The sequence below is a fragment of the Lonchura striata genome, chromosome 3 (assembly GCF_050655825.1).
Source record: "Lonchura striata isolate lonStrDom1 chromosome 3, ASM5065582v1, whole genome shotgun sequence".
Lineage (NCBI taxonomy): Eukaryota > Metazoa > Chordata > Aves > Passeriformes > Estrildidae > Lonchura > Lonchura striata.
Genome location: NC_140705.1, coordinates 29192240 through 29480597, shown reverse-complemented (window position 1 = coordinate 29480597; position 288358 = coordinate 29192240). Strand labels below are relative to the sequence as shown.

The following is a 288358-nucleotide window of genomic DNA, read 5'->3' as shown; positions in this document are numbered from 1 at the left end:
AAATTACTTAGGTCAATTTGATTTACTCCTCAATAATCCGTTTCTTTACCATAAGTATATACCCTTACTTTTATATATAATTTACATTTGTCTAGCCTGGTTTGTACTGGATCATGTTGTTACTCTGCTGGCAAAGGTTGGAGAGCTCAGTTACGGGAATACATGAAGAGTGAGAATGTGAGCTCTTCAGTCCTTACAAGTTAAATTGAAGCAATTGGCAATGCAAGTCAGAAAAAATAACACCTGATCTTTGGAAGCAATAATAAAACAATAACTCATGTTTCATGTGGTTATTCCTCCTCCACAGAGATGTAGATTCATTAATCCATGTTAGATGGACTGTTTTTCCAGTTTCACCTGAAAAGTGAAAGCACCTAAGTAAAAGCAATGTGAAACAAACCCGAGAAAATCCATGTTCGTGAAATTCCTATGAAATGTAAGACATGGACGCTGCATTATCTTTGTTGAAGGCAAAATTGCACTTGATGAAAAGGTTTCAATGCCAGGTCCCCAAAGTTAAGAAATATGTATGTGTCAGGGACTGAATTAGGACTGTTGCATAATTCTGAGTATTTCTCTGCATTTCTGCCTTGTTCATCTCAGACATCCCCAGGGAGTGCACTGGTGGGTACCACAGCGGCTGTAAGTGCCCCCCAGTCCTCGGCCAGCTTAGCACAGCCAGTAGCAGGCAGGGCATGACAGCGTGGACATGACACCCTGCCCACTGCCAGCAGGCTCTCAGAGGCCTTTGCTGCTGGGAGCTGCTAAATCTTCCATGAGCACCCATGGGCAGAGCTTTCCATGGTTTGACACCTGGTGCACACTCAAGGAAGCTTTCACTCAAGAGGTGCATATTCCTGGCATGAATGTGATCAGACCCCAGACCCCAAGTGTCTGCCAGAAAGTACAAGAGACCTTGTCAAGAAATTACTTAGGTTCATTTATTTACTTTCCTTAGTGTTTACAATGACCGTACTTTTGGAACAGTTGAAATGTATCTTTTTTTTTTTTTTTTTTTTTTTTTTTTAAAGTCAAAAAGGTAGAATGGGACTGCTGGCTGACATGAAAAATGTCATGGCTGATATGCAAGTAAGACCTTTGGTAGTCAGAGGTGGTTCAGGGTTGCCCTTACTGCAGGGCATGCCTTCACTCCTTGCCCACATGTGCTGACATGCAACCCTTTCCCATGCTTGGATCTGTTTCCAGTCTCCAGTGAGGTGACCCCAGGCTGTGGGCCTGCTGCATAGGAGGGCTCCTGCCTTGGCACAGCCCATGCAGGCTCCTGCTGGTGACAGAAACCTCCCAGTAAGAGGGCTCATTGTAACTATCAAGCCAAAGTAGTCTTTAAGTCTTTTGTAAACGTGACATTTCAGAAATTCCCATCTGCATAGAAGCATAGCTGCCTGTCCTATAACCACTTGGGAAACATCATCTTTCTGCTGCCTCAAAATTGTTCTTGTCACTCCTGTTGAGACAAGCCGTGTCTAGCCGTCTTCTCTGATGCAGCATTCTTCAGATCTGAAGGATATATATTATGTATGCATTGAATTAGAGGTTTAAGCCATGTCTAGGATGGTGATTATTTGTCCCTACCATCTATTTCCAGGAGATTTGCAGGACTGCATGGTCTCAACACACTTGGATATGGTCTATTAAAAGTTCTCCTTTTTGTTAAGATTTGAAAACTCTGCAGCCTAAGCAAGTAGGCTTCCTGACAAGATTATTTCATATTAGCTACACTTGGTTTTATCCAAAGCTGACTGTAATTTGTTAAGATACAGTACACAAAGAAATTAAACTATAAACTTTAAAGCATCCATCAATTTCAATTTAATTTGTTTAAAAAAGCTAAATTATGGGTTAACTCAGAAGGTAATAGAATTCAGAAAGAGAGTACTTGTGATACAAGGAGTCCCTTCATACATTAATTTTCATTTTTGGTGAGATGAAGTTTGAAATTAGATTCAGATTGCAAATTATAGCTTTGTATGGGCTCCCTATTGCTAGCTCATGAAATACTTAGATTCCTGAGGATGAAGCAATTTTGCTTCTGATAATAGACTCCAAAAGCCTTATTTCCCACTGGTAAAATAATAGGTCTGCAGCTTGAAGTGGGAGTGAGCCATGTCTTTGCTCCTTGACTTGGTCACCAACAGGGATACATTACACTAAAACATACAAGTGAAGAAGAAATGGTGACATATGGTGGTTTTGTCTTTTTTTGTTTTTAATTCAAATATTATTCTTTTCAGTTCTCCACTACAAATAACATTACAGCCTGAATTCTGTGAAGGAGGCAGCACATGACTTCATGTCATACCTTATTTACCTGACCCTATACACAGCTAAATTCTTGCCTTGTACCAGTTTTTGGGCTCCACAGCACTCACAGACATAGGAGGAGAAAGTAATTTGTCTCCTGGCATAAACTGATGGACTCATTTAGCAGAAAAGATCCATTACATTTAGGGAGGGCAGAAGAAGTAACGCTTATGGCAACAAAGCAGATGTGTGATGATCTGTAACCCTGGAGGTAATATTAAGTCTATAAATTGTCTTCCTGTGGTCTCCTAAACATCTATGGTTGTATTAATCTATTAGTATCGCCCTTCTAGGAGCAGCAGGGAGGAAGGCTGTGTGGAACCACACCTCAGCAGATGCTGGCAAGGGCCAGGTCCTTCATTAGGCAGAGGTTCATGAGCTGAAATCATGATCAGACAAAGCTTAAATACCAAATGAAACTCTTCTGCTGTCTTCTGCAGCTTAAATCAAAATGTGTACAGTGTGTGTACAAAACCAAAATTATATAAGAAAATTTCCCAGAAGAAGAATAGAACAGATTTTTTTTAAAATTATGATTAAATTCTCCAGAAATGTGGAAAACTTACTGTGGAAATGTAAATTAATGTGGAAATGTGGGAAAGGTTCGACTTTGGTGTCTGATGCAGAAAAACTCTACAGATGCTAAGAGACTAAAAGACTACAGTTGTGACTTTTGCTGGTTCTGAAGCATTTTCTGGTTTTAATAGCTTGCAATTAACTCAGACTGATAATGAAATCATGTTACTGCATTAAAAAAAAAGAGGAATAGTGGTGAAATGAAGTGTCAGATTTGCTTCCAGAGTACAAAACAGCGTTTTTGTCAGATTTGTGATCTTGCAGCACATCTTATAATGTTAGCAATTTATATTCCTGAGCAGACGATGGGGAAATGGAGCAAATGTTTTAAAGCAGAATTCCAGCAAGACACAGGAGTAATCCTCAACAGATTTTTCCACATAAAATTGAAGTCCAGTCTGGTATGAAGCCTCCAAAATGTGCTACCTCTTTGACAGCCAAGAGTCACATACTTTGATAAAAAGGAAGCAAATGTTGAAGCTGGAACTTTTAGAAATCTGGATGTCCTTTAGCCAACACCACAAGCTATGACAAGGTCTGACCTTTGGAAAGTAATACAAGAATTATGGCGGAGTATATTGTTCAGTGAGAGTTAAAAGAAAGCCTCTATAAGGGTACACAGACTATATGGGGAAAAAAACCTCACCATCAATTTGACTGAAAACCTTTTTCCAATGGACACAATGCAGGGAGATGGAGCCTGAAAGCAAATGGAGTTTTAATTCTTTTTTAACTGAGTAAAACCAACATAGTGCTAAAAGCAGTGATACTAATGTTAAAAGAAATACAGGGAATAGAAGGCAAATGGCTAAAGTTCAGGATGGAGGTTGACAAGTCAAGCATCTCTGAAGTGGGATGGAAGCCTCAGGTGAAAAAACAGTTAGAAAAAAAACTTACACACAAGGGAAATGTCTGCATTCCTCTGATGGAAACATTCTGTCCCTGGGTCTTTTAAAAGCATGCCCTCATTTGAGAAGCCGTGAACTAGAGGCATAAAGAGATGTGGGAATGTATTCCAGGGAAGAAGGGATCTGCTAGCAGAGTACAGGGCAAACCTGGAAAGAACACCTGCCATGTGATTCCCACCTTTAAGGACATTATTCTTATGTAAGGCAAAAGAAAAGAGGACTGTTTCATTACTCTGGAGACCTCAGAGCTAAAGAATCAGAAATATTATGCTGAATACATATAAAAAGACATGATTCTTCATTGATGCATGGTATCAAAAGTATTTAAATCAGTATGTGCACAAAAAATTTCCTCCAACTACAACTCTTAAACAGCTAAAACAAATGGAAGGTATTTGTCTATGCTTCATGCATCAGAACAGTGGCATTTTCTCACTAGGCATCCTCACTGGACTGCCAGTCAAAGCCAATGAGTCTCCAGCATCCCTTGGTGCCTGTCTGTGGAAAAACTGAACAAGCCACAGTAAAAGTAGTCAATGGAGCCAGAAAGCTAGAGATAGTGAGTAACACACAAATACTGACTAATGTCTGAGATGCCTCAGGGCATCTGGTCCATCCTGCATAAGGCTGCTCAAAATAACACAAGCTTTTGGTGACGCCTCACACCAGGGGAGCAGCTTCTGGATTCGCTTTGTGGGCTGTGACAGGAGTTCCCAAATGGCATGTAACACTCACGAGGTGGCCACTGTACCAAGCCCTCCCAGATTCCTCTGGGAACTCTGACTATTTACTGTGCCTGGAAACACATTTATGCAGACATCTGCACTTTGATAGCCTTGACTTATGTTCTGCCCTTAGTGTCCTATATAGAACATATATGGGGGAAAAGGAAACACAGTAAAATGTATGGGAAGCTCACAGGGTATTTAAGATCATGTCTAGTAAAATGACACTACAGGACAGGGAACATGTCATGGCTCCTCTGAGTGGTGAAACAAGTGTGAACACCCAGCCTAACTTAGCCCTTGATGACTGCCAGTGTTGTTAACATCCAGTTAGTGAGAAATGTCTCTGCCTGAATTGAAGTGCAAAAGAGACCATTTGCCAAAGTCAACAATAGTCATTTTTTAAACAATAAATGTGAGGCAGATAGATAGAAAGAAATAGAATAGGGAGGGAGGGAGGCAGGGAGGGAGGGATCCCAAGCAGAAGATAGTCACCACCCATGGATCCCATTTATCCTTCTGTACCCTGGGCTTCTCAGTGGTGGGTTTCCTGGAACTGTTATTCTGGGGGGTATCACCTTTATGCAGTCCAAGTTCTGGGTTTCCAGAGGGTGGTCTCAGATGCCATTCCCATAACCTGGGGTCATCTTTGACTGGTGATAAGCATATAAGCAGTTGCTTCCTTCCCCACAGTTTAGTCAGTAGGAATTTTTGTCCAGATGCATTAAGCAGGTTGTGCTAAACAGATCTCACCTCTGTCAGGCCTGGAATTAGTGCTCTCCTGTCACAAGTTCCTTCTATGCTTATCTCAAGTTCTCACTGTGGTGACTTATGGCAAGTTCCTTCTGTAGCCTTGACACTGTTTGAGACCGGGAATTGTGTTTTTTGAGTTCTATAAGTGTGCAGGTGTTTGCTGTCTCTGATGTGCAGCTTCTCCTGGAAGGTGAAAGATGATGGAAGAATTCAGAGCTGGAAAGCACCAGGAAGTTGTACATGGATGCCTCCATGCAGAATATTTTCACATCCTCTTGCAGTTGTGAGGTCAAAACTGAAGACTGGTGGTTAATATGCTGTATGTTCTGCCAAAACCAGGCTGTTGGCATGTTCAAAGAGGAGGTATTGGATTTTTTCTGTATGTTTTCATGTCTTTTTTTTTAATGTGAGCCACGTGTTGCTGAAACTGATCATAAACAGTGCCAATACCAAAAAGATACCAGCACCAACTCAAGATCTGAGGAAAAAAGGGAATAATTTTTTCCCAGGACTAATATACTTTTGGCTGCACATCACCCATCTCAGAGAAGGAGAATTAGAAATTATACAAAAATGGAAAGGAAGATACCAAGTGACTTCCACAAGAGGAGCAGTTAAACAACCAAGAACTCCTGGAATCATTAATATAGTTGAGGACTTAAGAAGAAAATTATCATTTATAGAATCTGGATAGTTTAGGTTGGAAGGGATTTCTAAAGGTCATCAAGCCCAAGTCCTTGGTCAAAGCAGGTCCAGACAGACAATGTTGTTCAGGGAGTTTCCCAGCTAAGAGCTGAAACCTCTAAGGACGGAGACTCCACAGCTTTGCAGCGCAATATGGTCCAGTGTCTGACCACCCTCATGATGAACATCCTATGTTTCTGCTTGTAACATTGCCTCCTGACATGTTACCAAGAGCTCTTCAAGAGACTCTGTCTCTGTCTTCTGTACCCTTCCATGAGGTTGATAAGTTTCCCCTAAGCCTTCTCCAAGTTGTACAGCCCCAGTTCTCACGTCTTCATGTCAGAGATGCTCCACTCCCTTAAACATCTTAACAACACCTTTCCAGTTTGTCCATTTCTCCCTCTTACTGTGGAGCCCAGAACTGGACACAGCATTCCAGGTGTGGCATCACCAGTTCTGAGCAGAGCTGAAGGATCAGATGCCTTGACCTGCTGTCTGGCTCTTGGTTAAAGTGTGCTGTATCCATTACCACACTCAATAAGAGAGCACCATTGTAACTTTCATGCAGCTGCACTAATGCAATCAGAAGTTGTTCTTTTTCCCAAGTCACACAACATAACTCTGGAACTAAACACTACAACCTATTTTAAAAGCTAAAAATATACATTGTTTAAAAAAGGACTGAATGGTGAAGTAGTTTAACATCAAATACAGGTCCAAATAAGCCATTCCCTTTCCTCCTCCCCATCCAAAGGGAGGGGAACAAAGGCAGAGACCTTGGGCTGAGATAACAATTACTGAAAACAAGCAGCAATGGAATAAGAATGCACCATGCCAGCAGCAATATTTATAACATAGGTATACAAAAAGAGAAGGTGCTTTACCCACAAAAAGGGGTTTGCTACCTCAATTTAGTTCCTCATGGCCACCAGAACAAAGGCAAGATGGTGGACACATATGCCAACCAACAGCGTTTGCTGTTTTCAGAGCTGCGTTCTCTGAGAACCAGGAAGGCATGGGCAGTGATGAGAGTGGTAGGGTCTGTAGGGGCTGATCCCCTGCAACCCCTTGGAGGAAGAGAAGGAAACAAAATGACACTTCCAGGGGTGAGCTCATGTCATGGTTTGACACTGGCACAATGCCAGTGCCTCCATGAAAATGCAATCTCTCAATTGAATGCTGTGAAATGCAATCAAGAACAGAGCAAAGCAGGCCCAAGCTTAATAACAGAAAAAAAACTTTATTAAGCTACTACTATAAAAGAAAAAAAAAGAAAGAAGAAAAAAAAACACACACAAAGATCAAAATGAAAACCTTGCAAAGCATTCCTCCTCCCACCACCCAACCCCAACAAACCACAGTGAGACACAATCTGGACCCAATCAGGTTTCCACCCCCCAGATAATCGATACTCTGTCCATCGAGGGAACAGAGTCTCTCCTGTGCCACAGACTCCCCAAGAAACACAGCTCCACATCCTGTGTTTCCATGTCACACATGGCACCACCCGGAGAAAAAGTTTGCCATGGTGACCCTTCTCCTTTCCATGCACAGTGCTTTCACCACCAATGCATGGACGGACAGACTGCTTTTAGGATTTTTCCTTTCAAGGATGCCCTGCCAAGAGGAGGAAAAAAACAACAGTTCAGTTTTTCAATTTTTGGGACCACAGTCCACCCCCATTTCCCCCTGGGGCCGAGGGTCCAAGAACAGAGATCTTCTCCTTCTTTGAGGACAGAGGGCACCACCACAAACCCCCTAACTTTCTCTGTTCGCTCCACTTCTGTCTTTTCCCAGCTGAAGCAGGTCTCTCGGCTCACTGGCATCGTCCCAAAATACAGTCTCTCTTGGAGGAGAAGATTGATTCAGTCAGTGGCTACCAAGGAAAAAGTCCAGCCAAAAGCCACTCCGTCAACCCCTCCCATCTAGAATTTCTTCTTCTAACATCCCAGGGTCCAAGCTGTCTCTCTTCCTCTCTTTCAAACAGAGGAGGAGAAAAATTTCACAAAGCTTTCATTTTTCAAGAAGGGTTAAAAGTCCGAACTCCCAGGATGGCTCAATGCCCAGATTCTCCAACTCCCATGCGACTGAGCACCTTGCGGCCCCCCAACTCTTCTCCTTCCCTGCGGTGAACTGCTGACAAAACTGCCACTGCCTCTTTCTCGAGAGAGAGAGACTCTGGGGGGGAACGGAGACATCCCAGATTTCTCCACCCTTCCATCTGCAGGGGTTCCAGTCCCTCCACCCTTGGGTCCACCTCCGTAAGGCCATGGGCCTTCCCCTCCCCACCAGCCACGGCCGGGCAGGGGAGAGGCTGCACTGCGCCTGACCGGAACCAAAGAGAGCGAGTTCCCCTGGGAATTCTGCTTTTAACCCCTCTGTGTTCTCAGAGGCGTGTCCACTTTCATTTGGTCAATATGCAAATTGACCTCTTCCTTCCGAGAAATTCTTTTTCCATGTCAAACCACGACAGCTCAGCTCTTCACCCTGAAGCCACGCCCCGGCAATGATCGGAGTGGTATAGAATAGCAACCTACAGCCACACCCATATGCTCCAGCCCTGCTCTGCAAACAGAACAGATGGGGGTTTTGCCTATTGCTGCCTATTAAACATCATAACTCAGACACAAACTCCAGCCCAGGATGCTGCTAAGCTTCCAGCTGCTGGAAGCTGCCAGGACATGCCAAGGGGAAGGAACACACCTCCCTGCTGCCTTTTCTCATCACAATTGCTGTATTTCATCATCCTCACTGAACTACCATGGAAGGATGAGCTAACGTCTGGCCTGAAAACAGTGAGATCTCATTGAATTGGAGAACAATAAAGCCCAGGTGTATCAGCTGGGGTCAGAGGTCCAGTGGGAAGTGACAGGAGGAGAGTGCTGAATGGAGCATGTCTGACAGCACCATTACCCCTTGGAGGTGTTCAGTGATTCTTTCTTAGAGGTATGAAAATAAAGGGCCACAAAAATAGCTCCAGGGTTGGCAGGTACAGGTTGTATCTTTTTGTTTCCCTGTACGGCTGACTGCATAGGGCTTTAAAAGGACTATGAACACTGAAAGGGTGAGGGGAAAAGGGCACCCAGACTCTGGAGAAATTGCATTTCTATATCTATGTTAAGATATTCTTCTTGTTACTAAAATATGCATAGTGAGAGGCCCTCCAACACATACTGTGAAAAAATATAATGCAGCATCCCTAAACACTTTGGCAAAATGTGCTGCTGGAGGCAGGAGGGTAGACCGGCTGGTGGTTGCTCTGACTTTCTGGAGTAGGAACATTCTGATACAAATAGAATACAAATCAGGGAATATTTGGGAAAAATAGACATGTGTCGATGTCTCAGGGTTCTGAAGGTCAGGGTGACCCTGAGATTGTAAGGAGTCTTTGCTTCCCTAGCCCAAAGTGGCCAAAGAAGGAGTCTGGAATGCATCCGATTGCGTTTTCAAGGTTGTTTATTTTTTCTTATCTATAACATTCTTTCTCTGACCTGCCAAGCTCTGCCTAGCAAGTCCACTATAGCATTTTGCTCTTGAGGCTCGGGCAGCTCCCACCTTATCTACTCAAAACTATGTGTAGTATGTTTACAATTTATTACCAATTCCTATCACCTATGTTACATTGCAAATCTCTGCCTTAAAACAATAGAAAAGTGTCACCATCACACCAAGACGTGAAGGACAAGAAGAAGGAAAAGAAGGCTAGGACATGCCAAATTCCTCCATCTTGATCCCCTGAATTATATTCTAAAAATCCCAAAATTCTACTTTTCCAGCCTGTGTTAGTTCAAATATCACACTACTAAAACCCTTGTGGCTTGTAATTCCTCATACAGCTTTTTCCTCAGGCTAAAATCGAAGCCACAAATGTTTTTGACTTCATGCCAGGGTCTCCAAGACCCCTGCCAGGGTCTCGAGACAGCCAGGGCAGCCAGAGGGATGTCCTGGACTCAGACAGACATGCTTGTAAAATGCTTGGCAGAAATGCAGTGGAGCCAACACTTGAGCCAAACAATGTTCAAGTCAATCTGATTTCTTAAAAAAAATCCCCAAACCAGTCATGGCCCAGCCAAAACATGGATCACTGGTTGCCAGAGTTGTTGATTAAGGCTTTTAGCAGGTGTCTGGGGTGGCATATTCCCTGACTTTTTATCCATGTAAAAAGAAACCTTGAAAAGGAGGCAGAATTTGGGTTGAAGGCAACTGAATGTCAAACATTAAGGTATTATGATTTTTTGAGAAAAATGTGAACGTTTTATAAATAAAATAAATAAATGTGAAAGTTTTTTTAAGACTGACATCTTTTATGTCAGTCTTAGATGGACAGTAATGTAGGAGGAGTTGCTTAAGTTTATTGCATGTGCCAAAAGACAAGAGGTCAAGGCATGTATTAAATCCTGGACTGGCAACACTGGGGGAAAAAAAAAATCAAGTACTTTGTGTAAAGTACATTTAGTTGTGATTTTGGAAAAAATATAACCCAGCTGTCCAAGAGCTGCTTCCCTCTGTTTCTGCTAGGGTTCATCTAGCCAGTACTAGCTGCTTGGGCCACAGGTTAGGGACAAGAAAAAACCCAGAATAATTGCAATTTTTAGAAATAACAAGAAATTTCTGTTATTCCCCAATTCAAGGAGAAGTGAGAAACAAAACTGCCACTCATTCAGGCTGGGCACAGAGCCTTTCCCATGGAGCAGCCTCAGGGAGCAGAGCATAGTCAGAATTCAGAGCCTACTTATGGCTATACTTCTGAGCAGCAGCCGGGAAGCACAAGTTGTCCTCTCTTGTGTTTCAGTCAACAGAAAATTGAAAACAAGGATACATGCCAGAGGGAAACCAATGCCAGAGCCCCAAGGAACCTGAAGAAATAAAATACAAAAGAAAAACGTGGGTATGACTTAGAATCCTACCCCATCTCTTCCTCAGAATGAAATTGTGCAGAACCACTGTGGGAACTAGGGATCACAGGAAACAGCAGTCTCCCCATCACCTGTGAGAATGCTGATCATATTGTGTACAAATGGTTGTTACCTTTTCCAGCCCCAAAGGGAAAGAATTAAGAGGTATGAAATTACACATTTTGTTGCAAATAACTCACAAAGCTTCCTCAGGCTAGTACACACAGCAAACATATAATTCAATCCAAGAAAATAGCAATAACAATTGCTGCCCTGATACCACGCAGAGGCAAAGGAGAAATTTTAAGCAGGACTTCACAAAAGATGATAACAATAATTTTGCAGTTCTTCCAAAAGCATGGGAGAAACCAAAATACCATGTGTTAAAAAATGTAAAAACGTGAACCCTGAAGAAAGGTACTCTGTTTCACATGGCTTTTTAATTGTTGTTGTTGTCTTGATTGCACATAAATTCGTTCTCTCTGCATTAACCAGTTTGTCCTACTTTATTTACATAGACTTTTCTTCCTCTTGTTTTGATGTGCCAGTGCTCCTCAGCCTGAAAGGAAGAAGGCATAATTAACAGAGCTGAACCTTAACATGCAGCCATCTCTCCCTAAGTCTCAGGTCTTTTGTTGAGGCATTGTGCCTTTGATTCAGAACAGAACCACAATGCAGGCGACCTCTAAGGAGCAAAGATGTCAGGGGTGCAGAATTTTCTTCGAAGATAAGCACCACAATGCTACCCGAAGTCCTGGAAGCATTCCTTCTTGCCCTGGCTTAATCTGCATTTCAGCTTCAGGCCAGGTCTGTTTGTTACCCACAGCAGATCTCTACAGAGCTGACAACCAGATTAAGCTGCAGCAGACAGCTTTCAGGAGCTGAGCTAGTTTTTTTAAGGCTTACTGAAGTATCTCTACATTACAATGCAAACTGCACTGTGGATATAGTTTGACTAGCTTTATTTACATATATCCGTGATCTTGAGAAGAAGCCAGAAGGCATGCAAGGCAATTCCTCTTGCAGGAATTGTACCAAAAAGAAAATCCCTATTTCCCAGAGGTCAGCTTTGCTTTAGGGACAGATGCAAATCAGCACCTCCAGCAGACAGCAAACTTTTTTGCTGCTCATGCAATTCCCTCTCCCTCTAAGCTGATTCTGCATAAAACCATCGCATAACTTGAAACTTGTGGTCTTAAGAACAATAATTTGGAGACTGCATTTAACAGAGCAAGCGTGTGATGCCTAGCATAATAATATATTTATTCATGAGCTATCTAATATCTGAGGATGCATATTTTATCATAATGCTCTGATACAGATAAACAAACACTCTTTGTAGTTCTGCACAGTTGTGCTTGCTTTGGTATATTGATAGAGCTAATGACCACAGTTTGTGCCTTCTGTGCTAGGCACAGAAGATCCCTGCTTTGATAACACTGTGCTGTGGCAGAACGATAAGGATTAGGGTAGTGCACCAGAGAGCCTTGTTCCTCAGCAGAGTGACTTTGAATGGCAGCACCAGAGCAGCAGAGAAGTGTGGGCTCCCTAGAGCCCCAAAAAGCAGGCAGGGGCTCTGCCAGGGAGCAACCAAAGCCATGGAGAAAACAACAGCAGAGGATCATAGACAAAACTCAGGGGTGGCGAAAGGTTGGAACACATGTATATATGCAAGCTGCTCAGGGCAAGGAGAAATCTGATTGTAGCAATTGTGCTAAAGAAACAAAACAAAACAAAACAAAACAAAACAAAACAAAACAAAACAAAACAAAACAAAACACAATCTTTCTATTACCCGGTGATAATTCACCCCCTTTGGATTAATGCTGTTACATGTACTGACACCTGTCTGTACAGCTTGAATGAGGACAGTGGACCATTTCCGTTCATGTAAAACATATGCAAGAATGGGCCAGGCACAGTATGTTATTTCCCAAGAAAATTATCACTGGAGGAAAATTTACAGTTTATGATGCATTTAATTACTACATCATTAACTTCTTTGCCAGAAATGCTGGGCTTGACCTTAGTTCCCCAGGGAACAAAGACATTTTGCCACTGCTCTGAATGAGAGTAAGTCAAAAACATTTTAAAATCTCCTGACCTCCTGGAACAGTCATTCCCCTCAGCTCAACATGCAGTGTGCACAGAAGCTTGCTTTCAGAGCTGTAGGAGGAAAAAATCTGCATGATGTATTGATACAAGCTGCACTGTAGGAGCAGGGAGACAACAACAGATTAGACTGGTATATGAAAACACCTTCCCAAAGATTAAGATAAGTTTCCCTCTGTGCTGGCAGTGAATGAACAGAATTCTCCATTTGCTTTCCCAATAGACAGGAGCACCTGAGGTAAAGATTTATTACAAATACACCCCTTGGGAGACTGAAGTTGTGTTTTCTGATGGCTCGTCAACTTTCTACTTTCCCTTGATTTATTTGAGCTATGGTGTGTGTCTATCTACAGGGTGCATATTTAGAGAGAGTATCTATTCAATTATTACAAGTAAAGATTTGGCTGCTTGGAGGTACACTCTCTGTTTACTCCTAAGCATCACTTTGGATGACAATCTCTCAAAGTCATGGTTCGAAAGAAGTTACAGATGATTCATTAAATTTGAATCTTATCCTTGGTTTGAAGTGTCTGTATGTCTTACTCCTTATCTAATTAGCCCTGCAATATCCCAGTTTGTAAACACTAATTGGAAGCATGCAAGGGTAAGTGTTCATGTAAATCCTCCTCTGCATTTTTGATGTATCAGGTGCTACAGGTAAATAAATCTGACACCACAAAAATGCCCAGGAAGTTTTGCCCATACAACTGTAAAATTTGAGCCTGTATGTGAAAAGAAAAGGATCTTGTCTTAAAGCCAGTTTAGAATAGGAGTCAGGAAAAGTTATGGACAGGCTGAAAATTGCAGGTAGTAAAAGGGGCAAAGTGATAGTAAAACCACAATTTGTAGACCCTATAATTAGCAGTAGTAGCATAATGCAGACATAAATTAATAAAAATTGTTAGTGGAGTGTCTGGCTCAGGGGACTGATAATAACACTGTATTTTGAGCTTAGTGTCTCCTGCCAGACTGATTCTGAGAATGCCAGTAGGAAAGATCACTACTGTCTGTTGAAGAATTAGATTACTTTCTCAGTTTAGTGTTTCATGTAAGCTCTGCTGTTTGCTGACTCCAAGAAGTGGCCAAAGGCTCAATAGATGGAAAATGAAAACTGCACTTTAACAGAGACTGCACTTTAACAGAGAAACACGTACCTGAACAGGTATGGGATAGATTAAGAGGCAAATTTTCATACTTTCTACCTACAATAAATGTGATTTTAAATATGCAGTTGACATTTCTAGTGCTGTCAGTCAGAGCTTTTGGAGAATTACTAGAAAACTAGGGATACAGCAACAGCAAATCATTGGGAAGTGTAAAACATAAAATTTAAACTCATCATATTTTTAAACACCTGGTTGATGAATTCTGGCACAAAATACTAAAAAAATAAGCTCTTGATATTGAAGCATAGAGAAGATATATTCTGAAAGAAATGTTCCATGTTACTGCCTTTACATTATCAGCCTTGTGCAGGCATACCTAAGTAATACTAAACTCTATTATAAAGAACATCTACCTATTGACACAGGCAGCCTGTCTTTTAATTATGAAAAATACATGAGAGTGAGGATACTTCAGTAAGCAGAGAAATTATTTCAATTACTGCTGCATTATACAGAAATTATGCAGAAAAATTACTGAAAAACAGCCTGTGGCAGTGATTTGCTAAAACTTGTGGAGGTATAATAATTTCACATAAGTTTCTATTAAGAACCAATTGAAACTAAATTTAATGTGTCCCTCCTTCTTATCACAACTTTAGTCAGTGTCTTCTGTGGCATATAAAGCTCTTATATTCTTTCATCAAGCATAAGATTATTCTTTGGCTACATGAGACTTCCACATCACCTGGCCTATCCTTTGTGTAAGTTCTACTTTTAAGTCCATAACTTTCTTGGCTGTGTTATGTTTTGGCAATGCCAAAGGTACAATACCTCTTCTGCAACACATACAGCTCCAATTCATTGGTCTTATTATATACATTTCCAGCAATCTTTGTTGTAATAGGTATTTCATATTTCTTTTCTTTCTCCTACAATTCCCTATTCTTCCTCATTGCCCTTTGCAAGCTTTGCCTACAGTTCAGGTTTTTATAGGCCTAAGTCTGATAACACTTTGTGCTGGACAATTTTTCACTAGAAAATTGATTCCTGATTTACAGTGGTATAAATAATACATGACCTCAGGTTTTTGTCTCATGATTTCTATCTTTCTCATCACTAACATTTAAAAATGCTATTGGATGATTTCTGCTAATACATTCAGCTCAGATGCAACACTTTGTCCTCCCCCAAGGCCTCCCACATTTAAAAAAAAAAAAAAAGAGATGCATTACTTTATCTTCCTAGGAAAATACAAGAACCTGAAGGAGGGGTTTGAGACGCTTTGAGAGCATTAAGAATGGTGTTTGTCATCTCAAGTGATAGAAAGAACTTAGTCACCATGAAATCTATTAACCATAAACCACACAAACTTCACACACATTTTGTGTTATTAGTATTACAAAGCATTTATATGGTGCCATACATTTCCACAGCCGTTTCTTGAAGCAGATAAAGCACATTCCTCTCCTGAGACAGCCTGCACTCTACATAAGTCAAGACAAATATTGTGTGTGATAAAAATAGAGGACAAAAGTTCAGGAGGGATTGATGTGTGAGACAGCTGATAAGGAGAAGAGTGGAAAGAAAAATTATTAGAGATTGTTGTTTGGGATCTTTCAAAGCTAGAGAAAGCTGCTGAGAGCTGCTGGCTGCAGATATCTGGAAAACCTGCTGATCCAGGACAAAGCAGAAAGTTTCCCAAAGAGGATCCATGTCCCACTGACGGGGACGACTGTGGGGCTTCCCAAACCCAGCTTAACCCAGGGGGTGGACATGGCTATAGCATTTTTGGGACACGTGGTGTTTGTGGGGCACCTGATGCCATGGCAGCCACCTGGAGATGCTCCAAGTGCTGGTGTTTGTGGAAGTTTGTAAATGCTTGTACCTGAACACCCTTCTGCCTGCCCTGCCAGGCAGCCTGGCCCAGGACAGGAACCCACCAGCTCACCTTAGGGTCTTCCCCTGGGAAGGGAGGCTGCACTGCCTCCAAGCCACCAAGGGGCAGAGGCAGATGGGCAGAGCCAGAGCCCAAACCTGGTGTCAGAGCACCGGCCCCGCCATGCAGAGGATGCCAGTCAGGGCCCCCATGCCTGTGCTGCCAAGCAGCCTTCAGCTCCATGGCTCTCCATGGCCCTGGAGCTGCCATATGTGCCTCGCTGCTGCTGAGGTCACTGCCCTCAGGAAATTCATGACAGGGCTTCACTGCTCCAGCAAAGTCTCACTGAGGGCTGACATTGATTTCTAACTTTGCTTTATTATTAATATTAAGATTCTTTCTGTGACTTGCTTGAGGCAGCATAAGCAAAAGCACAGCTATTTGGATATGCATCCTCAGGGCATCTATCCAAAGTCATTTGGGTTATTCAGAATTTCTGAATAACTACTTCAGTGTCTCAGATAAAGCAAAACTAAAGAACATGTTGTAAGTTTGTAGACAAGTACTCATCTATAACTCTGTGATACTTATGTCAGTGCATACCATAAGAAAAGGTTTTCCAGGGTACATAATTTACAATAGAGATTGGGAAGCAAAAGCAACATAAGCACAGGAGAAAGAGGAAACTTGCAGTAAAGTTGAATATTCAGAAACAAACAGGAAAGGAGGATGTAAGCAACATCAATATGCACATAATTTAAGAACATTGTCTGAAAATGCACATTTCATTTTAAAAACACTTCTAATTATGAAAGCCACAGGGAGAAGAGGAAGAAAGAGAAGATAACAAATAGTAGCTTTGATTAGGTCTGCTTAAGAGAAGCAATATTGAAGTTCAGAACCTCTAAATGTGCAAATTTTTTCATATTCTTATTATGCATATAGTAAGGGTTATACACAAAATACATAACCACATCTAGCCAAATACTTCAATATATATCAGTATAGGCATGGAGGTTTGAGACCTGCACCTTCTTGATGAGCCAAGACATTGTCTAATTGTGTAAAATGCTGTTCTCTTCTTACAAAATGCTGATTATCTTCAGCACACTACACAAAAGGAGTCAGTGGAAACTGCAGTTAAAGAAACAAAATAATATCCCCTTAAATCAGAGAGATTTTTTGCAAAACTGCAGGGAAATAGTATTTCTCAAACCAGCAGGCATGACAAATGGGAAATAAGTGCCAAGTTTAATCCATTCACCTCCTTTTAAATAGCAAGCCCACAGACAGAAGTTAAAAAAAAAAAAAAAAATCAGTCCAGAAATGATGTGTTTCAAAACTGGAGACAAAAATAAATCCCATTTTCTTAATCAGTCATTCTTGTTAAGAGACAACATGGCATTTCAATGTGGAAATATAATAGTAACATTTGGTAGAGATTCAGTTCATCATTGTTTCCTAGTTTAAAGAAACACCTCCCCTCAGGTCAGATTGTATCCTAGTGGTAGATATTAGAGGTATTTCCAATTTCTAAATCTTCTTGGAATTCTTTTCAGTGCCACAAATTTTTAATATGGCATTCCATTTCACACTCACTTCTTTACATGTCTAATCATACCTTGGAGAAAATCCTGCACATGATGACTGAATCCACTGCAAACATGGGAAGATCATACTGAGGAAAATATTTTGAGATGGTGCTTACTCAATGCAGATGGGCATTACCCACCAAGATGCTGAGCATCCTGGGTTTCTAGCTCAGGCTGAGGGGGAAATTCAGGACAGGAGCACATGAACCTTCACTGCTGGGAGAAGTTCCTGGGGGGAAGGCAGAACAAAGGAAAGGACAGGAGCCAGGCATCAGACAGGCTGCAAAAATAGCACCAAGTTTGGGAGAGTTTTGGAGCACACATATTTTCTAGGCCTAAGTTTACATGTGTGCTTCACTGTGCACCTAATTTTAAGTATATGAGTAGTTTTACATAGCTGAATTTAGATGAAATGTTATTTTATAATTTGTAAATAGTATTTTCTCTATTTTTGCTTCTTATTTACTTATTCTGTGAATAAAATGAGAGATGCCTCAGTTCCAGTAAAGGGGGAAGCTATGAATTGATAATATAATGTTTTGTCAGGGATGGATGTTTGCAGTTAATACATTTCATACAGTTCCCTAATGCACTCAGTGAACATTTAGGAAACAGAAATAAACAGTCAAATAAAGAATTAATTAAATATAAAAACCAGAAAAAAATTGACACTGTGCTTTGGTCCATCTTAATTTAGCACAGAAAGTATTTAATAGATTTTGCAATCTTCCTATAAGTATTGTGTGCCAAAATGAGCATTTCCGTTTTTGCTGTAAAGGCCTAAGGGAAGCAAATTAAAAGCAATTCATACAGATACATTTCTTTTGCCTCTTGGAACAGGATTTCCCTTCTCCCTCTGCAGTACCTTGGGTACTTACCAAGTCATAAGTTATTAAGATGAGAGGACTCCTCTCCACCCCACACCTTGGGGGCTGCCATGAATGTGGTCAATCAAACCCTACCGGGGATGTACACATCTCGAATCCCTATGAAAGGCAAAAATTCAAGGTCTCTTTTCAGAGCACACCACTTTGCAGCCTTTCTTTTTCATAAGAACATCATGCAAGGTTAAGTCACAAATCAAGCAGTCTCTGTGTCCCAGAGGACATGGGTCACAGACTTTCCCAAAGACAATGAAATGGGATCATTTGCAGTGTTGCAAATGAAATTCAAGGAGGCACAGCAGCTAGGGAAAGAACACACATGAGAGTGGGTGTAAATATCCATGGTTGCTGGTACTAGCAATGACTCCTGGGGTTAAGCCTCCCCAGTCTTCAGCCAGAACCAACTTCCATCTAAAACTGGCTTGATTTCCTGCCTTGGTAGGAGACAAAGGCTTCATAAGAAGGTCACAACCCCTTTCAGGAAGGGCTAGTGAGGAGTTCTGCCATGGTTTGCAGTAGCACCCACTGCACCCACTTCTCTCCTTTTGTGTCTCTAAAGGAGCTTGCTTGGGATCTCTTAGAGTAAATGTCAACTTTAACAAGAGATATATTGATTAGATTGAAAATCTGGGTAAATAAACTACAGTCATACACTTATGAAACACAGAGCCATTGCAAAGCCTCCTCCTTATCTTTTAGGTTAAAATTTTATTTTGGTAATCAAATTCTACTCAGACCAGTAATGGTTTAAAAGCTGGCTGTGCTATGTACCCCTTGTTTATACTGCACATACTTAAAGAAAAAAATCATTAATATGTAATGTACACTTCCCTTTCCTGCAAGCCTAACTAGATCAGACCAAAGACTTTGATGAAGTGAAGGAAAGCCATTAGGTTGTCTCTTCTGTTTGATATTCTGCAGATTGCTGCTGTAAGTTGGTAGACAATCTGTCTGGGAACAGACAGTGACAAATCAAAGCCACCACTGTCTGCTTGCAGAAGCTCATGCAATAAAGATGCACCCTTTGCTAGGCACCCTAAACCCTAATGGCAACTGCGGGCAGATGCTGAAGTTCTATGGGTGGCGTAGAAGAGAAAGATGTGGAGAGATAAATGTTGGTGCAGTAGCATGCTCTCCATGTCATACCTTTTCCAGGCCCAGTGTCCCTAGAGATGCAAGTTTTGTGGTTCTCTGAAACCTAATCTTAACCATAACCCAAATTTGCAGGCTGAAGCACCAAGCCCCATAGGGGACCCAGTTTAGATAGACATGAAGATCAATGCTTGTGCAGTGTTGTGCTCTCCTTGATATACCTTTTCCAGCCCCAGCCCCTGGAGCTGTAGCCTTGGTGGTTCCCTGAACACTAACCCTAACACTAACTGGTGGCCAGTGTCAGTATTTCCCTTTTCCTTTATCGGATTTAGTATGCCCCAATCCAACTGGTCATACTCAGTTTGTCTGTGTTTTGGAATATCAGGATCATATGTTAAAATGTTTCTTGTTGTTTAAAAAGTCCAAATAAAATTAGATTTTACAATTCACTTTGAAATCTCCATTTCTGTATGGATCATGTAAGTGATAAACTACTCACCTGTATTCTATGAAAGTTTGTGTAATGAAAATGTCTGATCATATTTATAAATGATAAAGTGATTAAGATTTTGTATATCTCAGTTACATACTGGTGGTAATCTTTTCATAAATATAAGATGTTACAGGTTTAAGAATTCTTTCTGGAAAAACAGTATTCACAGAATTTAACAAAATAGCTGTATAGCTACTCTTTCTCCCCTGATTATTTATCTCCATCCAGATGCACAGAAACCGTTGTGACTCCAGAGCAGGCTCTATATTTTGGTAATAATATAACATATTATAATAATGGAGCACAGGCTCTGACTGAATCATAATTCCAGCTCTTCTCCTGTTCAGGCAGGCCCTTGATTTCCATGCATGAAATTAATGACTGCAAGAGGCAGAAAGAAAATTCTTCATGGAGCACACTGTTACACTACTGTGACATGCAACTCTTGAACGATAACTCATTTTTCAGACATATTAAATCTACCTTGCAGTGTAGCAGATGGCAGCCTGTCCATGTTAGCCCATAGTGCAGTGCTAGTGCTTCTGCAGCAGTAAGTGACCATCACCTGCCCAGCCTTAACCACTCAGCATTGCCTTTCCCATGTTTTAGGATAGAGTCAGCTTTACATAAAAAAGAGGAACCAGCAGCACATGGTGGACACCAAACAACAGCATGCCCCTGCTGCAAAGACAGCTAATGTTATCTTGGGCTGCACTAGGAGGTTAAGAGGGGTGGTCCTTCCCCTCTGCTCAGCATTGGTTATGCCCCACTTGGAGTGGTGTGTCTACTTCTGGGCTGCCCAGTACACAAGTGACATGCACACGCTGGAGACGGTCCAACAAGTGGCCACTAAGGGACTGAAGCATCTCTGTTATGAGAAAGGGCTGAAAACGTTGGGACTGTTCATCCTGGGGGAGAGAGTACAGGGAGGATCTCATCAATGTGTATGATTATCTGAAAAGAGGGTGCGAAGAGCTCATAGCAGGCCCTTTCTGGTGGAGCTCAGTGAGGCAAAAGGCCCAAAACACAGAAGATTCCATCTGAATGTTGGGAAACACTTTTTGTCTGTGAGAGTGGCCAAGCATTGGCCCAAGTTGCCCAGAGAGATTGAGAAGTCTCCCTGGAAATTCTGTACACAGCCATGGAAAACTGGCTCCACATGGTCCTGTATGAGCAGGAGGTTGGACAAAGTTATTGTCAGAGTCCCCTTCCAACTTCAGCAGTTCTCTGTGAATTCAGCAGTGCTTTAAGCCACCCATGAGCTGCAATATCCTGCTAAGGGTGAGAATCCAGGATAACTGATTCTCATTACTTCTTCACACTCTGTTTTTGATCTTTTGATCTCTTACAACTTTCTCAACCAACCTGTTGACCAGACTCCAGACTGCAGTTTAACGTCATCAAAGAGAAAATATTGTGATAGTTAGATGGCTTCAATGCAACTTTGTTTCCTCAGCAAGACCTAGCTAAGTTCTGTTTCTGTGACCTCTAAAGTAGTGCAAGGAATGCCCTGGCAGGTAATGATCTGGCAGTTAATGGCAGTTAATGATCTCCTGCTGTTTTTTCTCTTATTTTCCTGGTAATATTGTGTCAGAGCTTCCCTTGCTAAACCAATACTGCTACCTTCTCTGTGAGTGCCTCCGCTCTTCCTACAATTTCATGCAAAGACATGAAGATCTTCACAAAAGATAACCAGTTAAACACCATCACTAACATTTGCTCTGCATACACCCTTGATCTGGATGGCAGCACAGACGTCTTTAAAGCAGATTGCTGTTATTTTAGCTGCCTTCTCCCCACTGACATGTCAAACCTCTCTAAAGTATAGTAGAGTGGTTACCTATCGCTATCATGCTCCAGAGATATATAGGAGATCTAACCCACCTTGTAACAAAGCCTGGCACACAGCACATACCAGATCAGCTTGTGGTTTACAGTGTTGAATTTTTCTATTTCTGTGGAAACATCATACTGAGTTAAAGCTTTTCATCACCTCCTCATTGCTTTTCTTGATTTATAGATTAGAAAAAAATCCACAGATCTCTTCTGACAGATACCCCTTCTCACAGTTTTTATAATTCAGAGTGCTATCATGCAAGCAATCAGTTTCCTAGTAGAAGACTTTATGATGAAATATGGAGACCATTCTGTTAGAAACAAGGGGTCCATTTCTGCTCTAGAGCCAGTGATGCCAATCAGGACTGCAAATCTCCTTTGAAGCTGATAGAATAAAAACTGCCAAAATCAGGGAAAGAGGTTTTCAATGAGAAAGGCCCAGGAATTATCCCAGATTAATTTTAGGGTGAAAATTCCACCCTGATGCACTGAATCTATATCCTGTTTAGGAAAGCCTAGCACTGTCTTACCATTACCAACACTAAGGTAAAAGATAAGGGACAATAGAAAAATCATAGGTAAGTGTTTCTGAAGGTTGTGGTATCCTTTTGGATGAGCTCCATGGGGCAGTTTTTATCCCTCCCAAACTCAGATACTGTCATACACAAATGGGCTGAGCCATCCCACAGTGCCATGGCTGGGATGCACCCAGGTATGGGATAGACTGGCCCCGTGGTTCAGTCCCCACTCCCGGCTTGGTCCCAATGTCACCAGCTCCCTGTAGCACCATCCACCTGAGCACAATGCATCAGTGGATAAATTCAGTATCCTGACAGATTCTCCTGTTTTTAGGATCCCCTCTGTTAAATTTTGAATAACAAAAATAACCAATTTTAAACCCAGCACTTTTTCTTTTTATCAAGACTCTGAAAGATGCTTCTTTTCATGCCAGGATGATAACAGCAGAGTCAATTACTTGTTTTGGGATTGATATTGCTACCAAATAAAATAGTCCTCTTTTCTCTTCAAACATTCTCTCTTATTAGAAAATCACAATAATTCTGCTGATGCACTTTGGAAAGACCATGTCTTCTGAATAAATGTTACAGTAGTTGTATGGTGCCTCCAAGATGTCATGTTTCCAGTGAGCATGAGGTCAGTAAGCCTCACAGCAGTACTGCCCAAAACTTCCAGGTGCCAACCCTCATTTCCACACAGCTTTTCCTCTTATTACCCCATCCTCACATTCCCATCACAAGTGGAGCTGAAGTCACCCCTGAAAAATGAATTTACCATTTGTCATGCAAGTTTACAAGGATTATGTAAATCAGCACCAGCCACAAAAATATCTGTACAGTTGCTTTCAGTAGAGGAAAATCTAATGTCATATCATTTTTAATGGCACAAAATTATTTATTTCATTATTTCACATGAAATGCAAAATAAGGAGAGTTGATAGCAGAACATGGTCTTTCACTTCATCAATGTTTCTGAGCAAGTATTTTCTAGTCCTTTCTTATGCAAGACATTTAGCCTGCTATTTGCCAACAAACTTCAGTCTTAAAATATGGTATTTTGTTGTTCTGAAACAGTTTTACAGATTTCAGTCTCTTGAGTTCTTAATTTAGGATATTTGATATTCACTTTTCATCCAGACCCCACCATAATTTTGATTCTCTGACCAGACCAGAAATTCAGCCTGTCAGCCAACTTCCTATAAAATAAACATATGTGCTACTTATTTTTTCATCTTCTTCTGCTTTCCTTTCATATTTTCTTATCTCATTTCTTTTCAACAGTTTCCCCCTACCTCTCTTTTTAAGTGCCTCTTTTTCTTTTTCCTTTCTCCTCGTCCCTATTTCATTCCATCCTCCCTCGGTCTCCCATCTAAGTTTCTCAAGTGTCATTGAAGTTTAGAAAAATTTGTTTTTTGCAAGTTTTCCAAACTTGTATGAGAAGTCTTCCAAGAAGAGTGGGTTTCCTAAGTCAAGTGCCTTTTCTCTGGAGCTGTCCACAAGAGTAGAGTTGCTAAGAAAGTCTAGAAAGCAGAAGTTAATGGTTTCAGACACACTAATGTTGCCTACAAGCATGTGTTATTTTTAAGACTGTAATAAGCTTTTACCAGCAGCTGAAGTCCAATGATATATACTTATTAGTTACCTATAGCCAAACAAATGTGATTAACACATGAAAATTCTTCTATTAGGAAGCACTCCCTGCAACATATTATAATGAAAAACATTTTGGCAGTTCTCTGAAAACTGCTGGGTCATTGATGGGAGTTTGTTATAGAGGAAAGGTCCTGCAGAGAACCTCAGAAAACCTCAGTATGATATTAATGGTTCTGGTAAGCAGTCTTTTCCATCCATTGAGCTGATGTATCTGAAGTCAATAATGAGTAACACTGCAAGAGTTGCAAGCAATAATTTATTAAAGCATATATGTCATGGGAAAAACAAGCCATGATCAGCTTTACTTTCTGATCAATTAACAGCACTCAGACAAGCATAACTCAAATTATTTTGAAAACCCAAATGAACCAATCTAGTCATTAGGAAGTCTGTGGTGTTACTTCATGCAAGCAGCTGTTCATTTTATCATATTTACTTTTACAAATGACTGTTATCATCCTGCACCTTAGCTTTATGGCTCTTTGGAAACTACCCAATGTTTAATTTTTAAGGACTCTATATGCAGTTTAATCTACTTCAAGAGAGAATACTGAAAATTTTGAACAAATTGGAATTGCAGGAGGAAATGTTTTAACAACTTTTTGCAGGTCATAAAAATGCGATGTAAGCTCCCAGTTAGTCCCTTCACAGCAATGGACTTTCTAATCAAGGAATTCAGTCCAACATTACAGGCAAACCTCTGGGATGAGGAACTGCCTGACAGCTGCTCCCATTTAAGCAGCCTGACATCCTTACTTCAAAATGGCCTGCAGAAACAGGTCCCAAGGCCAGGCAACCTTCTACTCTACATGTTCTCACTGCCTTCATGCTGCCACCATTTGTTTAACCCATAGTGCCTCTGCTCCCTTCCTTGCTTTCCCAGGGGCCTGATTAACACCATGCTTATTGTCCAATGAGAATCATTGTGGATTTAACTTCCCAGAGGAATGGAAGCAGAACCTTTGGGATGGGGTATATTGGAAAAGGGAGGGAAGTAATACATAAAACACAACCTCTGCTCTTACTACAGCAGTGCCTTAAAACCTAAAAAATGGGATAATTCAGTGCAGCTGGCCAGTGCTACCAGCATACTGTTCCAGCAAGCATCCAGCTGGAGAAGCCCAGAGCAGTGAAGAACATGTAAATGAGCTACAGGATGAGTCAAATGCACCCTCCTTCCAGAACTACCTTTCTTCCTCTCATTTTTCCTTTTATTGTTACTATGGTTGTTATTTTAAGAATGCAAATGTGAAGGGGAAAAGGAAAATGAAAGAAAAGGGCAGGTGGAAAGGGATATGAAGGGCAATCCAAGTAAAGAAAAAAGAAGATAACCAGGACAGAGGCAAGAACTTGCTGAAAATCTACATGTTGCCTTCTCCTTTGGTAAAATTTAGCTTTTAGATACTCCTAGATCCTTTATTTCCTACATGCAGGTGGCTTTTTAAGATGGATTGCTTAGCATTCACAGGGATTTTTTCCCCAATCTCTCCATTTGGCAGCACACACTGAAGCTACTAATGCATTTAGTCCAAGAAAAACAATTCAGCTGCAGAAAAGTAGCTTGTAAGTCTATTGTGTTGTAGAGATACAGAATCTTTGGGAAAGAAACTGTACTGATGGTGGTGCTCTGTTATCCCTTGGTGACAGCACATGGTGGGCATTGACCTCTGCCCTTGGACACCAGCTCTGCCACAAGGGATGAAATATTAACCCCCTGAGAGCAGCAGCCTCTCCTCCCCTTCCCCATTACAAGTTCCTTTAGTGGCAGGAGCAGAGCCCTAGAGCCAGGCAAGGGGGGCTGTGCAGGCACAGAGGCACTCAGCAATGCCTCTCTGCCCATCCTCATCCATCTCAAGTTCAGCCAGAGGCAGCAGCAATGGCAGGAGGGGCTTCAGCTGGGCTGCCATGTAACCAACAGCAAGGCACAAGCCAGTGCACTTGTTTTACTAGATATATTTTTATCCTGAAAAAAAAGCTTTATTTTTCTCTAGCTAGGCAGCTGAAGCGTGCTTGCTTGCACATGCTCTAATACAGATGAGGTTAATTCAATATTATCTTTATTTTGTGTGGGTGAAGCACTGGCTGCTGGAAAGACTAAAAGCTCTGTGCATCTGGTGCTACTTCTTGCTGAAATGCTGGATGGGGCTGCACTTTGTTAAACAAGACAAAAATTATCTACCCAAGGGAAGAAGTCCATCTATCTGTCTGAGCCCAGGAGAGAAATTCAGTCTTTAATATGGGTCTTTCCTAAATTATTTATTCCTGTTAGGATAGTGTAAGGTTTCCATAGTCACTGGCTGTCTTGTGATTTCTAAAGCACGGCTCACTGCAGGGATCCTCACCCACTAGTTCATTTCCAGTTGTCTTTGTACAGAGGGATTTAATTGTGGAGAGCTGCTGAACAAAACTGTAGTAGTGCTACTGCCCTTTGGTCCTTATTTACTTCCTCAGCCATTTAGGGTTGCTGGGGGTCTGCAGACAGCTAGTAATTATTTCTTAGGTTGTTAAATACTGGGAATATGCTTAGTGCAATTCAGGACATCTGAGCCACAGCCCTCCAAGCTAAAATCCTTCTCCAAGGAGCACTGCTCTCCAGACTGTGCACCAGGGCTGGTCTCACCCTGAACACAAACTCACCCACCCAGGGGCTTCTCAGTTCCACTATGGGATGGATATAGGGCTGAAGTGGAATCCATATTAATTATGAAGTTCATTGAAGTTCTATTTCCTTTGCAGAGAAGGATCTGCAGATCCTGATGGACAACAAACTCTCCATGAGCCAGCAGTGCCCTTGTGGCCAAGAAGGCCAATGGTGTCCTGGGGTGCATTAGGAAGAGCATTGCCAGCAGGTCAAGGGATGTCATCCTGCCCCTCCACTCAGCCCTGGTGAGGCAACACCTGGAGTGCTGTGTCCAGTTCTGGGCTCCTCAGTGCAAGTGAGACATGGAGCTCCTGGAACTGGAGGGCAACAAAGATGATTAAGGGATTGGAGCATCTCTTAAGGATAGGCTGAGGGAGCTGGCCCTGTTTGTCCTTGAGAAGAGATGACTGAGAGAATACCTCATCACTGTAATAAATATCTGAAGGGAGGGTGCCAAGAGGATGTTGACAGGTTCTTCCCAGTGGTGCCAAGCAATAAGACAAGAGGCAATGGGCTAAAACTGATGCACAGGAAGTTCCACATGAATATCTGGAAGAATTTCTTTGTTGTGCAAGTGACTTTGCACTGCCACAGACTGCCCAGAGAGAGTGTGGAGTCTCCCTCACTGGAGCTATTCAAGAGCCATCTGGATATATTCCTGTGCCATGTGCTCAAGGATGACCCTGCTAAAGCAGGAAAGTTGGACCAGGTGACCCATTGTAGTCTCTTCCAACACAACCCATTCTGTGTTTCTGTGAAATGATCTAGGAGAGGAGCCAGCAGGAAGGGGAGGGCTGGAGGGGATCCCACTCTCCTCTCTCCTGTGTCCAGACAAGGCATTCTGTGAATGCTTCAGTTTCCTATTCCCCACAGCAGAAGTGTCAGTGCCAAAACTCAGCAGAAACCTTGGCTTCACACAGAGCTACGTAAAAGAAAAGAACACCAGGGACAATCAAGCAGCAACTCCAAAATGGTTTGTTTGTGTAGAATCCTGAGACAGCTTTGGTAAGCTTGTTTACAGGGTTAAGTCATGAAAGTTCCTGGATTAAACACCTGCCTCCTAGTGCAATTGCTAGCAGAAAACTTCTTGACCTAAGTGGCAAAACACATATATGTTTATAACTAACACTGTGACAGGAACCCAGCTTGGCCTCAGTCCTGACACCTACATCTTGCTCTTATCAAACCAAAGGCACGAAAAAACATCATTTATTAGAACCTAATTTAAAAGACTTTGCATTTACAACAGAGAAAACTTAGAGGGTTTGGTATCATTGTGGAAATGAAAAAGGTTTGGTACAGGACAGTGTGAGAAAAAAAATTCTGTTTGGATAAAACATCCTTGGAGATATATTTTATGTGTTGGTCATGCAATTAGAGCCAGTCTCACACAGGCCACAACTTACTACCTCCTCCACCTCTAAATAGGCGAGGGGCCTTTTGAAAGATTGCATCATCCTGCATCTTTAATAAAAGAGAATTATCCTCCCAGGATGCAGGCAAGCAACAATACATCTTCCTCAAAAACAAGGTCCATCACACCACAGTGTTGCTGAAATCGCGTTTTCTAGCCACACAAAAAGATCCATGTGGGAGAGGCTTGGCCCCCAAAGCTATAATCTAGAAAATCCATTGTCCTTCCAGGATTTGATAAAAGAGATACAAGGACGATTTGCCTGGACAAATGCTAAGCAATGAGCTGAGGAAGGAAAGTTCAGACATACATTTGCCTATGTTTTTTGAGAACCACCAAGACCATTCCCCATTTCCACTTCCAGCTCATGCATAATTCACTCAGCACTCACTTTGCTACATTCACATGATGCTCTACTGTAACATCATGCATATGGAAAAGCTTTGAGCCTTGCCATGAGAAATTATTAAAAATTTGGGGGTTTTTTACTTACCTAGATTAGCTGATCATTTTTGCTCACAAATTCTGCTGGGTCTGGACCTTCTGTGCAATTATTTATAGCCATGACTAAGAGTGAGCTGAAGAGGGGAAAAAGTCCTAGAAATTAGCTGCTTCCCTGATCAGTCTCTGATTTGTATCAAAGGAAACATTTTTTGGTTCCAGTAATTCATTAAGTCTCTATTGTTTCACAGTGCACACAGCAAAATGTCTGTGAAGTTTTTTACCATTAAATCCCTTGCTGCTATTTGTGGCTCTGCTGCTATTCAATGAGGTTTTCAAGGCTCTGGCTCACAGCCTTGTGTACAGCTTCTTATAACGGCTGGTACTATGGGAATCAAAGACTCCATTATATCAATAGATGGTACCTGTTACATTGTAACATGCTTTTTATGGCAGGATATTTATTTTTCAAAGATGCATTCCTCCAGCTGTAATCCTACATGTTCCTCCTTTACATTTGCAATGTGCCAGGCTTTAAAGCAAAGGACAAAGCAGCTGAAAATAGGAGTCTTTCCACCCACCCAGCCCATTTCTTTTCAGATAGTGAGAAATTAAAACACAAGGCTTTGTGGATGAATTGCTGTCAGAGTCATTTGATAACTAGGATCCCAGTAGAAGCTTTTATAACAACATTAATAAAGATGTGCTAGCACTAAGATCCCTGTGTGCCGCATACCAATAACACTAGTTAGAATTACTGCCTTCAGATAATGAATCACACTTTTTTTTAGAAGACAAAAAATTTTATTAAATCTGTCTTCCCTCCCTTCTCACCAGGATTCAATAATGTCTGTTTTTTTTTTTTCTAAAAAGGTGCTCAGAAGCACAGTGCTGCAGCATCACTGCCATTCTGATGGCTGCACTTCCTGAGTCCTGTGGTGGATCAATTAATACAGAAATTATTTTAAAACACCACCCCACCATAACTTGAAATCTGTTTCCTCCATCATTTGTGTCACCAAAACCAGGACAACTAAATAGTGGGGCAGATTTTGTTAACAAGAGACAGTGGCATGGGTTGGGGCTGAAGGGCAAAGTGCCATCCAGCGTGGCTTTACACTCCCAAGGTGCAAGAAGTCAAACATGAATTATGGCAGTCTGAGGTACTGCCTTGCAGAGGAAAGGTCAGGTACTTGCAGCACATGTGGGGTCTATGATCTCTTCCTCCCTCTCCCTGCAGCTGAATGCTGGGCCAAGCAAGCTCTAGTGTTGCCAAAGGAGCTGACTCTAGAACGGGGAGATCCAGCAGTGAAGGAAAGGAGATTTCAGACCTGAATATTACACCTAGCTCCTGGAAAATGTTATTGGGTCATTTTTGGGATGTTTGATATGCTGGGATGCTTTGCATAGCACATGCTCCACAGAAAACCCACTAGCTACTTGCAGCATGGAGACACAGCAGAGGACAAAGGTACCAGACTACTGCAGCTCTGGAGGAGGGGTGCTTGGCACTTGTCTCAGAGGGATAAACAGCAGCTGGGTTGTGGATAAATGAGATTGAACCAATTTTGCTTCTCTTCAACTCCACAGCAAGCCCAGCTCCAAGGAAGAAGACCAGGATGGCTGAGTTTTAACTAACAGACTCAGATCTGATGTTGCAGACCAGCAGCATTGATTCTTCTGTGATATGAGAGTCTCTATCTATTTCTATGCAGTGCCAGTCGGAGGAATATAAACTTGGAAAGGAGCTCCTGAGCCTGAAATATCAGTAATTTGCCAAATATGCTGGTCAAAGTATTTAATGAGCTGACAGAATTTTGTTTTAATGATGACTAGGTTTTATATCACCGCTATACTATTCCAGATGCTCAGTACACTGATAAGGAAAAATAATTTATGAAATCTTCCTTAAGTGTATTTCCAGTTGTTTCTATGTGAATTATATTCTTTGACTTAAATAGCTTTTCTTTTCCTGTTTCTCCAGAATTTAGCAGCATGATGTGCTTGCAGGGAATATTTAAATCTCTTTGCAGCTTCAGAAAGACTAAACCAAGCCCCTTTCCCTACCACATCCATCCCATGGGCTGTCTTCTGCAGCTCCTCCAGCCTTCGTGCATGGGGATACCACTATTCATGAAGGCTGAAGGCACCAATGCTACATCCACTCCACTGGAAACCAGTCATCAGGGATATCCTCAGCCTGGATTTGCCCTTCATGGTTGGAACACACTGATGACAATATTCATTCTGACTGGCTCAGTGACCCATTGCTTTCTACTCATTTCCATTTCCAGCTGACAAAAAAATCCCATTTTTTTAGTGCAAATTCTCCACACTAGTCTTTAAATTACATTGCCCTTCATTCCACTGATGCTTATCACATTGTTTGACTCTTTGGGACAGGCATTTTCTTCTGCCCAATATCCTCATCTTCTCATACTGAGGATGCCTCCCACCTTCTTGTCACCCACAAACTTCAAAAAAACCCTCGTACTAATCATTTTGAGGATCATTCATGAACCTCTATCCCAACTTAATATTTCTATAGTAGATATGTTTTACCATGTTAATTGAAAATTTACTTAATTATGTATTTCCTAATTTTTTAAGAAGAGCATCAATATTTTATTCTGTTCCTTAAAGAGTAATGATTGCTTTCTGTCTGAGGTTATTTTATATTTAGGTCAATACTGAAGCAGTTTATCCTCCTGTTCTCCTTAGTATTAGCACTTTCACTCTTTATACTGTCCAGTCGCTCATCTTCTGTACTTCCATTATAGATTGTCATACTGTTGTTTTTGATTTTTTTCCTTTTTTTACATTAGATCCCCAGGCATGGAGATAAAAGAAGTCCCTTCCATCCAGCTCCCTTCTTTTCCAAGTTAAAATTCTTATCGTCATTTATGTCAGCTTTGAGCGAAGAGGATAGTGCCCCAGTTGACAGGCAGCTTTCTACTTCTTGTAGTGATACACAGAATCAGGCATTCAGCATATTTTTTGAGTAAAAGACATAAAAATGCACCCATGTGGAGTGGGTTTTTTTGTTTGGTTGTTTTGGTTTTTTAATTCTGGGCACATACCCTTGGAAGACTCTGAAATCTGTACCATTTCCCTGTGTACCAGTGTAAACATGACCACAATACAATATTTCATTTGCCTGTGGAATCAACTCTCAGTCCTGATGAAGCTATAATGCAACAGCATTAAAGGGAGTTTGAGGGGATGCAGGAAGAGAGGAACAGGTTTTATAATGCTTATACAATTTAAAAAAAAAATCCTTTGACTTTTTAGACAGATGAGCAAGACCCCTGTGAAACTGGGGTTGCCCACGTGGTGGGACTGGCCCAGGCTGACAACACCAGGTAAGATGTGTGTGAATGTGGATGGCAAAGAGCAGGGAGCCAGTCTTGGGTGACAGAATCGAGTCCTGAACACCTACATGTGCCAGGGACTAAGAGGTTCTGGCCAAACCTTGTGGGTGGAAGCAAAGTAGCACCTTTGTTATTTGCCTTAAGTAACTACCATGCTATCCCACCACTGTGACTATTAGGAGAGAGAATATGTCAAAGAACCATAAAACCCCGCATGCTGTGCTGCAGACACCACTGCATTTTGTTTGTACATATAGCCAGTGTTACTCTTCAGCTAACAAATTTGATTTGTGGCCCTTAATATCTTCAAAGTAATGCTCTTGCTAATGGTAGTCATGTTATTGATTTTCATAGGGGCATTTTACTCCATATGCATCCATTGCTTTTAATGCAATTTATCATGCATCGCTAACTTAACTGCAATGGCAGTTTTAATGTGAATATTCAAGTAGTTCTTCACTTCAGGGTTTGTCAACAGCTACCATCTGAAGACAATTTCAAAGCCTTATGAAACTGCTTAATATAGCTATTGGATGCTTACCAGTTCATAAGACCCTGCCCCAGCTCCCTCATATATTTTATGCAGAACAAAATCTTCTAATTAAGTAGATGAAAGAAAATAATTAACATACCACCTAGGGGACTGAACATACATGATTATTAAACACTAGAAAAAATTTAAAAGGTTTTCCCAGCTCAAAAAAAAAAAAAAAAAAAGGGATTGAAAATGAGCTGACTGGGGGGGCAACCCATCATTACACTGCAACAGGGAAATTAAAGAGTTCAGACAGACCTAATACCACAGCTGATACTGCAGGGATGTGCACCACAATCTCAGAGTTCCTCAGCTGGCAGCAAACACATAAAACCATGTGTGCATGTGTCTGGATGCACATGAGCACTTACATGAGCATGTACACTTGTGCATACACACAAGAACATGTGCATTCTCAGATGTTTCCACACCTTGCAGCCATGACAAAGGCAAGTGAAAAGTTGTAGTGACTCCAGCAAAACACACACTGTCCTTGGGGTCTCACACAGTTCCAGCCACCTACTTATAAGAAAGCTGAATTTAAACTGGACTAGGCACAGGAGAGAGCTTCTAGGATGAACAGAGATACTCACTGTGTTTAGTAGAGAGGACCAGTGCAACTTGGTTTTCTTCACTGAGCAAGACCTACAGGAAGGACAAGTCTCCTCTACCTCAGATGGTAAACTATGGAAAGGGAAAAGCTATTTCAGATAAAATACAACATTGGCACAACAACAACAAAAGGCACAAACCAACCAGGAAAAGATGAGATTTGAAATCAGGAGGTTGTCTCTGACCACTGGAGCCAACGAAAGCCACAAAGTGAGGCCAAGGCAGTCTCAAGGGAGAAGACAATGCAGAGAACCTTTCTGGGTTGTACACATAGGAATGTCATGGGCTCAGCAGCCCATTGCAGATGATTTAGTGGTTATAGCTAGTGATTTCTAGGTGAAGGATGATTCATTCTGTGATGATACCAAGGTAAATTTCAAGTGACTTCAATTCCATTGCAAACATCTCATGAAGGTCTATAATCCATAAATCAGCATATTAAAATACATTACAGGAAGAAATCTGTTGCCTAGGGCCTTTAATAAGGCTTTTAAATGTGACCTCTTTAGTCCTGTTGCTGCCTGTATGAAATATATAAATAAATCATCAGTACATTGATTATTTCTATATATTTTATAGTCAAAATGTATAATACCTCTGTGAAATACCCTTGGTTTTTTAATCGCTCTGTGATGTCTAAAAGAGAATTAGATAACTAATAAAAACTATACTTATTATTTAACAATTATATTGAAGAAAAGTCTTGAGGACCCCACAGCAAACATTACACAAAATTATTAAGAGATAAAGGAAGCATAAATAGCACTCTGCAAGGGGCAGTAGTGTTTTCTTCAATATTAGGGAAATAATTAGGGCATCTTACCCAACTCTTTATCAATGTGGATAATAGTACAATATCCCTTTTGTATTTGAGGCACATAAAGTTATCTAGAATCTGAAAACTCTTCTTTCAGATCAACCTTCTTGGACAGAAAGAGGTGTACAAGAATAACTAAGAACTGTTTATCATCACTGACTGTGTCTAGCCCTCTAAAATATTTTCCTCCTGTTGTGAGCATGAGTGACCTAATTCTTTTACCAATTCTTATTTATATAATGTAGAACTGTTTTAGCAGGGTGGGTGAAGAAGCTCCAGTTTTACGTCCAAGAATGAGAACATAACTAAAACCGTTATTTTCAACAGAAAATAATTAAAATAAGTCTATTTCCTTCATGCTAGTTATCTGTGAATGGATTTAAATGTCACTCTTTCACCTTTATTCAAAATTTTCTAGGGATTTCAGTAGACCTGTTTCAGATCAAGGAATTCTGAGTGATAATTCACCTCTTACATGGGGGTGTCTAGACACAAAACAATGGCAATATTCTTCTGCACAGAGAGGAATAAATGGTACCTTCTAAATGCAGTACTGCTTACAAAATCTTTATGCCAACAGAAGCCTAAACACACCCTTACACAACTACTTTACCATTTCTTCCTAAATTACATCATTATTGTTATCAGTATCATTATCATTATTATTATCATTATCATTATGTTAACAGAAAGTGAAATACTTTTTAAAAGATGAAATTATTTTCACTTAAATGAATAACCACACTTTGATATATATTTATACATATGTATATTTATACACAGATGTGTGTATGTGTGTTCAGTATCTTCTCAGAATGAGTAGAGATGTGTGACTCAGTGGAGTCAATTTTTCTTGAGAAGTAACTTATGGCTCTGTGGCAGCTAGTAACAATACTATGCTCTGGAGTGTTATTACAATTACAGCTCTTAAGATGTCACGATGGCAAAAGTTAAGATCTTTGTATATTTTTATGAAATTCTACTTATCTCTGTGGGTAGCAACATATCCTCAGGTACAGAAGAAAATGTCTTCAGTGCATTAATATTGATAGTATTATATGTGTCTTAGAATTATGAATGCAGGATGTTAAAAGAAAATATCTTTAGTACTAAGAAGTGGTATGTTGCTTCAAAGATAATACTCCAGGGATAGATCCCAAATGTCAGCTTTATAAAGCTTCACACATAAACGTAAGAGCAGGAGGGCTGCAGGGAGTGAGGTAAAGAAGTTGCATTGTAAATATAAATTTGCAAACATGATTCTTATCTAATTTTATTAATTTATTTGGATGTTGCACCTTTCATAGAGTGGAAGAAGTTGACACAAGGCTTGGTTCCATTTGGTTCGGTCTATAAAACTGGAGATGTGAGTGCACATGAAATATAAGAAGGTACGCAAAAAAGATTGTTTTCCATCCATTGTCTTTTTTTTCTCTCTAAAGGACAACTCAATGCTGTCTGAGCTGGACAACAGTGGAGAACAATATCCTACAGTCATAACGACCTTCTCACATCTGAAAATACCACTACTGCTACTTATTTTTCTCTACAATTCCATGTTTTCCTGTTGATCAAGCTGTGCTGCAGAGCCACCAGAGAGAAGCACCACAGCTGGCTAAATTTGGACCACTTGCTGTTCTTCAGATGGAAAAAAAAAGGGGAAAAAATGTGCTCCCAAATTACTGTTTCTTTTTCCATGTCCTGGTCAAAGGCAAACAGCTGCACACTGAGAGTCACAACATTATTGTGCCCTATTATAGACTAAGAAGAGATGCTGAGATCAGCTCCGGCATAGCCCCAAGAAGGCTCACTTGGCAGCACACAGGGTGTGACTGCACAAAGCACTCCATCACCCCAGCAGCACTGGGGACACTTGTGGTTGCTTTTGGGCAGTGACTGAGACCCAATTGCTCTAAGAAATCTCTAAGAAAGAATTTTTTAAAACCCCAAAATGAGTAATATCAAGCTGAAGAGGTACTCACACAGTTTGGAAAAGAGCAGAGGAAGAAAACATTTCAGAGAAACTGCATGGAAAAGGAATGATCCACATAAAAGCAGAACACTATCCTGAAAACATGTTTAAGAAAAAAAAATTAAATACCAAAAGAAGAAAAGGCACAGAAATATTAGATTGAAAACAAATAAGTGTACCTCTAAATACAGATTACTAGTATCTAAACAGGACATATATCACTACAGGGGAGAGAGAGAAACAGTTGCAAGAAACCCCCACTTTTTTAGGAAACCCTATTCAGAGAGGATCTGAAGCTTATACAGTCTTCAAGGCCAGGGCCATATAACCAACCACCAGCAACTTGGACCTTTTCAGCTGTATTGCAAACAATTCTAACAGAGCAAACCAAAGAGTTCTAAAAGTTTTGCCATGGGGAAGTCAGCTAGGAGTACCCCGGACTGGACCAGGAGCAGACAAGGAGATCTCCTGCTCAGCACCCCCTGCCAGAAGTGAGGGCCCTTCCCAGCAGAGGCAGCACTCCAGGAAAGCAAGGGGTATCAGCTGATGAACCCTCAGCACCCAGAAACAAGGGCAGTGTCAGCTGTGAGCTTGTCCAGCTCACATGGAGCCAGGCAGCCATGGAAGCCCAGGAGAACATCCCCAGCTGGGTGCCCCACAGCACCCCCATTTAAGCAGCTTTTTGGGACACCCAAAACCACCTGTGAGTGAGCACCTGATACTGGTAGCACTTTCCAGGGAGATGGCTATCCTGATTAAGCAATAACCAAGGAATGACTAGGAGACCCCGGTAGATGCCTTGGAGCAGGGGTGACCTTGGTGACTCCTCCTTGGAGGAAGAGTGATGTTGTTGGGGTGCTGCCGGGCCTCAGCCCCAGCATGCCCAGCAGCACACAGCCCGTGTCCCAGAGCAGGGAGGGCACAGGGGAACACCACTCCTCGGGGAGGCACACTGCCCTGGGCAGGGTGAGGCAGCAGCTCTGGTGTGGGTCACCCTGTGCCCCGCAGGAGGGCTGCACTTGGGCACCTGCACCCACACACACTGCCTGTGTGCATTAAATGGAGGCTCTTCAATGCTGGGGCTATAAGGGCATGCTTAGAAATCTGCAGGCATTTGCTAACATTTTGCAAGTGTCTAGTGCTGTGGTTTATATGATACATCGCTGGTAACAAGTTGAGCATGCACTGCTAATAAATCAATAAATTGCTTTAATTTTAGTTGGACTTAAACCATGTAAGCTTGACCTGTTTTCCATGCAGTAGGGCTGCATGTGCCATCGGTGCTATATGGACCAGGACTGTTTTTGCCATAGTGACAACACTAATTATGACACTGGGAACACTAATTCCACAAGCAATTTTAGCATCTAATCTACCTTCCAATGTTCTCCCGATGGTGATCACTAGAGCTGTGCACAGTGCTCTTTGTGTCGAGCTCCAGGGTAATTCTTTTATGGCTCAGGTTTCAAAGAGACATTTTGTCTCTTTCCAGTTTCCTGGAGTGGTTGCACAGTATTGGATTATTTCAGATAAAAGTTTCAGTAGAGAGTAAATGAACTTGTGATTCTTAATGACAGCTGTGAGAGCTCCCATCTTTGCTACTGTCATTGTGTTGCTGGACCATGACTGAAGAAACAACCACAGTTTGATCTGTTGGAGAAATGCAGAGTAACAGGGACTGTGTGCATACTGTCAAGGTACCTAAAATAGATGCAACCGAGCCCTCACTCTCTGCTGACTGCTGGACAGCTAAAACTCTAATTCAAAGCAGAACGTCTTCTAGATCATGAAATTATAATTTTCATACCAAAAAGTGTGAAAGAATGCTGCCCTGTTTCTATTATGCAGTGCTGATGCTGACACTCTGCTGGGTAAGTGTCAGTGTAAGCTCCTCATTGTGGACATATTTCAATGAAGTTCTTGAGTATATTACTCAGAGAAATTAGGAAAAAGACTACAAAAGAAGAATTTCAGAATGTTATGTTTCCGGTCAGGTTTCATAAAAAGAATCCCAAATCCCAGCAGCTGGTGATAAAAATCTTCATTACAGACCTAACTAAAATAAATAGGCAAATCTATATGGTTCAGATCAGCACGTTTGCCTGAGTGAACCATCAAAATTGATCTATACAGAGAAGAAAAGCAATCAGAAGATTCTATCTCATTGAACACCTTATGAATATTTCTACTGCATTAAAAAAAAAAGAGAGAGAGAGAGAGAGAGAGAGAGAGAGAGAGAGAAAGAAGCTTGTTTTGCTAACTCAATTCTATCAGAGGAAAATGATGTATTTCTCAGGGCTGCTATGAATTGACTGGAAAACTACCAACATCCAGCAAACATACGGTTTTACATGGAGTATGTCACATTTTCCATCCTGCTTCCCAGTTCAACAGTGAATTTGCTCTAATTTGATAACTACAAACATGAAATGTACTTCCATGTCTCCTGCGAATTAGGAGCTGCTCTATTTGAGCAGTGACCCCAGAACATCCCGTAGCTCCCAACATGGATCAACTCGGTCCTTTGGGCCAGAGGTGCTCCCGGTGGCACTTCACAGTTCAACGCTTGCCAGCTGCAACGGCTGACTCCCTATTCTATAGAAAGAGCAGTTGGAAAATCAATAGTTCTTTGCTGATTAATAAGTGATTTTTCCACTGATCAAAATGTAGCATTGGCTCCACTGTAGCAGGCAGCACAGGTCATGCATGGCTGCAGCTCCACCCTTAATATGACAGAACTGAAATGCCTTCCTTCCTTCCTTCCTTCCTTCCTTCCTTCCTTCCTTCCTTCCTTCCTTCCTTCCTTCCTTCCTTCCTTCCTTCCTTCCTTCCTTCCTTCCTTCCTTCCTTCCTTCCTTCCTTCCATCCATCCATCCATCCATCCATCCATCGCAGGAACTGCAGGAATCGCAGGAACTGCAGGAATCGCAGGAACTGCAGAAATGGCAGGAATCGCAGGAACACCGCAGCTCCCCCTGCCCGCCGGGCTCGCCGCGGCCGCCAGGTGGCGCTGCCGCCCGCCCTTTGCGCGGGGCCCGGCCCGGGGCTGAGCGGGCCCGGCCCGGCCCGGCCGCTCCGCGCTGCGCTTGCGGACGGGGTTTTATTTGGAGCCGCCTTATTCCTGCTCCCATCTGTTTAATCTCGCTGCAGGCGTGAGGACGGGACTGTCCGCGAAGCTGCAGGACATGCCCCGGAGGGTGTGGCAGATAACGCTGCAGACCTCAGGACAGGCGATGCGGGCTGTGGCAGCGCGCTGTGCGCAAAGCGGGGAGCGGCGTTCGGGGTCCGGCGCGGCGGCGCCGAGCGTGGCGAGGATGCTGGCCAAGGCTCGGCGTCCTGCGGCCCCGAGCACGCACAGCGGGGCTCCTGCGCTCGGAGGCTGAGCAGCACTTCGGGCAGAACCCTGTGGAGCCCCGCGCTCCGCGCCGCTCTGTGCCAGGCTCTCAGCAGCCCCGCGGCGGGGAGCGCTGCCCGCGCCGGGGGCGCACGGAGGCTGAGGCTGGCTCTAGGGCATGCGGCCGGGATGGACCGCCGGAGCAAATGGCTCACGGCACTAAAGTCAAGGCTGAAAGACCCCCATAGCAAATATTTACCTAATGTGAGACCTTTAATTTGCTGAGGGTTTCCTCTTCCGAACTCTATGTCCCCTGCTAAAGTATGTTTTCTTGCAAGGTATCCAGCATGAATAACCAGGAATGGAGAGTTCACAATCCACATCTCAACCCACATCAACACAAGCTTATTTGGCTTTGCCATTTCAGACATGCTTCGTTTTCCATTTGATTTTGTTACATTTTTATCCACCTACCTGTGGTTCCCAGGAGTTCAAAGAGCTCTTTAGCACCTGGATTTTTCTTCTCAAGGAGGTATTTATAAGACAGCTCTAGATCTTTCTCATAACCCCATCAGCAGGAAGGCTTGTCCTGTGCTACAGGGCAATCCCTTCGAGCTTTATTTCAGCTTCATGAGACCTTCTGCACTGCTTACAATTTATCTGCAAATGAGTATGACTGCCCTCACTTCTTGCAAACAGTGTTAGTGTGTAACATGCCAAATGGAAACATGCGCCAGGATGTAAAATCAAAGATCCTGATTCCTGTTCACATTGGAGACCTTTAACTAAGTCTGGCAAATTACTTTTCATTTAGATCCAATGATCATCTCCCCTAAAATGTTGGTATTGGAAAGGGGCCAAACTGTAAAAAAGAGTTGACTCTCAATTATTTTTATTGACTGAATACCAAACCACTGACCACACCTCTAGGGTTACAGCACTTTTGCTCCTTTGCATTATTATACTGGCACTCACATACCAAGAGTTGTCTCTGCACAAATCCTAGTATTTTATAGTAAAATAAAGAGACTTATTTCCATCTTGTCTTATTTAGTGAGAGCAAAAGTGCAATTCCTAAGGGGGCTGCTGCTCTGTGTTAGATTGGATATGGGAAACCTGACCGGCTTGTCTGCAACCGTACCTTGGCATAACTTCTTTCACTCCTTCAGCAGATACACATGCCTGATTTATGTCAGCATTAATAAAATAAGAATCAGATCTGCTGCTTGTGCCCTAAATTTCCATTACCCTGGACCACCTGCTAAGACATCCTTGCTTCTGCATTCAGAAATTTCCTTTGTTCCCTTTCAATACGCCATTAGTAACAGCTAAATAGGAGGGCTGAAAGGCGATAAATACATCTGCATTTCTAAGCATGGCTGATGCTTTCTTTCCTTAAAATTACTAACATGTGGCATCCATTTGCCTGAGTCATTAATTCTCCTTTTACGGAGACTGCCTCTGTTATTTTTATGCTTTGTCCTTGATGTTTGCTTACACTGTCCCTGTTTTCCATGTCAGAGAGCACAGGGTGCTGTACCCCATTAAGGATGACTAATACACAGACAGAGAGGAAAAAAGAGAAAGATTAAACCAGAAAGAAATGCATACTAAAACCATCACAGAGTACTTAACTGAAAAACCCTGCTGCTCACATGAAAGCAGTCTGGGAAAGGAGACTATCAGAAAATGAATGCACATGACTGAGGTGGAAATACAATTAAACCACCAAAGTAAAATAACAGAAAATGTAGTAGTAAGGTTAATAATAAACTCCAGCCATGAAAGCACAAAGTGTAGAAGGGAAATTACACTGCCAGTCATCATCTCTTTATTAGGAAACTCATTAAAACCAGAGCAGTACCACTCCTCTTAATAGAAAATTTGGATGGGCATGAGCAACACCCAACTGGTAAGATGCAGCCATGTCCAGGAGAGCTCTATGAAGATTTAAAGAAAGGATAACCCTGCTGCAGATGCTAATGCAATATTTTCATTAATTGGTTTATGCACTTATGGTGCATGTGCATCAAAGCACAGCTTATTGCTCACTACTACTCCCTTGGCTTCCTTTTATCTCATTCTGCCTCAACTACCTTGCAATTTAAAGCCCTATATTTCAATTTCATGACAGGACAATCTGTAGCAAAATCTTTGTTCCTCTCTGCTTCAATCACCCCAGCTCATCTGATTCCTGCTTCACCAGTACTCAGCTCTCTTCATATTGCCTGTCCCAGTTTCATGCTTTGCACTCTGAAATCACCTCCTTCAGTTTATTTTCCCTGCCTCTGCTTTTACTTAGAAGCTAGCCCAATGCACTTGGCTCCTTGTGCAGCTAGATCACCTTTTGTCAGGAGCTGGAGGTGTTAATAGATAGGAGAAATCAGGAACTTTGTGGTGGGTAAGAAGGGGACTAGGGATGGGGATGTGCATAAATGTGGCTGCCTGCACAGCTTTTGCCCAATATAAAAGTCAATAACGGTGAAATAATATTTTTGATGAAAACACCACATTTACAAAAGCATTTCAAGTCTGTTTTTTATTGGGAGCGAAAGCTCTGTCAATATAATTTGCTGAGGCTCAGAGACCTTTAAATAATTAGAATAACTCTTCTGCATCTAATTTGAAAAGTGCAAGGGCTGCCAAAATAGATGTTGTTTCCGTGTATTCCTCTGTGGGTATATATTATAAGCACACACTCAAATATGCATTCATACTGGGAGCTTGTAATCCTTAGCTGTAATTCTCCAACTACCAATTCCCAAAGTAAGGATACCAGTGCAACAGTTCACAATTTTTCTTTCATTTTTTACCATTATAATAATGTTTTAAAACAATATAGCTACAGTGTCAATTGACAAGTCATCTATAAATTGTTTTAAACTCAAATGTTAAGCACCCAGGGAGGCTTAAAAGTACAGAGTTGGGACTGAGTGGACTATTCCCAATGACCTTCATAGCCCTTCCAATACCTTCTTCAACACTGTTAGAACACATTTGCCTTCAGCAGGAGATTCTCACTTTCTGTGCACTTTCTAGATGTAGAAAACCACCGCCTCCATGTTTATCTGCTGTACCATCCTGTACTTTCAGATGGTGAATACTGTCATGGATTTATCCATGGCCACATGCTTTGAGGTGTTCAAGTATAACCTCACTGATCACAGCCAGTGAAACTCCGAGGTGGACCTTCTCCAGTGTGGCCTCATCCTTAGGTCACATCCCTGCAGCACAGATATTTTGGGTGTCCTGCACCCACATTCATTCACTGGTCAGAGTCTTTTCAGCTCAAGCTCTCACCAGAATTCCAGCCTGTCCAGTATGGCAGCACAGAAGCAGCAGCCATGCCCTGGCCATCAGCCAGCCCAGGCTGTTACCAAAGCGTTTCCAAGCACAGCAGAGTAAGATGATAAGCAGCACAGCAGCACAGCAAGCAGCCAAAGCAGAAAGCAGCCACTAATGAGCACTCGGCTCTGATACACAGTCAGGCAAGCGAGCCTCGTGGCAAGAACAGAAGCCTGCCCATTAATAGCTAAACAGCAAGAACAGCTACAAATTCAATCCAGCACATTCTAATCAAATCTGTCATTATCGTGGACACTTTGAGCCCCATGTTGGGCACCAAAAAGAAATGTTGTAGTTTAAGCTTAGCCACCAGCTAAGTTCCACACAGCTGCTTGGTCTGCCCCCTCACCTCAGTGGGATGGGGAAAGAATTGGAAGAGTAAAAGTGAGAAAACTCATAGATTGCGATAAAAACAGTTTAACAGGTAAAGGAAAAAAACAAAACCAGGAATTCATCCACCACTTCCCATGGGCAGGCAGGTGTACAGATATACCTAGGAAATCAGGGCTCCATCATGTGTAACAGTGACTTGGGAAGATAAACCCCATCCCTCTAAAAGTCTCCCTTGCCTTTTCCTTTCCACTGCTTTACCTAGTAGTTTATATATAGCATGACATAATGTGTTGGGTATGGAATACTCCTTTGGTAGTTGGGGCCACCTGTCCTGGCCATGTGCCTTCTAACTCTTTGTGCAGCCCCAGCCTCCTCACTGGTGGGGTAGGATCAGAAGAGGCCTTGACACTGTGCAAGCACTGCTTGGCAATAATGAAAGTATCTCTGTATAATCAGCTCTGTTTCCACCACAAATCCAAAACATGGCCTTATTACTGGCTGCTGTAAAGAAAATTAACTCTACCCCAGCCAAAACCAGCACAACACTTTGAAGAGGGGTCCCATTTATATAAACATATATATGTAAAGATTACATATATGTGAATGGAACACTGCATTCAATATGAAAATGGTTAACTTAACACATGGACAGTGGGGTTGAATGACCCCTCAGCAAGTTTGAAGATGATGCCATGTTGAGTGGTGCAGTTAGCTCACTACAGGGAAGCTATGCCACCCAGAGGGACCTTGACAGGCTTGAGAAGTGGTCCATGCAAACCTCATGAAGCTCAACAAGACCAAGTACGAGGATTCTCATCATTGGAATTTCTCAGCTCCAGGCTGTGTGGGGCTTTCAGCAATGCGGTCTAGTGGAAGGTGGTGTCCCTTTTCATAGCAGGAGGGCTGGGTCCTTGAAGATCCCTTCCAACCAAAACTATTTCATGAACACCAGCTATGCAATACTCTCTCTCCAGTTGCCTTTCCTATCCTGAAGAGAGAAAGAATCTGACTATAAAGATGTGGGAAGACACCTGGAGCTGTGGCCTCCCCACTGCTTTCACCTCCATTCCTGTCCAGGCTCCTGAAGGAGCATGGAATTGCACACCCCACTGGTGTCCCAGCCCCTCCACAGCAGGACTCATGAGGAAGCTGTCAAAGGTTAAAAAACAGTCAGACCCAAGAGAAAAGTGATGGAGAAATTAATGAGGGTAGAACTGTCTAATGTTTCATAGTATCTTGTTTTTCATGTAGGGGATACTTATACAGGAGGGGTGAGAATAAGCAGCAGCTTTGTTTCCAAGAGCTGCCTTTTGCTCCAGCTGTTTGTTGGACTTGCCACTGGCAGGATTTGGTCTTGCATGCTGTTTTCTCTTTTGATTTTAGCTCGCTGTGCCCTGGGGGAGCCTTGGAGAGCTGCATCCCTTCCCCCTGCCTGCCTTTATTGCTAGTGTTCTCTGTTTTCCTGCAAATTGTTTTCTCTGCTGCTGCAATGGGTTTTCACACTTTGAATTTCTTTCTAAGGTTTTCAGGGCTGTGATGGCCCCCAGTAAGAGATCCCTGGAAGCAAATGAGTTTGTATCAACCAAATGAGTTTGAATCAATCAAACCTGGACAAAAGAAAGTGTAATTAACTCTTAAAGTCATCTACACACAGCTTATAGCAGCATGGTGGTAAAGCCAGGACTTTGGTCTTCAGATCATGATAGGGCTTTGCTGTAGGGCTGACCTAACTGAGCCCCCTCACAGAGTACATGGATGCTATCAAGTTATGTTGACCACAGGGATCCTGGTACCAGCAGTGAGCCCTGCAGCCAGTGCTGTGGTCACCCTCCTCCTCTGCTGTGCTCCTGCCAGCCTGACCCCTTGAAAGGCTGGTCACAGAAGAATGGGCAGGGATGTGAAGGCACAGGGTGCAAGGGGATGATGCCTCCTTTTAAACACACTGTAGACATGTAGGCTGTCTCCCAAGAGAAACACTAGAAATACTCGTTCATAAACTAAGAGAAAGAACTAAAATAGCTGGAGAAAGCAGACTCCATATTTTATTTAATACCCTGGTGATCAGTGAAACCTCAGTTTTAAAAAGAGAGAAATGCAGGGTCAGCACCTCCACAGCATGGGAGAGCTCTGAACAACACTTCCCATAATATCAGGTGTGAGCACCAGGTGTTATGAAATCCCTTTTTCCTACCTCTCTGGCCCTGTGATTCCTGGCCTCACTACCATCCAGCCACTGGCATCACTTCAATCAATCTATAGAAATCACAATTTCTATAGAACATCAGAATTTTCTACAGAAATGACAATTTCTTTCCTTCCTTCATTCCTGGCATGACTAGCATATATCCTCATGGAGAGGATATGTTTCTGGAAGGTGAAAAAGGTAGGCTTGAGGTAGGCTTGAGGCATCTCAAATAGGTTTGGACTGAAGGTAGTTGCTGAGCTACTCAGTCAAAGATATGCAAGAGTAAAACTGGTTCATTGAATCTGGAACTGACACATGGAGATGCATCTCCACTTAGGTGTCAACAAGATGGTGCTGAAGCTCAAAAAAAAGATTTGTGGGTGGCATTGGGTGACAAAATTGATGTTAGAAGAATCAGACCTTTCATAAATGCTAGCTCTAATAGTGGAAAAAGGGGAAGAATCCCTGGTGTGCATTTCAATTGACTGTATGATAGTATAGCCTCTACATTTATTTCTCCTTCAGTTAAGCTTAAGCTTTAGGAGAAACACTTAAAAACATGTAAATAAGAAGTGACAGAATGCAGACTTTAAACACTTACTCTGATAACCTAAAAGAAGCTTTTAGTAGAGGGGAAAATAATCGTCTAACAGAAAATAAACCTTAGGGAGAAAAAATATGCAAAAGCTGAAATTCAAGGGTGACAGAAAAGGGTATTCCTTTGGGATTGAAATAGGATCCAGAAATCATACTTTAAAAAAAAAAAATCTCCAAAAAACCTTGTCAAAACTAAATTGTGCTAGTATTTGCAGTCCCTGAACAGCTCCATCGTCCCTCTCCTGCAGTGGGTGAGGTTCTCACTGTATGGCCTTCTTTGCTATGAAATTTAAATTACTTAACTATAAATTGCTTTCCAAACAATAGCACCTTGTATTTTAGTCAAAGTCACTGGTGATATTTCTAGATTTCCTAGAAATGCATTCAGAAATACTTCTATTGATTTAGACCTTCACACAGATCTATTATTTTCAGCAAAATTCTCCAGGGGGTGACGTTTGTTTTTCAGACCATGCTCATGCCAAACAATCCTGCACAAATCAGATAGGGCATTTGACAAAAGCGTCTTGGGGAAGATAGAGACATGGAGAAAATAATGTAATAAAATTGTATTATTCTAGATGTTTAATTTGATTTTCTTCCTTCTGGTTTCGCTCCTAGACCTTTTTCTGGTGCGAGGCTGGAATGAGTAACTGAGCCTGACTATGGCACACACGTATTTCACAGTGTGAATTATTTTGGCCCCAGCCTTGCCGTGAACCTTGTGCAGGTGTAAAAGTCTGTTTGCATTTATGTACTAAGGAGTCCATGTAAGGTCAAACCCTCTGCAAGTTGATGCAGGGAGCTTCTCAGCTACCTGGGAGAGTCCTCAGGAGACTGTTGGAGAAAAGAGTTGGAGAAAAGAGTAGAACTCCAAGGAGCTGCAGGGGACATAAGTACCTACAGAGGAGGGAGCTCGTTGCCAGCATTTTATGCTCTGCATTAATCGAACACTGAACTCAACTCTGGTTTGGGAAACTTTGATAATGAGACCTCAGGAAAACAAGAATAGGGAATTGCTAAGGATGAAGCTTCTCTTTGGGAAGGTGTCCCTTAGGCAGGACTGTCTGTCTGAGTGCTCTGCACCTCTTGGATCAGCAGCAGTGACAAGGCAAAGGGCAGCACAGTTGGGACCAGCACTGTAGCCCTGTCTGAGGAACACCCCTTGGGCCAGGGCTCACTGAAGGAAGTGAGAGGCAAGAAGCAGGCAAAGCCCTGCAAAGTTTTGGGCTTTGTCTTTGAATTTCTTTTTCCTGTGACTGAGGAAGAGTTACTCATCAAGAGGAGGCAGATAAAGTAATCTGGTCTCCTGGGTTTCCAGGCTGTACTCTGAGCCAGTGCTGTTTAATTTTTTCAGGGTAGGGAATTTAACCTCATGCAATCTTCTGCAAAGAAGCCTCTTGCCAGAAAAGTGATATCACTGTCTCCAAACTTACTTTATTTAATCTTATGTTTTGAAATCTGAGATACTGGACAACCTTTATTTCTGGGGTTCTTTTTCTGCTTATTAAATATTTCACATGTTCCTTGTATCACTGTAGTGTCTGCTTCTTTTTTGTTTGTTTTCTCTTAATTGTGATGGTAAGAAATCACACAAGTTTTATTTCTAGAAAACTATAAGCTACTGAAGAAAATATTTTAATAATGAAAATGCCTGGTTTATTGCATTTCTGTCTGGAGCAGTAGTTCCTAGAAGATATAAAAAGCACATAGGTCCTTTTTAAGGAGGAAAGGTCTGTTAAACACAACAAAAAAAAGCCTCTTTAGCATTGAGGGAAGTATCTTATTTTTCTGTAAGGGCTTAACAATTTCTCAAGCTTCCTTTAGTTTTCTACCTCTGTGCTAAAGTCACTTATTGTCTCTGAAATTAGATTATGCTGTGACTGGAGTTTCTTTATGTGCAACCAGTGCTGTGAGATCTTCATCCTGGTGCATTCTGAGACTTCCTGTTCCCTGAAACGAAATAGTGAGTAAGTGAGGACAGATGCCTCTATTCACCCTGTAGCTGTATGAATGACACAGCAGGAATGTTGCATGGAAAGGCTTTGCACAGACAGTGGCTGATGGTCTGGTTAAGGTCAGTGGCACTGCCCTCACCAACTTACCAAAAGGCAAAAAATTCATTTAGAAATTAAAATTACTCTTGGCATCTGGAATATCTGGCATTGTGAGTACACACCTGTATGGGAAGCCTGTGTGTTAGCAGGAGCACACCCAGGTGATGTTTTGCATCTACCAGGGGAAAAAACTCTAAGAAGAAGAAGCTTTGTTTAAATATAAAAAACAAACTGCATAAAAAATGTAAAAGAGTAGAATTTTATCAGTCACAAAAAACTTTGTAAGAACATGAATATTCTGAAAAAATAGGCATGATCATTGCTATGTGATACATCCAAGCAGAGATATTAACTGATTTTCAAAAGTATTTTAATCTTGCTTTCTGCCTGAGCAAACTTAATTCATGCACACTATAAATACAGGTTGAAGTGAAGGCAATGAATTATGAGGAGAGAAAGGACTAGCAAACCCAGCTCTTAAAATAATATATATAATTTAATACTTAATCCTTTAAAGGATTTTGAGAAAGAGAAATAATTCAAATGTTAAATAGTGATCTAAAAAGGACTAGTCTCATGGAATGAATTTGGTGACTGTGACTCCATCTCTACATTGCAATCTAGTTATAATAGTGAAATTAACATATTTATCAGACAGAGCTCAGGGTGGAATTTGAAATCACTGAATTATTTGTTCATGGGAGTCTGCATCATAGATGAGGTTTTCTGAAAAAATCTACTTAAGAATGCATACTATTTTAAAAGCAATATGATTGATGGACACTCCATGGAGTTCCTTTTGTCTTTTATTAATCACAAAATAAAGTTAATTTTGACCAGCTACATCCATGAATTAATTTGAACAAGAGAACAGGATACAGTAGCACAGACTAACTCTGTTCATGTGAGCTTGTTCTGAGGAAATTTCCCCAAGAGTATTTCAGTATTTATCCTGAGCAACCTCTCAACTGTTAATGATCATTTATGAAAATTGCAGATGGACAGGGAGGTTTTTACTGTGAAAAGTGAAAAAAACCTTATACTTAGAGCAAGGCTAGAAAGAAATCTATGGGGCTACAGTGATGGATGAATTTAACTTCAGTACCTGGAAATGGTCTCACTGAAAAGTCACTTAATAAACAACAAAACGGAAAATATACAGGTTTTTAAAGAGCAAATCATATTATATCATCCTAAAAATATCTAAAATGTAGCAAAACCTTGAGGAACCACTGACAGAATTTATATTGACTGTACCACAGCTTTTGATAATCCCACACAATGTTTCTGGAATCAAGCTGAAGAAAAATGATTCATATAAAATTATGAGGTGTATGTACAACTGATTGCAAATTCCTGTTTGAGTTTGTCATTCAGTGTGTCTTTAAATGTGATGAGTCAAGAGTCAGGGGCCTGTAGAAGTTGTCCTGATGTGTTTGTTCTTTTCTGCTGCAGAAAAAGATTCAGAATATGACAATAGATTGCAATTGGTGCTAAATATAGTATGCTGCAAGACATTCAAATACCCTTCTGGGATGCATTAGCAGGTATAAAATATAGGAACTTGTTCTTTTACTCAGCTTGGCATTAGTGACCTCAGCTGGAAAACTGTGTCCATTTTTGGGCTAGGTATTTTTAGAAGAATGTAGCTCCATGAATCACAGAGCTCAAAGGTGAGCAACACGTATCGTAAAGCATGTGACTTCTTGGGAATGGCTGAAAGAATTAAATCTGTTGTCTAGAAAACAAGGATGATGTGGATCTTCACACACATGAGAAATGTGCTCTTTCTCCAAAATCATCAGATAAACAAGTAATCTCATTTGATGAGGGAAGGTAATATAGATTAGAAGTTGTCCTTTTAATTGAAAGGTCATTTGAGCATTGGTTACCACAGAGGTGACCAGCATCCTCTACACTGAGTGTTTTTTTTTAAGAGCAGGTGAGGATGGTGTGAATCTGTTCAATTTTGCCTCAAGGATGGGGATAAGCTAAATCAGGGATGCTTGTTCTGATGACCACCCATAGATTGCTTGGATAGTTTGCTCCACCAGAAGCCAATGAGACCTGGCTGAAACTTTGGGCGTGGCAGCCTCTGACCAGCTCACAGTTGTTCTGATACAGCAGGTGAATGTCATCTTCCCTGACCAAGGAAGGACCAGAGCTATTTAAGAAAGGTGGTGTTTAGGAACAGGCTGTGGCCCGTGCTGTTTGTCTGCTCAGAGTTCATTCTCTCCTCAAGGATCACCTTGAAAATGAAGGAGCCAAGAACAAGTCGTATGAATTATAAAGGTGGCAGGAGGATACACCCAAATCTGCAGGAGGAGGTGATGAGCAGATGTTCCTGGTCTCAAGATACCTATATTGAGATCTTAGAATACCTAGTGGCCCATGAGCCTGGAGTTCAGTTGTCTATAAGTGGCTATAGAATTGAGATGAAGTTATCCCCCACTAACTAAAAACATGTGGGAATGATGAGATAAAATGATTTCTTGAGGTCATTTTCAACCTTACACTGCAGAGATTTCTATGAAGCAGTGGAATAATTTCACTCTTCTTTGGAATAACAGCAGGACTAAATATGGAAGAACAAAATATAGATTTAAAAATGGTGCAGTTCTAGTATCCAGTATTGATAGAGCAAGTTCATGGGACTTTCATTTTTACACTATACATAACAAATACATGCATATTTGGAAGAGCTGGTGTGTTAAACTGTGCTATTTGAGAATTATACTGTATCTCACCTTTAGTGAAAATTTCAGGCTATAATAGCTCAAATATGTCAAGCTGGATTACTTGAGAATTACAAAAAGTAAGTTGAGAGGAAGGTTGTAACAGATAGAACTTTGCCTTGTTTTCACAAAAAGGATGAAATGCTTTTTCTTCTCAAATGCCAAAGCTGGTTAAGGATTTATGAAAGAATAATATTCCTTAAAACATAAAGTTCCACCTGCCACAGAAAACCCCCAAAGTTTCTGCATATAGTATCTCAGTGATATGTATTGAATTGTAGGCTGCAGGGCAAGAAATATGTTTGGATCCTAATTTTGGCAATGCACGTCTCTGAAAGCTTTGGTATCATTACAGTGGCACATGGAGTTGGATGAGGGTATATTTTTATTTGGGACCTGCTTCTTGTGCCTATCAGAGAAGTTCCCTAGCATGCCAACGTCTGGCACAGACCTGTGCTCTGAAGGAGGGACTGATCTATCTGACAATATGCCCCAAGTGCCACCTGAAGTTACAGCCCTACGTGCAGAGCACAGCAGGGGTAGCCCATCCCTAATGCAGTGATCCAGTCCTAATGAATTGCAGTAGGTGCTGCCACATCTCTGTATACAGTCCTCACCCTTAAAGAGATAAGAAATCAAAGTGTTTGAACATGGTGAATAGGAGTGTAAGCTGCTTATATAATCACTGTTTACATCCTGTTAGAGGTGACAAAATCATCATGAAATATACTGTCACTGTTGATAAAGACCATATCAGTAAACAGCAGATTAAGCAGGACACAGAGAGCCTTACAGACCAATTATACATAATTTGCCATGGACATGGTTTGAGAAAGAAATGCACACAATGACTTAGAGAAAATTGCTTAGCTTGGCTGCATCCTTATTAACAAAACAAAAGTGCTGAAGGGCACATTGTCCTTGGAAAAATAACTCCTAGAAATAATAGCATGTCCTCAACCTTTGCCTAGTGCCTTTTCCTCCCATTCCCCACCCCCTGAAGCTATCCTGAGTGTTTGCAAGTCTACCTGACCCATGTTTGCCCACAGCTTCTGAGATATCCTCTCACCCTTGGAAAGCCAAAGTCTGCATTACTAATCTGTCACAAGCCTTTGGTAGCTCTTCTGGGGTGATCTGTGCAGGAATTTCCTCCTAGATTACATCTCGGGTACCACAAGTTTGGGAGATTGTGGGAGCTCTCCCATCTCTCGTCTGCTGTTTCACCCAGTGAACATTCCTGCATCCTGACTGAAGTATTACTCTCACTTTTCCTGCACTCATGCATCAACTGCAAGCACAAAGGCAAATCAAATCACCAGGGGAGTAAGTATATGAGCCTATCAGCAACCTACAGAAAAAGTCTGCTGCTGTACTTTATCCCAGCTTTTAATGAAAAATGTTCCATTACACCTTCTGTGATGATCCTGTGGGGAATTTGTTGAGCATATTTCAGAATGACAGTCAGCTTACAGCAAGTTTTCAAAATTAGAATGTTTTGAGGAGGAGTAAGGTCATGATTTGTTTTCCACAGTTTGCAGGTACTGAAAAGGGTAATTTAGAAAACCTTTAAAATTCCATTGAATTAACACAAATATTAAAGATAGATTTTCAAAAATTATAGCCTAAATAGGACTGAATTAATCTTTCCTAAAGACATTAGCTATGATCTATTAGCTAAAAAAAGAACAGCCTCGGAATAGGAAAAGAATCCTTTAAGGAATACTTGGATGAGCTGAAATTATTTAAATTGATTTTCCTGTGGATAAAAATCACAGAAATCACTGAACATCTTGTGAGTTTGTGAGGAAAGGGGAAAAGTCTAAGGAAAAAGGACATGAACAAGAAAAATCCTGAAAAACACAGCCATACAATCACCTTGAAAAGGAGAGGGTAAGAACACCTGACTATGGAAGAGTATCATAGAAATGGACCCATAACAGATAACAAAAAGAATTTAACTCTTCCAATTATCATATGAAAGGCATGGATGCTAAATATTGTACTTGACATGGCACTGATAAAATCTTGATCAGAGCAATATTTCTTGTATTGAAGTCCATGTTTTAAGAAATACACAGCTGTAGTGAAAAGACCTTTATTAATTATGAATTTAAAAATTTACTTCTAGGGAAAAAGATTTTTTTGTAGAAAAGCAGATATGAAGGGGCAGTATTGGTGTTAGTTGTCTAAAATGTTACTATAAATGGGAAAGTGGTCAGCTATTTTCAATTTGCAAAGAGACAGTAACCTATGAATGTACAGTAGCAGTAAGGCTTGTGCAAAATATCAGGAGAACTTTCTTACCATCAGCATGGTTAGGTACTGCATCAGGAGATGGCTGGGTTATCATCATGGGAAGTTCAGGCAATTGCTCCTGGCTTGAGACCAGTGGTTGGTCTACGTTTCCTTTTGTGTCTGGCATCTTTACAATTTGTTTCTTCCTAGCGACATACCTTGATTTTTAAAGCAATTCACTTTGTGCCACATTCAAATTCCAGCTGCAAGCTCTCTGTTTTGTTGGCCATATGCTTTCAAGCACAGAGCAGTGTGCTGTGCTTGACAAGCTGGAAGGCTCCAGAGACATCCTGCTGGGACAGAGAGGAAATACTGGGAAGGTGAGTGAAGGGGGAAGGAGCAATGTATTATCTCTGTGTCTCGGTGGCAGTGCTGCAAATACCACCAACACAGAGCCTGTTCCTCAGTGCTGCTAAACCCAGCTAATCCCGAGCCGAGTGTGTGAGCTCAGTGCAAGGTACTGTGTAACTTTTGTATTTACTGTATCATGGCCACTGCTAGGGTTCAGTGAGAATTTCAGTGTGGGAGAAGATGCCATGAACAGATGGAAAGGCAGCAGTAATCCACAGATATATTGACAAGGCATGCAGGCCAACTGGGTGCTGACCAAGGCCAGCTGTCCCTTCTTTTTCATCTAGAGTATTTGAGAGGAAAAAATAAGCAGAGTTTCTAGTAATACTCCCCACCTACAAATTTCTACTTGGTGTTGATACAGTGACCCTTTTTTCATGGGCTGTCTTGCCCATGACAAGAATGCCATCTTCACTGCTTTAGAAGCACTACCATTCACAGTCTGCACCAGAAGGAAGCAAACTCCTCTTTCTTTTTGCATTGGATCTGCACAGGCAAGCCTGTCTAGAGGAGAAAAATGTGAGCTTATGGAGGAGATGATTTGAAAAGGTTCCTGATCTTCCCTAGCCTCAAAAATCCTTGGTTGTTGTGGGACTATAGGATTATTGGACAGAGATCACACCTTCATATGTGCCTTTTCACATTGCCTGCCTAATGTCTCCCAGGATCTTATACAATTACTTACACAACACACATAAAAAAGATAAAATAAAGAAATACCCCCAGTTTTGCCAACGAGCTCCCCAAACTTCAGGTTTGAGGAGGCAGGTGTATGCCCTAGGTCTTTGAAATGATGTGACTGTCCAGCTGCTCAAACATTACCGTGCCATAAATCACTCAGAGATGCCATAAAACACTTATCATCTCAGAGATACATCCTCAACACCCATTTTCAAAATACATCTTTATAAAAAACAGAACAGTGTCAGCCAGTTATTTTCTTATGGTAAGGGCCAACCCAGAATTAAATATTATGTTATGAAATCTAGCCAAGACAAGAAACTTTCCTATCTACTGGTTCACAATATGAGGTGTCACCCAGCTGCCTTGCAAGAGAGTTTGCAAGCCTTGTCATAGAATACCCACTTACCACGGTGATTGCAAGCTGTCTCAGTGTTCCTGCTGTCAGCCCAGATCCGGTTTTGAGCAGGGAGATGGAAGATAACAGATTCACGCAGCGCTGATTTAGTCTTCAGGTAGGGAGAATCATGCTTGCCGAGAAGTTTGATTGCATCTGGCAGTGCTGGTTTAAGTCTGTGCCTGGTTATGCCAAAACTATTCATTCTGTCAATAAAGCCTCAAGCAGGTCTGAAACATAAAGATGTGGGGGGCTCCTTTATGATTTCAAGAGAAACTGAAACAGAATCTTTGACTTCTCAAGGACAAAAAACAAACCAAACCAAGCCAAACCAGAAATCATCAGCTTGAGGTCCTTAGAAAAAAAACACAACACAGTGAAAGAAAACATTATCTTCGTGAGGAGAAATTCCATACAGTATCTTGAAACTGATCCTCTTTTGAGGGCTTTTTTTTTTTTGAGGGCTCTTTGAGACCCAAACAAAAATTTGTATGCCTGAACACTCATCTGCTTTGGTTCTTTTTTACTGTATCATGTAGTCTACTAGAAGATACGTCTCCTTAAAAGCTCAATTGACATTTGCTAGAACACTGGTGCTGCAACAGCATTACCTCATTAACACAACATTACATTACAAAAAAACCCACATGGAATAAAACAATCAACCCCCTTCATATGAATGCCAAGGGTCAAATAGCCTTTTTCATCCATACAGCTTTTAACTTTCATCTCTTCATACTCAGGGTCTACTCAAAATATAAGCAAATTTAGGTAGGTACCAGAACATAAGGAGGGCTCAGGTGCTTCTGATATGAGTTATGTGAACACAGGGGAGGGGCAGGCAAGCAGCATAAGAATGGTCCTCTTCAGTATTTTCAAAAAAGGCAGATTTAAAAGAAGATGAAGAGTCTGCATCTCTGCTAATATTCTTGTAGCCAGGGTCGGGGTGGAGGAGAGGGAATGGGTTGTGCATTAATTTTTCTAGGTAGATAAGCAAAGAAACACTTTAATTTTTGTGTACGTATGTTGCCCCGGAGGGTTGCCTCTGGACATCATGTTTTGCTCAGCCCCACACACCTTTGCCACTTGAACAAATGCTGTAGTTATGAGATGTCACCTGGAATGTGGCTCAGTGCCAGCAAGAAGGTCACTGACACTGGTTTCAGATGTGTTTGCTGTCAGCAGATGTTTGGTGAGTGTTGATTTTCACACATACCCATACCCGTGCCCACAGAACCTCCTCTGAGCACGTTATTTGTACATCCACTTCCCACCTCTTCCAGTCCTCATCACCAGAGCCCATGTCACAGAAGGATAATTGAATTTTAATCTTTCCAGTTCAGGATTCAGCTCTGCACTTCAAACTTACTTTGCCTTGTGTATAGCAGGTTTATTTTCATTTAAACCAAAAAATGTTTAGTTTTGTGATGGTTTCCATCAAGTTGTGCTTAGCCCTGTTCACTCTGCACATCTCTCTCACACTGTGTCACACCCTGTCATGCCTGCCTCTGTCACATCCTGCTCTTTCCCTGCATGGCATTTCAGAGCCCTGGGGGGCAGGTGTGACACCTTGCTGATACTAACCACCCGTGACCACAGAGGTCCAAATGGGCATTTGCAGCTCTTTTTTCCAGGAATCTGTCACTGGTTGCCGTAGTGATAAACAAGTTGGCTTATTAGGAAAAGGAACAAAGAACTAGAGAAAATTATTTCAAAATGGCCTACATGCATAGATAAACATGTCATCTCACTTCTCATTGTTAGGCTGGGCAGCTGTTTTCCTGTTTCTGGAGCAGCACAGACCCCTCATACATTATTTTAGCAAGTCCAGCCCAGTCTCCATAGCCTGTGTTTTCTGACACACAGTGTCCTGTATGAGGGTGTGGGGCTTTCTCTTCTGAGCTGGATGATTAAACTTCTCAGGGGCTCCCATATCTGGATAGTATAGGAAAATGTGCTTTCTTAGAAAAACTCTTAGGTGGTCTAATGAGGCTGAAATAAGTGTAAAGGAGTAGAAGAGGACACAAGAAATTATGCTTTTGCTGTATCCTGTGCTGCAGCTTCGTTTTTTTGGTATCTTTTTGCCTCTTGCTGATGCCAAGATACCTCTGTGCAGACACTTGGAGTGCTGATCTGTGCCTGTCAGATGGCAGAACATCACCTTCTCAGTAGGATGCCTGGCTTACACATTGGTCTTCTGGGCCTTCACTAACGTGTAATAAATCTGTTTTCCTTTCAATCCCTGGATACACTGTGACTCCACTGAGATCAGGCTTGTGCATTTGAGTGTGCAGTATGCAGTGGATGTTCTCTGACACTCCTGTGGGATGCAGCCTCAATGCCCTTATTTTTGGCTAATTGCACATTTTGATTGACTGAGCAATGCCAAAAGGTGTAACTGCAAACACTAGAAGCTACACTGCCTATATTTCATTCAGACAGGCAGGCTACTCTTTTGCCTGCTTTGATTTGAGTCACCTGGCATGTGGATTTACCCATCACAGAAGCCAAATTGGTGAGACCCCTTTGCATGCCAGAGCTAATTACCCACCTCCAGTAACCACCAGTCGCTGCTTTTGAAAGAAAAATATGAAATAGCCCAAAGAAATTAACTGTCCTTAGGTTTAATCTGTTCAATTACAGCCATGTGAAATAGAAACTATTTCTCTCCAGTGTTTCATCTACTAGTTGAAAATAATTGCACATTTTTATATGTTTATCCAACTGATTTTGTTTCTGCTTCCCATGGGACTGTAATAGTTCTATCAGCTGCAGAACCTATGAAACAATAAATGCTAATAGTTTATTTCAAATGCTATTGTATAATTCAGACCAACTTTCCAACAACTGGGGAAAAAAAAAAAAACCCAAACAACACAGTTTTAAGTGTACCTAGCTATAGTAAATCCTGATGTTCAGAAGCTGGGGAAATTCAGATGGAGCAAGCAAAAGGTTTGGCCAGCTTGTCCCTTGCCAGGCATGCCCAGCTGAGAGGCTGGATGGGAGTGCTGCAGAAGTCTCTACACAGAGCTGCCTGATGGGTGGGTGACCCTGAGTCAGGAGGGGACAAAGGCAAAAAGAGCTGAATTGTTTTAAGAATGGTTCAACAGTACATCTATTGCACAACTAAGGCGACTCTCCTGCCACACCTGTCCTTTTTTACACACATTGGCAAGACTGAAAGCAATGAAGAAGAAAGGAGCCAGGGCACAACATTGCTGGCTAGCATTACACAAACCCTTGTGACTGCATCCAGCCAGCATCTTCTGTGTGCTCCTGTTTGAAACAGGAAACCTCTGTGGGCCTGTGGAAAGCATTCCTAGGAATGGGATTTCTTTAGTTTGGGTGTGCATATGCACACTTGCACACACAGGCTGCTTTCTAGGACAATGTTAAGCATTCTCCTGCCAGAGTCGCACATCCTCTGCTGGTAAGAAGCACAAGAAATTGAAGTAGAGGCAGCTGTTTTTGAAAGCAAATGAAAAATTGGATGCCAAGTCCTGACACATCTCTGCAAAAAATCTTTGGAGAATGGAGGCAGCAATCACAACACCATAATAGATGACCCAAACCATAAACTACTGCAAACAAACAATTCTGGACCACATCCTAAAGAGAAATGCCTGCCCACACACTCTGATACTACCCAGAATATGCACTGTGCTGCATACTATGTGTGAAACCATAGGAACAGCCTGAGTCACACAATGATTGGTACCATCCATCACAAGTTGGAAACTTGTCCTTTGTTTCAGAGTTGCACCTGAGGCCTCAAATCAAATGTGACAATTTTTATAATAACCAGTGCTAAGGTGTTCAGCTGAAAAAAGTGTATCTGTAGACAGTTTGCCCCCACAAATGGAGTGGTAATTTGACTGGATTCTTCTAGTTTCCAGAGGAAGAACATTCTGCTTTGCTTAACAAGAAGCAGCAATTTAATACAAGCAGTTGGCTTGTATGTAGTGCCTTCGTTATCTTTTACCATTCCATCTGAAATAATCTGCACGTGAAGCTAAGGGAAAGTGCTGCTACATTATTAGGTATCACACCTGACGTATCTGGCTCATGACCTCCGAGCCTGTTCTGTGGCACCTGAAACTGTTACAATGGTTCTGAAGGGAAAATGTAGTCATTGCAATTTGTTATCAAATAACCACATGTCTCATATTGCTGTTACAGCAGCCGTGATAGGAGTAAAGGCAGTATTTGTTAGCAAGCATAGAGAGACAGTCACCAGCTTTCAGGAATGCAATTAAAGAGATGGAAGATCACAGCTCATCGGGATACCTCCCTGGTGCTTGCTGTTTGTGCTCCTTCCTAAACTGCTGCAATTATGTTCAGCTATTCTTATTGCTGCTTTTACTAAGGTCTTGCAGCCATAAACTATTAAGTATCCTCTATAGGCTCTGAATACAACACACAAGTTAACTAAAGATAATGTTTTGGATTAAAGGTAATATAAAGGGAAACCAGTATTTTAAAAATATTTTAATATGTTTGGCTATAAAGAATGCAAATTAAACACATTAATTTGTAACCCTTCGTTTCTAGGTTCTGACCCAATAATTTTTTAAGAATCCTGACATGGTATCATAGAGTATCTAGAAATGGCAAGCTTAGAATTAACTTCTCCAAATGATTGCTGACTTGTAAATGATACCAAGCAATATCTTGGTATGTTGCTTTGATACACATGTTTGCATTATTTGAACGAATTATCTCTGTAAATAGAATTGTACTGGAAATGAGAAAACAATGGTGTGCTCAGTCACTGGAAAGACACAGTTTAGGTAATCGTCCTCTAGATAAACAGCATCAGCACAAAACAGGCAACTGTACATTTTGTGTCTGAGATGTTCTTGATTTGAATATATTGAACTATTTATGCTTGCTCCATTCCTCCATATTATTTCATTTATCACATAACAAGCCTTCCACTCCTCCACTAAACATGCTAACTCTAATTATCTCTTTCCTACACAGATGTTTCTTCGTTCAGATGTTCAGTGCCTGGTCAGGTGTCGCCCTCACTGTCTCATGAATTTCAGCTTACATTACATCGGATCGATGTCCTGTGTGTGTGTCCTTTTGAATAAAAAATTGTTTGGGGATAGATATGAATGATAGATAGAGTGTCCACGTTATCTACATTTGTTATACACATGCAAATGTGAAGGCTGAATATAAAACAGGAAAAGAAAGCAGTGGTGTAAGTCCAGGACGCTGGCGTGCAGACATCCCCCATTTCTGCAAGCCATGCTATTCCTACCAAAAATCAAAGTATCAGTGACGAATCACTCTATTTCTTATCTCAAATAGCTCAGAAGCCAGTGAGAACATCAATCGAGCTCTTCGTTTTAATCAGAGAATCGTGGAGAACTCAGTAATTTGCAAACTCTACTGCTGTGCTTCTGTGTTCTTATGCAGCATGAAGTTTTAAAAGCATAAGTCAAGCTGTAAGGAAGTGTTTAGTTATGACAGCAGGGAGTGTTGAAAAATGCATCGGAAACTCCCCTGTGAGGAAAGGATTTGTAAGAGGTTTTAGATTGTGCATTTCATGTGTGTTGCAGCACCTCAAAATAAAGACAGGCGGATTATGATGAAATCCTGATATACCTATGCTTTTTAATAAGGAGCTCTCAATTCCATGTGACCTGCGGGGAGATGCGGTCCAGGGAGCGCGGGCGGGGCGGGGCGGGGCGGGGAGCGACACCGACAGACGGGCACCGAGGGGAGCTGCGGCAAACTGCCGCTTTATTTACAACTTCTTACTTCCACTGAGGCAGGAAAAAACCCCAAAACCAACCCGAAGCAGAAGTGAAGCGAGCGGCTCTCCTCCGCTCCGAGGTGTAAGTACTCGGGCACGGACGGACCCGTCCGCCTACCCCAGCCCTGCCCGTCGGCGGCCGGCGCTGTCCGGGGGAAGGCGTCCCGGCCACCGGCCGAAGTTGTCGCCCGCCGCGGAGAGAAGCAGCGCCCCGTGGCCACCCGGGTCCCCGTCCCTCGGGCCGGCGCCGCCCCCGAGGACGCGGAGCGCCCCGAGCCGCCGCTCTGTCCCCGCGGCCGGCAGCCGGAGCGGGGCGGGGCGGGAGCCCCCGCCCGCGGGGACCCTCCCACCCGCCTCCCCGCCCGCCCTCCCCTCCCCGCCCCCGCGCACCGCCAGAGCTGCCCGGGGAAGCGGAGGAGAAGGAGCGTCTCCCCAGAGCCCCCCGCTGAGCCCTGGTCCGGCGATGCCGAGGGTGAAGCGGGAGGAGGAAGAGGAGGAGGAAGGGCGGCCGCTCGCAGAATAGAGGAGCGGCGGGAGCGGGGCCGGCAGCTGCCCCGCCGGGCTGCCGCAGGCACCGCGGGGCTCCCCGGCCCGCCCCGCCGGCGGCCCCCGCGCCCGCGGAGGGAGGGAGCGCCCGGCGCCCGCCCCGGCCGCCGCCGCCGCCCGGGCGCCCCGCGGAGCAGCGCGGTGTGGCAGCCCCGCCGCGCCCGTCTATGGGGCGGCGCTGAGCGGCGGCGCGGCGGGAGGGCGCCGGGGGCAGCATGAAGTCCCTGCTCTTCAGCCGCTTCCTCCTGCTGCTGCCCTGGGTGCTCATCGTCATCATCGTGCTGGACATCGACAGCAGCCGGGCTCCGCTGCCCGCGCTGTCCCCCCGCGGCGGGGCCGAGGGCGGTAGCGGCGGGGCGCGGCCGCCCGCCCCGCGGCGGCGGCCCGAGGCCGCGCTGCCCACCATCTATGCCATCACGCCCACCTACAGCCGCCCGGTGCAGAAGGCCGAGCTCACCCGCCTGGCCAACACCTTCCGGCAGGTGTCGCGGCTCCACTGGATCCTGGTGGAGGACGCGGCGGCGCGCAGCGAGCTGGTGACCCGCTTCGTGGCGGGCGCCGGGCTGCCCTGCACGCACCTGCACGTCCCCACGCCGCGCCGCTACAAGCGCCCGGGGCTGCCCCGCGCCACCGAGCAGCGCAACGCCGGCCTGGCCTGGCTGCGGCAGCGGCACCAGCACCTGCCGCCCCCGCAGCCCGGGGTGCTCTTCTTCGCCGACGACGACAACACCTACAGCCTGGAGCTGTTCCAGGAGGTGCGTGCGGGACAGGGGGGCGCGCTCGGCCGCCGCGCTCCACCGCTCCGCAGAGCCGCCCGCCGCGTCCCCATCCCCGCTCCCGGCCGCTCCCCGCCTCCCCTCTGGCTCCTGCCGTTCCCCCTCCTCAGGCTCCCGCGCGGGGCTGTTCCCCATCCCCGATTTGCGGCGAACTCGGTGTCCCTTATCCAAAAATTCCGGGCACGGGGGAATCAAGCCCGCTTCCCGCCTGGAGACCTTGCAGCGCCCGTCCCAGGCTTCCCGGGACTGCTTCTGTGTGACCACCGCTCCCTTGATTTTAAGTTTCTTGTCCCTCCTCTCCGTACTCCCCCAACTTTTTACTGCTGTTTTCTCACTTCGCTGCCGAGTTTAAGGTTTATATAAGGGATTCTATGTGTTTTTTTGTCAAAACTGGGTTGAAAAGTGCTCCTTGGTTTGTTATTTTCGGGCTGCATCCCTCTCCCTGTAGGGCAACTCCCATCAGGAGTCTCCATCCTTCAGTTTTTTCCTTGGCGCTAATGAATTAAGCCAGAGCCGGCTTCTTCACGTGGAGTTGCCTTTCTGAAGCCTTTCGCTCTTAAAAGCAGCAAATCTCTTGTGTAACGACTGAACGCTCTTTCAGGAGTCTCTTTTGTGAAGGGACCTGTTTTTGTCTTCATTGCCTCCCCTTGGTGAAGGGCTTTGTTTCATTTTGGTGGGAACTGGCAGGCGCTCGGGGCAGAGGATATCCAGCTTTCTTTCTGGGTTCCCCCTGGCAGGAAGGAGGGTGTTTAATAGGTGGACATAAAACAGTAGAAGAAAGATCATGTACATCTTATGTGACAGCTAGGAGAGTAACCTTGGCAGGGAAATGAGGCAGGGAAACAGCAAAGCAAGTTGGCAGCAGAGGACTTCAGGCATGCTGCGGTCTGTGTGTTGTGCCGGTGGACAGAGCTGTAGTCCGAGGTGAACACCCCTCCCCTGCCGCTGCTGCCGAGCTGTGCCCCTCCTGGCGTGCTTTACAGTCAATGACTTAAAGTGAACGTGATACACAGAAATGTGAAGCACATGCAATTCCTTAGGGAAAGCTGGTTTAGAAATGCTTAGGCTGGTTTGTGTTTAGGTTCATAATGCATCCCTTTCCATTTCCACTGTGTGGGAAGGTGCAGGCTCCCCATTCAACAGGGATACCCTACTTCTTTTCCCGCTTGTCATTCAGCGTTGAAGCTGCTAATTTAAGGACCTTTGCCTAAAGGCCAAACCTCTGTTGCAATTGATTTTTAAAAAATTTTCATAGCTGTGCTCAGTGCATTATAATGCAGAGTAATTTCACATAATGGTCTTTGATGTTATGGGAGTGCTCACACGTATTTGTAGAAATAAGGTTAATTTGACTGAATCTTAGGGAGTCTGTTAATAGAAACAGAAAGTACACTTTGGCACAATGAGTAACGTGGAACAAAATATATTTGGCAAATATCTATTGTTTGGAGTTTTGTTTTTTGTGGGTTTTTTTGTTTGCTTGTTTGGTTTTTTGTTTTTTGTTGTTGTTGTTGTTATTGAGTACCAATGTTAGGGACAAGCTGAAGGAACAGTATTGGCTGACGTTTCTCTTGAGTGCTCCACAGCTATTGAAAAAGAGTCGGGTCATATTTATTCTTTTAAAAGTTCTATCGTTCTACTAATTGCTGTGAATCATGAAACAGAAAGGTACAAATCACCTCTCTAATTAGCTAGGAAATGTGGGAAAATGAAGGGATAAAACTGTCTGAAGGTTCAGCCTTGAGAATTGCTAGCACAACAGGCAACCTGTGTTTCCTCTTGCTAACAAGCATTGTAACTTCCAGCATGAACCTCTGCAACCCTAAGGCTTCCCTTTCCCCTGTGTTGAGCTGCTGGGAAAGAGCTGTTTGTTCCAAGCCTTGTGTTCACAGGCAGACACACATGCATGAATGAGTTTTCCCTGAGAAATGGGGAGCTGGGTAAGCTCAGTTACAGGAGCAGAGGAGGAGCATTTGCTTCAGTTGTCGCTGCGAGTTCCTGTGGGTGTTTTTTGGGGTCTCTAAGGAGCTGCTGGCAGGGTCTCTGGGATGCACTGTTAGCAACACGGGGAATGCCCTGCAGACCTGGCAAAGTTAACGGAAGTCTATTGGCAGGCTTCGCCAACGGGATGCCCCTTTACGTGTGGGAGGTTACATTTAGAGCGAGCCAGGAGCCTGATTTTGCAGTCGAGGCACTGCTAGAGGGCTGGTTGCTTCTTGACTCGATAAAAGAAAATCCATGTATTCATGGATTCTGGCTTGACAACTCCGTGGTAAATCCTGATCTCCCTTTCAGGAACTGATTGATTTATGAACGTAAATTATACCTGTCTTCTCCAAGCACGAAAAGAACAGCTTCAGAATGCATTGTTTGCAGATGAAATCTGGTAGTAATTCCTGTTATAAAAACGGTGGTAACTATACCTGAGAGGGAATTTTTTCAGTGTGTTGCCCTGCCAGGAAAAATTCTCCAGACCAACAGCTGCTTTCCCTAAGGAAGTCTGATAAACTGTAGTCTCCTCACTAGGAGGGAGAAATTTAAATGTAGGATGAGACAGGAGCTCTGAACTCTCATTCAAGCAGCATCGTGTGCTGGCTGTGTGACTTTCAGCAGGTCGCTGGCACGGACACAGGGGTGTGCAGTCCCACAGTGCCAGCAGCACTGCGTGCAGGCAGTGTGTACATTGTGCATTTGCTGCTTTATGAGACAGCAGGTCTGTCTCTCTGCGATGGCTTGCTGCTGAGTCAAAGCTGGTTCCAGGGGCAGCAGTGGGGCCTCGGGGAGATGGGAACCAAGGCTGGCTAGGACTGTAAAGCCAGCATGAGAGGAACATTTGTGTTAGGGAAATACTTTGCTCAGAGGTCAAACAAGCAGGACTGCAGAGCAGAAGGTGAGCAAGGGAACTGCACGTTGTGAAGGATTGGGTTTAAGGAAGCTCTTTTGCCGTGGGTTTCCCTGGTGTCCTTACAGGAGATGGAGCCTTTTAACAAAGCAAGGTCAGCAAAGGCTTTCCCGTCAGCTGTAGTGTATGAACCATGAGACCATGATCAAAAAGGAGCATGCTTTGACATGGAATGCCATGGGATAGCTTTTGATGATGAGCTTTTGATGAAGAAATTCTAATTTCTGCCCAAAGTACTTCTGCTTGGTGCTTATAGGAAGGAGTACTTTATATTTGATGTGGAGTGAGCTGGGCCCAGTAGACCTAGGCTGAGTGTGTTTAATGGATATCAGGAAAAAAAAAAAACCCAGCTTACAGTAATATGGAAAATGTCACACTCTGTAGTAAATCTGGAACCCTTGGCTGCTGTTTATCTTTTTTTCCTAAGACCTACGATGGCATGTGGGTGGATAGATCAGTTTTTGACTGGTGAAACTATGTCCTCAAAGTTGAACTGGGTGGGGTCTAAACAGTTTCAATTGTCCCCTCTAGAATAAGGTGGAAAGCCTGGTTTGTCTTTCTGCTGCTACAGCATTGGGTCAGTTTAGCATTTCGTTAGGAAAGGTTCATCTTCCATGGAAAGGCAGCAGAGAAGGAACCAACATGTTCAGTGATTGTGAAATTCTTGAGAGTACTAAACAGGGCTGCAGCAATGATGAAGAAATATTTCCAGGAGTAGAGATATGGCTTTTAAGTTACTCCCAACTCTTTCTACTTGAGAGTGTAGTGGTGGTCAGATAAAAAAATCATGCTTTTACTTTAATGCCTGTGGTCTGGCATATTGTATTTGATAATTTATTATTTTGGGGTTGAGACTTCAGAAATAATTTATGTATTTTCTGTTCAGGTATGATCTGTTCATCTGGAGGTGTCCTTGTGCATGTCTCCATCAAAAACAAGTGAGCTTTCCAAAAATACCTGTTACGTTAAAAGTCAGCCTGCATTTGTAAAAAAGACACTGAGCCCTGCAATTCCACCTATTGTATTTAAGATGTTTTACAAATGTTTCCACATGACTCACCATAGCTTCTATTTTTTACTACACACTCATTTTGGAGTGATTCTTATAGTTTCTGGTGCATTTGTGCTTCATCTTACTCCTGAATGCAAGTTATTGCAATATTGTGACTGATGCCTAGCAACTGCTGATTTCACATTTTAAACTTCCAGAAGAAAAAATCCTTAGATAATACTGGCATTCCACCTTCACAGAGAGATTTTAAAAACACGATTAACCTGAGCACTGGAAACTGAAGATATACAGCTAAGTCCCACTTCCCTTAACTCTTCACAGAATTCCTGTGTTTCTGTGTCTCAGGAATTTTCTCTGCTCTTTCCATATATTGAGTAGCTGCCTAAAGGCCATCACTTCCATGGTCCATGTTTGGATATGTATGCCAATTGGAGGAATTAGTGTTGGAGATCCACTCTGCTGTTGATTGTGCAGACTGCCCTGAAAGCTTCGAAGGTGAGGGGTGAGCAGCATGAGGAGTACAAGAAGAAGAGTGAAGGTCTTCAATATCTGTCTGAAAGTGAGCTTGCTGCTTTCAAAAACACACTGAGATTTAGAGATTCCTGTCTAGGTTATTTCTGCCACTTTTGCTTGTGTTTTGTTCAGACACCTAAACTGAGATATATTTGCAATTAAGATGCTCATATCTAAAACCATGTTCCCTCTCCCTACCACCGTCAGGCTTCTGGTCATCAATGTCCAGAATTTCATAGCCATGTTTGCTGGGTGCCTAGAGCATGAAAGTGTGGCACATTCCACTATCTTGTCTGAGTGCAGGGAGAGGATTTGCAGACTGGGTCTCCTTAGAGATATCCACACTAACGTGATTGGATACAGCCTTGCAGCATGGAATTCAGAGTAGATCACAGCCCTGATTCTTATTTCTAAGGGGTAAAGAAACCCAACCCAAACTTGAGAAGCTTAGCAGTAAGTCCTTTTGCCCACTGAGTTGTGGGCCAGAATTCATTTTGATGTAGCTGTTTCCTGCACATGAGTGCCCTAATATGGTGGTAGAGTTGAAGCTGGAAAGGAGGTCTGAGAGGACAGAGCTCATCCTGCTCTCCCTAAGCTGAGGTAGTCTTTACAGGTAGCTCAGGACTCAAAGAGCCACATAATCAGATTGAAAGAGTTTTCTTGTGTCTGTCCCTGCCCTTCTCTCTCAAAAGGTATATATGAAGGTGGCAGGTATTCTAATGGCTTTTAACAGTCATTTCAGTAGCCCAAAAAAAGAATTCATTGTTTATTAAAAATAGAACAGAAATATTTGCAGACAGCATGTCACACAGCCTTCAGTTTTCCTGTGATCATCTTTGTAAAATATTTTGAGGGGAACTCAAAAAATGCATTATAAAAGAGGTGAATATTTACTATTTATTCCATCTTTGACTAGGAAAGTGTTAGTGTTCCTTCAATAACACTTACATAACTGTCCTAATTTTTATACACTGTATTAAGCTAACTTCTGTGTATTTTTAAATGGATATATTTATACAAAAGATTTTAAAGTAGTATAAGTGAATCTCTTTATAATTGAAAACGTCGTATCTCTTGGAGCTGGTTGGAAAAATCAGATTTTTATAATAGTCTTTAAAATAACATTCAGTAGTCTAGACAGAATTAAATATTAGCTTGCAGTCATTAGTTATTTTTTTCAGAATAAAAAGTGATCCAAATATGAGTTAGCAGTGCATTAAATACCTTTCTAGTATATAAATGATTTAGAAGTACATGACAGATTTTAAATGCACACTGACATTTTTCTTCCACATAGACATGTAATACCTATGCTAAAGAGGCTGGATTAGAAAAGACTGGCAGAGAAAGAAATAGCTTAAAAATGAGAGGAAACAGTAACAAAAAAAAAAAGGAAAAAAAAAAAAGGCTATTTGAAACAGGTTTTTGCTTGGTTACAAAGTACCAAATACTCTCTGTTTCTGCACTGGCAGCAGCAGTTTTACCTGTGAAACTGATACTGTTACTGTGAAATTAATTACACTGGGTCAGCAGCTCTTCAGAGGTACAGTGAACACAACCCAGTAGAATGATAGGGAGTAGAATGAGGCAACCAGCAAATAGAAGGGCCCAGAAGTAAAATGAGTAGCAAATGTTTTGGAAGTTGTCCCAGTTCACAGAAATTGGCTGCTAACTGCTTTAGTTAAATTTGGTACAGTTTTCTTCTGCAGGGAAGCAATATTGACATTTGTGCCCAAGGATGCTGGTATAATTTAGAAGCATTAGTCATGTACCTTATATATAAAATGTTGCTAAAAGAAAAGGGAGAATTAATCTATCCTCCCTCTGCAATGTAGATTGTGTACAAATCAGCAGAGGAGGTTTAGAGTAGATGCTTGGAAAGAAAGCTTTCTAGCAGGGAGAATGGTGAAGCAGAGCACCTGTGAGACCTGCAGAAGAAGCTACATCAAGGAATGACAATTTTTTGATTTGTAGATCCTTTCTACAAATGTTCCCATGGAGAATACGCTTCACAGTCAAATTTGCCAACAATAAACTTGCCTTTTGAAGTTCCTAACCCCTAAACATCCCAATCCCTGAACCACAAAAGCCACTGGCACAGGTTTTCTATGCCTTAGCATCTCCTTTGAAATGATGATAAGTGGGGGCAGGTGCTCAGCCCAAAGGCTCAGTAAACAGCCACAGCATCAGGCTGAGCTGAGCCATAGTGCTCTCATGTAAGTTTTGTTGAAGCAGAATTTGGCTTAAATGGCTTGTGAGTAATGCAGAGAACTGTGTGAGAACTGACAGGGAACCTGGCTGTGTTGATGCTTTAACCCATAAAATTTTGTCCTGAGGAACTGTTGTAGTGAAGGAGCTCTAGATCCTGTCTTTGGTAGTAATAAATCAGAATTTTGCATAGAAATCTGCTGGAGTATCAGTGGGATGGGCAGGGGTGTGGGGTAGGATGGTGAGCATGGATGTGAATCTGTAGCCTGAGCATGACAGATCACAAATCATACAGGGGTTGAAATGACAGGGGAAAAAAGCTTGTGAGGTGTGGCCGTAGGTTTGCCCTCACAGAGGGCTTTGAATCCCAAACAGAAACACATTGACATTGTGCTGCAAAAACAGCAGGATGGTTGTTCCAGTCTGGAAGCCTTTTCACTATAGGAAGTACAGCCATGCTTCCTTTTCTCTGATTTGCCTTCATTTCCCTTGGGTTTTTATATTTTGTTACTGGCTTGGTATCTTCCCTATCCATCAGTCCAGTGCATCCCATTAAGCAGCTTTTCTTGATTGACTAATGAGATGCTAAATTTAGCAATGCTTTTATCACTGTCTTTTATTCCTCAGCTCCATTTCCTGCATTTCACTCATTTCACTTGCTATTCTTCAGTGGTTACTCTGTTGTTACTGTATTTACTGCTGTATGCCCATCACCTGACTGGCATTTCTTCCATCAATTGTTACTCATCTCTCCTGTCATTTCCTTGCCAACTCCTTCCCAGTTCTCCTCCCCCTCCTATTTCATTCAGGTTTGCTCTACCATCTTCCCCATCCAGTACATCACTCCCCTCCTAAACCCAAGATCCCCTTTCAAAAGGTAAACAGAGGACAAAAGCATTTCTACCTTAAGAGAGCTGTCCAAGCCAGGCAGGATGAATCCTGCTGGTGGGGTCCTATCTCTGCTCATTAACTGCAGAAGTCTAACTAGGACAGGGCAGATGCTTGACTTGCAGGGAGTGAAGTGTAAGATGAATACCATTCATGTAAGCTACCAGGACTTTAATTCTGAGTGTTAACACAGCTTGTGCTACCGTTGTTACAATGACAGATAGAAAAGTCTTTTAGGAAGCTGTTGGTAAGTCCTATGATTTTTGACAGTTGTTTAACACACAGCTCTAAAGGTATTCAGATTTAACACATTTTTGAATAATTTTTTTGTGTCCCGATGATTAGCAGCATAAAATTCCAGGTGCAAGCTGGCCTTTTAATCCAAATAATAGCTTTCCCCCCATCATACATAAATACAGCCTTCACATATCAGTGTGTTAACTACAGTAATGCTACTCTCAGAAGATTAAAATAAATATTTCTACTTTCATCTGTCTAGCATATCCCAAGGCTGTGAGGTATTTCAGAATTAGCATAAATACTGGTCTAGATGTGCTCTTTCAGCTTTTACTTAAAGGAATTGCTGTATTCTTGACACCTGCTTATTTCATTCTTCAAAAATGTAACCTGCAAGAATAAAGTCATCCAAGGACAGAAGTAAGAGCTCTGTAAGGGGTTACATCTGACGTGTGGTGGCTTTACTGACAACTCACAGACACTGAGATTGACCCAAGATTATTAGTTTAAAACTTCTTGGGTCATTTCATGCTGGTTTTATGAGGTCAGTGAAATACATTTAATTGACAAGGCTTTCGAAAACACTGTGTATTGTAGTGTATTAATGTAAATCTATCTGGTTCTGCCAGCATAGATGCTGAGGCCACTATTGACCCAGTTCAGAAGTCATGTGTAACCTGGCTCATTTTGTATAGAGCTCCCAAACTTTTACTGCGCACACAGGCAGGACATGGGTGCACTGTGCTCTGGCCACTCCCTTGCAGTCAGAGTATGCCTGCCTTTGGCTTGTGGCATTTTGATTTTAGGTACAGACAATTGGCACAGGACAGCCAAAGTACTGCAATTCTGAACACTAATAATTTGTTCAGGTATCCACACCCTCCAGGAAGTATTAATGGCACCATGTGTGTTTATCTTGTGATATTTACTGGTGCAGCATAGTTGGGCAAATGCAGCTTGATGGTGCTGTGTAGATACGCCCAACAGGCTGATTCCCTGTGTCCATGTTTGGATGTTAATGTAAACAGGCTGTTAGCAAAATAAGCAAAAGAGATACGTCATTAAAACCAGAGCTAAAAGATCTTAGTGAGAAGGTTTGGCCAATGTCCATACCCAAATAGCTAATTGCTAACTTTGCATTTACTACATGGAGGAGTGGGAGAGATTGGAAAGTTAAACTTAAGCAGGGAGAACAGTTGCAGGTAAATACATTTATCAATAACCTTAGAAAGATTCATGGCAGCCTCTCACTGGCAATTAACCAGGCAATGGCTCGGAGAGAATCCATATCACAAGAATTCCCTATACTGCCAGCTGAATACATACTCTGCTCTTATGCACTATGGGCTGCTGCTATTGAGTGAAATGTTCTAGCTTGCTGCAACAGGTACTAGGGTAGAGGAGAGGAATTTTTGATAAACAAATCTGAAGATATACAAATAATCAGCAGGAGAGAAGGTGCATATTTTTCTTCTGTGTGTGCCTACATTTTTGTGGATTTTTAAATATGTATTTTATAGTTTATGTGAAGTAAGTTCTAAGAATCTGCTAATGTTTCTAGCTTAGAAATGTGAACCACGCTGATGTGATGTCTTTGTTTTTTCCTGGCGTGACTCCTACGAGTCTTGATAATATGCATGATAAATCTTTCACCTTGGCAGAGAGAGAGGGAAGTGTTTAATATTTAACCAAGGTTGTCTTTTATTTCAGCATCCATCGATAGGGGACTGTGGTTACAAATATGTAAAACTGTGTTTGTTTTTGCTGAGAAGAGTGCTTGGAAGGAAAAAGGGATAACCTTTCCCCAAGGAGTAAGTTTCAATTACAACAAAAGACAAGACTGTTTTTAGAATAGATCAAATTAAGCCCACATTACATTGAAATAGTTTAATACTTGTTTAAATAGAACAATTTTTAAAGCACAGTAGTTAAAATAGTGGCTTTTGAACCAGTGTGGTTAAGTTGTGCAAGATGCTGTGTCAGTGTACTCTCTTGGTCAAGTTCTCACGCCAGACTGTCTGATTTTCCCAGGGGGAGCAGTGTGTCAGGGTTTGTGTCATATTATCTCCTGTTTACTGGGGAAAATGGACCACTGAACCAGTTATCTGAAGTCACTGAATCACACTCATAATCTTTACGGTTAGAAAAGACCTCCAAGATCGAGTCCAGTCTTTGTCTAAATACCACATCAACTAAACCATAGCACTAAGTGCCATATCCAGTTTATTGAACACTTCTAGGGATGGTCACTCCATCACTTCTCTGGGCAGCCCATTCCAATGCCTGACAAGACTTTCAGTGAAGAATTTTCCTGATGCCAACCTGAACCTTCTCTGGCACAGCCTGAGGCTGTTTCCTAATGGTACCTGGGAGAAGAGGCTGACCCCCACTTGGCTCCACCCCACTTTCAGACAGTTGGGGAGTGATAAGGTCCCCCCGAGCCTCCAGGTTGAGCACCCCCAGCTCCCTCAGCTGCTCCTTACAGGACTCACTTTCTAGACCCTTCACCAGTTTTGCTGCCCTTCTCTGGATATGCCCCTGCACTTCAATGCCCTTCTTGAAGTGACTCCCAGTCATGGACACTTCTTGCTACAGTAATTTTTGCATACCTATGGCTTCTTCTATGCTAGATAAGGACCACACTTCCAGTTTTGCTTTTAGTTAATTTACATCACTGGGGAAAACTGCTGGTGGTGATAATAAACATCCTGCCTGGCCTGCTTTCTGTCCTTCTCAGAAATTTAGCAGAGGTTTTAAAGTGAAAATACAGAAGTTAAAAAGACTAAGGCTTAGCAATCTTTTTTTCATGAATCCTTAATAGATCTGAGCTGCATCTCAGGTCTGCTGCAGGTAGGAAAGAGTTGTGTGTCATAACGTCCTCTATTCAATTCATTTTTAACAAGTCCCAAACTAATTGTACTTGTCCTAGTGAAGTGTGTATTAATAATTATATTTTTCTCTCACTGGGTTTCTGTAGTATCTCAGCTATCTACAGACGTAAGCCCACTGCCAGAATGCTGCAGTCTTGCAGAAAAAAAGATCTGCTATGCCTTTGAAAACCCAAACAAGAACAAAACTCCCTGTTTTTTCACAGCTTTAAAAACTCTTGGTATAAAAGATATCACGAATAGGGTGTTTAAAGTAGAATTGAGATGCCTATGGACTACAGAACTGGAGATTTCACAGAAGATGAGTGGGCCCAGGCAGCTCTTGGGCTACAATTGCTTTTGAATGCCCAGCCTTGATGATGGATGCGGGTGTGCAGCAGCGCTCCCAGGAAAGCCGGCTGGGAGCGCCGGCAGTGACGCTGTGCCTGCCTCTTGCAGATGCGGACGACGCGCAAGGTGTCGGTGTGGCCCGTGGGGCTGGTGGGAGGCCGGCGCTACGAGCGCCCGGTCGTGGAGAACGGCAAAGTGGTCGGCTGGTACACGGGCTGGAGAGCTGACAGGCCCTTTGCTATTGACATGGCAGGTGAGGCTCGCTTACGATACATGAATGTTTCCATTTCTCAATTTAAGCAGCTTCTTAAACTGCCGGAGTGCTGGCAGAGTGTACATACAGCCCTTTGGCACTAACTATGCTGGAAGTCTAAGCTTGTACATCTTATCTAATTAATTTGCTGCTTGGTGGTATCTGAACTTACTTTAATTTGTTCTTATTTTTATGTGGCAACTTGGCTTTTATGTTGTGTGAATTGTCTATTTGAAACAAGTTAATTGTAAATTAATTCATCCTAGCAATTCTTGCAAGCAGTCCCTGCCTGTCATTTTGTCATCAGTCTAAACTAGGCGGCATAAATACAGACCTTCTTAAGACTTCATGTTGTAAAATGCTACTTTATCATGAAATTATTCATGTTGCATTGGTTATTTGGAATGACAGAGATAACTGTAGATGGATATAGTTTGAAACACTGGGCTTAGGGGAAATATCACTGACAGCTGTTGCCTGGTAGACGAAGGCAAAAAAGCTTCAAAATGAATCTAATCAATCTTCTGCAGTGAAGTTTGCACACCACACAGCTCTGTCTTACTGACAGTCCATGCTTAGACAATCTTTTGTATACATTCACAACTGCCACACGAATCACCACTGTACACAGGTCCAATTTCTAATATAGCAGAAGCTGGTTTCCCAGAAAATGATATGGTATTTACACTTAGACATCTTCTGTACTCATGAGAGAAGAGAAGTAGGAATACAAGGGCAAGAATAGGGTAGAAATAGCCACTTTTTAAAAATCCTGATAACCCTATGTTTTGAGAGAGGGAAAAGGACAGTTTCCAGTTCTTTCTCATCTTAACAGAGTATTATTATATTAATTTAAATTACTGATAAAAATATGTACAGTATTTACAGTCCAAGTGGTTAAAGAGTAAATAAAGGAGAACTAATGGTTGTTATCACCGCAAAGACAAAAAGGTAATCAAGTGAATTTTTCTGCACTGTAGAGACATTTCACATCAATACCACGACCTAGCATAAAAATAAGTATTTGGGTGTTCACATGAAGACATTTCTCAGGGGTGAAGCAGGTATTCAATGCTCAAAACGATGCAGTGTGTCAGACACTGCAGCTGTGCAGTTGAACAGTCCCCATGAATTTACAGAAACATATTAATACTGGATTCTAGAAGGGATTACTGATGGCACTATAAAGGTGAGAGTGTGGCTCATAATTCATCAGCAGCAGGCAGAAAGCCATTACACAACATTGGCCAAGGGACTCTAACCTAGACATGAAGGTATACATGGAAAGTTCTTAAGTTGTTTACCTTGCAGATACTGGCTAAATTACTGGCCTGAGGGAAAAGCAGCTCCATTAGGAGCATTCCCTGCTTGTTCTTTGACCAAAGACATGTAAGGGAGGGTCATACAGACAAAACCCCCCCCAAAACTTACAGGAAGTTAATTGCACGCCACAAAGAAAGAGTTACTATTTTGCGAGATAACTTTTAATTAGTCTTCAAAAAATACTGAATTTCATTTTTAATTTCAGCAAGGAAAGAAATAAATGCAGTGTAGACTGCTAAAAAAATGATGTGAAATTTGCATCTTTATTCCCCTCAGGAATACAGACTCAGGGCACAAACAGAACAGAACTGCAAATCCAGAGCTCCATAGGCATCTGAGCAGGTGCAGGCTACAAGATGCATGTCAACATGCAGTTTCCTATCCTCTCCTGACTTCCCAACACACCTCCAGGGATTTGCTACCAAACCTAAGTCCATGCTGTAGTCCATTGTTGGCATTTTTCCATTTTTTCCATACACAAGCAACTTAGGTTATACCGAATGCTGCACATAAGAAACATCAAAGATCTCTTTAAAATATTGCCATGCAAACAGGATAGGTGCATACAGTAATACTGATATGGAGACATATCAGCTGTCTACAGTTAATGTTCTGTGCTCGTGTCCCAGTGCACTGGTGAGGAGCTCCCTTTGGTTTAGTGAATGATCTTTCACAGTGATTATCACAAAAATTTGATCATGACTCTGGGTTTGAACAGAGGGATGGCTTAAAAGGTTTGGGATCACCAATTTAACTTGTGGCTTTTCAGAGGAAGCACATCCTTGACTTTATGCACATAAAATTCTTATTCTAGACAGCAAAATACAAGGCCAAATTCAGGTCCTGCTGATTTCATTGGGCTCAGCTCAATGACCCTAACTGGCCAACCTCCCCAGATTCTTTGAAACACACTTGCTCATGGCAATCACATTACGTCAGTTCATTAAACATTGGTTATTTATTTTGAGAAATTTGTGGCTGATACTGCTATTCTCCAATGCTAAACTGGATTCAGAAAGCAAAGCAATCGTTTCCTGTGTTGCTTCTTGCCTGGCAACCAACACACCGTATGAATTAGTTCTGGTATTTCCAAAGTTCTGCTTCAGTTTTCAATCAAGGCGGGTTCTAGGGTTTGACATTGACTTGCTTACCCTTGGGGAAGAAAAGTGAGAGAGAAGGTAGAAAGCAAAAACTGTGGAAAAAACTCATTTAGTATGGATGTGATTCCAAGTCTTCTATATTAAATGCTGTTTTACTTCTGGCCTGTTCCTAGTGCCAGAATTTTGGATCTCTCAAGAAAATAAGTTAGATTGTGATTCTCCTAATGTGAAAGCTGTTCAAGAAGGCAGATGCTTGCTTTGCATTAGCATTTCAGGAGCTACTTCAGTCACAGAGATGAATATGTGACTGTAAATCACTAGACCAGCAGATTTTGGGTCCAGAGCTCATTAACTGTGCCCTAGGCACCTCTGCTAGGGCCAGAGCAACCACCTTTTTTTATTGTATTTTCTTAAAATTTTGTTATAGTCATGAGATCTTCAGTACATCTCGTATTTCTTAGGGTTCCCTGAGCAAAATGCCAGTCTATTCACAGCACTACAAAACATGGCATATTTTAACTGAATCTGAAAGTGTCCCTGCTGGAAGTCACAAACAAAAAAATTCTAAGTGGTACGGCAGCCAGCACTCAAAACCCCTCCAAAGCCAAAACAAAACACCAACCTCTCCTCCCATCCAAGGATAAATACAGTTTTAAACACTGCGTTTATAATCAAGTGCCTTTTCCATGGTGGATTAATGTCAGCAGATCCATTTGTTCCTAACTACAAAACCTCCTGGTTAGACATCTCTGCCTTACTGCAACCCAAAAAGTACACCACCAGGGAGAACAGAACTTGAAAGCCATAGAACCCAAGCAAAGGTGGGATCTTGATCTATGTGGAAACCAGAACACCTGTTCCAACATCGCCACAGAGCATTAGCATTTATACATTCCAGAAATGATAAACACTCAAGTTTCTAGCTTGCCTTCAGCTACTATCCTATCTAGAACATCCAGGAAGCAAAGGCATTAACCATGACAACAAAATCTTTAAACCCTGGCTAAAATTTAACTGGATGAAGAAAGAGTTCTGCCTTTTAACAGAAGCCATTGATCTAACACAAGTCAAGGTGTGAATTAACAGAAACAGCTTACATTGAAAGAAGAACAGATGTAATATCTGCCATGTCTCCCAGGTATCTTGTCCTCCAACAAATTAATTCCTATCTAGGTGGCTCTTCAGCCAATTAGATTTAATTTATAACCTTGTATAAAACACCAAAAAACCCCTGAAACACCTCTTCACACTCCAGCTATGAAATTGTCTTGTGGCATCTCATGTGAAATAAAGCCCAGTAAGACCTTGTAGTAATACTGACTAAGTAAAATAACTGTAGGCATGTAAGCACTGTTCAATTATGCTAGAGAGACAGTAATCCCAGCTAAATCCCTGTTTAGTGATAGAATTCAAAACAACAGTGTCTTTTCATCTATTAGCACAGGATCATTATCTACTGAAAGAAATAATTAGAGCCAGTCTGGTCAAAACTTGAGCTGTCTCTTCTATTTCTGGCATCAATATGATACATATGATAAAGTCAACTTAAAGTTGTCACTAGAAAGTGGTATTCTCTCAAATCCATCTTACAAAATGTCATTTTCACATGTCATTTGAAAATAAAGCCATTATAAAGCAGAGCTGAAGAACCTCCTTGAATTATTTTATCTCTTTAAGTTGCTGCTTTACTGGATTCTTTTAACAAACAAAGACTGCATGGACCCTGACCAAGGAAACAAACCTTAGGCTAGTCAGTGCACAGTAGCCTCAGCTCTTCCCAAATGATTACATTTGGCTACCAAGAGCACAGGGATAGAGCCCACCTTTTACTCCATCATGGCCAGGCTACAAGGAGTGAGGAGCAAGTCTGCACTGCAGGGTGTGGGTAAGCCCTGTCCATGCAGACACCTATTCTCCACCTCAGGCAGGACAGGATGTATAAAGCTACATCAAAAGTTTAATGTATAAATGTTTTCTGTGTCCATCAGTGAACTGGGACATGTTCACACCCAACCCACAGACTTCATCAGGGTCCAAATCCTTACTGAAAACAAACAAACAAACTTCCTGGTGTCTTCCTTTGCTTCCTACAAACAAGACCACGATAAAGTTGTTTCAGTGTGCCTTTCTTAACATGTCATGTAGTAATTACTTCTTTATATTTTCCTCTTCAAAAGGCTCCTGTAATAGTCACAGATACTTTCAAGGAAAACACAGCAGCAAGGCAATTTTACTAAAAGGGACTCAGAATTACATTTAGTTATAGAAAGCTATGCTAAATTTTAAACTGATAAATTTTTAATGGCTTTAGAGTTAAATGTTCTTGGAGTTTTCCAGAACTGATGTCAAAACTGTTACTACATGTGTCATAAAAGGGACAGCTGGAACCACTCTGAACTGATGAAGAAAGGATTTCTTTGGTAGGCTTGGCAATCAGACAAAAGGAATTAGTTACAAATATAATTTTTCTTTACAAGTCTATCAGTTGAGTTTTTGATTCATAGTTAAAGAAGCATACATATGACTGAGCATTGCTGAAGGAAAACAGAAGAGTTCTATAAATAATGGCAAATTAGAGATTCACGGCAGCTTCTTCAGAGAGGATGAGTATGTTCAAACCAGTGATTTCTCAGTTTGCAGTCTTCCTTCAAGGAACCTGATGCATGTTAGTAGAGAAAAGCATTGCAGAGAGGTGTGTACACTGAATAAATCCTTTGAGCCGTGCTGTGCCAGGCTCAGACAAGCTGAGACTGCCTGGCAGACCACTGATGCTGAAAGTCATTCCCAAGGCAGAGCATTAGTATGACTTGTCTTTCCTCAACAAGGCTGTTAAAAATCTAAAGGCTAAAGCTATCTAAATATCAGAGTTGTAACATATTTTAACCTTTTTTCCTGACTCTCACCTTGAAGTGTAGAATGGTTTGTACAGTACGAATTTCATAGATTTTATTTTACTTATAATTGAGTTTTATTTCTTAATTAAAAATAGAAAGGAAGAATAACCCAAGATTTTAGCAATACCTGACTTTCAGGCAAGAGAGCATATATTACCTACATGATGGGACATTAAGATTTAACATGTTGAAAATATGGTGCAATTAAAAAAAAAATCTGATTGTATCTTAAGGGCAAACCAAACCAAAACAATACAATGTAGGATGTACAAACCTACCAAATATTGTATAACCACACAATCAGATTTACACATTTTTAAAAAGAACATGGGAGATTTCTAGACATAAGTATATCTGCACAAAAATGTAAGGCCTAAAGGTTTTTCTCAACCTTTTTTCCTGTCTCCCTCTCTCCAAGGATTTGCTGTGAGTCTTCAAGTGATCCTGTCGCATCCCAAAGCCGTATTCAAGCGTCGTGGTTCTCAACCAGGAATGCAAGAATCTGATTTTCTGAAACAGATAACAACAGTGGAGGAACTGGAGCCAAAAGCAAACAACTGCACAAAGGTACCGATTGCTACACTTTGTGAAAAGCTTTCGTGTCATCTCTGCAGATGATTTACTGACACACATGGTACTTTCTAGGTTCTTGTATGGCACACCCGAACAGAGAAAGTGAATCTAGCTAACGAGCCAAAGTACCACCTGGACACAATCAACATTGAGGTATGACGGGGGGACAGTCCCACGGCAAGGGCAGGACAATGGACGCACCAGCGCGTGTTCCAGTTCAGACAGCTAAACTCATCTGCTTCTGCCTGAGACCTGACAGACTTCTGTGGAAACAAAAGGAAGCTTTCAGAGACTCTAATAAGCAAATCAAGTGGATGTGCTTTGTTCTAACTTGTCTGCATGCATTTCTGAACTCTCAGCTTAATAAACCGACACTTACCTTCGTTTTAATGCTCTTTCACAGATAAACATGGCTGTAATGGAGTATTTTCAAAATTATTATTTATGTATATACTTTTTGTATTTATCCAGCTTAATGGTGCAATTATAAACTGATTTTAACTCACAAACTGTTGGTCTAAATATCTGTATAAATGGATCCTCCAAACTGAACATGTTTTACTTCATTAAAAGTAGCAAACAGGTCATACAACAATGAAATAAAAAACCCACAATCATTTATGGATTTATCCTTTTAATATAGGGAAATAACATTTTTATCATTACGAGGCACCATAAAATGTAAACACAATCACTGTCATAAACCTGGATCTCTCTGCAAGACAAAATATATCTGTTCACACTGAGTTACCTTGAATGCATATTGTGGTGTCAGTTCTCTTTTAACACTGTGTGCCTGCCTCCTGAGCCAGGTCAGAGACTTTACCACAGGAAACTCAAATGCATCAAATGCTTATCTTTAAAATAATAAACTATTGATTTGTAGAACTACAGTAACATCCAGGTTTATCTTTCTTTCAATAACCACATTCCCTGTTATGCACACCATAACAACATCACAGTGAAATGTATGATGAAACAAAATTTGTTTGATACACTAGAAAACATTTCTCAGTGATACATTTACATTCTATTTATATATGATTAAACATTTGTTCATACAGTACCTTCTACAGGATTACTGGGTAATTTTGGGGGGTTGGGGTTCATATTTTTGGATATTACTAACATGATAGCTACATCCCTTATATGCAAACATTTGATCTAGAATTTTGAGGGAAAAAATCAGTATGTGGTTAAGCAGCTTCTTAATATGGTCTATGAAATCATATGCATTGTATGAAAATGCTTCCAATGATGTATAAATATATTTGATCTGCTTTTCACTACATCAAATTTAAATCAATATAGACCACAACACGGTCAGTCAGTTATATTCTTAATCTGAACAGCTGGGGAAAAGAAAAAGAATAGATATGTACATGGAAGGAACAGCAAAAGTAAATGTATTTGAACACGGAATGTTAGGTGGCTGTTCTGGGAAAGATTTCTATTGCAACTTTCATTTCCACAGTTGTGTGCTGAGAGTCTGGCCAGAGGAACTTCCAGTCCATCCTGCGGCTGTGCTGGGGGGCTGGCCAAAGCCCATCACGTTGCTGGAACTGCTGAGGTTCATTCCAGCCATTTGCTGATTCATCTGCAAAGCACACACACACGCACAAGCCTGGTTAACACTGGCACTGAATCTCAGCATGCTGCTTGCCAAAAGCAGTCCTGTCTCCAACCATCAACCCAGTTACATTTCCCTTAAAATTTTTTCTCATTAAATAAAAATATTGACTCCATCTTAGTTTCTAAGCTTTTTCTCATACTACCATACATCAGTTGATGGGCTGCAGCACTTGGTGTATGTGTCACATGAGAACTGACAGCATGTGAAAGAGGTGGCCAGTGTGGCTGGTTGGTAAAAGTTTGCTTTCACAGTTTCAAAGATAATGAACAAAACTGTTGTAACTGTGATAAAGAAACAGCAAAGGCAGTAATATAGTCTTGTCTGCACTTGCAGCTCCAGATTTTTTTTCTTCCAGCAACATTTCTTTGGAGACTTCATAATCTTGACTACATCAGTTTTTACAGAAATTGTCCATTTAGGTGACAATCAACAAAGAATGAGGTGGATTTATAAACTTGAGTATTACCATCCTTGCTAAAGAATCTACTCAAGATACTGTAATTTTTTAGAAAACAAGTAAAATAATCCACATCAAATTAAATTCACATGAATTTAACATCTAGTTAAAGGTGGGAAGGAATTCAAAATTCAGCACATTCACTTCAGGGCTGCTGCAAAATTATTTTTAGTCTTTACAAATATCTAGTCACTGTAATTTTAAGTACTCAATGTCAAAATTAAGAGCAGAAAAGGTTTTGGAGCAATTAATAATCAGAGCAAATGAAAAGAGATGTTGGATAAGTAACATTTGATTCAAACTAAAGGCAGCACTAGGTAAAAATCAGAGTTCATTTAAACATGGGTGAACAATACCAGGCTGCAAAATTGAACTGAAACAGAGGTGAAAAATTCAAGTAAATTGCAAACCAGTATTTCAGGGTAAAATTCAGTTCCATGTGCTTTCACACAGAACTGTGTATCTGCAGAAAACAAGCCACCACTGAACTTCGAAATACAAAAAAGGCTGATAAAAACATGCTTTACCCAGTGGTTCACCTCTTCTGGAGTAGAATTCTTAACCAGCAGACTATATAAAACATGTTAGTCTGGTAAAGCAAGCTCTCCCGCTTTCAACTAGAGTCAAAGTTTAGATCAGAGTTCTGCAGACTGTGGAATGTCATCATACTGACAACATCTGATGTGCAAGGGGTATGAGAACATGAGAAGAGCTTGTTCAAGGAGCCAGGTTTTAACATGGAATTGATAAGAGGTAAGATTTTAATTTAAAAGCTGATATGGGTCTTTTTAAAGCTAGCTACCTATGAAAAGACTGCCACCAGTATATCCACAGATTTTTTTGATCTGACATTTTGAAATTCTCACCTTTAAGAATTACTTTTCGAAGAATGACAGTCTCTATTTTCAAACAGGGGCTGTTTTATCAATGTAGAAAATGCTGTTTACCTTCAGAAATGTTCATATTGTAAGATGGAGCAGAACAGTATCATATCATCCAATTTAAGTCAGCCACTAAGGTTCTCTTCCTTTGTTTCTAAGTAAGCAGCATGGAATTATTGTACTGTTATCATAATACAAACAATAGTATGAAAAAATAGTTGCTATCATCCATGCTGAACTCCAAGGAATGATTTAAGTCTGATCCCTCTGCCTCACCCTGCCCCAATAAACGCTCAAATACTTGATTTCAAGATGTTTCCTTGGAAAATGCACAAATACAGTACTACATGTACATTAACCCATCTAGAGAACCTTTGAAACATGTTTAATATATTGGATGGAAATGCTACAGATAAATAACAGATGCACCTAAGCAAATTATCTGCAGGAAAATGTTAAGAGCAGAAAGCACTTCACATTCCACCAAAATTTATTCTGAAATCTGTGAAGGAAAGTATTAATTGTTAATGGTTATCTCCAAGTAGTTAAATTCTGCTTTTACTTATAAGGCTGTGTTTCATTTCCAAATTTTGTAACTACCTGAGCTAAGCTTTTTTACTAGGCTGGCTCTGATGACAGATTGAGAAGAGCTATGAGTAGAAGAGCCATGAGAGAAGAGCTCAGAGTACTGAGTTTGGTCTACCTTGGCGAAAATATTCTCTGTTTTCACATCAGTTACCTTTCATTCAACTATTCACTGGTTTGTTAACATGTGCCTCTGAGCAGTTCATAGTCCAGTAGTCTTTAACTTGGCTACACTTAACCTTTCTCCTACAGCCACACAATTTCTATCTGAAAAGCATCACTCTTCCTAAAGCACTCTTGTCTGGGAATCGCCAGTCTTTACCTGAGAGAGGTTCCATTGAGCTTGTTGGTTTTGTTGCAATCCATACTTATTTTGTGGTGGTGTGACCATCTGTCCCACCATTCCACCTTGAGGTCCAACGACAGTTTGAGGAAGTCCCATCACACCAGTTGGTGCAGTACCAGTAAATCCATTGGGCACTCCCACTCCTACCATCACACCTGTGCTTTGTCCCATCACTGGCACTGACTGCCCCATCATGTTTCCCATCATCCCAGTTGCTGCTGGCACAGGAACTCCCATGGCTGGAAAGCCTTGAAAGTGTGATGGTTGTGTGGTAAATGGCATAGAAGATGACCCCATGAACATACCTGTACCAGAGAAAAGAAGATTTCAGCAGAAGTCTTATGATTTTCCACCCCCATCCCATAAGTCAGAAATGCACCAAAATAATTTTAAGGATAACTTTGTCCATCTGTATGTCAGTGCTGCCAATTTAGCTTCTGGTAAAAGCAAAACATTACTTTAAAATTCTCAAAAGAAAGAAACTCACCACGAGATTAACTGCTAAGAAATTCTGGCATCTCCGTGATGAACCAAAATCTTTCAACTGCTGTATTGGAGGTCTTTGTGTTCACACAAACACAGCTAAACCAAAGCTCTGACAGTTCTGCAGGGATCCTGACAGACTGCTGCCTGCACACTGGAGACTCAGACCCTCACTGATTATTGGCATGGCAGAATCAGACTTTACAAATCTTTTAGTAAGTTGTACACTTGATAATTAGAACAGCTATAAATAAATTAAAATCACATCTATGTTTTTCTTTAGCATCCATATTACATTTCAGTAATTTTTCTCAGTTTTTTAAAAGCTGAAAATAAAAACCTTAATTTTAATATAGTTAGCAGGTATCTAACCTTAGCTTTATACTTGTAGAAGGTAACTTTTCTAGATAAAGATTAAGATAGGACTGCACAGAAACCTTCACAACATTATTTACCAGGAGCATTTTGCTGCTGCATTGTTGCTGTGCCATACAGTGATAAAATGGAGTCTTTGGAGAGTTGTTTCTTCGCTGACTCTTCGGATTTTGTTGTTTGCTCAGTAAATAGATCAAGATCCCCGGCTGCTCCAGACAAGGTGGCAGCTGCTGGTTTAGTGGAAGTGCTCTGGGAAATAAAAGACAAGACAGAGTATGAAATGAAACCAGCAAAAGATGATGCTAACTATTTGCTGTACAGCCTTGCCCCTCAACTTAATAAAACCTCATTAATTTACAGAAACTAAATTTAAGTAAATGAGAATTTAAAAATATGTGGTATGACTAAAGACAGAAAAAAGCAGTACAGGCAATATGGAAAGACCATCAGACCAGATGGAGGTCATAAAAAAAACCCTAAATCCTCAACCAGCTTCAGGGCGTATACATACAGATTATTCATTCTTGTTGCTTCTATGTTTTTCATCAGTGAGAAGCATAAATCAAGAGCTGGAGTTAGATTATGAAAAATAATTAGGAAATCAATAAGGAGATTAAAATTCACATCTCATTAATCCTCCCATAGGCAGAATAGATTTGAGAAGAGCTAAAACAAAAGATTAAGTGCTTTGAAATGTATCTTTGGAGAAAAGGCAAAATTTTGGTTATCTACTTCAAGTAATAAAATTTCTAAAATACATTGTTTATAATTGGCTTAGAGTACTTTAAGCACGTTTCACTTATTGAGAAAGCATACTTATCTAAAACTTACTGCAATCTACAAATAAAAGACTGAAATACAGGCAGGCTAGCAGGCTTTGTACTGCTCTTGCAATAGAATGTTTTATAAGCAAATTACATCCAGTCTCTTAGTGCTGTTCATACTTAGTTATATTGCTGTTCATACCCATACAGTTCCACATGGGGGAACCAGGCAATACATAGGTTCTTGTTATATTCCTTAAAATACACAACTCATCCTGTTACCATTGGGAACTTCTAATGCAAATCAACTGCATGCACAATGAAAAAGAGCCTGGACTGCAAATCATACTTAAACTATGGCCCTAATTTAGTCCAGCTAAGTGATCCTCATCTGCTTAGCATATACCTACTGCACCCACAGCTTGCATGAATTTCAACTCTTCTCCAGACTAAAGGAAAATCTTCCTTAGAATACCACTGTCAATGAATTCAACATGTAATCAAGTCTGTTCATTGAGATCCCCATACCCAAGTTTAGCAGACAGACAAAGGACACCACAAAATACAGATATGGAACACCCCTATAATCTTCCTTAAAGCAACTGTCTCAGATCTTCTGCTTTTGCTGGTATGCTGCTGACTAAGCCCTGAAAAGTCCACCATGGCCACAGTGGATTTTTTACAAACACCACAATGCATATATTCAATATGCTGCTTCAAAAAACACATTAAGGGTATGACTTCTAAAGTGCTAAAGCCTCTAGCACAAGGTAGTGCCATAGTTTAGGGGAAAAAAAACAAAACAAAAAAAAAAACCAGAACAATTCTATTACCAGCTAAATTTGCAAGAAACCAGCAAGAAAAAGGACTGCACATTCACACAGTTGATGATGAAAAGTTTCCAAAACTGCTGTAGAAAGAGAAGAGAAAAAAAAACAAAAAAAATGGGAACTTTCTGGAAAGTGAAAAACCTGCATTTATACTACAGCCAATTTAGGCCAAAGTCAGTAGGACTTAGTGGGCAACCAAGAGTGGACTGACAGCACTACAGAGAGAAAGCAAACAGAAAAATAGCTATGAAACCACTCTGGCCAGTGTACAATTAAAGTTTCCATTTTTTTCTGTACATACTAAAAAAAATTTCTTCCTCTGCAACATAATCATCCCACACTCTTCCTTCTCACAACATTTTCTGATTGCAAAGCAAATAAATTTTTATTTAAGTGGCTAGTAGGAAGCCCTGTTTGAGAAAATTTTTTATCAGTGTGACAACCAGTCTTTAAAAATACCAGAATCAGATTTAACAATACATTCAGGTAAAAGCCCACCCTGAAGAGCAGTACTTGTTTTCCTGTGCACACATGCAGGAAGGCCCATTACTGAATGGGTCCCTGCTGGCACGGATCTCCCGCGGTGCCTGCCTAGGACAGCCCCTGTGTGACAGCCCTGCCCAGCAGCCTGCAGGGAGGAGGACACAGGAGCACTGCAAGTGGGTGAACAGAGAGAGGGCTGCAGGCAGCAAGGAAAGAGTTTGCTTTTCTCTGGAAGGCAGAGCTGGAAGCCTGGAGGTCTGATCATGTTATGTTTACAACCTAAGATTAAATGTTCATTTAATGTCTCTTCATTCAGTTTGGTTTTGGAAGATCCTCCAAGGAGTCAAAGCACTGGACAAGCACTCCCTGAAGTGTTCATCAGCTGAAAATATGGAAGGTAATGCAAAATACATGGCAAGAAAACATCAGGTGGCATCTAAGTTAAGAAACAACCAACATTAACATGATTTTTCTATCTCTAACATTGTCATGCTACCCAAGACCTTTATAAAAACACACCTGGCATTCATATAATCATTTTCCTACACACAGTGCTCTCAGAGAGTCATTTTGCTAAATCTAATGCTCATCAGCTGCTTAAGGATCATACTTATAAGCAGTTTCATTATATCAGTGCAACAGAATTTTTCCTACAAATTGAAAGAGAGATGGCAACAGACAAAATGAAAGAGGGGAGTGGGACACATGGAGTTGAGAGAAGGACCGGAAGAGAGAAAAAAGCACATGTGCACTTTCCTGCTATCAGCATGTTTCTGGCTGTGGCTGGTATCTAGGAAAAAAGGGATAGCCCGTGGAAAAGCAAGGCCTCTACTGCTTTCCATTTGTATGGTCATAAATAATAGCCCCACACAACATTTTCAATTTCTCCCTGCTGACAGGAAGAGCTATTTGCATAGGGAAAATACAGTCTAGCACACAATTATTCTTATGTAAGCAAGGTATTAAGTATATTATTAAGGTCTTAAATTCTATATACAATTCTTACCCTTTTTATCTTCACACTGTAAATGGGCTTGATGTTTATTTCAACTCTTCCTGGTTTGATTTTGCATATTTTGTTTTTAGACATCTACCCAGTTCCATTAAAAATAATCAACTGTTATTTCCTGTTAATAACTAATGAGGAAATGAGCACACAACTATATTCAGTTCACAAAGAAAAACACTAAATTTCATCTGTTTTCTTGCTTCTAGGAATTATCAACAATATCTGAAAACGGTTAAGATTTCTATCACTTTCTCAGATCATATCCAAGAATATAATTAACCTTACAATAAGATTAAAAATTAAACTTTATTTTTTGCTGTGTGTCCAGTACTCACAACAAGCAATATGCTTCCTTTGCAATCATCCTTGTCTTGGCTTGAAAACATTTATCTTCCCTGCAGTCCCATTTTCAACTCCTTTTTCAGATTTCACTTCTCTAGAACTCAAAATACATTTTTTTTCCTCTAGAGTCTGTTGACCTGACTCCTTCTGATCCTGGAGTATGATGCCTGCTCTTCCACTGTGCTCTACCTAAGGCATTTAAAGCACCTAAGAGAGTATAGTCATGGATTCATAAATGGTTTGGGTTGGAAGGGATCTTAAAAATCATCAAGTTCCAACCCCTTGACATGGGCAGGTCACCAGATACTCAAGAGTCCTGTCCAATCTGGCTTTGAACACTCCCAAGGATGGGGGCATCCAGAACTGCTCTAGGCAGTTTCAGAGTCTCACCACCCTAACAGTAAAGAACTTCCTCCTAATATTTAATCTAAACCTATCCTTGTTCAATTGGAAACCATTTTCCTTCATCCTGTCAATAGACACCCTAAAAAGGAGTCTTCCCCATCTTTCCTGTAGTCCACCTTCAGATACTGAAAGATCACTGCAAGGTGTCTCCAGAATCTTCTCCTCCAGGCTGAACAACCCCAACTATCTCAGCTTCACTTCATAGGACCAGTGCTCCATCCCTCTGAGCATCTTTGCTCCATCCCTCTAAGCATCTTTCCCTTTGGACCCGCTCCAACATGTCCTTCCTATGTTGGAAGCCCCAGACTTGGATGCAGCACTGCAGGAAGGGCTCTCATGATAGTGTAGCATTGTTGGAGAATCACCTCCCTTGACCTGCTGGTCACACTTCTCCTGATGCAGCCCAGGATACTGTTGGGCTTCTAGGCTGGAAGTGCAAATTGTCAGCTCACACTCAGATCTGCACCCACCAGCCCCCAGCAAGTCCCTCTGGGCAGGCCTGCTCTCAGCTTATTGCCCTGAGTCACATTTGGAATTGCTCTAACTCCATTTGAAGGAATGAAACTTTTGCTTTTAGATACCAGAAAATATAGACAGGGGTAAAGCACACATAAGCACAAGCTACAAGCATTTCAGCTGATCATATTGGAATAGGACTACATAGCTCTCCAGAGTCCTGCCCTGCTTAAATAACACTCATGATAAAGCAAATTTCTGAAACAACACATTTTTACATAAAAGCTGAGGACTTTGACACATTAACATCACCACAATTCATTAATAAGTTGAAGCTTGTCTGTCAATTTATGGCAACCATGCTGAGGCAAAACACACCTGACCTCAGGGAAAAATGAGTATTTATGAACATCTCTTTATCCAAAATATGCCACCAAAGTTTTTCAGATATGAATCATGAAAAACATACATCATCTCTATGAAAATACACTTTTGTAGCCACTGAACTGATTCTCAGCTCTTACTCAACACAGTACAATTCAAATCAGGCCCCTCCCCACCACACACACAAAATCCAAGAAGGTTTAAGTTGATTTGAGTTTCCTGCTTGGAGAAAGACATATATTAAATATTTCACTGAATTAATACTTCCAAACTTAATACCTCACAGTTCTCCCCTTCTCTTACTCCCTACAAATTTCACTGAAGAAAGAAGATCACACTTTTGCTGGAAGATATACCATACAAAATTTGAAATTAACATCTGGCTAAAACAATTTAGGAAATAGTTTTAAATATATATAAAAATGATAGACTTTTGCTCAGTTCCTATACAATATTTGGCAACAAACCCTATTCTAATTCTAATTCTAAATACAATTTAGCTATGCCTACTTTACATGAAAAAACATCATTAAACATATTAAATGTTCTTCTTTCTTTTCTGTGCCCATGAATAATGCATAATTTATAGCACATGCCTTTTATCTAGTTCTACTGTAGGAGCTGCTTAAGGTAACTCTTTTTAAACCCCCCTGAGTTTCCAAATAGGCAAAATTCTATAAAATACTAAATTACTCTGTCACATATTGTTCTTTACCAGTTCCTTTAAAAATTCAACAGTTTGCATAATAGCATCGAGCTGTACAGAACAGTGGGAAGAAGTATTTTAAATGTTTTTAAGAACTGTGATAAAGACACGTATCTGAAAGCAGAGTCAAAGTACTCATGATCATCAATGCTCAAGACACATTTGAAAAAGAAGAAACAAATACTTCTGTTTTCACTTGAAAAATATGTCTTGGCTATGACAATGGACATAAATCCCAAGTTTTGCAGACATCATGATGTTTCAGTCTCATAACAAAACATTCAAACAGACATTTCTGTGCTCCACAGTGCCATAAAACAGAGTGTATCTAGCATTAAATGCTGCCTTTCAGGTTAAAATGGAGAAGAAAAGCAATCGTGTGAAAACTCAAGGGTCATACAGATCAGTTTGAGGAGCACCAATAAATTCCCTTCTTTTTCAGAAGAAAAGCTCTCAAATCCCTCTGTGGCACCTCAGACACACCTAAAATGCAGAACATAATGATAAATATCTCAGAGAGAAAGAAAGTCATGCTATTCCACATTTCATTCCCTTCTTCTACTTAATTTTTTAAAATTTCAATACATTCTGTTAATAGTTCAACAAGTTCAAGCTAGAGATTGGCCATAGACTTCTACTTTAAATTTTCCAATTTCAAGCACAGGAACTGAATGTTAGGGTTACTCAACTGCTGATCTGAGTTCATGCCCATTTCACCAATTACAGCCTCGCACAAAATAATTTCACATCATAATCACACTTCTTATTTACTTCAAGAAATTTAAATAGACCAAGCTCTTAAACCCTCTCATAATAAGGCATCCTATATTCTCCTAACTCTTCTCTGAATCCCATACAACTTTTATCCATGTTGCAAGGTGAAAGATCTTACAAAATACTTATAGCACTGCCAAATGAGAGGCAACTTCTCCCCAGTCTCAGTTCTCAGACTAGACACCACTATCCTGAAACAGAACGCATGCAAGGTCTTGATAATCCTGAAGAAAAACAGAATCATATTCTCTTTGCCCCACTTTAGTAAGCAACCCACGTAATCACCATTAGAAACTTGTCTTCTGCTACCTACCTGTTTTCCTGCCTCTTATCTGTAGGTTATCTGATTACATTACATTTTCTCTGAGATTACTGATTAAAAATGGAAGATAACTAAGAATTAAATCTTGCAGTACACCATAAGGATCATATGCTTGATAAAAACATGCTTGTTTAAAGTTCTGTTTGTTCCTCCAGATTACAGCACTCGGAAGAAAGAAAAATGTCACTACAAATCTGGACAGGTTTGTTTACAGCACGTGAATATATTCATGCTCTCTAGTATGTAAAAAAGGTGATACCAGATATTGAGAATAATACTGTCCTTTCTACCACTTTTTAATCAATTTAGTAAGTACCATACTTAGTCTAGAAACTAGCACAAATATGAACAACATGTCAAAATATTCCTCTCACAAAAGGTCCAGTGACCAAGTCTTTATCACAGAAATGCATTTAAAATGTTATATATACATAGAATTCAGTATGCTTTAGCAGCTACTTCATTATTTAACCCATCACTAGTCATCATCACCTAAGGTATCACACTTCACTTTGCTTTTTTTCAATCATAAATATTTAGCCTTCTTTTTGATTTCCTGCATTCCTTAGCTAAATAATTATTTAACCAGCAGATTACATCACATGTTCAAGGAACAGAAACAAAAGGCTTTTCTCTTCTTTCTCAGGCTTCTCTTTTCTCCTGGGCACACAGTCACTACATACAGCAGTCATCATTTCCAGCTTCAGAACGGCTGGAAAGGGGGGAAACCAGAATTCAGTGCTACCCATTATGTACAATACTACCATTGGCCTGTTTATTTTGAGGGCAAGTGAAAACTTCACAATTCTAGATTTAAATTTGCTCAGTCTACACCGAAATGTAACAAATTAAAACTAAAGGAAGCTAGAAATCAGTTACTACTTTTCACATCTAGCTCTACAGGGATCAATTTTGGCATAAGGCATTAGAGTAGCAGACAACAAGCACTCCAGTATTGCTCTTCCTGGTACTTTGACGGGAGACTTCCAGAAGAGATAAGAAAATCTACACCAACAATTTCCTTTGCAATTTCAGCTAACACATCCAAATCTAATGCAAATACACATGTTATTTCCCACACTGTTTATGAATAGCTTAATGCATGGTGGAAAGTTTGCTCTATCTGTAGCACTATGCTTAAAAAGAAATGTGGTTTCAGTCTCTGAAACTCTCACTAGCATGTTGCACAAAGTCAGCCCTCAGCAGCAAGCAGGGAAAGGGAGAGTAAAGGATAACAAAATCTGTTGAATAACACGTATATGCTTTAAGGCACTCAGAACTCCTTTTCATCATTATCCCTAGTACACACTATGAAAACTAAAGGATGAAGAGAGCACAGATCACATGTCCCAAAATCATAAATTCAAGAATACACATAATTCTTCCTGGTTCAGCAAAGCGAGACAGAAAGCCCTACACAAAACAAAGCTTCTAAATGACCTTAACAAAATGCCCCAGACGGGGAAGTTAGCCCAGCACTACTCCAGAAGAAAGTCTGGGTTAAGGAACTCTGCACATGTCCATTACCAAAAAACATTGCTCTTCGAGTTGTACAGCTACTTCAGGAGAGCTGCAGCTTCAAGCAGTTTCTTTGTGTGTCCCAAAGCTGCCTCTCCAGTCTAGCAACAGGCATGGTGATGGGTTTGCTTCCAAACTATCACAGCTATAAGAAGGAGCAGATCAGATGTAGGAGTTATGCTATTCTCCCTTAAGATAGTAAGACATACAAGTCCCAAGATGATACAAAAGACAGATCAGCACCCGTAGCAATATAAATTTTTCTTGATATCTGTTCTTGATTTTGAGTATGAAACCTCAGACACCAAATTTTTAGCAGGTCTAAGAGAGAAGTATCTACTGCAGCCTTTTGTAAATATCAGCATTGCAAGGCAATAAGAAGTCTTTAAAAGGATGACTTGATGCCCAATAACCTGAGAACATAAAGTTATATTCAGCAATACCTATTAAAAAAGAACAAGAACAAGGAATAAAAATGAAAAGAAAACATTACTACTACCACCAAGGTAGGACATAACCCAATTTAGCTGCATAAGCAAAAGGGAAGACTGCACCATCTACTTTTATATCCAAGCAGTCCAGAAGCTTGAAGAGGTGAGAAAAATATCAGTGTTACAGTTTAAGCATTTCTAATCATGAGGTGCTTAAATGTGATGAGAAGTGTGCACTCCTTCTGTGTGAATGAACAATTATCTGAAGGAAAATACACATGTGAATGCACATATTTACACATACATATAACTAAAAACACTAAATAAATTTTACCTGAGCAGGAGGTACTACAGCTGCTGGTAAAGGATTAGAGATCATTGGGCCAAAAATATCCAGGTCATCATTTAGTGCTGTGGCAACAGCAGTGCCTCCATTTGTAACAGATGCTTCAGCTGGACCATCTAAAAAAGCAACAAAATCACTTTTAAAGTGAAAATTATGACTATCTTAACACCATGAGAAAAATTAAAGCTGTCTATTCCCTTCTACCCCAGAACCATAAAAAATGTGCTCCATTTCTGAGATGTTTTTCAGACTGTGATATTGTTCAGATTTTGTAAAGACCTCTTTCCTGAAGAAGATGGCACATTCCTGTCCTTCAGAAAAAAAAAACCAAAAAAACAAACCCCAAACAAAAAAACAACCAATGACAAAAATACCACTTAAAACCTCCCTAAGGACAACCACACCAACTTAGCAGTACACAGCACTCATTTTTCAGGAGTCTCTGCACGCCAACATTTTTAGTAAGAATTTAAATAAATGTCTTACTGAGAAGGTCCAAATTTGGTAGCCATGTATCAGACAAAATACACTCATCTGTGCTCTGGAATTAAAATTTGCATTTTAGACACCATGAAGTTATTCTTGATTTGCTATTTTATTCAAGAGTACATAAATAAACTTTGCATTAGAGAAAAGGTTCATTCTTCCCCTTTTTCAAAAGTACTTTGCACAGACTTTATTCTACAGCTCCATATGAAAACACCTGCCAGGCACACTGAGCTAATAATCCATAAGAACCGATGGCTCTTGCTCTGAGCCTTGGTGTCTGTAAACCACTTTAACACATGAACACATTTACTGATCTAGGTGCAAGTGGATGCATGCATGACAAAAAAGAAGAATTATGCCTTAAAGATAATTTGCAATAAGGTACTTTAAAAGGTACAAGGACAAAAATATCCCAAAAGTGTTTTTAAGGAACAGAACAACCATTCTCTTCTGATTTCAAGCTGCTCAAGAAAAAGGCATAAGAATTGGCTAATAAATTTATATCTAAGCATATCACAAGTGGGTTGCCATTACACAGAATGTGACCAATACAAAGGTGACTCTAGATTCTGCTGAACTTTATAATGACTGAATAGTCCTAACAGCAAGTTTAAGAAAGCCATTATAGGTAATAGAAGAAGTTAAGTCTAAAATTAACCAATCTCAGTGCAGAAGTCAGACTTCTCTGCCAGAACAAACTAGCTGAATTAAGTAAAAACTTTCTCTGCAAAAGAAATACTGCCATGACTGGCACAGCTGTTTATACATCACAGGAGGGTCAGTATTCCAAAAGCCCTAAAGTACAGTATACTGAAAACAGTACATTGCTACTAATATTGTTAGACTGCGTTCTGAAACAAACCACTCAGAAAACCCATGGATTCTGTGCTGGTTTTGGCTGGGATAAAGTTAATGCTTCTCTCAGTAGCCAGCATGGGGCTCTGATTTGGATTTGGGCTGGAAACAGTTGATAACACAGGGATGTTTTCATTATTGCCAAGCAGTGCTTGGAAAGTCAAAGACTTGCTGCTCCCTACCCCATCCCACCAATGAGGGATGAGGAGGCTGTGGATGTACAAGGAGTTGTGAGGGGACACAGTCAGGACAGTGACAACTACCAAAGGGATATTCCATACCCAACACATGATGTCATGCTCAATATATAAAGCAGTGGGAACAAGAAGGAGGAGGAACACCTTTGGAGTATTGGCATTTGTTACAAGTCACTGTTACACATGATGGAGCCCCAATTTCCTGGGGATGTCTGAACACCTGCCTGCCCATGGAAAGTGGTGGATGAATTCCTAATTTTGTTTTGCTTACATGCACAGCTTTTGCTTTATCTGTTAAATTATTTTTATCTCAACCAGAAAGTTTTCTCACTTTTACCCTCCTGATTCTCTTCCACATCCCATGAGGGGAGTGAGCAAGTGGCTGTGTGGGGCATAGTTCCCAGCTGGGGCAACCATGACAGATGCCTTCTTATTTCTGTCTGCCTTTGATGAAGGCAAAGTGGCCTTGGGAATGAGTTGACACTACTAGATCTTCTATGCTGAGTAAAAAGTGAGCATCTTGAGCAATGTGAAACAGCCACCTCAGTCAGTTTTATTACTCTTCTGTGATTTCACTTTGATGAGGGACTGCTGTTGCACTGATTCTGAAAAGCAAAGTTACAAACTCAGGCATGATTATGATAGAGCTCCTTACACCTTAATGCAAAGGTCTCCTCTTTCCCTTACTTCTGATGAATGGAAGCCAGTGGACAGCAAAATGACCATATGTATAATCTGCTGCACCATTTGATGCACATTAGTGCTGTGAGATGTGTGTAAATAAATGTACTGATCATTTAAGTACAAGCTGCTTTTGAGGTCATTCTGCAGACTGGCAGTTCCAAAGACATCTCGCCAAAGGTTCACTGTTTCAGATAAACTTAGGAATGAACTGTGCGTAACTTTGAAGCAAAAGGTCTGTTAGGAAATAATAATTTAATGTTCTCATTTTCTCAGTTGGGTACATGTATTAGAAGAAAAAAAATCTTTCTTGTCATATTCCAAAGTAGTTTAGATTTCCTGAATGTAAAGGTGTTTTACATAGAAGACTGAAAATCCAAATGCAATCATTTACTGAAACAAGCACTTCATATATTTAGAACAGTCATGACAGAACCCATTTGCAAAAATATAGTATTTTTCAAGTATTTAATATGCTGCTTATAAACTAATATTATGAAAACACAGATTTTTGATAGATTTGTTCTGTAAGAATGTTATTTGGTAATGCACATGCCTTTCACCTCTTATTGAATAAATACCTCCCTGTCTCCACTGGTGCAGAAACCAGACATTTTGAATTACAGTTTACAACCCTGTTTAAAGCCTGTATGAATAGTATTAACAGATGATCCTGTTCTACTGATTTCTCAAAATGTAATAGTTGGATATTAATATCTATTAAAAAGAGACTCCAAAAACCTTCCTCCTTTTCTATTGAAAGAACTAAGTTTCAGAATATAGAAGAAAACCTAACAGCGTTTTCACTCTAGTTTATTACTTGTAGCAATATTAGTGTTTCCATTTAAATATATTTGCATGCGGGCACATACAGTCTTGTTTTTCAACATAATTCACAGTTCTTATACATAGATTATGGACAGTTTCAACTTCAGCACACTAGGTCATGGATTCGGATGTATTACCTCCTTTTCCTTCTCATTTTAAAATATTTCTGTAATATAAGAAAGATACTTCAGCAGAGTTCTTAGTTTATATATCAGTATATAAGTATATCACTATTCATTCAATTTGTGACACCTGCCATTAAAACCTGATTGGAAGAGGTGGTGTGTATATGACAGAAGGAAACACAGCTGTAGCCTTTCCAGGTAACAGGTAAGCATCAGATTAGGTTACATGGGCCTGTCTGAGTATTTTGAGAAATTTATAGCTTCATCCACCATAGGATTATTTTGAAGCAATTAGCTTTTGAGAAAGAGTACTTCCATCACTTTTCTGGAGAACACATAGCTAGGAATGAAATGTAAGATGTAGCAAAAACCACTGCAATGAGAGCAGATGCAAAGCAGAGTTTCCATGCTCAGTCAGAGAAGGGAATGTGAAGAGTCAACAGATGCTGTTCTTCACCCTTGCTCCTAGGTGTGGTTCCAAAACTTCTCTTCTTACAGTTTATGACAATATTACACATAATATATGACTGCCACACTGTAACAGCAGATGATGCTTCTGATTTCAGATTAGGAAGTCTTGTTTCAGTCTGATAGCAGAAACAGGAACTATTTCTCAGGATGTATTTAATAATATAGTCAAGAGTTCCAGTGAAGTTTACCTTTACAATTCTTTTTCTGTATAGATTTTATTAATCCCTGACATGATAATTTCAAATTCAGTGCTGCCTTCTGTTATTCATATACATTATAGCTTTCATATACATCATCAATCCTTGGTATATTAATCTGCACCAATAGTGAGAAAGACCAGCAGAAGGGGTTCAAAGGGACAGCAAGAAAGGAAACAGAAAAAAAGCAGATCTGGTCTTAAACTCTGCATTTCAGAAACTCATTTTTTATGAACCAAACTGTTTACAAGAACTTTGTTACTAAGCAGCCATGTATTTTTATATATACAATCGTTTATGACAGCCATACCAAGACTTTCAATAGAGAGAATATGCATATGATTATTTTTTATACCAAATTACTAGAAAGGCAGACCTGAAAGAAAGAGCTCAATAGTTCCAACAAAAATCTGGGGCAAAGATTCAAATAAGGTCTGTCTGGCCAAAATTATCACAGAATTATTTAATGCATTAGTAAAATTTTATTTACTGCTAAAACCTTTGTAGAAGGGAAAAAGCAATCACAGGGGGGCAATTTCTGCATAATACTTCTAAAAATAAAATGTGAAAATCCAGAAAGCTAGTAATGCCTCAAGTGGTTTTAAATGTTTTCCTTTTGGATAGATATATTGCTTACCTAAGCATAAGCTGAACATTGTAGCAACACTATAAATGTTAACATATTTACAAGCTCAAGAAGCGGGGCCAGGCAAACCTCATGAGGTTCAACCAGGCCAAGTGCAAGGTCCTGCACTGGGTCAGGGCAATCCATATATATATATAGGCTTGAGGATGAATGGATTGAGAACAGCCCTGCAGATCAGGACCTATGGATCCTGGAGGATGAAAATCTGGACATGGGCAGGTAATGTGCGCTTGCAGCCCAGAAACTCAGCTGTATTCTGGGCTGCATTCAAAACAGCATGGCCAGCAGGTCAAGAGAAGAGATTCTACTTCTCTTCTCCACTCTGGTGAGACCCCACCTGGAGTGCTGCATTCAGCTCAGAGGTCCCCAGCACCAGAAAGACATGGACCTGTTGCAGCAGGTCCAGAGAAAGGCAATGAAGTGATCAGAGGAATTTCTCCTGTAAGGAAAGTCTGAGATAGTTGGGGCTGTTCAGCATAGAGAAGAGAAGGCTCTAGGGAGACCTGATTGTGTCCTTCCAGTACTTAAAAACCTACAGGAAAGATTGGGACAGACATTTATTAGAGTCTGTAGTGATACAACAAGGGGTAATGGTTCTAACCTAAACCAGGATAGATTCAGACTAGATATAAGAAAGGAATTTTTTCACAATGAGGGTTGTGAAAGGTTGACCTGAAATGTGGTAGCTGCCCCTTCCCTGTAAACATTCAAGGCCTGGTTGGATGGGGCTCTGAGTAACCTGATCTAGCTGAAGATGTCCCTTCTTATGGCAGGGGGGGTTGGACTAGATGACCTTTAAAGGTCCCTTCCAGCCCAAACTATTCTAGGATTCTAGGAGTCTATGATCTATATGTGCATAAATGATATTTATGTATTTACAAATCTTTACTATTTCTTAAATGCAACTTTCCAACTTAGGACCAACCATGTTGCTTACCCAACAGTCCTGACAAAAATACATTTCTCAGTTATGCAACATTCAGCTATGTTTCATATCATGATTAACCTCTCAAAACTTCAGAGAACTCTTTCAGAGAATATTTCCCATGCAGAAGCAGAGAAGCAGCTTTTAGCATATCATATTCTACCTCCAACATGCCAGATAAATGCCCCACATGTCAAATTCAGTAAATACCATAATAAATCTGTTTTCTTCTAATTAGTCATTGTAACTACAGTGGTTAACCCAGAATATGAAATTGTTTAATTTTTGAAGGGCATATCTAAACATGGCAAATTATGCAGAATACGTAAAATGCACTTTTCTTCCTGGCAATTCTCTAAGGTAATATAATTTAAAACCACTATTTTTTCCCTTTTTTTCCTCTGTATGTCAAAGTAATTTTTAAGTGGCGTATCTTGGCAAACACAATGATCACAAACTGCCTGTGTAACATTCCAATATTCCATGGACATTTGTACATAGCTATAATACCATTTTTTTACAAAATATTAAGAAATCATTTACATCAACCTGGCATAAGTGGAGACATCTACCTTCTAAGTAAAAAAAAAAAGCAAGAAACAAAAAAGAGCACAGAGCACAAGGTTAACACTAGAGAGACGAAAATACAGCACCACCCATCATTTAAGTGCTGAAGAACTGTGGTTTACACACTGTGACTTTCAAACCAAAGAGTGTTTCCTATAATTATCCTATTAAAAATTCATTTTACAACATCCTGTATTATTGATTTTAGTGTCAATTTTAGATTTCCACATTTTCAGCAGGGCATTCTTCCAGCATGGGTAAGATCCAAATAATTGTAGAGATGACTAAAAAAGCAGCTTCAGGCTTGGCCTACAGAAAGAGGTTGTTGTTTCCCACTACTTGGGAAGAAAGGGGAGGAATCTGGGGTTGCACAGCAGGAACACTGACACTGCTGCCCATAGACAGCGTAACAATATTTAGCTTGTTCATGTCCATTGCCCACCTTTCTGTATGAGGAGTTCTGAACTATAATATATTCTGAATCAGAAAGCCAAAATCCATGAATGTTGTTGCATCATCGAAAAGTGAGTATCTAAACAGCATCTCAATAACACCCCCTGATGAGGAAATCAAGGGAACCACAAAAGGGCTCAGAACAAACACAAAAGTGATAATACAGTCACTGAGGATATTATGCCTCTTCTCCTATTACAAGATTTAAAGGTACAATTCTCCAAGGCATATTTTCTTGGAAATTTTGCAATTTGTAAAGAAAAGTGAGTTTCCTTTTAGAAAATTGCCCAGGTACAATTTTCATAGGATAAGTTCTATCTAAGGAAGTTTACTTTCTGATGGGTCATTATTGCAAAACCAACTGAGACAAAAAGAACAATGACTCAGAGATTAACACCATACCCAAAGCTAGCAGTGAGGGTTACTCAAGAATATACTTTGACAACAACCTGGACTGTTCCGAAAACCAAAATTATTCTAGCATGAATTCTGATCCATTAAAATTACTTAACCTGCTATCACACATGATTTTGAGCTGCCCTACTAAAAGCTAGTGCTACTCTTCACTTGCAGAAATGAAGTCCTAAGAGAATGAATCCTCATTAGAAAAAAATCTGCTCAGTAAGAAGAATGAGCTAAGCAATCATACCCATTTTAGTATTATTTGATATGACATATCAAACATTTTAATCAGCAGTGCATCACTGCAGCAAAAAAGGTGAGAGAAATTCTGGGATGTATCCAGGGGGGTTACTTGCTGAGGAAAAATTGTGATCATCCCATTCAACTCAGCAGTTCCCAGGCTTCACCTGGAGTCTGTGTCCAGTTCTGGCTCCCGCAATTCAAGACAGACACAGACTGGAGAGGGTCCAAAGGAGAGGCATGAAGATGGCCAAAGGGCTGCAGGACCTGCCCTGTGAGGAAAGACTGAAGAAGCTCAGTCTTTGAGATACAGTCTCTTCACAACACACAGAGAAGCCACACGGGGAAGACAGAGGGCAACAGGTACAAGTTTGTCAATGTAAGAATGAAATTTTTTACTGTGAGATCGATTAGTAGAACAACTCCAGAGATATGACCGAGTTCCCATCACTGGAGGTTTGCAGGTTGTGTCCAGATAGGATGCTAGTTAATCTCTACATTTCCCTCTCCATGCACTCCTTGGACCAGAAGGTCATTTAAGGTCCCATCCAACCTGGACTACTCTATGGTACTGAGTTGATGCGACCTCTCTTTTAATACTCTCTGAAGTCTTCTATTGCAGGTGCTAATTAAAAGACAACACTTGAAATGAAATATGTGGGTCTGCTCTCATTAACAAATATCTCATTTGCAGTTCAGTGGATTCCAAGTGCTACTGGCTTATTACACTGCTTTTCAATTTGTTATTTAAAAGATCTTTAAGCATCCCCTCCTCTAAAATTATGGGGTTTTAACATACATATTATAAACTTTGCCCTTTTTATATCTCACTGAAGAAGCAGAGCTGTTGAACACCAATTATAATACTATTTTCATTGCACATTACATCTCAAGTTAGTCAATGTAATCTGAGTTCATTATTGTATCATAAAGCAGTGTTACCAAGATACTTTTCCAATTATGACCAACAGAATACAGAAGCCTAACAATCTCAAAACCACATATTGATTAAATTTTAGGTTTTAATTAGATTATTCGTTTGCTAAAGGAAAATAAAGGAGAAACAGCTTTCCATCAGGTCTAAATTACTTTTTTTTTTCCCCAATAGGCTCATTCTACATTCGTTCTATGGTGTTAATTAAGATTTGCAAGCCTATAGTAGCAATTACTTGGAATGAGATATGGACAACATACACATAACCTGTGCAAAAATGGTACTTTACAGTTAGCTCTACATCAGAGGGAAGAAACCACGCATTTTGGATGAAAATGTGAATTTTAAAACATTAAAAAATGAGAACATTTTGTGTTTTGTCACATTATTCATACCTTGAAACAAAAAATTAAAGAGACCCCAAAACACTCTTCTAAAAAGTGAAGTTTTCAGAATTGCATTTAAGAGACTTATTAGCCTCTTCCAATATAATGTAGAAATCATGTGGAAAATTAAGAGTAACCATTACATGGATAGAAAGTGAATACATTTATATCCATTAACAACTTGTAGAAGAGTTTCCTAACACTGAATTTCAAAAGGAAATAAAAATACTGTAATATTTTATTCTTCATTTACATTTCAAGATTCCATCAAATGGAAAAAAACACATTTAGAGTAACACTAGGTAAATGAAAGACATATTTTTTGAGAATGGCCTATACACAACAGTATAGGCAGACAGTGTCAATTAAATTATTTTACTAGAAACTACTTTATTTACAGGACAAACCCATAGTTACCTGCCAGTCAGAAAAAAAAAAGGTGGATTAGATAAAAATGAATGATGGTTGCAGTCAGAACCGAACATTGAAACAGCCACTATTAAGTTTTACAAGGTACTAGTTTGACAGTTTACCGTTCTGTTAACCAATAGAGGAAATGTATGATGTCTTTTACAGATACATAATTCAGATGACCTCAGCATTTTCATTTAAAAGTACACTTATACCATAAACAATGAAATACACAAGGCCTTTGAAGATCACTTTGATAACTTCCTCTTCCCACAGGATCTCATTACTCTCCCCAACAAAACATAAGTACTGATATATCCACATCCCAATGGCATTTTCTGTTACAGTTTTAAATTCCTGCATGCAATCTTAAGGTTTTCAAATCAATTTTTCAGTAATCACAGAAAAAACAAAAGTATATCTATTAAAATATAAAATTACTTATCTACATTTGATTTAAAACCAAGCAATTTTGTATTGCTTACCAAGTCCTAAAAGGTCAATAGTGGGTTCTGATGACTTTTTTGGACTTGCTTTAGCTTCTGATTGCTGATCCTCTTTCTTCTGTGGCTTGTAAGGGAAAAAAATAAACACAAGTAACATGGCTGAAAATATTCAGAGCTTACAAAATTTTCATTAAAGATGCTGCTTCAGTATCAGAAGTAAAAGTCCTTTTCTGTATTTGTTTATCATAATGAATTTGATTTGTAATGAAGTATGTGGTAGTTATGGTCAAAAGGGACATGGAATATGACTGTAAACATTTATTGTTTTACTTTTACTGGTATGTACTAAATGTTTAAATAAATCTAAGTTTGAGGATGGCTTAAAATAAACTGAAGTCTTAAATTTAACCACTGCATGTTGTGCAATAGACAAAAAGCTGTCTATAATTTATCAGCTCATTTCACCAAACCAACTATACAGCTCTGCAGCATTGAAGAGTAAAAAAAAAAAAAAGTTTTAAAAAGCTTTAAAAAACTTTTTTAAAGCTTAAATTTAAAAATTAGAAGCATACTAATAACATCAATTCACATTTCCGCAAAGAACATCTGCAGAACATGCAGAATTTAGAGATACTGAAAACCAAAGCACACAACCTGAGTTCATGACCTTTTCATTTATAAACCTGAACGGTAATAACAGTATTCTTCTCCATCTGAAAAGGGAATTCCTAGTCTTTTCTTGCCTAGAGACGTGAAAATGTGTGATGATATTGTGAAATTTGACTATGAAAATTACTTCATAAATCTGTTTATAGTTCTCACACCAGTATCAGGCTGATCCCCTGAATCCATCAAAACATCAATTTCTAAAATGAAGATTAACTGGTTAATAATAGTGACATGACAAATGCATTTCTTCGTGTGTATTTAATGTGCCTTTGCTCCAAACTTATCACAAAAACCTGAAGTGGACTGGTTGATCAATAAGTACAGGCTTTAACTAGAAGAATGACCCAGTAACAGCAGCAGGACACTGTCAAGGCTGGGCAGACACCAACAGAATCTGCTTCACTCACACATTTAATCACATAATTAATGTGGCTTTCACAGGGTCACTGAAGCTCCTCAGGCTGGAGAAGTCATTGAATCTTAGTATTTAGTATTTGAAGAGCTTTAAAGTTCAATGCAATTGTATAAAGATCTGTTTTAGGTAATCTTTTACGTTCTTCCTCTCCTGCCAAAAAGGAATAAAGAGTAAGGAGCTTGGCATTTGTAAAGAGCAATGATGAAACTCAAGAGTATTGAAAGGCAGCCCAAGTGAACAGAAGCCTGTTACACTACAGACACTCTTCTTGAAAATCCCCACTGAAAACCTTCAGCAAAGATTCCAAATTAACCCAATTCCATTCCTGCAGGCACTGCAAACAGGTATCATCACCCACAATCTGACCCTTGCTAATCTCTCAGAGAAATACTTGCTCCCTCTTGCCAAAAAACCTTAGTATGGCTTTACATATCTTGCTCAAGATCCAGTTGTTTGGGAAATAGCCTGATGAAAAACAGTCCACAAATTCACTGATTCCATTGTGTATTGTAACTTTTAGCACTGTGTTTACAATCTGGAGCATAGCACACAGATTCCAAACGCTCAAAAAAAGTTATCATTTTTGAAAGCAAACCATGACAGAGTATCAAAATTTTTTAAAAAGTGACCAATTCAAAATGAAGTTTTCTACAACTGATCATATCTCAGTAAATATGCCATAAACCAACAAAATTATTATTATCAACACTAATGAGAATTAACAGTGAGCACTTCAAAACAGAATGTGCCATAAAAACCTTGAACATTTGAGTCTTCTCCATCTCTGTAAGAAACACTATGGGTCACAGAAGTTGTAAAAAGAAGCATTTCTGACATGCTCCATTATTTCATGAAACTAGCTTTTTTATTCTTTTGCTTAAACAGCTTAAAATTTATGAATATAGAATGATTTATTTCAACTGAAAAGAAAAACTGTTAGAATTATATTAAATGTGCAAATTTTCATGACACTGTAATAGATTTCTGATAACTACCTAAAACTGTAAGTTTGAAAGTATTTAAAGCTTGACAGGTTAGCTTTGAATGTAAACTTTTCACAGAAGTCAAACACTTCTGCATACATTAATAAGAACTAAAGAGAGAAAGTTCAAATACCACTTTCTTTTATTTGGTACTTAGTACTGTGGCAAATTAATCTCATTATCTAAACAAAACATTTAAAAATATGGGAGGAATAATCTACTTACTCTGCTTTGTCAAATAAACATTTTCAATACATATTAAACTCATATTTCTGTTTCATCACTCTCTAAATAAGAAAAGCAATGAAGATACAAGGTATAAAAATATTAATTTCTATTAAAAATATCACCCCTTAAGATGCCCTTTTCCAATATTGTAACTATTATTTCCCCATCAAAAGTTTCTGTCCCATTTTGCTCCCCTTGCCAGTATATAAACTACTAGATTTTAAGGTTACTTCATAGTTAATTACTTTAAGAAAAGCTGCAAAATTATTTTCAAGGTCATCAGTACATCAAATATTTCTAGCCATTAAAATACTGCTTTTGTTTCCTTGGTGAAGATTTTCTCCTTTTAGCACTACTCAATATCTTAGCAGCTACAAAGTTTTCACCAATATTCTAACCTTCACTCTGGAAAATGAAAAAACACATTAGTCACCTAACATTTACCAATAATTCATCTGTATAACAGCAGACACATAAAGCAATATTCAGCAGCTATCTGGAACAAAAGATCTTCCTCTTTAATTTTACCTGCCAAATTATTTTGTTCCCACATTCTCTCACCATAACAAACACCATTTCCTGGAATTTGCGATGTTCCTGTCTGAGATTTCAATCAATTCTGTAATTTGTTATGCCTTTATTTCTGTTTAAGATGCTTCATGGCACATAGAAGGGCTCTTGTGCAGATTCAGAAGACATTTGTTTGGTGCTTAAGGTCTGCCATGATTCACAGATCAACAGGGACTTCTCTAAAGTCATCTGCACTTAGGCATAAACTAGGTAAGGCACCAGTGGGATGAGTTAAAACAAAAAACTTGCATACGCACAATTACTCTTAAGAATACCTAAATGACCCTCACTAACATGCTGCTTCTTGAGAGTCTTGTTCTCTGTTCAGTCCCATAGATTCTGGCACTGTGGTCCACCCGGAGTAGATATAACAAAAAGCAATGGCTTACTTCAGTGCTCTGTAGCAGAGATCATGCTGTATTTCTGGGTTGAGGAGAGAACATCAAGAGGTCTCTTCCGGCACATATAATTCTGGCATAAACAAGGTATTGAAACTTTTGGACAAGAACAGAAAGGAAGCCACACTAGAGTCACTACAAAGTTTTGCTTCACATCAGAAAAAGAAACGTGATGTTTAATTTCCTTTTAGCAGTTTTGCCCCAGTAGGATCATTCATGACTAAGCTTTGTGTAGAGAGTAGCCTTTCAAGATATTAAGTACTGCACTCAGCACGGAAGTGTGCAACAAGAAAAACACCTGCATAACATTCCTTAAACTTACTGTTTAATTTAGTGTTGTGTTCTATCTAAAAAATACCACATTTTTTAGAGATGCAAGGTAGCATGATGAATGCTTAGGAGTCTTGCTGCACTAAGATTCATCTCAGTTTCTATTACTAGTTAGTCTCCTTGAATCCCACAGCAATTATTTTTAAGTATCGACACCAGTACACTCATAATAGATAACCTATTCCTTGTTATGTCCTTTGGAATAAGACCACTTAAAAACAGGAGACTAAGCAGCATTAAGTGAACTAAAAATAGCATTAAGAATCTGATAGGAAAAAGGCAAGTAGAAGGAACAGGTACGCAATTTTGTGCATTTATTTTCAAATGGAGCCTTCAAGGTTACTGGGGCTACTATTTTTTAATGACATTCAAGATTGTCTTAGTAATGTATGTGGGTTTAGTGAATAAAGTACATGGTTATAGCAATTTCTAGATGTATTTACTTCAGGTCATTTATTAACAGCTTCTCATTCAAAATAATTTTTATGCTGCTGGTACATTCTTCTGAAATACTGTCCTTGCAAACAGCAGAACATCAATACATCTTTGATATGCAGGTCTTACATGGCCATTTCTCACAGTTGTCACTAATAGGCACTACATTACCCTTCAGGGTTCTTCTCATGTTGGAGATCTACTGAAAGCAAGCAATGTCCACTGCCTTCAATTATTCTGAGATTACTGAAAACAGTTTGTTTGCAAGTATCATTGAAAGGAACCGAAGCCAAAACAAGCTTCTAGGAAGTTAATTCTTTCACATTTTCCATATGATCAGCATATTTTCTAGTATGATTTGGTATTTTTTACCTAAAAAACTTGAGTCCTTCTTATGAAAATAACCACAAAACCTAAATTAACTACCCCTCTATCAGCAGGTATTAGATACTTTGGCCAAATTAAGGAGGCAAATAAAGAATTAACCTTGTAACCTCTTACAAGTATTTTCACCTATAAAGCACATATTTTCAGTACAGGAATAGGGACACAGTCATTACTCAGATCCAGTATGGGCACTATAAATTTTTGCAATCCTGTAGATGACGATGACAGGTAACTGGGATACAATAATGTTTCATTGTTTTATTTTCCAATGCAGTCCTTTTAACCTCCCACTCTTCTTAAGCTCTTCTGCCAGTCCTTTCTTTAGGGGCAAAAAGCAAGACCCAGGGAACAACTGGTTGCTCAGTCTTACCTCAATACCAAGGAAGGCAATGGAACAACTAACTTGGAAACCAATTCCAGGCACCTAAAGGACAAGAATGTTAATGGAAGAAATCAGCATGGCTTCATCAAGAGAAAGCCATGCTTGACCAAACCAACACTAATTTTAACAGTGTCATGACTGGCTTGGCAGACAAGGGTGGAGCATCACAGGGTGTCTTCCTTTACTTCAATAAGTTTTTTGATGGCATTGATAACTGATAAATGTGCAATCAAGGAAACAATTCCCTATTAATGCTCCTCCTCTCATTTGATTCTTAGTATCCAGTGATGAATGACTCCCAGTTTTTTAACCAAATCATAATCCTGTCTGCTGAACATCTACAAAACAATAATGTGACAGTATGGTGCTAATACCACATCTGTAAGTAGTCCTCACACAACAAGATTAATCATCTTTCAGTATCTAAAAAGTAAATATTTAAAAATATTTGTGAAATCTTCATCACTCTACCTCTACCAAAACAAACAACTAAGAAATTATGCCTACACATAAGAAGCAGCATCACTTTCCTATTCAATTAAAATGGAAATGCAGAAATGAGTATTTGGACCGTCACCTAATTTCCCCCACACTGTAACTGTAAATCAACTGGCTTGAAATTACTGAATAAAAATTTATATGCTGGTAATCTCCATATACCTCCACAGTACACCTTGGCCAACTATAGGAATCTGTGCTAAAAAACCATCACAAACAAAATCCAAAAGCAGGCAACAGTGGAGAAGACCAGGTCACCTCTAACTTATCTGATTTTAACACAACCAAGTGGACAAGCCTACTTTAATATCACACTGAGATGATGCCTTCATTAGTGGAAGCTGCACAAGTCAGTCATCTTGTAATTCACAGAGATATTGTCTATTTAATTAATCTTGCTGATTTCCCTACCATTAGAAAATGCCAGGGTTAATCAATCTTGTTCATTTATCCAACATCAGCTCTAAGACATTAAGGTAATTTCCAGTCTATCAGGTTTTGATGGAAAAGCTATGAAAATCTTTATACTAAAGTTTTGAGGTTTATTCTGATTCAGTTGTGGCTTCATCCTTAAAGATGAAAAGAACACCATTGTCAGAACCTTCCCAATCCACACAGAATCAGAAAGTTTTCCATTCCATTTCCATGAGAAAGTTTTGCCTTACTGTGTCACCCTCCTTTATTCTTTCTTTACTAATTTTGTACAACAACAGAAGTTATATGAAAAAATGGGTAAGAACACCAGGTTAGGCCAACAACAAAAAAAAAAAAAAAAAAGTCGCTACTAGGCTTCAAATTAAGAAAGGAAAGTGCCATTTTACAGAAATCAGTGTTGTCCTTTGAGCTCTCACAATGTATTGCTCTCAATATACTACTAGTTACACCATTCTAGTTCAATTTAATTTATGTAAAATACTTTTCTTGAGTTAAATGAAACCAAATAAATCAGCAAGTAACAGTGTTAAGTATTTTATTCACACCTCAAGTTCTAGAGTTGATTGTTTACAGACTTGTTTCTCTTTCTTGTATGTTACTCTAAAGCAATTATTAGTGAATAAAGATGTTTCTTTGATGAGGGCAAGGGTACTGATAGGCTTTTTTACTGTATGTTTTTCAAACTAATTACTTTTATGGCTGGGATGGAACTCACATCCTTCAAAGTGCTATACTTTGGATTTGTGGCTACAACACACACTGTTGGTAACATACTGGTGTTTTGTTGCTGAGTGGTGATACTTTGATAACTGTATCATTTTAGTTTTACTAGCTTTGCACAATCATACCTCTTGTTTTGCTAACTTAAGCCAGCCAATCTCCAAGCACCTCGTTAAGTACATTCATATACACACACACACAGAGACATACATATAAACTTAAAAGTCACCAGTACTTCCTTTCTGGTAGATTTTCTTCACAACCTTCTCTTCCCTTTTTCTGGTACTCTATAGACTTTATCAAACAGATGCAAGGAACATATGAGTCAAGTGAATTAACCTATACACAAACCTCATCCAGCAAACTACAGTTTTCCCATCGAAGCTCAGTGTACACAAGCCTCAAAGATCTGAATCTGAGTATTACAGTTTTGCAGTTGACTCATCCAAAGGTAAACTCTAAGTCTCTGAAATGGGCAGCAATGCTTTCTCACAAAAACTTGAACTGCAAGGCTGCAGGAGATGGGATTGTGAAGAAAATTGAGTAACACCTGAAGCATAAATCACATTCTGTAGGAAGCCAGTGGGGTATTTCATCAAATTTTCTTCAGCCAGCTATTTTTGGAGATAACCATTAAATGAGTGATTCATTCTGCCCCAGAAAAAAAAAAAAAAAAAAAAAAAAAAAAAAAAGCATTGCCAAGTCAATTCTCCTTCTTCAACTGTACAAAGATTATAGTACAGCACATAGGATGTTGCCTACAGGGGACATATGGGCAAGACAAAAAGGGGGGTCAGTACCACTATGACTGGCTGTTACACACTTTTTAAATTCACATATGTAACACAATGCCATGAGGTCTATAGCTCCTGCAACCAAAGCTCCCTTAATGCAAAACAAGCTTGTCCTGGCTATTAGGTGCAGAAGATGGGCAGGGAAAGACAAGAGGCAAGTAGAAAGCTTTACACCTGCTTGCTTGGTTGACAGATCAGACAACATACAGGTGTTCTGGCAAGTGTTACATTTTTTATGATAAAACAGTAAGAATATTCAGATCTAGCATCAAATATATGGCTCTGCAGTTAAACCGACTGCCTTTTTTTAATTACTATTGTAGTAAAATAGGAAAATAATACAAGTTTGTTAAGTAAGTAAGGACACTGGTATCCTTTCAGAACATTGTTTAATATGATCATACACTCTAGGGCCTATAGTCTAAATCCATGAGCCACTCTTCTGCACATCCCTGTTCCCCAGAATTCTCTCCTCGGACAGGCAGCTGAGGGCATTTTGCACTGGAATTTACAATTGTGAACAAACCTTTTTCGTAAGGTCTGGTGCAGAAGTGCCAGCACACAGTGAAAATACTATGATTATTTTTCTTTATAAAAGGGAGAGTCAAGTTTCCATTTTCTGTTTCTGTAACCTAATGCGAGTTATCATCATATGTACAGATGTTAAGGGTTTAACAGTTCTAAAAGATATGACATTCAGTAAAAATGTAAACCACACCAAATACTTTAAAAACAAGCAGAATTTTGCCAAATTCACTACTGCAAGATGATAATGTAAATAATCTAGCAGATTTCAACACCAGCATTTAGGATTATCATTGACATTATTCTCATTTATACTATGTGAGAGCATTTAAAGGGGTAGCATACATAGTGCAGGACATAAGCCACATGAGTAATATCTCTAAAGTAGAAAAACACTTCAGTCAGAGCAGTCATAAGTTACTAATCTAAAAATCTCTTCTACCTTCAAGCAAGACATCAGTCACTGTCAAAAATCTGATTCATCAGCTGTCCAGTTTACTTATCTGCTCCCATTTTCCTTCACATTTTTTTCCTCAATTTTCCACTTTAATGAAAAATTCATACAAATCTAGAACTCAGTCTGTTTAAAATGCATCTGATTACCATTGTATTTCTAAGTCATATTCCTCACCTTAACTACAAGAAGCCTTATGAAAAGTGAAGATACATCAAATAATTTTGTGAAAAGCATTTCTAACTTACTTAAAAGCAGTTTCCAGTTTACTCACTAGAGCTCATATACACCTCTGTGGTTACTGAACAAAAGCTCTCCTTTGCTCTTAATACATAGGAATTGTATGCCCTGTGCATAAAGCAATTGGATCCCTCCCTCTTCATTACCTGCTTGCAATAAAATTTGCAGGGGAGCATAAACATTTGAGAATTGCCGTAAGAGAAAATAATGTTAGTAATTTACTATATCTTCCCATAGGTTTCTAGATATTATTTTTCCTGACAAGCTCTAAAAAGTTTAGTCCATATTGATTTACAGCATTACCCATGTAGGCACATGCTAGAATTTTTAAAGAATACTTTTATAGCTTTCATACCTGACCTGAAAATAAGTAAAAATTAATATTTTAATAATATTTTATTTAAATGGCATTAAAGATGAAAAGTGTTATATTGTTTATGCTCCTGTAAAATACCAGGACTTGTTTATTCAGATTTGCAACTAAAGATACAGAAATTTAGAAATCAGACTAACTCTTCAGAACTGACAATACTTTTAACAAGCGATGAACTCCTATTTTGCCTAACTAGCAAAAAAGCTAGAAAACTGATGTACTATATTGAGACAAGTAAAACTATGTTGGTATCATTGTGAAGTGGCATAGACTACAGCAACTCTGCAATCAAACTCTGATGCATATCTAATCAAGAGAAAAACCTGCATGTCAGCAACAACAAAAAAAGCCATAATTCTTATTTATCAAACTAGAATTATCTTGAACCAAAGAGCCAAGACAAGGGAAAACTGTTAATCGATTATTTTAGAGTCTATTGTGATTATTTCAGTTAATCACTCACAGACACTGAACTACTTTCACCTGGGTAAGCCTATTTAAGGCATTCACACTAAGTAAACAAACAAAAAAAAATTGCCTTTTGTTGTTGCTAAATATGATTCTGTATACATGAAGGTCCTTCAGCCAAAATACATAACCAAAAGAAAAATTTTTAAAGCAGTCCTTGATTGTTATTTTCACTTTAAAAAACCTGGGTATGTGGATTTCATTAGATTTTCACAGCTAGAGCAAGATACTTGAGCAAGATTATGTAAAATCCATTATATCTTTAGTAATTTGAATTAAAAACTTAATGGCAGAAATTACAGACCTTGCACTATAATCTTATTCCATTAATATGATTTTAGATGGGTCTAGGATAATACACTAATCATTTCCATGAAAATGGATTAAGACTATTCCTTTGTTCTTACTTATTGAACAAGCAGTACTAACATTGTATTTTAACTGAAATTTAAAATGTTAGCTCAGATCTCATTTACTTTAGTCAATATATTCCAAGAAGGCTTAAAACCTTTTATGTCTTGTACTTAGCTGAATTGCTTTAGCTCCTTTCTAATGCATCAGAAATCTCAGAGGCCCTTTTACCTTGCTCAAAATGACACATGAACCCATGTAGAAGTACTATTTCCTACAATTAAGTTGGCTTTCTTTTTATACTTGCTTCTGAGACTAGAGAAAAGTATCAGAGATAAATCCCTATTCTTTTATTCATGCATGAAATCTATATAATAACAACCACATTTGAAACAATAGTTCTGTACATTCAGATTCAAATATATATGGTTCTTAAAATGGAAAAGCTCAGAATAGGGTCTGAAAAAAAGAGGAAAAGCTCTTTTTCCTAAGTTGGATACTTGATAAAAGCACCAAAAGACAGCAAAATGATTCCTAGGTAATGGTCACAAGACGTAGCAACTTGAAGCTGAGCTAGGGATGGAAAGACTGCAGAACAGGAGAGGCACACAGTCTGAGTGCAGAGGTATTCATGTTTTACAGATTCTGGGGGCAAAGACTTGAGCAGAGTTTCCTGCAGCTGTAAATCTTTGAAATTACTGCATTTGAGCCCAAAAGCAAGGACCTGTTTACAAGGACATAAAACGCAGAGAAAAAGCTGTTTATCAACACTTTTCCTATTTTGTATTATCTTGTCATGGAACTTGATTTAGATAAAATGGAAGAATTCTGCTTTTAATCCAATAAAACCTGGGGTTTGCATCTTATAGATGAAATCACTAAGAAGCATAAAATCTTGAAAGATCCATCTAATCCAGTGTCCCGTTATGAGATCTATACATTGGGTTAGGGTCAAAGTATTTTAATGCATCTCAGTTTGCAAGCTGTGAAATGCAATAAACATGGTTTGTAACTTTGTAAGCTATTTTAAATACACCTTTAGTTTCCAAATAAAATATTATGTTTATATGAACTCAGCTTACACATTTCTTCTCGATTTCTATTGTGCTCATTAGCCTTAGCAAGATTATAATAATGCAGCTATATTAGTTCCAGTTCCTCATGGAACAATTTTCTTTTATAACTTTCCTTTCAAAAACTTTTCAAGTGATAGATAATATAACATCATTGTACCCCATCAGAACTAAAGGGCATTTATTTGTAATTCCTTTTTCATATATTTCCACATAAGAATGAGCTGTTTCAGACATGGTACCTCATTGAGCTCACAGTAAAAAAACAAAGAAATGCTTTCCATCCCTGTTCATGCAGGTATGCTTCCCAGAATTTTTGTTAATTATAACAGAAATGCTTTTATGTTTTTTTATGTGAAACTTCATTCAGTATCAAGACCCCCTACACCCTTAGCTAGCCATCAGCTCATACCTTAGAACTTTCCAGGTGCTTGTATCTTAATCACTGCATAGTCCAGTGTGAAATGGACTACCTGTTAACACACATCAGGTGTGATCACAGTATGTTTGTCTCTGGCAGCTGGTGTTACACATGCTGCCTTTGCAAATAGCTGGCTTCTAGATAATGGTCTCTGCAGGTGCTGACCCTCAAATTCCTCAGGCCTGCAGCCTCTTTCCAGTGTCCAGCACCAGCCTCTTACCCTACTTGTCCAGTAGCTGAACTTGAAGTTTGCAAGTGTTCACACACAAGCACAGCAGAGAATGCACACAGGCTCAGTAGTTACAAATAGCATTTGGCAAGAATACAGAATAGCCTGCAGAGACCAAGTGAAGGCTCAGACAACCCTACTGCCCAGCAACCTGCCCAACTACCAGCACATATGCGACTGCCCCTTTTTATCCACGTCCCCCCTGCTTCCTCAAGCTTGTTACACCCCAATCCACATTGATTTCTGTATTCTCATTTGGTCTGTGTCACCTAAACATCCCGTAATAAGCTGTGTGCAATATTCTGCCCCATCCCCAAACTCTAGTCTCTCTGCATCCCACAAGTCCTATACCCTATTATGCAATCACCCCTCAATTGCCTGGTATTCCTGGGAAGGAATCTTTTTCTTTGACCCACCTCATTACTTTCCTTGGATGTACTAGAAGCAGATCACTGGCTCTCTTTTTACTGATTAGATTACCCCACCCTCCGTGGTTGTTCATCTGCTTCTTACAGTCTTCATGTTTTAGTCAGTCTTACAACATCACACTGCATAGCATTTCCTAGAAACAACCTCTGAGTTAGAACATTTTACTCAGAATGTTGGACTACATACTCAGTGCGGGTATCATTTCTATCATCACAAACAGTATACTACAATACTTTATAAAGTATTTATAGTATGAAGTCTAAGCATACTATACTATTTTTCTAGATATACATTTGAAAAAGCCTCTCAATTAGCTCCACAGAAATTCAGTCCTTCCCATGACAGCTAACAAGACTGAAATAGCCCCACAGGTTTATTTTTCTTACTTCTGTATCAGCTTGTTGCTTTCCTGAACTACTAGAGAAGTTAGGAGAGAGCTGATGGGTACTTATCACCCTCATGTACATATACATAAGTCTGTTTCACAAATGCAGAACTTAGTGAGAGGGAGAGATGTTTAACAAATACTTATGCATCATTAGCTACATTAATTTCTTCAGCCAGTCAGGGTATTTTTCCTCAATTTTGCTCTCATTTCAAAGTTAATCACTTTGAAACAATTACTTTAAAGGCTAAGTAATTTTAACTGATCATATGCAATACCAAAATAGATTTCTCTTTACTTGGGCAAGCACCATTTTCTTCGTCTTCATTTTCCATACCATCATAATCTTTAACATGAACTATCAATAAGCACTGCAGCCTCCATCTCAAGTGGGAATGAGTCACGCTTCTTTCTGCTTCTAAAACTCCAGTTTAAATATGAACCTGTATGAAATTTCTGTATATTCTCAAATAGAATACTTAAATCATCCTTACAAAATGTAAAAGCCTTTTACAGCTTTTATCTTCACAGCTTCAAAGACACCAAAGTTTTTAAACTGGCCCTTCAGAGTGATATTACAAGGCCTCTGATTCATTTGTTCCATCATCCATTTCTACATTTATGCTAAGATTCAGCCCAATGTGTTTAATTTAAACAAAAATAATCCACTTTTAAACCAAAGAAAAAGATACACTGATATCTACTTACAGTGTACAAACTGAGGGTTAAATAGGTAAGACAAAAAAAAAAAAAAATCCTGTATTTTCTCTTGAACAGAAGTCACCCTTGTTACTATGCTGTGTAAAATACACTTTCTGCCAAGCAGATAAGCCTGCAGTACCTTACTCTGACATGAAGTACAATATTCTCAAGTTGAGAGACAATACTTGCTGAGCAGAGAGGCAGTTCATATTTATTTTACAACAGTACAGTGGCATGCCATGGGACCAACCTCAGAACTGCCCCATTTTCTTTTAACTTCAGGTACCTATTTCATGAAAGAAAAATCTCAAGTAAAACTGAAACACAAGCTTGTGCAGTTGCAATTCTTTTCTCAACAGAGCCAAGAGGTAATTCACTGCAGACAGGTTAACATTTCTGACTGATATTATGTAAGGTATTATCACTAAAGAGCTGCCGATTATTTGAAAAACTAGGCAACTGATAACTTTTCATCTGACGAAATTATCTAGTGTGAAAAACTTGTACACTTCCTTCATATTGTATTGAAAGACCCTGCTTCTACATCTACCACAGCTACAGTGCTATTTTCCAACTACCTTTGAGTTAACTTTGTGAAGACGTAATTATGCAGCAGTATGAATGCCAGTCATCAAAGGTTCCACACAACTGCTCTAGTGCCAAAAGCAACTACCAAAATGCAATAAATTCAACAGTCCGAAGAAATATTCTTTTTAGCAAAAAGACACACAATCAACACCTATGTCAACTACAAATTTAAGCTGGAAGACACACAAAGTTGTTGCATGACACCGGAAGATTGCTAAAATATCTTATGGCATATTATTATTATCATCATCATCATCCATTTAAAGCTTAAACTCATGTTGGAAATTTAATACTGCCAGTGACACCTAAAATAATTTTTTATGAAAAATAAGTCAGTGTCTTTACTCTTCAGTGAGATTTGCACTTCTAACAGGATTTCCCACTACGCCATTGCCCTATCTTGATGGTCACACACCATTAGCAAGTGAGATTAAGCATGTTCTATCTTAAGCATGGCAAAATGAAAGAGAGCACACAAAAGCACTTGATTGCTTTGCCCATGCTCCAGTACTTGCATTATTTAGGAAAACAAAGGTAGCTGATTATTCAAAACAAGATAAGCTTATTATTTCGAGCTACATTATTTAAATTAAAGTATTTTTCCTCTTATCAGATTCATCTTATCTAATCCTTATCCTTCTTTACATTCAGTTCCATGTATCAGTATGACTTAGGTAAATGCATCCATTTTGTTCTGGCACATTTGATTGACTGTACACAATCTAACTAGTACTGTAATTTTTATAAAACTTTTTACATGAGATTGTATATTTGCAGTTTTTATCATGCATGGTCCTGTGGTTTCAAATTTCTCAGAACATCTTTTTTCTAAAGACAGCATCAACCCATGAATAAGGCTGATTTAGGACATGCTTGTTTAAATGTGTTCACATAATTTTGTTCAATATACAAATAAGCATATGTAACATTGTCTTAATTGTCTCAAAGTTACCAGGAAAAATGATGAAGCTTATCACAAGCTGAAAATGCCATTCATTAATAAGTATTAACAACACAAGGCAGTATTATGTTTTGAACCTGCATGAAGCAAAAGTGTAACAGAGGATCAATTAAAACTAAGCAAACTTAAAACAGTTTTCTGTTAAAAGCAGTTTGGCAAGTTAAACAAAAGCAGATTTAACCAAAGCAGCCCTACTCAAGCTTTTTCGCATTGTTTTTAGATTCTACTTGCACAGAATTTTTAAAAATTACATTAAAATACTGTTCTTCTGCAAGACCAGAGTTGAGAGGATCAAGTTGATACAGCAAACACACATGGCTGAAGAAAAAAGTGATAACCTTCCTGAACACTGACTCCTTTTCCAACATCAAAAAGATAAAAACTTTTTTTTTCCTGACAAAAAAGGAGTTTCTTTCATTGCTTCTACCTGCAATATCTGTTTCTTAATTTCTTTGTCTACAACTGCAAATACGAAATAAGAGCCATGACAGATTAATTCCATTAAGTAAGACTATTTTTCATGGCAATCCTCAAACAGATAAGTCCTTTGTTACCTGCAAAAGGAATGAATAGCACAGTTTCAGGAAGAATCTAATTTGATTTGCTTTGCTCCAGATTAGCATTCAAAACAACCAAAGAACCCAAAAAAATCTGATCTCTTCCGTAAGACTGAGAAGGTATGATTAGAAATGTAAAACCAGGCTGGGAGAGGTCCACAGACTGTAAAATGCAGACTGAGAGAACAAGAAGCCTTAAAACTCTTCACCCATTGTGGGGGCAGGAGGCAGGGAAACAGGTTGCCCTATGTCTTATCACATACTCCTAAATCCTGAGCTTTAATTCTTATCTGCTTAGTCTGAAATTATGAAAACTAGGACTCAGAACATAAATAGGACTATATATTCAATCGGAGAGCAAAACAGGTTTCTATTTTTCTGTTTCCAGGATATACATGATTTTTTAAAATTATAATTTAAAGTTATTACATTTTATATAAATATAAGAAAATATATTCTAAAAATAAATCACTTGGAAATAATGCTAATATATCTAGAGAAATGTTATTGTCAACTGTTCAAGTGCTTTAGCAAATTATCAACAACACAGTATCAAAAGAAAGAAAACATTTAAACTGTTTATAATGGAATTCTGTATTTAAATTATCATTCAGGTCAATATTTGTGAATTCACTTATTCTTACAAGTTAAAAGCAAACTCTTAAACAGATCACTTTCACCAAACTGGTGTTTAGGTGGACACAAAATATTCTGCAGGCTTTCATTTCTACCATGCATTCTTACTGCACTACTCAGTTCTAAAGAAGTGAAGAACATTACAGCACTATTTGGTCAAACTCATTTCTCCTCGTACAAAATTATGATGATAACTTGTAATATTTTGGATAAGAAAATTACATCCTAGAGAAATAAGGGCGACTGATAGTTTCTTTTGCCTCAATAGTCCAACAGGTTGGACTATTTGTGGGAGTTTTAGGTGTCTTTGGGGGAAAATAAACACCATCCTAACATGCCACATTAATCTCTTCTTATTTGGTTAAATAAGTATTTGAGATATTGTTTTTCCTATACAAAGGTAAAAGCTGCTAGTACGACTTGCCCCCAACTTTTGAAGGGTTCTCCAGTACATTTTGAAGGCAAATAAACCAATGTCTGTACCTCTAATACAGGCAATCTGGTGTTGCCTGGTACCAGCTGACTGAGAGGCAGCAGCTCACTGTTACTGCCAAGTTTAATCTGCCAATTTAGTCTTCATTTTGGGGAAGAAAAACAGCATTTGATATACTACCATTGAAAAATGACCTCCAACTGACCCATTCCTGTCACTTGAAATAATTTTATACAAAAGCAAGAACCGGTTTCAAATTCAAAATGCAATATAATAAAACAAACTAACTCACAGTGTCATTTTGCACTTCAGTTAATCAAGTGTAACTGATGCAGTCTTTCAGAACCATTAATCATCCTGGTTTAGCAGAATGAAAAAAAATCTTTAACTTTGAGTGTTGATATTAATCAAAAATCTTTGAGTGTTGAGTTTGCAAATGCACAAATACTTAGTGAAGAAAAAAAGTTATTTGTTCTTTATACTCTAACAATTTAACTTCACTGTCCCACTACAATACAATCTTGTCTTAAAGGGGCTTACTTCCATAACTTAGATGGTCCTCAACATGCAGTATTTTACAGAGAAAACATCACAATATTTTCATAACAGTACTAAACTCCTGTGAAACCTCTAAACTAAACAGCAGATAAAGCTACACAGTGCTGAACCCAAACACTTCCAAAGCATTCAGTGTCACGGACTTAGCTGAACTTTCTAATTTTGGATATTAGAAATACTTACCAAGTTTTCCATGGACAATTTTTCAAATAACTTCTGGCTTAATTTGGGGTTGCTAGCACTGTTGCACATTACATTCCCTTCATTTAAAAATTAGACTACATATAAAGTTCAACCCTACACAAATCTGAACATTTAGGCACACCAATTTTCTTCTTCTTTATTCTGGGAGCACTCCAGAGCCTCAGAGCAGCATACCTAGTGATGCCTTTTTTATTTGAATTGTACTGTGGAAGTACATAACAGATATATCTTGAATAACTAAACAGTCCTGGTTGCTCTGAAATTCAGTAAGTCATTCATACAGATCAGTCCAACTTTGTTCTAAGTAGTGCAAAGCCTTTACTAAATGAAATATTATTCCTTATATTCTCTGACTGCTGGTGAACAATATTCCTCAGCTCATGCTGCACTCCTGTTTACCCTGGGGGCACACTGTCTCCCAGTTCACACACTGGCCATGTCCCTGATCGCTCAGCCCCAAAGACCTCATCTACTTTGCTGTGCTCCCTTTCAGTGGAAAACAGGTACAAGGCAGATGGAGTGCACACTGAGCCTGCTCCAACCTGCTGTATGAAGAACAGTGTGGAGCTTACCTGAAGTGCTCCTCTGTGCTCCAAGAAGAAACTTTACCTAAACTATCTACACAAGTTAAACTTTATTTCAGGAAACTTCAATGAGGCATTGAGAGCTCTCTCATGCACATGTAGAATACTTATACTGCATATTCTTTTTTCAAATAATTCTAAATTTAACACATCCACTTACTCAAGGATTAACAAAAATTCTACTGACACCAGAAATAAAAAAGGAGTTTAGTGGTTTACTCTCCTCCTGAACCAAAAACTTGTTAAGCTTAGTAGAAAAGAAAGGGGAAAAAAAAAAAAAGAAAATCATGGCTGATCCAGGAAATATCACTACCTTCAGCTGTGCAGAAGTGTAATTAATAAGAAGGGAAACCTCCTCAGCTGCTGATGAAAGGGCAGGCAGGATAATGAAGTTTAAAAATGGCTAGCAGAAGTCAGCTGTTTTTTCCTGCTTACAAATTAAAGATTTTCTTATGTAACTACCAATGAAACATGTAAGACTGGTGGCCAACCTACAGACTTTCTTCCCCTCCCCACTAATAAATGCACTCATGCAACACGAGATTTAGTTTTATAGTCAATTTAAAATCTCTTAACCTTAACTGTCTGTGCTGAACATGTAAAACTTGCTTTCACTACATGACAGCCTTATGCTACTACGCTGCTATTGGCCCATAGGAAACATTAAGAAGTACACAATTAGCTCAGTTTGATTATTTATTCTTGCAATTCAACACATTTGTTATATTGCCAAAGATTTGCACTTCTGTTGCTTGCAAACAAGCTGGGCTTTGAGTGAACATGTCAGCTTCAAATAACCTGGCCCAGTTTTCATGTCATGAAAAACTACATTACAATAATTTTGTTACAGAAGTTTACTTGCAGTATTTTTCCTGTTTCTTTGAAGTAATTGTAAGGATAATTTTTTTTTTCAGGCAGAAGCACTAAGGAAACTTGAGATCTGCAATTGTGGAAATAGCCTTGCCAGAGAGGGAGGAAAGACCATGGGTAACTTATGTAAGTTTCTTAACTTTCTTCAGGTGGACTAAAAAAAACCTTATGGCTGCCAGTAGCTTGGCAATGTCATGTGTTTTATTAAGAGTTCTGCAAATCTGATGTGGAACATCTTGTTGTTGGCTGCTTCTAATAAAATGTTAATCATTGGACTAGACTCAGTCAGTAGCTGACATAGTAAAATCGTGTTATATCACAAATTAACCCAGTAATCTCATCAAAGTGAACAGCCCACAAAAACAGAGTTAAGCAAGTATCATTGCTACTCACTATTCTGCAGTAGATCTCTCTGATCTTGAGGAAAATCTACACTGCATCTGAAGTTTCCAATGTGAATGCTCACAAAAAAATATTTCCCCTGAAACCCACTTGAAGCACATGATGATTCTTTACTGAAAAGCAATTTCAGTAAGAAAACTCACTATTATTAAATAAGGTAAAAGATGATGGTCTTTGTTTATCAAAGCATGATAATAAACAAAGTATCTTTTGTGCCATAATTGCCTGACACATAAATGTAATATTGGGATTGTAAGCTCACTATATCAATGTTAGAAGCCTTCAGTAATATTTGAAAATGCAAAAGAAATCATGCTAGACATTTAGCTTGCTAAAAGCTAAGGATCAGTTAGTGACAGAACCTAGTTAGTGACAAGAGAAAGACTCTCAAATGGATTTAGGAGCAAATTAGTCAGCTCTATGAAGCAGAGATGAGAACATGAAAATTGAATGTGAACATTCTAAATTTTTAGGATGCATAATCTTGTTTTAAGAGCTAAGAAATTTAATCTCAACAAAAGATAAAATCAAAGCTAAAATTTTAGCCTGGAGAAGAGGAGGCTAAGAGGTGACCTTACTGCTCTCTACAGCTTCCTGAAGGGAGGTTGTAGACAGATGGGGGTTGGTCTCTTTTACTGGGCAGCAACTGACAGAACAAGAGGACACAGTCTCAAGCTACATCAGGGAAGGTACAGGTTGGATATTAGGAAAAAAAAAAATTCACCAAAAGAATAATAAAGTACTGGAATTGTCTTCCCAGAGAGGTGGTAGCATCTCTGGGTGTGTTTAAAAAAAGACTGAACACGGCATTTGGTGCTATAGTCTAGTTGAGGTGTTAGGGCATAGGTTGGACTTGATCTTAGAGGTCTCTTCCAACCTCATTATTCTGTGATTCTGTCAAGTCACTAGGAACTGAAGACTTGTAGGAGTACATGACACTTAAGATTAGATCTGAAGTTTTCTCTAGATTCATCTTTTTACCAGTTTAAGACCTCAACGTTTTCCATCTTTAAGGATTCTTCTGTAGGATAGCTAAAACACTGCTTGAATTACCTTAATCTAAAAGAGGTCTCAGAATTGTGACAAAACTGCCAACTGCTTGCTCACATATTTTCAAATCATTAATTTCCCAAGACTGGAATAACTTGACTGGAGATAAACCATGTCTGTAGTAAAGGCAACCAGTGACTTTAAATATGAAGTGTGCAGACTTCTCATATTGTTTTTTCCTCCATGGAAAAATAACCATCTGCTCCTTGATGTGGCCGCTGAAAACATGATAAATACTATGGTCAAGATACCTGCACTCTCCTGCTTATTCAGGAGGCAATATTGAAAAGATCCTATATCCAGTCTCTTCCTGGATGTGAAGTGTATCATTATTACTAAAATACTAATGTTTATCAGCTCCCTAACACAGAATTACACTGCAAAAGCGGCAATGTATTATTCCATGCATGAAAATAAAACCTTTGTTTTCTACCTCACCAAGGACCAGCAGAAATAAATATATGATACAGCTCTCTTTCATTCAGATTACAGAAAGCAACTAGACTTTTAAAATTTATAAAGTTTATGGTCTGAAAGCAGTTTATTTTGAATGAATGATCCTTTAAAAGCCCAAGCTTGAAGAATGTCTTAAATTAAAAAGATGGCACACAGATGAGTTCCATTTGAGCAGTCAATGCTGACACATTAATAATGAAATAAAATATGCTGCAGTACTTCAAACATTTTACAGCTGGTACAGCAGCACAGTTCTCTAACATGGATATATTTACCAAATTCCAAATTTTGTAGTACAAACATTTAAAATCAAAATACTTATTTTTATTTGACTAATCATTAACTGGTAACCTAATGACATTTCAAATGTAAACCTAATCAGTAGCATTAGAATTGGTCTTTTATTTCAAGTAGTAGGATAATCCCCCAGCTGTAACTATACTCTGCTGTCACTTCCCCTCACTTAACCAAATATTCACAGCCACGTAACAAAGTTTCACCTTACAAAGTGAAACCCTCTCTCCCACTCCAAAGGTAGATCTTTGGGCTCTAGAAAGTTAACATTTCCAAACTACAGCTATATTATTATAAGGACCAAAATAAAACATTTAACTTGGCTGGACACCCCCATAAAGCTTCAGTAATCAACAATTCTACTATATTTATTGTCATCCATAAACTTACTTTAGCCTCATACCATATCAGTAACAACAGCTCAGTGAAGCGTCACACATTGTCATAATAAAATTTGCTTCTGCACTAACTCATTCCATATCTTGCTTTCTAATTGAGGAAAAATGATATTTGTATTGGGGATGTTTTTTTTTCCCCCTCCAAGTATGCATGTATATATTTTTGTATCTTGTTTTATTATGTAAAATGAAAAAAATGTCTATTTGAAAAGTGAATTAGAAATACATCTGCAATCACAGTCTGTGAACACGCAACATTTTTCATAATTGTAACACAGCACTATCGGGGAATAAACTGACAGATGGAGACTCCAATGCATTCTGCAGACTACACTTCAGACCTGAACATATTACTGGATTCACAAGACCAGACAGACATCTTTATTAAAAGAAATTAATATATTTGATACTAAAAGGACCCATTTCATTTTTGTTTAATATTAACTCTCTGCAGAAGTGCACATGAAATTTCAATTGTATCTACATTGCTAAGGCTGCTCTTTATGCTTTAACATAGCTATGGAAAGAAGCACCTTAAGTTGTTTGCTTGTCATGTTTTGTGACATGATCTTAGTTGCAAATTTTCAAGTTACTTAGTTACTAATTAAATTCTATAGATTTTACATTTATGTTTAAAATGGATTAATTTATCAAAGACAGTTTTAGATGATAATACAGGCCTCGATAAACTGACAATTTTCTGTGCAAGAATAGCAGTGGTCCATGACCCTGAGGCTTTAACTCAGCTGGTCAGAGCACAGTGCCACCAATACCAAGGTTGGGGGTTCAATCCACATACAGGCTGTGCCATTAGTTAGATTTATGGTCTGAGCCTAAACTTTAATAAAGCTTAATCCATTTCCCTCTTCTCCTAAACACATTCTTCACTGTATGGCCAACCAAACTTTGTATGCAAGCAACAGCACAAGCAAACAATTTATGTGGATTAACCAGATTACAGCTCATATACACATGCACACACATTATTTCCCCCCAAATCTCTGAACATATCTAATACTATGTGCCATTTTTAAATAACTGGAAAAAAAGAAACTCTTATTACCTTTTCTGCTGTTAACTGTTTTGTTGGTTTTTCTGATTCTCTCTCTCTCTTTTTATCTTCTTTCTTTTTTTCTTTTTCCTTCTGCAAAAAGAAAAATCATTTTGCTAGTACCCAATCTGCAAACGTACTGAATGTCTACAGCCATACAAACTATAAACAGAGATCTTCAGTTACTCCCTTTTAAATCAGAGTTTCTGCTTTTATCTGCCCTCCTTCCAGAAGTGACTCATTTTGCTCAAGTACTAACACTAAAAATACTGTGACTTTTAGATTAAATTCAAGAAATTCACTTTTTCACCTGCTCATCTGCTTTTCTGCTTAATAAGCAGAAGGAAAAGAGAACCAGTATTGATTCTCCTAAGCTAAGCTAAAGAGAAAAAAATCATCTACAAGTGTAAGCATCTCTGTTAACTCTGATAGCATCTGTCATTGAGGATGTCAGCTGCTTTAATCAAAGAACTAGACTAAGGTAAATTGCACGCTGCTTTCTGCAGAAAGGTACTAATTTTTAAAAGCTAATCTAGTAGTACTAAAAAATACTCCTGAATGTAAAAAAAGTTGCCGTGGGCCATTTGACAGGCCAATTGAGTCACGAGACATTATGTGATTCCAGAAAGTGAATATCTAAAGATCCCTTTACTTTGAATGCATCATAATGACATTACAGAAATTTTTTCACTTTCATTTTTAATGAATAAATGTGCCAAATTACTGACTTATCTGACTGAAGCACCTTAAAGAATAACATGAAGAAGATGGAGAATTTTTAGGTTAGCAATTGCTTCGAAAAAATTTTATAGCGTGCTATCTACTTAATATTGTTCTAACACTCAGATGAAGGTTTTGTGATTTTTGGTTGTTTTTGTTTGTTTAGGGTTATTTTTTTGGAGGTGACCAGGCAGAGTGTGATCCAAGTAACACATTCTTCAAAACTTCCAGTAATCCATTTTCAAACCTTCCACCATATTTGCCAGATGGATTGGGGCTACTCAAGTCCCAACTAACCCATGTGAATTATTTCATCAGGCATTAACCTGAACACTCAGCTCCTGGCAAATCAGACTACCACACCAAGCACCTGCTTACAAGCCATGCAAAGCAATGACCACAGTCACGAAACCCCAACAGGGAAATTTGGAAGATCTGTTTTGATGAAAAGAAACAGAGACCAACTTTCACTGAATAAAAGAACACAAAAATGAACACAGTGGTCCAAACTTGCCTTGTCAATTCTGTATCTCACCTGTGGTATTGCAAAGTGTTCCAGATATGTTTGTATGACAGGGACAAGTATAGAGCAGTATTTTATTTTGACCTCAGACAATAACCCAAGACTTGCAGTCTTATTTAACTGGGATTACAAATGCATAGCCTCGCCTTTCAATGAAGCTCAGCCTTTCTTCCATTACTTTTTCACTGACCCTAGTACCAACCTGCATTCTAATATCCACACAAATTATACTGTCAGAGCAACAACTTTTCAATGTCTTTCATTTTCTGTTCCCATATCCCATTCAAACCTTCTCAAGTTGAATAATTTAAATAAATATAAATAAATATAATCTCTTCTCCCATGGAAACTTAAGACAACTACATCAAAGGAAGTGTGACCAGCAGGTCAAGGGACATGATTCTCCTCCTCTACTCTGTTCTCACAGACCCTTTCTCTGCAGTTGGGGCCCCCAACATCAGAAGGACATGGGCCCAACTGCAGCCCAGAGAAGGGCCACAAAAATGACTGGAGGCTGGAGCACCTCTCTCTGAAGACATGCTGAGAAAATTTGGCTTGTATGAGTCTGGAGAAGAAAGAAGACTCTGGGGACACCTTATAGAAGTCTTCCTATAGTAGCACCTAAGGGGGGCTTCAGAAACAACAGGTAAGGACTCTATCAGGACAGTGACAGGAAAAGGGGAGAATGGCTTTAAACTGAAAGAGAGCAGGTTTAGATTAGGTACTAGGAAGATGTTTTTTAATGTGAGGATGGTGAGGCACTGGAACAGATTGCCCAGGGAGGCTGTGGATCCCCTATCCCTGGAAGTGCTCAGTATCAGGTTGGATGGGGTTTTGAGAAACCTGGTTTACTGGATAGTGCCCCTGTTCACAGCAGGGGATTAGAACTACATGATCTTTAAGGACCTTTCCAACTCAAACCATTCTATGACTCTACAATGCTATGATTTTATTCCTTTCCTCCCAGGAAAGGTTGTTTGAAGTGTCATGTAGGTACTCTTTAATCACAGTACCTTAAATTTTCTTGAATCTGTTTAAGGAAAAGCAGAGTTAAAGTTTTTGCATTTTTTTCAGTATGTCCTGATTTCCAGTTTGACTTCAACATTTTTTAAATTATGTTTTGTCAAAGAAATCTCACTTCTGGAGTAAAAAGTATCTGGAAACATTTATTTTTCAAGGATTCAAGAAGAAGGAGGGTTTGCAGCTAGTTTCAAATGGCAAACACTCAGTAAAGGTGACCAAATATAAATATATGCCTCTTGTTGCCCTTAGCTAATCTCTGAAAGCTTAATAGTGAATATATTAAGACTTAAAATAAACTGTTCTCCTATGTTTCTACCTCTACACCTCACAGAGTCTACAGAAACAGTCTTGATTCCCAGCAACTTTATTTTCATTTATTTAATTTTCACTGTGGACTTGAAAACTCGCAAGTCCTCCATCTTCACACTTCCTGATTTCAATATTCAAACTTTCTGCCTCAGTTCCATTAGATAAAAATGAATTCAGACTAAATAAACACATTTCTCAGATGTTGCATTCATGCCAGAACTTCAAATCAAATGCTTTGTTACTTGCAAAAGCAGTCAAAAAGCACTATGAAGATAATAAAATTAAATTGACTATATACTGATCTTAAATTCCAAGCAAAGATTATAAATTTTTTTCCAAGTTTCATTTCTAATAACATGGCATACTAGTTACACAGAAGAACTTTCAAATATGAATGCACCAACAGAGGTAGATAAGAAAGTAAAAGCAAGTTCATTCTTAGTGGCTGCTGCTACTCCTGGTACAACTTAAAACACATGACAAATTCAACAAGGCTCGTGGCCTTAGTCCATGACACTGACACTTAAATTTTAATTAATGTTTAAATATAGCTGAACTAAAATAATTTATAATTCTGTTCATTTTTCTGCATTTAGAAAGAAAAGGCTTGGTTTATGTTCACATCTTAAATTATTTCATATATTGTACAGTCTCAATTTAGAGTGAAGTATCTAAAAGAAGCTAACACTGGATATTCACATTCTAAATATGCATTTCATTATTGTTGCAAATTGAGACATTTACTGAAAGTTGATATAAATGATGCCTCATCTACTACTTGCTGGTCTGTTATGATTTTCAAAGACAGTCAATGTGTTAGCACACACACATATCCCAGCCAGAAGAGATATTAAAACCAGTATGAGTCAAATTAATTCTATATTCATCTCCAAGGACAATTAACAAAATGGCTGGAACAATACTGATAATTTAGAATCTGGAACAAGTAAGTAATACCAAAAAAGATATCAGAAATTCTTTCTGATGAGACAGGACAGTATCACTCACACTCATGAGCTGGGAATTAAGGGGTTTTCCACAGTTTTGTGACACTAAATCAGAAGAGAACCAGAATTTTGACATATAAACCCCAAGAAGTAACAACCACACACATACTTTTCTGTTGTAGCGGGTCTTCTAATTTAGCTAATTTAGTCCAAGACAAAAGGAGAAATGTATTTCAACTGTGTGAAGTATTAACAGCAATTCAAACTCTCAAGTTACCTCAGTGAAATACTTTATAGAGATGCAAACATTTGTGCAATGCAGTAACCTGATAAGTGTTACACCCAAAACCAATATACCTCTGCTTTGCTCTTCTCAGCAGCAGCTTGCAGAGAAGGAGAAGATGCCAAAGGCTGAGCAGCATCAGATGATATCTGTACAAAACAGAGGAAAGAAATGAAAAAGAAAATAAGCAAGAACAGCTGGGAAGGGAGGCAGGACAGGCCGCTAAGAGACATGATTTTCATTCTTTCTTTTTCTCAATAGTATTGATGGTAGTGGTTACATGACATAGAAGAAACATAAAGAGGAGACAAAGGGTTTGTTGTTTTTTTTTTCTCCTGAGTACAGTATTTAAGGAAGCCTGAAAAGGTAGGAAAGTGTGACTTAAAATGAAATTCACTAGGACAGAATATAAGAAAATGAACCTGGATAAGATCATATCAAAGGCCTAAGAAAAATAATTAGGTTTCACCCATTGTTCAATTTTTATACAGTGTAACTACTGAAATATTAATGTCCTGAAGCATTAAGACAGACTGTCCCAGAGGAGCGAGAGAGAAGAGAGTGCCTTTGTTCTTATTCAATGCAACAGAATACTTTTATTAAGAGGAATGCTAAATACCTCTGAAAGTTATACATTAATTAAAGTTCTAATTAACTCTTCTCTAAGAGCATTCCAAGTACATAAAGAGCTTAGGGTTAATATAAAACCACTTCTCAGCAGCAGGTTGAAGATTCTCAGAGAAGTGACACTTCTTTTCTAGGGATTGGTATGTAGAATTGCTATTAACACTACTGGACTTCCAAACTCTCCAAAAGGTGTAAGTTAACTATGCTACAGATACAGTTTCCTTAAAAGAATAGGATTTCTCTAAAGGCATTTTATACATCTTCCTATCCAATTTTTTTATGCATAGCTGATTACTGTAATGGAAACATTATCTTTCTGTTTCCATTATTATAAAAACACAGCTGAAATACATTTTCCAAATATGCAGAAGATCTTCAGAGCTATAAGGCTGACACTTCTACACTATTTTGTATCACCTCTATTATCTAGAAGGAAAATTTAGAAAGAAATGAAGCTATAACAGAGTAGGCCGTTATGTTGGACCAAAATAAGCACTTCAAATGACATGTTTTCATTTAGTTAAAAAAAAAGTAGCTCGCAATAAATGGAAACTGAAAGCTGATAAAAAACCCCATATTTTGTGTCTAAATACCCTATATTTCTTACAGAAAATCCTACCAGTTTCTTTATTATACAGCTGGAATATTGATAGAATTTATATATTTAGTATTTTTACTAAACCAAAAACTATGTCTATGCTGGAAGGTGGTGCAGAGCTGCAGGAAAGATATTTAAAAGGTTTAATTTTAAAACCAAATTTTACCTACAGAAATATGAAACATAATTCTCATTTTTAAATTTACTGTTTTAAAATCCTCAGGTTACTAGCAGAGTTGTGGATACACCTCCTGCAATAATCCAGTTTCACAAACAGTAGCATTCTGTTGCTATAGGAACATTGGGATCCTGTTTATTCTGACTGCACCACATTGTAACCAAATAATGCCTGAAAAATTATTAGATAACTACACAATATACTGAACTATGTACTCCAACATCATGCTTCTGAATTTTCAATTAGATAAAAATGTGTAAAATTCTGATAATGAATCATCATCTTTCAAGCTGCTAACAAATGGGATTTTTAGTTTGGGTTTGGAGTTTCTTCATTCTTTTGTATACTTCAGATTTTAGGAGAATTTAAGCTTGATAGCTCTCACAGATGAACAGCTGGTAACAGCTAGTTGCCACACAGAACACACAAGGCAGAAATTCATCTGAGTTAGGTGGAAAATCAGCACTGTAGGTGTTTTGTCAATTTTCACCCTCTCATAATAGTTCTTAATCTTCATATCCTCTTCATAATATAAAGGATTATCTAACCTAGAAGAAGGTAATTCTATGAAAGCCTGAAAGTAATTATTATAGTTTTGCCAATCAAGTAATGGAATCATAGAACTAATGAAGAAGCATCGTGCAAGCTGTCAGACAGAGCTGTGAGATGGAGTGAAAAGCATTTGCTGTCTAGCCTGGGATATGGAACAAGATGTACAAGCTGAGAAATGCCCAAGCATAATGTTTAAAGACAACCAGCATCACTACAACCACTTCAGGCAAAAAAGAGCACTTGAAAGCACTCTTCACACACACAAATATTCAACTAAGCCAGAGAACAAAGGACATATATCTGGACCTAATCTTTAAAAGAAAACAAATTACAATGTATAAAGAACCAATTAAGTTTATATAATGAAAGCAACAGTACAAGGTTGAGCTGCTCAACAGCTTTATCACCATTGCATCGATGTTGAATTTTTTATCTATCAGGCTGCAACAGGTAAGGAAAGCTGAATGAAAAAATCAAATCAAACCGAGTGGCTAGACAAAGCTAAACATGTAAATACTGTCTACCTAGAATTTTGCAAAGACTTTGACATCATTTTCCAGAGCATTCTCCTGGAGGAACTTGCTGCTCATGGCTTAGACAGGTGCACTATTCTCCGGGTACACATGGGCTGGGTGGCCGGGCCCAGAGAGCAGAGGTGAACGGAGTCACAACCAAAGACTGGCCGATCACTAGTGGGGTTCCCCAAGGTTTAGTATTGAGGCCAGTCCTGTTTAATATCTTTCTTTATGCAGGATCTAGATGAGGGAATGGAATACATCATCATTCAGTTTACAGATGTCACCAAGCTGGGCAGGAGTGTTGATCTGCTGAAGGACAGGAAGGCTCCACAGAGGGATCTGGACAGGCTGGAGCAATGGCCCAAGGCCAACCATACATGGTTCAACATTGTGAATTTCCAGGTCTTGCACTTGGGACTCTTTGAGATGAGTGACTGGCAAATTTCCCTGGGGGAAAAAGATCTGGCAATGCTGGTTGACACACATCTAAATTTCTCCATGAAAATCCAAACAGCAATTTTCAACCCTAATCCAGAATCCAAGTGAAAAAGCACACTCTGATCTACTCTGACAGGATGTTTGCATATGCTCTGAAAAGCAGTCAACTAAAGACTTCTTTGATTATTGGCACCTTAAAGTATCAAATAGTGACCTCTGTAACTAATAATAAATACTGCCAGAAAAAGAACAAAATTGGGTGATTGTGTGCATTACCAATGTACTGCAGAATGACAACTAGCATATGAATACATAATTTTAACTTTTAACTTGGGAGTAGTTATAACTTTTGATTAAGAAATTCAGAATTGCCTGAAACAAAGAATGATGGCAAGGAGCTGTCTCAAGTTTTCACATTTCTCTTTTTTCTACAAAATTTTGATCATATTTCGGACCAGAAGGCTTACAGTAATTTATTTTTTATCAATTCTTGAATCTCCTTCCATTGTTTGTGCTTTAGGACTCCTTTTTAGAAAGAGGTTGCAGCAAAAATAACCATTTTACACAATGAAATTCAATACTCTCTTTAAAGCATCTGGTACCTTTAGTGCTGAGCAAGAAATGACATACACATGCAACAGTACTGTAAGATTTCCGTTTCACCTGTGCTCAGTGAGAAACCCTTTGGTGCATAAAAAATGTAAGATCAGAAAAGAAAGAATCTGCAGATTTACAGTGTTAGTTACAGTTCCCAGCCCCTTTTACATGTAAATGTGTTACCTGTCCCCATTTTCCTCCCTAAAACACTTTTGTATTATCTGTTATTATTTAGTGGTGGCACTACCCAAATACGCGCTAAGGTAACAGTTTGTGTAAAAGCAACAATACAAACAGTAGTTGGCCCAATGTCTTGGTGTACTCTGTTGACCAGACTACTATTCCAAGTAAAAAAAAGTAAGCTTTAAACAAGAACTAAATGAAGTTACCAGAAAACATAACACACAAAAACTAAAAATTATTTTACTTTAATTTAGTTTGTACTGACATGTTTTTGATGCTACGCAACAGTCACACAAACACTACCGGTCACTAACGTGCAAGTACTTCATACAGTTTTCACCTGCTGTTATCTAGTTTTTCCAAAATCCAGCATTGATGTAATGCATGTCATAATTCAGCCTTTTATTAAAAAATATTCAAGTTGAAGCTTTATACGTCTACACTAAGCTTCTATTTAAATATGAAATGCAGGCTGCTATCACACAGAAGATTCAAGACATTAAAGAATTAGTATGTTATCAAACCACTCAGGAAGTCCACAGCTGAACCAAATACAAAAGTGCCCTCGAGTGGCCAGTTTACACACACACAATATGCAGGGAATTAGCCTAAATGAAGAGGACTATTCTGCTTTCATTTGACAGGTTATAAATTTAGCTGCTACATATGTTTTTCTTATTTCAGCAGACTTTTGACTTTATTACTATGTATCAGCAAATGTTGACAATACTAAAATCAGTAATTTATCCTACAGCAGTAGCAATTATAGACTGCTATTAGATGGATATAAACACACAAACCAATTGCTTGACATTTTTATAAAGAGGTCTATTCTTGGAATACGGAAAGGAGTAAAAGAATACTAATGTACTATTAGTACATTACCTATGAATTCTTGGAAGTTAAGGCTAGCTGGCAAGGCATTTTTCTAAATTACTAAAATGTCTCCCTATGCTGGTTTTGGTTGGGGTAGAATTAATTTTTTACACAGTGGCTAGTACAGGGCTGTGCTTTAGATTTGTGCTGAACGCAGGGTTGATTAACTATAGAGATGCTATTGTTATTGCTGAGCAGGGCTTACACAGAGCCAAGGCCTTTTCTGCTTTTCGTACTGCCAGGCTGGCGAGGAAGTTGGGGCTGTATGAGAGGCTGGAAGTGGACACAGCCTGGACAGGTGTCACACTACGACACGAAGTAATGCACACATTCAAGAGGGATCAAAAGAGGAAAGAAAAAAGAAAAGAGGAAGTTTATTTTCTGACTTCACAATATATAGAATTCCAAAAGTGACAGTGGATTGGAGGATGAAATTGCTACCTCTCCAACCACTGGTCAAACCAACAGTCCATCAATTCTCTCCTCCCACAAAGAAGAATGCAAAACAATCATTATTTACATGAACAGTGGAAGAAAACTCCGGTAGAAATATGTAAACATCAGAAGGCATAGGAAACTTTTAGAAGAACTTTAAAATGTTCAAAAGAACAGGGCAACAGACAGGTGACGCAAACTGACCTAAGGGATATTCCATATCACAAGATTTCATGCTCAGTATATAAAGTGTGAGGAAGGAGGAGGAAGGGGGACATTCAGAGTGATGCCATTTGCTGCCAAGTCACCAATACACAAGGCAGCTGAACGCCTGCCTGCTGCTGGGAAGCAGTGAATTAATTCTTTATTTTGCTTTGCTTGTGTGCATGGCTTTTGTTTTATTATTAACCTGTCTTTATCTCAACCCACAAGTTTTCTGGCTTTTACCCTTTGCAATTCTCGTCCCAATCCTGCTGGTGGCAGAGTGAGCAAGCAGCTGTGTAGCCCTTGGTTGCTGACTGGGGTGAAACCACAACACTCCCCTATTCTGTCCAGCTGTAACACTGGACACCTATAACAGAGATCCAGAATCCTGTGTTTCACAAAACAGAGCAGTGGTTGGCTATGAAAGAAGCCAGTACTGCTCTTATGTCAATATTGTGAACACACTCAGCACTCCTCCATCTCTTCAGAGTTACCATCCTAATTACAGGAATTGATGATGCTTATGCATAAGCCAGTTGTAGTTCTGAACATGTGGAGAGCTATAGATATTTGTAATATTTACATCAAACACAGACACAATTATACACTGTTCTGGGAAATACAGATATATTTAATAGACTTGAGAAAAACATATTTTTCACAACTCTAATCCAGACCATCCGCACCTATTGTTGGCCACTTTTTTTTTTAGCTTATTTTCTCCTTTCAATAACCACCTCTCTGAGATATTACAGTGAGTCACCATGGCTTAGTTAAATGCTGACACTGGATAAACAAAACAGATGCTTTTAATCTCTTACTGAATTGCCCTCCATGTCTCCTGTCCAGCCTAACCAGTGTTTTCTGCATTTGTTCCAGTGAAAATTGTCTTTAGCGAGAATTTCCCTGCACTTCAGAACAACACCTTCTTTTCCCCTAAGTGGCTTGCTGTGCTGCTGCATGCAAGATCATTTACATTTTCATGATCCATGTTAAACTGGCAAGGTAGTCACTAGAGATTTCATCTTTGGCAAAGTTTTGTTTACTTGGACATAGCAACTTGTAGCTATGTGGTCCAGCTGTGTGAAGTACTTATGGAAGTGAGGAAAACAAGACTCTGAGTGTGGGAGCTACTGGGAATGCAACTGGCTTACTGAAAATCCAGTCTGGCTTCTCCATCTCCTTCATTTATTCCACCGCTTGGCAAAGTGCTGCTGAAGGGCTGCCACTTGTGGTACACCCAGGCACTGATACTGGGGCAAACACAATTTAACTTCTTCAGTAATAAGCCATGCAGTGGTGCAGAGTACAGGTTTGCCAAGGGTACAAACAGGAGGAATGGTTCATGCACTAATATAGGTGTACTGCCATTCCGGGCACCACTAACAGGATGGGCCATCAGGAGTCAACTGATGTTCAAAGGAAAGAGCCAAGTCTTGCACCATAAGGTGGTGCAGTAACTTCATGCACCAGTATGGGTTCAGTATCAAGTGGATGGAAAGCAGATTTGCGGAAAAAGACCTGGAGGTCCTGGTGGACAAGCTGGACGTGAGCTTGCCACCACGGCCAATTCTGGGCTCACAGGTACGGGAGAGACAAGGGCACAATGAAGCAAGGCATCAAAGACACACTAAGATGATTAAAGGACTGGAGCACCTTTCAGGCTTAGTGAGTTCAGATTGTTTAGTCTGGAGGAAAGAAAAACGGAGGGTGGGGAATGAGCAGGTAACAAAGACTAAACCAGACAGACTGTTGCCTGTAACATTCAGAAACAGGACCAAGAGGCACTGAACATACACTGAAACACAAGAAATTCCACTGAAACATAAGAATAAATTTCTTTCATTTTTTTACTCTGGAGGTGGTTGAATACTGGAACAGGCTGCCCAGAGAGGTCTTGGAGTCTCCAGCCCTGGAGACATTCAAAACTCAATTTTATATGAGACTCAGCAACCTGTTCTAGATGACTCTTACTTGGAGCAGGATGATGTCCAAGGGCTGCTTCCAACTTTGCTATTCTGATATTCTGCAAATCTATAATTTAACCCATTCTAACAAAACGATCTTGAAAATAATTTCCCTATCCCTGCCTTCAAGTCATAATTCTTGCAGGGAATTTCAGTGCCCTCTATTGATGCCTATCTTGATTAGCATATTTTAAAAACACTTCCTATCATTGATTCCAAAGTTTTTCATAGACCACAAAAAACCCCAGTAGGTTTACTGCACTTTTGGGAGAGGTAACTGGCAACCATTTCCTCCACAATAATGACTGAATGCTTCTGAATGCTGGCTACTATAAACCAAAGTGCTCATGTGACCTTTCACATCCAAATTTGCATTTCTTAAGATGCCTTTTAGTGCAGTATAAATGTATTACAGATTTAATCTCCTTTAAGATAACTTTTTGGTAAGTGTGTCATCACAATCTCTAAATGTACAGCACATTTTTGCCCGTTGCCTAAGTTCATACTTCTTAAATTATACACAATGTCTTAGGAAAACATGAAAAATGTAGACCCATAATTATTTTCCTTCAGTGAACTTAAGAGTTACATGAAGCTTCTGCTCCATACATAATTCATACCCTTTCTTAAATACAGAAACTTCATTTCCTATTCTCTAAACATTGTCAGGATGTGATAACATATTCTCACTTCATGTAGTGGAATAGATTGTACCAGTTCATAATTTTTGAGACTAAAAGTATTTGAAATCTACTTCAGCTGAATCATCATCCAGCCTGAATAAGGTGATTCCTATATGAATTCTCCTATATACTTATTTTTATTAAAAGCTGTAGAAATTGTTTATGGTGATACCTACATAGCTAAACTTTATCCTCACTCAACACAGTGACCTCACTGCTTTTCCTCATTACTTGTATGGTAAAAGGGCCATTGTATTAGATTAAAAAACCCCAAAAGTTGAAGAAAGATTGTCTTTTTATAGGTTTTATTTTACATTAAAGATGAGATGCTATTTTTTTTTTTTATTGAGAAAGTATGACTGCTTCGAGCTTGATTTCCTGAACCTCTATGCAACTTTAGTAAACTTTTAACTTAGCACCATATAGACAGGGTCAAATTCAATTATTAGGGTTGAGAATCACAAAAAATTCTGTAGTGCAGTCCTGTGTCTCAAGGAGTAATCCCAGCAGTTCTTACTGCATATTCTAGAACATGTTCTAGACAGATTTTACTCTTTCTGGAAGCTTAGTTCACATTTCCTCTTTTATTTATTGATAAATTGTAATCATCTACTTCAAAGTTGAAAGTGTCCTCTATGCCAGTAATTTTTGAAGATCCTTAGTAACTCCACAAAACCTAAAATGAGGATTTGCCACTTCTCTTGGCCACTGCATCTAAGATCATGAACCTCATTAACATCTGTTCCTCCACATAACCAGCTCTGGTAAATATTTGGGACTCAATACCGAGATTGTCAGTCAAGCTGAATACTCTGTTCAGACATTACTTTCATAAAACCCCACGCTCCAGAGCATTTCTCCATGGCTCTTATCTTCCGCACTTACATTTATTGCAACCATTCTGAAAAAGTCCATCAAGTCATTTATTTAAACATAAAAGATCAGATTCTTGGGGAAAGGTATTTGTCTAATTGTAAGCTGTGCTCTTTTAAGAATGTTCCAGGAGACAATAAACTAAAGGAACATAAGCAGTTCAATGAGAGTCCACAGCAAACAGGTTTAACAGGACTCAGATGGTTATAGACCAAACTGTTCTGCATGCTTTACCCTTTAGTTCTAGGATTGCTGTGTACAAAAAAACCCTATAGCAAATATAAAAGGATTTATGGGTGCTTCAAAGTGATGATCAAGTACAATTCTGAAGTGGAACAATATTCCCAGTTTCATGTCTGTACTACCTGAATGATAGATTTATTATCCAAAATCACCTCTTGCGACTTGACCTATGGCAACTGTCTGTTTTTAACTACAGAAGTAATGCAAGCTCCCACTTGCATTTTAGAACCTTTCAAGAATAAATGAAGCCAAAAGCACAGTATATTGCACAGGAAACTGTTCTTGTTACTCTATCTTAGATGCACCATTTACAATTGTTGCACTGCTATATGAAGTTCGATTTACTGAATTCTGTGCTGTACTTTACATCTTTCATAACTTATGTATGCCTAAAAAATGAGAATGAGGTCAGGCAGAAAATTAATTCCAGGACAACAGTATTATGCTGAAGATATTTAAAATACATTTTCTTGCCAACAGCTATTGCTGGTCCTAAGCTGATTTTTCAAAGAACAAACCAGTTCTTTCCAATAAACAATACCACTTCCCATGTGTTATTCACATGACAAACATACATACATTGTTCCAGGGTATTAGCCTCTGAGGTCTTTCTGTAAATTAGCTACAAGCCCACACTGGGTCTAAGCAAGAAAATGAGAGTAACTATTTACTGATAACCCACTTAAAACAGCTGAATAAATTATACCACACATTTAGTCCTGAACAGCAATACAGAACAAGCATCTCACATTTTTCCAAAAAAGATGCATCAGAAAACTGAGATAATATGCATTTTAATAGATTTAAAGGATTTAAAAGATCCAGTTGCTTTCAGTCAGCACTAGATTATTCTAATGTATATTTGATTTCTACTTAAATGCACTATTCTATTTAAAATGTAACTAGCCAATAAAATCACAGATGCCTATTTTGCCCACAGCTTTATCCTTCATCACTGGTAAGTGAACCATGAAAAAAAAATTCATATTTGCATATTTTTAGTCTGCATGCTTGATGGCACTACTGGCCTCTGCACTACCTAACTTTGTTATTATACTGTGCAACTCTAAAAATCAAACTTAGTAATACAACAGTCTTGTCAGAAAATAATATAATTAATATTATTGATCAAATAATACTAGATAATTAATACTATTAATTATATTAATCAATACTATTAATTAGATAATAATATATAATTAATAAGAATAATACAATTTAAAAATTGCAAAAAAAAGGCATTTGTAACTCATTGTAACAAATGAATCCTGACAGTCAAAAACTGAACCTTGATATATACTCCTGGGCTTCAAAACACAGAATACAATCACAAAGATGTAGACAAACTTGAAAAGCTTATGAACTCAGCAAAATCACACTAAGAGAAGTATTCTACTGCATGTTTTAGAATAATCTATTGAAAACAACTTTTATGCTATGGGAAGCCTTTACCACAAGCAACTTGCAACAGTGGATGAAATCTGGAAAAACCCCATTAATTTTCACATGCCACCTCAGTGAAATTATCCCATTAAGGAAAGTGACCCTTAAGCATTGCAACCCTCTTTCTGCACTTCTGTATCACCTGGTTATACCTAGAAAGGATTCACTTTACCAGAAGACAATATATGTATGTACCTCTAACTTTAATTAGTCCTAATCCAAGCTGAAGGCATTTCCGTTTCAAAGGTGATAACAAAAAATGTGCTAAGAAGCTCCTGTGTCCCACCAAGATTACTGATTTTGTTTAAAAATAGGGTACAAGATGGTCTTTGTAAAAGTAAGTAGAACAAAGAAATTTTCCAGAAAAGCAAAAATGCAGCATACCAGACAAGCAGAATGGAGGCTCAACTTCACCTTTTCTTCTTCTTCCTTGTCAGGCCCAGGCCCAGTAGAAAGACAATCGCTGAACACCAGCTGCAGCACTACAGGCACACGTGAGCTGGGCCAGGGCCAGAGCCAGGGAGGATAACCCAGCACAAGAATCAGACAACAGTATGTGCTATGTTAGTCCGGCTCATTCAATATTGTGTACTTCTAGGATCTGCCATAACTGTGACTACAGACTGTCCACCTCAAACCTGATGCCTTGTGGTCTTGAACAAAACACAGGTGACTCTGAATGTGTACAAGTCATCTCTGTTGCTAAAATATTTTATGATCAGATTTTGTTCCCAGAAAGATTATGCCACTTACAATAGTCCATGAAAGAAAAACCCAAGTAGGAAGAAAGTACTCAGCAGTAACACTTATATATCTCTTCAGCTTGTCTGGATGCTATCCTTGCTGCTATGACAGGTGATTCATCTTACTCTGCAATATGATAAAGCTGATTACTCCTTCAAACATATTAAGGCAGGAGTGAACTGCTACATTAGACACCAAGGTTCTGTTTAGAAAGATCTCGAGTGTCTTTAAAACTTTAGGAAGTATAATTTTAAACTCTTCTTCTTACTTTCTATTTTGGAATAAAAGTAAAGAAGGGTAACCAATTCGTAATTCAAACCAAAATAATATCTTATATCTTAAAAGAAACAATTTTCCCCCATGTCAACAGTACTTACTGAAATACTCTTCTGTGCTTCCCAGATTTGCTTTTTTTTTACCCTTCTAAAATGAAACCATCATTCAAAGATCCATTTTCTCAAATGGGAAATGTGGCATAAACTCTCATGCTTTACATCTAATCTTAAATTTGTCCCTGTAAAAGTTCACTGCCTATTAAGGCAGAGTAGTAAAGCTACATGTTAGGCCATACTTAAATAAAGCAGGTACACAGCTGTGTATGTTTAAGCATAAATACAACTATGTAATGGAAAGTGTATGAACTAGATGATGTATCCCAGATATAGATCTATCAGAAAACAAAGAAACAAACCTATGATGACTCAACTTCAGTAAAGGTTCAAATTCTCAGAATTCCTTTGCTGGAGAAGCACTCACCAACTTACTGAACACACAGCTACAGGATTTAACAGCAGGCTCATGGTACTACCTGTGTTTGCTACTACAGTGCACCTCACCACAAGCAACAACCTGGAATTCAGCAGAAGAAGGGCTCAAACCACCGTGGGATTTCCCATCAAGGTTTACAGAGAATGAGGGAAGATCATGTCACCATAAATAGTAATCCTATCTTACCCCTGTAACATGGAAAATGATAAATAGAGAAGACTCAAATTATAATGTTAAAGAAATACCCATGAGTGAAAACCACAATATAAGCTACCTGTTGGATCATAATGCTTTGTTGATGTAAATGTAATAGGCAATGTAGGTAAATCTTACGGAACCTAGTCTTCAAAAGATAGAAAAGAAAGCACTTAACTCTGAGTAAAAAAGGTTTTCAAATATAATAGGCATTTGAACATGCATAATGTTTGCTACATTTCTCTTACACAGCTTTCAAAAAAAAGGTGACAATTCTTGGTTAAAGTGCTTACTTACATTGAAGGCATTAACTGCATTTTTATCATAATACTTCTTCTTTTCATACTTATCCCTGATAAAAAACTCCACCGCTCTGGAAGTAGCTAGTTTAAGGAAAACATGCGTTCGTATAAATAGCAACATCAAACACCCTACACAGAGCAGCTGCTGCTGCAGTACCCAAAGTGAACTTCTTTGTACTACACAAAATTGATCAGTTTAATCTCTGAATAAAACAATATGAGAAAGATAAAGTATAAGTAACTCAGTGTTTCACAGTTAGGACATTTTCACCTGGTATTTATAATCTACATGGCTGTAGGACTGAAAATACTTGAACAGTGGTACTCTTGTATAGTAAATAATTATAGTTTACCATCTTAACTTGGGAAAAAATACTTTCTCTTCATTAAAGAGGTGAAATGTATGTACCTGTTCTCTGATTTACATGTTATATAATTTATCAAAAGCTGATCATAAAAACTTCTCTGAGATCACTACGTCCTCCATGAGAGTCTCCTGTTAAAATAAACATCCCTGTGGAAGGGGAAAAAAGCCAAAACAGCTAGTGATAAAACGATATTGAAGCCAAGATGGAAATAGCAGCAAGCATATTGTTGTAGAAAACCAGAACTGACAACTCAGTAGCTCAAATGCAAAATGCTTAAATGCAACTCAGTAGCTCAGCCAGTTGTTTTCCTCAATTATTCTCTCAGCTTTATAAAGCAGCTCATCCAAAGCAGTGTGAATACTTTACATTTAGTAAAGCTGACTCTCTAGGATCTGAAAAATAAATTTTAACTACTTTATCCAGCAATATGATCATCCTTTCAAAAACTGATATTGCAACTGTGGAAGTTCAGACTCATTGCCTCAAACTTCCAAAGCACTTTTCCTCAATCAATGGAAAGATAATCTTAGGACATAGTATGTGGAGCTAAGGGTAACACTGAATTCAGAGCACTCAGTCCCTTCATTCTGTGCATCAAATTATATTGTCAAAAATCATAGCTTCAAACTGTATGCAAATGTCACCTGAAGACATTTTCATAAAAGTTACGAAAATCAAAACACTGCTTTCTACCTCTTTCCAAATATATATAAATTGCAAAGGTCATCCTGAGCATTTTGAAGGTACAACTGTCTTAGTACTAATAGTGTGGAAAAATTATTTACATTTTTCAACAGGAAACTAAAGCTGTCATACAAAAAAAAAAAAAATCATAACGATCCCAAAAGTTAGTTTCTACACTACAGCATCCCTGCCAAGTACCAGAGAAGGAAAAAAAAATGCTTAGAAAGGTCACTCTTGTGATTAAGAAGCAGAAATGAGGAGGGATCTTTAGCAGGAGATTTTGGGCAGATCCCACAAACACGTTCCTCCTGTGTCTCCACTTTACTACCTTAAAATTAGATGTATATTATAGTGCTACAAGAAGTTAAACACTAATACATGAACATACACAAAATTGATTATCACATGCAAAATATTTTCAATGTTTATCCAAAAGAATGTTCAGAATATAAGAATATTCACAAGCAGAACACTTATGACACATACTAAGCATCAGTACTATTTTGTAGTGATACAATGGGCAGATAAAAAAGGCAAAAAACATCCATAACACAACAGCTTGTCATGAATGCCAAGTAGGTCAGTAGCTGCCAAAGTTGTGAGAAAACTGAGAAATAAGTCAGAAATTGTTGCAATTACCTCTCATGGCAGTACAGTGTTAATAAAGAAAACATAGGCAATGAAGTTGTGGACTAAGTCCACCAGCTAGTCCACAACTATTCAAAAGGGTGTGTAATTAATTAATTAATTAATTATTACAGTGTGGAAAAAAAAGTATTATTTTGAAAGTCTAAAAATTAGACTTTTGTTCTGATCTGAAAAGAAAAGCTTAAAGCATTATTACTTCTCCTGCAGTAGCACCAGTGAATTTAAGTTAGCTTCAGCAAAAAAAAAAAACAAAATCCTCAAGATCCATTTTTGAATAGTTTTAGTCAAAATATTTCAATCATATGGCTAAAATAAAGTTACAGAATATTACAGCTGAAATAGTATGGTGATATGTGATTCTTTTCTTATGAGGATGTATGTTTAATGCAAAAGCTACTAGAATATTAAAAAAGTATCTGTTTTGCTCAAGTGCATTTTTAAATGAGGAGTCTAACTCTTCCCAGAAAAGAAAATTTTCTCTCATAACATATTGAGTGTAGTATCTAATAATCAGAAGAACCAGAATCATCTTTGTATACAGAAAATTTAGATCAAATTACAACTAAGTCTGTTTATCAGCTTCTGTAGCTGGGGAAAGACAGCTCACTTAAGAGTAGATGTTTAGGATCTCATTATAATTAAAGAGTTAAAATAATTCAGGTGAAGTAAATCCTACCTATGGAGTAACTTCACTAAATCAAGAAAAAAATTCCAGATCTAAATTAATGCCATTATATATATATATTATCCTAGTGATTCAGTAAAGGTATTTTGTAAGTTATTTATTGTCAGCAGACAGTTTTTCTTGCAATCCATTCTGTCCAGGTACACACTGATAACCACACATAAACACAACTGGCAGCCCTCAGAGAGCTTGGGTTTATTTATGTATTCCCATGCTAGTCACCCAGAGAAAGAAATCCATGCTTCACTGGAGTAAGATGCAATGGCTTATTTTAGTGTAGCATTCAGCTCATTATTTCCTGATCAAATGCTTCTAAATTTCAGATGGCAGTTACTCAAGACAAAGAAAATATTCAAGAGCTCTCCAATACCACTCTAACTTCCTACATACAGGAAATTTATGAAGTCACCTCTTCTGAAAGCAAAAATAAATGGTGCTTGCCAAATCTCATTATGAAGTAGATTTGCTATGACTGAAGTGATTTAAATCTTTTCTGAACTGTTCTCAACTTTCACTGTCATTTCTTATACAACGTCAATGAAATAAATAACATAAGCTGACAAATGTAGCAGTTCCTTGAAACACTCATAACATCTCAATTTTATTAGAAGTAATTTCAATGCGAAAGCCAAAACAAAAAGGATACTGATCTGTTTGAGGTCTTCGGAAGTTCTCTGGCAGATTAGCTTCATACAGTAGTCTTGCTTTAGTATTTCCCATTTCCTGCATGCACTGGGGAAAAGTGGTAGAAAACAGTTCATGGCCATCGATAGTTTAAACTCTGAAACAGCGAGAATGCTACTGTGGAGTGTTTAAATGACATTACAGGTTTCTAACTTGGAGACCTCCCTGTAACCATAGGTCTTGGAAGATATGACCATGGCACAGGAGGGCTGCCTGCCCAGACTTGATGGACAAAGCTAGCAACATGGATCCTGTCTGCAGTGTAAACTAACCCATCCAGGGAAAGACAAGCTTTGATCTCTCAGGATGGCTCTTCAGACCAGGAAGACAACGAGTAATAAAATTTGCCTGATGGCAGGAACAGGCTTCAGACTGGAGCATACCTGGAAGAGTCAGTGCTTGATACACCAAAAGAAACAGGCATCATGCAGATATGCGAGTGCTGATGTCCTGTCCCTTACTAAAAAGGCTTACAACACTTTTTCTACATATACAACCAAGAAGTAGTTTTCAAAGTCCCTGGGGTAAGGTAGATTATCTCTAAAATGATACAGAAATGAGAGGTAAATCAACTTCTGAAGAGAGTTTTATGAACTTAGGCTCACTACAGTAAAAGTATGATACATGCAAAAGCTAATGGGATCATAAAACATGTAATCCGGGCATCATGATAAATGCAAATACTTTTAGAATTTGAAAGGACTCCTAACATCCCTTTCAAAACAGAAACATATTTGAAGATACTTTACCTGTATTTGCTCTGGCGTCCATTGATCCAAGTTGACAGACTTGACCCTTGATATATGAACCCCAAGATTTCGATGTATTCCAGCACATCTGATGCAGATAAAAACACCAGTGTTCCAAGAAGCCCATCTTGGTCCTAAAAGGAATGGGGAAATAAATAAATTATTTTCCAAATTCCACATACAGAGGATTTTGTCTGGCATAATTCTATACTGATAACATGAACGAACAGGCTTGAATAAAGGCTTACCTCTGACTCTCCAAAATATCTATCACTTTTAACAATTTCCAGTGTTAACAAGTTTATTCACAGATTTCTACTTCTAAATAATGTCACAAAACATTAACTAGTCAGATTTACCTAGAAAGTTGTATGTTGTGCCCACCTCCAAAACAATACAACAAACAAACTCTCTAAAGTTGGCTTACTAGCAGTAAGATTTTTGCTGGCATCTTGAATAATCTTCATGTCTATGCCTCAGATGAAGCATCAACAGAAAGCAATAGAAGTTGTTCCATTTAAAAGCTTAATTTCATGTAAAGTGTAGATGCATGTGTTAACTGCACGGCAATCTTATATTAACACAACAAATACCTCATATAGCACAGGCTCTCCAACAGTAGCATGCTTAGGAAATCATTATACAGAGATCTGCAAAACCAACTGATAAGAATATCCATTTAAGAATGGTGGAAAACTGAGTGTGTTCAGTATCTTTGATTTCTAAACTACCATTTACAGCCAAATGGATTTTCTAACAGAATCAGGCTGATTTACTAACCACCATTGTTTTTCTCAATTGTGCTGGCATGTTGAGATAGTTGAAGTATGCTAGCCTGAATTATCACGGTAAAACTAAGGATTTCTCACTTGAAACTACTATTCATTCTCTAATTAAACCCATTTATATAATTTTATTCCAGATCTGTACATCACCACTGTTAAAAATACTACTTTGAAGTCCATCTAGTTCTGAGCTCAAAGGAATTAAAAGATTAAATGATTACCATCAAAAGCAAGAAGGCATATTGAAGAGTTGGAAAACATTTCACAAAGTTATTTTCTGCTTTTGTACGACAGATGTACCCCTAGACCACTCCTGCAACTGCAGCCATTTGCATTTTAATATCAATGTATTGTATGAACACTTTCCTGGGACATACAGGAAGCTTTATGCTTCCCTCTCCTGATCTTTTGCTTAGGACTTTGTTGGTTTGACCTGGCAAACACCCACAGAGCTGCTCACTCATTCTCCTCTCCTACAGGAGAGGGAGAAAAGAGTAGGAAGGTGAGAAGACTCACAGATGGAGATAACAGTTTTATTAGTAAAGCAAACACTGCAGACAAAGGGGGGAAAGAAAGAAAGGATTTTTTCATTACTTCCCATGGCCAGGCAGCTGTCCAGCCACTTCCTAAAAAGCTGTGCTTCAGCACCCACGCTTGTTTTGGAAACCACTACAACCAACATTGTCCTTTCTACCTTTCCTTAAGCACTTTATCACATGGCATAGAGTGGTCAATTTGAGTCAGCCGACATCTCAGCTGTGCTTCCCACTCACCCACCACTCAGCCTTTAAACTCTGGGGAACAGGACAAGAAAAGAAAAGTTCTGATAGTGTTTAAGCACTGTTCAAACAATAGCCAAAACAAGGAAGCAGGAGAAATCCTTTCAGTTAGACTCCATTCTTTAGAATTGGTATTTGAAAATCCCAAGACACATTCACAGACACAGATTCCCTCATTTGCTGCAAGAAGCATTACTCTTACTAGTGGAAACACCAGCAATATTTTGCGTAATCACCTTGCTTTTAATTTATCTTGCTCAATATCTCAAAAAGTCAGAACACTTGATGTCCACTGTTTGACCTTTAAGACCATAATCATTGTAATGACTGGCAGCCTTCAAAGTAAGTGCTACTATCATAAAATTGGATTTCAAGGGTCAAAAGATCTAGGAATTACTGACCAAAACTAACACATCTTTTCCCATATGGCAATTTACATTACAACTACTATTAGTCAGGTAAGAATGGTGAGACTGTTTGCAATGTGTCTTAAATACTTCAACAACCAGCAACCTATTGATCTGCCTTTTTATTTGCCCCTATAAAACACTACAGACACAAAATACTCACACTTGGTATATTTGTATTACAAGAAGGCCTCACTTAAAATTTATACCACTTTTAGTTTTAGTGCTGCAGGACAGAGTTTTGCAGGTCATTTGCCTCAACCTATTAATCAAGTTTCAGCTAAAATAGTGCACCAGAAGAAACTTAATAAAAAAACCCTTCATAGCCACTCCACTAAGGTAGATCAAGTACTTCAGTTTATGCAAAACATTAATCTAGCCATGACAGTTTAGAAACAGATAAGATAAAGTCTTGTGTACCCAACAGCTTCTCCAGTTTTCCCCTTGAAGTATAACCCATGTGCCTTCTAAATACTGGAGCCAGTTTGATCAGGTTACTAGGGACAGAAGGAGTTTAACTATAGTACCTGTATGCTGCCCAAGTTTTTATCTCTATAGGGTGTTTACACAACCACTATGAACCTTTTACCATGAATGAGTTTGTACAACTACACATACCATGACTTTCCTATTCTCTAGGTACTGCCTCGGCTAGGAGATCCCAGACAGGCAAATTCTACATTAATGAGAAGACCGGAAGGAGGACTTGACATAACTGAAGTCTACATAAATTGAGAGATTATTAATTGTAGTTAAAATATTACACTGAATTACACTGAATACATATTGAAACTTTATTAACAAAAAGTACAACAGCTTTTGAAGTAGAGGGCTTTCTCCTGGAAAACAGTAGTTTTGTATTTTCCCGAAAGCTTGAATTTCATTAATTACTACTTATTATGAAATTAAATTTGGAAATCAAATTTATTTAAGCAACGAAGGAAAAAATTAAACAGTAGAATAACAGGCAAATCTGAGGCCAGACAAAAATATTCATGTGTAACCTCTAAATTTAATTCCAAGTACTGACAATATGCAATATTAAACACTTTAAATGAAAAAATGTTTTCATTAATCCAAATCAATCATAGCCACAGTTAAGCACTGGGCAAGAGAAGTCAGAAAATATTTTCTGTATGTTCATCATATCAACTATGCCTGACTTAACCAAACAGTCAACTAAAGCCTAGGCTGCAAACTTTTCTGTGTGAAAAATGTTTAACAGTAATTTGGAGTGATTCAATAAACAATTTACAGTTTTGTCAATTCTGTATGAAGTCAGGATCCTTATTTCTGAACTCAGGAAATATTTTGCACTAATAGAATTATTTACAACTCTCTTTTTGTTGGGTCCTTAAAGATACATCTGGTTTCCTTTAAAAAAATTTCAAGAGTAACCTGGTTTAACTGCTGCATGTGTTTTTGCTAGCCAATTAAGAAGACAGATATTTAGCTTCAGAAATGAAGACTGAACATCAAGAATATTGGTGACTGCTATTTTATACTATTTAAAACACCTTTACATATCATTAGTAACTCTATCTTACCTACCAAAAACTGCACTACACACTGCAACTTGAGTCACCCAAAAATAACATTAAATACTTGTCATGTTTGATATAAGTTTTTATAGAATTGTAATTTTGTTTTTCTGAAAGTCATTTGGATTTCTACTAAAAGTGTCAACGTGCACTAGAGCAGCTTGCTGCACCACTCCAATATAAAAATACACTTAAAATTATTTCTTTAGTCATCCAAGATATAGACAACTGCTTGAAAATATTTTCAGTCTCTTTCACCCTTTACTAAAGTTAATTTAGGAAAAAGGCCATAGGACTGAAAATGACCAATATTTATACTAGACTATATACTAGAATACTGTGAAGTCCCTGGAACACTGCCCAGCTGAACAAAGGAATAACTTTCAGCAACCCAAAGACAGATTGCTGCTTCCAAGAGAAGAATCTTTTTTTTTTTCTTAATGCTACACTTTCTTTTCCATATTTCTATACATCATCTATTGGTTACACTTAAATTCCTATTTCAGTTCTTAGCTGGTGGCTGTGAAGGTGTGTGCTGTCTTCCAGAGAAATCATGACAGGATTCTGAATGCATTAGGTCATACGCAATTTAAAGAATCCTTAAAATAATGAGGTTATTTTTTAGGTGCACAAGGTTTATTGTGTGTATTTAGTCTTACTGACAACTGCAATTCAGTTGCTTTCATAAAAAGGAGTGATGAATTTTGACTGGAAATTTAAACACAGCACAAGTGCAAGTTTCTTGCAAGAGCTAAACAGAAAGGTGGATTTGAGCCATCATATAGCTTCACAAAAATTAATTTGGAGTCTTGGCTATTACATATTAAATGAAAAACACCAAGCAACATTTCCCAGTATTGGGCTTGGCTGGGATGGAGTAAACTTGCTGCATTGCAGCTCCTATGGAGATATGTTTTGGATTTGTGACTAAAACAGTGTTGGTAACAGTAATGCTTTGGCTATAGCTGGACAGTGCTTGCACAGTCAAGGATTGCTTTTCTATCCCTATGCAGCAGGCAGGGAGTGGGCAAGAGGCCAGGAGGGGAGAATCAGGGACATGAGACCCCAAATGACCAAAGGAACATTGCAAATTAGAATTCAATCAGGTGCATAGAAACAACACCAACTGTGACATATTTAAGGTATTTAAGGAGTCCTTTATTAGAGACCATCTGGGCTCTAGGAATGAAATAAGTATGTAGCTACCAAGAAACAATGTTGCCTGTTATATCCAAGTTTTCAGTGGTTTTAGATAACTCATGTATTTAAGAAAAATCCTGGAGAGTTTATTTCTAGTTACAGTAGACTTCATGCCAGTATAGTTATTGTGTAGAACCAACATTCTCCCTACTCACAAAAATATCTACAGATATTAAAAAACTGTGAACATTTCAAAAACCAACTTCAGCTGTTTAAAACTTAAGCAATAAAGATCCTGAAAGCAATTTACATAATTTCAGCTAAAATTCCTCAGATAAGTTGACTGCAAGCCAATTTTTAAATTTCTGAAAAATTTATCCAAGCTCACATGCCATTCTTTCATTCTAAAGTGCACATCAAAGTGTGAATTTTGTGAAAAAGGCATCGTTTTTACATATTCTCTGGTGAGGAGAAAGCTTTTCTCTCAAAACATTTCCAAATCTTTCCCACTTTTCCCTCACACTTTCCCTTTTCTCAGGATACATTTTTTCTTGACAGATTTCTCCTTCATATTATTTAAACTGGACTCATACCTCACACATGCTTAATGTTTGTGCACATACTCCCAAATACCACTTTCTTCTCTGTCCCCATTAAATCACTCAGTAGGGACCATGTGTTCCTGCTCCACTATTTTAGAAATAAGCTGATTGAAGAAGCCACAATAAAAATTCATACATTGCTGACTCTCCTAATGCACTTCTACATGATACAACCATCTATTTGTGAGTACAGCTGACATACATCTTTGGGTGAGCATAATGATGGGAATTGTAATGCTGAAGCTGGTATAGTGCATTGTCAAAGGAAATAAAACACAAAGTACATCAGCGTTTGTATGTCCAAGATTTAAGTTTTACTCCAACTGCTCAAGCTGTATTTTGTACATCTTATGCGTAGTACTGCATCAGGTAGAAAACAAGGCTTATAAAGTACACTTCATTTAAAATGCTGAGGAAAAAGTACTTTTCTCATCATTACAAAAAATGTGAAAGCCTCATATACTAACTGTATATGAATCCAAGCAGTCAATACAGCTTGAAGCATTGCTTCAGCTCTCCATTTGATTAGTTAAAAAATATTTTAACTCTTTTAAACATCTCAGCCAGCACTCCATCCTCTACTCAGCTTCCAGCTGCAGTTAGAAATTAGCAAGAAATATTATATACTATCAGGCAAGACTGGGCCAGAGTAGGAGAACCTGTCACACAAACGTGCTAGGGAAAAAAAAAAAAAAATAGGAAATACAAAAAAGCAAGCAGTGGAGACCAGAACGAACTAAAAAGAGACAAAAGAAAATGAAAAGTATTTGAACATGACATAACTGGGAGACATCCACAAAAGAAAAGAATAAGGTAACTGCAGATTTGACTACGAAGTCGAATGATGATGGTTGCTTCCTTTATAACAGCAATTCAGAGTTTCCTTGCCTCCATCAGTCCCACACCCTCTGTTCAGCTTTCTGTAACTGCAGTTAATACTGAAACACTCCTTTTGCTCAATACAGGTACCAACCCCTCTCATGAACCATCTTAAGTTATAGTGAGAATACAGAGGTCTAAATTGGGGTAAAAATAGCAAGCATGAAGCCTTTCAATTTTACATGTGCCACCAAAGGAAAGGACAACCATTTTACATCTTAGCAAACAATTCTGCATCCTTTACAATATGTGCATAAAACCAACTTGCCAGGAAACTAATACGTTTTGAGACAAAGTTTTAAATGAAAAAATCTTCTCAAAAATAGCTTTAAATATGGTCTGTATGATAGAGGCACATAAACAGAGTTAGTTTTCACTTTACATTCTTGCAGTTACCAGTTAGAAATTCTGCAAGAAAGGAAGCCAAGCATTACACATAACAGAGTACTAACTTTGCATCTCTAATATTGTCTGTAGCGAACTTATCTTGAGCCAACATCTTTAAAGACTTCTGACAGATTACAATTCCTTTTTTCTCTCAACAGCACCCTGCCTGTTCTTCACCCATAAGTGCAGTGAAGGTACTTTAACTCTCATTTGTTTCCCCAAATCCTGCTGCTGTTTGACAGATTTGATTTCCCAAAGAACTGGCTCCATCTTGTGGAACAGAGAATTAACTACAAGAAAATCTACACACCTGACTCATCCCTAAAACTATCACTTTTGGCCAAAGAAAGCCTTGGCTGTTCCATCAATCCAAGCGTACCTATGCAATGCTCTCTCTCTTTGCATTTCCCCAGCACCCAATTCATAGTGCTCAAGTGTTCTGCTACTTGAGATTTCAACCAAGTTAGGAAAGAATATATCTGTAAAATACAAATAAAGATTGTGAACAGGAGACAAGCACCCTTTCATAGCAGGTAGAAAGAAAAGAATGAAAACAAGTAAGCAGCAGTTGTATTTTATGCAATTCAATACAAGAAGATCAGAATTAACACAAAACAGTCCCTTCTCCAGTGGCAACTCAGGGGAGAATAAAAGAACAAGGCAGAACTTACAGAGATTCCTCCAAATTTCTCTGCTTAAAATATAACACATTAGAGACAGTGATTAAATCAAAATAATACCAAACTGCTCCAAACAAATAATTTACTATCATGCTTTTGCAGTCTAATCCTCCTGATTCAAAGACCATCTCTTACTAATTTCATTGGCAGTTGCCAAGTTTTTCATACAAAAGGTAGATCCATGTCCTACACTTCTGATCCACAGACTCCTGGGCTCGATGGGGTGGGGGGTTTGAAACAAATCCTGCAAGAAAACAACACCCACTCACCCCCAAGACAAAAACCTTAATTGCAATGCTAATGTCCACTGAAACAGACTTCGTGAATTAAGCAAACCTTTGAAAGTATAAAAGATCTTGAAGCAAAGGAAATCATGCAAGAACCACAGTACAAAAATCTTTATTCTACAAAATGTTCTTCAAGGCCCTTGAACCTTAATTCTTTTGAGACTACTGATAAAGAACTATTTACTCGTCACTTGATCCACTGAATTTAGTTTCTGATTAAACAGAACAAATAGCCTGAAGCATTTTTTCATGTCACATCTACTCCAACATTAAGCATAACTTCCTTTACAGAAGAGGCTTCCTTGCTTTATTTCCATACCTACGAATGGGAAAACTACACAAGCTCAGTCTTTATGTGCTTTTAAGGTGACAAAGTATGCAGTAAAATACTTTTTTATATAAACAAAGGCAGCAAAGGGCATAAATGGTAGTTGTTAGCAGTGTCTGACAGCTGGCTTAGTAAGTTTGTGTTCAGAGTCAAGACCAGAATTTGAGAACTTAAAATTTACCACATTTAGAAAAGTGTGACAGGAGCTCAAACAAGAACTGTTTGTAACAGGCTGTTTTCATATTTTTAAATAAAGTCAAACTCAACAGCATGAAATTGCTCTGAAGGCAGACAACTCAAGTACACTGTTCCAGAGCCCAGCTTAATAGCAGCTAGATTCATGTGGTTCAAGATATACTGCAGGAACAGCGGGAAGACAAACCTTAGAAGCATTGCTTAGCTATTTTTAGACAGTGTCTCATAGGTGGTAAAGTGTTTCATGGAAAGAATTCCTCCAAGTTTGTGTTTTGGTTTGAATAACCATTTTTCATGAAAGCCATCAAAAAAATCCATTAAGTGCAGATCTATTTATAACTCCAAATAGGGTCTGTAGAAGTATTGTGAATGAAACTCTTCCCCTGCACAACTCTGTCCCGCCTCTATTAGTCAGAGAGCAAAATACGTATCGGTTTCAATTATTCCTTCAGCTCACTTGCTTCTGTAGCATCAAAAATTGCTAAAAGCATTTCAAAGAAATTTCAAGGGTTGTATCAAACCTCACCTAGAAAAGAAGCACAGTGACATGAATGTTCCTTCAATTCTATGTTTAAGCCACAAAATCAAGTGGCTGGCTTCATAACAACTTGAATTCTGGAATGTATCCAAGTAATTTCAAACAGCAAAAGCTTTATACAGAAAACTGTGTAGAATATGAAAGTGAAGTTTGTAAATCAGAGGACCAGTTTGTTACATTAGCTATCAGAAATACACAGGTAATGTCAGTTTATTCTTGAAATGAACAGGTCTTTTTCTTGTCTAACAGCCATTTGGCACAAGCAGTTTAGTAAGATAACAAAGCAAAAGAATTATTAACAAATTCCTTTTCCAAAATAAAGTCATTCTATCAAATATTAGGTGATTATAGGACATAAAAGCTAAGTTGTGAAATAAAATACAATATTCAGAGTTTACCATAAAGTTATATACACAGTTGATCCCTCCTCATGTAAAGTACAAGAAAAAGGAGATTATGATGGGTTTTTCTGAATTGTTCCCCAAAGACCTCCTATTTATTTTAGAAATCAGATGGCAAGATTTAAAAAGAACACCTACCTAATTAAAACACTTATTTTTAATGAAAATATCAGTTTAACTCAGTGGTTTGCAATGAAACTTCCTTTAAAACTGTCTCCCAGAGTTTGCATTCCTGACTTGGAAGTACTTCACACCTCAGATTTCACCCATCCTCACACTACCCAGCTAAGTATAATCATAAGCAACTTCTGAACATTCAAGAGAGAAGTTCCTGACTCTTGGCTGGCAACCACGCCTGGACAGCCTGAGCACATGTCAGTGACTGTGCAGGGAGAACACATGCACAGGACACAGCCACTGCACTCCTACCAGCCTTGTGGGTGCTACAGCACCCTTTGGAAAGTAAAGTCAGTGCCCCAAGTATCAGAGATGACAGGGGTGCCAACCCTCGTCCATTCAATAACCTAAGAGCTTCAAAATAAAAATTTCAATTTGGCAGTCCAATTTTATCCTGCCTGCTCACTTGTGAAGAAAAATACTGCTTGTGTCAGAGTTCAGCCTGCAAGAATAAGGTGTGCAAGCTGTCATTTCCTGTTAGCAGCATTTGGTACGTTCTAAAAAAGACAAGGTTATGTAGCATATTACAGTATTAGTAGGAAGCTTCTGGAGCAGGTCTTGACTGCAATTTTTCCCTTGTCAGCAAGGGACTGCTAAAGCACTGTTTTAAGTTTACAATTTATATTCCTTCTATGTGCAGAAATAAAAGGAAAATGGGTAACAGCAAACTCTTACAAAATGTTTTCATAAGCTGATAGCTAAGCATTAAGTAAAAGCATCACTGAAAAGAAAAAGAAATTTATACATCTACATTACTGTTAGGATGTATCAACCTCTCTGCATACCCAGGCAAAGGATAAAGATTATATAAGCCCCTGCCTCAAAAAAAACCCCTTCAGTCAGTAATTGAAGTTCTTCCTTTAACTATGACAAAACCCCCAGAGATAAGATTTGTCTGCCGGACAGGCTTATAATGGAGCCTGGTTGCCATAAACAAAAAAGAACCTTTCTCTACCAGAGACATTATCTAGCAATTGCATTAATTATCTTTCCTTTACCTTCTTTCCTCAAATATAACTGAAGAGATCCTAAGGAAACACTCCACAAACTGTACAAGCTCTGTGCAGTCCTCAGTGACTCCAGAAATGTGCTTTCTTATACATAACAAAGAAGGTAAATGTACCCCCTTAATTCCTCCAAGAAGAACCTAATTCGTAAATAGATGCAGAGAAATCAGAGACTGAAGTTTCTTTAGCCAAGAGCCATAGAATCAGAGACTTTAAGGCTGGAAAAGACATCTTAAAGGTCCACCATTAACCAAGCATGGCCAAGTACCACATCTGCCTGTTCTTTAATACTTCCAGGGATAAAGATTCAGCACTTCAGGCAGGGGAGCTGGGCAGCCTGTTCCAGTGCCTGACCAACTTTTCAGATAAGAAATCTTCCCCAATATCTAATCTATGCCTTCCCTGGCACAATTTGAGGCGCCTTCCTCCTGTCCTGTCACTGGCTGCCTGGGAGAAAGGACCAACCTTCACCTGGCTACCTCCTTTCAGAGAATTGCAGAGAATGATTAGGGCTTCCCCTGAGCCTCCTCCTCACCACCCTAAACAACCACAGCTCCCTCAGTTGCTCCTCACAGGACTTGCATTCCAGACCCTTCACCAGCTCTGCTGCTCTTCTCTAGACTCACTGCACCACCTCAGTGTCCTGTGTCCAGAACTGCACACAGGGCTTGTGGTGCAGCCCCACCACTGCCAAGCCAGGAGGGACAATCACTGCCTTGGTCCTGCTGGCCACACTATTGCTGATACAGGCCAGGATGCCATTAGCCTTCTTGGACACTGGGGCACACCCTGGCTCACATTCAGCTGCTGTCAAACCAGCACCTTCAGGTCCTCTTGAATCAGGCAATTTCCCAACCACTCTACCCCAGCCTGTAGGACTGCAGGGCATTGTTGACCCAAGGGCAGGACCCAGCTTTTGGCCTTGTTGAACCTTATACAACTGATCTCAGTGGATAGAACACCATGTTGAGATCCCTCTGTGGAGCCTTCCTGCCTCCTTCCAGCACATCAACAGCCCCACCCAACTTGGTATCATCTGTAAACTGACTGAGGGTACACTCAAGCCACTCATCCAGATCCCTGATGGAGGTATTAAACTGGACTGGACCAAAGACTAAACCCCAAGGAATCCCTCAAGTGGCCAGATGAATGTGACTCTATTCACCACTCTCTGAGCCTGGCCATCCAGTCAGTTTATATTGAGCAAAAAGTACACCTGTTTAAGCAGCCACAAGCAGGCAAAGTGCCAAAGTTCAGGTTCATGACAGTAGAAATACACTGAAAACGTATATGATGAGCAGCCAGATTGTTTCTTGTACCAATCCCCTCCGCTCTTATTCATTTGTCTGGGGATGGAGTTTATTTTCTTCATAGAAACCCCTACGGTGGTGTGTTCTGTATCTGACCAAAACAGTGTCAATAAGGCACCAATGATTTAGCTATTGCTGAGCAGTGCTTACATAACATTGAAGCCTTTTCTGCTCTTCAAACTGTCCAGCCAGTAAGGAGACTGGAGGTGGGCAAGAGGCCAGAAGGGGACACAGACGAGACATCTGACCCCATCTGACCAAAGGGGCATTACAAACAACACTGTGTTCAGCAATAAAAGCCGGAGTAAGAAGGAAAAAGGAGAGACATTTGGAGTAAGTAGCTACATAACTGCTACATGTGACGGAACCCTGCTTTCCTGGAGAAGGCTGAACACCCACCTGCTGATGCTAAATAGTGAATTAATTCCTTATTTTGCTTTTCTTCTGGGCACAGCTTTTGCTTTACCTGTCTTTATGTCAACCCATGAGTTTTCTCACTCTTGCTCTTCTGAATCCCTCTGCCATCCCACTGACATCCGCATTCACTGCAGACATGAATCTACATTCCTCCTCTACATACTGTCTCACTTCCTCTTCAGGTTATGTAGATTAGATCAAGTAGATTTTTAGGCTGCACCATTCAGCTGTCTTACCTACAGAGAGCTTATTGACCCACCCTCAAACACTAATATACCACAGTTCTCAGGAACAGGAACAGTCTACCTCACAAATGGTCTGACCCCCGAGTTTACTGTAATGATATTATCAGTCTTCAGAGCAGAACTTTCAGTGGAGCTCAGGGTACTAATTTAAGAGAAGACCAGGGGAAAAGAATAGGCTGAAGAGGACAGGCAAAATCACACCTTTTCTCCACTTGAAGGTCCAGTGTCACAGACACAAACCCTTCCTACAAATGCCCAGGACCTGCATGTCAGGGTAGCTACAACCCAATCCTACATTCTGCCCAAGTCTCAGCAAATGGATCACACCTTGGGTGCTTCAATACCTCTCCTGAATTTAGGTTTAAGCCAATGCACACAACAGAAGGCATCTATGCTCTGTGAGATCTATCTTTTAAAGAGCAGCTCTTAACTTCTGTATTTCCTCAGTCAGTGAACAAAAGACTATAATCTGTAGTGGACTATAATGGACTTCCTGAGGTCACTTAGATTAACTTGATGTTTCAATCAGATCTAATTAGATCATGCTGCTTAGGGCTTTGTTCAGTTGTTTTGAACAACTCTAAGGTATGTTTCACCAACTCCTTGAGGAAAAGCTCAGTCCACTGATTGAAAATTTGTTAAACCACAAAGTAGTTTATTTATATCCAATTCAAATGCATCATGCCACACATTCAAGGCTTAAATGTGCTTTGCATTTTTCTAAAGGCATCTTCTTGCTTCCTACAACTATGTTAGTCTCCTGCATGATGATTCTAAATTAAATATAATTCAAACTAACACAGTTAAACATTCCGGCATGACAGAAGCATTAATACTCAGACATCATTATATCAGTTACATGTGACTGAGAAAGGAAAGAACAAATTTACTTTTAAGTAGTGTTCTTCATAGCCGATTTAACTAGATTCACATTTCAGAAAAGGGAGAGAAAGTTGGGAGGGTTTCTCGTGCAAGTTGTTTTTCCAAAGTGGTCTTCTGTACTTTGTGTAGAAAATAAGCTGTAGCTGTACAGTATTTTTCCTCAAAATAGCATTTTCTTCAGGTGCCAGAAAAGAAATAGAATACAATACCACAGCAGTCGGGAATACAGACCTGTGAGTATGAGTTCAGAGCAGGATTAAGATTGCATGAGAAGTTATCAGTTCTCCAAATGTGCACGCAAAACGCCGCAAGCCTCTCAGGCACGATATCTTGGATCTATTGTATTTTACAAATTCTCACTTAAGACCAAACATTTGACAGAATCCTTTCATTCCATGAATATATTTTTGGAGTAATCTTTCTAAAGCAAGGACTCAATGAAAACTCAAACTCCACAGAAACTGCAGTGAAAAAGACAAGTGTCAAGGGCTATTTAGCATCACTTCTTTCAAAAGTTGCTTGCTCTATGCTGCAGATCGTCTAGAAAATGGAACCAAGGCTTCACAGTCTTGGTTAATGAGAATGACAGTTTCTTTGTACTTAGAACACACAGGAAACCCTCAGCAGTTGTGGTGGATAAATCTTGTCTGGTCATCAATCACCCACCAAAGAGGAGAAAAGATAAAAACCCCTATGGGGGCAGTTTAATAAAAAAAAGCAAAGACCATGTGCAGAAATAAGAAGAAAAATATTTATTCTATCAGCAGATGATCTCCACTTCCCAGGAAGTGAGGTGTCAGTATACAGTTGGTTTCTCTGGAAGAGAAACACCCTAGCAACAAAATCTCCCCATTCCCCTGCTTCCTCCTAGCTTTTACTTTGTCACTTGTTACAGCCTATTCCTTAGGTTTGTTTGGGTCAGCTGTCCTGGCTACGTCCCCTCACACACTTTCACCCATCTCAAGCCCAGTGGCCTTTGCGGGGAGGCTGAAGAGACAGCCTTGGTGCTGCACTTGCACTGCTCAGCACCAGCTGAAACACTGGTATGTCATCAACACCCCTCTAGAGCTGCAAAGCACAGCACCATGAGTGCTGCTATGGAAAGGTTCCCCCTCCCCCTCTCAGACAATACCAGTACAGCAGCTCAATGCATTTAATGTTGAGGATAACCCAGGTATCACTTGGCAATGAGAACAAAGACCAAAAAGCCTGCACTCAGTGTTGTACTGACATACCCCTTTGGTTGCACCCCTGCTTAAGTGCTCAAGTACACTTTTTCTCAGAGGATCTAAAGAGTGCACATAAAGTGTGGCATTTGACATGTTTAAAGGGGTATTTCTGTCATTCTACAGGCAACTGAACAAATACCCCATATATAAACACCTTAATGGGATAATCAGTCCCTATACTATAAAAGCATCATTTCCTATCAATACATTGGTTGCATCTATAAATTGTTATGAATAACAAATTTAAACCCAAATTACTTCAGCACACATTGCCAGGAGCTTATTTCAAATAATCATTCATTCCTGATTGTCCCTTACTGCCATGTTTTGAATCCACGTGCAAGTTTGGCAGCATTCAGAAATACCAGGTTACATGATGAATTACTTCCATTGTCTTTTGCTCAATTTCTTATAAGACTACTACTGCCTTTAATCCTACCAATGAAGTCCTTTATTTATGAAACTTTATTAATTTCCATTCAAAGGCTTCAGTAAAAATACACTAGATCCTTCTAAAGCAATCAGTAGCTGTGGAATATTGTATTCCTTTTCTCATCCATGCAAGAGAGAAAGTTACCTACTCCATTTTTTTTCTTCTTTTTTAAACACAAAATCATAGCCTGACACAGCTTTTAGAGAAAGAACTGTTCCTTTACAAAATCACACCTGCAAAGTCAGTTGCTTGGCAACACTGCCTCCAACTATCACACATGGCTGTCCACAGCTCCACTGTGGCATGCACTGAGATACAGTCTCTACCTCTTTTTCCTCCATCATCTACTAGAAACACCTTTCCTGAAGAGAGGAAAGGGGAAATTGACAGTTCAAGACTGAGACAGGTGGAACACAAAAACCACATAGATCAGCTTCCCCCACAAAATTTGTCACAAACCCATAAGATACAACATCAGCACTCCCTATATCCACATCTACCACAGAGTTGCAGCACAATAATGTTCTCTGTTCCTCCAAGTTCTTCCTCCTCTTTAGATCACTTCAAAGCAGAAAAGCATCTGGCTTCTTTGGTCAGAGAAAGACAAATCTCATCAGTATTTTGGATAAGCAGGAAACAAGGCAAGAACTTGGGTTCTCTTAATTGTGTTGTTTCATCGCACTGGGCAGGAGCTCCTTGAGAATATATACTCAGACATACAAACTTTCCATACAATGGAAAGCAACAAGTGATCAAGACAAGACAGAGGAAGATAAGCAGGAGCTAGCAGTATATCATATAATCAGAGTCTACTGTAAACAAAGATGAATATAAGTAGGTAAACAAAGATGAATATAAGTAGGTATCTGTGGGACTCAGATTCAGTCAAAGGAAGAAACAGAGTTTTCTAGCTAGGCAGAGGCCTGGGAAAGAGCGGGAAAGAATGTAAATAATTCTTTATCTCTCTTGTTTTTCACATTGTTTATAGTTAAGTTCTAGCACTGTGCGTCAAGCACTCTGCACCAATGGTGGTGGGTTGTTTTCACTTCAGAACCAATGGATTTGGTCCTTGCAGAGCTCTGTATAAAAGAGCGGTGCATTTTGAATAAACAGGAGTTTTACTCTCACAGCCTTCGGAGTCAGAGTTCTCTTCATTCCCGTCCTGCCTCGACAGCGACAGCTATCCATTCAAATTTTAAATTTGCCAAGGTATCACTAAGATAATAAAGCTTTTGTTTGAATGGATTTTTGTGACGCCATTCAAGAGAAAAATGTTAAGAGAACTTATATTGCTCAAGCTCTCAGCAGACAATCGAATAAGAGACCAGAATGGAAGAAAAACAGGAATCTGTAGGATCTTTTGTAGATCTGCAAAATCTTTTTTGCCTCAGTCTTCCGGAGGAAATTGTTGTTAGTCATAACATGGAGTTCAAACCAGTAGTTTTAAGATCCAGAGAAATTTCTGACACAAGGAAGACTAGCTCTAAGCAACTTTCTACCAGCTCCACAGAGCAGTTAAAGTTGTGAAGGTATTCTCCTAGCTAGACTTAAACATTTCAGTCAAATGCAATATACGAGTAACCCTTTTACCATAGCATCTCAATTCCCAGTTGCTTTAAATGGCCAGATTTGAACTTTTTTTGTCTCTGGATGCACAAACAACAGCAAGATTTCTGAACTGACAACTCAAAGTTCTACAACAGTCTGTCCTTACTACTGTTTAATCACTTTCTCATAAAGGATTTCAACTTTAAACAAAGAATTTACTTTGAGTTGACCTAGACTGATACTTGCACACTGGGGAGAAAGAGGAAATAAATTACATGGTATCTGCAGTGGCACTCCATATCAGCTTGTAAGTGATACAACAACTGAAAGGGATCTGAAGTAGCAGAGACTGGAAAGGACCCTGGAAGATAAGCTAGTCCAAGCCCTTTTGCCCAGAGCACAGAAAACACAGCAGGTTGCTTACAGCTGCTCCCAGCCAGATTTTTGGGACTTCTACATTGCATGCTCCACAGCCTCTCCAGGTAATCTGATGCTAGAGAAAAAATTATTTAAAAAAAAAAAAAAAAAGACAAACAGAAATCAAAAAAAAAACCAAAAGAAAACACCTAAAACAAAACAAATAAAAACCACCCCAAAACAACAACAAAAAATCTTTTCTTTCAGTGGGATATTCTGTGTTTTAATTTGCATTCATTGCCTATTGGTCCTACCACTAGATATCAGAGACAAGTCTGCCTCCCATCACCTTTACTTTCTGTCACCAGGTATTTATTATACACATGCATAAGAATCCCTCAGCAGTCTTCTCTCCTCCAGGTTAAACATCCTCAGTGCTCTCAGCCTCCACTTGACTGAAAGGCACACTGACCTTCCCCTTCATGCCATTTTGCTAGGTTTGCTCCAGTCTGTCCCTGTTTCTTTGTGGAGCCCAGAAAATCACAGCACTACAGATGCAGTCTCACCAGTGCTGAGGAAAGGATCTCCTAGACCCACACACTGACCACCCTCTTCTGGAAATTCAGTCCAAGATGTTGATTGCCTTCTTTGTGGCAAGGGTGCATTACTGAGTCATGACCAATTTTTGATCCACAGCATTTCTTCTGCACGGCCAACACCCCCTCCCTAGGGACAGAGCTTTGCACTTCCCTTTGTTGAACTTTGTAACACCCCTGTTGGCTCATTTTTCTACTTGTTCACTTGCCTGCTCCCGAGTAGCAGCACATCCATCTGGTTTATCAAACACTCCTCCCAGTTTTGTATCCCATCATGTTTGCCAAGGGAGGGGTCTATCCAGTCACACAGGTTATTAATGAAGATGCCAAACAGTGCTGACCTCAATCCCTGAGCTACACTAAAAGGGACTGGCCTCCTGCTTCACTTTAGGATGGATCACCACCCTGAGCCTGGCATTTCAGCCTCTAAGCTATTTGCAATCCACCTCACTGTGTCTTTATCCAGAAAGCATTTCATCAGCTTATCAAAGAAGAAGTTACAAGACAGTTTTCAAAGCCTCATGAAAGGTCAAGGTAAGAAAACACATGTCATTCTCATCCAAGTAGCCAGTCATCTTTCTCAGTTCAGTGTGTAAAGCTGTTTTCAGGTTGGTCACACGTTACAGCCCCTTGATCAATCCATACTACTGCCCATCATTTTTCTTCATGTGTTTTCAGGATTATTTGGTCTGTCACTTTTCCAGGAACAGAGGCAAAGCTGACTGGCTTGCAGTTCCCTAGACATTCCTTCTTGCTCTCTTCAGAGATAGTAAGAGATTTGCTTGAGTTCAGCTCCCAAAACCACTCCCACAGTCACCATGACCTCAATTAATGAGACTCACCACAAAATTACCTTGGCTACCCTGTCTCACTCCTGGCTGCATCCTATCAGAGCCCACAGAACGTGTACATCCAGTTTCTACAAGTGAACCCAAACCTGATCCTTCTCTACTGAGAGTACACTTGCCTTGCCTAGAATCACTGAAAAAAAGTCTAACTAGTAAAGAACAAAGTGAAGACGACGTTGAATATCTCAGTTGTTTCCACATCCCTTATGAGCAGTTCCCTGCCCCAATTCAACAGCAGGTCTACATTTTCTCCATTCTTTTTTCTGCCAGTTATCTGTAAATACCTCCCGTGTTGCCATTCACATGAACCTTGGCATTAAACTCCACATGGACATTGGCTTTCTCATCTGGACACATTTGCATGCTTGGATGATGTCTCCAGGCTCTCCCTGGGCCAACATGTTTCTGCTTCCACCTGGTTATATGCTGCCTTTTTGTGTCTGAGCTTTTTCAGAAGCTCCTCATTCATTCAAGCAGGACCCCTGGTGCCTTTGTGCCATTTCCTATTCATTGAAGTAGTCAACCAGCTTTCCTGGCTCTCTCTGCTCAGAACCATCTTCCAAACGATTCTTCCAAGAAGGTCCTTGAATGGAAGAAAATCGTCCTTTCTGAAGGTTATGGCTGTAATCCTACTCTTTGCTTTGCTGTCTGCAATTCAGATCCCGAACTCTTCTACCTCATGACCACTGCAGCAAAGACTACTCCTAACCTTTACATCCTCAACCTATCATTGCTTGTTTGCAAGAAACAGGTCCTCAACCACTTGTATTAAGATATAGGCATCAATGCATGCCAGAAGCTTCCTTGATTACTTATTCCCTGCTGTGCTTTCTCCTCAGAAAAAAATAAGTATGGTACAAGTACCCCAACAAGCAAGAAAGCCTGTGAACATTAGGCTTGTGCTGTCTGAGGAAATCCTCATTACTTCTCCTGACCCATAAACTCTCAACTGGCTCACCCATCTCCAGGTAAAGCTGCAGGCAGCCCCACTGCTCTCACAGCAAATGGCAACTCCCCTTTACCACCATCCCAGTCTGCCCTTCCTAAGCGCTGTACTTAGCCATTGCAGACCTCCAGCTGTGAGCTATCCCACTCAGCAATGCCAATAAAAATCATTGCTTAGTCCTAACTCATTTTTCTCTGCCATAATACCTGCAAACAACTTGCTGACAATACATTGAAGATGGATTTAACTAGTCATTGGTTCATCAACCTAACTATTCAGAATCACCTCAATATGAAAATAAGGTATCATGGAACAACTTTACCTGTCCACAAGGGAAAATCATTATGCCTAGGCGAATTTATTTGCGGCCACAAGAGACACTGTGAAGCACCAGAGTTCTTAAAGTAAAGCTGAATCATGCTCAGATGAACCTTTCGGAGCCAGTCTATGACAATGTGACACTTGAGCTAAATCAACTGCTGACTACTCCCTGAGTAATGTCTGATAAATAACTCTCTTAAATCCTATAGGATACATGCATTAAAAAGGGAGTCACCTTTCCAGGAAAGGGTACCTCCCTAAAAATCTGCTTATCACATAGATATGTCTAATTGCTTCCTCTGTATCATGTACAAGGACATGATACAGGCTGCAGCACAGTTGCTCTTTCTTCTTTATAGCATTCAGACCAAAGATGGAAGACAGCATTGTTCCATTCTGCAAAAGGAAATTCAGGAACAAAGCAAAGACCAAGTGGTACAAACAGGCATCCTGCAGCAGCAACTCTTTTACATCACTGAAAGGCGACAGAACTGCAGTTTCAGGACAACTTGAAGACACACACCTGGAGCCCTGAACAAAAGAACTGGGGTGTTTTGCACTTTAAAAAGGCAAGAGCATGGGCTCATCAATAGCAATAATCACTTTTCAGGAACTGTCCCATCATCCTTATGGTCCACACAAAACAAAAAGCTTAGACTGCCAATAACTTCTGAACATAGGGTAGAAAACTAAGCACATAAGGATTTCTGCATTTGCATCAGCCTGAGGTGTAATACACCTCAGAGAATCTAAAGATTTACAATACAATAAAAATAAGAAGTCACACATATTTATATTAGTAGTCACAGAAATAATTAGGTTGAGAGGGATCTCTGGAGGTTACCTAGTCTGGCCTATTGTCAAAGCAATGCTAAGTTCAAAGTTAAATCATACTGCTCCGGGTCTCACACAGTCAAGTTAGTTTAAGTCCTGAAGAATAGCAATTGCATCCACTTCAGGAAAAATTCCTTCAACTTTGCAAATAATCCAATTCTATTACAAGTTAAACATTTTTCCTGTGACTTATTTGAAAATATTTTTCTGCACTGTAAGAGTCAGGAGACGGAAACAAGACCCTTCCTTTCATGGGCTGCTAGTGCCACCCAACACTGCAACATCCCATTCAGAAGTCCTAAGATAAGGCTGCCATATTTTGTTCCCATTAAATGAGGTCTCTTAAGGGCTCTTTTCTTGGGGGAAACAATTATTATTCTCAGGGCTGCAACAGCAACAAATTCCTAAGTTTCAGTCTCATCCAACCAGTGTCAGCAACAGGTTAAAAGCACACTGAACAAACGCACTGAGGTAGTTTTATTTAGTAGTAGAAAATGAGGAAAAAAATCCTGGTTATATAGCCACAAGAGAGACTAAAGTGAGTTTCTGGTCCTTAAGAGTCTCTGAAGGCACTGTCTTTGACAAAAAGGCCAGAAAACTACCAGCTAAGTACCAGACTATCACTAGGACTTCTAGTGACACAGTTCCTTACTATTATTAGAGTTCAAGATATATAATTTCATTTACTAAGCTTAAGTAATAACAACCCTGAATCAAAATGCTTTGCCTTCATTTTTCCTTATGGATGGACAAGGAATAATGGCTCCTCACTGGAGAGCCAGAGACCTCCAGTTATATCTGTCAATTCATGCTCCAGTCTGTTACACTCACATGATCTTTCCCAAGCTTATTTTGCAGAAATAATGTGAACCCTGCAACAGAAACACACAAAGAAACACCAGCAATTTCTTGATCTGAGTGACCTGCAGTAACATCTGCTATCTGCAACAACTGGTACAGAATATTCATACAGCAAAATCAGCTACTAGTAAGCTAGTACTTTGTGTTTGAACTTCAATATAGGGCTAGAAGCTGCAGTAGAGATGAGGTGTGAAACTGACCTCCAGCATAGTCCAACTGTGTTCTACTACCCCTACTCCCAGGGGTTTCTCCACCTGAGGAGGAAGACAGGAAATATTTTCACCTGAGGAGGTACAGCAGCCAGGGCCTTGCCCTAGTGTTCGCTCTGTCAATGAGCTGTCACAAAGCTTTCTTACACTGACAGTGAGGCAAAAGCTGATGCCTTGCACAAGCTGATGGCAATGAGCTGTAAGAGTTATCCATCTGCTTGAGAAAGAAGTATACTCTCCATCAAAGTTACACGCAAGATTAAGACAGTTAAAAGAACAGACATCAAACAGGTAAACAGCAAAGCAGCTTCACAAAAAGTGACAATCATACACAAGTGTTTAAGTTGGTCTCCTAGCCACAGAAGAGATCATATGCAAGATGTGAATGTCTACTCAAAGGAGTCTGAACAGCTGTAAACACTTCTGGGATATTCCAATTTCTTTCCATAGCTAAATTGCCCCCTTTCTTAAACTGTATTTCTTTTCTCCCTCACTGCTAAGACACACCATGCTTGGGATTGGTTAGTTGTTAGGGAAGTTAACTTTAAGTTCTAGCTACACAAACATTAGTACCGCAATCTCTCCTGCTGAGTCTCTCTCCACACTCCCAAGTGTCTGTACCTGCTACTCTTAAGACAGAAGGCCAAGTCTTCAGTCACATACAGATATTCAGTGACTGTACAGTACAGCTATAAATACTGAAAAGTATTTTCATTAATATTCTAACCAATTTTAATCTGGTTGAACAAGCAACAGTGTCAATGTGCTAAGATTTCAGTAACAGATCATTTAAACAGGCTTCAAGCACTATCAAGCATGAAGTAAGTAAACATTAAAAAAAGCCCGAAAACCAAGAAACCCAGAACACTTCCTTCTGATCCAGAAACTTATTCACCTTTTCTGAAGGCCCAAAACATCTACAATTGTTTACACTAAGGTCTGAAAGTTTCCAATTATGTTACTTTAACTTGATTACAGTTTACAAAAGATCTGAAGCAGTTGACAGATAAGGTAATTGATTTCTTGACAGGGAGATGAATTTCCAGATTTAATAGTCAATCCATTGGTATTAAAGATAGCATCCAAATACAAGCATAACAGCCAGAAAAGGTATATTCTGAGGCAACAGCTCAGCTCGCAGCTCAAAGAGAACATTCACATTGTTTTTTCTTAGAAGGGGACAAGATATTCAGCAGAATCGAAGGACTGTCCATCTAAGCAAGTAAGTCTGTAAACTGAAGGCCATCAGACTTGGTCTAGCATGACTGCCTCTGTAAATGGGGAGCATAAGACTCTGATTACTGTTCCTAATGATGTTTGAAACTAATCTCCTTTGGTGCTTCATCACACACCTCAACTTCTTAGTACTTGATTCAGTATTTAATTTCATCATCCTAACACCAGCCTTGCTGTCAAGCAGTAAGAACACAAGTCTAGGGAGACTTCTAGCATGTTGTAAGCAGGTACTAACCACATAGAAATAGCAAATGATAGCCCCTATAGTCAAAGGGTCCCTGACTGATGTTAACAGCTTGATTTATTTGGGCTTCATTTCAGATTTCTAAGAGGTGTCATCGCCTAAGGGATACAAATATCAGGATTGAAACAGCAATTTAAAAAATGCATTACCCTCCCTCTACAATAAAAAGTAAGAAAAATTCAAATGCCTTACAGCAGCTTTCAGCATAGTCTACATATGTGATACAACTTCTCCTACATCCTTCCAATTCCTGCCAGCTTTACTTAGTTATACAAACAAAAGGATCACAAAGGAATTTCAGTTGCCTCTCTTTCAAAACTTCAGGGTGGCTCAAGATACTGTCAACATACCCTACTATTTCCTACAAGTATCAGAAACAGTAGTGTAACTTCTTCCCAGTAATGTAACACTGGGAACACATCTATTGGCATATGCACACAGCTGTTCAGATTGGGATGTAAAGAACAGACAGTACACAACCAAAAACTGCCTTGTCAAATATTATCCCAGGCTCCTCACTCTTTCGAAAGCCTCAGTGATTGCAAAGACAGTTTCAGAACCTTTAATTTTCAGGTTTCTTCCCCACAGAAGTATCATCTAGCCTTTCTGACAGACACAAGACTTACAATTTGAAGGTGACATATGGTAACTTCTGTATGGCCCTACAACAGGTAGTTTCCAACACATTTTAGCAGCAACAGTCAGATTCATAGCAGCTATTTAAACAGGTAAAAGTCAAATACAGAATAAAAATCACTTCTAGAAACTGTTGTTAGGGTCAGCAATCCTAATTATTATTTCATGCTATTCTGCCAGATGCGTCCTCAGCTGTATTCTTCACCTTACAAAGCCATCCAATGTATCTGCATACCTCACACTTGAAGAAGCAGACCACAAATCAAAGCATGGATTTATTCTTGATATGAGACCACTGCTAATGACAGAAAGATTATTTTGAGGATGACCAAGAAATAGCTTTTCTAATTCTTACACAGAGTAAGCATGCAATAAATATTGGAAAGATGCATGCTTCAAACTTCCTTGCAAGCAACGCATATGGCGGTCCTATATGTGGGCAAGGAAAGCAAACTCAGTAACTCAGGAGTGACAGGATGGTAGTGGGAGCCTCTATCACCTTTTTGATGCAACAAGTAAAAGCCAGCAGAAAAGTCTTATTGCTATGAAGGAAGAGTTCAACAGCAGCATTTCAGTAGATGCAATGAAAGTAATGAGTGGTAAATATGCTAATAGGACCAGATTACATTTTTTAGGGTGAAAAGGATATTTGTAAGATTTTAAATTATGTCTAGTTACTTAAGAATTCTCAGAGCCTCAAAGAATAGTAGTTAGATAGACAAGTCTAATCTGCAAGATTTCCACAACCTTTGGATGTGACTATCTGAAAACAAGCCCAGTGTAAGTATGTACCCTTCACATTTAAGAGATACTGTAATACCTAGGGTGGGAGAAAGGAATTAGTTTCAGTTAAGTGCTCATGCTTAGCTGACAGCTATCTGAAAGACCATACTGAAAACAAGGTTTTATGTACTGCCAGAATAAGATCCAAGACAACTGCAACCCAGCTAAAACAACTGGAGTTAATCATAAATATGTTACTCCACAATTAGGTGACCAAGAAAAAGAAACAAAACACAGAACTTGGAGGGTCCTACGAGCAGCAGAAAGGAGGACAGACAGAGAAGACAAGCTCACGCAGGAGAGTAAAGTAACAGAAACTAAAGTGGACAATACTGCAAAGAAAAAAAAAGAATACATTACATTAAGAAAACTAAAGACATGATGAACTAGGACTTACACAAAAGAAGTCCTTAACATTTTGTCATGTTAATGACAAATAGCTTCATGTTAATTTCTGCTGAAGCCAGTATGAAGAGGCTCTCCAGCAGAACTGACCATAGGGAACTCCAGACTAATAACAAACACGACTAGAGATGAAAGGGATGCTGTTAGTGTTGGAAGAGGTGAAGGAGACCTCACAGGCTGGGAAATGCCAGACAGCTGGCAGGCTCTGGTTAGCTAACAGAGCCACATTAATAGCCGCTGCTTCAGACAGCCCTGCATTCCTGGACTAGCAAAACTACAGCTTTGCCAGGCAGCAGCAAGTCATGAGCACTCAAACACCATGGATTAAACATGAAACACATTAGGAAAAAACAGCTGGCTGCAGCCTTTAAGCAAGAATCCACAGTGGCATGCTGAGCTGTCTCCCGGAAGTATACAGAAATCTAGACTTTGGGGTACAATGGAAGCATCTCAACATTGTTCCCACAATGCTCCTTCCCAGAAGGAAACTTCCTAAAGGAAGACATCACCACAAACTGTATGCGTATATAGGCACACGTCAGTCAAGTGCCTTTAGAAAAGCTGCAACTAAAGCAAGTTTATCATTCCACACTCCTCCTTCCAACTATAAAAAAACCCCAAACATACACAGTACAGGCAAAAGCAGCACTATAAAGCTAATATGATACAAGATTTAAAATAAAAATTGCTAAAACAGGATGAAGTAAATGCAAATTAAACTTGAAGGGAAGAATAGAATAAATAAAAAGAAACCACCAAACCACAAGTCCCTCACATTGCATCACCCAGTATTTTCATGCCAGCTTTCCTGGGGCCAGGGTGAAAGCAAGCCATGCTTCTGGCATACAGAGAGACAGCAAAAGAGAAAAGCAAGAAGCTTTCAAAAGTGCCATCAGATTTTAGTAGGTTTTTACTCTAAGTAAAAGAGTCTACTAGAAATTTGAAAACTGAATGAATATGTACTAGCGGAAGACAGCCTGGTCAAGATATTGGTAGGTCCTCCAGAACCTGAACAGGAAAAAAAAAAAAAATTAAGATACACCAAAGCTTGATCTTACGAAAGAAAGCACCAAAGAAAAGAACAGTGAATAAAACCACTAATAAACACAAATGAGAAGGAAACTGAAAGTGTCACCACTGCTGAATTAAAAGTGCAAAAGATACTGAGCACTGAGGGCTACAGAGATACAGAAATGTTTTGACTGAGCAAGAGTTAGGAGAAAACTCTGAAGACAGGACAAGTAATCAGAGAATTCTGGACTCCAATCTTGAGCAACACAGCCCTCAGGTCAATGCTACGTAACAACTTATGTATCAGCAAGCAACACCAAGCAGCATTCAGCACAGAAATACAGAGCGCCCATAACACATAAAATATAAAAATGAGCTTTTGCCAGAAAGTCACTGGTTACAAAGAGTCATTTACATGGTAACCAGTTGTCATGGGGCAAGAGGAGCTGTGTTAGGAAATGGTTAGGCACAATTATTTACAAAATATAAAGACCCACTATCTTTGGCGTAATCTGTATCATGTACTTCTAAGAGTTTATAGTAGGACAATACAGTCTTCTCTCTGATTGTGCATGACAGGACTTGCGTGCACAGTGAAAAACAGCAGCACACACAGATGGGAAGACAATTTACAAACACAGCGCCATTTCTGGTTGCTCAAATGAAGCTCACTCACATTTCACACCCACTTTATGTGGAGAAGGACTGAACAAGGCAGCTCTGGCATTAATCATACAGTGTGAACTCCCAGTTGTTATTCAGGAAGCATAGACTTAATAACTTACTGTACAGCCACCCTACCTAACAATCTTAATAAACTGACTCTGGATGAAAGAGGGATGTGCTACAATTTTCCATTTGAAAGCAACAGAATCCATGGTAAATACAAATATATATACATACTTTTGTGAAGGAAAAAAAATAGACTAAAGCACTGTAAGATTTGCCAGTGATACAATCTTTAAAATTCCAATTCCCATTCATCCCCAAAGCCACCCCTGTGACACATTTAACCAAACTCAGACATCCAGATTCACAGAGCCTGGCATTCTGACTGAGTCAGCAAGGCAGGGTATATTGTTTTGGACACTCGACATTCAATTCATCTGGCATCTACCCCGGCATCGCCAGTCCCTTCCCGAAGGCCACAGCCCGCTCCAGATCGATACCTGGCAGCGCAGGAAGCGGACACGGCTGTGAAACTTCAGGAAAGGGCTGGGCCAGGCATTGCATAAAGCCCGGCTGGGGGCTCCCGGCTGGAGGACAAGGCGGCTGCAGCCAGCCCATGGAGGAGCGGCTCACACGGAAAGGTCAGGCTGTCTGTCTGTCCCCCCGCTGCCGCCCCGGGCCCGCTGTCGGGAGGAGCCGCCCCCGGTCCCGCCGCCCTGCGGACGTGGCGCGGCCCCGAGCCGGGACCCGCCGCGCCCGGGCCCCCCGCCCCGCGTACCCTTGGCCTCGCAGTCCGCGCAGTACTTGTTGTCCTCCTCCCGCAGCAGCTTGGCCAGGATGGCCTGGTGCTGCTCGTTCTGCTTCTGCGCCTTCTCCCGGCAGGAGCGGGTGGCCATGGCGGGGCCGGCGCGGGGCCGCAGCGCTCCTGCCCTGGCGCGGCCACGGGAACCGGCGGCCGCGAGCGCCGACTTCCTCTACCGGAACTATTTGCGGACGCCTCCGCCTCCCTCCCTCCGCTACCGGGACGACGCGCGCGCACACGCCCACCCCGGCCGCCACCGTCCCTTATTCCGGCGGTGACAAATAGTCCGCCGGGTCCCTAAGGCCGCGCCGCGATGTCGCTCCTGCGCGGCGCGTCCCAAAGAGGGAAAACGCCGTCCTGTCTTTAGAAGGGCACGGAGCGGTGCCCGGGCACAAGGGCACCGCGGCCACCGCAGGTGGTGTATCCATCCGCCGGCGGTGACCCCGCCCCCAGGTGGGGCCCGGGGCAAGGGGGCCCGGCGCGAGCCGCCGCACCTGTGCGCGCGCCGCCCCGCCCTGAGGGGAGGCGGAGCGGGGCGCCGGCTGCCGGCCGTGTGAGCGCCCGAACGCGCCTCGGTCCGTGTGGTTACCAAATACCCAAAGCACAGCCAAGGGGTCTGCCCGCGCCCATGAGACCGGGCACCCTGTGTCCTCGGGACAGTTGTCTCTTTCTCCAGGCCACTGCTGGCGGAGAAAAAGAAAAGCTCTTACAGCCTTTTGGTTGAATGGACTCTGCCGTAGCCGGAACTCGCCCTCTGAACTTTCTCCAACAGTACGTGTTTCTGGCTGAAATAAAGCTTTACAGGCGGCAGAGACCTTGCAGTGAGGAATCTGGTGCTTTTCCGCTCTTGTGTAGGTGGTGAGTTGCTCTGGGGAAGTCAGACTGGGATCCAAAGCACCTGCAGAAAAGCACAGCCATCTTCTGGGACCAAGACTGCACCTCTACATTTTGCCCCTCAAAATGCCATGTCGCTGCTGTCCCCTTCCTCTGTTTTGTATCTGGTCCCTTTGCTGCTGCTGAGTTCTCTGTTACAGAGTCTGTTCACCAGTAACATCCTTTTTGTCAGATCAGTTCTAGCTTGCTGCATTTTTTTTGCCTCTAATCCAACCCTTCTGGAAAGACCTAAAGCCTATATATAGCCTTTAAAATGCTTATGTGAGGCAGATGGAAATTCAGGTCTTTTCCCTCTCAGCCACTAAATTACTGAATCATTCTCTGTGTCTTTCTTTTTCTCAGAGACAACACTGAATTATATACAGTTGATGAAAATACTACATGTTAAGTTAATTAGGAGTTAAATTAGCACCTGACATGGGAAAATGTGTTTAGATTTCCCTTAAACAGAGAGTTAAGGTCTGCCTGTACAGTGGGAGTCTCCTGGCCAGTGAGTTACTGGGTATGAGGTTTCAAAATGAGAATCTGATATAAATACATAATTCGATAGATGGTTTAGCATCCTACTTGGAGTATGCATTAAGGGTTTAAACCAGAAATATAGAATGGCACAGCAGAGTTGCTTACAGTGCCAAAATAAAGAGACTAGCTACAGCAGAAGGTATGTAACAGAAATGTTACTCTATCCTGATATTTTGCCATCAGCCCTTGCCTAGAGACTTGGTTATTGAAGCACATTAAACATGACATTAAGCAGGACTGACTTCTTCTAGCTGAATACTTTATCTGCAAGCATATAACTGTTTTCTAGCCCAAAGTGGGCTACTTACGCCATTTTTTTACTGCCTTTTTTTTTTAGAGAAAACCAGCTTCAGCTAGAAAGGAAGCTTCTACTCCTTGCTGTTATTCCAGGATTCTGAGAAACAGGATTATTGTGTGCTTGTTAGAATGGCAAGAGCCATGGGTAGAGAGATTAAGGGAAATGAACTTGCTTCTCATGTGCTAGATAAGCAGCAGCATTGCCATTTTAGAAGAAAATAGTAGTTTCTTTTCTATGTGACAGACTTGACTTGTAGGTTACACGTAGTCTCAAACTCTCTGCCATATTGCCAGAAGGTATCAAATAGCTTTAAGCAATTGCATCAGTTTCTCTGATTCTAAAACAAATACAGTGATGCTTCCCATGTAAAGTGGCTATTGATCCAGTTCTTGTGCTTGAAAAAACCCACACAACTGTGCAGACTGTCTTGTTCAGCATATGCTTTTGCCCTTAGTGCTTAAAACGAAATGCTATGTCTTGATTGATGCGGGCTGTCATCTCCTAACTGTTGAGTATGATGATGTGCTTCTTGTGTTCAGCACTGAAAATTATCCTTCCAAGTACTTCTGCTTCTGTAATGTAGTAGAAATATGAAATCGCCTATTTCACCATGAGGTGAAATTATATATTAATATTTTAATAGATAGTGCTTTGAAAACAGCATGCTGTAAATACATCATTAGGTGTTCCCCTCAGAGCACAAATGAATTGAAGGAGGACAAAAATGTATCCCTTCTGTGCCTTTGCTGCTTTTTCTAGATCTCAAACAGCAGCAGAATGTTGTAGATGTGAAGTTATTGCCAAAAGCATTTTTCAGAGGGGGAAAAAAGGAAGAAAATATGTTTTTTGGGATACAGTATGACTTATAGAAGGAGTTCAGGTCTGCCCACACCATGCCATGACTTGTACTGCGGAATGGCCAGAGATGTTGCACCTTCAAAAGAAGATACACAGTTGTCGTGCTGAGCCTGTCAGCCCGGTGCCCCTTGCTTCACCTTTCATTAAGCCCTGTAGCACACAGCCCATGCAATCCAGTTCTGGAATTGTTTACAGTACATGCCTTGTGTTTCAAGACCTTTATCTTCAGAATTGAGTGAGTTTCATGAGGCGAACTGAATTTTCCATAAAGTAACTTGAACATTGAAGTTCTGGAATTTTCAATACTAGAGATTGTGCAGCATTTAGTAAAAGCAAATTTACCCAGCATGAGAAAAATCTCTCCCTAATTGTCACTACTTGTCATCCCGCAGGCTAGTCCACTTTTTTGCAGAGATACCTATAGATAGTTTGTGAACTTCATAAGCTAATAGCTGAAATTCACTGAATCTAGACACCTACCTTTTTCAGAATTCATCCCATAAACCAGCTTTAAATAGTATTTGCTAATCAGGACAGTATTAGCATCAATTTGACTTAATGGGAAAGAATGTATCAGGTGCAAAGTTATTAACTGGATCGAAAGCAGGTGTTAAAATAGCTGTGTTTCTCTAATGCCTCATCTTCAAATATCAAAGTCCAGAAATAAATGGGGTTCCAGTTAGAGTTGTTGAGTTGAGAATTTCTGATTCATAAAAAGGCTTGGTGTTTCAGATATTTTCAAGCTCTTAAGAAAAAGTTAAATATACATATATATATATATATATATATATATATATATACATACATACATGCACATACACACACACATGTATATATATGTATATGTATATAACTTCCTGGGAAATGGACATTTCAGTAATGTTTCTGAAACTTGGCTCTTCCAAGTTGGCTGCCCATTGTGTAGTGTCTGGGCAGCCCACAGGATCAGATAATGTGGTACCTGTGATCCTTGGCTGGCAGAGAATGACAGAACCTGAAAAGCTGACCATAACCACTGTGTTTCAGCAAATGCTTCAGATGCAATTTCTATCACAAACTTAAGAAACCTTGAGGTATGAGCCTATCACCCTGTCTATCCTTGATGGCCAGTGGAGAGAAATAGACATTTGTGAAGGTGGCTTGCCGTGTTCTCAGACAGGTGCCTGACTGGGGTGAGCTGAATTACTGTCTGGAAGGGCCTGCCTTAGAAGGAGGGGAATGACTTCCTTGATAGTTTGTGTCTCCTAATTGAGAATAAAGGGTAGAGAGGGTGCCTGTCTCTTACCCAAGTGGTAAAAGACATTTAAGAAAAGAATTCTCAGTGTTGTTTTGATAAATGAGATTTTTTCAGCAATTTACTTTGTGTAGGATAATTCCTGCCCAGCTCTAGTGCTGGTATATTCAATCAGAAAAAAAAAAAAATTGAGAAAGCCATAGTAACATAACATTACATGACATAACATCTGTATCAGAAACTCTACAGCTATACCAAGAGTCACCACATATTTTTAGTCTTTGTTTAAAAAGAAAAATACAGCCCTGAAAATAAATTCAGTCATATTAAAGGATTCAGTGTTTTTTAACAAAAAGTCCCCAACAAAACATAACAAACCCTAGCCTTGGAGAAACAGAAAGTTTAGTTTTCAAAGCCCAATTTTAAATCTGCCTTGAAAAACCTTTTTAAAGTTAATATACAAACTACGTGTATATTTGAACATAATACATTAATTTATGCCTTACAAAACATAAGCTATATAGGATAGAATATATTGATGCAATAAAAAGATTCCTTATACAATGCAAAATTGTTGGGGACAGGACTTTTGAAACTGTAGTTGAATATATTTGAATATACTGTGTACACAGGAGTACCAAGATCATATCTCATCATCCCCAAAATGAGTATTACGTGTTTGACAGCTTTGCAGGGTCATTGCAATGGGAACTCTGGTTGATAAGCATTGTGGGCTTGCCCCAGGAGTGGCATGAGTTGTGTTCCTACAGTCTGAGCCCTCACTGCCTGGCCAATGAACCAAACAATGATAGTGTCATTCCTAAGATGGTTAAAAAGTATTAAAGGACCAAGATTTATAGGTGAAGCTGCATTTTCAATGAATTCTCTGCACAGCAACTTGACTGGAGAGATTAGGTATTAGAGGCAGTAAATCTTTCCTCCAGTTTCTTGGTTCTTCCTTTACTTCTATTCAGAGATCTGGTAGTAGATGAAATATTGACCTTATAACATCCAGAAAAGGCAGTCTAGTTTCTATAGCTGCTGAGCATTTGAAATACACTGAAATAGAAAGACTGTGATGTGACTGCAATTCTGAAAATTGAGACAGAAATTCTAATGCTTCACCAACAGTCTTATTTTCTTGAGAGTTATTTGTAAATCTGAATTTTAATTGTAAATAAATTAGTGCCTGAGAGGAAACTGCAAATTAAATAGAAGGATGACTAAATACATTTCAGTGACCTTTGCTGTCAGTCACAATTGTGTAAACTCAGGCAAAAAAAAACCCCATACTGTAGAGCTAATATGCTCTATTATGTTTTGAACTAGTGCATGTATTAGGCCACTATATTCTCATGTGAATTATAATGCAGGATAGTGTAGGTGTAGAATGTAAGGAAATGTAAGCTCCATATGGTTCCAGTGGAAGCATGGAAGCGATCTTTAAAATTAAATGCTTTGCACTTTCCAAGCTCATGGTGTATTTTCAGTTATTTAAGGCTGTTTGTATGTTTCAGTTGGAATTTTCTCATTTCAATTCATCTCATTTTAAGACTGGGTTTTCTGAACAGAGAGTCTGCTAGATGGAACTTTGTGAGTCATGCATTTGGCTCAGTTGGGCTTTGAGGATAAGAATACCAGCCTTAGGTATCAGCAGTCATTAATATCTAGCCAAGATAAAGAGCAATGATCAGATGTAAAATCAGTTGCAAAATCATAAATTTGAAATACTAGGGAAAAATATGAAAAGAAAATACAAAGAAGGGGAGCTGAACTCCATTGTTATTACCGTTTCATGTCCTACTGTGCAAAAAGTAGTCTGAAGCTTAAAAATGTTTTGTTGATGGGTAAATGACTAGATAGACACTAAAGCTAGGACAATTTTTGATCTTCACCAATCTTAATTTTAGCTCTTCAACGATAGGAACTGTGATTCATGTAGTCCATTTTTTCCCTCCAATGAAGTCAGGAACTTGCAGAGAGTGTGGGTTAAGGACTAACTGATGAATTGCAAGCTTCAGACTGTTGCAGACAAAATAGAATCCAGATATATATAGCATTTGAGATTATTTTTTTGCTCTATAACATTATGCTTTTCCTTCTCTTTTCTGCAGTACTCTTTAAATACTAGTGTGAATGAATTTGTGTTTATCTTGTCAGTGCCCTTTATGATAAGGAATAATTAATAATGGTGTACTCTATCTTACCTGTTTGGAGATCTCTAGCAGCCCTGCAAATTCTATCTATTTTTTTCTTAGAATCATCCTCAGAAAAGGGGAAAAGTTGAGGATAAACATTTTAAATACTTTTCTCCTCTGAGATAATTTCACACTGGGGGAGACTGAGGGAGTAAAGTTATAACAAATCATACTGGCTTCTGAGTGTCTCTGCAGTCCAGAGATTCTCAAGGAGAATAATTTCTACTTCAAAAGCTGGTATTTTTAGTGATCAGTGAATCTTTTATCAAAAAAGAATGTCCATAGCACTCACAAGCTGAGCTTATATCTGCAGGAAAATGTTTTTCCTCAGCTAATGGATACTCAAGAAATGAGAAAAGTGATTTGCTGTACAAAAGAAAACAAATAAGCTCTTCCTTCCATCTCTCTGTGATCTATCACTTGAGGAAAAACATGTTTGGATGTGTTCCCAGGGCAGTGGCTACATCTGGCAGATAAAAAAAATCTCCTGCATTTCTGCCTTTAGAAGCATGAATCCCATGATGGTTGATATGATATTTTCCTTGGGTTTTGTACAAAACTTGCAGTTATACTGCACAGGAAGTGTGATGTCAGGAGAATATGAGCTCTGACTCCAAGAATTTGCAGCTCTCAAAGAGTTCCATATCCCTGCATGTGCAGGAGAACAGGAAATCTCCGGACAAGCATCTGCCTGGGACTTCCCCCAGCTGACTAGTTGGCTTCAACTTTTTACTCCTGGCTTTAGGCTGACTCTGGAATTCTCTCCAGATCAGATCAAGTTTTCACAGAATAGGAGATATTTTGTGGAAAGTCCCTCATAACTGCATTGCTTTTCAGGAGCAGTTTTTCTCTCCATACAAAATCCATCTGATTCTTTGCTCCTTCCCTTCCCTTCCCTTCCCTTCCCTTCCCTTCCCTTCCCTTCCCTTCCCTTCCCTTCCCTTCCCTTCCCTTCCCTTCCCTTCCCTTCCCTTCCCTTCCCTTCCCTTCCCTTCCCTTCCCCCCTTCCCTTCCCTTCCCTTCCCTTCCCTTCCCTTCCCTTCCCTTCCCTTCCCTTCCCTTCCCTTCCCTTCCCTTCCCTTCCCTTCCCTTCCCTTCCCTTCCCTTCCCTTCCCTTCCCTTCCCTTCCCTTCCCTTCCCTTCCCTTCCCTTCCCTTCCCTTCCCTTCCCTTCCCTTCCCTTCCCTTCGACACAGGCCCACACATACGCGTCATGTAAAAAAGAAAAATTACCATTGCAGTGTCTGTGCTTTTATTAGTACAACATCTTTGATACCGAAGTGCTGCTCAAAATACTTGTGCAGAAAAGCAACAGGGATTTTCTAAATGCAGTACTATTTTGAACGTTTAAAAATAGGCTTCTATGTTTAGAAAGAATATTGAATTTTGTCTTTTATAACTTCATGATTTGTTGTTATGACAGACTTAATCAATCTGATGAGTCCTTGTTCAGTGTTCTGGCAAATATAAAATCAGCCCTGGAGTGTTTTCTTACTCCCCAAAGGCACATTGTTTCTGTGTTTATTTCATTCTGATGTTTTATCTGGAAAACATATTTCTTTTTCTTGAAGTGTACTGTTCTGAGACATACATTAAAAGCCATGTGTTTAATTTACTTAATATGAAATGATATTTTTATTTAGGAAGTCAAAGGAGAAGGTTATTGAACAAAAAGTCTAGTAAGGTAATGGGCACAGAAGTCACAGAGAGAAAAGGGAAAAGATTGATCTTGTAAGACTCACAGGGCAGATTTAAAGACAGTTTGTAGTAATAAAAAAAGACTGTTAGAGACTCCAAGACAAGTTCTATGCCTCATTTCTAAAAATTATCTACAAAATGTACACTTGTATTAAAGCAATATTAAGATCTACTTTCTACAACTCATTTCTTGCTTCTGAATCTTCATTTTGTGTTCTTTAATGTCACTTGTCTGCCAGATTATTCTAGGGCCTTTGAAGTGCAGAAAGATGGTCTATTTTCAGGCTTTACTCCCATGCATAGTTCTAGCATGCACTGCAAGTCTTTAGGGGTGGTATTTGTCTCCTAAAAATATGGGGCTTGTAACAGAGTACTATAAAATAATGAATAAAATAGACAGCACAAGTATTCAAGACTAAAAAAATAATGTATCATATATGTAATGTTGAGACTACTAAAGAGGATAATTTAACAAGCAAGCACTGCTTTTTTTTTTTATTTCAATTTCAGTACCTGCCCCTTTGAAGGCTGGTGTAAGTGCACACAGCAGCAGAGCTGACCGTTTCTCTTCTTCAGCAAGTGCAGAATAGAGCCTGTGGTACAGAGTGGGGTCTACATTTCCTGTTGCAGGAAAGGCAAGAAAAAGCTACGCTGCGTGGTAGCAACTACTGCTTCATACCAATAAGCTTTGTTACATTGCTACACCTGGCTCATTTCTTGGATGTTATGTACAAGGGGTCTTTATTAATCACAGCAGTTGCAGGAATGACCTGGAACACGCAGAGTATTGAAAGAAGGTAATCTACATAACACATGAATACTTTGTGTGTCAGAGTAATTAAGACTCAGAGCTGTGTTTAAATGTTGTAACACTGCACACTTAATAACAGTCCAGGGCTAGGCAGAACATAATTAATTGCTCTCTAAAGCACAATTTGTAATAAGCAATGTTGTCCTTACAACTCTGATGACTGAGATCATCTCTGAATCTTCAGTTGAAATGACACACCCAAAGTCAGCCATTATCTCTATGTATTTTTACTATCAGTCTGAGAGGATTTGTCTTTAATATTCATGCATAGAGCATTCACATCCATGAGAGCTCTTTAATGCCAGATAAAATTTTTGGTATTGTTGTTACTAAGCAGTAAAAGTGGTTAGCCTTAGCAGGAGGCCCTTAATAAGTGAACTAACAACTGTTAAGGTTAAAATAAAATGGTAGCATATTTTATGTAATGTCACTTAATTTAAATTTACAGTTCTAACAAACCTTAGATCTTTCCACACTACAAAAGTTCTAAAATTCTGGTAATCATGCAGCTATGTAAAATATCATCCTTTTGACATACTATTCCATGGAATTCCTAATCGGAATGCTGAAATAGACAGCAGAGCCCCTTCAACTCACTCAGGGGAGACTATGACTTTTAACCAATGGAAAAATGCAAACCAATTATTTGTTTAAATCGCATCTGATGGAAAAGTATTGTTGGACAGGCATCTTCCTCTGCTGTTTCCATGGGAGGCGGTTTTTAGTTTGATTACACTTGGATGTTAATAAACGTTTAATTTCTATTCTAGTTTGGGGCTGTTTTTCATGAATTCTCTTGAGACCAGCAGTAAGTATGGTTTTTCTGTGCCCCTGATGATTCTGAAATCTTGACATTCAAAACACTGCAAGCAATTTACAGCTTCCTCTGGCTTTAGCTGAACTTTACTACCTGAGCCTCAGATAATCAAGCGGCAAATTTCCCCGGGTGTCACTCCAGTGCTGAAATTTATCCATGTCAGTATTATACAAGTTCCTTATATTTTTGGTGACTTTCTCACTTTGCATTTCAACAGTCAAAGAAAAGACTTCATATCCTTTGAGTTGCAGCCTTCAGAAACATGACGGATTAACTAAACTCTTTAGGTGGCTCTCTAATTTCAGGGTGAGTTGTGTGACAGTGTAATTAAAACTACAATTCTGAGCTTTTTCATTTTTTTTTTTTCTAGCACACATATAAGCTACTTGTATCATATGAAAGGAAAGAATAATAATTTCCTGTGCCATTTTTTTAACTGAATATTTAACTCACTGATTGTATCAGCCTCCCTTCTGCACCTCACAATAATGTAAACAGGTAGATTTGTCAACACATGTAAGTGGGTTTTCGTGTATTTTCCTGGGATGTGTCTGGTGGCTGTAGTCAGAGACAGCATATTTTCTGGATAAAATAGGTCTAATCCATTACAGGTAAACCCAGATGTAGTTTTGATCAAGTTATTACACCTCCAACGGCTTTGTTTCCTCATTAATATGATGAACTTAATGTACTAGTCTCCTTTTAATGTGACACCAGATTTATAGAGGTGAAGTGCTGCTAAATAACATTTTATCATCAAATCCTGCATCCCTGGAGCTTGGGTTAAGGTGAAGGTGTTTGCTTGTTGTTCATTTGTTCTTTCTGAAATATCTATCTGCTTTGCATTTATTTTTTAAAAGGTGGCATAGATGTTGAGGTTCAAGGAAATGCTTCTTGCACTTGAAAGGAGCTGCCTCATTTTATTGACCCTTTACAGCCTTAAGATGTCTTAACTACAGGAGAGTTTCTGGCATGACTCATCCTGGAATTGAACCTCCCAGGAATGTACATCAGCAGAGCAGAATTGGAAAGTAAGCAGGTTTTCCCACTTCTGACTATTTCCGGCTGAAGTTGTGTACCCCATGTGTCTTAGATTCCATATTTCTTAAGCTGAAGGCTCTTCTTAGAAGTTCTTGCACCTGAGAAAACCAGGGTGAAGACTGAAGAGCCTGCAGACCTGGTCTCCAGCTGAGAGATTCCCAGTGGATGGGCTCCAGTTGGACTTGAAAATGCACGCACTGGGTGCTCTACATGCTTTGCTTTAGCTGTGTGGCTTATAAAGTGGAGGTATAGCCTTCTGTTTTAGTCCTAAAGCTGCCATTCTTTATCTGTGGTCAAAACAAAAGAGTAATATTTTCTGCTATGGAAAAGCTCCTTTCTAGTAAACTAAAAGGAGAGTGCTAATATTTTTAAAGTATTTTGTTAAAACAAATGTGGGTGAAGAAAACATTTAAAAATATATCAGATTAAATCTATATGGTTTGAAATTTGAAGCATTTCTATTGTTGAATGATTGCTCTGAGGAGTTCTACTCTTTTCCTTTAAAATTTTCAAAGATAAACCACATTCACACATGAAATTTGTTAAAGTTGTACTTGTAGCATAGATGCTATGCAAAACATTGTTATTACAAAAGCAAGTAATTTGATAGTAAATTTAAATGAAGAAGAAATGGGATTTCTCCTCCTTCAAATAACCTGATTTTAATGTTAAGGAAACCTTGAGAAAAATCAAAAAATCTCATGGAAGGGCAAAAGCTACTGAGTATTACAGAAAAGAACCATTTTAAAGTGGCCAAAAGAGCCTAAGGTGATGCACAAGCACTGACCACATTGCTCCTTCTGAGTTTTATTTTGGTCAGATGTACTTGCTCTGGGCAAGGTGTGAAAGAACTGACAAAGTGTGCACATGCTGTAGGCAATCCAAATGTGACAAATATGGTTTAGCATGTTAAAATCTGGGGGTTAGCTGATTTTTTCCAAGAGGTCACTTGCCCAAGAACAGTACATGTTTGTTTTCATGTCAGTCTACACAAGAGATGCAGCTTCTTGGTCTCCTCCCATGTTTCTCTCATCCTCTGTGGCCTTTAGTGGAACACAGTTAAAAAGCTTTTTCCAACATAAGCCCCTATGCTGTATGAAATAAGCCCCTATGACAGAAGCCCCTGTGCCTGCAGATGTTGACTGGCAGGGGGTCTGAGAAGCAGACTCCTTTCACAAACAGCCTTACCTGGCTGAAGAGTGTTATTTCAAATTTTGTTTAGATGTGTCTAGTTGAGCAAATTGTTGTTGATGGTAGGTATGCCGGCATGCTTGTGTTCATCAGTGATTCTCTTCAGGTATTTCAGCCTGCAATGTCTTGTATGTGCAATGAAAATAATCCTTTCTTCTTATGTGAGGGTTTAGGTGAATAATTTCTCCAAAATTCTCCTGATATCTATTTCATCTTTGAGGGATATGTTGATGTAACAATGAATGCACACAAAGAGTGTCAGCAGCCTGGAGAGCAGAGTAGGACTTCAGCTCTTTGTCTTTTCTCTGGTGCTTTCTCAGGCTACATACAGTGTCCACAGTTCTCTGCCTTCAAAAATATCTCAGATTAGCATCCAAAAGTATTAATATCTGTACACTTTGGAGAGGTAACATATGCAAATATATAATATTTGAGTTGAGATTTTTACTCAAGAAGTAAGGGGTATGCACACAAGAATATTTTCAAATAATTTTTTCATTACTATTGTCCTCTGCAGACCCTAACTCCTTATGCCGTGCAGTAGCTGGCATTCCCCACCATCAGCCAACTATAATAAATTCATTCACATACACAAACTTCATTGAAGTCTTGTTTTTCTAGTTCTTAAAGACACTTCACCCGTGACTGATGTGGTTTAGTTCATATGACACAGCCTCTGAGCACTGCTGACCACAGAGAACATTGATTACCTAGTATTAGGCTCCATGCATTTTCCAAATTCTTCCCATAGTTTACTGATGATGCAAAGGAAGTACTTCGTGCCAGTTCTGTGACCATTGCAGAACAGCAATACAAGTAGTAGAGCAAACACTGTGACGTACAGAAGCTGCACAAGCTTCAACAGGTTAAGAAGAGTAAGAAATATGGGCTATAGCTGGCCAGGAATTGATTTTTAATGACAGACCTGAGGAAAACCAAGAATGTCACAGTCCTCTATCCTCTTGTCTTCATACATGCAAGTAGAAGGCAGGATACAGATCACAGAAATTACATACTGATCATATTAGTATTTCAGGTGAAGAGTCATAAAATTGCATAGGCAAAGGCAATTCCCTTCTGATTGAAAATTTTGAAAACAGAACCAAGCAAAAGACTCAGAGAGATTTCTCCACTGAGAAATAGAACTGCATCTGGCAGCATTTCAAGTTTTCTTCTCCCACTACTCTAAGACCATAATGATGTTGTTATTACAAATGAGAAATACCCAACATGCCTTCTTGTGGCTTCAACTGAATATTTGCAATGAGGAAAAAATACATCTTTATTCACACTGGATTCAGTCTCACATACATTAAAATAATTAGAAATGTACAGCTGTTCAGGTCTCTCCTATCTTAAATGTACTCTCTAAATTACTTTCTTTAATGATTTTTATCTTTTTATTGACTCTCTTTTCCCACTTAGAAACACTACAGGTCCTCTTGACTAATTACAGCATTAAAACAACCATTATAAAAAGTTTCAAAGGAGCAGCTGATCAAATGATCCTTAAATTATTTCCAAAGTTAATTTATGCCTATTGTCTAGTCTTGTCTCTAGATAATTTATTTTGTGTAAAAGATGTAGAACTACTCAAGAACATAGGGTCTGAAAGAGAATTGTACTGAAAAACTACATAGACTTAAAAGCTTAAATGTCAGACCATGGTAAGAGATAACAGAAAATTGAAACAAAAAATCATCCCACTGATGTTCCACAATATCTTTTATGAGAGGACTTCTACCAAAGCACTTGGTGATACCTTTGTCAGATGAACCATGCTGGCATAGCTGGATTTTGGCCATAGTTCTATCAAACACAATCAGTTCTTTTACAGTTTGGTGTATTCCTCTTTATTAGCCACAAAAATAGGCATTTGCTAAACAACTTTTCAGAAAAGGAGAATAGACATTAATATTTAAAAATATTTTAAAATATTTAAACCAGTCTTGATCTGGCTGTAACTTTTTCAGTTTTCAAAATTCTACAGGATATTTATAAATTCCTGAAGAAACTGGAGCCGTATTAGCTGTACTTTTACTACATAAAAACCACTTCATTGTAATTGTTATCTTTGAAGTTTTGATTCACTGTGAAATGGTTTCATAAAGTGCCAACCTCCCACACAGGGGTGAAATTGGCAAATGATTCTGTTATTAAGGGTGTGTATGCACACATATATTATCAGTGTGAATAAGGATATGCAAATGTATGTAGATATTCATGTTCTAGAAACAGTTACAACTTTCATTTCCAGCTCTGCGTGGGAGGCAGTTTCCTTCCATGGAGAGGAACAACACACATCTATCTATTGAGCAGAGAGGAGAACCCCATGGTTAGTACCCAGCAGGAAATGCTGAGTCCAGACTGCTGTCTCTATGGTGTCTGACAGGACAACAGGAGCTTAGCAGCCTGCAGAGCCCATCTGCCCTGAGAGGACAAAGCTGGGATGCTGCTAAGCAAACCTGGGGGTTATCCTGCATCTGCACGGGGCAGCAGGAAAGCAGGGTCAGCCACACACTCTGCAGCTGCTTTGGTTTGCCCAGCCTGTAGCCAAGGAAATTAGGGAAAAGAACTGAAAGTACTGGGAGTGATGGGAAAGGATGAATTTGTGATTGGATGCAGCGTAGAGGGTGTGTGAGAGGGGTCTGTGGCAGCTACATGCTGGGTCACACCATCCATGCCTTACTGTCCACGGGGAACTCAGCTGAATGCCTTCCCACAGAACTTCCTGTGTGCCACCAGGGAAGCACTACAGTGTATTCTACTGCTCATGGACTAGGGAAAAGCCCTGCATGCCAATCAGTGCCAACAAATTACCAAGGCATCGGTAGTCAGTCTCCACCATGCTGAACACTCCCCAGAATCTACAGCAAATCCATGTTTCTTGTCCTTGAGTTTAGAAAAGCAGCATATTCATACTTAAAACTGCTTCTGAGGAGGAAGCTTCCTTGGAGACAGCCTAACTTTTAAAAAACAAAACTAAAAATGGGTAAGACACAGGCTTAAGGAAATGTTTGTTGTGTGTCCAGAACACTAACATCCTGACCACTCCTTTTTTTTTTTTTTTTTTTTTTTTTTTTTAATTTTTATTTTATAAATTATGTGTCTGGCTATTGAAGTACTGTAGATAGAAGGGGTTCTGCGGAGTACAAAGTGAAATTTGGGCTGCTATTCCCAAATTAGGCTGGATGAGAATTTCCTACAAATGAGGGAGCTCAAAATGTTACAGGGATTTCTTGCCAAATTTCTGATCCCCACCTTAAAATTTCTCTCCCAGCAATCACGAGATGATGAAGCAAGCTCCATAATACATTAGTTTTCTCCTAAGGCCAGAAGGAATTGTTCTTTCCTTTGCTCAGAGGTAACAAACCAGCACTATGTTTCCCAGTGCCACTATGGTCTAAACTAATGCCAGCACCATCATAAATCCTGTCCTGTCGTCAGTTCCATTTCAACACAATCTGAAAGGACATAACCATTTTTTTGTTACCATAAACTGAAAGAAAAACCACACTTCTATGACAGGAAAAAAAAAAAATCTTGGAATCATGTCATAGCAGAGATGGAAGAACATGGAAAAAGAGCTAAGAACTGAAATTTCTATTATGGTATAAAATAAGTAAGTTTTCCATTTTCTGCTGATGACCAGACATGAAAGGTATGCAGCAGCACTGCATGTCGGGGACATTCTTCTTAGTGAGGGACAAGTATTTGCCTACATCCACAAGCTGCCAATTCAAGGGTTCAAAACATTTTGGGCTAAAGGAGGTACATAAGGAGGGACCTGCTGATGGACATGCTGAGAGGCTTCTTTGGTCAGCTGGGGTTTTCTGAAATGCAGGAATCCCAGCCAGATCAGCACTGCAGGACTTGATGCAACAAGGAAAAAGCTGTAATAAAAGATCAGTTAGATGTTGCAGTGACCTTGACATATATGGATGGAAGGAAAGACTTCAGAAACAGAGACCAGGATCCAGGTTAAGCCCAGGCTTGGTGCAGCTCATGTGGAGAAGCTTACTCCTGCCTCTCCTCCCCTCCCCTCCACAACACAGCACAGTACTGGTCACCTCATTCTCCAGCCATCTTTATTTCAATAATATGGCAAAATGAAGATACTCTTTCCTTGCATACCTGTGCTGTTTTGCTTTCTGGCTTCCTTCAAAGCACCACAGTAGCTGCACAAATCCTGCACTGAGTGTTCTGTTTTTTCCCTTCACAGCAGGCCTCTGTGATAGACCCAGTATTATCCAGTTCTCTACAGTTTTATAGGAAGGACCATCTGGTGGTCAGCTGCCCAAGTGCACATTTGCTGCCTCCTGCACCTGTTCAGTGTCATTCAGCCTCTCTCTGACAGTTGCTCTCCCATCAGAGGTCTTCCTGAGTGCAGGGATGAGAGGATGCAGCACATCTCCTGAAACAGTGGCAGGTACAGACACCTTTTTGAGATTTTTGTTCTTAAGGAGGAATAAATCCCATTTTATCTTCAAAACGGAGATGACAATAGGACCAGAAGGTAACCACCTGGCTCTCTGAGCCCTTTTACTCAAATCTCTCTGCCACTTCTCTGTATTGATGCCTGCAGTCATTCATAGGTGAGCCTGCAATGTTCCTACCAGTCAGATGTGTACTACTTTAGCATGGTATTTCTCTGTGCAAACTAAGACTTGAAACCATAAAAGCTTGCTTAGGGACTGTCCTGACATACCAGAATGTCCTGACTGGACAGACTGGACCACAGCCATGTGCTCTGAAAAAAGCTGAATAATGTAACCTAACAGCTAAGTGACTATCACAGACCTTGAAATTAGTCCGGGTTTAAACTCCTGAAAATTTAAAACTTTCAGGGAGACTGATGTTACTTCTTAGAGACATCTTTCTCCCTCTTTGCATCTTTGTCTTCCTACAAAATCTAGATTTTGACAGAATAATTAACTTAAATTTGAAACTTCAAATGCAACTGGAGAAGTTCCAGTTATCTTTTTTGACTGTAGGTAAGATCTTCACATACAAAAATTCCCCATATTATCAAAAGATTTCCTTCAAAGAAAGGAAGCAGAACCACCTGCAATTTGTTATTAATGCTATTATGTGCCCTGTTACAACTACAGAGAAACAAAGAGTACAACCTATCAAAAAAAACACTTCAAGGATGGTAAAAAGTAAAAGTGAAATTAAATAATATGCAATTTAATGATAAGAGAGCTGTAGCTGTAATTATCAGGCTTTAAAAAAAGCAGGGAGAATGAAACAATATGTCTGCGAGACTAAACAGCTACTGCAGTCCTGTCTGAACAAAATCATCTGTGAAAAAATCTGTCTCAAGATCACACATACACACTGCAGAACGTGTAAGTGAAAACTCTGGGGTAAAATGTAAACCAAAAGCAGGATACTCCCTGAGCTAAGCAACACTTGCTTGTCTGTCTTTTAAGACATGGTGAAATTTTCCCCAGCTTTCAAATGGTAGCTGGAAACACACCATCGTTTGTTCTTTAGCTTCTCACAAGGAAGTCACACAGAAAGGTTTGCTGAGCAAATATATGACTTTTTCCTAGTCTGCCAGGTCTATTTTGTTAGTAAGTCCATCTCAGCAGCAGGTCAGATAAGACTGCTTATTTGTTAGGTTGACGCACTTCACCCTTATTAGGGAAAACATCCCAACTAATTTGTAGGTTTGAGATTCTTGTTGTCAGCTGAATGTAAGTTTATTCAGTGTTACCCTCCTGGCTGTTTCATGCTGTAGGCATTTGCTTGGGAGGTGGATAGGCAGAAGGAATTTAAAGAACTAGCTTCAGCCTTTTCCCTCTCATTTTAAGACAATGTGACTCCCTTTTAAAAGGTGTCTAAGAGCTATTCCTGGACATCCCCTTCAGTGCCACCAGTGTTTGGGAAGGGTGCAGGCAGCAAAAGCACTGCAGGTCCTGTTGCCTCACTGCAGCTCTCCCACTCTGAGGAAGTGAGTAGTTCACATTCAGGATCAGGGACACCCTGGCTTCCCTTGTCACCACCAGGGCGCTGACACCTAATGCATCTTGCTTAGGGCAGCTGTTTAGGCAGCCTTTAAAGTCAGTAGGGAGGATGCCCTTTAAACATCCTCATTCACCACCTGTAATGACAAACGCTCCCCATACTGAGACAAGACTACCTTTTAGAGGCATCTCCCTGAACTACAACTAAGAAGGAAGCACAGATGGCTACGTAAGTCACTGGAGTTTAAAACAACCAGTTAAGAGAGTGTAAGTAATAGTTCAATATCTGGCTTCTAGAATTAACCTGACCACCACTGCATAGCTCACTTGACTTTTGTCAGGGGCTACCATTTGAGAATTACAGCTGTGTTTTGATGGGCCATGGGTGTCAGCTTTAATATAAATTACCATATTAAGTAAGGACCTTAAAAAGCTTCTTTGAACACTCTCACCCTAAAAATGGCAACATTAAGATATGTGGGGTTTTTTTAAAGGCACAAGGCTGTAGCTGACTGGGAGATTTAATGCCTGGAAAATGCATGTCAAACACTTTCTGCTGCAAGCTTTAATTGGCACTTCTAATGCTATTTGAGGGGAAAAAATTCCATTCTCACAGCAAAAAAATTGCAGAGAGATGCTGAGTATTTCTGAAGAAAATACATATGGTCAGTCATTCAGCAGCTTTGTTTCCAAAGGATGGGAGGCCAATATCTGCATTGCCCCTACACTTCAAAAGTCAGTAACTCCAACCTATTCTGAAAAGGTGTCAAGGAGAGACATTAAGAGAATTAAGCTCTTGAAAGCTCTGTGGAAATAAGTGGTGGGGAAAGCAGTCCAAATAACTCCTCTCAGGGAGAAAAGATGTGCAGAAAGATGCCCCTGGCCTAGTAGAGATAATGTCAAACAGGAACATAGAGAAAGATGCTCGATCTGCAGTGGGTGTCATTCATTCACAGACTTCAGAGCACTCATTTTTAACAGAGCTCTTTTCTCAGGATTTGCCATTTTGTAACTACGATTCAACTGCTACTGGGACACCCTTTCTGCCACAAAAGTGTTTTAGAAGATCACACATGACAATCCCTAAACAAGCAGAAGTTCTGGAGCTGAAAGAGGGAGTACAGCCATACCCACATTAGAATATAGCCTGCACATCTCAGCTGGTCTGATATGAGACACTGACCACCAGCTAAGCAAAGGTATTTTACATTGCATTTTATGAAAGCAAGAAAGTGACCACAAATATGCATGGTTTTGATCTCCATCAGCACATGGAAACACATTTCAAACAATTTCCTTCTGTTCTATCTGATACCATGTTATACCTTGATACTCCATGAACAATTACAAAGACATAGGACTACTAAAACTGCTTCTTTTAAAAATGTTTTCTTCCTTTTCCTGACATTTCAGAACAAGATGGCGTGGTGTTTTTTTCCATAAGAATACCAAAATAAGGGTCATAAAAAGGCATTTAATTTATCTGTCACTACAGACCACTGGAATTTGACATCATTTATTGCAGTCAACTGAAAATGTAGTAAAGATTTGTAACATTCTATGGTGCTTTACAAACATATGCTACCATCACAGGTAACTTTACTATGATTCTAGTATGTATCCTGTGTTTCAATTTAATAAAATCAACAGTGAAATACATGCTTTCTAAACAAGGCAATATATAGCAAATATTCAATATTTTCTTGAATTGTAAATTGAAAGTTCATGTATTTTGAAATAAAGTAATTATGGTGCAATTCCTTCAAACAATAAAGACTTCATAATTTTAATAATATACCAAATCCATCTATGTCAAGTAGCAGAAACAAATTTAAAAGAGAAAATCTACTGCAGAAATACAACGTACAGATTTTTATTAAAGAAAATGAAACACAGCAGCTAGCATCCTGCAGTACTACAAGAATTTGCTTACACACACAGAGCAATTTTCCTTTGCCTCACAGAAAATTAACAGAAAATGTTAGGATATAGCCCCTGCTGCTCTTCACTCTTTATATTAATAAGAAGAGCTAAAAAAAAAAATCAATCAGTATTTATGATAAAAGCATACCTATGGCTGATCTAATAGCTAATGCCCCAAGCCATTTTCTTACCCTAATGCTAAATTCCAATGAATTGCTAATAGTAATTATCTGGGAAGAGCAGGAAGACGGCTCCAAAAAAGTGCTGAAGTGCTGCTTTCCTACCTGCTGGCAGTGCAAGAAAACAAAGGGAAATGATCGTTTATATCCTAGAATATCATTGTATCATCTGTTACATTCAATCCCTGATCACTTTTGACAGGTACCACAAGATTTTGCAGCACCATAGGATTTTGTGCTTAACTGTTACTGGGTAAATGCCAGATTGCCAGACAATGTAAGAAAGACGCCCCTGGCATTCACTCTTTTGCTCTTGCATATTATTTTACTTATATGTTCAATTTCCTATGTCTTACTGACATTCCATAAACAAGTTAAGCAAATACTTGGTTACTGGCACCAGCCTGGGAGGTGGTAAAAAAGGCTTGAAGTTGCTCAAGACTGAAGTGGTATTCTCTATTTCCCATGCACCAATTCCTTTTCAGCTATTTATAACATGAGTTAACAACAGCCTTTTTATTTTAGGAAAAAAATATTCAATGAAAGGGCTGTCAAGCTTAAAACAGACTGCCCATGAAGTGGTTGAGTCACCATCCCTGGAGGTATTTAAAAGATGTGTAAATGTGGCACTCAAGAACATGATTTAGTGGCAGACTTGGCAGTGGTTGGACTTGATGATCTTAGGTCAGGTCTATAAAATAATTCTATATAAATCAAATAATTTCTAAAAATTTTTCTGTGATCCTGTTTTTTGAAGGAAAGCAAAATCTCTGCCTTTATGAGACACACTGTCCTATTGGTACAGATGCTAGCACTCTGAATTATCTTCAGAATCCAGGTACTTCATGGATACTGGCATGGAGTGTCTAGGACGTGCCTGAGCTCTGACAGGAAGGGCTGCCTGCCTGTGCCTCTGACAGCAGCAGTCATTACCTGCATCAAAGAAGACAAGCAGGGGCCTGGACAGTACTTGGTCAGCCCTTAATCACAAAGCTGAGGGAGACTGAAGATAAGCAACTGAAATGTAAGGAAAATGATGGAATAGTGAGACCAGTTCTTCATATGCTAAATCAAAACAGTAAGTCTGCATCCAGGGAGGAATGTACCTGCAGTCGGCACTGAGAAAAGTAATTAGATTTGAAAATCAGGAATGCCAAGAAGTGCAACTAGGTAAACATTCATGTAGTGTGTGCTGGGAAGGGTAAAACCTGGTATGAGAAGATAATGAAGTAATGCAACAATCCATGGAGAAGATTTAGAATTTAAAAATAAAGTAATTGCAGTATTTTACCGCTTCTTTGTGAACTAAGATGTTAAACCTATAAATAATGATGCAGAAAAGGCATCAGAAGCTTCCAACTAAAATTCCCACTTCCTATTTGAAAAGGTGGTGTATTGTGTAAGAAAGTATTTTCCAACACACCAGCAGATGAAAAGGCAAAACATTACTAGAAATAATTAACAAACTAAAGACAGCTGACCCAGCAGATGAAAAGGCAAAACATTACTAGAAATAATTAACAAACTAAAGACAGCTGACCTAGCCTAGCTTTAGGTAGCTATATGTCAATAAATTTTGAAAAGATCTGTCACTATACAGAAGGGAAACTACAATGAATCAGATATAAATACAAACCAAATTTCCAATATCCAAGCCATGCTGCAGAATTTAAAGGTTCGAAATCTAATTACCACTAATTAACACCTTTTATGAGAAACAGGTTTCTGTTAATTTATTTTTTCTTGTCAGTGAGGTATTTGGTTGATAAACCTGTATCTGAATAGGTTCAATATTTTTGTAGGGAATCATCACAGTGAGACAAACATCCAAACTCACAACTACAGTAAGACTGTGTCTCTAACATACACACTGGATACACAAACTCAAATTTCAACGAGGAGCTGCCTGCTGGCTGCCCGTCAAGTGAGTTCAGGGGATGCTGCTCAGATTTGTGACAATACCAACACACTTTAAAAGCTGGGCAAAGCCCACACCTTTCTCTGATTCTCTGACTAGAGAAGATCCATTTGTTCAGGATATCAGAAAGAACTTGCACAGAAATAGAGCACAACTTCACATTTCAATGACAACTTACTCTCATTAGTAAATACCCACACAAGTGGTAGATTTGCACAATACTACTACTCTACTACAGTACTTATGACTAGGCAAATTCTTGAATGAAGAACCAAGCTCAGTCTGACTGATATTTAGTTTGATGCCAGATAACTTAGTTTTAACACTTGCAATATTAAATCACCTAGTGGAATTTGTCCCCTTTGACCATAAGGTTTCAGATAGTAAGGCTGTATTTTTCCCAAGCAGCATTTAGCCCATGTGCAAAAGGGCACGTCCACAAAAGAAATGATAATGCAAGTAGCATGAAGACGACAGATGATAAAGGACAGTGTTCTAGAAATGCAAACAGAGCACCTCTACACTACTTGCAATCAAGAGCAGACCCTCTCCAAAATTAAAGTCTCCACTTCCATTGTAGTACTTACAGTCCTCAGAGACAACACTATCCCTTCCCTACAACCAGGAAAAAACACCCAACCCACTGCAATAGGGACAGAGGGAAGGTTCTTCAGTAAAAGGGCTTTTACCACAGAACCACTGTGTGAAATCAGTGACCTACTGATCTCCTCAGAGTTGGTTCTACCATTGATGAATGGTCTCCAGGTTCACGAACTGAAAAGTTCTTTCAACACTTTTACAACACCACATAAATCTTTACATTCATGAACAAATACGAGCCCTTATACATCTCAGTAAGTGCCTGACTACCAGTTTCACATCACTAGACTTGCACAGTGTAAATAGTATTAAAGATCAGGCAGACATTGAGCCACTAACATCTCCATAATCTGAGCTGAAGCACTGTGTTTAATTACATTGCCTTATTAAGAAAATTCATCACATGAGAGAATGTGGTGGCATGACAGAAACAATAAGCTCCAGGTGAGATTTTTTATGTACATTATATTTTTCAGCAACTAGAAATATTTTATTAGCAATACAGTTATTTAAATATTAGAAATCTATACAACGTCCTTTTCTTTCCCAGTCTCCAAAACGTGTAGGTTCAGGGCCTCTGGGTCCACCCCTCTCTTTTGTAGTAGGATTGATTCCATCAGGGAATTCTAAAACAACAGGGAAAGTTCATTAAGATTTCTGTAATGTTGACAAATATAAAGATGCTATCATTTATGATGTTTTCCTTTTAGTTTCATTTTCAAAGACAAAATCAATTATTTTTTCTTTTGAAAGGCAACCTTGAGCTAAACATTTCCCAGAGCCCTACAAAATTATTTTCAGTTTTTTTGAGACCATATATATTATGTATATATACAAATATAGATATATTATTTATTATGCAAATAAAGAAGCAAGTGAATGTCCAGAGGCATTAAAGGACCACAGCTTCTCAAGTCAGAACTTGCATCACTCAGGTACACTGTATTTATGTTCACAAAATCTAAAACCCCAGGTATCACTTGCTGTTTACCTCTCTAATTTTAAGTACTCTGTTTTAATTTTAGCTTGAATTTTATTCAAGATTCTGTTAGTCTTGTACTTGAAACATCCAGGTTGGATGGTTGACCCATCCAACCTAACCCTGAACACTTGCAGGAATGAGGCATCCACAGGTTCACTGGGCAGCCTGTTCTAATGCTTCACCACCCTTAGAGTAAAGAGTTTCTTCCTAACATCTAATCCAAACCTGCCTTCCTTCAGTTTAGAACCACTGCCCCTTGTCCTGTCACCATCTCTTAGTATGGAAACTCCTTCCCTACATTTTAGAAACCCCCTTAAGGTACTGAAACCCCTTTAGACATCAGAAGGCCACAATTAGATCTTCCCAAAGCCTTCTCTTCTTCAGGCTGCACAGCCTCAGCTGTCTCAGCCTGTCCTGTAGGAGAGATGCTCTAGCCCTTTGATCACCTTTATGTCCCTCCTCTGGACCCATTCAAACAGGTGCATGCCTTTCTTGTGCTGAGGACTCCACACTGGATACAGCACTTCAGGTAGGGTCTCATGAGGGGAGAGGGGAAGAATCACTTCCCTTCATCTGCTGGCCCTGCTGCTTTTGATACAGTCCAGGATTTGGTTTTCAGGGCTGCAATCACATACTGCTGGATCACGTCCAGCTTTTCATCCAACCCCCTACCCTGCTACAAAAGAGAAGCACACTGCCAGCTCACACTACTTTCTTAAACACCACGGAGCTTTCTGTACCTCAGCCAACATTCTTACACTACTCAGTGCACCTATACTCAGGGCCATCTCCTACGAGTAGTTAACTCAGGCCATGAAGTCATGAAGTACTTGTGGCACAGCACCATCCTGGGCTGAGTCTCAGCCTGCACTAGACTGTGGAGCTCCCGGAAACTCACAGTACCCCACATGCCCCTTGCCATGCTGGTTCTCCAGAGCTTCCCATATAGACACCTAACATGGGACACCCTCAGTCATATCCCTAACACAGCCCTGGTGGGCAACATAGGTAATAAGGTGCAGGGTTGAAAATGAGTAAAGACAACAACATAAATTCTGGACAGCAGACAAAAAGAAAAGTGCTGGAGGAAACTCATACAGCTACAGGCTCTACAGGATGACATACTGGGATACCTGTTTCATAACTGACGCCAAACAGGAAAAGAAATGTCAGTATCTGAGCACCTCTGGCAGTACAAAGGGTGCAAAGGCACCTGATATTATTTTGTACATGTCATCATCCCAATATCAAAGCACTACGCATGTGCTGACAGCAGAAGCAAATGCTCAAAAAGATTTCTCCACGATAGCTACAGAGCAGTGGAAATTCTACATCCAGCTTCAGCTCTTAGTTTTTTCCTAATAACACAAAATGCAGTTTGCAAACTATTACTGGTATTCCACGTAAAAAACACCAGGTGCCACTAAAGAGACCTTGAGTACTGCTCCAAACCTGGAATACCTAAGCAAATAACAAAAGATATTGATTATGCATGTTTTCAATGAAGCAGTGATAGCATTAATTTTCCTGGGAATAAAAAGATGAGAATTAAACAGCTGCTTACACAGAAACTCCAACTGTGAGTTAGCTCTCAAGTGAGCCACAATCGGAAATTGTGTGGAGATGATTCTACAATACAAGAATAATACAACAATACAATGACAAACTTGCAGAGAAATTTATGAAAGAAGGAGAAGTTGAAGTAGCCTTTCACCATGATGCAGCTTTCCCAAAGACTGTGGTGGCCTCAGGGTAATACACTCTGGAGATGGAGACCTCTTTTTAGCTCTGCTGCACAAGAAGTGCCATTTTAGCCATATGAAAAGAGGGGACTTTTGTTAATGAGTATATGAGAATTTTAGCTATGAAATTAAGGATTCTAAGGCAGAAGAACACAATCAGTTTCTTTAATGAACGTCTAAGGTAGAAGAACATGATCAGTTTCTTTAATGAAGGCCAGGAATAATTAGTCTTTATGCTGCTATCATTCAACTCTGGTGGTCTTATGGAATTAAGGAAGGGGCACATCCTCATGGACTGAACTATGCATGGCACTGGCTTGCTTGGATGTTGAATATGGAACCCCTGACAGATGTGGCAGCTATGCTACTTTTTTATTTTCTGGATGTGAGTGGCAATGCTCTCATGAGACAGTACCACATCCAGTTCTGGAAAATTACTTTATCCAAGTTTATCCAAGGCTACATCCCAAGAATTGAAGCAATTACAAGCACTGTATAGAAGGGCATGTAATGTGTTTGAAGGATTTCATGAAGCACTGTCTACAGATGAAGGAAATTCTGCTTCCAATAGGCACTCTGTTGCCTTCCTTTTGGAGACTATAGATAAGTCTGTATCTCTAATCCCCAGGATGCTAGTGCTTTCAGACTTGGCTTCCTGTTTACATGGTAAGGCAGAATATATTCTGTATATAGAAGAATGACAAGAAAGTATTTAATCAACTTGTTAATGCTTACTTCATGAAGATGTTGGGCAGCAGAAACTTGTGTTTAATTTGCTGCAAATAGTTATTCTTTGCATTGCCTCTTTAAAAGTTCTTGTATCATAAATACTTGTTAAAAAAACCCAAAAAAAACCAAAAAAAACCCCAAACCCCATCCAGAGTACTGTGTTCAGCTGTGGAGTTTCCAACACAAAAAAGAGGTGAACCTGTTGGAACAAGTCCAGAGAAGGCCACCAAAACAATCACAGGACTGGTGCACCTCTCCTGTTAAGACTGAGAGAATTTGGGTTCTTCAGCCTGCAGAAGAGAAGGGTCTGGGAAGACCCTTTAGAAGCCTTCCAGTACCTGAAGAGGGCCTGTAAAAAAGCTGGAGAGGGTCTTTTAACAAGCACATGTAGTGACAAGACAAGGGAGATTTGCTTTAAAATAAAGAGGGTAGGTTTAGATTAACTGTTATTACTGTGAGAATGGTGAGGCACTGTAACAAGTTGCTCAGAGAGGCTGTGGATCCCCTGGAAATGTTCAAGGAAATGCTAGACTGGGCTCTGAGCAGCCTGTTCCAGTGGAAGGCACCCCTGGTACTAAGTCAGGATGCCCAGGCAAATTTGCTTATCTTCAAGAGCAGAGGAAGCCCAGGTTCTCCGCATGACTTCCTACAATATTTGACCACAGCTGTTCTGAAGGTTTTTCTCCCCTGGTGCACCATTTGCTGCAACTTGTGCCCATTGCCCTGCCTCTCTGATTTTTTTTTTTTTTTTCCAGAACCAGTAAGCTTAGAAAATTATTCTAAAGAGTGCTGAATGCCTGTCACTTTCTTACACTGACATCAGCACAGCATCTCAGTCTTGCCTTTAAAACACCACTCCCAGTTTTGTAAAACATTACTTACTTTCCAGGGGCTCCTTCTCCATACTGGACTCTTCTGGTTCATCAAACCGCCCTACTGGTAACTTTGGTTTCTTTAGTGGCTGCTTAACGGGTTCAGATCTTCCTCCTGGCTTAGAGCTGGAGGTGCTTCGTGAGTGGCAAAGAAGTGAGGACTCTATCAAGCAAACAGACATGTGTAGCATAAATGTGGGAGTTTAACACTGAGTAATGCTGTGACTGTCCAGTGCACCTCTGAAAAAAAACCTACTTCAGGGATGAGGAAAAGGAAGGAAAACAAACTCTAAAAATTATTTAACATTCAACTCATGAACACCTAAGAAATCAGCACAGATAATTATTTTTGGTCCTAAAAACATATCTAGGCAAAATTGTGTTAGTTGTATAACTCAGTTCACATTAACAGTGTATTTTAAACTGCTTGAACTTAACTTTGCTGTTCTATTCTTGTATTTTAGACTCTTGAACAGTAATTATGCTAGCATAGACCAGTACAGTCTGTTTTCCAGGAGAAATCCTAACCTCCCCCAAGAAACCTGCCAATTTCCATGTCTTGGCTCATTTCCACCAGCTTTTTAGTCAGAAGAAGCTTCTGCTTTCCCAAAGGAAAGTTTAAAAAAATAAAACGTTCCCTTAGTAACAGGTTTTCCAGAATGTCGGCAGAAGATAACTGGGCTTCCCTTAGGATGGTAAAATAATTCAGCTGGTAGTCAAAAGCAGGAAAAATTTTGAGCATGTTTAAGTTCAATTATGTAACTGCATGCAAATGCTTTCATTAAAAGCATTAACTTTTTTCTTTTAAAGTCCTACTAACATTTTGGTTAAAAAAGCCAGTGAGCACAAACTATCCACTAAAAATATTTTGGCTGTAGACAGGTGCCTAAAGCAGTTCTGACATTTCTTGAGAAGCAAGATTCAAACAGAAATTTTCCCTGTACCAGCTGGGTTCAATGTACCTGAAAGAACTATTATGCTACTTTCCTAAGGAGATTGAATCATGAAGTCTTGTCAAGCCCTGTCAATTTGACTCACCTTAATATACACCATCTAACAACTCACTCCCAGAATCAGCATATCCATTCATTTTAAAATACCACATCTCTAATATCAAACCCTACAGCCACACAAACTGTATTATGTCTGCCAACTGCTGCCAATGCCCCAAAGGAGTAAACCATGGTGTAACAAACTATTAACAGTAAAGGATCCAATCTGTTGTAATTGGGTCTTTCTACTCCTGCCAATCTTCTTGTTATTCTTCAGTAATCTAGAAAAGCTAGCTAGAAAATTAAATTATAGCTGGTATTCTAATCCAAATTAAAATAAAAATCAGATTAAGGTACTGGTATGAAATTGATTTATCTTGGGTCACTAGAGAAGGGGCAAGACCCATTTTCCTTGATAGATTTACTTGGTATTCTTGACTAAAATGCACTCTTCTTGACAGAGAGGTGACAAAAGTTCAACATGAAACATCTCTGAAAAAGATGAGATGAACTATCAACGTTAGTAAAACACATTGCACAAACTGATCTTTGATTCCCTTCTCTTTCACAAAGGCCTCACATTTATTATTTACATAACTAAACTTGAAAATTCCAAGTCTTTAAAGTTGCTGCACTGCAATATTCCATCTTCTGAAGTGGCCCACAGCATGTGATTTATCCTAACAAAGCCATCCATGCAGTGGGATTTAGGCACACATCGGGATGCTCAGAGGATTAGAGCATCAGCCACATCTTGCCATGAACCCGAGAGCCAAATAGAGTACAAACATCTAACAACAATTTATGACAGCTCTTCCATTAACATACAGCGTACTGGCTTGTTTTAGTGCATTGTATCAACAGCATCACCGAACGTCAGCTCCTGACGAGAGGGAAGCACCCAACAAACAGCCCAAGCTGAGGCCTGCGGGACGGGCTCTGCTATCCAGTCTGCCTCCCTTCCCTATAAACAAAACACCTCCATTTCCTCAGGTGAAGGGAACGGACCAGTAACTTCCAGGTCCACAGCACGTTTCCTCCAGCTATTCGCCAAAAGTTACACCACTTTTTTAACATTTTACTGCCATTAAAAAGTACGAAGCAACGACAGGGCAAGAAAACCTCCGTAATAACAGATTTGCCCGACAGCAGTAGGTTTGCAGTACAGGCGATAGATAATATTAATACCGAAGGGGCGGGGGCTAAGAGCAGGAGTCTGCAGGGCCGCGGCGGGTGCGCGAAGGCTGCGAGCCCGCGGCCCCGCGCTGAGGCGGCCCCTCACACCCCCCGCCGCCATCTTGGGCCCCCGCCGCGCCAGCAGCCCCGGGCGGCGCCCGCCCCGTCCCCTCGCTCGTCAGTTCCTGCGGCAGGAAGGGCGGGGGAGCCGCGGAGCCCCTTCGCGGCATAACCCGGGCCCTCCTGCCCTCCGCCCGCTCCTTACTCGCTGCCCCGGGCGCGCCGCGCAGCAGCCGCAGAGCCATGGCCGGGACGGAGCCGTGCGGGGCGGGCAGCGCCGCCGCGCAGGCGCCCGAGGCGGCGGCGGCCCCGGGCGGCGCCGCTGCAGCGGCCTCGCACGCCCGGGCCCGGCGCCGCTCCCGGCTCTCGTAAGCGGCGGGCCCGGCGCCGCTCCCGGCTCCGGTAATAAGCAGCGGGCCCGGCGCCGCTCCCGGCTCCGGCAAGCAGCGGCGGGCCCGGCGCCGCTCCCGGCTCCGGTAATAAGCGGCGGGCCCGGCGCCGCTCCCGGCTCCGGTAATAAGCGGCGGGCCCGGCGCCGCTCCCGGCTCCGGTAATAAGCGGCGGGCCCGGCGCCGCTCCCGGCTCCGGTAATAAGCGGCGGGCCCGGCGCCGCTCCCGGCTCCGGTAATAAGCGGCGGGCCCGGCGCCGCTCCCGGCTCCGGTAATAAGCGGCGGGCCCGGCGCCGCTCCCGGCTCCGGTAAGCGGCGGGCCCGGCGCCGCTCCCGGCTCCGGTAATAAGCAGCGGGCCCGGCGCCGCTCCCGGCTCCGGTAATAAGCAGCGGGCCCGGCGCCTGGGACCACGGTCCCCATGGAAGCAGCTACAGCCTCCCAGAGGTGCTCGAGAAATACGCTGTAACTCCTCTCCCAGCGAAACGTGGAGCAAAGACGCCTTCTTTTTTCAATGCAGTGAAGAGTTTAGCGCTGCAAGAACCCTTTTTCCCTCGATGTGTAGTGCAGTCCAACTAGGGTTTTTTGGGGGTTTGTTTGGTTTTTTTTGTTTGTTTGTTTTTTAATAAAAATTGTACATTGTTCAAATAATACACAAAGGCTGCCAAGGACATGAAGGAACTCCAGCTAACACCATAGTAATGTACAGACGGTGTTTGTGCTTTCAGATGGCATCTTTCCAGTTTCCGAGTTTAAGCAGTGAAGTTGCTTTTCACGCTCACTATAAACCTAACCCTGGGATAAGTAGCATGTTCATGGAGTGGCGCTCCAGTTAGTAAAGTACAGTTAATGTTTTGAATATGGCAACTTTTGCTTTTTGGCACTCTTTAAACTTCTCCAGCTAACCTTATTCTTAGATAAAACAGAATTCACTGTACAGAGATACGAACCTGAAGAAGATAACTTGGAGATCTGAACCTAAAATAGCAATTTTTGTTCACATCTGAAAGCTTTAAGAAAGTAAGTCTTGGTAAATTAAAAGAGCAGCAGCACTTCTGGAGTTTATTTGAGCTACATCTGGCAATGCCTACACACTGAAAGTAATTAAATTTAACAGACTGCCTTACGAGTGACATTTTCTCAACTAGCCTTTTATAACATGGTTAATTAGACAGTAGAGACTGAAAATAATGGAAACTCTTTTCTTTATTCTAACAGCAAGATGCTGGGCCTGTAGATCAATGAGAATAAAGATGAATGCAGAAAAGAATGCTCTGCCTGAATGCAGCAAGGAGAAAACCTAAACAGATCTTGTCAAAGTTCAAGAACTTATTACTTACGTCTTCAGTACATTAAAAACATGAAATCCTTCCCTTAAAAAAACTTACAAGCTGCCTGCAGACACCAAGTAATAGTAACTCTGCTCCTAAACCACTTAACACAATATGTATGCATACATCATATGTACAAGCATACATGTCAAATTTCAAATGGTAAGAATGAAATAGCAAGGAAAGATTTTTGAGGTACTGTTTATCCACCTAAAAATTAACTGTCTTCAAAAGCATATTTTTAATCTTTTTTGTATTGCTGTAAAAATTCACTTGTAACTCCTGAATTATTCATTTCTAGAACTTTTGGCTAAGGAGGTAATAAATCTTAACATTGGTAAAAACAACTGTAGCATACAGAACAGGAATTTTCTACTTTGTGATTAAACGGACTGTTTTCTTGTTTTCCTTCCTCTGTTTACTGAACATTTATCTCTTGCACGGTAGCTTCCTTTGCAAGATGACACAAACAATATTGTATTTAGCTTTGCTGTTCTAAAAAATGGGGAATAAAAGACGTACAGCTAGCACAAAGCTTGCAGCAGGTCAGTTCAGGTGAGCCAGATGTACTGGTCTTGGAGACTACCGGGAAAGCACCACAACCAGCACAGGCCTGGCCAGCCAGTGTACTGATATTGCCTAAATGCCTTCTCTGCCTCTGCGACCACATCAAGAACCTTGGTTATCTGAACACCACATTAGTCAGGGCTAAGCAAATAAAACCAGCTTGGAAACAAGGTTGTTTCATGCTTACAGAGTAAGTTTTCCATCAATGTCAAATCTCTTGGCTCTGCTGCAAATCCTGGTGATTTCCAGTATAACATGAACTCCTTTTCCAAAGTAGTAGCAATGCCTGGATTTACAGTAACAGAAAGTTTAGTTTGTATCAAGGATTCAAACACAACCCAAGGAATTAATTTATATACACAACATGGAAATAGCGGTTCAGACCCTATATCATTTTATGCAGTGATCTCCTAATTTTATCACTGAGAGCTTTTTAAAATAACAGTACCAGCCTACTCCTTCAGAGAACAAGAGACTGACAGTCAAAGGAATGTTAAGACCTCAGTTCTTACCTCTCATTCTGTAAGCAGCATAATTCTCTTTGAAGCAGCTGCAGGATACCTGCATGGAGAGGTCACTATCATAAAGTAAGATGAAGCCCTCATTCAAACAGAAGAGTGGTGAGACAGTGAGTAGCAGCACTTTAGATCTTCTACTGCATCAGATGACACTGACTTATGTATACCCAGGTCTGTATTTAGGTCTAGGAAAGTGAAGGCAGACAACTGCACAACTGCAAGAGTAGGGAGAACATGCCATGCAACACATGCACAGTTGTCCAAAATATCCCAGCCTGCATGTGTTGTTCAGAGAGCAACTGCAAGTGACCATACAGTCTGCAAGTCAATATGAACCTCCTATGCTTCAAGGACATGTTGGGGTCATCACGCCTCTCGCTACGGTCAGACAGCACATTCCTTTGGGACTTGGGAAGTCAAACAGCCCTCACAAAAGCTACAGTACTGAGAGGGCTACCAGACCACATCTAGAGTAGGCAATAAAAATTAAGGAAGAGAGAATGAATTTACTGTTCTCTTAATTTGCCCTGTTCCTTGAGATACTTACACGCAAATATCACATGATGTCCTGCACCATCCATTTTCCTCAAAGAACAAGCCTAATTCAAGCTGCTTTAAAGTTGGGACCTACTGTTACCACCCCCATTCCCTCCAAAACAATAAAAAAAAAAAAACAAAAAAGAGAAAGAAAAAAAATAAAAGAAAAGAAAAAAAAATGTGGCTATTTCTGTCATACTTCTGCTATTCTGATCACAAAAGCATGCTTTACATGTTCAGCAGAGACAGAAAGCAAGACAGACATTTTTCAATAGTGAGAGAGCTATCTAAATGTTTCCTAAGAACACTTTAAAGTCTTAATTGTGAATCAAGGAATATTTTGTAATTTCAGCTCCCTTCAACAGCTATTCAAAGTTTAGCAGGTAGCCACATCCAATAGTATTGTTAAATAAAAGACAGTTGAGATACCAGAACATAATTTAAACATTTAGAGCTTAATAGCAACATCATAATACAAAATTAAAAATAAAAATAGGCATTGTTATAGTGAGAATGTATTAAAGATACCTTTGTGTCATAAAGACTTGCCTAACACAACTCTAATGAAATACTCTGCAGTGTATACGTTGCTGAACTTTAGATGTTCAGATACTCATTTCAGCATCTTGTAAGTTATAGGAACCCCCCCCATATATTACAAAGACTATTATACAACATTACATATCAAATGCAAAATCACTTCATCTATAATTATAGACATTTCATATATATATATATATAATAATTTCAATTATTATTGCTATATTAACTTCAAAAGTACAAAATTATTAATTATATACAAAAAGCTTCCCCAGAATTTTGGTAATTAGCAGAACATTTCAGTTTCTTTAATTGCTTTCATTAGAGTAATTTCTTCATTTTATTAACACCAGATGCAATAACACAATCCTAAAAATAAACATGCATTATACAACAAATTTATATTTTTCAAAAAATGTTCATTACAATTAGTGTACAATTCGTGAATGCACATATAACTCTTTTCCCCCAGCTTTAGTGAACTATTGTTTGAAACAAAGAAAAGGGAAGGAAGAAGAAACCAAACAATACTATTCAGCACCAGTAGAAAGTCAGATCTTTAACATTCCTGTATATCAAAAACATTTTATCTGTGTCACTAAACAGGTGAAGTTTACAATAGTCTCAATTGAAGATGTATTGATTTATATTTACAATACTTTATAGTCAATAAAACATTTTAACAATATTTAAAAATTTTTTAAATTCATAAAAGTATTGCAGAAATTTATAACATTTACTTATTTTAAGTATATACAAGGAAGTCCACATAAAATTGTCCATGTTCATCTGAAGAACTGACAGAGTAAGGAACCATCTTAATACAGTTTGCAAACCCCCAATTATAATGAAGATATCATTGAACATTCAAAAATCTTTAGTTGCAATTTTCTTCTGAAAACAAAAGTTCCAGTCATAAAATTTGAGTATGTAAACGAACATGTTTTTGAAATCAGCAGAAAATATATTCCCATAGGCATAACATTTTTAACAATGACAGTAATGATTTTGTAAAAAACTGTTAAGCTGTAGCAGATATAGTAATTTTCAAATATCCAGTATTTTAGCAGCTCATTGTGTTTCCAGTTAAACTTCCTACAGTGCTAAAATACGACAAGTGAACACGTAAGACATTGTTAGAATTTTAAAATCCAATTTATTGTTGGCATGTAAAGCCTCTTGTAAAATGTAGCCAAGTAACATCGACTTCTGTTGTCTGAAAGCCAATAACCAAACAAAAGTACACACTGTGCTTTAATTTCCAAATAATTAGGTACCCAAAATTAAGAAAAAGTAATAGAAAAGTAAAAAGAACAAAATAAAAAAATATTGCACAGTCACATTACCTAGAAAGTAAAGTTGATGTTAAAAAGCCCTAAGTGTGGATGATATAAATTATCTTCCATATAAAAAGTATAAATATCTCTTAAAATACAGCTGTAGCTATACTTTAACACCACACATTATCTGAATTCATCTGTTAATGAGGTAATAACCAAGTCTCTGACAATGCTTTTCTCTACTGAAAATACTTTAGGGCAGCAACAAGAAAGAATTTTTCTAAAAATATTTCTGAATCAAGAACAGCAATGTGTGCAGCTCTCCCTATGAGAGAATCTGCTGTATTGGGTAATGCATTAATTACATTATAACGAACCAAATTACATTCCTTGTTTTGAAGAACTGGCAGAAGCAGGTTCTGAATCATTTCAGCATAAATTGGTCCTGTAGAGGAAAAGAAGAGTTGTACTGTGTGAATTTCCAGAAACAAACAATTCTTTGACCTTGAACTCAGAATGAACACATTCCAGAGTAAAGAGAAGTAATGAAATGTGTTATGCTGTGGTTCTATTAAGATTGAATATAAAGAAAGTTTAATTTCCTCTAGAAATGTTGGAAAAATAATTTTAAGCTGTGCATTTTAATATTTGTACCTTTATAGTGAGAATGTACTTATCAGTATTAACTGATTACATCACATAAAAGTTATTTGTCAATAAATAACACTAGAATGCAATTGTGCTAGGATATCTCAATAGTAAGTAAAATGACCCTAACTGATTATGGAAAAATTACCTTTTTTTTCGGTGCTATTATTAAGCCACAGCTAAATACAGCCCAGGGCCTGATGCTACAATTTGATATCCTCAAAAATCAAAATTATTTGTCCTCCCTGTTCATGAAATAATACATCAAGGGCTATGTCTATCTCACCTGACTTTCATCAAAGTCAATGAGCTAGAAACCTGTTCAGTCTCATCTCCATCTGCATGTAATAGAACAGGACAGACACAGAAAGCAAGTCAGCCTCTACATGGATTTTCTCCCTCTACTACAAAGTAAGCCCAAAGTTTCTAAACACATAATAGAGGTGCCACAGTTAAGCAGCCAAAATTAAGTGGGAGGAGATTGATATGTGTAAGTTCTTAACCTAAGTGGTCTGTTTATTTTGCAGGATATTTATTACCTGATTGTTTATCCTTTAAAGCTGTTTTACACATCTCAATGCGAGCAGAGTGATAGGGAACATAACGATCCTGCAGAGATCCTACTAACACAATGTTTTTGAAGTAATGAAGACCTACAAGAAAAAGATGTATCATTATAGCAAATCCTCTGATCTATTACGACTGAAAAATGAAACATTTTACAACTGATATTTGACACTAATTATTACAGGATCTTGCACAAAAGCCAATTACAATAGGTAGACCTACAAAATAATGCAATGTTTGGTACCAGCCTTTCCTCTGTACATATTCAAAAGACATGGCTATGGCTCAGTTGTAGAGTTCCCCATTAAACTGAGTATGGTTCAAACCTTCATCTTGTTTCTTAGGAATACAGTGGTTGGATTCTGGCTATACAGAAGAGAGTAAAGCCTCCACATGGCTTAAAGAAACCTACAGATGGATGGTGCCTTGTCTTCACTGATGTTTAAGACAATAGCTGCATTAGAAATCATGCCTAGCACCAACACATACATGACATAGCCCGCCTAGTGCAGGTGCCTCTCTAAGGCGCTGCCTCATTCTAAGGTTTAACCAGCTCAAGCACAGGTGCAGATCCACCCAACACAACCCCAAAGTATAATTAAACCTTTGTAACTAAACCCAAACTTCCTAATTCCTGAGCAAGTTCACTCATAGTAGAACAATGCAAAGGTAGGAACCCCAAGCAATGACAGAGTTACAGCACTTAAAGACATGAAATTATTACATTTTCTCTAGAAATCTGCAGCAGATTTCTGGTGCTACCCATCTGCTTTAGGCCAAACACAATGGAGCACTTTAGGAAAATAGTTTGCCTTAGAACAGCCCCTTCTGAATATCATATTTTAGACATAAGAATCATCAATCTTTCATTATGAAAAAGTGTGATCAAAATCTTCAGCAGGAACAAAGAAAGTATATAGGATATTTCATAAGATAAGTGAGTTTAACTGTTTACCTATTCTTCACCCATTTTGGGGTTAAGCAACAGGATCTGTTTAACATGTATGTTCTTTGACAAATTTGAAATCTAGAGTCACAAGCCACCATACAACTATGTAGCTGAGACCTTGAACCCTCAAAATACCACCTGCTGGATCCACAGCAAGTTTTAGATTTTGCTGCCTTAGGGATTTTCCCAGATGCAAAGCCAATGTCCAAAAAAGACACCACATTAAGCAGTAACAGATGTTTCATCTTAGACCCTATTTAACTATATGATCACAAAAATCAACAGAAATTGCAAATTCAGGGCTACACTTTTCAAAAGTGTTGTCAATCTCTTTCATGTACCCTGGGGTTAAGTGACTTCTGGAAAGACTTATGTTTAGAATAATTTTTGAGACCAGCACACAAATTCCCTAAATTTAGAATCTGAAAAGAGGAATTGTGCAGGTTGAGGAATCCCAAATGCCTCTCACCTTGTATCTGAGAGTCAAGTATGCCCACTGAGAGACGAAAGAGATGGCAGGACAGAAGCAGGGCTTGTACACATATCAAGAGTTAAAGACACCAACTCCTACATTTACCTCACCCCTCAAAGGAAAACTTTCTTCCTTCTCTGTGAGGGAACCATAAAACTTACTTTATTTTCTCCTTATCTAAAATAATTAATTTTTCAAATCTCTTTCTCCTGTCTCCCCCAGCCTTTCCTTCTCCCCTACATTGACCTAGCTGAAGGACCTGGAAACAAGATGGTGCAGCTGAGGCTCTTTCTATCTCTTTGGTAATAAAGAAAAGCAGAAACTGAGCCTGAAGACTTTTATATTCCTTCTACCATTTATGGGGAACAAAGTCTGAAATGCACATTATGACTCTGGAGACAGTGCTATCCAGGTCTTTCAAAAATCCTGTGATATAAAGGTCTGCCATCAGAAAATATGTCACACAAGTGACACTGTCGTACTCAAATGACAGTGTCTCTAGCCATGTTGAGATACATACACATAAAAACCCTGGAATATGATTTTTTTTTAAGCCAACTGATCAATTAATCTGATTATATTTTAGCAGGGGTCCCAGGGGTCTTACTCAGCATCTAGTGTGTAACTTCTCACATAACTTTTATTTATATTCAAACATTTATTTTCAAAAGACAGCAAAACTAGATTGAGTTCACCTTTAGATACCAGTTCAGCTTTAGATATTACTATATCATCAACAAAATCACTTCATGATAGTAGCTTCTGAAGAGAAGGGTAAGAGAACCCCAAGTTTTTTCTAAAATCAATTTTTGATCAATATTCCTATCTTACCTATGATTTTTCTTCTTCCTCCTTCATTATTATTTTCTGCTTCTTCCAAGTCCTCTAAATTTTATATTCAAGCACCTCAAGAGCTGTATGTCCCATCTTTTCCAGCCCATATGTTTGTACTTCATTGCCCTTAACAAAATTCCAGCTGTGACAACCTAGAAATATTTTTATCTAGGAGTGTGCCTGGATTTTTCACAAAACAGCACAAGCATCTCTGGCTCCACAGCTGCTTGACTGACACACATTCACATACACCTGTCAGATGAATCCTCAATAATTTTATAATGCTTAATGGAAACTACCCTCCTGCTGGCACATCACTTGACTCACCACACAGTGGCTCACAGTTAGATATTTAAAAAATCCTCTATTTGTCTACTGGTGTAATGGCTGCACTCAAGTTCTGCTCATTAGTTAGGAAGGAAAGTCTCAAAGTAATATCATGCCTCTGCAACAGAAATGGTTTACTGTTTACTTGAAGAATACAGGATTAAAACAACTCTTAAATATTAAAACTGAAACAGGAACTTTTTGAAAATAAGTTCCTTTTTTTTTTAGGTTTCCTATTCATATTTGTACACAGTTGCCTTTAAGAGATAGGAAGCATTAACAAAGCTTACCTGCTTTTTTACTGAGTTTATATAAGAATGTCTGTCGTGGATCTGAATGGTCTCGACATGTCAGTTGCAATAAAGAACCAGACTTCTTCCATTTCTGCATAAACCACAGTCCTGCAATGTTAGGTACAACATTAGTATAGATCCACAATAAAATATAAAAACCAATTAAGCATAATATATAAAGTTCATAACAGTCTCTCAGAAACAATTTAAATTTTCATTTTCTTTCCTATCTATCTACACAATGAAGCATGAAGGCCTTTATTTCCACTAATGTACATGCCTGCCAACAAAAAATAGCTTCCAGAAAGTGTAAATAATGTTAGCCAGAATATACACATTCTATTTCAATAATTTGTATAGCATTAGAACATTTTGATGTTCAAAAAACAACAGGCATTACTTCTTCAGTTTCTAAACTGAACTCATTAAATGTAACTTGAAAAAAGGAAGCAGAATTTTCTCACAGGAATATCACAGTACAAACTTTTCTATGGTGCTATTTCTCTTTATTAGTCAATAATAATAATAGGTGGCTAACTGACTTTTCAGAAAATTTTGCCTCCCTCACCATGCACACCTGCAGAAACATGCTGCAGGTTATAAGGCATTTTTGAGAGAAAAGACACCGATAGTTTAGAATTATTTTAATGTATCTTACATAATTGTTTGGCAGATTAAGTATATTCAATTCAGTTTATTATAAATTGAACTCATCAGATTAAAACTGGAGTTTATTTATGCTGCAACAGAAAATCTGAACCAAACATACTGGAAAATACTTATGCCAATCACCTCTTGCACATCCTTTTATTGATACTTTATTTTTATAACCCTTCTCTCTGCTTATGACAGTGAAATATGCAGTTTCTCAAAATCATAGTAATGCAGAAATGTGCATCCCACATAAAATTGCTAAGTTCATTTCAAAGACAAGATTTCCCCTAAACTAATACTACTGAAAATAATACTTCACCTGTATTAACAAGAGCACTGCTGTTGTAGAGGGTACCAAGATGTGGTCCAGACAGAGACAGGAAGGTATGAAGTTTGTTGAGGTAATACTTAAATCTGTGTCTTGTGAGCACTGAACGGATTATTAAATTACCCAGTGAGTGTCCAATAAAGCTGTTAAAGAGAAAAAACAATATGACATGGAATTTTATAGCAGGATTTTTTTTCTTTTCACAGAGAAAAAGTAAATCGGCATCATGAAATGCTAAAAGAGCATAGGAAAAAAATTAATTAAAAGTTTCCACTCAGACCCATATTTTATGTAATTCAGGAGGCATAGCTTGTCCATGTTTCTCAAGCTGCACAACCTCATTACAAGCATGTTTTGAACTCCTCCAGAAATATATAATACAGCACTTTTGAAAAGCTAACAAAACCAAACTATCCTTCCACCAGCATCTACCACCCAAACCCAAGACTATTTCTGGGTTCATTTCCCTTGGCACCAACTATTAAGAAAATATTTTATGAGCCATGCATGACTGAAATCATCATTACTTTGGCATGTGATGGCACTCAATATGATAAATGTAGGAACATTCCTGAAACAATTTGGTGTAGACAGATTCCAAAGGTAGTCCTAATGGGGGGAACACCATTACTTAACTGAACCTGATTATTTAAAAACAGAAGCAACATCTCAGATCTGCTCAGCAGATCTGACCTTTTCAAAAGAAGTGATTATTAGCTTAAGCAAGCAATTGAAGAATATGTCTCTGTCAGGACAATAGTACTTTCAGGTGTTTCCCTGGTTAAGCAATTTAAGGGAAAGATGGATGGAACTCTTTAGCTTTTTGTATCTAAGGATAAATATTACTTAATGTGAGGTGCTTACTGTCATATATGGAAGCCTATAAAAAGCATTTCTTTAAAACAAACACTACAAAATTAAGCAATTCTAGTTATTATGCTTACAGATCCCTGCTGAGATCAGGACCGCACCAAACTAGGCACTGACTTAAAGAAGAACAGACTCAAAAGTTAGAAGGAAGAACTGCCTTCCTGTGTTATAGAGGCAACCCCAGGATATGGTGAGAAGAGACAACCATCCAAAATTACGTACAGTGGAACTATCACTGCTGGATCACATACGTGCTACAATATTATTCCTCTAGGATCATCCTTCGTGTTTGCTCTGTATCACTACATTTATAAACAAAAATAACTAAGACAAAGCTTCTGGTAACATCTGTGTAAGATACAGTGCTTAAAGATTACTTGACTGTTTAAATTCTTCTCAAGCAAGAAAGCTCTCAGAAAATACCAATTCAAAAATAAACTTAAAAATTCAAACAATTGGTTATAGAATGGCAGAACCACCCTGAACTCCTACACTTCCAAATAATTATGCATTTCTATAACAGAAAAAGGAGTTTTGTCCATTATTAATACATAGTTTAAGCATGTATGTATTCAGTTGCTTTTACTACTAGATTTCCAATATAATTTTATGAGAAATTATTTGCTTGAGTTTGCTATATTTGCCTAACTAATTTTGAAATCAAAGATTATGTATCCTCTGTGGTGTCAGCACAACAGCAGTGCGTTTGCAAAACAAAATACTGAGCTGCTCTTTTGAATACTAAAATTTAAAACTATTCCCTCGGAGGACTTCATAAAACTCCACACAAGAACAATAAAACCACAGATGTCTTTAAGAACAAGCAAATGCCCACAGAAATTGAATTGACCCTGAAGATGATCTGTGTGATGTAACCGCTTTTAAGTAAAACAGATTGTTTTCTAAAGATCTGAGCATTACCAGAGATACTCTCTTGACAGTTCTCCTAAAGTTCAGACAGTATTTACTAAACATCATAAGGGGCTGAGAAACTCTTATACTGTACCATAACAAAGGACATTTTCTGTGAAAAAAACAGCAATCCATTTACCAATTCTATCATCCCTAAGAGTACAGGCATACTTAACCCAAACTTCAGAAACATGAAAGATAATCTTGAGGAAAACTGGAAGCTCACAATCAACTATGTGAATGTACCTCAAAGACTAAATACTTGAAGTTAATTTGAAAAGTCATAGAAATATAATAAATGTTACAGTAATACAATGTGATCCAATTCAGATGCTTAGGTGAACCCATAATAAGCCTTAAATTTGTTTTTTAATAGAGAAAGGTTTCAAAAATTGCTCAAATCAAAGGAGGAGGAAAAGGAAAATCCTTAAAATAGGGTCTTGAAAGTGTAAAACAGGAATGTAATCCATCCTACTCATGGGAAGCTCTGCAAAAGCAATGAACACTAGGTGGCAATATTACAATTTTCGGAATAAATCGTTAACACACTGAAGTTAACAGAATTACAGTTTTTATAGTTGTTTTATGATACAAGTCTACCAACTCAGAGCATATTAGAAAAATCAGACACAGCAAAACCTCATTATTCTGTGCCAATAAACAAGAATCCTGTGCAACTATAAAAATTCATGGAAGGAAGAAAAATCAATCAAGATTCATAACCAATGAGGTGCTCAAACAACAAACGGATGCTTTAATATATGCATAGCATTAAACACTTTCTTTTTTTTTTTTTTTTCTATGAGCCAATGTTACTTAGGGAATTGGATGACAAGCTGATTAATCTACCTGAGGTCAAAGAAAGTCATCAGAAATTTACGTAAGACATGACATGTGCAAAATGGTTTCTGAAACTTCACTTAAGAGCAGGTGGTTTATTCCCCAGCTGCCTGGTTACCTGGAGGGCTTTCATCCTCACAGATACTTACAACTTGAATGGGTACGACTGAGCAATTTGACATGCTTCAAAACTGCATTAACTTTGATGGTGACATTGGTATAACTGGTCCAAATGACCTCCAGATGTCCCCCCACCCTAAAGCTTCCTGTTTTTTACTAAACAGTTCTTTTATAAGGCAAATTGCATTTGAATTAGCTCTGGTATTAGCTCTGCAGGTGCCAAAATGTTTACTGAAGCCGACACTATTCCAGTGGTACAGGGAATGTCTTTTCTCAGTACAGGAATGTAGCATAGTAAGTAGGATTTCACCATTACTTGAGAGCATGAGACTCTGCATTTATCTGAATAAAGAGCAGAATCTCAGACCATATCTGAACTTACCTTGACCTGATCTGATTTTGATTTGTTTAAGCTGTGACAACAATCATCTGCCAGTGAACTACCAAGTCAGGTCTAAAGTTGCTTTAGTTTCAGTACAGTTTCTATTAGTAACAAGTAGTTATTATTTGTGGCCTGAACTGTGTATCACCAGAATGAAGTGTAGTGTGGATGACTGTAGGTACAGGTATCTTATGGTAGAGGTCCCCAGCGGTCTATTAATGATCACTGCAAGAGCACAGTTGTGTAACTTAGGAGAGAAAGTCTTCATTAGGGATAACAGAGAATGGGAGGGGGGAAAAAAGTAAATGGGAAACAAAAGAAAGAGCCAACTGGAAATACAGAAATATAAAATTAATCTATCCAGGGCCAAGAAAGTTGGAGCTCCCACCATGAACATCATTGTCCTTATACTGAAGCCTGGGATGCTGATGTCCAACTGCTTAAGCAAGACAGAATCCAACCATCTTAGGATGTTGGCTTTTCTTGCCATACAAAATCACAAATCTGGAGACTAATGTCTATTTTGTGTGGTTATGGAGCAGTGCTTGTAGAGAGAACACTTCCTTTAGGAGATGGGGAGATTTTATGAGGAGAAACCAGCATCATTCAGGACACCACAGGTAACTACTACAAGGGCTGTTTTCTACAGTGGCATAACCAAAATGGGACAGGAAAGCATCAACTTCTTGAGCAGAGGATTTCTCAGCAGTACTTTCCCAGGCTTTCTGGGTTGTCCCTTCAAGGCCTTGCATAGAGGCACATGTCTTTCTAACAGGTCTCTCACGTAAACTTTCTCATAACAAAAGCTTAAGAAAAATGAAAACTTCTGCTTCAGTAGGGCCCAAGACAAGAATACACCTTAAAAAGGAAACTAAAATAAAAAATCTTTTTTTTTCTTTCACATGACAAGTAACAAATAAAAGTGAAAAATATTTACAAATCAGAAGTCTTATGAGAGAAGCAAACCAAAAGCAAACAAGAGTCCAGTTCTCAGGTATAAACAATGAGAAGATAAGTGGGTGGGTTTGCTCATTACAATCTTCAGACAACAGCACGGGAGAGAAGATCCTGGTGTATGCTGGTGTGTTACAGAACTCTTCTCTCCCATACTGAGGGTGCTACCATGTAGTCTGTGAAACAAAAATATGATTGCACAGTGCTTTTTTAATTTTTAAATCAACAGTTTAGACAAAATTAAGCACATCAAATCTTGCCTAGCTCAAAACAGAAACATTTGTTTAAACAGTGAGATTATGTTTAAATGTTTTAGATGTTTCCTCCAGCTGAACAAGGCCTACCAAACACATGTGAATGCACAAACTTGTCTGAAACATATGTGACTAGCATGTCAAAAAACCTTCTGGATGTATAATTTGAGGATGCCTAAACAAATGGATAAAGTCAGGTTTGAATTAGCTCCTTTCATCTATTGATGAGCTAACTCCAGCAACACTGCTGAGTTAGTAAGGTAGTCTGCCCAAATGGCGCACCATACCTTGAGAAAATAAGTGCAATGGGCATTCCCTGGAAGTAAATGTAAAAGAAAACAGGAATGCATAGACTGTGGTAAGCCCTCTAATAAGATGTTAAACATGCTATTTAGCAGATGAAACAATCAGAAAACATAAAAAAGAATGAAATACATTTTCATGCAGCTGCCCTTCAACATCACAGGTAAGATGAAAGTGCCCTGTAGGAGTGACAAGACAGTCTGCCATGTCATACTTAGTGAAGGGACTATAAAATCAGAAGGAAGCGAATTTCATCCTGCCATAGTGCTATTACAGGTTCCTTTGACTTTCTCAAAATACTATCTGTTTTTCTGCAGAACTCTATTATGCAGAATTTGTTGAAGCACAGGACAGCAATTCCTTAAATGTAATGCTAAACCTGCCCTAAAACCACCAATAGATGAGCTTACAACATTGCTCAGTCTTCATTCATCTGGCAATTCCCTCTCCATTGTTCTCCTTTCCCCTACTCCTCCCCCATCCCAAATTGCTTTTTCTCATCTCTCTTTTGGCCTGCTCCTGAGCATCACAGTTTAAAACAACCCAGGGCTCTAGTTTTAAGTTTATTTCTGTAAATAGTATAGAACAGATATTACCTGATTTTTGAAAGGGGTAGATTATAAATTTGTATATACTGAATAATTTCATCTAAAAGGCGATCTGTCATGGAATCAAAATCAGCAAAGGTATCATTCTGTAAAATAAAAGAAATAAAAAATAATAACTGTATTTTCTAATGCAGCAATATACATTCTGCATTCAGTCTGAATTCTTACTCCCCAGTGTTTCGATCAACAGCACACAAATAAAAGCATCGATATTAACTCTGAATACAAACACTACAGCTAGTTATTATAAATTTTCATGTCATTTTCTTGTAACACAGAATAAAGTGATACACATTTTACTGTAAGACTACTTTCTTCTAAAATACCAAAACAAATCTTAATATTACACACCCAGCCTTCTAAGCTGTTCTCTACACTTAAGATTATCTGTAGTGAAACAGAAGGCCAAACTGCTTACACAGAATTATATCACACTGCCCATGAAATAGAGATGAGACAATTACTGTGACAGCAGTCTACAGTAATACCAGTTATGCAAAATGAAACAAACAAACAAAATTCTTAAGGCCTTATCCTCAGTTCATAGCAGATTCTCTCCAATGATCAGCAGTAAGAAATTAAAAGAGATAGGCAAAGCCTGCCTAGAACTTTTCAACTCAAGTTCCAAAGGATCTGTGCTAAAATCTGTAGTGTTTATCATATTGGTAAATGATCTGGGAAAGGAAAGGAGATGAAAAATCAGTTTGTAGGCAAAACTAAATATCCAGGGTAGTCATATCTAGAATCAACCAGAATTTCACAAGAATCTCATACTATTGAATGCCTGGGTGATAAAATGACAAGAAATGCAAACAAATGTTGCACAGAGAAAACCAGCCCAAACTGTATATGCAAGCAATAATGTACATGTCTGTGTTGCATATAATCAGCTATGTTAGGAAAGCAAGGAAAGAAAATAGCAATATAGCATTTTGTCAGTTCAAAGTGCAAAATCCAGGGCAGATCTAGAACTAAAATGGAATGATTAGAAATAGAACAAAAAAAAGAATGATCAGAACTAGATGGGGCATCTTAAATGCCTTGAGCATTTAGAACCTGTCTAGTTCTGATCATTCTATTTTCATGACAAGAAGTTTCAAGTGGGTCAGGAAGGGTACGTTGGATGAACAGAAACTTTCCACATCTAATTGTTAGAAATAAAAAATAGACAAGTCTCTTCAGTTTCCTCCTGAGGGAGAAATTATACTTGCTTATAAAGTATGTGATTAACTGAAGCAGTGAATGAGGAATGATTATTGAGTGTTTTTTCCAAAACAAACTATAAGGTAAATTATTTCTATTTCCTTGTTTGCAACTGAATTACTAATGTATATAAACCACAGAATGAATCTCAACTGTATGCCATGGATACATAAGTAAAAAGATTCGAAAAGAATCAGCCAACATTAAGGAGAAAAGTCTGTCAGCAGCTATTAGGCTCAGTGGTCTCAATGGAATCCACAAATCAGAAAGCCTCACAGCTGCTGACTGACACAAACTATAGGGCTAGAGAAGAGAAATCCTGGCTTGGTCCCTGTCCAGCCTCTTTCACAAAGCATCCCAGCAGCTACTGCCAGAAAAATGCTAGTGCACTAAATGAAGCTTTTGTTTGAGCCACTGACAAGACTTTGTTCTAGTTCATCTCTGAAGTATGTCTAATACAATATGTAATACACATGCACACAGACAAAAAGTAAAAATTGGTCTTTTGTGCTTTGGCAAGTTTACTTCATAAGAAAATAATAAAATTCACAGAAGTTTAACTCAAGAGGTAATTTGATATTTGTTCAGTGTTATGATGTAGATCTTGCAGAATGCTGACAAAGAACAAATGACGGAATTTTGTATTTCTCAGATCCTCTGAAATAACATATCTCCCTTCTTGCCACACCAGTTTTCACTATTGCCATTTTAACCACTAGTATTGAGCATATTTTATCCACAATCCAAACTGCTTATGCTGAGAACTTAGCAGACACAGTACACACAACAAATGTTACCCCTTAAAATATTTACCTTCAGTACCATACAAGATTTTGTAATTACTTTGACACAAGCCACAGATCAAATAATGGATTCCATGAGAATACAACAAAAATGTACAAAATGTAGTAAACACAATAGTGCAATTAAATCAATGTGTTTGAAGGTTTACACTGTTCATAGTTTTACAAAAATTCTTTTTTAGTTGGCAAATACCTGATTCCTTTCAGACATAAGAAATTCAATTCTTCCTCCAGGCAGCCCTAGCTCAATGTAAGTCTTCACTAATCTTAGATCTGCACTGTTACCTTCAAAGGAAAAACAATCAAGAGTTAGATTCTGCAAAGTTAACTTGCAATAAAAACACTCAGAATACTGAAATTAATCTCTGGCAGAGCTTTATATTTAAACACAGCTAATTATAGTCTCAGCCATAATTAAAATTCAATACGACTTTGAAAGATAAACTAGAATGTCAAATTAAGTGACAAAATGGTTTATGAAAATGACATTCAATGCAAACACTTTTAAAAAAGCAAGGATGTAGGAAGTCATGCTCGATTCTGTCTTAGCCTCCAACTGATACATAGCACTGTGAACATTACATTCTTGGAAACCTAATTAATTTTGATAAAGCCAATTAAAGAACTCAAAGTAAGCTTAAAGAATTCAGTGAAGGAGTATTTAATAAAATGAAAAGGCAGAGTGAACTATCAGTGGATAAAGATACTTTTAGATACTGTGGTACCCAAAACAACAAATGCTAGCATCTGAAGATTTGAACTTGCATCCTGAAGATTTTTCTACATCAGTAGTCATGGATGCTTTTGAAGAAAGGGTAGCCTTTTTGCCTTAAATAGAGAACAGGATTTTTATTTATATCTGTCATGTATAGGAAATAGCTTGTAAAAGCTCACCATTTCATAAGAAAATTCTAACTATGTGGACTTTCCTAAGGCTTCAAACACATGTTTTTTTAACAACAGCCTTCTTGGACAAGCTAATTTTTGTGCCACTTCTACATCCAATAGCACGAGAATATCTGCACTAGTAGAAGGGAATACCTCTGAGTCCTGTTTTTAAAAGTACTTAACAGAAGCTGCTTTCTGCCCAAATGAGGAAAGAAAAACTATGCTGGTTTTTGTTTTTTTTTAACTTAGGATTTTGAAAAATGAAGGAGGTGCCTGTGTAGTGTTGGTGCACTCCAATACTCTATTCTACTGCCCTCTCGTGTTTCCTTACATTGTTAATTTAAGAAGTGTCTCAAAAATGCACAAAAGCTAGAGGGGATATTGTTTCTTAATATACATATATGCTTTGAACTAAAAGCAGGTGAAAATATTCAAACTATTTAAACTTTATAACCCTTTCATTTAAAAAGAGATTTTTCTCACTTCTATCACAGTAGGATCTTTGTAGATTCTTGGAAATATTCAAAAACCCAGCTGGGTTGCATCCTGGGCAATCTGCTGTAGACTGCTCTGAGCAAGGAAGTTGAACAAGAAAATCTTCAGTGATCCCCTTCACCCTCAACCACACTGTAATTCAGTGACTTGACCTTTTAAAACCTTACAAACACTTGACTGTGTTTTACACGTACTATTTCTTTTTCCTAACAAGATGCACCTATTCCATTTTTCTTGACAACACAGCAATTCTAAATAAAATAGTTTTATCAGTAACTCCATTCTATTACCACAACATGGACAAATTCCTTTACAACATAAAAAACTGAAAGATGCACCTGATGTGAACTATGGTATTAAACAGACTTATGTGCAGGGAAGTTTTATTAAAGAAAGAGAATTCTTAATTTAAAAGATTTTATGGAACAAATTGTCAAATGTAGCAGTACCATGTCAAATTCCCATTTCCCTCCAGTGAACCTATTTCAGGTCTTCAATTCAGAGTTTGAATAACTAAAGCTAAATCTCACTGGTAATCTGAATTGCTTTTTTGTACAGTATCACGTTTCTCAGCATACCATCTAGGCCATGGACACAAACTATAAGATGTACTCCTTCTTCTGAACACTCATCGTCTTCCATACTGAAATAAGGTATTGAAGAAGCCAGTTTGAAAACATCACTATACATAAATCCAGGAAGTTTAAGTTGCCTCAATTCTTCTTTAGCCTGGAGGAAACTGGAACATAAAAAATACTTATTATACATTTACTATTGCTAGATAAATGTGAGGTCTTCCAGGACACAGTTTCCTACAGTCATTTTGCTTTGTATTCTATGTAATTAATATGAAGGAAAATATATTTATCAAATTACTATTTTCACAAAATAAGACATTTCCTCAGAACATTTTATTGCAGATTCTTACAGCCCCTTTTCCTCTGTAACAAAAACCATATCTGAAGCTCTACTCTCTCCTCTCCTTTGACTATCTTTGCAAACTCTCAAGTATTTCTGAAACCACTGAAGATGCTGGGTTCATTATGGTCTTGAGCAAACAACAACTTTGTTTCCATGCAATAAAAAATTATAGAAATTATAACCAATTGGAAGTTAAGGTAAAGATTTTCACTGGCTTTTGATAATTCTTGCCAAGCCTATTTTTAGGTCAGAAGAGAGCTGGAATCAGTGCTGTTATGTCTCACCATAAGGTCCCTGTGGTAGGCTGAAAAACTGACACCTGCTTCTGAAACAGCCAGATCCAGACTTCTGATCTCCTACCTATACTATGAAGGCATACACTATAAGGTTTTTAATAACTGAGATCCTCACATGCTAGGAGCTCCTTGTGTTCCTTCCTCCCTTTCTTCCACTTTGATTAGTTTCTGTGCATGGCCTTTCTAATTGCATATCAGTTTCCCTGCAACACAGAAAGCTTTGTGCTTCCTTATGCATCCTTAATCCATCTGTTCAGCATGATCCCTTACGGCATCATGCTGTACCCCATCCTCTTCTGCCTGCTCACCATTTCCCTCCCATTCTACCCTTTGCTCTCTGTTTTCCCAGCTTTAACTTTAGCCCATTCTTCACTAACTGGCAGGAGCAGGCCTCAGTGAAGTCAGCCTGAACAGAAACCACTCCTGACAGCTGCTCTTATCACTCTGCAACAGAAGCTACTTGAGTTTGTACTCAAGGCATGTTTCCTGAACACACCAAGAGTGGTTCTTTATGGAGCAGATCATACCCTCTGGATTCACAGTTATCTCATATTCCATGGGACTCTGTTTTTCCCATAGCCAAGTCCTTGATTTTATTCCAAGTTCACTTTTATTGTTACAGAACAGCCCGAGTAGTCTCTGTTCTTCATCTTTCCCATTGTACACCAAAACCACTGTACAGTATTTCAGAAGCTACTTTTCTGGCCACTTCTAACCTGTTTTCCTCCACCTGACTGCTTACTCCTTCTTTCTGTTATCAAGCTGCTTTTCACAAACTATCTGGTTTTCTGTCTCTTCCACCTGCTCAGCATTTGTTTCTACCTCTCTTTTAAATTTTCTTTTCTCTCACAGTAACATTTTACTTCCAATACAACACATAAGCTGCTGCTTCACATGTTTATTTAGCAGCAGGAGTTTATCAGGGAAACTCCTATATTTACATCAAGAAGAGGTACAATCTGGGATCCCTGACATTCCTCTAAATTTGGCTTTCCTGGTCTCCAAACTGCAGCGTAATTTAGAGCACTGTGGTCTCTGAGGTGTTACATTTTTGATATTTGAAGTTAAGATTTAAAAATAAGGCCATTACCATAGCTTATATTACACATTTGCTTCACTTAGCTAATCTGATTGACAACCAATTACACAATGTTTTTGGATTTATGTTTTTAAAGTCAAAGCATATTTTCCCAAGCTAGCTATTTTAACAATTTCCATTTCATAAAACACCATTTTTATGCTTAGTACCCTTTACAACATCATTCTTCAGCTGGATGTTTAATTTTTAAATGTAACAAAGAAAAATCCTGTTTTGCTTGTTTTTCAAACCACATGAAATAACAAGATAATTTACAGAAGTATAGTGCTAAAACACTTTTTATCTGAACACCTAGAACATGCTGTTACTTGGGCATGCAGAATACAGAAGCCACAGTTCTGGGGCATTCCACAGCCCAACCATGTTTCTTTTCCCCTTCTCTATTATAGTAACATAATTTCTAAAAGTAAAAAGCTTGTTTAAAACAATCACTTACGCTAACATTTGAGGTTTTGGGGAGCTTTCATACCAGGAAACAGCTGAAGCTGAGCTGTAGGATGTGCTGCCTGGCTGTTGTGTAATTGCATCAGATTTATTCTTTGAAGAAGAGGTAACATTGCAGGGAGAGTCTCTCAGAGAAGAAGGGAAAGACAAACAACCAGGAGTACAGACAGGGGGCACAGTCATTATGTCTTGCAGGTGTCCACTGTCAATCATTTCAGGTCTCAGGGCTCTCTCTTCTGCTAAGCCATGATCTCGGTCAGCACTGCATGCTCCATCTAATATACTATAATCAGTTTCTTCATAATACCCATTTTCAATCATTTCTTGATCCTCCTCTTCTTCCTCATCTTGTTGGGAAGAACAAATAATTTGTTTTTCATATGCTTCCTTTTGAGGGCTAACAGGATTGCTGTTGTTCATAGGCCAAATATCTGAAATATCTGTGCTGCTTTGAGAGCCAAAATAGTTTTCAACAAGCCCTTGCCTGACCATGTCAGCACTACCAGCTGGAGGATTATCTGTACCAGTTTCACTTTTACCTTCTGACAGTTCTTCAGTTGTGCCCTTAAATTCTAAAGGCTCATCTTTGTTTGTTTTTTTAACCGCTGCATTTACAGATGAAGAACCTGAAACAGCAGATGGCTCACCCATACAAGCTGTTTCCAAACACAATTTAACTGTTTCTCCTGCAGCTCTAGGATGCCTTTCAAGGTCCTGAGGATCCTTGCGGGTTGTGCCAGGGCCTGTTTGTGGGCCGCAACTTTCCACATCAGTAGGCGTGTCCTCATCTGAAACAACCAAGTGTAACTGATCTTTTTTTCCTGAGAGTGAGGAATGTATAGACAGAGTTTTGTTATCCAAGTGCCCTGAATACACAACAAGCTGTTCCTGCAAATTGGTGTTTGATGTTTTCCTGTCATCACATTTTGGCAAGTCAATTGCTCCTAGATCCAATACTGTTTTGCTGTCACTTATCTGGCATTCAGGTACAACAGACATCTTTGAATTCTCATCAGGTGACAGCTCATCATCATCTGAAGGAAGTGAATTTATGGATGTCAGGGATGACTGTATTTCACTTACAGCACTTGTACTCTCAGTGCAATGGCTTTCGATTGTGTTTTTTATTGCACAGTCTGGTTTTAATAAAGGCTGAGGAAATGCTCTCTCACCATTGTGTCCATGAACATTTTCAAAAACATGATCAGGGTTGGGATGAGTTGCAAAAGAACTCGGTTCACTTTCTACACCTGAATCTGAAAATCTAGAAGAGGCATATGTCACACTAAGATCTGGTAATTTAGTCATGTCTCCACTTGCAGAGATTTGACTTTCTTTTGTTGAAAGAGTAGGTGGATTGCTTTTCATTTTTGTCAAGACATCACTGGTATGCTGGCAATTTCTCTCATGGACCTCTTCCTTTTCAAGCATAGGTTCCTGTTCTCCCAAATTCAATTTATTTCTAGATTCTGAAGACTGAACATTGGGTGTCAGCAAATTATCTTCATGCACTTCATCTTGCAGAAACTTAGCCCATGATCCAGTGTGAGCCACTCCTTTCTCCTCTTCATAAAGATTCTTATTACTTAGTTTGACCTCAGTTGTCCTGACTCCAGAGGACGCTGGTTGAACCCCACGACAACCTTCAAGTGTACCTCCGTGTTGTAAAGCACTATCTGCTTGAACAGCTCCAGAACCAGTCTGGGAGATTGTCAGTCTATCAAAAATAGCCTCATTTTCACAGTGTACAGGACTTCTTGGACCTGGTTGGTCACCCTCAATCTTGACAGCCATTTCATCATATGGCAACAATGGAAGGTCTCTTCTAGTTATTTGCCTGATACAGGCCTTTGTATCACAAGGAATTCCACTTACACCAGGGTCCAGCCCTTCATTAGCACTGTATGAAGGCTCACCATCTAACCTTCTACAGGCATTTTCCAGTGCTGCACTTATCAAACATTTGTATCCTACTAACACCACAGAATCCTTTGAGTTCTGTTTTACAACTTTTTTTGTGTTTTCAGCTTTCATTGTTTTTATTAGTTTAGCAACCTTAGCTTTGGATTTATTTGTATCTTCATTTTTCCCTTTGAAGGTTTTTGTTAGCATCTTTTCAGCTTCTGAATGCCAAAAGATAGAGGCACCAGCAGGTCTCATTTTCAGTTCTGGGCTACTAAAACCAGCAACAAAACCTTCTTCAGCTTCTAATTTATCCAGTTTATTGGACTCTGCCTTTGGAACACTCTGAGCTACTAACCAGGGTACATCCAAATCTTTCACAGAAAAGGGGAGAAAAGAGAAAGTATGTTTCAATAAGATTATGCAGATAAGTGATGCTATAACACACTAGCAATTACAGAATTTTACACATCCTCAAAACTCAAGCTAAACCCCCATATCCTACGAAATAAATTTAGTCCTTTAGAGCCAGCAAGAAATTTATTAAAAAACCCTCAAGTTTTACATAAATTTTCTAATTTCTTCAAAAAGGAAATTGTACTGTGAACTGTGTTTACCTTCAGTAACTGAATCTAAATACCGATCTTCAAAGATGATAGGCAAGGAGTTCATATCTCCATCTAATTCACTGCATTCAATAGGGAGGGGTGGAAGAGAACTGCAGAAGGAAATGTTTTTGATAGCTGCACACACCTGTAGATGACTTTGAGCACTGAAAAAAGGAAGCAGTCCTCCATGAAAAGAACAGAACTATTTATATTTACATTAAGAGAAATTACCAACAGTTTAATTCATTTTAGCAGAAGCTTTTCTAGTAATTAACTATTATTAGCTTGATTATTTAATAACTTTTTATATAACTTCCAGTACTTTAAATCTATATTGAGAACCAAAATTTCTCTTGAATTTCTTATGTACTTTTGCAATGCTACTTCTACACAAGAGAAACTATACAGTAACAGTACTACATGCTATATAAAGGCTACTCACTGTAGTTCTTGAAAGGCAAGAGCAGCTTGCCTAGGATGCTCAAAGCAAAAGAACGCTTCAGCAAATCTGCGCACCTGCAAGATCCAAATGAAGGCAGAGGTTATTTCACCTTACAGATAATTTTTAAAAATCCACCAGCATTCCTATGCATCAATGTTTTATGATTTGTATGTATAATACAGACAGCTATTTTTTTTTTTTAGATGTTCAATTCTGGATTGGTGACACAGACAAGACTAGTGACTGAAATAATTTTAATCTGTCCTCTGGATAACTGGGAATTATATTAGACTCAACTGCCTGCTGAAAATTTTATTTCCAATAAATCAATCATCCAAATCAGGCACAAACAATAACACACAAAACTATTACTGGAATTTTCAATTGGAAGAAAGGAAATGACTGTTCAATTCACACTTCTGAATGAGCCTGTTCAATTCACACTTCAGAAGCAGAAACACATTCAATATTCTGCAGTCTCAAAATTATAGAGGAGTGTTTTAAACTTTCTGTAAGTACCCTCTAGCCCACAGTAAACTACTGTGCAAAAGAATCTTTTGTTTGCAAAGATTTCAGCTGGAAATGTTGAAGACAGTAACTGAATGTACATTAATTATAAGCACTGTATTAAAGACTTAATTGTATGTTTGAGGTCAATAAACAATACAATACTGAAGTGGTATTTAATAATGCATGAGAGTATATATTTTTTTACCATCAAATGTGTTAAACCATCAATATTTTACCATCAAATACATGGTAAAATAGAGAATGTGAATTATACAGCAATTTGCTGCAATTGAAAACATAATCAATGTACTGAAAATGTAGTATCTAGAAACACCAAAGGTTTTGTACAAGATTTCTCACATTTCCAATATTCTACATAAATATTAATTCAATCAATATGCATTTTATTTTTGCAACTGCCAAATTACCTGCATCTAAAACAAGCAAACCAAAGAGATTGTGCTGCACAATGGTTGTTGGCAACAGCTTGTTCGTTAACATAAATTTGGTTGCATCAATTTAAACATAATTTCTGTCCCACTTAGAGAATTACATGCTAGTCTCCCAAATAATTTATCAAGTGCCTCCTGACCTCCTACACCTTTATTTCTTAAATATACTCCAGGTCTTCCTCTTAAATTATGGAACTTCCTGAACAGACTGTGGGAGTTTTCAGCGTGAAACTGGCAACAAGTGTGAAGACCTAGTTCAGCTCCCTCAGCTCTCTCACTCAGAGCTGCAGCCAGCATCTGCACCCATCCTGAGCACAAACATAACTCTCTGAAAATCTTGTCCATGAACTGGCAAACATCAGACTTTCAGGACCACATTAATTTTGTTCAGAGATAAGCACTTGCATGGGATTTCATTTTCCCTCCTGATACACTGCCCACTATTCTTTTAGAGAGTACCACTTGGATTAAGTTCTGTAGCTTCTGCATTTTTTTGTTTTCTTAATACAAGAAGAGCTGAGGAAAAAAATTTTCCAAGGTACTTAAGAAAAAACCCAATCCCAAATCACAAACATTTTATCCCCAGTCTCTAATTTGTAATCGAAACTGAAAATCCTGTCCCAATTTCCAATAATTTATTGTACTGTATTACGTGAAATTAATCTTAGTCATAACATCATCTCTGAATAGTCATGGAAAATGCTTTAAAGTAAAAAGAAAACATAAAATTCAACAGTTTCTTGTAAATGCAACTTCCATTCTTGCCAGAACTCAATTTGCTTTTTTCAGAATTTGTTGTTAGGAGTTTATACATACACATGTGGGATTAGAATTGATGTTCCCAAGTAATTTGCTGCATTTTCCCAGCTGGCTTTTCTAAACAGACATCTACCTTGCAAATACATGATTTTTTTCTAAGGTAATCCCTACCCTTTCCCCCAGAAAGGAGGGAACTATTGTTATACAATAGACTTAACAGATAATTTTACTGCTTAAAAACTAGATTTTAGAACAAGTGATCAGGAAGAGTGGACATTATCATTTTAATTTAAGCAACTTAAAAAATAATTAAAGATCCTAATCAATCAGGTAATAGTTACAGGAACATTGCCAAATTAGTAGACGTCTATGGTGTATGTTAAGAAAAGGGCACACAGCTGTTTTCCAAGCAAAGTAATTTTGAGTTTACATGTGAGCACTTCACCACATAAACTAACTGGAGTTACATGGAGAGTAGGTCTTTAGATTACTGCACTCTCTCCAACAGAAGAGGAAGTCATTTTTTTATTTGCAATAAATCCCATTTAAAATTAAGTAGTTCCTGTGCTTCTGAAGAAAATCTAAATTCCAGCTCCAGACAGCTCCACATAGAATAGCAACAGTATAAAACTAGTTGAAAGCAAGCTCCTAAAGCACATAAGTCTTTATTAGTGACAGAAGAGAAACCAAATCAACAGTAGTTTATTATGTTTAATAGGTGCTTAACTTACTGAAGGACTGAGGCACTTGCTAGGACACTGTTAAACAGCTCTGCAGAACCAGAATGACTGCCAGCTGTTAGTGACGCAGGACCTGACTTGAGCTGACTCCACAAGGACTTTGCAGGAGGAAGTTGCAGCTGTTACTCCTAATCTCTAGACTTCCCAAAGGCATGGTTTTTATGGTCCTCCCAATGTAAACAGAAGAACTGTGTATAAAAACTGCTGTGGAATACATACTGAGTGTCTACATATTTATGAATAGCAGTCAGAGATCTTAGTTTTCAACTCTCCTATTTTAGGACTAATCAAACTGAAATAAATAATTTTGGAAGAATATATTCAGACCTACCAGAAGATGTCACTACAGAATAAAGAGATGAACTAGTTTAGTGTTCAAATGTTTGGTAGTATAAAATAACATATTCTGAGCAGTTTTCTCAATAAAATACATTTGTAAACTTTATCAGGTTGATCAGTATGATCCATGTAGTAGATGGATGTTCAATTTTAAATTGTTCCTTACTTTTTAATGTAGTGCTTTTCCAGAGTTAATAGTTAAATACTGAAACACTTAAGTAAACATAAGTAAAACTATTAAAATAATAATTTCAATACTTGAACAACTCTTCAGCAGAAATACCTGGTTTATAAACATCTGTGCAAAGAAGGTGAAAGTCATTTCACCAGGTGGCCTTTCTAGGGGGTATTTTAACACAAGTATCTTAACCACTCAGATTAATCACTCCCTCAAAGTGTTCATTCGTAAATGTTCCCAGGGAGAAATTTCCTGTGGAAGGTATAGTCTAGAAATATTTCAAGAAGAAAAGATAGAATGAGATTTAGCATCCAGTAGCGAACACATCAAAGTATCCATTTCCAAAATAAAAAAGTTTCTTATTCCAGAAAGGACAAGTTAAGTGTCTTAAGAGGAGAATTAGTGGGTCATCTTTAGCCTGAAGAAAAGGAAGCTCAGGGGAGACTTCATTACTCTCTACAACTACCTGAAAAGAGGTCGCAGCCAGATGGGAACTGGTCTCTTCTGCCATGTCCCAGGTGGAAAGACAAGAGAAAATGGCCTTAAGTTGTGCCAGGGGAGGTCTAGGTTGGATATTAGTATTTTTTTTTCACAGAAGGAGTTGTAAAGTACTGGAACAGACTTCCCAGGGAAGTGGTGGAATTGCCATCTGTGAGAGCATTCAGCATACATCTGGATATGGCACATGGGCATCTTTAGTGCTGAATGTGGTGGTGCTGGGTTGACAGCTGGACTTGACCTTAAAGGTCTTTTCCAATCTTAACAATTCCATGACATGAAATGTCAACATATAGTCTCCAAAGAGGAGAATTAGTAGATCATCTTTTAAATATCAACTAAATCCAATAACCAGAAAGCTTGCATCACTTGGTATGTGCATAATGGCTCCAGTGGAACATGATCATCAATGTAGATTTCCTGAGGTATGTTTATACAATCCCTCTGAATATAAATTCTCAAGATATTATTAATAAAAATTACAATTTATTACACTAAGCACTGCAAAAAAGATCCAAAACCAACAACTGAACATACTCTCAAAAAACATAGGGCTGAAATTTAGCATCTCTTTTTCATTTAAAGATTTACTGAATTTATGGATTGTGAGTTCCTGCTCTACTGCCACATGGGAAGCCCAGTGAGCAACGGTTTCTTATATGTATTTTAATTTCATATATTTGCAAAGTATTCACACAAACTCATATCATCTTGGAGTGCAGAAAACAAGTGTCCATTTAAAAATGAAGTACGATCACATTGCTGATTCTAACTTGGCTCAGGTAAGAATCCCTTCTGAATGCTGTATTATGCAATTCTTACAGAGTCAGCTTGCTTGCTTTCTGCTGTCAGGCACTAAATAAAAATGTAATTTTAGGATTACCCATGCCTTGAATCTCCTCTCCAGTCTTTGATTGATTATAGGTATCCACAAAGTACAGTGACAGATAACAAAAGGAGTGAGCATAACAGCAACTCAAAATGATGCAGAGTATGCAGATGTGAAATCAAATGATACTATTTATTTTTCATAGGGAGGATGGGGACTCTTATTTGAATTTTTTTTCAAACTGGAAAGCATCATAGAAATACTCTTAATATGTGCAGTATCTCAATTCCCATAGTATAATGAAAATACTTCCTAAAACAATTGCAGGAAAACTCAATAATTAAAGCATTTATGAGCTAAGGAGGATGACTTACATCACAGATTTTAAAAGAACCACATTTAAGAAGATAAATGCATAATCATTAGGAGTGTCTTTTCTGGAGCAGTAAAATTAATATATTAATTCTACCTTTTGTTTTATTAAACATAAATTTGTACAAACAGTAACATGCCAGCAGCTGAATCCAAATGCAGGTTAAATGAAACAGTATTCTTGTTTCATACCTTCCACCTGTTAACTCAAGGGATCCCAGTATTTATACAAAAACCACAGAAAGGTAAGACAGACAATAAAATGACACCTTTCTTATGGCACATCAAACAAATAACCCTTGCATTCTTTCTGAAAGATTTCATTTATTCTCCATAACTATTTCCAAAACCACGATTTCCTCACTAAACAATGTGATTTATCAAGTAAGAGTAATGCTTTAGTCCATACTCAATTATATTTCACTATGGGAAGATCACTGCTGTGGTTCTGCTTGCAGAGAGCCCACAGCAATTGCACACACCCATAGACAGACCAACAGCACTATAGATGTGTTAGTGTACACACACACATACTCACGGGCCAGATCATTTCACATACACTTGTTTTACAAAATCCCATGTAAAAGACTTTTCAAAACTTATTAACATCACAAGTTCTTAATTCAGAAAGAAATACACTTTATTTATGATGCAAGCAGGCAGCCTAAATGCAGCAGAGAAGTAAAATGTAGGGTGGGCACTAGACATGACTCCCACAGAGAAGTACATCAGTCTGCACAAATAAATGTCATTCCACAGCCTGCAATCTGCCTTCTGAACTGCATTACTTATTCAAAAGAACAGTGAATTACTTGGTTCATAAACATAAATAATATGTTTTATGCATTATATTCCAACATAATACATTATATACAAAGTAACAAATGAAATGCAACATCTCCCTCTACAATTCCAACCAGTTCTCTGAAATATAAACAGAAAAATGGTAATCTGGAGTCTCATTTTGATAAGCATTACCATAACAATGTGTCCTAGTCTTAAGCGTATGAAGGTCCCTGGGTCAATACTTACTCTTAATGTGTGATGCTCTTGTGCTAGCAAAGCTGTGACCTCCTCTTGTAAGGTAATGACCTCCAGAAACTGCCCCCAGAGAGCCATCAGAAGTGAGCAAAGCTGAGCTAGATTCATATTTATAAGTTCTGCCAGTTCATCAGGATTTTCCATTTTCTGAAGTCAGGAAAAAATATTTACATGATTAAGTGATGAAACCATAATGTACACACAGGAATAATAATAAAATATATACTTTATCGTAGTGAAAAATTTAATTTAAAAAGCGACTTCCAAATGAGATCTGTTTCAACTAAGTATCAAAACTGGATGTCCTGGAGTTTCCTCAAACCAAGACATTGGATCAATCTATGTTACAACAATAATAGATTATTTTAAATATTTGTATTAAATATTGTCCTGTTGCTTTTTAGAATAATGACTCCTGTCCAAAAATTAAGGCAATAATTCCACTTACGGCAAAGATAACTGAGTTCAACTGTTGTATTTTCTAACATATAAAAATACTATGTGCCTGAAAAGAAGAGGAATCAGGAAACCAAAAATTAACATTTGCTATTTTAGTCCAAAGCACAGGCTTCCTAGAACCAGATCACACCAAGACAAATTTGGTGTGAAACAAGTTTTGCTTTCTTTGCAATGTACTGTAATCCTGTGATACAGTCCCACAGCAATTGTAGATAGTTAGGCTTATGTGCCCTGCCATTTTAGAAAATAACACAGTTTTTCAGAAACTCATTGTAGGTCTATAGGCACTGAGGCAAAGGGTTTAAAATTAAAATATAGTAAAGAATCAACTCTAGCAATATTACAGAGCTAGTATAAAAAAGGATTGGGGATATACAAACACCAACTTAATCAACAGTAAGAGAAATAAGAAACTTTTGATAAGAATTGTGCAAAACAGAATGAAGAAAACAGAAAATGTTTAGCAAGCTAAGGGAGAAACCAACTAATTCAGAGAAGCTATGTAAGTATAAAAAATATTTTAATATATAAAATAAGGTTATTAGTTGCCCAGAGAGAGCTAGCAATGCTGAATTTGTCTCCAGTTATATAAATTACATCCTTTTAAAGGCCATATTACATTTTCTTGCAGTTATACTACTATTGCAGTAACTAAAGGTGAGCTTCCAAGTTGGGCAGATGGCCCACATGCCAGCAAAGGGTGGATAAACTTTCAGAGAGTTTTAAAACCTGTCCTTTAGACTTCGTCATGACCAAGAAATCAGTTATTCAGCTGGGGCTAATTCTGACTAATGAGAGAGATGGGAGGCAAATCTAAGCCATTTAAATTAGAGAGTGTTTCCTTAGGAATGTAGGGAAAACAGGAAAAGGGGACAGCATCAGAACAAGTACTTTTAGATGAGGGATGACTTGCAGAATTTTCTTTTGTTAAACCTACTACTGCTTGATCTTGCATCATTGTTATTTGATACCATCAAATCCCAAAAAATCAAATTATAACTGCAGAAAATTCGAAGTGTGATTTTTATACAAGTAATCCACCTTTCTAAACTTTCATTTTCATTATATAAATAGTTACACAGCTACCACTGACACACCAGATCAACAGTTCAGTTTTGGTGTCAGCTGCACAATTTCTCTTTGGAGGAAGAGTTTAAATAAGTGCTGGGAAAAAACATAGATGCTGTCATCCCTGAAACAAACAGTTTATTCCCAAGCGGCATATAAAATCAGCACATTTTACTTTTATAGTTATTTCACTTATTTAATAGATGAAAAAAGCCCTGTACCTTGACTTCTTCACACAATTCTGTAAGACGAATTTCTACATCTATGTTTTCTGAAAAGATGAGAGGACATACCCATGAGTAATGCACTTTCCAAGTTGCAGAATGAAACATGTTATCTCACAAAAACAATTTTAAGACATGAAAAAGAATTCATCAAATAAAACTTGAAGCCATATTAAATGCCACAGTTGCTAAGTAAACCATAAAACTTTCCATTAAAATTCTTATAGCAATTTCTGAGATTGAGGACAGAACATAATTAAGAAAAAAAATTTGCAATTATCATGATCGCTTATCATGATACCTTGTCAAGAACAGCAATTTTCCATTTAAAATTAAATATGCAAATACTGTACTTTAGATAATACGGTTTTCAGATTATCCACTGAAATTCAGCAGCAATGTCATAATTTAATACCAAGGTAATATAATTCGCCTTCTATCAGATTTTCTACAAAACCCTTATTCCCATATAATTTTTCTAAATGTATATCATTTACAAGATACATGAATAAAAATACAAATCTTTAATTGTATGAGGAACTTTTTTAGTTAATAAAACTATTCTTTAAGCAATCTCTCAGTAGCTCGGTGTTAAGAGCAAATCAATCTAACACAGCTTAAACAGCAGCTTAAACTGGATCTGAACCTTGAATGACTCATTTATGGAGACTACAGATATATTCCTTCATGAACATATTTTTCCTTGCTCAATAGCCCTGTTTATTCTGGGGGATTTGATAAATCAGATAACAATGTGGTATTATGTTTAATTTCCTTCTGCATCTGAAGTATGAGTAATAAGGGCACAATTAATAAACCCCAAAATTGCCTGTAACAAGAATTTATATCTCATTTTTTAAACACAGTATTAAGGATAAAAATGTTTAATATTTCTTGAAAACACACAGCAACAAAATATGCTTTGAAAGCCCCAATAGTAACTTCAAGGTCTGGATAATGAACAAAGGTTTACAGAACAGCAACAGTGTGTATACTGAACTTCTCTTTAATTATGCCACCTATACTTGGTAAGTATATATTGATTTTGAACTAACAGCATTCATCATGCTTAGGTTTGAATTTAATGCCACACAAATTAACTCACAGAATACAGAGTTCTGAGGAAAAAAAGCAAATTTCAGAAATGCATGTTGCTCTCAGAACCAACTTGACAAAAGTGGTTTAAAGAAACTACATGTACCTTTTGCTAAACAGCACCTCATGATAATTTTTTCTGAAAATGCATGGAAATAATTTAAGCTATAATACTAATTTTGGTATGACCACACAGATCTTGTCATTAGTGAAAAAATTAAATGATTTACTTATGACATCATACTGATTATGTATTTGTCACTTCACTTCAATTGAGAATGGGTTTGTTGAACAAGATTTAAAATTCTGAAATCTAAAATCATTATGGAAAACCCCAAACTATATTAATGTCCCAATGCTATATTAAAAAAGAGAATACAGAATAGAGCTAACACAACACAAAAGGAAATTAAGCACTTACATTCAATAGCAGTAATGTTAGCCCAGCAAACATCTGATGCAAATTTGCTGGCTCTGCTAAAAACCAGTTTGGTTTCCTTTTTATATTAAAAGCAAAACACATTTATAGTTGATTAAAATTATGACCTGCTATCCTATCCTTTTCATAACAGAAACTTCCTTGTGCTTAAGCAGCTCTGTAATGTTTTTGTCCAGCATCAAGCCCACACTGACTCTTCAGAGGGAGGACTTGCCTATGTAGTTATGGACAAATTCACCCTCCATATCAAAATTAAGATAACTGATACTGCCTTGTGTAGTGTTTGGAAGAATTAAGTCTTCAGATACCAGAAGAAATCTGAAAGATTTCTCAAAAAGAAAAGGTATTCATTATCTTTAATTAGCTAAAAATCATGAGTCTGTGTTGCATTAAATGAAACTATAATTTTAAGCTATTTTTTAAATGTTGATGACTGACTGAACTTTCAGTCATTTTTGTTTAGTAAAGTAGAACAACGCTAAACCAAAAAGCAGCAATGATGTCTCATTTTATCATCTACACTCAGCCTAAAATTTAGTAGCTCAATTCTGCAGACTTCAGAGTTCAACATATGTTTGCTATGGCTGAATATTGAAATTATTTCTTTCTACAAAAGGAGTAACATTTTATATCATTAATAAGACTATAATATTGTACAATATCAATAAAGATCTGAGGGATTATATCACCTGCTTTGGAAACATACCTAGGTAGGCGAATCTCTGGGTTCGTGGATATTTTCTTCTGAGAAGGCGTTCATAAAGGACCTGCATGCTGGCCTTGGCTAGTTACAGGGATTGTACACACATGACTAGTTACTACACTCCTTTTTTCACCTGTGATTTATTATTTGCCTTAGAGTTAGTAAAAGCTTATTGCTAGCCTAGCAATTAGTGCAGTTAGATCAGTACATGGAAACATATCATTTTAGTGTAGTTTCTAGATTAAGTATCACTTGTGATACACATTAAGATAGTGTAGATAAATTTTTTATTTCCTGAAACCAGTAATATTTAAATGCTCAATTACATTTATAGAATCCAACAGCTGTCTTCACATGCTTCTGCAAAATCAGTGCCTTGTGTTAAAATTATATGACAGAGAAATAGCAAAGCAAACAGAAGAAACAAAATTACAGAGAGGATAATTTTATTCTAAAAAAGTGATGATTCTGAATTTTAAACAGAACTGGATATTCTCTTCTGCAATGCCCATTTAAACTTCACAGATAAAATATCCACTATAAAAAGATAATTTACTTTAAAAAATAAAAAAGGTGCAAATTACAATTGTGTATTTTGTGAAGTCCAGTGAGCCTCAATTTCTTTACAGAAACTTAGCAGAAACTAGCTTTTTTTTTTGTTAACTGCTGATGGATTTTAGAAACATTAGTGTTAATGGTAGGTATTATTTTCCATAAGCAAAATGTGAGTAATAATTAAAGCTTACATTATTAGTACTTTTTATTATATCAATTGTCCCAATCAATGTATAAACAAAATAAATGAAAAATATATTTATAAATATGAAAAACAAGTAATTCTAGCAGACTTAAAAAATAAAAACAAAAAATTAAACCCACAAGAAACAAACTGTCAGTAGACTACGTACAATGAATGTTAAATCTAAGTTGTAATTTTATCTTCAGATATTTATTGCGACAATTTCTGTTCAAAATTACAGTCCTAAAGGTAAGCTAAGTTACCCATATAGATGAGAAAACATCTGATTCAAGCTCCACTGAAGCTTGTGAGTGGTTTTGGTGACTTCAATGTGGTTGAAAGATACAACCCAATATTGCATTGCCAGTGTGCAACTCAGTGTCTGCTTTTTTCTCTAATATATATATATATTTTTTGAGGGAATGTTTTAGGGGTACTGAAGATCATATCTGAAACATTTAAATATCAAGATTTAATCTAAGCCTATCCTTAGAACAACAATAGTGCCATCAAACTCAATATATTGAGCTGATAAAGCAAATCCAGAGAAGGGCAACAAGGCTGGTGAAGGGTCTGGAGCACAAGTCCTGTGAGGAGCAGCAAGGGGAGCTGGGATTCTTTGACCTGGAGAAAAGGAGGAAGCTCAGGGGAGATTTTACTGATCTTCTACAACTGCCTGAAAGGAGGTGTAGCCAGGTGGGGATCAGCCTCTTCTCCCAGGTAAGAGAAAATGGTCTCAAGTTGTACTAGATGGGGCTTATATTGGATATTGGGAAAAATTTCTTCAATGAAAGGGTGGTCAGGCATTGGAACAGCCTGCCCAGGGAAGTGATGGAGTCACCATCCCTGGAAACATTCTAAAGGAATGTGGATGTGACACTTCGCAAACATCATTTAGTGGTGAACATGGTGTTGCTGGCTTAATTGTTGGACTTCATGATCTTTAGAAGTCTCTTCCAACCTAAAAGACCCTCTCATTCTGTGATTTGGGAAAAAGTGTATTTTGACCTTACAAAGAAGACTAGGAATTGAGTCATGCCTTTAATAAGGCATTTCCCTCCATATCAAAATTAAGACAACTGACAGAAAAAATGTAGCAGTAACTGTAGCAGTATTTTTGCTTCTATAAAAAAACACCTCAGTTTCTATTATTTTTCTATGGACAGATTTGTAATACGCTCCCTGAATTTAATAAAGAAGTGAAACATTCTTTCTTTGAATCATTAACTGACCACATCACATTTTAAAAATATCTTTCATATCTCAATTACCAACCTTACTGTTTCACTGTGCTTAGTTTTGACACTGGTAAGAATAAACAATACAAAAATCAGTAAATATTGTCTACAATCCATATAAATGCCAAATTATCTTTTTTTTTCTTTAGTAGAACATGACTAAAAAAGTATATAGTTGCTGAAGAAAAAGTCTGAATCATTGTTTACAATGCCAATGTATTTTCCTTTCTTACTTCCACTGCTCTTCTAGTTCACAAATTAAGGTTAGGCTCTCTAACAGATCTTCATTCTACAGAAAAGGAATGTACATGTACACTTCCATACATTACATGTAATACATTTGTAGTTACTTTTATCACATGTGGTTATAGCTAGATGTCTTCATGGCGACTAAATCTGTTTAAAAAGTTACACTATAAACTAAACCAGCAGCAATTTTTTCTTGTAGGTCTTTTTTTAATGTAAGTTTTCAGTGACATATTCTTCTTAAAGCTTACAGAATATAGGTTTTTGTACAAATATGCAATGTTTCCTTACAACAAAGAAGTGTAGTGTAGTGCTATCTGGATTAGGAGCTTCTCTAACTTTCTCACCACTAAACACAGTAATTTGAAATAAGAGCAAATCAAGACCAAGAAGAAAAAATATATTTCCATAGATTAAGACTGTTATCTCCTTATTTTATTAGAGATGAGATAGTACTTGTGCCTTTGTTTTCCTTTAGTTATTAAATTTCAGATCAGTTTAAGCAAAAAAACATTTTAGATATAAGAGATATGGCATCAATGAGAGTTTAATCTAGAAGAGGTCTTAAGGAAGTGGTATGTTTTATGAAATTGAACATACCTAGTTCAATTCGGTGAGAAGAGGGGAGATCCTTGGTTATTGTAATAAAATATCTATGTAACCCTTTGAAAGCAAGCAGCAAAGTGGCACAAAGTGTATAGTGGAAATTATAAGCATGGTTGAGGAAAGACTCTGAAACAACAAAACTGCAACCCTAGAATAAAAAAGAAAAGGCACATATTAATTTTGTGTAATAAATGAAGTGTTAGAAGAATGATTAAAAAGATAAGCCATTGCCTCTCTTCACAAACTTGATCCACATTGTTGTGATTTTCAATGAATTGTAAGACATTAAAAAAGGAGGTCAAACACTTAATACTGTAAGCTTCCCACAAGTACATTGATGAACCAGGTAACATAGTCTTTTTGAACATTTTTTCTCATTTCCTTTTTCACATGCCACCCCAAAATAACTTTAACAAAGTTAATTCTTTATCAAATCATATTCATGCAGAAAAGATAAAATTCACACCTCCCAACAGAACACAAAATTTTAAACTGATATATAATCTTACGTCTGCTGATAATTGTTTTGTGTAGTTATTGCCAAAGACCACACTTTCAAGAGAAGGAATCACAGAGTCCCTGTTTTGTGCTGGTGCATTCCTATTCAACCACGTATTCTTCACTGGGCGAGGAAAACTGCAAAGAGTACAAATGAACTGATAATCTGAACATACTGTTCCTCATTACTTCCAATACAAATTTCACTTAAACAATATTCCTGAAAATTTAAGCCAGAAAGATAAATTTTGAACTATAACAGGTATGAAGCATTTATTTTCTGTGGATTTTGCTGTGAGGACTTAACCTCTTAAAAGTGAAGCAGTAGCAGGAAGTTGAAAGCTGTTACACAAACTGACATTGCTGTTTTCCTAAAGGATGCCTGACCTCTGCCTCCTGAGGAGGAGATACTATCCTGAACTCCTGGAAGAACAGAGCATCCTGCAACAGTAGCCTTGTGATAAAAACAAGGAAAGATGAATGAAGAATGAATGAATGAATGAATGAAGAAAGTGAAGACTATTAGATAACAGGCAGAAATAAGCAATTACAGGTTAAAGAAAAGTGTAGATTATACAGGAGTCCAGGGCTGTACCCAAGTAGAATTATCTTCTCTTTCAAGGGAAGTGTTAACACTGGTTGTTCACAACACAAGGTGAATCTGAATGTTGTTCAGAAGAAGAAAACACTCAAAAAGTGACCACCCCTAAGAAAGGAAGAGGTGGCAATAACGTGAGCATGATCCAAACAGAAGACCAAACTGTCACCCATGAAAGCCTAAAGGACAAAGAGGAGTAACATATGCAATTCTCATGTTTTTCAAAAAGAAGAAAAGTGAGCCAGATATGTATACAGCAACCATCAAGTATTTGCTACATGGGGGAGCTCAGCTAAAATAAAACACTGTAGATTTTAGTTTCTTCCTCTCCTCATCATAAAGGACAACTTGTATGCTTATAATAACTTTGTGGACACAGCAACACCCTACTCACAAGATACCAAAAGCAGTATAGAAGTTGCTGTTTTGTTTCAGTATCTCCTTACACAAACTGTATCAAGCTGAGGTTTAAAATTCAATAGTGTTATTGTGTCATCACTTGAAAAGACAGGAACTGAGCAAAAATGCATAGAAAACCCCTCAGATTTACTGCAACTTTTTAAAAAGGTCAGTAGGAGCAAATATGTTTCTGACTAAAAATTAGTATCAAAACCTGATTTTCTGACAGCAAATGATCAATATAGGTTAAATGCCTGAATCTCACTTGTGGGACAGTGTGATCATGTACATTTTACATACATGATGCTACTTTAAGTGCATTAAAAAATGCATTTAAGTGCATTTATGAGATTAGGTCTTCAACAACAAATCCCACCTTCTCAGTACTTATTTCTCTCCCAAGTAAGGCTGCGCCATCTCTTCAGACATGTTAGATCATTTACTATATAACCAGGCCTACAACACACCACCAAAACAATTCAAACCAACTTGCATGGGGGGAAAAAAGGACAAAAAACCCCATGAAAGCCAGCTGAATCCTCCAAAACAGGACAGCCCTAAGAACACCTGTCTAACATGCACAGGGATAGTGCTTTCCATGATGTGAAGACAGGCACAAGGAGTGGGAGTACCTGAAGTTAAAGGTCTGGGCATTTATGGCACAGACTGGACTTGAATATGAGGAAACTTGAGGGCAGTAGCATGGAATATTTGAAGACCATGAAAGAAGGAAAAGATAGATACACTAAAAAAAAAGCTGTGCAAAGAACATTTCATATGTGTAATTGACTGTACAGCCCTTTTTTCACACAGAGAGAGATACAAAATAAACAGAGATTGCAAAGGTTGATACAAGTAGATGAAAGAAAAAGGTTCCAGCAAAAATCAGCTACAATCTTTTTAAGAGAAAAATAAATTCTCCAGTTCTGTTTACTGAATAAAATGGTAAATATATCATTTGCAGACATCTCTGTCATTCCAGTAGTAACCAAAAACTGTGCAGATAGTTAACAGAAGGCACCCTATTTTTATTAACAGCAGCTATTTCAGTCACTATGTATAGTGTGCAGCAGATCTTCCTGATTTAAAAAAAAATCATAAATATTTATACATATAAATATACATATATAAATATAGATATTTATACATTCTTCCACTTCTCTGGCCTTGGGCATTCTCTCTCTTCTACACTACACACTCTTATTTCTAATTTAAAAACCCTCACATTTGTTTCAGATAATTTTAAAAAGAAGTTTCTCATCCCTCAGGGCCCTAAATTCCAGAATCATTTGGAATTACAGAAATTATAGTAATTATATAAAATTATATAAAATTACAATTATGGAAAACAATACTGTCTATAGACCTAACTCCTTCCTAATTATTCTGGTTTTTTAACATTTCCATGTGGACATTCAAGAATTTATTTGCATTTTATTAGCAAGAAATTACCTTATCAATGGCTGATGAAGAGCAACCAAAGAAGCATGGACTATAACCGATATGACAGAAAGGTGGAAGTAATCAAACATAACATTGACATAATGATGAAGGCCCTGGTGTAGGTTAAAGTGCAACTTTAAAGTTCGGCTACTAATTGGCTGTAGTGTGCTCAGGTCATCTGGTCTAAAAAGAAATCAACAGAACAACATACAATTAGAACAATCATATTTAAAGTGCAAGTTACTAATAACTGACACAAACAGCAATTTATCATAAATCCATACTTTGGAACACAATGGCATCTCCCCCAGAGGAAAAAAAAATATGAGACAAACCAGTTAGGAAATTTTAGGAGACTTCAGCATTAAATTTCTTTTTTATCATCATTTATGTCTAATATGAACACACTACACCTACAAAAAATACAAATTTAAACAGATTAAAGAGTTAACATATATTCTTGCTTTAACAAAATTTTCTATATTTAAACTTACGAGTAGTCTGTATCCGTGAAGTGTAAATCTAATGTTAGCAGAAAATTCATTTCATTAAGTGACTCCTCGATCTACAAAAAAATTGTAGAAGCATGAAATCTTTCAGGTCCATTATTTGTACTAATTCTAATTTGTATATTAAAAAGCCTAAATTATCTGAATATAGTAAATTTGAACAGCAGATTACCTTCCTCTCATCTAACAGCATTTTTATTTTGAAAATCATCACATCATTCACAGAAACTTCCTCATTTTTGTAAAGAATCTGAAATGTTTTGCTGCAAACTATATTGTCATGGACTGAAGCAGGAAAGGCCAGATCTGTTGCACCTGAAGAGAGAAACAAGTATTAATTTAACTGGAAAACTCAGAGCAGCTAATAAATGGAACTATAATTTCCATCAGTTTCATTACTATTAAAACTGTAACAATGTCAGTAATGTAAATGGTATTCTTTTCAGTCAGCAACTGATGAAGATTGAAGGGGTACATTTTGTTTCAAAGAAACACCGTCAGTATTTTTAATATAAGTTGCTTTTAATACAAGTTCTGAAGAATTTTTGCTTTGTTACAAACTGAAGACATTCTAGGCAATGAAAATCAAAATTGCAATGAAAATCCCGAATTTTGTATTGTTTCATCTAGCATTCATGTTAATTTGCAGACTTTAACCACACTGCAAACAAAATTACCTACAGATGAGGCAAAGAAGTTAAATTACATATACCACTCCACTGAATTAATCAAGAACAGAGATTGTTTCTTCTTTCTTTCGAGATTTTTGCATCCTACTCAGGCCAAACTAATTCCGAGCTTATCACCTGAACCTGGCACTGCACATGCAATATGACACTTCAAAGGCTGCTCATCACAGAGAGTTCAGAAAAGTCTGATAAATGGTTGGGGAATCTTTTGCTGAAAAAAAAGAGTTAAAAGACTTGCAGAAGAAATGAGAAAGGGAATGATTTAAAACAGTCATTGAGGAAATACTTATCGTAATAGCAAAGCATTATCACACAGGAAGTATCACAATGGGTACTATCCTCTGAAAAAAACACTTAAAAGAAGTTGGAACTTGGAAAGAACAGAAGTAACAGAAATACTGACACTTATAACTCCTCTTAAAAAATGGCTCAATAACATCATCTTCCAAGACAAAATGTCTTAAAAATTGTGTAAATGAGGGTATAAAATATTTTTTTTAATTATTTTGATTCTTCTTAATAAATTACTTCAAAAGAATCCACAAGAGGAAAAAAAAAATCTGCTGTTTGCAGTCTACAGCTTTGGAGCCTCTGATAGAATATTACTGCCCTTAGCAAACATTCCCACTCTTAGTAGCATCTTAATTCAACTTCTTTTCAGCAATGTACAAATACTGTGTTTTACTGAAGTGTTTTCATACATATCATCAGTTTAGGTGTCCTGAACAAAGTGCTTACAAAGGCTGAATCATTACAGTGTAATTCCCCTAAGAATAACGCCACTTTCAGCTTACATCCATCTGTGTCATCTGTTACAGCTGAAGGGCAGTGCAGGTATGGTTTCACTTGGCACATAATCTGATATAACTGCACAGCATCAGCAAAAGGGATCTCCCACTCTTGTCTGAAACAAAAGAAGTAATGGAGACAAATGGCTGAGGTCCCACTTTCTCTGCAGTGCCCAACCCTGAGTTACAGCCCCCAGCTCTGCTGACCTCAGTGTAACACAAACCAGCACCTCCAGAAGAGACAGAGGAGCTGCAGAGCAAAAGCTGAGTCAGGAACAGGCTGAGCCACTTCCACATGGGGAGCCAGGGTCATCAAGGCAGAACTGCTGTTTTTTAAATCAATCTGCTCTGACTGGCTGGGACTATTCCTCAGCTTCTACCCACACAAAAAGCCGTTTCCACAACAGAGGAGGAAAAAAAGTGGGATTTTTTTACTCTTGAATATAAATGACACATTTACTCTTACACATTTATTACTCTTGCATATAAATTTACTAGATTTATCTTTATATCTATATATTTATTGATTTGTATTTTACAAGGCAATTTACTCTTGCATCATAAAACCAGACATCTCATTCCTTCCTACTCTGATATTTTTTCTTCTCCCTTTTTTCTCTGAAAACTAGTGATGAATTTTTGGGAGAAAGAGGAATTCAGAACATCCTCAAATCTGAAGTAACCTCATAAAGGCTAAAAATACATGTTTTTCTTTTCATTTTCTACAGCACAACTACATTTTTCTTCAAATCACAAGAAAAATAAAAGGCCTTCACAAGACTGGAGCTAAAGCAAGTAAGTTGCCTTATCATATCTGTAATGACACTCATGCTGTGTCCCAAGCAGTTCTCATAAATTAATAAAAGATGTGGGAAACAGAAAAGGAAAAAAATATATATTTAAATTAATGAAGGACTGCATGAAGAGCTGGGAAAGGGGTGAAAGGAGATGCAAATGAACTGGAAAAAAGAGGAAAAACTTAAGGAGTGTATTTGACTTGGGAAAATAAAAGGAGGAGAGAGATCAAACAAACAGTCTGTAGGAGAAGGGAAAACAAAGCCAAAGTAAGGAAATTGTGGATAACTTGTGGATGACTTGTGCAGAGCCCAGGGAGAGCTAGTAGGCAAAATTACTTGGAGAGGAGTGGGAAAATCATGACATGACAAAGCTAATAGGATTTAGAATAGGCAAGTATGAGAAAGACTGAAAAGAGAGGAAAGTACAGAAAGAGGCACCTGATCAATACAGGACACCATTCTCAAGAATAGAGCTGTGGGGATCCTGACCAGTGTCCTCTGTGACCAGCAAGCAACATTTTCACACAGTGAATCAGCACTGTGCTACTCTGTGCTGAGACCAATAGCAGCTATTTTCTACACACAACAGCAGCCTCGGGAATTGCTATCAGCTATTCCTCCTCCTGGAGCAGGAGGGCTGCATGTGAGCCTACAGCATCCAGCTCTGCTAAACCAAGCAAGTGGCTAAATGGAAATGGAAAGCAGAGGTTCTCAGCAAGACCTAGCACTACCATGGCCACAAGAAGGACAAACTAACCCCCTTTCACTGACCAGCCTGTACCCTTCCTTCTGCTTTGCTGTGGGACAAACATCATCAGTATCTACCTGAAAAACCAAACTGAGAAACTGATCTAAAAAGGGCCCCAGTGTTTGAGTTTGAAGAGGTTTGGGTTTTTTGTAAAATGGCTGCTTGTCAACTGAATGAGCTCCCCAGCTGAGTTCCTAGATTAAATCAGACACTTGTGTCAACAACACACAGAGCAATATGAAGGTAAGACAGAGTGGTCAGGAAAATCAAGTCCTGGTATTTTTCTTCTTTGTCAGAACTGCTGATCTAAACTCACACCGAACTGCAATCTTAATATACCCTTTATGCCTAGTAACAAGAAACACGTCACAATTTACTAACAAGACTACAGCTTTCTGAAAAAAATAACCTAAGACCATTCAAAAATATACCATGAAATGAAAAAAAATTTTTCCACTTTTTTCCAGCAGTATCAATCATATTATTCAGCGTCACTTCTCAAAGTACGCTTTTCTGAAGGATGTTTACCAGACCCGAATTCTCTAAACTAAACTTTGCCTTTGAAGTGGAGTAATCTTGGCTCATCAGAACTATTAATTTATTTCACACAAATCCAATAAATATTTAGGAAGCTTGATCAAAACCCAGTATCTACTTTGCTGTTGTACTCGGAGCTACTTTCAAAATAGCCTCAAAAATTCAGGTTTCAGTTACATGCTATCACATTTTTTCAGGCTGTATTAGCTTCTTCTTCCTTAAAATTCCTGTAATTCCACATAACATTTGAAAACTGAATTAATTTTTTGCTTTTCACATTTTTACACCATGTTGAGATATGGCTTACAAAGAATAAGGTGAGCCCTGACAGGTTCCTCTGGGTTTAGTTTGTCTGGACATAGAAACCAAAAGTGAATGACAGGTTTAAAAAAGAAAAAAGATAAGGAAATTCTGTTCAGGAGGTTAAATCAATTTTCAAGTATAGCACTAGAACAACAGAGTAAGTTTGAAAACTGCATCTTTTCAAAGTGTTCCTTTAAGAAAAAGAATGGGCTTATCAATCTGTGTAAGAGTCTGCATCTGAAATTCTCCGTTGCTTTCAGTTATCTACTTAGATCTGCCCTTGGTCATCTTAGCCTGAAACATGGAGAAGACTCAGATGATCAGTGGAAAAAACCAGAAGACACTCATATAAAGGAATCATCATGTTTTCCTACCCAGCAAAGACAATCAGCAGATGAAAAACAGTAACACAAATTCTGTAATCAACTTTTAAGTCCCGTTGTTAAGAACAAGATATATCTGCATTGTGTTAGTAACAAAATTTTAAAAATCTCTGTATTAGTTATAAAAATATACTACAAAAGTGTAATTCCTTAATCAGCGAGGCAAGATAATTATTTACTGAAAGGTTTTTACACTTACCAGTTCCATGTAGCAAACTAGCTTCCAATATGTGTGGTATTCTTGGAGGAATTTTCATAGATGCACGAATCTGGTAAAAGCTAAAGAAAAAGACAGTGATTTGCAACAGATGTGCTATAGTACATCTCATTTACCATATACAGATATATTGACAAAGGCAAGAATGGATAATGGGAAAGAGGAACAGACCAAGGAAGTCTACAAAGCTTAATACTGTCTTACTTGCCCCCTAACTCATATTTTATTTTTTTTTTAATTACTAACCAAAATAGTAGTCAAACATGAATAAAAAGAAGTCCCAACACTAGCCCCACAGAGTTAGGGCAAATGCTTGTAAAGACCTGCAGTAAACTACAGTGGGAAACTGGTATGAATGAAAAATCAGGATTATCACTTACATTACAGTCATCTCAGAGGGATCTGCATGTAGCACATCTACAGGACTGCTATAATCAGTTCTGACACTGAAGGAGGTGAAACTGTAGTTTGTAAGACTCCCCCCTCCAGGATCCTCTGAAAACACACTGCTTACCAGACACTCCCTATAATGGTTTGTGGCCACCAGCTATGCAAAAGTGCAAATAAAGGGTCAGACTAGGTAAAACATGACAGTTCCTTTATGCTATCAAAGCCAGGAACTGCAGGCTTCCGGCATAAAATTGAGAAAAACCCCAATACAAGTCTTAGGGGGCCTCTACCCCATATCTAAACCATTTTTCTTATTCAGCTCCATACCATTTCCAGCTTTGATTTTCATCTAAGAAATCCTTAACTGTCAACAGACAGATTTTATGGAAGCCTCTATGTAACACAAGCACCCACAAATACCCTTAGATGACACATTCTAACCATCTTATCCCATTTCAGTTAATTTATTTTTGTTTGAGGAGTTAGCTTCAGCTCCTCAGTGAGCTGGTGTGGTCTACCACACAGCCCCACCAACACCAGGACCAGTGAAAGGGCAGCAGGACAAACACAGGTATGGAGCAGAAGAAAACCCCACTTTTTTTGGCAGGAGCATGGTCCTAAATGCCCTTAGGAGTGCACATTTACCCTTCATATTTCACTCACAGTGTACACCCAATCACAGTCCTGGTTTTCATCATCCCCAAAAATCCAAATCCAAACCAATGTATTTGTGGTTTTCTGATTTTGGCTTCTAACACTTCAACTGAAGCTCTCCATCTGGGACTGATGTGACTGTGTATTAGCCTAAAAATCAGCCAATGAAAAAGCCCTTAATTTAATTCTTTCACCAAATTAAAAGTCAACTTTAGTCTTGTCAAAACTTATATATCACAGAATGCTTTATAATGAACCAGTAATGTTGTTAGAGATAAGAGGTTTAAGTGATTCCTACTTTTAAAAAGTAGAGCAAAATTTAACCTACTGCATTTTACTAGTTAGATTTCATTTTTTGAAACCCACAGGTCAAACATGATTCCAAATACACTCCCTAAGTGATTAATAAAAGAGTAAATTAATTCATTTTGTATTGGGTTAAAGAAATATGAATTAACATTAAGCTTTCACTGTTATCTTCTCCAAGAGTATACAGAATTGAGATGAAGAGTGTCCCCTCAACAGTAACCCAGAAGGGTGCAGCATAGTACAGAGATGTACTAATTTTTTTCTGGGTCAGATAAGACTTCCATCATTCAATTAGTGACTCATTTCACCTATACTGAAGAAACACAATACATGATAATGTACAATAGCCTCAGCAAGGAGATACTTTCCACCAGCCCCAGCTTCACAGTGTCATTTTTGGATCCACAGTAAACATTCATCAAGAGCCTGATGCCTTACCACTACTGGCTGCATCTTCCCATGATCCTAATGACCAGCCTGTTGTGGTAAACCATACTGCTTGTTATTTCATGTATTAAAAGAATGTAAAATTATTGCTATGGTTTACATGAAATACTTTGCAGTTTTCTATTAAAACATCATATCTCAATAAGTTCAGAGATATGCCACAAATTTTAATTCACCTTGGCTTTAGCCCATCAAACTATTCATACCAAACTGTCATTCTATTAGAATTTAAAAAATCCAACATCTGCATCATTCTCAGCTGATGTTTAGGAACATGTGACAGTTCTGCAGAGCATAATTGTGACTCAGGATTAATAAATTTATCAAATGTGGATAGATTACTGAATAAGGACTGTAACAAGGTAAAATGAAAGGCAAGGCAAAATAAAAACCAAGCGCTGAACAGAAAAAAGGTCCAATGGGATATTCCCATTACTTAATCCAGTAAGACTCATTCACTGTAGAGATACTACTAAGTGACTGTTTACAGTTTGTGCCTCAAAGAAAATGATCAATAGAATTGTTCATGCTTAAAATGTAATTTGTGAAACTAAAAGGCTGTTAGGACATATTTTCTTTCTTAAAATGGTTTGCTTACAATTAATCAAGAGCAGACCATTCTATCCTTTTTCTTCGGTAAACCCTTTACCTGCCTAATATTTTTATTTGGTTCCATAGAGAGATATAGGTGTCTTGTTTGCTTGTTTGAGACAAGTAGCTTTGATTTTCAGCAGATTTATACTTTAAGCAGTTTAGAACACAAAACATTCTCCTTTTGCTCTGAATAATAAAATCTTGTGGGAGTCCAACAAAGGGCAAATACATAAAGACTAATTCAAAATCTTATGCCTAAATAGATGGCAAAAATATTTAACTGCACTAAAGTATTTAAATAAGGAAAACTGCCCCCTACACATTATTCACCTGAATTATTCACTGTCATTCATCTTTAAATGCTGTATACATTAAGGATCTATCTGCAAATGAAGAGCTATTATACTGAAACAGGATACTTGACTCACAAAGGTATTATATTTGCAATTTGCAAATAAGGAAATACTTTTTTAAGGTTATGATATACATTTCTCATTTGACAGCAAATTTTAAAAGTAATGTAAAAAAAGGCATCAAGCTCTATCATCAAGCTCTGCCTTCTTCATCTGGCCTTCTTTTGTTCAACCCACTAATCAATTTGTGTTGCAATGCTTCCATTTCTATTAAAAACCAAAACATAACCAAGTCACTTTCAATTATTTCCTGGCTGTACTATAAACATTGTTTAGTTCTCATCGGGACAACTGACTCATAAACCTGATCTTTGGTATCTGCTTGGGCCTACACATAACAGTTCAGTATCAAGCACTTGTTACACACTCATCACATTCAGTTGTCCCAAATATTGTTAAAACACTCCATAAATAAGATCTGAATACAATCAGCTCTCCACTGTCTCATGTATCAGCTCTACACTATCTAATGTAATGAGAGAATGAAGGTATCCTGAGTAGTGGAAAATTCCATATGATAACAATGCTACAGATCACACAACCGATGGTGCAGCAATTGTGCCCAAATCGATAAACTCCAGTCTAGCAATGCTTTCAAACCCCAGTCCAGCTTCTTCCAAATGGTGGAACGTGCTAGACTTAATCACACAGTTGTAGGCTTCCCACTAGAACTTTTCAGACATAACAGCTGGGGTCCATCAGTGTGTCTATCCCACACTGCTTTCCTGAAGCCCACTGGAAGGGAGAACCCAGTACAAACATCCAAGAGCATGGCCCATGCTAAAGTAAAGCCAGTGAAACCTCACATGCCCAACCTCAGTACAGCACATTTTCTTTAATGTGCATCTCGAAGTCCCAGGAAGATGACAGGGGAATTATCAAACTGATCCAGTCTGGCTCCTTTTCAAGTCCTGACTCTGAGAGCAAGCTAGACAAATGCTCTAATGGTAACAGAAACATGGGCGTCAGGTTCATATAAAGCTTTATGTAAAACTGTTTTCCAGACCAGAAATACTAGAAAAAGAAAATAGGTCAAGCTTTGCAGTCAGTATTAAAATTCCAGAAAAGTGCTAGTGTTCTTAAAGCATAGACTAGCTGTGTTTTTATGTGAAGATTTTTAAATAATTTGGAAAAAAAGTTACAATCTGTCCCTTAATCTCTGTTTTGACTTCATTGCATGAAAAAAATTGCCATTTTTGAATTATTAACTGAAACTGCCACATCATCATTGATTTTTTCTGAAAAAGTCAGAAGTATTTTGAAAAAGACACTTTAAAGCTACTCTGTTTTGAAGAAAAGAATTAATGGTATTCAGAAAGGTGGTATACTGTAAGAATCACCTGTAAAAAACAGCAATATCCTTCAGACTAACATTTGTGCCATTAGCTCAAGCAGGATTACCGTGTATTTCACCAAACAGAGAATACAACAAATACCACAAAGAACTTTAATTTACAGTATGATAGAAAATGCACCAAAAAAATAATCATCAGCAAGAGCCTGATATGCATTAACTATTAAATCACCCTGACAGACTATGCCATGATGTTTAGACTCAGTACCTGATAATTCAGCAAGACACAACTGGGTAATCTTCAATGGTACAGCTAATGTTTGTCACTTTAAAATGCTGGGCTACAATGGCAGCTAAGGAAGGTGAGTCTTAACAGGAGTCACTGCAGTACAGGCAGTGCAGGGAACACAGCTGGATGAAAGTCTGACTACACCAAGGACAGATTTTGAATGAGTCTTTAGAACCATTTTTTCAAGACAAGTGGCTTGCTACAGCTTGATGTTCATAGTGTTGATATGTGTCCCACATTGAAAGGCAAGATGTATTCCATTTGCCATCTGTGTAGCAGTTGTCTTCTGTTAAGGGGGCAGTTTTCGTTATCCCTTTCACAACCAATTCTCCCTCCAGGGAGACATCTGCTGATAATGGACTATTGAATGTCACTGCATGACTGGTAAGAACTATAACATCATGAGATGCTCTGCCCAGAGGGAGGAGCCAAGCATTCCTAACTGAATATAATCTGGGCTTCTGGGACACCAGACTCAGCCTTTCCACTGGTTCCCAAGAGGAACAGCTGGGGTTTTGAACTGGACCTTCAGAGGAAGACTACACCCTTCTACAGGGTCACTGCTCAGACAGAACCACATCTGCTGTTCCAGGAGGACTGCAGCCAATCCAATTTGGACTGCTACCAACACGCTGGCCAAAGGGGTGTCAGGTTGTATTCTGACTCTGTCAATAGTTTTTCTTTTGTATTACTGCATGTATTTTGTTTATTTCCCATTATCCTAATAAATTGTATTTCTGACTTGGAGTCTCTCCCTGGTTTTGCTTTCAAACCAGAACAATATGATTTGAAGTACAGGTTCCAGAGGGAGGCTGAGTAAACGGAACTTGAAACAGTCTTAAGGATACTTAAGAATTGGAACAGATAAGCTATGGAATCTTCCCTCATGAAACCTTTCAAGACATGAGGGGACAATGAGTGCTCCAAACAATATGATTTTTCTGATATGCTACTATCCATTTCAGCCTGAATCAGTCTATGATCCCAGAAGTTAAAGGAAACCTAAAATATAGGGTCCAGCAATTTCCAACTTGATGATTGAAAGACAACACAGTAAAAAGCACATATGGTCCAGAACTGGTACACAAAACAAGCTGCAGACTATGAATAGAGTATATTTCAGCTCCTGATTTTCCTAAGTCTACAAAATCCCTCTCAACAGCTGATTTACTTGCTTCTCTGAAAGGCAGCATCTTTTACTTCCTATTAAATTTCAAATGTCATTGACTTATGGGAAAAAAAATTACCTAAAACACCAACTCTGAAAATTTGCCAACCTCTCATCCTCTGAATGCTTACAGCATTTATTTTACGTATCTTAGCCACATACATGACGTCTAGAATGAATACCAGCTCCTTTGCTCTAGTGTACTACTTAAAACCTTTATCCTGAAACAGTTTAACATCCATCCCCCAAGAGCTACCTTTGCTTTTGCTTCAGTGTGGGAGATAGGTGTAAACATTTGAAATGCCTACTGAGACAGCATACAAGCAAAGCTAAAGTGGACAGCTTATAAATATCCAGGGGATTCCTGTCAAACCCAGTCTATGCAGTAAATATATGCACTTGCCTGCTTATGTCTGTTTATGTCATTTGGTCCTCAATGTCACTACATGCTAATATATAACCATGATATTAAAAGCTTCAAGGATATCTGGAGCTTAGTGTCCTTACTACAGACCTTGCAGGAAAAGGTGTTCTGAAATAAATAACTAGAATTACTGCCCTTCTGTAGGCAGAGGACACCTCTACTGTCCATCCTGTATAAAGGATTAAATTTTGTTCACCAAATTGTATTAAAATCTTGAAGATTCAAAAATCTGACATGTGCTAGAAAAAGCTTTCCCACACAGGAAAATTGATAGGTTTCCATTTTTTATCCCCAATATGGGGGAACTTCATTTAGATAGGCATAATTAAGAGAGTTTTTACCACATTTGTGGAAAATGGTAATTTATAATCTGAGCAGGAAATAGGTTTATCAATAACTGGAATGTATCTTGCTACTGACAAAAATAGAAACTTACAAAGTTGCTATTACAAAGTAATAGCAATTTGACTTTTTAATGCTCCTACATGCACGACAGGGAGTAATGCATGCAAATGCAGTCATAAAGTACAACTGTTATTAAAAGAAAAATCTCATGCATTAAAAAAGCATATGAGTTTTTATGGCAATAGCTCCACAAGAATTTACTTGAAAAACCACTTAGTTTGTCAGCTAAAGAACATTCCAAAGCAAGTGTACATTCTGAAAAAGCTTCCTAACACACTTCGTCATTGAGGTAAAATTTTTTTGCTATTCCTCTTGCCAGGAAGAGGAAAGACAGAAGTGTGTACAGCAGAGTCTGAGCTTTCCTCTTCCCTAAATCCCACTGCACTCACTGCACACTTAAGTGTGCTCAGAAACATTAACAAGAGCAAGCACTAAATGTCGTGGACTGTAAAACTCACATGCACATTGGGTCACCTGCAGGGCAGATTCTAAATTTATCAGTTAACCAAATGGAAGAACAGCTGTGACTCTGTACATGCAAAACCTCAGGAGAGCTCTTGGGCCCTATTAAAAACACACCCTCCTCTGCAGACCATCTCTAAGACCTCCTTTTTCCAAGGTGAGCTGTAACTCGGGCAAGCACAACTCGTTTGGTGCAGGAGGAAACAGAGCTGGAGATGAAGCACTGCTTTGCAAATACAGAATATGGCAGTGAAATGAGGAACTGCAAGGAAAACAGACAGAAGAGCGAGTCTCCAGAGGAACAGGCAGCTCTGAGGGCAGCGATTCCATGAAGGCAGTGTCAGACTGACCCTGGCAGAGCTGTGTCTCCTACAGATCACACCTCTTCCCACAGGAGCGAACGGGCACTAACAGAAACTCCCACTGCAGCAAGAGGTTGAGTCAGCAAAATACTGAAAGGATCCAACGATGAGAAAAAAATATCAGTCTATTTCTATTCAACACCCCTCTGTTCTACAAGATAAGCCTGTTGCTACTGGAGAGACCCTACATCCCCAATTCTTTCGTGGATTTGTAAAACAAATCTTAAAAGCAGTAAAGACATTTAGCATTTCCCACAGTTACAAGCCAATACTGGCAAATAACATACTTTTCTAGGCAATCTGAGTACACCTGTAATGTTTAAAACATTCCATGTGATTGTGGAACACAAATACTCTAAGACATTACCACAGATTTACCAGATTTTTTTTTGTAACCTTCTAAGCATTCTATAAAAAGGCAATCCAGGCAAAGAGGAAAATAAGAACAGAAGTAAAATAAGGTGCAATGGAAGAGAAATATGAGAACAGAGAAAGAATAAAGCACAGGCAGTAGAATGTTGATTGTTGAAGTGCAAAATTAAAACCAGAATTGGTTAGACTTATTTCTTACCAGGAGACATGCACAGTCATCTATAAAAATTTAATCCCACCAAACCCAGTTGGGGCCCACAGAATATCAAATGGACACGCAACTAGTTACAGGAAATTATTTAATACAAGTACAGAATGCACATAAATATTCATATCTTGCAATCACTTTGCAATAAGTACTTCTAATATGGACCAATATAAGATTTACACTCTGCTATAATTGTGGGATTTACCTGAGAAATTCTAATTCAGATACTTGAGTAACAGGAAAGCTTTCATGCCCTATGCTTAAAAATCTTTTAACAATGCCTTAAATGAAAAATCCATGTATTTTCCAACTGACTTTTATTAAGATGAATAACACAATGGGCAAACTTACAGGAAATAGATAAGAGGTTCTAAGTAATTTGAAAGAAAGTTTCCTTGAAAGTTAATTACTTTTTTGAAGTACCTCACATGCCTAGAGCACACATTTCTGAAAATTAATCTTATATATAAACAAAATAGTAATTAGATCAAAAGTTTGATGAGAGTTATTTGGGAGACTAATACCTCAAGTAAGTCACAGCAGCTTGTTATGAAACAGGATTAAATACATGAAACAGGATTAAATACGTAAAACAGGAGAGAGGAAAGTAAATGCAACTGGAGATTTTGCCTTGTTATTATAAAAGCCTTTTTACTATGTTCTTTCCACAAGACACACTCGGGGCAGAATTCCTGCAATGGTGATGTACATCTATTAAAAGACTTGAAAGGGGAACAGTTTCAAATAAGTATTGCTTTTTTAAAGAGACACATAAACATACAGTACTAGATGAGTTCTTATTTAATCAAATATATGTTAACTTATGTCTATGTTTATAATTTTAGTTGCTCATTTATTTCCTGTTCTTACTGAAGAGAAAAAGAAAGAAAACATACTAAATTTACTTACATCTTTAAAGTACAACAGTCCCATAAAGCTTATCTTCAAAAATAACAATTTCTCATATTCTCTTATGACAACTATTAAAATATATTTATTTAGTTTGAAAGTATTTTTCGTTTGACTTTTTGATTCAGCATACTAGCCTTGCAAATGATATATCACAATTGTTTAGCCACTTTGTGGCTTGGAACTTTTCAGTTTTCTGGGGAGAAATATACGGGATGTTAGGTTTTCCTAGTGTACAGGGTCACAATTTTATAACTCCAGCCCTTGCAAACAGACATCAGTTTTTACTAAGATATATCATAACATGTTAATTTTGAAATCAAAGTTTAGCAAACACAGCAGATGGGAGACCAGAAGACAACTCATTTTCTGGTATTCAGTAGTCTCTTAAATGTTGAAAGTTTTGGAGCTGTGCAATTCTGTTCCTCTCATCTGTCAGTAAACAAGTATACAAGAAGCCTTACAATTCACTTTGCACCTTATTTTAATGAAAGGGAATTTTAATAGCAAATAGCAAACATTCAACCAGAGGGAAAAATCAGGTACCACAAAGAAAACTGTTGCAAAAAATCATTACAAAAGAGCCCAAGTGAACTACCATATTTCATGTGAGATACATCAAAGAAAGGTAGGTCATCACTTTCATCCCTTACCAACATCTTCATTTTTTCCCCTGTAGTAAGCTGCGTCATTCATGAAAGTCACATTAGCTCCTGTCATTTAATTTCTTAAATTGAAACACTGCAGTTTCAAATATAACATACTGCTCTGAGATGCTATTAGCACACTAAGAAAGAAAAATCATCTCTCAGATTTAGAAGTGTCTTTTTTCCTTCAAGCAAGGCACATTTTCATGATTCATTTAAATCACCTTAAGCCAGTACTGCCATAGGTAGAAGCATCTGGCAGACCAAAACTTCTTTTACATATTTTCATTCCTCCTCAAATAAGTTTTGATGTTCCATCAACTCTATGGTAAAACAAACCAACATGCTCATCTACCTGAAAAGGGAAAATAAGAACCCAGTAGGGGCTATTAACAGAAGGCAGGATCACAGGGCCAGAGAGAAAGTGCTCCCATCATTGACATGACACGGGCTTAAGAAAGGCTGAGCTAATGGTGGGGGCTCCACACTCAGAAATAATATTAAATTTTACTGCCACTTCTGATAAATTATTTTTTCCTCAACTTCAAGAGTTTCAACTTCAACAACACTGAGAAGCAGAACTGCTGGCTGCAGACTGTATTTATACATTTATTATTAACATAAATCTTAAGAAACTTCAGAGAATATTACCAGAACAATGTCACAGGCAAGTAATGAAAAGTTAGCAGCATAAGTGAAGACCTGTTTCTCTAAATTCCGATGATTCTAAAAGCTTATGAATATCAAAGAGTAAAGTGAACATTCAAGACTGGAAAGCAAAAACTCCACTTCTTTCCCCTTCACAAAAAAGAAGAGTTACTGTTCTTGAATAGTTTTTTGACATGATAGAGCCACCTCCTACAGCAACAGTATCTTCCATCTCCTAAGACCTACCCTATCCAGTACACTCACAAGAATTAGACTTCTGATGCCAGTTTAAGTAAATTAAACAAACTACAGGAGAACAAACGCACAAAGTAGTCAAATCCCTTTTTCTCTTGCCAGGTTCCACAAGCTGGATACCCTGAAGACCCACAGTACCTGCTGAACCTGTTTAACAAGTTAAAAAATTATATAAGCAAGCAAAAAAATTGTTTTTCTAAAATCTACATTTTTCAAAGGTTTCTGTTTTGAGAAAACTGTAACAAGCACAGCAGATAACCTCAAATGGTATCCAAAATATTTTGAAATTAATTTTATGTAGAAATGTATTCAGTAAAGGTAGGAAACAAATTGCTGAAAGGAAGGCATGCAAAAGTACTAGAAGATGAAAACTGAGAAGAATAGAATCAGGAAAAGAGAAAAACTCCATAGAAGAAGCACTAACCATAGCAATATGGCTGAAGTGCAGAGATGGTCATTAAGGTGATCATACGATTTACTGTCTACATACACTGAGGAGCCTCAAACTTTCCATGCATCTGGGTATCTAACTCATTCTGTTCCCCATTTCCTCATTTTTGTTATAAGGCCGATCTCCCACCACTGCTCCCTGTAAGCTGAGATCTGCAAAATCCACTGAGGAAGAGTCCGAGTTCTTGCAGAGTTGGAAGCTGAGGGTTTCTGCTGCTCTGGATGCCTTTCTATCATCTCCTCCTTCCCTCTTTCAGAGCTGACCTACAAAAAGGGACTTGGCATTCTGAATGTGATTAGGGGCCCTTTCTCTGCCAAGTAACAGAGCTGGATCTCTCTGACTTCTGCAATGATCTGATTCCTTCTCTGTGCCAGTCAAGCAAGCTGGCATCTGGGAAACCCTATCCTTTCTTATATAAGGGAGTGTCAAGAAAAGTGTCTTGAAATTTAAATTGTACTTTTACAATATAAGGACTTCTGCAAGAAACGAAGTTTAAGGAATTCTATTTACCCATTTTCCTCTGTCCTGTCCTCCCAGGCACTCAACTCTCCCCCCTGCAAGACATTTGACACCTTTCTCAATTACACAAATGCACCATTTGCAGAGTAGTTCTGGACTGGTCAGACCTAGCAGCTCAGCCAGCACAGCCCACGGGGCAGGGCACTGCAGTGGCACAAAGCTGCCAGCAGCAAGGGAGGTGGAAACTGCAAACTGGCATTGCCAGGCGAGCTCTGTATCTCCACATGAGGGCTTAGGGAAATTAGAACTGACATACCTGACGTCTGTCATAACTCTGTATCCTACGGGCAGGGATGCCAACTGAGATGAATGCAAAAGTTCAAACAGAGGTTTTGTTTCAAAACATACCCATGTCTGGGCTGCTATCACTGAGCAGATCATACTGACATAATGGCCTCTCCCCTACCAGAAACGTCTTCCTAACACGGAGGCTGGAACTTTCATGGACATTTCTCTCAGGATGTAGTTCAGGATTACAGTTATAAAGCTAGTTTGTGACAGAAGTAGGCACCCCATTCCTCCTGTGTACTTCATACTCCTTCTGCACCACCACTGACAGAATATGAGTGTTCTGCCAGGTTTTTTCTGCTGATTTACCACTTTGACCAACCATAAGGTAAAAGAACATGACTACAGGCACACAGGAAGCACCAGAACCAGGATCACCCCTACTCAGGCAGCTGCTATCCAACAGATCTCCATACCTGTAAGATCTATACAATTAACCTTGTGTTCCTGCCAGCTTAACCCATTCTCTGACTACACTGCTGTCAAAATCAAGTCCATCTGATTGACCTGACTGCAGGAACAAAGCAGAAGATCAGGTGTATCACAACTTTTGGCAGATACATGCTTGGTCAACTAGAAATGCATAGATGAGAATGCTATTTTGCACCAGATTAGGGTTCATGGCACCAACAGTGGGCCATGATGTGTATACTCTCTTACCCTCTCCCCTCCACCAAAAAAAAACCCTGGTCATCAGGGTCATCATCCACATCAAAGAAACATGCACAAGTGAAAAATATGCCTCTTTTTTTCTCCCTAGCCCGATCACTTCCAATAACTTGGATGCTACTTCTTGCAGTAAAAATACACAAATACAGAAAATTATTAGCAGCAGAAGTCTTGATCACTTAATTTAAGGTATTCATCATATTTTTGGAGAAAACATGAGACAAATTTTTAAAGCTATTTTAAAACTTTGCAAATCAACAAAGGCAGTTATGTATGCATAAGTATGAACACAATGGTCCAGTCTAGAGGGCTTTTAAGTATTTGGAGGTATTTTAAGCTTCTTCCCCCATGGCTAGTGTGAACCAGAATCTGTGAAAGGGCAAACAAGTGGGGTGAAATAAGGTTAAAACAGTATTCAAAAATCTGATGAGTTACTTTATGTGGAGTACAGTAATTGGCAGGAGTGTAAGAAGTAGAAGAGGAAGAGATTTTGTAGCAAGCACTTGACTGAAGTGGAGGCAGCGAGTCTGAATCTGCATTTAGTGGTGGGACTGAGCCTGGTTCCCTGTTTCAACAAAGCTATATGCTCTCTGCAGTTTGTGATGTGATTAAAGTACTGTTTGTGATTAGAGATACAGGTATATATCAAGGTATTATTAGCTTGTATAAGCAGCAAAAGAGACACAAAAAGACATGATACCAGAAACTTCTGCTGTATTGTGAGACAGTCAAGACTGTGAAACACAGGATGAGTATCTTTTCTCTCCCTTCCCTCAGATAGCTATGGATGGTAAAATAACTTAAAAAATCATATTTCTGCTGTAACTATTATGTGTATTAACCAAGCACACATAAATAAGGCAAAACACGTATGAATGACAGATTTTTCTGGGTCTTGCTACCATCTCACAGCGTCAGGTCTGAACTGTAAGACTATGTACAAGCTACAAGCTTCTGCATATAAGGATGCTAACACTTGAAAGAATCTCAAAAGTAGCAATTTTAGTGGCTAAATATGTATCCAATGCAAAGAAGGTGCATACTCAAGATATAATTATTGTGATGCCTTCAACTAACACTTGTGCCCATTCTAACTTCATATTATATACACAGCTGAGTGCTGTATGTTCTACAGAATAAAATAGTGCATCTTCTCCAGATAAAATCCTTTTATACTCTCTTCAGTCTTACACTGTCATTTACCCCCTCACTAAACTAAACTCATTGATGATGTTTCTCCTGATAGACTTCATGGCAAGGCGTGCTGAGGTACAGTTGTTACTTTGCATTGTGAAATGGTACCTGGTGTTACATACACAAGATCACTATTTCTTCAATTGCATAAAGAAAGAAGGAATTATACAGGCCCTCCAAAAACAGTCTCAAAGGACACCAAACTATGCCATATCACTGTCACACCAAAGAGCTGTGCCTACCATGGCACTGTCAGGTCCAGAAAGGCAGCAAGATGGCATAACTAGGCATCTGAGCTCTTTATCTTTTTATCTTTTTGTTCTTAGAAAATGGAATTTTGCTAAATTGAATGTCTGGAGGAGATGGGATGCCATTAGACAGCTTTAATTCTGAGTTGACAAAATGTTTTCCATTGCAAAATCATAATTTCAGTTGCAAAAGTTGTTATTTGTACCCCATACTTGAAAAGTCTAGAAGATGCAGTGAGTACCCATGAACATTATAAAACATTGAAGTAATATTTTTGGAATATTGAGGGATGCAGGAAAGAAACATACCCTCAGGACAACTACAACTACCAACTCTTCGGCTATATCTCTATGTATAATGATTGAAGAAACAAGCATCTGTACAACCATCATTAGGGGTCAGAATATGTAGCTAAAACCTGCAGCATCCAGATGTCATTTAGTTTCTTAAGCTGGAGTATAGTCTTCTAGGAATTACCACAGAGAAGAGCAGGGAGGAGGATTCAAAAGTAGGAGTCAAATTTACAGTGGCTCTAGGTGACCCCCAGACAAGCTTCCCTGTGTAGCTGGAAGTCTCCTAAAACAGGCATGGCACTTCAGATAACTGAAGAAGACAAGCAGAACAAACCTACCCATGTCTTCAGTTCCACTTAGTGTGCTTCAAAAAACCTTAATTCTCAGCTAATTCAAAGGAAACAGTGCTCAGTTTTCCACTTACTTTTCTAACCCCTGTTTTCAACAAATACAAGATGTCATATTTTAGAAGATAAGATTCTGTCTTTTAAAGTCTAACTGCTTTTTGGGACCAGACCATGTCATTGGTGTCTCAGACACACTGCATCACACGGACTAATAGGATAATTGATTATACTAAGTTTCAACTTCTGTAGCAATGGCAATTTAAAATAAGACTTCCCCATCCACTGACAAACTAGAATCAGAAACAAAAAAAAACCAACAACAACAAAAAACGCAAGACCAAAGATATTTGCATAATTTTTCCTAGACAGATCATTCCCTTGAGTTTACATCCTAGCCTTCCAAGTCTTAAACCTGTATAATTGCTATTTGTATTAATGTAAAACCATAAACTGAAGAATAAAGCTGATCTTACAACTGTTAGACAAATTTGACAGCATTCTTCTCTCTTTGTAAAGATGCATTACATTAAGATCACAGTACAGTACTTCAAAAGATAAGCTATCCTGTCAGAAGGCAATTCACAACACTTATTTCCAGAAAAATATGTCATATAGAAACATAGTTTGAAAGTAAAACTATATCTGAGCTGTATGAATTAAAAAGAAAAACAAACAGGTGAACCCAAATGTTCCTTGTCCATCAAGAGTTTGTTATTCAATCATATGGTAGCATCACAAACCATTCTTCATTAAGGGACAAAACCTTTTTATTTCTGATATAAACAGGAGGAAGAAATGTAGTGCTGCTGGAAGTGTACATTTTGAGTTTTAATTTCCTGTTAAAAATTTTAAAAATAATGTAGGCAACTCACTGGATACAGAAAACAATACAACATTTTATATACTGCATTATTTCTCATTACATTACTGAGTAATCATAAGGTTTATTAAATTTCATACTCTGATTCAGTGTTATAGTCTTTTAAGCTACATTACACAACCACATGCATGGAAGCATAAAATGTCAATGCTGCTCAGACATATCAGTGAGTATCTACACATGGAAAAACATGGAAAATCAGAAGAATACCATAAGGCTAAATTTTCAGTAGTCTCTGAAGCCTAAATTCCTTTGACTTTTAATAGGATTTAGGTTCACAATTTATGCTGCAATCTTACCAATAACCTTTCGGATATATTATGTCTCCAAAAATACCTTTTAGGTTAGAATTTGCCAAAGTCTCTTCTATAGAGGGTATTTAGTATTATTATTCCATCTGTTACCCAGATTAAAAGCAAAAAAGACTTTAAATAAGTGTGGTAGACTTACACTACTAATCTAAGTTCTTCATGTGGTTTTATAAGAATCTTTTAACCCAAAACAAAGTCAAATAAAAGAAAACTAAGACACACTGAGCAGTAAATATGCAATAAAGAGCTACTGTTACTACTTTATTTTAATTCCTCTCCTCACATTTTATGTAACAACAAATTTACTGCCAACAAAACCATTAGGAAATTCTTTTTTTGAAATCCACAATGACACTAAGTATTTTACCTTACAAATTAAAATGGTACCAAAAAAAAAAGGCAAAACACATAGAGACACAAATATTAGAAGTATTCTAAACCCAGCCTTGGTCAGTTGTGTGTGCAGGCCTACTACTGACAGAGTTACAAAAGATTAATGAGAAAGTAAGAATTTAACACTGGGATTATAGAAATGCACAGAGATGGGGAAAATGTAGATGAAAGCTGTTTTCAAAGCAGATCTTGCAGCAATGTGTGCACTACGCTAAACTACAAACTACAAGCTAAGTCTCTTTAGCTCATCAGATTTGCCATTTACAGGTGAAAAAGCAATACAGAGCTCCAGGGAAATGAAAACCTCATCTTCTCAAGTGAGGGTTACCAGGAAACTCTTCTTACCCACAGAAAAGGTGTAACTGTCCCAGGTTAGACATCAGGATCCATCATCCCATGGTGGGAACATGGGAACTTCACCTGAGCACTACAAAGTACTGAGGCACTTTCAGTAACCAGTTGTTTGGAATCAGACATTCTGAACACATTTACATCTCAGTTGAGGATATATATGTATGCTGACACATACAAAACATATGTAAATGAGGGGGTAAGCAACTGTTCTTACAGCAAAGTCTTTGAAATTGAACAGTTTTAAGCAGAAGGAGGGTAGGGTTAGATGAGATATTAGAAAGAAATTCCTTTAGTCAGAGGGTGGTGAGGCACTGCAACAGGTTGCCCAGAGAAGCTGTCATCATCCCATCCCTGGAAGTGTTCAAGGCCAGGCTGGATGGGGCTCCAACCTGTTCTAATGGAAGGTGCTTCTCCCATGGCAGGAGGGTTGGTACTGAATGACCTTTAATACCCCTTCCAACCCAAGTCATTCTATGATTCTATGCAAAGATTGCTGAGATTACTGACCCAGTATCAGTCCACGGGAGGTGCCACTGGTCACCAGCTTCAAGTTGGACTTCGCACCACTGACCACAACTCTTTGAGCTGAATCATCCAACCAATTTTCCACTCAACTCATTCTCCACTTCTTGCAACCAAGCTATGTTATGCTTCCTTTGTCTTTATAGAAGATCAGTACTATAGAGCCCACACCTTACTGGAACTTTAATGAACTAAGATGACAAAACAGCCTGAAACTTCACTGTATCAGACTATCATTCTCACAGGTCCCAAACAAATACATTTCTTTAATTCATTTTGTCACACAATACTCACATATCAATTAAGGTTTGAGCAAAAATTCCTATCATCACATCTCACTAACTCAAAACAAAAATTGTGTGAAGCCTTATTTGAACGTAATAACAGATAAAAATAAACCAAAGAAACCATCTGTAACAAGCTGAATTTAAAGCAAATGACACAGTTATAAGAAAACATAACTAAAAAAGCTGTATTGGATACATAAGATAAATATTTTGTTACAATGCACTATCTGTTACCCCTTCTTGGAGTAATAAATTATCCTAAAGTAAAGAAGATAGTCTGCTTTAGAGGGTCACTTCGAAGGATAATATAGTTATAGCTCTTCATATAAATATGATCTTGAGCAAAATACTGTGAGAAATTTTGTCTCAGTCTGCACTATTTAGACCATTTTAGATCAAAAGAGTGGTTTTGAAGCACTTTCCCCAATGACCCCAGTTTGCTGCATGCTGCTTCAGTTCACTGAGAGCTTTCTAGTCATTGAACCTGGATGTCTCCTAAGGAAACTGAGCTACTCTGACCCACCTGTCACAAAATGCACTTCAACCCCAACGGGCACCTAACAGTCTGAACCAACTACTGATACAAGCAACTTCAAATTACACTCATGATACAAAACATCTGGTCCAGAAGATAAGGCTGAAATCTAGTCTGAAGTAACCCTGGAACCACACAGATGTATGGACATCAACACTGCTTTTAGTAATTCATTCCTTAAATACCAAATTTAATCGTTAGTGCAAACACAGTCATAAGTGCTTCTGGCAACTGTAGTGTCACTACAAATACAAATCCAAGAAAATATTATATAGTTTGGATGCAAGAGTTGGCATATTTCTTCAAACAGTTATAAAAGCAGGAAGAGAGGGGTTTGACTGGATATTAGGGTATGTGGACTCTACAAAAAAGGAAGGGAGGGTGGGGAATGTGCCACAAATTCCAATGACCAAACTCATGTTAGTTCATATTTAATAAAAGGGACAAAAGACTAAAAATACATAAGGGTGAGCTTTCAGACTGATAGAGTGATCCACAAGACAAAGCTGTAAAGAAAAACAACTAAAACCAATCAGAAGGAAATTTAGGCTGGAAATTATGACATCTCCAGTAATCAAATGAGTTAGAATCTGGACTCACTCTGCAAACAAATACTTTGGAATAAAATCTACTAAGTTCTAATAAGGAATGATTACTTGCACTAGCTGACATTTTATTCTACACAGTTCAGAAGGTCATGATGTTTCTAACTCCATGAGACAAGCATGCCACACTGGGAAGGCTTGAATGCACACAATACAATCAATTCTGTACTTGATTTTGGTGAGACAAACCATACTAAACGCAGTGGTAACTAAAAAATAGGAGGCTAACAATGAAACTAAAGATTTCCTTTTCTGCTCATCCAATCCATTATCCAATAGCTCCTCCAGCAACAGAAGTATTACATATGGTCTCAAATAAACACAAAGACAGTTTCCTAGAAAAATACTGGAGCCTACCCAAATTGAATTAATTGCAATAGTCACATTTCTCAGTCTGTCAAATTATTCTGAAAGTTCTCTCTTCCACATGACATTAATTTCTACAGGAATGTGCCCAGAGTTTAAGGTTCACATTGAAACCAGAAGTCATTATATCCTCACGTCACTTTTCTCATTATGTCAGCATTCCACTTCTCTGAACTTGCCCTGTGAATTTACTGCTTTTTAGCTTACTGCAAGAGTAAGCTAAAAAGAAATACACTAGGTAATTATATTGCTGTGCTTTACTTCTCAACTACCTTTCTGAGGAACCATTTGAACTGTAAGGTTAAGACAACCAAAACACTTTCTTCTCTTCAGGTTCCCCATTAGAGTAAATGTGCTGCCATGTTCTACCATCTTCTTCCCTACGGATTTCAAAGATTAAAAAAGGCTACAGTTCAAAAGACTGTGGTTTTTGTTTTTTTATTTTTTTGAAGTCATTAGAATATTCTCAGACCTCTTAAGCCTTCCTTAGTCCTTCTGTTCCAATGAAGACTGAAATTACAGGGGTCAGTTTGTTGTATATACTTTGACTGCATATAGTAGCAAACATAATGGGTCATCACTTCTGTAAAAATATTTCCCCCAACTGTACTGAAAACAATACTCAAACACACACACATACACTTGTCTTAAACTAAGACAAGGCTAAAAACACAAATGTGTTTTCTTATCACTAAAATGTTTCTGAGGAAAGTTACTCTACAATGTTTTGGAAAAAGCAGCTATCAAAAATCAACACTGATACACTTCATTCCATCTCTGCAAACACTAAAACAGCCTAAACTCTAACATGCATTTTTACTGTAGTCTACTTGAGGATTGACAGAAGACTAATGTACCACAACACTTAAGGACCAATAATTTTTAATAGCTTCAAAATAAACTGCAAAGGATTATTTCCTGCATAGCCATGGGAAACAAGGACCTTAGAAAGTAATCCAGGACAATCACGTAATAGCAAATGAAAGGAATGTGGAGAAGACTTCTACAGAGATAAGTCAGAATAAGAGGAGGTCAGAAGAGTCTAAAGAGGCAGCATGGAGTCCTGTGTAACTGAAGGTACAGCACAGCGAGAGGAGAGAGGCTGGTGAAATTTTCCACTGCCAAACTGATAAACGAGTAGGTTAATTGGGGCAAGACCATTTTTTTAAATATTGAAGAGAAACACGTATGGTATTTCAAACAAAAGGGATTACAGAAATTAAGACATGCAAGGGTAAAGGCCTGGGTATGAATATAATGTACTCTCCATATCTACAGATTTTCCCTCACCTCCAATTAGACAAAAGTATTGTATTACAACTTAGGTTTTAAGAAAAATTATTTTAATATTTAATTTTAAATCCTAGAAAGAATATGACTCTCCAATACAGAATAAAAAAAATTCAAATCCCTATAAAAACAGTCAGTAACACATGAATCAACACTGCATGACAGAGTACCCATTAAGGTCTTTCCACCAATAGCCATCCAACAGAGTAAAGTTTGAAAGAACATGCTACCTACCCTCTTTGAAACAAATCCACATTGAAGAATTTGTGGAGCTCCACGGAGAATTCTACCATAGCCTGAACTTCACTCATGTTTATGAGGATGAAGAAGTCAAAACTTGTCAGCACCTTAGTTACTGAAAACAAAGTGAAAACAAACTATTTAGAACACAAACTGGGGATAATGCACATCTTGTCCTAAAAAGGACAATGCTTACACACAGCTTCCTTAAATATGCAGGCACTGAGGTAAACAAGACTATAGGATGTACCAAACCCACCTCACAGTAACTTCTACCTTTCTTGTGAAGGAATCAAATGTTATCAGAGAAGCATCACAACACATTGTCAGCATAATACAATCCTGGCACTTACTGGTACCTACATACTGCAGTTCTCTCAGGTTCTTGGCTGGAGAGGTAAAAATACTCTCCGACAAGGAGAAAAAGAGCATGGGCTGCTTCCAGCCCTTGTTGGTGCAGAATGTCCATGCAGGCAGCAGAGCCTCAACTCTGGCATGAAGACAGCAACAGCTGAATTACAATGTAGCCAAACAGTAAAGAGAAAGTGTCTGACCAGGTCATGATGTAAGGCTTTAGACTGAGAGATTCCAGGGAAAGGCAGGAGTCACAGAAGGCAATATGCCTATTTTTAGTCTTTTTTTCTTTTTTTTGTAGTGAATTGATAATTCTCACTGTCATCTTCACAGCCACAGACTAGCAAGTTCCTGCTATCTTACAACTGTTTGCTGATATCTACACTAAAATCCTACAGATTTTACTAAATTCTGCAGGTTTTCCTTCAACACTAGATTAATGAAATGGACTACACCTTCTGTTAACACTTGTCTTCAAACTTCCCAGTTTCTGCAAGCACTGTCTGGCTTGAGGACTAAACAAACAAACAAAAAAAAAAAAACTTGAGCAGGCTGTACTTCACAAATATTAGTTAATTTTTCTGTCTCTGATGTAAAAGCAGTAGACATCTGGAGCTTGAATGGATTATGGGTTTTTTTGTTTCTAAAATTTTGAACATACATTTGGGTGTTTGTGAAGTAGCAGGCAGTACTGAGACTGAAACAGAGTAGGTAGCAAAAAATGTCATGACTGTAGCAGATATTAGTCAGCTAAAAGCAAAGTTACCTTTAGGGGCACAACCTCTAGCCTACCAATTAAATTGTCTTAGAATATGACTCAAGATGTCCCTTTCTGTACTCACTCTAGAGGAGCTGAAAGACTTCAAGTACCGTAACACAGGTGTAGATTTTAGACTCTAAACAAGACATCAATTCTGACCTTGGTTTAACAGCCAATACAGGGACTCAGAATGCACTTTACAAAAACACAGGAACAGTACATTATTGATGTGGCAGGGGAAGAGGAATTTTGCTGCATTGGGACAACATGAAGAACTTGGATCAAGGGCCCTTACCACAAGACCAAAATTACAGCATCTAGATGATGCTATTAACCCAGCTTGTCTAAAAAATCTTGTCATCATTTGAATTCCAATCAAAGGACTTCAAGAGATTAATTGAAGGATGCCACAAATTTTGCTACGGTTTTATAGTGCTAGGACTGGCAGTGACAGCCTACAGGGCTTTGCAGCAATTCCCTCTTCCATTGCTTTGTCTATAGTACTTTATAGGAATGTCCTCTGTGGTCTTAAAGCTAGATACAAAATGTCCTGCACTGTAATTCTCTGGGGCTGCAATACTGCATTATCACATGGGCATCACCTACCAAAATGCAAGTGTATCTTCTGCAAATGGAACCTGACCTGCCACAGAGCAGAGATCCAGAGATCCTAGACCCACTGTAACCCTTGGATGATGGGCAAAAAACCGTGTGTGCTATGGATGAAACTGTCCAGTACCTCAGAAGGAAGCCAATTTAAAGCACTCAAGGAAAAACAAAAGGATCTTCATCTTTTTAAGGATGCCATGAGGCAGTCTCACCCAACTTGCATTTTGATGAAACTACATTCTCAAGAGATGAAGACATGACAAGACTCTGGTGTCCTGGCACAATGAGTGGTGTTAACTCCCTGAACAGTTTGCCTCCATTAAGTGAAGGGAAGTCTGTTCCTGTGGTTCCTGTTGGGCCATGATCAGGGTCCCTCAAGTCGCCAGCAGGAAAACTCAGAACAACCCAGAACCAGTCCAGTTAGGTAAGCTCAAAAGTCCATTTTATGAATGAGTTAATTAAAAAAAAACAAAACAACAAAACAAAAAACCACACAAAACAAAACAAAACCCCAAAAACAAAAAACCAACAAACAACTTAAGATAGCCACATATTGCATGACTGCGAAAAGGGCTGTCCAGTGAATTTGTGGTATTCCTACTGTGTATAATATGGCTCTAGCTGGGGTACTCCCTCCCTTCTTTCTCTGTTGAGCTTACTTAGCACTCCCAGACAGTTTACTAAAAATTGCCTGGCAGGCAATTCTTCCCTGCAGCTTAAGCACAGGGTCCAGCAACCACAGGCCTGCATGACACAAGACCATGCATTTTAATCCAGTAACACAGCTCTTGCTCAACTACAAATGGCATTTGGAGAAAACAGTGTCTATGCCTTGCTCCAGCACCAACTACAAAACCAGTAGGAAATACTGTGGCACAGTTCACAGAACAGCACACCCAGGCAAGCAGTGCTGTGTACCGCAGGTACCCAACACACCACTGAGAATACCTTTTGCTGTGTTGAGCATCAGCTTGTTCCATGTGCACCTTAAACTGGAAAAAGGGGAACATTCACTGCCCTGGGCTGACATAAACCACATCACTACTTTTCTGCCAAAGTGTTTCATACCAGTGCAAAGGAAAACAGTTAGTACAGAACAGTTATAGTTCTGTGAACTACGTAATAGAAAGTGTTACGCGGTGAACAAATATTTTAAAGGAGAAACTCAACTTGGACAATGTCATAAGCTTGTAGACTAATCATACAAAAGCCAACAAAAAAAATTGAACTTATGTAGAGGTATTTGTTTTGTATAGATTCCTGTCAAATTTACAGCTGCACTCCACAAATTTCTACAACAAAAGTCCACAACTCCATTTAATATTTAATGAATTTACTGTTGTATTTTAAAGCACATCATTAACATTTGGAAACCAAGATATTAAACTGCATTAAGAAACAAAAGAATCCTTCAGTAGAAGCTCTCTACATGAGAAATGGAGTTTAATGCAGCATATAAACCCATACCAGAAGATCTGATAATAAATGACAATATCTTAATACACAAATTAGAACTGGCGGGTTCTAAAGTTTTGGTAGCTACTTAACACTTAGAATCAAAACAGCATTTCTATATTCAAAAGCATTCAGAAGACTGAGACTTAACATTTCCAATAGTTAAAATATCAGTTAAAGCCACTTGATCCTACACTGAGGGCCAAACCTTTCCTTTCCTTCATACTTCTGAGGGTTTACTTATTTTCCTAAGTTAGAAAATCTCCTATAAATCCTGGCTGGTCCATGCTGTCCCCACATCACCTCACCACTTTCTTTAGTTATCCAAACTAATTTTTCCTGAGGCCACAATACAAAGTGGACCACAGGACAACATATTTTTAATGTTTGTTTGAAGGGAAAAAAACGGTTTCTTTTGTTTTTTGATTCTGTTTTTTTTCTAAATCAATCATTTTAGTGCTACTTTACAGCAGCTGCATCAAAGCCCCTGAGAGTGAACTGAAAATACAGAAACCTCTTAAACAAGCTTTGATTTCAGAAAAATGATTGTGTAACACTGCCATTAATCTAGCTATTTGCACTGGGAACTGCAAAACAACACATTTGCAAACAAACAAAAAAAAAAAAAACAAAAAAAAAAACAAACAAACAAGAAATGAAACTGCAAAAAGATGTTCAAAGAATGTCTTACCTGCACTGGTAAATACTCCATTTTAGTATGTCAATCAACCAGTCTTCCAGTTCTCTGCTGTCACAAACATAATGCTCAAACTAAAAAACAAAGAAATATTTTACTAAGTGCAACATCTCTAGAATGCTTTAGTACTTATGTACTTCATTCTCTTTTCCTGCATTCTAATAACAACCTTTATCATGACCCCTCCAACAATCACACAAGAACTGCCTACCAGCATTCTCCAATCTGATCTTGGGTCCTGCACTGCAGTTTTCAACTCTCCTAAAGTGTAGTAGTCCGATACGATTTTTTACAAAATAAGCAAAAAATACAGATTTTCATAAAGCCAATACTCTGGCAAAGCTGACACTGCTACGTCCAGCCAAACTACCCCTGTCTTCACCAAGGAATTCTAAGCTCCCAGAGGACTCTAGTATACCCCCAGCCACCCCACAGCCTCCTCAATCTTCAGAGAGACTCTCAGCTCTCCAGGAGCAACACAGCCCCAAAGAGGTAGGAGGATATTCTGGCTTGAGTCATCAAATACAGCTCAAGCCCCCACACAGCCTTACATAGCTACCAGGGAGGAGACAACTTAACAGGTTTGATGAGATTCTTCTGGGAAATCTTATGTCCCTTCCCCACAGAAGCCAAAATTCAGCAGACAAGGAGAAGACCGCAACCCACTTTCTTAGAGCAAACATTGCAGGTAGGTCAACACCACCTAATATTCTGAAACTCTCTCTGAAGCTCCTGATAAACCACTACTTTAAAACTGTTTTTTAAGAAGCAGTTCATCTCTCCTGCACTCTGAAACCATTAAAAAATACAATTTTAAAAAATGCAAAATCTCTTTTTTATCTGATGACCTTTAGATTTCAAAGACACAGAAAAGCAAACACTTAGTTCTACCACCTTAAAGGAACTTTGCATCTTTCTGTATATATATTTCAGAGAAATACAAAGAGAAAATCTATCACAGCTTGTGCAGGCAAGCTGTGAAACTAAACTGGTTTTGCATTAGCTTCAGATGGAAGAAAACAGAGAAAGTAGAACATAAAAAAAACATTATCTGGATTTTTTTTTAAAACAGATTTAACTTGTGCATGTCACATTGGCATTACATCTTTGATACCACAAACCCAGTAAAATCCTGAAGCCATAATGCCACATAAATATGGTACCAACATTTATTACATTTGTTTAACAATGCATTACAGCCTGTGTTCAGAACATACCAGTTCTCTTTTAAAGAGGACTGAGTTTGCTTTTTGAAAGAGAGAGAGAGAAATAAAATGCAAAATTCTGAGGAACTGAATTTTTTCTAGCCTTAGATTTAGTATTTTTTATTCAGTGGAAATCCAAGGTAAAACTAAGGAACCTACAAATGAAAATAAAACAAAGCATTCATTTTGCTCCAGTCTGTTGCTAGCTGTACATTTAACATTCAAGTAGTATTTTTCTTCAAAGTTGCTGTAGGAGCCTTGTACACTTCCATATCCCTGAGCTTTTTGACCAGTCCTCTTCTCCTGTATGCTCAGAGATCCAGCACCTGCCAACACAAACTCAGCCACCATCTATCTCTGTGCTGATGACTCACATGTTTGTCCCCCCAACCTGAGAACTGTCTTCAATTCCAATTTTAGCTGTTTCTTGGACACTGCCTTCAGCTGAAAATTAATGTGGTGAAAACAAAGTTCTTGATCTGACCAACAAGGCTATTCCAAATCCCTACTTTCTGAGTGTGCATACTAGCACAATCTGGCTGGAAACCTAGACACTTTTTCATTTACTTTTCTCTGGGTTCTCATAGACTTTGGCAAGACCATACATAAGATGCGCCAAATTTTATTGCATGCAATTAGAAATATGTCCCATCTATCCATACAGATAAAACTCTTCCAAGTTCATATCCTTTTATTTTAATTACTGTGAGGCTGAAAAAGCATAATTCACTTCATGTATTAGGTCAGCATGGTGCTGCAAAGAACCAGTCTGTTATTTTGATCATTTCACCTTTCTCTCTGCATTCCCTGCAGAGAAAGCCTGGACTACTGCAAGCATAACTCCCCTGTCCTTTGAAATCCTTTCAGAGCTGTGCAGCACTCAATATCACAGTGTTCTGGTTGAGACTAGAGCTTCCCAGCACTAGAAATAAACCCTGTTTCTCCATAATTAAAAAGGTGAGGGTGTAGAAAAGAAATGGTAGTTGAATTTTGGATTGCATAATCATCATGCTGTAAAACAAGCAAACAAACAAACAAAACCCTTATGCAGAAATATCTATAATAACTTATTCAATTATTATCCCAATTTTAAAAAGACATCACCACCAACTAGAAAAATACCTCAGAACAGAGTGTTTTACATAACAACTTCCTAATTAAATTTTTTAAAGCTTCACAGCTATAATAATTGTGTGAAGCAAATAACTACACATATAGTTAAACAATGACCTAATCTTCATGGGCTTAGGGCAAAACTCAATTATTACAATTTTCTTCATGCCTGGCTCTCTAAGTCTAGACTATTTCCCAGCCAACCATAAGGTTTGAGTCTAACAAAGCTAATTCAAGATACCTATGACATTTTAATGGGCTAGATAAACAACCAACTTAATCAGGCATTAAAATTCAAGTTTTCATACTTTTCATACTTTTTGCTTTAAATTTAGCACCAATATCTCATCCCTTATGCAGCACACTGATAAAAACAACGTACTCACTACTTTGAGCTGACAACTTGATTATTCCCACTGAGCACAGAAGTCATTAAGATGTTGCATTTATTTCTTTTCTTCTCCTCTATTAATAGATCATATATGTGATACAATAATTCATCTTGAACATTTATTAGGCTTATTCCCTTCTATCCTAGCACTGGTCTTTGTTTGACAATTGACATGTTATTTCTAAGCTTCCTCATTAAAAACTAACAAGAAAAGTTCTGTGAGAGCACAGTTAAAAGCTCTCTTTCTTGTTGATGTATTCTTTTCCCTCCACCATAAAAAGCCCTGCTGCAAAACAGACCTCATGCTTACAGATTTCTGTATTTTTCCTCACAGTGTGGACATTAACTTCTTCTCTCTTCAGCCAACAATTTACGCTAAACAAAAACTGCATCATCTCTGAGATCCCTTCTCCTCTTTCTCATTAAAATGAATTGAGCAATGGTTTCAACAGTAATTTGCACATAACATAGAAACAAAACATGAACAAACCAAACTGAATTATTTATTTACCTTTTACAAAGACCTCCAATAAAAATAAAACCCACATTAAAAAAAATTATTAAATGGCAATGAAATAACTGGCACAAATGTGACTGCTTTTGAGTCAGAAACAACTAAAATGGAGCATTTTGATGATAACCAGTAGCATTATGCCAGCCACCTTGTCCCACTTTGATCCCACACACTGGCTGAATGAAAAATATGAACTTCCACACACTCATGCCAAGAACTATGGAGAGTGGACCATGAAAATCAGCAGTAAAGCTGAGCTACCTCAACATTAGTGATGAAAATAAATCCCTTTAATTACAGCAGCAGTAATGTATCTGGAAATACATCTAAAAATGTAAAAATAAAGCTGCAAATTAATTGCTTATGTTTTTACCACTTTCCATTAATGAACTCACACTCTATCTTTCCCTAACCTCTTCAGAAGAGCATTATGAGGGAAAAACCCAAATTAAGTGCTTCTACTAAACAATCAAAGTATTTTGTAACTTTACATGAAAAGCATATAAGGATCTTACAGTAAATGGAAAAAAACCCAATAAATTGCAGGCTATAAATTTTGGATTAAAAAAACCCCAAATTGCTTAGCTTAATACATTAACCTTCTTATAAACTACTGAATTTATGAAGGCCAAAGTGAAGCAACAGGATGTATCAGATAAGAATTAATAAAGGAGGAGAAGGAAGCTTACTAAAATAATTTGATTCCGTCCAATGGTAGGTTCTTCATAAAACACTAAGGGTCTAAGTATACTTAAGACATACTTCATTTTCTTACTTACACAAAGGAAGACAGCTCTCTCTTTGAATTCCATGTCCCAACAATGTCATAAAATGAAAAATAACTTTCATATGGATGGATGAATTTGACATTAAAATATCTGCAATGATTGTTAATGTCATTACTCTGCCATAACTTATGAATCAAAAATCTCCAAAAGAAAGCTGTAACCTCTCTCCCATCAAAAGAAAATTTTATTTCAAAAAATAAACCTTTGGTTTCAAGAGAAATTAAAAATAAATCTAATGGTATATGATCAGTAAATTATTTTTAATAGGTAATAATTCTGTATTATTGTCCTCTGTAAATAAAACAGCATAATTTACAGAGTTGAGTCATTGCTCCAATACCTGCTCTGAGGTCATTCTTTGACAAGACAGTAAATACAGTTCAGATTTGACAGGTTGATTTTGTATTGGAAGGCATTATGCCAAATAGTTACTGTATTTCCTCCCTATATTTTACAGTAGGCATTAAGTTAGCACAAATGATATATTGCATACTCTTATTAACTTAAGAAATGTGATAGCTTGGCTGCCTGATCGAAGCTACATTAGGGGATAATCTGATAGTAAATCCAATCCAGGATCAGTGGTCACAAAACCACTTCCTTGGTAGTTCCTACAGTAATAGCATTTGTGGTGATAGGCTGGATCAGCCAACAGAGGAAACCAGTGACTCCAACAGGACATTCTTACAATTATAATTTCTTTCAGAAATATACAGGAGCACTGTATCAAAAACTATTTCATTTTTCAACGCCTAATGTTAATAACCCAATATAAAGGCAGTTGATTTGGGGATGGCTACTACATCTTTAAAAACATAATTCTTGACTTCACTTTTTCTACAGAATCACAGAATCATTAAAGTTGGAGAAGACCTCTAAAATCATCAAGTTCAACCTTTAATTAACACTGCTATCTCTACCACTAGATCATGTCCTCAAGTTCCAACTCCACATTTCTTTAAACACTTTCAGGGATGGTGATCTCACCACTGCCTTAAGGCACCCCTTTTCAGTGTTTGACAACCATTTCAGTGAAGAAATTCTTCTATCTAAACTTTCCCTGACAAAATTTAAAGCCATTTTCTCTCATTCTGTCACCTATTACTCGGGATAAAAGACCAATCCCCATATTGCTACATCCTCCTTCCAGGTCATTGTAGAGAGTGATAAGGTCTTTCTCCAGGATAAACACCCCCAGCTCGCCACAGGACTTGTGCTTCAGAGCCTTCACCAGCTCTGCTGCCCTCCTCTGGGCTCGCTCCAGCCCCTCAATGTTTGTCTTGTAGCGAGGGGCCCAGAAATGGACACAGGATTCGAGATACAGCCTCACCAATGCTGAGTACAGAGGGACAATCACTGCCCTGGTCCTGCTGGCCACACTATTGCTGATTTCCTTGTGGTTTGGTTTCCAGTTTCCTACCATTTTAACAAAACAAATCAAGCTAAGCATTATATCACATACATTTAGACTACAAGTTTAATTCTTTGATCTTCAGCGCCAAAAAAAAACAAAAACAAAAACAAAAACAAAAAAAAAATAAAAACTGGAAGTATAGAGTATTGTTTTTAATGTCTCATAATGTCTGCCCACAGCTTTTATTCAACACCTACCTGACTGAGAAAAGTAATATGTTCTTATTTTGCTCTTCCCTTGTTAATGATTTTCTGATGCTCTTCAAGACCCTTTCTTCAGCTGACCCCTCTTCTAAGACCCTGTATATAACTATAACCTTTCTGCTCCACAAAACATGCATTAATTTTACAGTAAATCCATATTATTCTAGTACAAAGTGCAATTTAGTTCTGGAATGAATGATACAAGTGCAAAGTTGAAGGACAATTTAGCAGAATGCCACTGCAAGCTGTGACCTAACAAGGTCATAAGAAGTATTTCAGAATGCGCATTAAAGCTTTTCAAAAACATATTGTAGCAAATGAACACCTACATGTCAATTTTGCCTAGGGCTTTAAGCTCTCTTGATGCTCACTTATCTTGGCATTGACCAGATGCAGGTGGCACCTCCAGCAGCTTGTCTTATACACCTCCAAATCTAAGAGCACTAAGCTGAAACATATCTAAACTTCTAAGTTCACTTAGTTATTACCCAAACTAGCCAAGCACAAGATGTTAATGCTCTGTACTCTAATGTTCCACTCTTTTTTCTACCACTAAAACCTGGAGCAAAACAGATCTGACCCAACAGTAAACAAACAAACAAAAACACCACCCAAGTAAACAAGCAAAATAACAACAACAAAACCCCCAAAAACAAATAAAACCAACCAACCCACACTCCCCACTCCCAAGACAAAAAATACAATAAAATTTAATTACTCCCTACTTTTTTTAGCTGATTAGAAGAAAAGGGACTAAACACAATATTCAGAGTACTGTTTGTGCTTTTTTAGAGAAGCAAAAAAGTCTTTGAAGAAACAAGTGTCAAGTAAAGATAACACTGATCAGCACTGGTGGACAAATGTGATGGTAGCTTGAACAAACTGAGCAGATCTTAGCATGCATACTATAAGAAGATTGGGTGTCAGTATGCACCCTGAGGAAACACCACATTATATATCAGTAGCAAAGTCTTGAAATTATATCCTTTTCCTACCCTTGCAGACTTGCTTGCACCCACACCACAGACAGCCATCTCTGCAATTGTGCTGGCAGTAGTGGGAGGCAAAACACCCCATTAGCACCAAACCAAACATTCTCAGATATTTTGGAGGTTACTTTGTAAGTTATTGGTCGTTATGGGGGGGGAGGGGGGGAGTGTTAGGGTTTTTTTTGTTTTTAATTTAAACAGCAACATTTCACTGATTTAAATACAGCATGATTCCACAAACAGCTGCACCTATCTATCTTGGAGTGTGCCTATATTAACATCTAACCCTGAAGAGGTGAGTGAGGGCACAGCAAGAATTTAAGCCAACTTTGTCCATGAAACTATACCAAGTCTTCCACACTAGAAACAGCTTCAGAAGTTTCTCCCTCATGTGCTCATTCACATCTTCATAGCAGCAATACATCGCCCCCTCAACACTGCCAACACAGTGCTTGTGGGACAGCATTTTAAAATTAATTAGTTACCATTTTAGAATAATCTATTTTTGCAGGGCTTGATCAGATCACTTCCTTATCCGGTTTCAAAGCACAGCTCCACAAATAGCAGTGCCATCGAGCACAGGGAAGGGAAGTGCACAGCAGCACAACACAGCGGTTCCCTGGCCAGTTGTCCCCTCAGCCTCCACAAGCCACAGCCTTGGCACAGCAAAGCAGAGGTCTCAGTACCAGGGTGAAGGAAACTGCCCCTTCTCACAGCCATTCCTGAGGCAATGTTTTTAGCCTCCATTCCTTTCTTTGATTCACTTCAAAAGCTGGACAGTAATGCCTTACCCCTGCCCCACTTCTCCCATGGAAGGACACAACCCCAGAGCCCAAGCAGCAGCTCAGTCCAACCTCCACCCTACTCCACAGGACAAGTTCTGCTCTCTACTCAGAGGACTGGTATCTCAGGGAGGCAACATCTCACCTGGGAACCCTCTTTGTCACCCCAGACCATTTCCTTCCAGAAGGAGGCGTGGAAGGATGAAAAGCTGAGCAGCTTCCAGCAGCTTGGTCCCAACAGGCCCAAAAACACACTCTGCCTGCAGAGTAACCAACCAACACATCTGATATCAGGAGACAGGCACCATTTATGCCGAAGAAGGGCTCTTCTGCTCCCTGTCATGGAGGAAGAGAGCAACAAGGCTGCCCTAGTCATCACAGCCTGCTCTGTCTGAACTCCACAGGCTGCAACCCTCCCTTAGAGTGCTGGCATTGCTCCTCCCCAGCTACACTGCAAGAATATCCTACTAAAGAGTCCCTATGAAACAGGCAAGTGTAGCGGCATTAACAAATTCCTTTCAAGATCTGCTTTTGTTTATGTTGCAGCTTGAAGGCTTCATGCTTCTCTTACCTCCTGCTCCCCACACAGCATTTCAGTAACAGAACAATGCTGACGCGTGAGAAGCTGCTAAAAACACTGACACAAACCTAAAATGGCAAGACTGTTTCCAAAATAGCATATTGGAAACAAAAAAAATCTAATTATCACCTTTAGTAACTTCAATGGGTAGACTTGCAGAGTTACATCAAAACAAATCAGAAAACTGTTTTCTGAATTAGCTAGAACTATCACCAACTCTACTTAAACAATTTCTGACAATGTTTTGTATAAAACAGCTTTTGTTCACTCCTTTTCTTCTACCATTTTTTACTTGTCATGTTTAGTTAGAAATTCTTGTACTAACGTTTTGTAATCATTAAATCCCTTGCATGCTGCTTTCAAATTTGCTACAACTAGAACAAGTACCACCCCTTAAATACAGCATAAACATTCACTGAAAAAAAGGCTCAACAACTAGGAACCAAAGCCATCAGAGGCTTTCCCTACCCTGCTGATAGCATGGCTGGTTGGTTTTCTAAAAGGTTATTGTTCTTTCCTCTCTTACCTGACAAGGACAAAGTGACTGTCCATAAAAATTCATCATTCTAGCTAAACTCCATCAGGTTTCACACATTTCTATCAAAAGGAAGGTAACATCTGCTAGAGCTTCTAGTCACAGACTCAAATTCAGCTCTAACATTAGTAGCATTAACTCAAACCAATTTCAGAAACAAACAATACATTTTCCACAGGTTGTCTCTTAAGGACATACAAAATAAAATTAAGCGCAGGTAAAACCCTATGAGTCACAGCTTCTGCCCCAGCAACAAGGGGCAGAAGCCTTCATTAGAAAAAGAAGCCCATCATGAAAGAATGGCCACAAATGTGGAGATCTAGGTTCCACATTCAGATCTAGTACTGACCTCAATCATTACAAGGTTTTTTCCTCTAAGATGTTTTACATAAAAAACAGTAAAATATGTTTTCTACTATCCATGGTTTCTTGTTTCAGTACTTCAAATATCCATAATACCTTGGCATGTTTTAGTCTGGATTTTTTCACTCCAGTAAGGGACTGAAGGTCAGAGTGCCTAAAAACATCGGCTCTAAAATTATCTGATAGATGGTATAATGTCAGAATTTACTCTGAATATATTTTAAAAACATATATATGCCTTTACAGAAAGCTAGATGGGCCACATATAAACAGACAAGCAAGCAATTATGATTATGTTTAAAAGCACTACATATGCAAATACTACTACCTCTACCACTAAAACTCAGGAGCATTAATTACATTATTTAGACTGATTTTTTTTACATGGAAATACATAATCCTTATGCAGAAAAATCATCAAGAGATAATGGAATTGACATCCTGGGGATGTCAATTCTTCTACAGAAGCACAAATACTACAACATTTTCCTTGTAAATTTCAATAGAAAGAAGACAGAAAATGTATTGTAGGCCATTCTAATATGAAAATTGAAAGGGAAATATTTCTTACTAACTTTAGAAAAATAATCTAAAGCATAAAGAGAATTCAGTTTATTTTATATCTAGAAAGCACAATAAAGCATTATCTCTCAACATCCTTTATGCAACAGGTAATAAGTGATATATGGCATTGTCAGTAACACGGAATAATTCATGAGGTGTGAACATGGTTGTGATTATAGTAAGCAGACTTGAATATGGAAAACAAGTCAGTTTGTTATTTCAAAATGTCAGAGGTCAAGTGTAAAGCTTCTTGTAAAAATAACTGTTGAATGCTACAGATTTCTTAATTTGGGTGTATACAGTTTTGTGATTTATTTCAGAAACAAGATGCAACAAGCCATATGCACACATATGTGCATATGTATGTATAATTATATAGTATTAGAGCTAAGGAATTTATAACTTTTCACTAGAAATCTAAATACAGCAAAATTTGCATGTTTTCCTTTCTTTCTGATACGAGATTTGCAATTCAGAAATGTGGACATGTTTCATTTATCTTTAGTAAAAAATACTGGTAAACGAAACTTTGTATCTTGTTTCCAACAGAATTGCTTGCACAATATAAAGTTCAAAATTCTTCACAACAAAAATGTTCCCAACTTCAAAACCTCTACAGAAAATACATTACAAAAAAAAAAAAAAAAAAGCACTGAAACCATCTAATAAAAAATAGAATCTATGTAATTTCAATTTGCTTTAGCATTTTCAACTTTTGTTCCACTTATAAGTTGAGCTCTGTGAGACTTGATTCTACTTGATTCTGTTCCTTATTTCTCTGTCTGTTCTTTCCAAGAACAATGCTGTCACCAATTTCCTGCCTGAAGTAAACACAATTTGCTCACCTGACTTCTTCCTGATTCAAAACTACGGCAAACTTATTTCCTCCCTTTCAGATTTTATTCTTGCATACTCTTTGTTGTATACTCTTGTTACCACAAAGGTTCCACACATTGTTCTTCGAGGAAGACGGTTTGTACAACAGACTTCTACAAATACCAGCAATACCACATTACTAAATACCAACTGCTTTTGCTATAAATGAAAGCATAAATATTTAATTATGTTCCTACTTCAACAGCAACTTGTTTTTTCTACACACAATACTTAATGACATGTATCCAACAAATTAATGTGTTCAAAAGGTGCTTAGCAAAATGCTAGAGAAGGCCAAAATCAGCAGATGTGTAGCAAACATAAAATCACGTGAGATGATTTTATGGAGAAAACACATGGTGCATTAATACTAACAGAATGCAAGGACGTACTTTACTGCTTTGCCTAGCTGTGGCAGAAAATCATAGACCTAGTGTTTTTTCAGAAGCATAGTATGAGTGTAATAAGCTCACAGGGACCAAAAATGTGATTTGAATGAGAGATTTAACCAACCTCTCATTCCTGTTTTAAAGCATCAGGATTGTGACTTACAGAATCATAGAATAGAATCATCAAAGTTGTAAGAAACTTTTAAAGATCATCAAGTCCAAATGTCAATCCAGCGCTACCACTGTAACCACTGAACTGTACCACAAGGATATAGGAACTTATAGAAGTTGTGAAGATTGCAAGATAAACAAACTATTCATTAATAAAAAAAGATGACATTTTCCATGCTTGTTCATTAGGAGTAATATTGAATGCAAAATTAAATAAATATTAATTCAAGAAACTCTGAGTTATGCTCATAGTTAACCAAAAGAAATTCATGTGCTGGTATTTGACACAGTAGTACTTATTTAGGCTACAGGTTCTCTGAGCAGCAGCCTGACAGAGGTAACTGACATACAACAACAGGCTGTCAAAACAAATATCCATCAGGGACAATGGCTGGTCAACACACAGGTGCTACTCATCTTTCCTGTTATGAAAACAAAGCACTAGTGAGACTGTATTTTTCCATACAGAGAAAAAGGAGACGGGGAAGACCCACACAATAAAACTGCAACTCTTCCACCTTGGTTAACAAGAGAGTATATTCTGCCAAGACTGTCCTATAATCTCCCTACTGGGAGATGAAAAAGAACAAAAAAGACTTCAAGACAGAAAACACAAAGTACAAGATGAAACAGTTACCAAGCAAGGACGAGAAACATTAGTCTTTATCACAATAACAACTTCAAACACTGAAACAAGGTCAACAGTAACAAGAAGTCACAACCCTTGATTGTTGATTTTCACAATGAGGTCCATCTTTGGTACTGATTTAACTTTCAAATTTATTCGGGACAGCAACCAGGCCAAGAGAGAGACACAGGCATCTCAACATTATATTAATAAACATTTGGATACGTGCCTCCTATGTTGGTGTAGGTAACCAGGTTCTCTTCAAGGAAAAAACATTACAAGAGTCAGAGCTCATAAAGACCTCCCATATTACCTGCAGCAGATCAAAACCTTGCCACTCAAAGTAATCTGCCTCATTCCTTTGCCAGGATTTGCTTTCCTATGCACCTCCCCAAGCAGACAGATGGCTGTGGCATTCGTATCCCATTCTAATCACTTCCAGCAAGAGAAGCTCACACCAAAACACCAGACTGTAACCTGGGGAGAATGAGATACTAATAGAAACATCCTGTCAAAGAGTGCTTATCATATCTCAAAACCACAACCAAGTCCACTAGAACTTGTCAGTGTCTTTCTCAGCAGATAACTGACTTGCCAAGTCAACAAGGAATGTCGGAGTGAGCAACAGATCTCAGTTTTCACATCTCTCCCTGCTTGGGAACCGAATTCACTGATTCTATATTTGTGAGAAAAAAGCACCAGTGACAGTCCTGGAACTGAGCTTTGAAACCCGTGCTGCCAAGGGAAATATTAAAACCACAATACTGCAGTGTCAGGTAACAGCATCGCATCTATCACTGGGGCTTCAGAAGAGATGCAAGGGCTTAGCTCTTGTGAAATCTGAACAGAGCCCAATGTGTTTTTACTTAACTCAGAACAAAAGTAAAATCTATCACAATGAAATCAAATTGAATCAACAACTGTGCTGGTTTGTCTGGCACATTCTCAAAATCACAGTTTTGAAGACAGATTTTGGCTGTTGTGTGCACTTTACTATTACTAATTACTGTTCATGCCAAACTTTATACAGGCCAGTCACATTGACCATAATTTGAATTGAAGGTAACAAATCAGTTTTATTAATAAAGGGATAATTTAAGTTCAAAACCAGTATTTTCACGTATCAGTCAATTCTCACCAGTAATGTAGTATTGTATTTCACACAGGAGATATTTAAACTACTCCAAAGAATGAGTTTAAATTCATATTCGCTGACTTTTATCAATTGCCAAAGGAAAGCTTAAGAATTGTCTTATGCCACTTACAGGGGGAAAAATGAGTAGGGGGGAAAAATGAGTGGTGGGAAAAAGAAAACAATTGGTCCACGCAAGGAAAATGCAGACTAAGATTTATAGCTGTGCTCTGACATACCAAATGCAGGTACTCAGACTGTGACTACTGGTACAGTCATATGAAAGAAACAGAAGATTACAACTCTGTGCTTCATTCATTCAAAGCACTTGCAATGATACAGCCAGACACCAGATTATTGTCCACTTCCTACAAAACAATTCAGGTCTAAAGGGCAATGAACTGGAGTACCTAATCCGTTCCCCCACAAATCCAGAATTCTTTCACTGTGAAAAAGCCATAATGTTTCAGCAAAGCAGAGAATTATTGAACTGTGCTATTTATCCCTTAGCAAGGGCCAAGCAGTTTAATCTTCACAATATAAATGCCAAGTTGGAGTTATTTAATGGATGAAAATGTAATGCCTTCCCTTCCAGAGTAATACAGATTCTGCAGCATTTGCTACTTGCTATCAGTCAAGCAAACCAAAAGATGGTGCATGTGGATTTTACCTCCGGCTTTGCCTATTTATAAGACATTAAGCAAGTTGAAAGAAGCACTTAAAAAAAAAAAAAAGTAAAACCCAGTAAAACAAAATAGGCATTTACTCTACTTGATAAAATGTAAGATCTCAAACAGTAGCTTATTTACGTTTCAATCAGCAAAATTCTCTGCAACCAGGAGAAAGGGGAAGTGGGCTTAAACACATCAGCACAAATATCTCTTTGGTTATAGTATCAACATGATTGTAAATCCCCCAATTACAATTTTTAAAAATCTGTTATGTTATTCAACTTCTCTTCCAAGCAGTATATTTGCAACGCATAATTATCAAATAGAGCTTTCATACTGGTTCTGTTCAAATTTTTGCTTAAAATAATACAAGAAACAAACATTATTTCCACCAGAGCGCTTACTGATCATGCAAATCCTGCCGAGCGCGCCCCGAGGTTAACCGAGCCCTGACGAGATCCTAGGGAGGGTCACGGGGGTGACGAGCATCTGCTGAAGGCACGGCACCGCCGCCCCCAGCGCCCTGCCCCGCTCTGCCGGCGCTCCGAGGGGAACGAGCTGTTCCCGCTCGGACCGGGAGGCGGGAGCCGCCAGTGCCGCCCTCCGCGCACCAGGAAATAGCTGGGAGTTATTCCTAACGCTCGGCCAGCAACTTTCCACACTGCACGCAGAAACCGACATTTAAAATAAATAAATAAATAAATAAATAAATAAATAAATAAATAAATAAATAAATAAATAACGCCCCCTCCTCGCCTCCTCATCTCTGTTTCAAACCCTGCGAGGGTCCCGTATTTCTCAGGAAAAGAAAGAGGGAAAGGCACCATCGCCTCCAGCAGCTCCTAATACCACAGCCGGCCCTCGGACACTTCGCGGCGGGGACGAGCGAGACATTATTTCTGACCTATTTTCGGCGCCGCTTCGGAGCGATAAACAGTCAAGAGCAGCAGCGAAACGCTGTCTGGGCAGAAACTTCTCCGGCCGCGGCCGCTCCAGGGGACCCCGAGCCGGGGGCTCGGAAGGAGTCCCCTGCCCCGCGGCGGGCAGAGGCGGCCGAGCCCCCGCCCCACCTCGCCGCCCAGCCGGTCGGGCTGCGGAAAGATCCCCGAGTTTTCCTGCCGGGGTGCGGGGGTCAGACCGACACAAACAAGTCCCCCGCCCGCCGTGCCCACGGCCCCGGAGACAGGCCGGCCATGGAGTGGTGCCCGCCTGCCCCAGCCCTCCGGGGGGGGATGGACACGGTCCTGCCGCTCTGCCCGACCACCCTGCACCCCCTCGCCGCTCCCCGGCACCGACCTGGGACACAAAGGAGCGGCCGCCGCTGCCCGCCGATCGCCCGTGCTCCCCGCGGAGTCCAGGCCGCGGCAGCACCGGGATGGCGTAGCGCAGGCATCCGACGCCAGCGCTCGCTGCTCCCGCGACGGCCCGTGCCGCCGGCGCCCGCTCTGCGCTGGGCGGGGAGGGAGGGGGGCGCTGGGAGCCGGCCGAGCGCCGCTTCCTGCTGCCCGGCGCCGAGGGGCGGCGGGCGCCGGAGCTGCCGCCGCGGGGGCTGCGCCGGCGGCTAAGCAGAGGCCGGTGGCAGCGGCCGCATCCCCGGCTCCTGCGCCGCGCTTTCCACGCCGCCCGGCTCCGGCTCCCAGGGGTCTCCGTGCGCTCCCGCGGCGGCCGCTGCTGGCAGCGGAGCCCCGCCGTCCGCGCTCGCGCTCCCCCTGCCGCCCCGCCGGGCCGGGCCGCGGCTCGGGCCCCTCCCGCGGCTCCGCGGGGCCGGCAGAGCCCCGGGCGGGACGGGCGCGACCCACCCAGCGCTTAGCCCCCGCTGCTCTGCCCCCGCGGCCCGCTTCCCAGAGACCCCGCCGAGAGGCGCGGGAGGCCTGCCTTCTGCCGCCGCCGCTAGTGCTGCCTTCCCGTGCCCGCTGTCCCGGCCTGGGCACGGAGCAGAGAGCAGCCCGCGGGGAAAAGGCTCCTCGGGTGGTGGGAGGCAGCGGCGGGGCGGGCCGGGCCGTGGGGCACCTGCCAGCGGGTGCAGGACTGGAGGTAATGAGCCTTTATTGAGAAAAAGTTCTCGTTTCTGTAGTAGGACTTTTTAGCAGTACGTGATACCATAATAGAAGTACATCGGCTGTAAACGACACTTAACAAAACTGGTAGTCTTTAACATTGTGGAGGAGGGATGCTGGGTACAACTGTCTCATTAACAAGTGCGACATGTAGCTTGAAAATGAGTTTGTTCAGAAAACCATTTCAAACAGAATGATTGTTTGTCTGAAGAAAAATCCCATTCTTCTTCCCCTTATATCTACCTGCCTTTATCTGAAAAAAAAAAAATCTTAGATGTAAAGAAAATTTGTATAAAAATAGTTTTTCAGTCTCTCAATGTGTGCTTCTTTCTCAATGCCTAAACCTGTAGCTGGAACTGGAATGCAGGCAAATGGCTTTTAATTAAAGGTGTCTTTCAGTTCAGTCAGGTGGCAGCAATGTTAGTGTTTGCATAGAATTCTTTCAATAATTTTGTCACCAACTGACTTAGCATCCAGACGTGCAACCAATAAATTGACTGTGAAGGCCGGGAGCCAGATTGATGCTGGGTTGGGGTAAATAACAGAGGGATGAGAAGCTGATTGCCATGAAATACCAAAACCAGCTTTGTGAGCCATCCTTGTGAGTCCTCAGCACCTTTTGTTTCTGTTAAATCTGATTGAGATCATACTGCTGGCAGAAGTTTACTGCAGATTGAACCCATGGCTATTTGTAAATTTAATTTTTGTGAAGGAGATTTCAGTTCATGGGAGATTAATGATTTAAATGAAACCTGCATCTGTTTTATCAGGAGCGTGTGAATGTCTCAAGGCTTTAAAAAAAGGCAGTTTTGAAATTATCAGTGGCTCTGCCATTTTTTGGTTTTGTCCTTGGTTATTTTGGGATAGGCTTTAGTAACTGCTTTGTGATCCCACAGAGTCAGTTCCAACAACCAAAAAAATACTGGAGTAGTTGTGCATGGTTGACACAAGGTCTCACCAGGCCTAAACATGCCTCTGACCTGCCTCAGAAATTCAGCAGCTTTGTACTAAAAGATGCTCAGCATCAGATAATGCCTGTGAATCTCAAAAGCCATATTTTATTAAAGATGTTCTGATTCTGAATAGTCCAGAAGCCAGCCTGGCAGTTTGGATTGGCTTTTATATATCTGCACAGATAAATTCTTGTCTGGCTTGTAATTTTTTTCTTATTTTATCTCTCCTTAACCTTGGCTGGACTTCTGCTATTAGGAGACTATATCTTGCAGGCTTCTTTCCTTTTAGATGGAGGAAGCATTTCTTGGTAACTGTATTGTCCACTGATATGAGCTAAAAACTGGCAGTTTGTTCCTATAAATGGCAGAACTGCCATCAGATAAATCTAATTTCATCCCTCACAAAAATCCACTTGTAAAGACGTATCATCAATCAGTCCAGCTGCCAACCTTGTCCCACTTTTGCATGTGAGTGCCAGAGATGGGGTCCACCATCACACATAGCCATGTGCTTTCTGCTGCCTCCCTCTTTGTCCATGTAAAGAGGGATGATCTGACAGCCCTTCTGAATAAAGAGAACAGCAGCTCCTTCAGTCCAAAGCTGCCTTTGTTTTCAGGAGATTTTTAAAGTGTGGGTGCTGTACATAAGAACTGCCACAAAAAGCCAGTCAAGCCTGTATGCAAAGATAAACATTGCTTATTAGAGATACCTATAGTGAACTTATGGATTATTCTCACTAATAACTAATAAAGGGAAGCCTGGAAGTAATTGATTGCTTAGGTATGATGTAGGAGACTCTAGAAGCCACTTCTGCTATTTGAGTTCTGACGAAACTGTCTTTTCCATATTAAATGAATTTAAATCCTTAGTTCATATGGCTGGGCTGAGCATTTTTTCTAGTCCTGGATTTTGTGTAAAAAATAGGTTATTGATGTAGAGATATGTCTGTCAGGTTCAATACAGCACTAATACTGCTATGTTTCCTCTAGCTAGCATCAAATTCATGCAGACTCAGAAACAAAAGCTGTGGAGCCACCAGCAGCTGAACTGAGAAGCAGGACTGGGATCCCAGATACAAAGCCACATGAAATCAACTGCACATCTTCCAGTTGCAGAGCCAGCCTCACCAGTAATAACCTGGGGCTCTTTCTGCACTGCTCCTGTATGTAGTATTGACAGGCACACTGTGGAAATAATGTGGTAAAGGGCTAGTGAAGCCAAGTGGAACCACCAATCTGGGAATATTCTGTGAGGCTCAATCCATATTCCTGGAAAAAAAAAAAACCCACAATAGATACTCTGGCAAGGAAGCTTGGTAACTGTGCATAAGAACATATCAGAAGGCCATTCCAGAAGAGTGTGGAGTAAATAAACAGTTTTTCTGAAAAGCTTATATAGGTGAACAAAGCCTGAATCTCAGGGAAATTGCCAGAGGAGAAAACACAGGGTATAGAGCAGGATGATAAAGATTGCCAGATTTGGAGTGAACATTGTATCACAGGGATGGTTCATGTGAAACTGTGTCTAGGATGTAAAACTGGGTAAGTATGAGTGGAGGAATGATTCCTGTCAGAGAAGCAGCTGTTGATTGTGCTTGTTAGTTGTCAAAATATGGAAAAATGCTGAATGAACGTTCAGTTGATTGCTCAATAAAAACACAATTCTAGACAACTGCCAGATTTGGCTGTGTGCCCTAAATAAATATCCAGATATAGGATACACAGCACTAAGCATGTTCATTTTCGGATAACAGATTTGTGTGAAACATCCTCTGCAATGGCTTTAATCATAAGAAAACATAGAAACTAATTACATTTTGAGAATATTTTGATAACTGTGTGTTGAAAACAGTGAATGAAAAGATGCTTCTGTGTACTGCAAGGGGTTGCAAAGTTCTAATTAGAATATATAATTACAAAATCATAATTAAGCTAGTATGCTACTAAAATAGAAAGCATTTCACTTTTTTTTTTTGCTTTAAATAATTTGGTGAAAACAATTTAAAGTAGCTTTTAAACTTTATTACATAATAAAATAAAACAATACTTATAGGATTCACAGAAGATTGGTTAAAAGCTACTTTTCCTCATATGACAAATAGTGTTAATTTTTGTTTGGGAATTACAAAGCAAATGGAGGAAAAAATTGTGTATGGAGAATAATGAGAGATATAAAAATACAGCAACAGAATTTAAAAGGTCAGCTTCCTCTTGTCAGGAGAGTCTCTCTAAAGGCTGCTCAAGATTGGGAACTCAGTGCTGTAGCTGCCTTCAGTTTGCAGGGTATTAGGCTGATGCAAAAATGAGGAACTGGCTTTTTTAATGCACAGCATGCTAACAATGACACAGGGAAACCTTCATACCATTGCTGTTGTCAGTGGTTTCAGACAAAGTCACAGGAGTTTTGGTTTAGATGCCCTGACTTTAAATAAGGGACCTCTAAAGTGGCTAGAGAATTTAATGAATGGACACAATTTAGGTGTTGGAACTGTGCAAGTAAAGATGGGAAGAGAATTAATGCAAGGAGATCAGTTGAGAAGTTGTAGTTGTAGAGGTGATGATCCAGAGGTGGAAACACATTCAAAAGGAAAGAGGGAAGCAGAGAGCCTGCTAGAAGACTGCAATGCAGGCTTGCAGAAAAAAATAGGATTTAAAATACAGCATGTTAATTACCCTTCTAAAAAAAAAAAAAGAAACAAGGATATGGAAGAAATGTAATCCATAGGATGCTGGAACAAAGCACCAATAGTCAGTTAGAAATGCTGAGAAAGACAGATCCTGCAGAGAAAGCTGCATTTGGTTTTGGCTTTCTTTACACAAAAAAGAACTGCAACTGTCAAGGGCAGAGCCTATGTTCTTTCATTTGATATTAGTGTTCAACAAATGAAAGGCAGAAGGGAAGGAGAATGAGGGAAGGAGATGTAAGAAAATAATTCTGAGTCTCTTGTCTAGGATTCAAGAAAGTAATCTACTTGAAGATTTGTTTAAAAACTCTAATGCCAAGAGAAGTTACAGGAAATAAATTAGTATTAACTGTCATTGCTCTTTAGCAAGTTCCCACATATCAAACCTAAGTATCTCAATGCAGGAATACTTAATAATCATGTCAACATCTAACAGTTTCAATTCTCACCCTTTTTGGGAAGGCAGCAATAGAAACTAATTACACTTTCCTCAGTGCAGCAGCAGTACTCTTTGAGCAAGTTCTCCTAGGCAGTGATGAGACCAAAAGTGTCCTGTTTGTAGGGTTTTGGGTGGAGTCTACTGTAGAGTCTCTGAAAACAGTTTTCTCCAAGTTGTTTCCTTGCCCTGTCATGGGAGGGCTGGGACTTTGTGTCTCTGGCCACAGCTGCACCCACACTGAAATTTTGCCCTTCTCTCAGTGATGCCCGGAGCTTGCTCCTGCTAACACCCATTGGTCAAGCATTGGTCAAGTCACATTTCACATCATTTCTGCCTTGAGGCCTTCTGCCCAGGCTGTTGGAAGGATATTCCATAGCCCAGCAGATCAGACCTTAATGCTAAATATTTTCTTATACTGAAATCACATTTTGCTTTATCTCAGGTTGCACTTAACATTAACAAGTATCTTATGCTGTGCATTGAGTACCATAGACATAGAATCATAAAATTATCAAGGTTGGAAAAAGCCTCTAAAATCATCAAGTCCAACTGTTAACCCAAGACTGCCATGTTCACTACTAAACCATGTCCCCAAGTGCCACACCTACACATCTTTTGAACATTTCCAGGGATGATGGCTCCATGTCTTCTCAGGGCAGCTTGCTTCCCTGAATAGCACTGTTCACTGATGTTTCCACCAGAAACATCTGTGTTTATCATGTTGAGCTTCAGAAGTTTAGAATTACGAGCTCTTCCCATAAGGTAACTTCACTTGGTAACTGGTTTCTGAATTCTAATATTCTGTAGAATTTATATGGACGAAAACACAGTACTTGAAGTATAACCTGGCTTGTGCCAGATGGAGCAAGACCACTGCATGTACTGATGGGTCAGCCTGAATATTCAAGTCAAATGCCCTGCAACTTTTTACTTTGTGTTTTGGCAATATGAAATGAGATTTCCAGAAACAATTTTATATCCAATATCAACTCCATGATCTTTTGGAGTATTCTCTCTTGTGTTACTTGGCTGAATTTTTCTGAGGTCAGGGGCAGTTTACTTTATCTAGTTTCTCTGGAACTATGCTTTATTTCTGCTGAATATTTTTGCCCAATTTGGATATAATTTCTAAGATTAATTAATGTATTTTTTGATTTTGCTTCTGAAATACAATTGAAAATTGTTGAGACTAAGTCTAAAAAC

General features: G+C 38.9%; 4 protein-coding genes and 1 long non-coding RNA gene across 23 annotated transcripts; 1 reads left to right on the top strand and 4 right to left on the bottom strand.

Moving 5' to 3' along the window:
* The first annotated feature begins 60579 nt into the window (after window positions 1–60579).
* On the top strand, window positions 60580–78857 carry B3GAT2 (beta-1,3-glucuronyltransferase 2). Its single transcript, XM_021554212.3, has 4 exons — window positions 60580–61206; window positions 72314–72458; window positions 78194–78342; window positions 78421–78857. Exons 1-4 carry the CDS (start codon window positions 60667–60669, stop codon window positions 78505–78507), a joined length of 921 nt encoding a protein of 306 aa, XP_021409887.1. The 5' UTR covers window positions 60580–60666; the 3' UTR covers window positions 78508–78857.
* A 108-nt stretch (window positions 78858–78965) lies between these two features.
* On the bottom strand, window positions 78966–170252 carry SMAP1 (small ArfGAP 1). Of its 11 annotated transcripts, none has more exons than XM_085576393.1 (12): window positions 170046–170252; window positions 143115–143248; window positions 142328–142413; window positions 139292–139367; window positions 126947–127021; window positions 123080–123160; window positions 105917–105970; window positions 101171–101255; window positions 91867–91994; window positions 83189–83357; window positions 82227–82555; window positions 78966–79945 (listed from the first exon to the last, which is right to left on the bottom strand). In XM_085576393.1, the coding sequence occupies exons 1-12, from the start codon at window positions 170161–170163 to the stop codon at window positions 79811–79813; spliced, it is 1470 nt and encodes a 489-aa protein (XP_085432519.1). In that variant the 5' UTR covers window positions 170164–170252; the 3' UTR covers window positions 78966–79810. The 11 variants fall into 11 exon arrangements, with proteins under 11 accessions (XP_085432519.1, XP_085432520.1, XP_031360278.1 ...); XM_085576394.1 differs by having other exon boundaries at window positions 101171–101249; XM_031504418.3 differs by lacking the exon at window positions 105917–105970.
* Window positions 157501–170037, bottom strand: LOC146767825 (uncharacterized). Its single transcript, XR_014954222.1, has 2 exons — window positions 158930–170037; window positions 157501–158894 (listed from the first exon to the last, which is right to left on the bottom strand). It is a non-coding gene; the product is annotated as an uncharacterized LOC146767825 (long non-coding RNA).
* Window positions 170253–189102: 18850 nt separating the features above from the next.
* Window positions 189103–199108, bottom strand: SDHAF4 (succinate dehydrogenase complex assembly factor 4). Of its 3 annotated transcripts, XM_085576390.1 has the most exons (4): window positions 198728–198938; window positions 196558–196710; window positions 194769–194833; window positions 189103–192848 (listed from the first exon to the last, which is right to left on the bottom strand). In XM_085576390.1, the coding sequence occupies exons 1-3, from the start codon at window positions 198834–198836 to the stop codon at window positions 194796–194798; spliced, it is 300 nt and encodes a 99-aa protein (XP_085432516.1). In that variant the 5' UTR covers window positions 198837–198938; the 3' UTR covers window positions 189103–192848; window positions 194769–194795. The 3 variants fall into 3 exon arrangements, with proteins under 3 accessions (XP_085432516.1, XP_021385837.1, XP_085432515.1); XM_021530162.3 differs by lacking the exons at window positions 194769–194833; window positions 198728–198938 and adding an exon at window positions 198981–199108; XM_085576389.1 differs by lacking the exon at window positions 194769–194833 and having other exon boundaries at window positions 198728–198869.
* Window positions 199109–202942: 3834 nt separating this feature from the next.
* FAM135A (family with sequence similarity 135 member A) lies at window positions 202943–282459 on the bottom strand. Of its 7 annotated transcripts, none has more exons than XM_021530156.4 (22): window positions 282319–282459; window positions 267709–267788; window positions 263834–263954; window positions 243779–243858; window positions 239507–239649; window positions 239320–239390; window positions 238835–239008; window positions 236397–236523; window positions 235882–236035; window positions 233062–233139; window positions 230819–230868; window positions 229062–229217; window positions 223353–223426; window positions 222920–223074; window positions 220393–222676; window positions 218219–218379; window positions 216451–216542; window positions 214240–214337; window positions 209000–209151; window positions 208024–208134; window positions 205124–205237; window positions 202943–204381 (listed from the first exon to the last, which is right to left on the bottom strand). In XM_021530156.4, the coding sequence occupies exons 3-22, from the start codon at window positions 263908–263910 to the stop codon at window positions 204176–204178; spliced, it is 4557 nt and encodes a 1518-aa protein (XP_021385831.3). In that variant the 5' UTR covers window positions 263911–263954; window positions 267709–267788; window positions 282319–282459; the 3' UTR covers window positions 202943–204175. The 7 variants fall into 7 exon arrangements, 6 of the variants coding, with proteins under 6 accessions (XP_021385831.3, XP_085432494.1, XP_085432493.1 ...); XM_085576368.1 differs by lacking the exon at window positions 282319–282459 and adding an exon at window positions 281427–281896; XM_085576367.1 differs by lacking the exon at window positions 282319–282459 and adding an exon at window positions 279533–281420.
* Between the last annotated feature and the right edge of the window lie 5899 nt (window positions 282460–288358).

Bases quoted from the DNA above. Each gene is read 5' to 3' on its own strand.
- B3GAT2 (XM_021554212.3), top strand. From the start codon at position 60,667: ATGAAGTCCCTGCTCTTCAGCCGCTTCCTCCTGCTGCTGCCCTGGGTG. The intron at 61,207-72,313 runs GTGCGTGCGGGA...TGCCTCTTGCAG, and splicing joins GCCTGGAGCTGTTCCAGGAG to ATGCGGACGACGCGCAAGGT. The intron at 78,343-78,420 runs GTACCGATTGCT...GGTACTTTCTAG, and splicing joins AAGCAAACAACTGCACAAAG to GTTCTTGTATGGCACACCCG.
- SMAP1 (XM_085576393.1), bottom strand. From the start codon at position 170,163: ATGGCCACCCGCTCCTGCCGGGAGAAGGCGCAGAAGCAGAACGAGCAG. The intron at 91,995-101,170 runs GTAAGCAATACA...TTGCTTTTTTAG, and splicing joins TATTGACCTTTTAGGACTTG to ATGGTCCAGCTGAAGCATCT. The intron at 83,358-91,866 runs GTAAAATTTATT...TTTATTTCCCAG, and splicing joins CTGTAGTACCTCCTGCTCAG to AGCACTTCCACTAAACCAGC.
- SDHAF4 (XM_085576389.1), bottom strand. From the start codon at position 198,836: ATGGCGGCGGGGGGTGTGAGGGGCCGCCTCAGCGCGGGGCCGCGGGCT. The intron at 196,711-198,727 runs GTATTAATATTA...TTTGCTTGATAG, and splicing joins TCTTAGCCCCCGCCCCTTCG to AGTCCTCACTTCTTTGCCAC. The intron at 192,849-196,557 runs GTAAGTAATGTT...CTGTTGTTTTAG, and splicing joins GGAGAAGGAGCCCCTGGAAA to AATTCCCTGATGGAATCAAT.
- FAM135A (XM_085576365.1), bottom strand. From the start codon at position 266,628: ATGAAACACTTTGGCAGAAAAGTAGTGATGTGGTTTATGTCAGCCCAG. The intron at 236,036-236,396 runs GTAAGATTATAT...TTTTTATTCTAG, and splicing joins CAAAACAATTATCAGCAGAC to GGTTGCAGTTTTGTTGTTTC. The intron at 223,427-229,061 runs GTAAGTATTGAC...TGGATCTTGCAG, and splicing joins AAGAGCATCACACATTAAGA to GTGCGCAGATTTGCTGAAGC.